The following is a 269,708-nucleotide window of genomic DNA, read 5'->3' on the forward strand; positions in this document are numbered from 1 at the left end:
TCTTAGTAGAGGTTTTAGGCTTCTCTAGATATAGTATCATGTCGTCTGCAAATAGTGAGAGTTTGATGTCTTCCTTTCCTATCTGGATGCCCTTAATCTCTTTTTCTTGTCTAATAGCTATCGCAAGTACTTCCAGTACTATATTGAAGAGGAGTGGTGAGAGTGGGCATCCTTGTCTTGTGCCCGATCTCAGAGGAAAGGCCCTTAGTTTTTCCCCATTGAGGATAATGCTTGCCGTAGGCTTGTGATAGATTGCTTCGACTATCTTGAGGAAAGTTCCTCCAATCCCATTTTGGCGAGGGTTTTCATCATGAAAGGATGTTGGATCTTGTCAAATGCTTTCTCTGCATCTATTGATATGATCATATGGTTTTTGTCTTTACTTTTGTTGATATGCTGGATTATGTTGATTGATTTCCGAATGTTAAACCATCCTTGCATCCCTGGGATGAATCCCACTTGGTCGTGATGTATGATCTTTTTGATGAGTTGTTGGATCCTATTTGCTAGTATTTTGTTGAGGATCTTCGCATCGGTGTTCATCAGGGAAATTGGTCTGTAATTTTCTTTCTTAGTGGTGTCTTTGTTTGCTTTTGGTATTAGGGAGATATGTGCTTCATAGAAACTGTTTGGGAGAGTTCTTGTTTTTTCAATTTCCTGGAAAAGTTTGAGGAAAACAGGCAATAGGTCTTCTTTAAATGTTTGGAAGAATTCGCCAGTGAAACCATCTGGGCCTGGGCTTTTGTTTTTGGGGAGGTTTTTGATTACCGTTTCAATTTCCTTAACATTGATGGGTCTATTCAGGTATTCCAGGTCTTCTTTCTTCAGTGTTGGGAGATTGTAGGAATCAAGGAATCCATCCATTTCTTTTAGGTTCTCCTTTTTTGTGGCGTAAAGACCTTCAAAGTAGTCTCTAATGATCTTTTGAATCTCACTGGTTTCTGCTATGATGTCCCCCTTTTCATTTCTGATTCGATTTATTAGAGTTTTCTCTCTTTCTTTCTTTGTGAGTCTTGCTAGAGGTTTATCAATCTTATTTATTTTCTCAAAGAACCAACTCTTTGTTTCATTGATCTTTCGGATTGTTTTTTTGGTTTCGATGTCATTAATTTCTGCTCTAATTTTTATTATTTCTTTCCTTCGGTCTGGTTTGGGGTCCTTTTTCTGGTCCTTTTCTAAGGTCTTGAGTCGTGAAGTCAAGCTATCTATGTGGGTCCTTTCTTCCTTCCTGAGGAATGCTTGGAGAGCTATAAATTTTCCCCTTAACACGGCTTTAGCTGCATCCCATAGGTTTTGGTAGCTCGTGTCTTCATTCTCATTTGTTTCTAAGTATCTTTTGATTTCTTCCTTGATTTCCTTCCTGACCCACTCATTGTTCAACATTGAATTGTTTAATTTCCAGGTGTTTGATTTGATTTTCCGTGTTTGTGAGTGGTTAGCTTCGATCTTCAGCGCATCGTGGTCTGAAAAGATGGTTGATACAATTTCTGTTTTTCCGATTCTATTGAGGTATGTTCTGGGGCCCAGTACATGGTCTATTTTAGAAAATGTTCCATGTGCACTGGAAAAGAATGTGTATTCTTTCTTTTTGGAAACCCCCATATTTCTTTTTAAGTTAATGTTTTTGTGTAGTTGGGGTAGATGTTGAGAAATGGGATTGCTAGACCATATAGAAGTTATTTTTTTCCCTTTTTATTTATTTTTTTTAAGAAATCTCCACACTGTTGTCCATAGATGTTGAACCAGATAGCATTACCACCAACAGCAAATGAGGACCCTTTATCACCCCATCCCAGCTCACACTGGCTGTTTCCAGTGGTTTTTGATGTGTGCCCTTCTCACTGGTGTGAGATATGTCTCCCTGTGGTTCCCATTTCATTTTCCTAATAATTAGTAAAAGTGAGTTTTTTTCATATACCTACTGACCAACTGTAATTCCTCTTTGGGGAGGTGTCTGTTTATCTCCTCTACCTATTTTATGGGGTTATTGGATTCTTTTGTTGTTGTAGAACTGTGTGAATGCTTTAAATATCTTAGATATTAGCTTTTTATATTATTTATAGAGTGCAGATATTGTCCCGTCCTGCAGAACCGGATAACGGGGTTCACGAGGAGAGGGTGCGAGAGTGATAGGGAGAGGGGACACAAACACACACACACACATACATACAGAGAGAGGTGAGCAAAAGCTACTTTATTGTAACTCCACAGCGCTTATGTATGCTTAGGCTTCAATCTACTTGCGTCATGGCCTTAAGGTAAAACTAGAAGTAACTAGTGGCACCCGGGGCAACTAGGGGAGGTAACAGTAGATATCCAGAAGGCTGATCTATCTATCTAAATGTCCTGCTCTTATAAAAATGTCCCAGTCCTCTGGCTCTTGTAAAATGGCTTTCTCAACCTGTTTATGTGAATTTTTGACCGCAAGCTATATGCTGAAGGCCCGCTCACTACAAAATATCTTCTCGAATTTGTGGCTTGGTTTTTGTTTGTTTTGCAGCAGGATGCTCAGGAGACTGGAGACCTCCCTGGTGATCCCCTACCAATGAGGTCAGAGGCTCAGTGCAAAGGCCCAAGGACACCAAGAAGCTCGGGCCACCTCAGCAGTGCATAGGGCTGTACCCAAAAATTCTTGAGGAACCATGTGATGCCAGGGATCAGATTAGGGTCAGCTGCATGTAAGACATGCACCTTGGTCCATGTGCTGTCTCTCTGACTTCTGTCTTTTTGCATGGCAAAAGAAACATAGACTAAAATAAAATGTTTTAATTTTATGTAGTTCCATAATTTTGTTTTTGTCTTTTTCAAAAGATACCTCTGAGGTCCATATTCTGGGGAGTTCTTCCTATGTTTTTCCTCAGTGTGATCATTGTTTGAGTTTTCCTCTATCTCCATCCTTGAGAATCAGTTTTCTGAAACTTGGATGGATCTGGAGAGCATCAGATCAAACGAAGAAATCCAGAGGGAGAAGAGCAAATACTAGATGTTCTTCTCACTTATCTGTAGTACATAGTGATGGTAAGCCATCATCCCTCAGTTACAGAACTGAGGGTGCCAAGGAAAGGGAGAGTGGACGGGGGGATAATGTGGCATACTGGAGAGAGTTAAAAACATTGAAGGAGGGTCTTGAGCACTTTGATGGTGGAGAGGTGAGGTACATGTGCCCACCAAAACCAAAGGAGCAGCATTATTGTGAGCATATATTGCAAACTGTGATCATTTTTAACATTTTAATGAGATTGCCAAGGGGCCGAGGTAGGGGATGGAGGGAACCTTGAGCTACTATTGCTGGAGGGATGCTGACACACTTTGGTGTTTATGTGGAATTGGAACATTGTATGCCTGAGATTCTGTCATTAACAGTACTATAAGTCACAGTGGACAAATGAAAATTGGGGAAAGGGAAAAATTATATATTCCCTCTGAAGAGCCCTCTTATTTTGTTTTTGTTTGTTTCGTTTTGTTTTGGGGGCCACACTTGATGGTCCCCAGGGCTTAATCCTGGCTCTGCGTTCAGGGATCACTTTTGATAGGCTCAGAGAACCATATGTGAAGCTGGGGATCGAACTTAGGTCTGCCACATGCGAAGCAAGTGCCCTCCCCACTGTACTGTCATTCATGCCCTGAAAAACTATCTTGAACTGATTTCTTTTTTTTTCTCATTTTTTCTTTTTGGCTTTTTGGGTCACACCTGGCAATGCTCAGGAGTTACTCCTGGCTCTGCACTCAGGAATTACTCCTGGCATTGCTTGGATGACCACATGGGATGCCGGGGATTAAACCCGGGTCAGCCGTGTGCAAGGCAGAAGCCCTACTCCTGGCTCGGTGCTTTAAGGTTGCCACCACCAGTGTTTGGGAACCATATGGTGCCAGGGATGGAATCTGGTCCTCCAGCTTGCAAAGCCTGCACCCAGACACTTGACTCCAGCCCCAAAGTCGCTCTCCTGGACAGCCACACAGGTCCTCTCTGCACGTGGCCAGCAAATCCCCAGTGTTCACCTGCTTCCTGACACTTTGAACGGGAGCAGAAACAAACTGAGCTCTGAGAATCCAGCTCAGGAAGTACCCAGCTCTCCACCCTCACCTGAGAGTGGACAGGGCTCAGGGGTGAGCAGAAATTCAGCCGCACTGGTACCAGAACACCGGGTCAGAGAAGTGGGAGGGAGTCGGGTGGAAACTGGGCCGCACGGTCTGCCTCTGCTGGGGCTGGCCAGTGTGGGTCTCCCATCACCCCGGGGCTTCCTGGCCCTGAGAGGTCCCCAGAGGTGTCTGCTGGCTCTCTCAGTGTGGGCTCTGGCTTTGGCTTGTGCTCAAGGCTCTGTCTCCTCCAGGGAGGACTCTGGCCCTGGAGGTGACACAAGACAAGTGCCTCGGCATTCCAGCTCTGCAGTTCCGGCTGCTCTGGACAGGACCTAAGCACAGTATTGTGCACCCCGTGGCTGGCCCAGCTGTCACTCACCCCAGTACAGCCCCCCAGGTACTTCCAGCAGCTTTTCTGAGGCTGCCCCTAGGAATCCATGCATGATGGTGACGCCTGCATCCCGTGGGCACGGTACGGCACACAGTGTATAGAGCTCATAGACACCCCGGCCAGAAGGCCAGCACCAGCGTGCCGAGAAGGGAGAGAATGTTGTCTTAGCACACCTCAGGGCCGGGCAGTGAATTGAGGGTTCTGGAAATCCAGCTCAGGGTAAGCCCCACCCTGAAAGACTGTGCCTGGAGACAAGAGGCCACTGTCACAGCCCCCACCCCACTGACACCGGAAGCCCAAGCCCTCCCACAAAGGAGCTGGAGAAAGAATATGAGCGAGAAAGTTTGGTTTCTTCCGAGTGCTCCCGGGTCCCGAGCATAGACCTTGCTTTCTTTTGCCCAAGAGAAAGGTTAGCAAAGGCTCCAGGCTCAGGAGCTAGGAAAACCACAGACGTGTCAAAGGAAAGGGCTGGTTTGGGTCACACTCAACTCAGTGCACAGCTGCCCCTCCAGGTGCCTGGCCCAGGACCCTGCTCTATACACGCAGGGTCTGTCTCTCCAAGCCCTTGGTGAGGGCTGTACCTGCTCCCCCGTCTCACTCCCACACGCCTGTCCCTGCTGCTTCCAGGAACTCTACTGCATCACAGCAGCCCTCTCCCTTGGGCCGGAGCGAGAGCACGGCAGGGAAGGCATTTGCCTGGCACACAGCCAACCCGGGTTCAATCCCAGGCATCCCATATGGTCCCCCAAGCATCGCCAGGTGTAATTTCTTTTTTTTGTTTGTTTTTTGGGTCACACCTGGCAATGCAGGGGTCACTCCTGGCTCATGCACTCAGGAATCACCCCTGGCGGTGCTCAGGGGACCATATGGGATGCTGGGATTCGAACCCGGGTCAGCCGTGTGCAAGGCAAACGCCCTACCCGCTGTGCTATCACTCCAGCCCCACCGCCAGGAGTAATTTGAGTGAAGAACCAGAAGTAACCCCTGAACATTGCTGGGTCCTAGTGTGACCAAAAAAGCCTCCCTCCAAAAAAAGCAGGTGTGTCCCCTTCCACACTCCCCACCCCTGGGGAAGAAGGGTGGGTGCTAAGGCCAGACGTCCCCACCGCCCTACCCTCGCCACAGGGCTGCTTGTTGGCATGTCCCTCCCATAGAAGGGGTTTGAATTCAGCTCAGGGTCTGACCCTGGAGACCACAGGGTAGAAGGGGCCTGAAATCAGAACATGGTCACCCACAGCGCTGCACCCAAACCCAAGCTGCACAAGGCCTACACGGCAGCTGCCCCACTCCCTACCCCTTCCACCCCGGTTCCTAATGAGAAAAAGTTCTATGAAAACTCAGGGAGCTGAGAGCAGGTCCTAAAGGGTCCCTGCTGACTCAGCAGGGAGGACGCAGCACTGGGGCCTGTGCCCAGATCGGCCAGCTGGGCCCATTGTGGCTGGTGCTGTTGCAGGACTGGGAACCAGCTTTGCTGAGAACATTTGTCTGCACGTTGGGGGTGCCTTCTGCACCACCACTCAGACAGGAGAGGGGGACTCACAGCTCACCGACTGAAGACAGCTGGCACAAAACCACACGCCAGTCTTGGGGACTGGCCTTGGTAGCCCCTGCTTGTTTTCCCTGAGAAGGGAATGATCAGGGGGAAAACTTGGCGTGTGGGAGCACCATTCCCTGGCGGTTGACCCTGTTAGGGGGGGGCCGAAGGGAAGGCCGCACCTGATCCACCTTGGTCGGGCCAGAAGCAACATTCTCACTCCTGTCCTGTTTTGCTGAGAAAGTTCAAGAAACTGCCCACATACACAGCTGCAAAACAGAACAAAAGATAGCGTAGCTCGGCCAACTTGTAATCTTGGCTTTCCCACGGAGTGTTCACTGCATACTATAAGGTCAATGAGCTTTGCAGCAACGTCACTGTATGCTCCATACAGTCCTCCCTACCCCATCTTTGCAGCTCTAATTTCTCTCGGGCTGATGCTCGACTAGCTGCGTGGGTCTCAGCACCACTAAAGTGAGAGATGATGGGCACAGGGTCACTTGAAGAGGAGACAAGAAACCTTGTCGCTTGTCACTTGAAGAGGAGCCAACAATCCCTTTGTCCAGGAACCTGCTTGGCTGGGGTAGGGGCCCGAGCCCTAACAACTGGACAGGCTGCTTCTATCTCTGTGAGCAGTACGGCAACATATCCAGCCACTGCTCCAGAAGGGGGCAAAGGCCTGCTGCCCCCACCTGCCTGCCGAGTGCTCTAAGCTGGGTTATACCATGGACATGCCTCCTTCCAGCAGTCCATGGGCAGACACACATGAACACACACATGGACACAGAGATGGTAACAAAGACATGTGGACACACATGAACATGTACAGAGACATATGTAGACATGTACACAGTATGTAGACACACATGAACATGGGCACACATAGATACACAAATATGTGTGTGGACACAGATATATGTGTGAATATACATGGACATCCCACACAGGAAACATAGAAATACAGATACATAGATACATGAACACAGGCACATGGGTATTATTTTTTTAAAATTTTTTTAATTTATTTTATTTATTTATTTATTTGTTTGTTTGTTTATTTGCTTTTTGGGTCACACCTGGCGATGCACAGGGGTTAATCCTGGCTCTGCACTCAGGAATTACTCCTGGCTGTGCTCAGGGGACCATGCGGGATGCTGGGAATTGAACCTGGGTCAGCCTGGGTCGGCCGCGTGCAAGGCAAGCGCCCTACCTGCTGTGCTATTGCTCCAGCCCCCACATGGGTATTATTGAAAACATGTGAACACATGAACACAGAGACACATGGATGCACACTTGCGGACGTGCCCACACACCACACCTATGAGTGCACACACACACCTGCATTAGCGTCATTTGTGAAGCAGAGGGCATGTCCGGAATGAGACTCACACAGGCCTGGCTAACCTTCTCAGCACCTCACAGTCCACGGAGACCGTGTCAGCCCAGCACCCAGGTGTAGAGGTGAGGCTCTAAACTTTCAGCGCAGTGGCTGGGTGAGGTGCACACACTTGGGTGGCATCTCTAGGGTGCAGCCGCACAGTGCAGCTGTCATCGTTGGGCGTGGGAAGAGCTAGCAGCCCTCACATGGCCAGGCGACTTGGAGCAGGCTGAGGAGGGCCACAGGGCATGTCCCAGATGACCTCTGAGAGTTGGGGAGTACCAGGGTGGGTTCAGCTCAGATACGACTCACAGGGCAAGCCCTTGCCTGAGAGAGAATGTCCAGGCAATGCCCTCACCTGCACCAAGAGTCTTGATTTTTGTTATTGGGGGCTTTTTTGTTTTGAGGCCTCACCCAGCTATGCTCAGGGGTTAATCCTAGCTCTATGCTCAGGGATCATTCTCGGTAAAGCTCAGGGGAGCATCAAGTCCTGGGAATCACCCCCTGGTTGGCCTAATGCAAGGCAAGTGCCCTTCCCATTGTACTGTCTCTCTGGCCCCAAGCCCCCACCTTTGGTCTCTACCACCCACCCACACGGGTGCCCGTCCTCCTGCACTTCCTCCACCTCCCGTCACGCTGGAGGGCGGAGCCAAGCAGCTGCACCCACTGTCTATAACCCTGCGTGCCCCACTCCCTGCCTTGGGCGGGGCTGGCACCTCCCCTGCACACCTGTGCCCCGGCCTGAGTGCCCAGGATGCCAGACCCTCGGGTGACCCCAAGGCAGAGGTTCTGGTGCTGGTGGACCTGACAGAGGGTCGACTCCCAGGAGCCTGTGTCTGCCTCCCCCCCCCAAGGCCTGGTCCAGCCCGGTCGGCCCAGGCCTCAGAGATCCCAGGCAGCGTGAGTGCAGGGCGGGGCTGGCGGGGAGGTCAGCTGGTGTGCCCAGGGCTCAGTAATCAGCACTAAGAAAGGCTTTGCTGAGGGCAGTCTTTGCGGGGCGTTCACACTGGGCGGGCAGCTCCCGGGCCACACGGCACCATGAGCCTCACCGCAGAGCAGGTGCAGGACTTCCTGGAGCAGGACCCAGGCTTCTCAGACCAGTACTTCGGGAGGAAGCTGAGCCCTGAGCATGTGAGCAGCATGTGCGAGGACGGGCACCTCCTGGCCTGTGCCAGCTTCAGGGAGCTGTGCCAGGTGGAGGAGAGCAGGGCCCTGTTTGAGCTGGTGCAGGACATGCAGGAGAGCGTGAACATGGAGCGTGTGCTCTTCAAGGTCCTGCATCGGCTCTGCTCCATCCTGCAGGCCGACCGCTGCAGCCTCTTCATATACCGCCAGCGCAATGGCGTGGCCGAGCTCGCCACGCGCCTCTTCAGCGTGCAGCCCCACACGGACCTCGAGGACTGCCTGGTGCCCCCTGACTCCGAGATCGTCTTCCCACTGGACATTGGCATTGTGGGCCACGTGGCTCAGACCAAGAGAACAGTGAACGTCAAAGATGTGACCGAGGTGGGTCTGGGCAAGCTTCTTGGTGGAGAGCGGACGTGCCCGCCAGACATAGGACCTTGGGTGTGGGGGAGGCGGCCTGGGGTGGCACATGGTCCAGCCTGATCAGACTCGCAGAAACACGTCTGAAGGGCTGGGAGGGGTGGGCAGGTCCTGTTCTGATTGCTCAGAAACTCAAGCCCGCAGGAGGCCCCACCGCATACAACACTGGGAAGGCTGGGGTGCGGGAGAAGGAGCAGGAAGCCTGGGCGAGGCCTACGGAGAAGGGGGTGATGGGGAGCAGAGACCCAGAGGTGATGGTTCTCAGGGAGCAGGAGAAAAGCAGAACCATCAGCACGTTGGGGGTGGGAGCAAGGCTGGGGTTCATAGCTAGTGCCACAGGGAGGACAGGGCTGAGGGTTAGAACTAGAGTCACGGCGTGAGGGCACGGGGTGAGGCTTCTGGGTGGTGACGTGGTTTCACCATGAAGTAAGGATTTGCATGTCCAGGAGGAGGAGCGGATGGCAGGGTCAGGACAGAGGCGCCTTGGAGGCGGCAGGTGAGGCAGCAGGAGGCGGGGGGCTCCAGCCTCCCTCCTCAGCCCTCCGCACCATGGCTCCTGAGTGCTGACCTGTCCTTCCTTAGTTTCCCTGAAGGCCACACCCCTGGGTCTGTCCTGGGTCTGGACATAGCGGCCCGGAAGGAAGAGGCTGTAATCCTCTTATGGCGTCTCTAAGCCCAGTAATCCTGCCTCCCAGCTCCCTCTCGCCAGAAGTGGGTCAGGCCTGAGCAGAGGCAGCATCCCCTGGCACGCCCGCAGTGCTCCGGCTGCAGGGAGGCTGGCAGAGGAGCCGCAGGGCCGGGGCGGCCTGCCAGCCCCACCACTGCAGCCCCCCGGCAGCGTGAACTGGTCCTGAGGAGCTGGTCTCACCTACTGGACGTACCCCACCCCTTTGTCAAACCACCCTGTGCCGCAGCCTCCTCTCACCTCTGTGGCCTGAGCGGGGCTGCCTCACTGGGAGGGGCTGGGTGGGGGGCGAGCGCCCATAGCCCTGAGGGCCATCCCATCCCCGGGTCCCTGGGAGAGACCCGTCCGCAGAAGCAGCGCCCACGGGGGCCGAGCACGGCCCAGTGCACAGTGAGCAGGACAGAGTGGCCAGCCCAGATGGCCCAGGGGGAAGTTGTGCCCACTGCAAGACACAGTTCCAGTCCCCGTTAGCGCTGGGCCACAGAGCCAAGAGCTGCTCCCTGGGGAGACGAGCCCAAGCCACCAACCAGGAGAAGCCATGGGGTGCCTATCTGAAAGTCAAGGGGGGCTTCAAACCTGAGCCTGGGCCACAGAGACTCAGAGGGTCCTCAGAGGGACCCCAGACCCCAACACCAGCCCCGTGGCAGCCGGCGAGACAAGCTCACGCTCTCACTAGCTGACGCTTGACTTCCATGGCGGCACAGAGGGGCAAGAGGCTGGGAACAGGGTCCCAGGGGTGGCAGGTGTGGGGGCATCTTGGTCCACGGCCGAGGGGTCATAAGATGGCCGTGCACAGAATAAGCCTGCTGCATGCCAGGAGCTAGAGCGGGCAGGGATGGCGGCGACAGCCTTGGCAGAGGCAGCCGTGTCCTTCTCCCCGCGGGGCCCGTGCGCGGCCTGGCAGGCACCTCTCCGCAGCCGAGCACCAGCACCCGGGGCCCAGGCCGGGGGCAGCCCTCACTCCCCTCTGACCCCACAGTGCCCCCACTTCAGCCCCTTTGCGGATGAGCTGACGGACTACCGGACCAGAAACCTGCTGGCCACGCCCCTCATGAACGGGAAGGACGTCATGGGTGTGGTCATGGCCCTGAACAAGCTGGGCGGCCCCTGCTTCACCAGCCAGGACGAGGATGTGAGTTCGGGGGCCCGGACCCAGCTGGCGGGCACAGAGGCGCCCATCACACGCCCCCCAACTCCTGCTCTCATACTTCCCACCTCAGGTTTTCCTGAAGTACCTGAATTTTGGCACCTTGAACCTGAAGATCTACCACTTGAGTTACCTTTATAACTGTGAGACGCGCCGAGGCCAGGTACCCGTGGGGCCCCACCCAGCCAAGGCCACCCGCCACCCGGTCCTGCCCAGCTCGGCACGGCCCTTGCTCCAACCAGGGTGCTGCGCCCAGCACCGGGAGCCGGGTGTGGGGTGGGTGTGCGTATGGTCCCGCTGTGGCTGTGATTGGGAGTGTGGCCGTAGCTGTGTGTCACTGGCCGTGACTGTGGGTGTAGGAGGGGTTGGCCGTGAGTGTGCGCAGCTGCATCTGTCACCACGGGGCCATGCCTGGAGTTGTGGGTGTGGCTGTCACTGTGGTGCAGAGCTGTAAGCGGGCAACGTGCCTGTAAGTCACCCCAGCCCTAGAACTGGCCCCACAGGCCGGGCTTCTGCTGGCGCTGCGGCCGAGCGGGTGCGGGACCTGAGACCGCTGAGTGGCTCTGCGGCCTCTGTGAGGCCCAAGACCTTGCCAAGGGGCGGGCCTGACGTGGTGCCCGTAGGGCGAAAGCGGGCTGAGCCTTGTGGTCTGGCTGCGGCCTTGGCACATGGCTGCAATTTCTCTTCTGGAAAGAGAAATGTGGGCCTGTAGGCACAGAACCAGGCTGTGAAGCTGCCGCCCTCCCCATGCTCCACCTCTGATCCCTGCGGGCACACGGAGAGCAGCAAAGAGGCAATGCCCTCCCTAGGTTGAGACTGAGCCTCCTGTCCCCTGGGGGGGGGGGAGTGGGGAAGAGGAAGAGGTGGGGGGAGGAAGAGAGAGAGGGGAGAAGGAAAGGGGGGAGGGACTGGGGAGGGAGAGAGAGGGAGAGGAGAGAGGGGGAGGGAGAGAGGAGGAGAGGGGGGAGAGAGGGAGAAAGAGAGGGAAAGAAGGGGAGGGGAGGGGGAAAGAGAGGGAGAGAGGGGGAGGGAGAGAAAGGGAGAGGGGAGAGGGAGAGGGGGAGGGGAGGGAGAGGGGAGGAGGGAGAAAGGGAGAGAGGGGGAGGGAGAGAGAGGGAGGGAGAGAAGGAGAGGGGGAGGGAAAGTGGGAGATGGAGAAAGAGAGGAAGAGAGAGGGAGAGAGGGGGAGGGAGAGAGAGGGAGGGAGAGAGGGGGAGAGGGGGAAGAGAGGGAGAGAGGGGGAGGGAGAAAGAGAGGGAGAGAGGGGGAGGGAGGGAGAGGGAGGGAAAGAGAGGGAGAGGGGGAGGGAGAGAGAGAGAGGGAGAGGGGGAGGGAGAGAGAGAGGAAGTGAGAGAGAGGGAGAGAGGGAGAGGGAATTAGGTGTGGGGTGCTGGGCAGGTGGGTCGGAACACCCAAAGCCCCTGAAGGTCTCCTGGGCACAGGACAGCCCCCACCCACGCACCTAAGGTCAGCTGCTGCAGGAAGGTCTCCAAGGGCCAGGACTGACCATGACTCAGCCAGAGCAAGACACCATCCTGGTGCCCAGGGTGGGGCCGGGCTGGACGCAGAGGGAAGAGGGCCTGAGGCCATAGAGGAGCTACAGTGGGTCCACCGGGTGTTAGCACGGGTGGGGGGCAGGGCTGGCACTGTCAGATGGCACAGGAAACCTGTGAACGGGACACTGTGACGACGTCAAACTACACATGGAAAAGCCACCCAGGGCTGCTCTTGGAAGGCAATCAGAAAGAGCCCAACGGCAAGGCTGGCGCATGCCCGGGGGAGGGGCAGGAGCTGAGAGGGGTGGGTGCTTGACCTCTGTGGGGTGTGGGGGTATAGGAGTGAATGCTCACCCTGTCTGAAATGGGGCTCAGGGGTCAGTGCTCACCTTCTGTGAGATGTGGAGTGCACGGGTGAGTTTGCACACTCTGTGAGGTATGTGTGGTGTGGGGGAGCAGGGGTGAGTGCCCGCTCTCTAAGGTGTGGGGTTCAGGGGTGAATTCACAGACTTTGTGAGGGTTGGGGTGCAGGAGTAAATGCAGACCCTCTTTGGGGATTAGAGTGCAGGGGTGAGTTTTGACTCTCTGTGAGGTGTAGGGAACAGGAATGATTTTATTTTTATTATTTTTTAAACTTAAATTTATTTTATTTTTTGATTTATAATACTTTTAATAATGGTTTCTCATGAACGTAATCCCCACACCACTCCACAACACACAGGGAAGCTTAGACCCCGTGCGACTGAGCATGCAGGGGCGAGTCAGGGATCCCGAGAGTCAAGACTGCAGAATGTGTCTAACATTTGGCCCAGACAATCTGCCTCTTCTCGCTGCTGATTGACTTGGATAGACAATTGTCTTTTTCATTTTGAGCCATGGGTGCTTTTCACATTTTTCTCACTACCTGTGGGATTTAGAACTCTCAGCTCAGTTTGTTCTGACTGGAGCTGTGGAGAGTCTACCTTTGAGCTCTGCTGCTGTTGCTTTTTGGCGTGTTCTTGGTTGGTGCTGTTTGGTGTGTCGTTGGTCTCCTCCTCCTCCTCCTCCTCGTCCTCCTCCTCCTCCTCGTCCTCCTCCTCCTCCTCGTCCTCCTCTTCCTCCTCTTCTTCCTCCTCCAACTTCTCCTTCTCCTCCTCCTCTTCCTCCTCCATCATCTTCTTCTGTTTGGTATTTGGCCTACACCCAGTGGCGCTCAGGGCTCATTTCTGGCTCTGCAAGGCTGGTAGTGCTTGAGAAACCATATGTGGTGCCAGGGATTGAACCCGGTGGACCCTGTGCAAGGCAAGCAACCTACCTGCTGTAACATCATTCCAGCTCCTTAAAACACTAGTTTAAAATGCCTTTTTGGCAGGGGGTGCTCGCAGCAGCACTGAGTACCTGGACGGACCTGCGTTCCCATGCAGACCACGCGCTTTAGGCCTTTGATCTGCTTTCCTGACTCCGTGTTCATTTTTTCATCTTCTTGCTTCTCCATTATCTTCACTTGGTTGGGTGTACCGGGCATGGCACACTCAGTTGCAGCACTGAGAGTCACGCTACAGAACTGGGAATCCTGCTTGCTGATGACACAGAGCAGTGAAGGGACCAAACTCTTGGCCTCATGCCCTCAAGGCGAGCATTCCACTGCTGTGCCATCCCGGCCCTGGGTTTTGGTTCTTTTGCATTTCACTGTCAGATGCTGCAGACTGCTCCAGGTCCAACTGGCATTCTTCTGCCTCTTCCTGGAATCAGCCTTTCTGCAGGGAGTTCAGTGGGGATTCACTGAAGAAGGGTTTTAGAAGCCAAATTTTGGACATGGGTGTGTGCATGGCTATCCGGTGTCATAATTTCTCGTCCCTAGTAGCCAACAGTGAAGGGGATAACACAGGCAGGTGCCCACCTGTGTACACACATTGTGCTGCGACTGTTTCTACACGCACTCATCAGTGCCTGCCTTAGGATTCCCAGGGGCTCTGGCTGCCGTCCCCAATCCTACCAGCGACCACGGCACTCAGCAGCTGGCTTGCTGTAGGGAGTCTCCACTCCAACAGAGCGATGTCTGGCTGCATCAGTGTGATCTGGTTGTGTAATTACTTGGTTCTGGTCTGCATGTAAAGTAGAGTCAGAATCCTCGACCTCTGTCCCTATGGAAACAGCCTTATCCACTGCAGTGTCTATACTTCAACTTTGTTGGGCCTTCAGAGGAAAACTCTCAGGCAGCACCTTCCCACCACCCCCTTCAGCAAATAGGCTGGACAGCCCCTCATCAGACCCTCTTTAACAGTCCGTACTTCCCCTAGGGCCCCCGGGGTGCTATTTCATTTCTTTTGCATATACCAAGGTCCATCTTGATGCTGTACATTTTACAGATGCTGACAAATGCGCATGACTGTGCCAATCATTGTAGCATCACTGCCCTGAAAATCATATTCTCCCTTCCTCCACAGACCTAACACCACTTCCCGCTCTCCACCCCCCTCGCCCTGACACCACTCATCGCTGTCTCCAGACTGGCCTTTTAGGATGTTATATATTTGGAATCACAGTGTTAAGACTTTCAGAATGGTTTCTCAGGCATATACACTTGGGGGTGCCACATCAGATGGGACTCAGAGACTATTCTTGGCACAGTGCTCAGGGGATCACGTGGTGTAGGAAAATGAACCCAGGGCTTCTACATGCAATTCCTGTGCTCCAGACTTTGAGCCCCCTGCTCAGCCGTCTTTATTGGGTTGTTTGTTTGGTTTTGGTGCTGGGATTGAGCCTAGGGCCTCACACATATGAGGTGTGTTCTCTCCCCGGCCCCTAGCTTCTCACGGACACTCTTCATCACCGTAAGGAACAGTCAGTGTTTGAGAAGATGGGCAAGGACAAGGCCTCTGTCAGCTTTACATCTCCCCTCTGCTTTCAGCTGTTATGGTAGCACATGGTCTCACACTTGGTCGTGGCACTTGTACACTTGTGAAGCCAGCCTGGAGTTGTACACTTTTAGTCTGCTAAAATGCACTTGGGTGTAGTACATGTGAGATGGCACATTTTAGTCTCTTCGTATTTATAGATCCTTATATATTTTGTTAAATTGGGGGGAGGGGGCGGAGCATACTCAGTAGCGCTCAGGGGCTACTCCTGGCTCTGTGCCCTGGCAGTGCTCAGGGATCATAGGCAGTGCTGGGGATTCAAACCAGGGTAGGAGGATGCAAGGCAAAAATTGCTTGTTGCTGTCGTAAAGGAAAGCAAACAACTTGTGCTTACCTCAAATGCTGTCGTCTTTCTGCTGATGGTGTCATGTGCAAACAAGGGCAGCAATACCGTCACTCCTCTGCGTATGTGCCTGTCTGCCTCCCCCTCCAGCCTCCCAGTGTGGTGCTGGAGCAACAGACGAAGGCCCTGGCTAGTTCTCATCTGTTTCTGCCATTCAGTCTCATGTCCCTTCTGTCAGTGCTTGTTCTGAGTTTTGGATATTGTCAACTTTTCTCTATCAATTGATGATGTCACTTTTTCTTTAGCTTATTAATTGGTGGGTTATAGTAATTTATTTAAAATGTTGAAGCAACTTTGTATGTCTGGAATAAATCCCACTTGATCATGAAGTGTAAGAATTTTTATATAATGTTGTGTCCATTTTGCTAGTATATGGCTAGGAAATTTTACATTTATGTTCATAAGCTTTTTGAGTCTGTAGGTTTTCTTTCTTAACAATCTTTTCCCCTGGTTTTGGTGTTAAATAATGCCAGCCCCATAGGATGAGTGAGGAAGAGTTTCTTCTGCTTTTTTGGCAGGAGATTGTAGTGAATCCATTGGTTTCTTCTCTTCTGTTCGTCAGAGATTGCCAGTGACCTCTTTAAAGACTGCTGATTGCTTTTGAAAGACTATTAGTTATTGTTCCAATATCATTCAAGTTTACAGGTCTGATCTTAATGCTTTATTCTTCCATTTGTGGGGTTGGTCATTTTTCTTTCTAAGGACTATTCTACAATCAAATTTAGGGACATAGTGCTGCACTTAATATTTATCATCTATCTTTTTGCTTGCATTAATCTTTTTCTAGTTCCCTAAAATGAGATTGCTGAGTTTGGATCATTGCTAAATTTTTGGAGGGAGCTACAGTTATCGATGCTCAGGGGACGATGTGGAGTCAGAGAATAAAACTGGAGCTCCTAAATGTACTCCAGCTCCTGGACCTCTCCCTTCTTTTTTTTTTTTCTTTTTGGGTCACACCCGGCGATGCACAGGGGTCACTCCTGGCTCTGCACTCGGGAATTACCCCTAGTGCTCAGAGGATCATAAGGGATGCTGGGAATCAAACCTGGGTCGGCCACGTGCAAGACAAACACCCTACCCACTGTGCTATCGCTCCAGCCCCTCCCTATTTTTTAATATGTACACTTAATGCAACAAATTCCTACTAAACATCACTTTCACAGAAACCTACAAATTTTGTTTAAATGTGTTTTCATTTTCACTTAATTAAAAATTATTTAAAATTTCGGGGCTGGAGAGATAGCACAGCGGGTAGGGCGTTTGCCTTGCACGCAGCCGACCCGGGTTCAAATCCCAGCATCCCATATGGTCCCCTGGGCACCGCCAGGGGTAATTCCTGAGTGCAGAGCCAGGAGTAACCCCTGTGCATCGCCAGGTGTGACCCAAAAAGGAAAAAAAAAAATAAATAAAAAAAATAAAAATTATTTAAAATTTCTCAGACTCCCTTTTTCACCTGACTATTATTTTATTTTATTTTTTGCTTTTTGGGTCACACCTGGAGATGCACAGGGGTTACTCCTGGCTCTGCAGTCAGGAATTACCCCTGGCCGTGCTCAGGGGACCATATGGGATGCTGGGATTTGAACCCGGGTCGGCCGCGTGCAAGGCAAACGCCCTACCCGCTGTGCTATCTCTCCAGCCCCTCTGACTATTATTTTAAAATGTGCTCTTTAGGGGGCTGGAGTGATAGCACAGCGGGTAGGGCGTTTTGCCTTGCATGTGTCCAACCCGGGTTCAAATCCCAGCATCCCATATAGTCCCCTGAGCACCGCCAGGAGTAATTCCTGAGTGCAGAGCCAGGAGTAACCCCTGTGCATTGCTGGGTGTGGCCCAAAAAAGCAAAAAAAAAAAAATGTGCTCTTTAGTTATTTTAAATGTAGGGGCACTGGAGTGATACCTAGTATGTAGGGCACTTGCCTTGCACAAGGCTGGCCTGGGTTTAATCCCTAGCACCCCATATGACTGATCCCCTGAGCACTGCCAGGAGTGATTCCTGAGTACAGAGCCAGGAGAAACCCCTGAACATTTCCTGGTGTGGTCCCAAACCAATAATATTTTTTAATTTTAGTATTTTGTTTAATTTTTATTTTCAATTATCTTTCTTGTTTGTTTTTGAACCACTCCTGAAGATGTTCAGGGGTCACTCCCAGCTTGTTGCCAAGGTTGCTCTCAGCAGTGATCAGGGAACAGTGTGCCAGGATGGAGCCCAGAACTCCTGCGTGCACGCGGCATTTTGAGCTCCTCCTTCCATCACCCATGCGCCTGTGGCTCTAAGGAAGTCCCGTCTCAGCCTATGATGATGACCCTGGGACAGGGGTTGTCACCACTATGGGCCCCAGCACAGGGGTCACCCAAGGGGAGCTGGGCTCTGTTCAAAGTTCCGGACCCCTGCCCATGAACAGAGTTGTGGCCCCACCCCTATAGAGTCCCCACCGTGGGTGGGGTGTGGACACACACTGTGGACCTCTATGGGATAGCGTTTGGGTTCCACTCAGCTGGTTGTAGAGGCAGCAATCACCCAGCCCTGCAGCTACGGTGGTGGAAAGAGTGGACATGGGCACATAGTACGGGAGATAGTGGACACAGGAACAAAGTGGATATGGACACTTAGTACAGGGGGAGTGGACACGGGAATTGCAGGGGAGAGTGCCATCTTCTGCAGACACACAGCTGTGAGTCTGTGTATGTCTGCGTGCGTGTGGCCATGGGCGTGCCATCCCCTGCGATTCCACAGTTGTGTGTGTCTATGTAGGTAAGGGTCATGGGTGTGCCATCCCCTGTAGTCTCACAATTGTGTATGTGTGTGTGTGTGTGGCCATGGGTGTTGTTGTTCCCTGTGACCACATCGCTCTGTGTGTCTGTATGTGTGGTAATTGGTGCGCCATTGTCTGCTGTGACACAGTGTGTTTGTGTGTGTGTGTGTGTGTGTGTGTGTGTGACCATAACCCCACAGCTGTACTATCACCAGGTGCTTCTGTGGTCAGCCAACAAGGTGTTCGAGGAGCTGACGGACATTGAACGACAGTTTCACAAGGCTTTCTACACTGTTCGGGCCTATCTGAACTGTGACCGCTACTCGGTGGGCCTCCTGGACATGACCAAGGAAAAGGTGAGGATGGGCCCTTCGCCCCGTACTGCCCTGTCCTGCCCGGCCCTGACCTGCTCCTCCTCTCGTGGCAGGAATTCTTCGACGTGTGGCCCGTGCTGATGGGAGAGGCACAGCCGTACTCAGGTCCACGCACACCTGACGGCCGAGTGAGTGCACGTGTGGGGCAAGAGCCGGTGCCCACGCTGCCCACCTTCCCTGGCCTGTCCCGGGTGGGAGCGGGAGGGCCCAGTGGTGGTAGCCGGCTCCCTGACTGCATCTCTTGCTGAGCTCCAGCGAGCTGCTCTCCGGGTGAGCACTGCTGTCGGTGTGTCTGGATGGCCAGCGCTCCTCTGCCTTCCTGAAACATCTCCCAGATGGGCTGTGACCAGGCCTGTGGGGCATGGTGTGAGACGCCTCTGCTCCGACTGTGTACCCGAGCAGCTTAGTCGTGCCTCAGTCTCCCCACCTGTCTGTCACATGGGGCACACGTCCAGCAGGGTGTCGTGAGAGTATCAGTGGCACCGTGTGCAGAGTGCACAGGAGTCCCTGCGTGAGGGCTCACAGACAGTTGTGTGTGGCTGCTGGGCTCTGTGCTCACGGGGGAGCACAAGATTCAGAGGGAGGACAATGGAGATCAGAATATGTGACATGGCCCACCCGTGTCTGTGAGCACACGAGCTCCCACCTGTGGCAGTGACGGTCTGTGTGTGTACATGATCACATGCAACCCCATGTCACTGATGATCTGTATGTACACACAATCACATGTGCCCCTATGTCAGTGATGGTTGTATATGTATGCTTGTATGATGATTGCATGTACCCTCACGTGTCAGTGACCATCTTTGTGTACACAGGATCACAGGTGCCCCATGTGTCAGTAACAGTCTTTATGTATACATGATCACATGTATCCTGTGTGTCAGTGACGGTCTGTGTATATACATGATCACATATGTCCTATGTGTCAGTAGGTCTATGTACACACAACCATATGTACCACATGTGTCGGTGACCATCTTTGTGTACACAGGATCACATGTCCTCCGTGTGTCAGTGATGGTCTGTGTGTATGCACAATCATCTATGTACACAATCCACACATGTGTGGGTGTGCATGTACGAAGGTATGGCCATGTGAGGATATGACTGTGCTTTCACAGGTGTATACACACATGTACGTGTGTGTCTGCATTCATTTGTGGCTGTTCATGATGGCAACAGTATTTGGGTACCTGGAACCCACTTCTCAGGAGGGTCCCCCCAGCCCTCATCCCACTGTGGTCTGTTTCTCAGGAAATCGTCTTCTACAAAGTCATTGACTACATTCTCCATGGGAAGGAAGACATCAAGGTCATTCCGTAAGTGCCAGGGCTGATGGGACAGCTGAGCAGCTCAGGGCCTGGGCACAGGCCCACTGTCATGGTACCCTGCTGGGCCTGTGCCCCATTTGACAGACAAGCGGGGAGACTGAGGCACGACTAAGCTGCTCGGGTACTTATGCGGGGCAGAGACGTCTCACTCCATGCCTCACCATGGGCAGGGGAGGAGAGGGGAAGCAGCAGCGCCACTTACTGTGAGGGTTCAGGTGTGCTGTGGTGCCCGGCAGGGTTCGCCAGCAGGCAGAGGACAGGGCAGAGCTCCAGCCTGCTAGAGGCTCAGACCCTGGGAAGTCGTCAGGGCTCTTCCCAGAGCCTGGCCAGGAGCCTTGCCCGCCCTGGCCGAGCTTCAGGGACAGAGGAGAAAGGGGTTCCCCAGAGCGAGGGCCTCGGCAGTGCTGACAGCCCAGCCCAGACCTCCACTCACTCCCCCACTTCCCAGGGTGCCCACCTACAGCCCACAAGAACCCAGGCTCAGTCCCACCTGTGCCCCCGCACTGGCCCAGCCCGTCTGATTTCTCTTCTCTTCGCAGCACCCCCCCGGCCGATCACTGGGCCCTGGCCAGCGGCCTCCCAACCTATGTGGCAGAGAGTGGCTTTGTGAGTGAGGGTCCCTGTGCCCACTGTGGCCTCCTGTCCCCTCACCCAGCCTGTCCCCTCCCCTTCTGTCCTCTCTTGATCTCTCTTGTCCTCTCCTGTCCCCCCCACCCCCTTGCTCAGCTTCTGCCCCTTCGCCCAGCCCTTCACCCAGCACCCCTACCCCCATCTTCTTCTGTCCCTCCATCCCCTTCTGTCCTCTTGTTTTCTCCTGTCCCTTCCTGCTCCCTTGCTCAGCCTCCTGCCCCTTCGCCTAGCCTCCCTGGCCCCTCATTCTGGCTTTGCCCAGCCCCCCCCGTGCTGCCTCTGAAAAATGCCGTGGGTTGGCAGTGTGTTGAATCAGGACATGCTTTCACCCCTCTGGTGAAGTTCCTTTTCTGGTTCCTTTTCAGATCTGTAATATTATGAATGCTTCTGCTGATGAAATGTTCAAATTTCAGGTATCTCTTTAGAAAAGCGATTTCCTCTCAGGAAGAGGTATGCTTCAGACTGAGAGGCTGCCCCTCAAAAGCCCGAGGGAATGGGGGTAGGGAGATGGTATGTAGGGCTTAGCACAGGCTTGGCATGTGGGTGACTGGGACGGTCTCCAGCCCTGCAAGGTCCCCAGGTACCACCAGGAGCAACCCACAGGCACTGAGCTGGGTGTGCAACCACCGCCCCCGCCCAGGAAAACCGAAAGCGAAAACCCTTCATGGGTCACACCACATAGCCCATGCCTGTGGGTTTGCAGGGCTGGGCCTCTGGAAGGTGACCTATGTGGGCACATCCATGAGACAGGCCTTCACATGAGCCTGCCCTGTGGCTGCCTTCCTGTGAGTTCTGTGGCAGGGGGGGTCTTCCAAGGTCTCCAGGAGGGATTGACCAGTGTCTATATTTTACTGGCCAGAAATTGGTGTGTGGGATGGGACCAGGCTCCTCATGGAGGCCCTTGGGCAGTTCCAGACATGGAAAATTCAAGCCAGCAGGGGTCCAGGTGGTGGGAGCTGCACCTCCCAGAGGGAGAGGCCACCACACAGCTCCATGTCCAGCGAGCAAACAGGACAGGGCTGGGGTCGCTGAGTAAGGCAGAGGGAATGAAACCACGGAGGGCAGAGCGATGGTCAGTGTGGCCTGTCCTGCAGGAAGGGCCTCTGGACGCAACGGGGTGGGTCATCAAGAATGTCCTATCTATGCCCATCATCAACAAGAAGGAGGAGATCGTGGGGGTCGCCACATTCTACAACCGGAAGGATGGGAAGCCTTTCGATGAGCAGGACGAGGTGCTCATGGAGGTAGGACCTGCCACCCGCCTGCTCAAGGGCCAGCTGTGGGGTGGGACACGGTACAGAAGCCAACACCCTGCGCCCTCTCTGCTAGTCCCTCACGCAGTTCCTGGGCTGGTCCGTGCTCAACACTGACACCTACGACAGGATGAACAAGCTGGAGAACCGCAAGGACATCGCCCAGGACATGGTTCTGTACCATGTGCGCTGTGACAAGGAAGAGATTCAGTCCATCCTGGTACCTCAGCTGGGGCCCTTCTGCTACCCCCTCCTCGGACCCCTGCCTCAGTCCGCACCCTTATTTGCACACCAGTCTTGTACCCTCCATGCCTGTCTGCGCCCTGTCCCTGGCAGCAATGCTGGTCAGAGCCAGGTCCCTGGTCAGGACACGCCCTGGGACTGACGTCCTGGTCTGGAGCCCACACCTTGCGCAGCTTCCCTGGGCGGCAGGTGACTGGCCCTCGGCCCCAGCCCTCGGTTCTTCCCCAGCCAACAAGAGCACGTCTGGGAAAGGAGCCTGCGGACTGCGAGGAGGACGAGCTGGCAGAGATCCTGGTAAGAGTTGGGCCCTGCCCTCAGGGGCAGTGGCAATGAGATGCCCACCCTGAGGCCAGAGACCCAGTGCCGGGTGACCATGTCTGTGAGGGGTTTGTGTCCATGGATGTATTGCATGTGTAGTGTGAGTGCTTCTGGTATGTGTCTGGGTCAGTGTCTGCCTACATCCATGTTTCATGTGTGTTGCATCACAGATGCATGCTACACTGTATATCTCCTGTATATACATCTGTGTCAATATGTGTACTATGTTCATGGGTATCACATCATGTGTAACACATGTGTCCCAGGTGTATATGCATGTCCATATTACTGCATGTGTTTGTCTATTATAATGCATATCACACGTGTGTGACGTGTACACACATGCATGCCTCTGTTCCTGTATGGTATGCATGCTATCACATGTGCTTGTGCATTGCATTGTACAGCATGTGCCCTGTGTCTGTCATCCTGCGATGCTGAATCACATGTGTGATGTGCTTGCGTGTTTATCCTGGGGTGCCTCTGCCATTCCTTGGGTCTCTGTGGTGCCCCAGACCTTGTGGACTTTTGCCCATATGTGGCTCAATGTCTGGTTGGTAAGTGCTGCACTGAGTCCCCCGGGGAGGAAGCTGTTCTGGGTCCACAGGGATGACGTGCTGGGCCGGGCCAGAGCAGTTGGAATGACAGCCTCTTGGGCCCGGAGTCAGGGGCCTCCGTCAGCCACACAGTCCCTCCCACAGAAGGAAGAGCTGCCAGGGCCGACCAAGTTTGACATCTACGAGTTCCATTTCTCTGACCTGGAGTGCACAGAGCTGGAGCTGGTCAAATGTGGCATCCAGATGTACTACGAGCTCGGTGTGGTCCGCAAGTTTCAGATCCCTCAGGAGGTGAAGCACGCAGCTGGGTTCCCGAGACCCCCCACTCCCCATATGGTGTGGGGCCAGGGGGCAGTCTGGGAGTTGGGGCCCAGGGCCTGTTCGCGGACAGGGCCGGCCACGAGCTCTTCTGCTCCCTTAGGTCCTGGTGCGTTTCCTGTTCTCTGTCAGCAAAGGGTACCGGAGAATCACCTACCACAACTGGCGTCATGGTTTCAATGTGGCCCAGACCATGTTCACGCTGCTGATGGTGCGTGGGTGGGGGGGGGATACAGAGGTCTCCATGGGCAGTGGAGTGGAGGAGGTGACACCCCGGCCCAGCTGGGCAGAGGGCATGGAGGTGCAGCCCTTGCAGAGGAAGGTGAGTGCTGCCAGTGGCAGCCTGGGGTGCTGTCTTGGCAGACTGGCAAGCTCAAGAGCTACTACACGGACCTGGAAGCCTTCGCCATGGTCACGGCTGGCCTGTGCCATGACATCGATCACAGAGGCACCAACAACCTCTACCAGATGAAGTGCGTGCACCGAGTAGGGTCCCCAGAGCAACTCAGGAGTGATTCCTGGGCACAGAGCCAGGAGGCTCCCTGGGCTTGGGGAGGCGGGTCCACCTCTGGGGGGCAGGGTCCCAACTGGGCTGCTGGAGGGCAGGTGGTGACAAGCCTTGGAACAGATCCCAGAACCCTCTGGCCAAGCTGCACGGCTCATCCATCCTGGAGAGGCATCACCTGGAGTTTGGGAAGTTCCTGCTGGCAGAAGAGGTGCGTCCAGCTCTTTACCTCACTGCGTCCCTGATCTACCCCAGCAGGGTGGGTGCTGAGAGCCAGCACTGTGGGTACCTGGTACTGCACAGCCCAGGGCAGCTGAACTCAAGGGTGCCCGGAAGCTGGAGCGGGTCTCCCTCTATAGCTGGTCTCGGGCCCTAACGCCTCACTATCCTTGCCCTCCGCAGACACTGAACATCTACCAGAACCTGAACCGGCACCAGCACGAGCACGTGGTCCACCTCATGGACATTGCCATCATCGCCACAGACCTGGCACTCTACTTCAAGTGGGTGTTGTCAGGGGACCAGAGAGTACAGTGGGTCGGGCACTTTCCTTGCATGTGGCCAACCCGGGTTTGATTCTTGGCACCCTACATGGTCCCATAGCCTACCAGGAGTGATCCCTGAGCACAGAGCCAGGAGTAAGCCCTGAGCATTGCTGGGAGTGGCCAACAAATAAACCAGAAAAAAAACAAACTTACTTCCTCTTGGGACTGGAGAGATGGTACAGTGGATAAGGCACTTGCCTTGCACGCAGCCGACCCAGGTTCAATCCCCGGCATCCCATAGGGTCCCCAGAGCACCTCCAGGAGTGATTCCTGAGCACAGGGCCAGGAGGAACCCCGCATTGCTGGGTGTGACCCCACCAAAAAAGTGGGTACTGCTGCAGGGACCAGAGCCCACAGGAACCTTCTCATGGCAGGGTTTGGGGTGCTCCTGAGGGTGGGTGGGTGCGGTGAGGCCCTGGCCGACATGCTCCCCTTGTGTGTGGGGTTCAGGAAGAGGACGATGTTTCAGAAGATTGTGGATGAATCCAAGAACTACTCGGACAGGAAGAGCTGGGTGGAGTACCTCTCACTGGAGACCACGAGGAAGGAGATAGTCATGTGAGCCTGGCAGCACAGGGCCCCTAGCCCAGCATCAGAACTCTCACACCCCATCTGGGGGTGCTTCCAAACAAATGCTCCGGTCCCTCCCACGGCTCCTCCTCCTCCACCGGCCAGACACCGGAAACCACCTGGGTTTCCTCTGCTCACAGGTGTAAGGGGAGAGGCAAAGGGGTCCTCCCCCAAATGACAGAGGTGCTTTGGACCTGAGCCACTGGCTTCTCAGGGATGGAAGTGGGTGGAGGGAGAGGAAGGAGAGGGGAAAGAGGCAAGAACAGAGATGGTTGGAGAAAGGGAGGGGAAGACAAAGGGAGGGGAAGAGGGACTGAGAAGGAAGGAGGGAGGAAAGGAAAGGAGGAAGGAAGAGGAAGGACAAGCAGGAAGAAGGAAGTGGAGGGTGGAGTGAAGAGAAGAGTGAGGAGGATGGAGAGAGGAAGTATGAAGAGGGGATGGAGGGAGGGAGAAATGAGGAGGAGGGAGAGGGAGGATAGAGGGAGGCTGGAGGGGAAGGAGGAGGGAGAGGAGTGACCACGGATGGAGAGGGAGAATGGAGGAAGGGTAGGGGGAAGGAGAGGAGGGCAGGAGGAGGGAGGGAAGGAGGGGGGAGGGAGAGGGAATGGAGAGACAGACGAGGGAGTGGGAAGAAGGGAGGGGAGAGAGGGAGGGAGGATGGATGGGGAGGAGGATGGAGGGAGAAGGCAGAAGGGAGGACAGAGTAGAGGGTAGGGAGGGAGGATGGAGAGGAGAGGGTGGGGAGGGATGAGGGGAGAGGATAGGGAGGAAGGAGAGAGGGGAGAAGGGAGGGAGAGGAGGAGGGGGCAGGATAAAGAGTGCTGGAACCGCCTGCAGGGCCATGATGATGACTGCGTGCGACCTCTCTGCCATCACCAAGCCCTGGGAAGTCCAGAGCAAGGTCAGGCACCAGGCCCCCCGGGGTGTGCGGGCTGCAAGGGGGAGCGGGAGCGGTGAGGCTGACCAAGGGGCTCAGGTCGCACAGGGTAGGAGCCAGGACCTCTGGAGAGGGACCTGGGGCTGGGTGGATGCCTCCTGGCAGTGCTCCGTGGGGCCCTAAGGAGCCTCGGCCTCAGGTGATGGATGCGTGTGCCTAGGTGGCCCTGCTGGTGGCAGCTGAGTTCTGGGAACAAGGAGACCTGGAGAGGACAGTTCTGGACCAGCAGCCCATTGTGAGTGCGGCCCACAGCCTCTGCCCACCCCCATCCCGGAGCCTCTGATCCGGCTTAGCACTGGCACTGCCAGGGCCTCCAGGGACCGCCCGTGCTGGCCAGCACCAGGCGTGGGGAGAGCCAAGTTGCCCGGCATCACAGGACTGGCTGTGGCTGTGGCTGTGGCCTGGCCGTTGCCTCAGTGCAGCTCCACACCGGGGCCCTGATGCTCGGCTCCGGACAGGGAGCAGCGCTCGCCTCACCCGGAGAAAGTGTCTGGGCAGGACAGCCCAGGAGTCCCTTGCTCACCTCGCGTGCTCAGGTCCCATGTCTGCGCACAACCAGCTCCCCCAGGCTGACAGGCCTGTGTGTCAGTGCCGCAGAGCACAGGAAGGAGCCCAAGGCATGCACCCCAGCCCTGGCCTGGCAGGGCTCTGGGGCCCCGACACTCCTTGGGGACAAGCTGCTCAGGGCCGGACCAGGCAGTTCATGGGCAGCTGTGGAGCTGCCCCCAGTGGACGTGTCTCTGGGCAGGTCCTGCCTGCTGCCACTCAGTCTGCATCCTGCTGGGGGCTCTGGGAGGGCCTCCAAGGACCCGGCACAAGCCCCCACGCTGCTCTCTGTGTCCCCCACAGCCCATGATGGACCGGAACAAGGCGGCTGAGCTCCCCAAGCTGCAGGTTGGCTTCATTGACTTCGTGTGCACGTTTGTGTACAAGGTAAGTGGGAGCTGCTGGGGGAACCCCACTGCCAAGTGTTCCTGAGGCCCCTGTTCTCTGAGACCCTCAGGCTGCCCCAGGCTGCCCTCCCCCTCAGCACCACCACTGACACGGTGGCCCCTCCCGGGCTGTTCTCCGCCTCACCTGACTCTTCCCAAGATGCTCCTCTTCCCGGCCCCGGCTAGGGCACACTGTCCCAGCCTGCCCGCTCCCCAGGGCCTGGAGGTGTGGATGCAGTCTGTCTGCAGGTGCCCACACCTAGTGTCTATCTGTCCTGTGACCGGTGTCTGAGAAACTGGAGGGAAGAGGAAGGGCTACTCGATTCATATATGTGTGCACATATGCATACATGTCACTTCACAGCTCAGGTTTTGGTAACCATCCAACCAGAGCCCCTACCACGCTAGCCACAGGATGAACCATATGTAGGGGGCTGCCTCCCGTCACACTCTCCAGGTGGGGGCGGGGTTCCTGGATTAGGATTAGGCCTGACGGGGCCGTCTCATTCCCCATGGCTGGTCTATAAAACACCAGCTCATTCCTCGCCTCCACCCACCTAGGTGTTGGGGAGTACAGGGTGCACACGCCTGTCCAGCAGGGGTCACCGGTCACAGCTGCACCAGGGCCTTCCGAGACCCACCCACATACTCCACAGTTGTGCCCTCATGGGTCTGCTTGTGTGCATGAATGCAGATGCCATGTGCTGTCCTGTTGTAACAGTGGCGTGTATTTGCAGTGTTGTATTCATTTGTGCTGTGTGTGCGACTGTGATGGGTTCATGTGGAGTGGGGGGGTTCCCATGTGCACAGTCATGTTTGTGGTGTACATGTGCGGAGTACATAGTCACATGTACCATGGTCTGTTCACATGTGCAGCATGTTGTGTGTACATGTGTGCACAGTATATTGTGCACCATGGTATATGTTCATGTGCATGCTATGTATATATGGCCATGTGTGCACAGGTGCATGTTCACGTGTGTGCTTAGTATATGTTCGTGTGTGGTAGTTCACGTGTGCACTGTGGTGGCACAGTCATGTGTTTTGTTCATGCATGTGACTGTGGTGTGTGTGCATGTGGCATGTTCCTGTTGCCACTGTACGGTGCATCTGCGTCAGGAGGAGACACAGATCTGCATGACTTCTGAATCATGTCTCCCCTCCCAGGGATACCCCTTCGCAGTAGAGATTTTCTCATCTTCCTGGGGTCTTCTCCCCACTATGACATTAGCAGTCACAGCCCACAGGTTCCTTTCCAACATTAAGAACAGACACCCGGGGCTGGAGTGTTAGCACAGCAGGTAAGGCACTGACTTTGCACTTGGCTGACCTGGATTCAGCTCCTGCTACCCCAAATGGTCCCCTAAGCCCGCCAGGAGTGATTCCTGAGCGCAGAGTCAGGAGTGACCCTTGAGCATCACTGGGTGTGGCCCAAAAACCAAAATGAGAAAAATAGAACAAAAGAAAAGTACAGAAAACCTTGGTCCCTTCTTCCTTGGCTGAAAGTGACATCTCAGTGGCATAATCCAGGGTTTCACAATCCAGGCTGCACAGGTGGGAATGGCAGATGGGGATGGGTGGTGTGGCCCACCTTTCATTCCCTTCACAGGAGTTTTCCCGTTTCCATGAGGAGATCCTGCCCATGTTCGACCGCCTGCAGAACAACAGGAAGGAGTGGAAGGCCCTGGCCGATGAGCACGAGGAGAAAATGAAGGCCCTAGAGGAGAAGAAGGAGGAGAGGACGGAGGCCAAGAGAGGTGAGGTTCCTCTCCCGTCCCAGCCGACTGTACCCTAGGCCAGTGAGTGAAGAAAGATGAGTGGAGTTGAGACGAGGCAGGTTTCAAACATCCCCAGAGCAGTGCAAGTCCAGCCCAAGGGGTCCTCCCGTTCCTGACGGCATCCTTCCTCCACGAATCCTCCTGCACATCGCTGCCTCTGCAGGGGGACCCAAGATGGAACACCCTGGCTCTCAGGGCCTTCTGCTGCCCACAGCGCCCCCCCTAAGGAACTAGAAAGCCCACTCGCAGCTATGCCACCTAAAGAGAGGCAGTGAGCTGGACCTTGTGTGTGAGCCACCTGACTGTGGTGGAGCCCAAGCCAGAACATGGTGCTGTCGCCCGTCTCACATGCTTCTCTGCCCAGTGAAGGAGGAACATCATAAGCTCTTCAGGAAGGGAGGCCAGGATGAGGCCGCTGGGCAGTACAGGGCTGGGCACTCAGCACTCCTGGGAAAGAAGGGCTCAGGCAGGCGCACGCTTTCACTCAGCTCCTTCTCTCCTGCAGTGGGCACTGAAGTATGCAACGGCGGCCCTGCACCCAAGTCCTCCACCTGCCGCCTCCTGTGAGCCATCAGGCCCTGCCGGCACCCCGACTCTCACACCCGCCCACCCTGCCTCCAACCCTTTGCTACAAAGAAAATGAAGACAACTTGGGGGTATTTTCTATTGTTTTTTAAGGATCGCGATTTTATAAATTAAAGCCACCACCAGCCATTATTTCTGGGCTGCACTCCAGTGTTTTTTACATAACAGCACCACTACAGGTCTCTGAGGAGGCTGTGACCCTTTCCTGGGGATGTTCCCTAACAATGCTCAGGGCACACAGGGTTCATCCCAGGAGATGCTTGATGACTAGGCCACCCTGGCAGTGCTCAGGAGTCTAAAGCTATTCCTTTAGACCAGCAGCATTCAGAGCCATGCAGAGGGATTAAACTTGCTATCTTGACATACAAAGTATGTTCTGGGGGCCAGAGAAATAACACAGAATTAAAGAGGACATCACACAACTCGGTTCGAATCTGCAGTGCCAGAGTCCCCAGAGCACAGCCAGGGGTCGCTCCTGGGGCATTGCTGGGTGCAGCTCCCTCATCCTCACCAGCCCAGACAGATATCCCAGCCTTTGAGTTAGCTGAACCTGTGAACCATGTACAGACACGGCCAAGGCCTGGGTGCCTTCAGGATGGCGGGCTGCTGGGCGACAGGGGACACACAGGCCCGGATTCCCAGGCAGAGCAGGCTGTCCGGCTCATGGTTTGGGAACGACACTGAGGAACACATGACCATCAGAAACTGCCAGCAGGACTGAATCTCCCCGGGAGGCTATCCCTCCCCAGGTCCCCGCCCGCCCCGCAGACTGGATATCACGCCCACAATTCGCCTCCGGGTGCCATCTTGGAGCACCAACAGCCCTGGCCCAGAGACACAGCAGCAAATCCCGGAGGGCACGACAGCGCTGGAGATATCTCCGGGCCCATACGGGTCCAATTCCACAGGGCACCCCAGGGAGCCTCTCCCTGCCTACTCCAGATGGACTCCCCGCGGCCAAGAGCTTCCACAAGCCCACCCCCACGCGGATTCCAGGGCTAAATCTCCAGGCCACATGGCGGCAGAGGACCTGGGCTGTCCCTCCCTGGGTCCCCGCCCATGTTGTAGACTGGTTGTCATGCCCACAATTTGCCTCTGGTACCATCTTAGTGCACCAACAGCCCTGGCCCTAGAGACTCCCAATTGAGTCCCAAGTTGGATTAGTGCCATACAGAGCTGTCTCTGAAACCCAACCATTTACAGTCTAGAGGTTTATATTCACAATCACGGCCCTGCGCTCTCCCCTGATATTCAAAATGAGCAATGGAGAAATAAATGGTCTAGCCTCTGCCCCTGGCAGGTAGGCTTGAATGGTGGTGGGAAATTTCAAGCAAAACATAATGTTCAAGATTAGTGAGAGAGTATTGGGGAAATTGTCTGCCACAGAGGCAGGGTGAGGACGGGATGTGGGTGGTGGAAAATGTGCACTGGTGGAGGGATGGGTGTTCAACCACTGTATGGCTGAATCTCAAACATGAAAGCTTTGTAACTCTATCTCACAGGGATACAATTGAAAAAAAAAAGTAATGTGGAGTTCATACCCATTCAATCAGTTTAATCAATGGCTGAACAAACGTAGCAGTACTCCTACTACATTTGTTAACGGTAACAAATGTATTAAAAGAAAAAAAAAAAGGAAAAGAAATTCTGCCAGTAGAGTCAAACTACAGAGTAGCAGCAGACTTCAGTGCTACAACACCCGCCGGGAAGCGGAGCTGCTTTCTAGCAAGAGGTGCTGGGGGGGACGGATGCTGGGCACATGGGCAGGAAGGGCCCCTTGCAGCTGGGGAACAGAAGCCAAGCTCCCAAGCCCAGGGCAGGCACAGGCTCCCTGCACACGGGCACTGGGAAGGGCCTGGAGCCCACCTAAGGGGGCACACCTGGGAGAGCCATCCGGTTCGGGCCTCTCTCAGAAGAGCCCAAGTGAAAGCTACTAAGGAGCGGGGCGCTGCCACCGTCCTCCTCTGCCACCTCTGGAAACGGGCTCTGCCTCGTGGCAGGCTGCCGCCCACTCCCCTTCCCCCTCGAAACGGCCGGCTCCACGGGTGGGGCCGGAGTCCGCGCCCGAACCACAGCCCGCCAGCCCCAGACAGCCCTGCGCGGTGCCTGCCGGCCCCGAGCCTGGCAGGAGCGTCCAGCAGAGCCTCCCGGCTCTCCTGGACCCACCTAGAGGGTACCTGCCACCCCGGTTCCCGGCCCCACTGGCCCGCGCCCACCCGGGGCGGCGCGGAAATGAGGAGCGGAGGCATGGCACGGCGGCGACACTTTATTGGCGCTCCGGGCGGCCGGGCGGCTCACTTGAGGATGCTGTCATCGCGGGCTGCGGGCGAGAGGGGCGCGCTCAGCCGGGCCGCCGCGGACGGCCTCCCCGGCCTCCCCGGCCTCCCCGGCCACCCCGGCCACCCCGCCCGCGCCCACCCCGGCCTCCCCGGCCACCCCGCCCGCGGCCACCCCGGCCTCTCCGTCCTCCCCGGCCACCCCCGGCCTCCCCGGCCTCCCCGGTGACCCCGGCCTCTCCGGCCTCCCCGGCGACCCCGGCCTCTCCGGCCTCCCCGGCCTCCCCGCCACCCCGGCCACCCCGGCCACCCCGGCCACCCCGGCCTCCCCGGCCACCGCGCCCACCCCGGCCACCCCGGCTACCCCGGCCATCCCGGCCTCCCCGGCCACCGCGCCCGCGCCCGCCCCGGCCACCCCGGCTACCCCGGCCACCCCGGCCACCGCGCCCGCGCCCACCCCGGCCACCCCAGCCACCGCGCCCGCGCCCACGCGCCCACCCCGACCACCCCGCCCACGCGCCCTCGCCCACGCACCTTCGGCCAGCTCGCGCTCAATGCGCTTCAGCTCATCCTGCTTCTTCTTCTCCTCGGCGGCCACCCTCCTCTCCTCCTCGGCCCGCGGCTTCAGGTAACCTGCGCACACGCAGCTCGAGCCGCCGCTGGCGCGCCCCAGTCCCCCGGCCCGCCCGGCCGCCCGGCCCGACCCCGGCCCGCCCCACCCGAGGCCCCTGGCCCGCCAACTCACTGTAGCGCTTGGCTCCGTAGGCCACGCCGAGGAACAGCGCCGAGTAGCGGCCAAGCTGTGGGGAAAGGGCGGTCACGAGGGCGAAGGCGCGCGGGGGGCCGCGCGGGGCCGGGGCCTCCCGGGGCGGGGGGTCGGGGCCCCGAGGGGTCGCGCCCGCGGAGATCTGTTCACCTTGATGAGCGGAGAGACCTGCACCGGCGGCACCATTTTGCCCCTGACCTCCGCACCGGAAGCACAATTCTGGGTCGCGGCGGAGGGGCAGTGGAACTGCGGGGCGCGTGCGCAGTCGGCGCCGCGGGTCGGGCGCGCACGCGCACACGGCTCGGTCTGCGGCGCGCTGGGCTGCGCATGCGCGGGGCCCTGCCCGGAGAACGCGCCCTCGACCTCTGAGGTTCCGGGGGTCACTACCTGCGAACACCTGCGGCCTGTGACGGGGAGGGGGGGCCTCGGGCCGGCGGTGCTCAGGGGTCTCTCCTGGGTGTCTGGGGTCCCGTTGCAAGGCGAGGCCTGACCCGCCGCCCCAGCGCGCTACCTCAAAGCCCAGGTGGAGGGGCTGGAGAGATAGCACAGCGGGTAGGGCGTTTGCCTTGCACGCGGCCGACCCGGGTTCAAATCCCAGCATCCCATATGGTCCCCTGAGCACGGCCAGGGGTAATTCCTGAGTGCAGAGCCAGGAGTAACCCCTGTGCATCGCCAGGTGTGACCCAAAAAGCAAAAAAAAAAAAAAAAAAAAAAAAGCCCAGGTGGACACGGGAGACCAGGCTCAGAGGTCGGGGGGCGCCGGCCTCACACCCGCCCCCCAGCGCCAGCCCCAGGGCCGCATAGAGCCCCCCCAGCCCTCCCCACCCCCTAGAAGGGAAAACACATCAGAAAAGGACACGGATCAATAGAAAATGCAGTGGTCCCGGGACCCGGCGGTGCTGGAGTTCTGCAGGGGTGTTGGGTGAGGGCGTGTCACGGCGGACCTCAGGGCCTCACCGGTCAGCGACGAAGGCGAAGGACCTCAGGCTAAACGGCCAGATTCAGGAAATATTTTATTTTTTTAATTATTTTTTTTTCTTTTTGGGTCATACCCGGCAATGCACAGGGGTCACTCCTGGCTCATGCACTCAGGAATTACCCCTGGCGATGCTCAGGGGACCATATGGGATGCTGGGAATCGAACCCGGGTCGGCCGCATGCAAGGCAAACGCCCTACCCGCTGTGCTATCGCTCCAGCCCCAAAATATTTTATTTTAAAGAAGGGCTCCCCTCCCGCAGGGCTTCAGAGAAAGGTGAAACCTTGCCGCTCTTAAGGGTGAACACTTTTCACTTGGTTCAATGGGGTGGGGGTTCATGTAAAACAGGTAGGAAGGAAGCATTTCCTCCGGTGCAGAGTGGCGTGCTAGACTGATTTCTGCAGGGAGCCCTAGCACTAACAATATTGTGAGCCATGGTGCCTAAAATAAAGTAGTTTTTTTAAAAAACAGGATTTTGAGAAGATTCTCTTTAGTTATCTCAGTTGTTTAGGTTCTCAGTCATATTCAGGACCCACCCTGGTGATAATATCTCCTACAGCCTTCTTCCCTTTGTTCCTATCACTGTTCCTGGATTTGCTTTTATTTTTTTGGCATTTGGGGGTCACACCCAGCAATGCTCAGGGGTTACGCCTGGCTCTGCACTTCAGAATTACTCCTGGCGGTGCTCAGAAGACAATATAGGATGCTGGGGATCAAACCTGGCAGTCAGCTGCGTGCAAGGCTAACGCCCTACCTGCTGTACCCCAGCCCCCAGTTTTTTTTCCCCTTTTAACGTTGGGCCACAGTAGTACTCCAGGGGTTACTCTGCATTCAGGGATCGCTCCTGGTGGACCTTAGGGACCCTGTGTGCTGTCGGGGAAATGAATCTGGGTGTGCCACTTGCAAGGCAAGAACCATCCCCTATCTCTCCTACCCAGCCCTACCTGGATTTTAAACTGGACCCCTCAGCAACTCCTGCTTCCAGAGTCAAAAGTAACTGAGGGCCTGAAGAGGGGCCACCTACCAGTATTTGCTACCAGGCTGGAGACAGTGACCAGCAGGAGTCTTGGCCCAGTCCCTGGGACTCTTGCTCACATCCCTGCACCCCCCATGTGAATCCTGACTAGCCATGAGCTCTGGATGCAACAGGACTCAGTTGTGCTCAGCCCTCGGGTCTCTGGGCCTCTGAGCACAAATAACCACCCTTCCCTCTCAGCTGTGCCCATCCTGCCCTTTTACCTGGTGCCCACCCTGTGCAGTCAGCTGTGCCCACTCCTGCAGTCCAGATGGACTGCTGCAGGCATCTCACCAGACCACCAGCTGGAGGGCTGGCGCGTTCAGGTGCTCCCTGGCCAAGCTACATTTTCTCTCTGGCAGAGGCCTGGAGCCCTCTAGGGAACACGACCCAGGTGCTCCTGGTGGCCTGGCCCTATACATCCACACTCCCAGTGTGGGAGGGGGCAGCCCAGGGCCAGGGTGAGGGCCCTGCTAACCTCTTCAAGAAAGTAGGGAAGCGAGACAGTGGAACCACACAGGAATGTGGTGACAGCCACCAGGGCCACTGACCCAGACTTTGTGCAAATACGGCCAAGGTCCCTCCCGGCCCTCAGCTTGTGTGAGAACAAAGCCCCAGTATATAGGCTGCTCAGCACCCTTGCTGGGCAGGCCGGATGGGGACACCAAGTTCCTGGCCACCATCAAGCTCACTGTGGTTGTCTGCTCCTAGCAGCCTGAGTCTGTCCTTGTCAGAAGTAGCTGCCAGAGTCCAGGCTGTCCTGGGGACTGGGAGGGGCTCAGGACAGGCTGCCTGAAGGGGAGGGCACTCACTGGCATGTGCCTGTGCACTGGGCAAGTACGAGCGCATCTGGCACGTGTGTGTTTGCATTGCTTGCACATGTGTTCGTGGGGAGACAGGAGGGAGAGGTGTGTCCACGGGGTTTTGGTCTTCACAACCAGGGGACCCTAGCAGCAAGGCCACCATCTGTGGACTTCTGGACACTCAGTGGGCAGCAGTGTTCACTGGACCAAAGACCGGGGAAAGCCCTTCAGGATGAGCCCCATGGTGTGTCCAGGCCGCCAGCTGCAACCACCACCTCCCGGTCCCCAAGTGCTGTGCACCCTTCCCTGAAGAAAGCTCCCTGACACTCGGGTGCACTCAGGTATCCCCAACAGCTTGGGGACACTTGGCTGGGCTTTCTCATCTCAGGCCAGCGACATGAGTGAACAGAATAGGGGGCTTCTTCCCAGCAGGTCACCCCTCATTTTTTTCCAACTCTGAGCAGATGCAGCTCCAGGAGTTCAAAGGGGAGAGGTATACCAGGACAGGAACTGTCCCCCTTAGCTCAGCCAAAGGGTCCCCAGGTTAGGGCACGTGACCACACCCCTCCACAAGGGCCTTGCTTGCGGCTGGGGAAGCCAAGACTGTCAGAGAGACGCACCCGCAGCCAGCGACTGCAGGTGCAGTGGGCGCAGTGCAGAGGGGGCTCCACAGCACTGCAGCAGCCCCAAGGCTCCGTCCCTGGGCTTCACAGATTCCTCAGGCAGGAGGCCCACAGGGAAGGAGTGGGGACCTTTCCCCGCTGACAGTCCCAGGACCCTCAGCACCTGGGCTCCCGTCCACACGGCATCCCCTGGGCAGGCCAGGGTCTGCAGGGTGCTGGACTGGGCTCAGCTGTGGCAAGGCAGCAGAACCCATCCCCCCACGCCACATGTGTGCCCGTGCACCTCTGTGGAGGCCACTCCCCATCTCTCGCAGCCTCGTCTTGGGAGGGGTGAGAGGGGCATGGCAGGGCAGTGAGCCGGGAGACCCAGGTCTAGGCGTGGGGGTTTTCCGAGGTTGCCGGCCCTGCATCATCGCTCTGGACGGAGGGGCTTGCTCTGGCCTCTGCCTGCAGGCGCCGGTATGGAGTGTGGAAGAAGAGCGCCAAGACACAGCTGAAGAGGGTGCACAGGCCAGCCAGCACCAGCATGGACACTGGGGAGACAGCCGGTCAGGGCGGGGCAGAGTGAACAGAACCCAGCTGACCCGAATCACCACTGGGGGGCTGAGGTCAGTGAGGGTCACACGGGACCAGCACCTCTGGTCACTGCTGTCATCTGTCTTTCCTCGTGACCACAGCTCACACATGGGGCAGGAGGGGCAGCTCCAGGCATGATGCCCTCTGCACCCACCTCATCCCCACAGCCCATACACCCTCCCATCAGGAGCACAGATGCTCCAGAGAATGACCCCTGTAGGCCGAGGTGCCTCCCTCCCAGAAGGACTCACCCGGAGGCCAGCCCAGCACTCACCACTCCAGTCCAGGGGCTCCTGACCATCCTGACAAGTGGAGTAGGATGGGCCTGCACGACGCACAGCCAAGGCGGGCAGCAGCAGCATGATGGCCACCCCCTGCACCTGCCTGGACAGCCACGAGGCCCTCAGCCCTGCCCACCGCCCAGTCATCTGGGGCGAGTGTTCTTGGGCCGTGGGGGTGGCAGGGGGCTGTGCAGTGGGGAGTAGTCCTGGGCCCCCCAGGGAGCCGTGGCGGGAGGGGCGGACACTTACCCCATCACGAAGATCAGGCCTGCGGCTGCCCCCTCACCCACGGGGAAGGAGCACTCAACCGCCAGCTCCATAGCCACGGGCGCCACCGAGAAGCCACAGAACCCAAGCAGCGAGCAGATGGCAGCCAGAGCGAGAGCCTGTCCCCGCAGCTGGGACACCTGGGGGCAAACCCGAGTGATGGGGTCAGTGGCCAGAGAGGCCAGAATGCTGGACACCCTGACAGTGGGGTCAGGCACAAACGGGCCAGTGTCTGGGTTTGGGAGGCTGGGGGGCCGGGGGCCCCAGTCCTGTGGGCGGGGCCTGGGTAGTCCGAGAGGAGCTGACAGCCACCTGCCATCCACCCTCCTCCCAGCAGATGGTCCCAGCTGGAGGGGCCTCACCAGGGCAAAGGCCACGCAGACCACAGAGGTCAGACAGAGGCCGATCTTGGTGGCTCCAGTGAAGTGCTTGGTGTGGTCCACATAGAGGCCGAGCATAAGTGCTCCCAGGATCCCGAATGCAATGAAGAGAGCCCCGCAGAGCCCCGCCAAGTCCTGCAGGAGGAGATGTGGGCCTGGGGCACCGCGGCTATGCGCTCATGGAACCCCTCTCCAGATGCCCCCACAAGGACATTCAGTGGCCAGAGGAGGATCTGGAGGCCAGACACTCACTTTGCCTGGCACCCCACAGAGCTGCCGTCCAGTACCCCAATGTCTGAGCAGTGCCCACCCCTGGGGCTCTGCAAGATGGCACCTGTCGGGTGGAGAGCTGGAACCCAGCCTGGCTGGACACATCCAGAATCTCACCACCCACCACTGAGTGGCACAAGGGAAGCCCAGCAGGCACCCCTGGAGCCAGCCTTGACCCCACAGTACTCACATTGGAATAGCCGTTGACACAGAGCACCTGCTCCAGGAGTGCTGAGAAACTGGTGCAGATCCCAATGGCTCCCCCAAAGCATATGGCCAGCAGGATGTAGGCTCTGTTCCTTGAGAGCTGTAGGGGAGGGGCACTGAACCCTGATTGGCTTTGGCCAGGACCTGCCCCCAGCCAGCCCCCTCCTCCCTCCCTGCCCCCACCCCCCTCAGAACCAGCATCCTGAAGTACCAACCAGCTTCAGTCCCACCAAGAACTTCTGTGAAGTGGAGCAGGAGGCCCCTGCAGAGGGCGGGGTGGGTGGCACACTCTCCCAGAGGCACACAGTGGCCAGCAGGCAGGCAAGGCCAGCGGGAACAATGTAGATGCCCATCTAGGGAAAAGTGGGAGAGCATACAACTGCACAGCCCATGCAACCGGACTGCGCCATGGTGGGTGCTGCACTCCCATATGGGTGCACCTCTGGATCATGCCATGTGGCACACGTGTGCATTCCTCCATCATGCCACATGGGTACATCCGATTGTGCCACATGGATGCGGTACACACACAGCACCACACACTTGATGCTTGGAGTCCAGGTAGCACTTCCTGGCCTCTTTGCAAGTAGCCCACCCCCCTCCAGGGTTGGAAAGCACAGGGCTGCCACAAGCCCTGACTCACAGCCCTGCATGACCCCTGTGGACGGTAGAGCCAACTCTTGAGCTAGGCCCACTGTCCAGTGGCACCTGGACTGTCTTTATGCCTCTTGGACAGCCCATCCCTACCCAGCTGTGCAACGTCTTCCCCTGCCACCACCACTCTGTCCTGAGTCTGTCAATGCCCCTCGCCCTCTGCAAGGGAACTGCTGCCCTTTCTGCTCCTGAGAGTGAAGTCAGGGGCCGAGAAGGAGCCCAGTGCTTGGGCTCAGCAGTGAACCTGCCAAGGGTGACCACAGGGAGGGTCAGTGCACACTCATGACAAGCCAGCAAGGAATACATATGCACACATACACATGCATGCTGCACAGTATACATACCCATGTGGGGCACGCAACATACATGGGCATGCTACACATACACAGGCATGATGCACAGCACACATGCATGTTATACACGCACACATACACATGTGTGCTTCATGGTATACACCATACACATCCACATGTGCCACACTGCACACATGCATGGTGCATACAACATGCATACACATGTGTGCCACACGTGCAATTTCATGCACACATGTGCAAGTGTGCACACTGTGACACCTCAGAGCTCCCTTACCATGATGGGGATGTCTTCCTCCTTCTTGACTAGAGCAGGCGATAGCAGGTTGGCCACCAGGATGCCCAGGGGGTTTGCTGAACAGGCATATGGAGAGACAGGTCAGCCCAGCCCCTGCCATCCAAGAATTTGGGGTACAGGCACCACATCACCCATGCTAAGGCTCACACATGGTGGCGATCATGTTGGCTGTGGCTCGCTGATGCTCAGGGAACCACAGCGCAGCCAGCTTGGCCGGAGAGAAGATGACCAGGGTCTGGGCCAGGGCGCAGAGACTCTGTCCCGCCATGAGGAAGGCAAAGGGGTCCCGGGTCCTGGGGACCACACAGGGCAGGGCACGCAGCACACTCCCAGCAAAGTTCAGCCATGCACCCAGGACAGTCTGCAGGAACAGACAAGGGCCACAGTGTCTCAGACGCCAGCACCCCAAAGCCCCCTGACCAGACCTGTCTGGACCTTGATCTGGGCAGGAGGCAGTGGCACTTCAGCATACGCAGGGGCCCGTGCCCACCCAGGCCCGGCCAGCTAGGCTCTGACTTACAGCCCATCGGAGCCCGACAGTGTCCAGAAACCAGATGGCCACGACCCCAGCTGGGATAGACACCACCAGGTAGACCAAAGAGAGCCAGTTGATCTGGTCCGTGGAGAGGAAGAAGCTCTGGGCTACCATGTCGGCCACGGGTGCAAAGCTGAGCCAGAGCTGTGGGAGACACGGGGATCAGCCCCAGGGCAGGGGACTGCGCTGTACCTGGGAGAGGAAGCACCTGCCATTCTCCAAGGGGTGGAGCCTTTGTCCAGTCACCCCTGAGGGGGAGCACAGTCGGGGCAGACAGAGCCCAGGCGTGGATGTGTCCATGCCCCAGAAGGCAGCAGGGCAGGTCCACACGCCTCCAGGGCTGACCCTACAATAAGCAGGTCTGAAGGTTGACCAGGGGCAACTGTGCGGTGCATGGGCTGGGGGGCCAGGTAGGCGTGGGCCACACTTGGTGCCTGTGCCAGGCATCCAGGTGGAAAGGGGTACCATGCAGAAAGCAGAAGGGACAGCAGAATGTTGTGGGTTGTTTTTTTTTTTTTTTTTTTTTTTGCTTTTTGGGTCACACCCAGCATTGCTCAGGGGTTACTCCTGGCTCTGCACTCAGGAATTACTCCTGGCGGTGCTTGGGGGAACATATGGGATGCCGGGGATTGAACCCAGGTCGGCCGAGTGCAAGGCAAACGCCCTACCCACTGTGCTATCGCTCCGCCCCCTGTTGTGGTTTCTTGTGGAGGGAGGCAGGAGGGTCCCAGGAGAAAGGCCCTGAGAGGTAGCCAGAGGCAGCCCTCAGGCCCTCTGTGCAGGCACAGGCCCGGATTTCTGACCCAAAGTGGCAGTGGACTTGGGCAAGAGCTGCCTTCACCGTCTGTTCAGGGCAGAGCGGGGAACCCACCTCCCTGGGTCAGAAGGAGCCTCACGCAGTCCCACTGCCTCCTGCCTGACCTGCAGAAAAAGGCGGATTCTGTTTCCCGGGCCTGCTGCTGCCTCACTGGCCTCACACCTCCAGCAGAGCTCCGAGCACAGCATGCCAGGCACATGAAGAGGCCTGTGACCGTCCCAGTGAGTGTCCTTCCGCCTGCCCAGCCCTGCCCCACAGGTCCCCCAGACTAACAGCTGCCCACAGGAACGTCCCATGGCCCTGACCCTCGGGCTCTCCTTCTGTGCCAGCTCCTGGACCTGGGCATGGAAATTCGGGGCTGAGCAGAGCTGGCAAGGCGGGGTGGCCGGGGGTGGCCGGGGCAGTCACGAGTCCTGAGAGGGTCTTGTGGGTAAAAGAGGAGTCTGCTGCCTGCTGCCTCAGTGTCCAAGGACTTCTTCAGGTCACCCACTCAAGGCCACCCATCTGCTATAACTCCTGCTGCAACACCAGGGTGAAGCTCCACCTTCCATGCATGGAGTAGCCTGGCTGTCGAGCCACTACAGAGACTCCCCCAGAAGGGAGCAGCTGCAGACAGATCAGCCGGGCAGCAAAGAAAGCAGAGAAGACTGAGGAGCCTGGAGTCCCCAGAGAGGCATCCAGGCCACCTCGGGAGGCAGCCTGGTGGCCCAGCCAATCTGCCTCCCTGATGCGGGCCCAAGTGTGCTCCTCACGCTCTCCAGCCTCCTGAGCTCCAGTGCACCTGCCCTCCCGGGTGCTGGCGTGGGAGCCTGGCCCCAGCCTAAAGGGTGCCCAGCTGGGCCAGTCGGGTGGGCTGCAGTTGAGACGCCCTCACTCCACTCCGTGATATAGGTGCCCACACCTCCAAAGCCAGCCCAGGGACGCAGGGGGCAAATGAGTCACTACCGAGCCCCGCACTTACTGGCAGCCAGGAAAAGAGAAAGTCAAGCCTCTGGCCAGGGATTTCGGTCCCACCGTGAGCTGGGAAACCCTCTGCCAGGGGGGACCTGCCTTCTCATTGGCTGATCCCCTAAGCTCAATCGGCTCTCTGGGGGCAACCATGGTAGAGAGCCCACCAGCAGCAAGATGGCTACAGAGCAGGTACCATGATCAAGACCATACTGGTCTATGGAGCAGGTACAGTCATGGAGGAGCAGTACAGGTACAGAGGGTCAGCATGGTCACGGAGGGTCAAAAGGTCATGAAAGGTCAGTACAGTCATGAAGGGTCTATGCAGTCATGGAGGGTCAGTATGGTCATGAAGAGTCAGTAAGGTCATGCAGGGTCATGGAAGGTCCATACAGTCATGTGGGGTCAGTAAGATTATGGACAATTGCAGTACAATCATGGAGTTAGTGCAATCATGGAGGGTGAGTACAGTCATGTCATGGAGGGTCAGTTTGGCCATGAGAGTCTCAGTATGGTCATGGAGGGTAAGTCATGGAGGGTCTCAGTATGGCCATGGAGGGTCTCAGTATGGTTATGGAGGGTCTCAGTATGGTTATAGAGGGCCACTATGGCCATGGAGGATCAGTGCGTTTATGAGGGGTCTCAGTATGGTTATGGAGGGTCTCAGTTTGGTCATGGAGGGTCTCAGTATGGCCATGGAGAGTCAGTAAGTCACGGAGGGTCTCAGTATGGTCACGGAGGGTAAGTCATGGAGGGTCTCAGTATGGTCATGGAGGGTCAGTAAGTCATGGAGGGTCTCAGTATGGCCATGGAGAGTCAGTAAGTCACGGAGGGTCTCAGTATGGTTATGGAAGGTCTCAGTTTGGTCACAGAGAATCTCAGTACAGTCAGGGAGGATCTCAGTGGCACTGACATGGTGAGTGTCAGCTGAGACTGTGCAGAGGTGAGGTAGGTAGATGCAGGGGATGGAAGTCTCCAAAGAGAAACTAAGAACCATCAGAGACCCAGGCAAGGCTGGTCCTGTCCTATCACCTCCTGAAGAAGGGATGGAGTGGCAGGAGAATGCAGAGGTATGGTGTTGAGGAGGGGGATGGAGAGGAGCAGGGGGAGGGAGATGGAGGAAGGAGGTGATCAAGGAGCAGGAGGGAAGGAGGAAGCAGGGTAGAGAAGTGGCAGGAGGTACCTTATAGTGGTGGCCCTGCAGGGGGCTCCAGAAAGTAGTGGGGACAAGAGGAACCTCTCACACACACAAAAAAAATGCTGTAGCCACAAGTGGTCAAAAGCCTGCCCAGGGGCTGGAGCAATAGATAGCACAGCGGGTAGGGCGTTTGCCTTGCACGCGGCCGACCCGGTTCGATTCCCAGTATTCCCATATGGTCTCCCGAGCACCACCAGGAGTAATTCCTGAGTGCATGAGCCAGGAGTAACCCCTGTGCATTTCTGGGTGTGACCCAAAAAGCAAATAAAAAAAAAAAAAGCCCTGCCCAGCGGAAGAGACAAGCCTCTGCCAGGTCTGCTGCAGAACGGAGGTCCTGGGTCCTTCCCATTCCCACCCCAGGATCGCTGCCCCTGTCCTGTCCTCACACACCTGAACCAGGGACAAGGGAGGCCACACCCCACCCACCCTCCCAAAGGCACAGCATCACTGGCCGGGCCAGAACCCCTGTACCGTGGCGTTAGAGCAGCTGAGCAGGCTGACCACCAGCAGGACGATCCAGCGGCGCGCGTAGACGCGGTGGCCCCCCGGGGCTCCCGGCCCCGGCCCCGCCAGCTCCCCGCCTGGGACAGGGGGCGGCGGGCAGGGCGCAGGGGGCTCCGGGACCGACGCCAGCGAGGCGGGAGTCGGGCCGAGGAGCCGAGCGGCCCCGGCCAATCGCCCGGAATCTGCCGCCGTCGAGGTGCAGAAGGAAGCCACTGCCCCCGGGAGGCGGTGTTTCCTCTAGGGGCGTGGGGAGGGCTCGAGGCGACCCCGCCCCAGGGCCCAGGCGGGGTCCCCAGGGGACTGCGAGGCGAGGTCCCCGGGCCCTGGAGCGGGGTACTGGGTCCGTTTGCGAACCGAGCCGTCCAGACCCGGGCTGGGCCCGGGCTGCGGACACGGTGCCGGACCGGGCCGAGCTGGCCGGCGGGCCACGAGGGCAAGTGGCCACTGCTCCCGGGGACGCAGGCCGCCGCGGGACGCCGGCCGGCCTCTGGCTGCTTCCTGCTGGGTCCGGCCACCCTTTACAGTACACGACTGGCAGGTCCCTCTGCCCAGGGCGCCAGAGCAGCTTCCGGGGTGCGCCCCCGCACAGCTGGGGCGCTGGCGGGCCTGCAGGGAGGAGGGGCCGGCGCCGCTGAGGGCGCTCACCCCAGTGGCGCCAGCGCCCGCTGACCTGCGGGGCAAACACGGTTCTGCAGCAGGTCTCCGCAGGTACAGGCTGCGAGAGCTGGCCTGCAAGCCATGCGTCCAGCAAAAGACTGAAACAGTGAAATAAACTCAGAAACAACGAAAATCAAACTAAGACACCCAGTCAGGAAACTGGCAAAAAGGGCCCAAGACATAGTACAAGAGGTTAAGGTGTGGGCTTCCAGGCTGGCTCTAGCTTCTAGTTACTTCGTGCTAGCAAGAGGTTAAGGTGCTTGCCTTGCGATCCACAGCACCACAACTGGCTCCCCAAACCCCTCCCGAGCATGGCCAGCTGTGGTCAATTAAAAAATAATAATAATAATAAAAAGAAATTAAAATGGCAAAAGCGTGGAGATATTTCTCTGAGGAGAGTACACAAACAGAAAATCAGAATGAATTACTACCATCTCTTTCCATGAAGAAAAGCACATTAAAGTCACAGTGCAGGGTGCAGTGGTATACCCCCGTAGCAGAGCAGGAACCTTGCATGCGTGAGGACCTGAGTTTGATTCCCAGCACAGCATGTTACCCCAAACATTTCCAGGAGTGACTCCTGAGCAGCCCCTCAGTATTGCTGGGTATGGCCCCCACACCGCCCGAACAAATCTGGACCTCAGAGATTCCTAAAGGGCTGAGGACAGGCTTTATATGCAGAAGCAGAGTTCAATCCCTAGTACCACATGGTTCCCGGAGCACCATGAAAGCATAACATAACGGAATATAGCCCCCGGTGCAACTCCGGGTGTAGCCCAGAAACAGAACAAAACCCCCAAAATCCACAGTGAGGTTAAACCCAGATCCCACACCCTCACCCAAGGGCCCTGTTTAAGCAGGTGCTTTCCATGTTGGCAAGAATGTAAAATGCTGGGGCTGGAGTGATAGCACAGCGGGTAGGGCATTTGCCTTGCACAAGGCCGACCCGGGTTCGAATCCCAGCATCCCATATGGTCCCCTGAGCACCACCAGGGATAATTCCTGAGTGCATGAGCCAGGAATGATCCCTGTGAATTGCCGGGTGTGACCCAAAAAAGCAAAAAAATAAAAAATATAAAATAAAATAAAAAAGAATGTAAAGTGCTGCAGTCACTGTGAAAAACAACTTAGTACTTAGTTTCTTTCTTTTATTGAATTCAGAAGAGGTTTTATTTAACAGATGGGAAAGAGGGAAAAGGAAAGGAAGCTTCCCCTGGTGCAGAGGGGGTTTCCTAATATTTAGCACTTTCTCTAAAAGCTAACATGCAACTATCACATGACTCATCAATCATAGTGCTGGGCATTTATCCCTGAGAATACACACATAAAAGATTGGTGCTATCTTCATGACCATCGAAGACTGGACATCAACCAGTCGTGTCTCTGTGGATGAACGGTCAGCAAACTGCTCTTTACCATGCCATGTTGGGCTCAAAGATCTGGCAGCACTGTGCTGTGTGAAAGCCCAGCTCCGATGCCTTCTTCACTTCCTTCTCACTCACATGAGCAGGAAAAGTCTGAGAGTGGAGAAAAGATGTAGGCTTTATAGCTGAGGGAGAGGAGGGACAGGGGCCTTTTGAGAATGGAACTATTCTGTCTGTGTTGATGATGGTGGCTATATCACCAGGAGCACATCTGTGCAAGAGAGTGCCTGGGGCACTGAGGAACACTACAAGATCATCAGTGTAAGAGCATATATGGAAGAGCAAAATAGGACACTGGGGAATTCTGCAAGATTGTTGAGCATTGTGAAGTAGGGAGGTAGACAGAAAAGGGCCCCATGGCAATGGAATTCCAAGGAAATAATAAAAACAACAGCCTCAAGGCTTAAAAAAAAACAAACTAAGGCCTAATAAGATTTCATCTGACACCAACAGACCCAGAAAAGGCTGGGACACCCTCCCTCCCCCCAGGCTTCAGGGGAACAAAGGCCAAGGAAACCACCAACCAATCCCAACTCTACCCCCTTGGCAACTATCCGAGCAAAGGGCTCTTACCCAGCTAGAAAGCCGCTCTTGGGGCAGGTTGGAGAAACCCTATAAAAGCCAACTTGAACAGAGGAAGTTCATGCATACGCTGCCTGAGCCTATGTGCTGCTTGTGTCTATATGGTCAAGCACATGTGATGCCTGAGCACGTGTCACCTGCATCTCCCCTCTTGAGATGTATATTGGGGCTCTTGTTGCCTTTGGAGAAGCCCGCATTCTTTTTCTCTTGAGCATGTTACTCTCTTTCTCCTTTCTTCTTCCTCCTCAAAAAGCCTCCAAATAAAATCATTGCTTGTCTACTTCTGAAATTCTTTCCTATGAGAAGGACAAAGATCCAGAAGGCCTTGGTAAGGCCTAGGACTGGCTTTCTTTTCCTGCAAAGAACAATTCCTCACTCTAGTCTGAGACTATGGCTCCCAGAGAAACCAGGTGGTTGGAATTAACTCCCATGCTAAGAAGGGCATCGTGTGGCGTGATGACTACCTAGTGGGACTGGCAAGACTTGTGGCCCATGTCATGCAGGGGCTTGTAATAACATAAATAAGAAGTTGTATGTAATGAGAATTAAGAAACTGTAACGAAAATTAAGAAAATATGATAGGGACTGAGAAACTGGAACTGACCCGCTAAATTAAACAAGAGAAGGGAGGAAGAAGCATAAAAAGTGATAAAAGATCATTCCTTTTATGACCCCGATTAACGGAGTTAAGGGCCCAACAGCCCGCAGGATTTATGGGAGTGTACCGGGCCCAACAGATTTATGGGAACACCTGGGAGACGGCACCTGAAGGCCACAACAAGTGGGCAAGATATACAGACAATAACTGTTTGTTTTCCTTTTGGGCACCTGAAGGCCATACCATGTGGGAAGGATGCATTGATTATCTTTTGCCAATTACCTCTGTATCTCTTCTTTTTGTTTGTTTGTTTGTTTTTTGGATCACACCCAGTGATGCTCAGGGATTACTCCTGGCTCTGCACTCAGGAATTACTCCTGGCGGTGCTCAGGGGACCATATGGGATGCTGGGAATCAAACCCAGGTCGGCTGCATGCAAGGCAAACGCCCTACCCACTGCGCTATCGCTCAAGCCCCATGTATCTCCTCTTTCACTGATAAGAAGGTATATAGATTGTAGCCCACCTTTAGAGGATAAAAGGGAGACCCTCTCAGCAAATGGTGCACCAATTCTCTTTCTCTTTTGATTGGGGTCCTCAGCGCTGAGCTTCAAATAAACTCACTATCCTATCCTGAGCTGTCTCTCTCTGTTCATTTGCAGCTTGCACCAGCACAACAAGGCTCATCACAGACTTTATCAGTCCTAAGCTTTCCAGCCAGTTCTGGGGTGGCAGAGGTGGTTCAGGAGAAAGTGGCCTTCCATTTCTCTCCTCTCCGCTTCACATAAGCCACCCATGAGTTGGGGGGTGGCCACAGACTTCAGTTGGACACTGCTGCCAGGGCTTAACTGTAGGCTTCTGCATTCCACACGGTGTTTTCTGGGTGAGGGGGGAGTCCAAAAGCCATCTCTATTATTCCAGAGGGTGTCATCCAATAGCAGGGTTCAATTATAGCTCTACCATTTCCTATGAGTCTCTAGTTCTTTCAAAATGTGAAGGGTTTATTATAAAATTTAATTTAGTTTGGAGGGCTGGAGAGATAGCACAGCGGGTAGGGCGTTTGCCTTGCACTCGGCCCACCTGGGTTTGGTTCCCAGCATCCCATATGGTCCCCTGAGCACGGCCAGGGGTAATTCCTGAGTGCAGAGCCAGGAGTAACCTCTGTGCATTGCCAGGTGTGACCCAAAAAGCAAAAAAAAAAAAAAAATTTAATTTAGTTTGGAAACAATTACTTTTCCTACCCTCACATTTGATGAAATAATTTCTTTTTCTGTTTATTTTTTACTCCTGGTTCTATGCTCAGGCATCATCCCTGGTGGTACTGGTGGACTATATACAGTGCTGGGATCTAACTCAGGTTGGCCACATGCAAGGACTCTACCTGCTATAATATGGCTCTGGCCCCTTAACTGTTCAAGTTTTGAATATAAGTGTAACACCATCCATAGATTATTCTGAGCCTGTCACTTGAAGACTGTCACATCTTTTTGGGGGGCCACACCCAGCAGTGCTCAGGGCTTATTCCTGGCCCTGCACTCAAGGGTCATTCCTCATAAGCTCAGGGAACTATATGGAGTGTCAGGGGTCGGTCAGGTACAAGGCAAGACCTCACCCACTCTGCTATTGCTCTGGCCCAAGACTGTCACATTTCTTTTGAAGAAAGCCTTTGATGAGCTCCACAGAGAAGCTGCCGGAATTGCTATTAGGAATCACCATCAGGGTTGAAGAGACAGTACAAGGGCCAAGGGGTTAGGAGTCTGTCTGTGGCAAACCCGGGAGGATCCACAGCAATTCACAGTGCCCTGAACAGCCTTGGAAGTCCCAAGCACCACGGGGTACGAGGGAGCCCAAGACCAGCAGCACCAAACACCCAGCAGCAGCACTTCCTCATGCCACCTGCTGAGCTGCAGCCCAGTCCAGTGAGAATGCCCAGAGGGGCCCCTCAGCCTCCTGAGCACTGCTTGGGAAGCCTCGGAGTCCAAGTAAAACAAAAATAACAAACAGAAAATCTTCTTCAAAAACTTGTTAAAAATAACATTCAATGTGTAATGTTTATTAGATCTGTAAAAAGGATTTGCTGAACTCCTTTCTCCTTGGTCCTGTCAGCATTCCTCACAGCCTGGGACAGGCTGTTGGAGCTGCAAAGTCTCAGACAGAGCAGCTGAGGACAGTTGCTTTGCAACCTGAGTGCTGTTATCAAAAAGTTCACATCCAATGAGTGACAGGATCCCACGCTATCCTGTTGCCTCTTGAACCTGGTGTTTATCTATTTCTCTCACAGGAATGTCAGCTGTGTGAGGGCCAGGCCAATCTGTCCAGACTGGAATCGCTAAGCAGGCTGGGGCCCATACATGGTCCTGGATAAAAATATTTGCGTGGGCCGCATTATCTTTCTGCCTTCCAACCGCCTACCTCTCCACCCCCACTCCAGTCTGCCTGGCAGCTGCTGCACCACTGGCCACATCCCCCTACGCATTTCCTGGGTGGGAGGTTTCTGGGCCAGTGTGATTGCAGAACTCACACCTGCTCACAGGTGACCCAGGCACAGCCTTTGACTCCATGGTTATTAAAAACACACATAGCGACTGGAAGATGGAGATCCCAGCCGGGCTGCCGTGGGGTGAGTTTGGTGGTGGTGCTAAGAAAGCTCGATGAACCGTCTTTAAGGACTTCAGTGAAATGGGACACCTAAGTGATGTAAGAGTTGTGGCTCCTGGGCCCCGCAGGGCTGAGGATGGAGGAGTCACCATCGTGGCTGTAGCTGCAGAGGTGTGCAGTGTTCCAGGTGCAGTGCCATGCAGTGCTGGCAGACTCCATGCTCCTCACCTGGAACCTGACTCCAACCCTGGAGACTGTGGTCTTCTCCAGAGTCACAAACAATGTGGTTTTAGAAGCGCCTTTTATGGTGGGCATTGGAGGCTTGCTCAAAGGCAGCACTGGAAACATTTTATTCTGTTGTCCATGTGGAATTCTGGTTGGTTTCTATCTACATTCAACCCATGCTTCCACGGCTGCCTTAAAAGGCCACTTCTGCCTTTCCAGTGACAAAATAGCATGCTATCTCTTAACAACAAATGCCATAGTGCCTGCATCCAAGATGGAGATTCACAACGTCCCTCTTGCAAAGAAGATGGCAGAACTGAACGAGAACATAATGTTAACAATGTCTGCTTAAATTCACTGATGAAAATTCTGAAGGACATGACTCCTGCCAAGTCCAAGGCAGAAAACTGGTCTAGGACCAAGACCCTGAGTACAAGGATCGAGGATCGGAACACTGCTGTCAGTGACCAGTGCTTCTGCATCCCTTCTGGAGGATCCTTTTCAAAATGGTTAGGAAATGTGGTTTATGATATTATCTCTAGCTTTCTTTTTTTTGCTTTTCGGGTCACGCCCAGCGATGCACAGGGGTTACTCCTGGCTCTACACTCAGGAATTACTCCTGGAGGTGCTGGGGGACCATATGGGATGCTGGGAATCGAACCTGGGTCAGCCGCGTGCAAGGCAAACGCCCTACCCACGGTGCTATCACTCCAGCCCCCTATCTCTAGCTTCTTGTCAGTTTCATGATACTGATTTTGGAAAAAGGGGCTGAAGTGATAGCACAGTGGGTAGGGCATTTGCCTTGCACGCAGCCAACCCGGGTTCGATTCCCAGCATTCCATATGGTCCCCTGAGCACTGCCAGGAGTAATCCCTGAGTGCAGAGCCAGGAGTAACCCCTGTGCATTGCCGGGTGTGACCCCCCAAAATAATTTTTTTTTGGAAAAAGTTGGTTGCAAATTTGGGCATTGAGAGGAAGGCCCTTGAGTGTCTTGACCTAAAGATCCATAATGCTGGAGTGATAGCACAGAGGGTAGGGCACTGCCAGGTGTGGCTCCGTGTCCCCACCCACCCCCTGAGGGGCAAAAAAAAAAGAGAAAGAAACTTGTTCCTGGCAGAGACAAGCCCACAGTCATCTGCCCGACTTCCCATTCTTCTCTAGCACAGTCTGGGGGAAGCAAGCAAGGGAAGGAGGGCTGACACATACCCCAAGGAAACAGTATCAGAGAAGCAGCGTGCCTCACCAAGGACTCTGTGGGCCCTTACGCCACTGCTTGGGCTTATTCAGCCAGTTAAACAGGTAAAGGAGCCGGTTTCTGTGCACATGCAGACACAGGAAGGGTGCCATTTTGCAAGCACACTGAATAACGCAGTGTAGTAAGACAGGGAAGGATCTAATGAGTATGTTCTATTGTACCATGGGATGTGACTGGGGCAGCCAGTTCATGCTGCATTGTGGAAAGTGATGCTGGCTTTCAGAGTGTATGCTGAGAGGAAGCATTTGTTTTCTTGTATTGAAGGTGTGAGGTGGGTTGTAGTCTTCTGTGTGAATGTGGTGTGAAATGCTCTCTCTCTCTCTCTCTCTCTCTCTCTCTCTCTCTCTCTCTCTCTCTCTCTCCCCTCTGCAGATGTTTATCTTATTCTGGATGTGTGGCATCTAGTTCTGTGTGTATGTGGCATATAATGGTGCCTATATCGATGTATAATGTTTTATTATTTTGCTTTTTGGATCACACCAGGCAACGCACAGGGGTTACTCCTGGCTCTGCACTCAGGAATTACTCCTGGAGGTGCTTAGGGAACCATATGGGATGCTGGGAATCGAACCCGGGTCGGCCATGTGCAAGGCAAATGCCCTACCCACTGTGCTATCACTCCAGCCCCTGTATCAATGTATAAATGGGCTGTATCTGATTTTGTGTATATCTAGGATATAATGGTACCGTCTTTCCAGATCAGCAGGCTGCAACAGGTGAGCGAGGGAACAGGGAACCGAGGAACAGGGCCCCAGGCTGGTTGGTAATCAGTGACCATTATTTCATTCTCATCTACATTCTTACAGCTTCATTCTCCTATAGCATAGTTATTTCTCCTTTTTTTTCTTCCTTACAGCATAGTTATATATAAATCATGAAGGGTGGGGGTACACATAAATAAGGTTGAACATTATCATAACAACAAACAGATGTAAAGTCCTTCCTTCAGGGGAAGTTCTAGATTAACTAGGAACAAAATCTCATCTAGGGGGCTCAGCATGCTAGTAGGAGAGCCACTCAAGGATGGGATTCCATCTAAGGGCGCATTGCTTTCTCTTTTCCTTAGCTAGTAATCCATATAAGCAATACTATTAAACATTAATATTTCGGGGCACAGCAAGTAGGGCGTTTGCCTTGCACGAGGCCAACCTGGGTTCGATTCCCAGCATCCCATATGGTCCCCTGAGCACGGCCAGGGGTAATTCCTGAGTGCAGAGCCAGGAGTGACCCCTGAGCATCACTGGGTGTGACCCAAAAAGCAAAAAAAAAAAAAAAAAAAAAGCATTAATATTTCTAGTCATTTTGTATGAACACAGCAAGAGATATATTAACCTTAAAGGCTGGCTATTCCAGAGAATATCTTGCTATATATCCCAGACCAGACTTCAGTCTTTAGGCTAGGTTAGTCTTTCCTTATCCCAGCACGGTCCTTATTCAGTTATTTCTTTTTGAGTCATGGAAGAGTTTGTTCCATGACCATGCTCTTAACTTATTATACTTATTATGGTGCCTAGCTTGTCCCTTTTCAATGTCAGGGTAGCTTACAACTTGCCCTGAGTCCATCCTTGTCCCTCACTGAGACCCTCTTTTTGGGGGTGTTAGGAAGTAAGGACAACTGAGGCTTAAGTCAAGTAAATATGATAAATACCCACGAGTATAAATCATTCAGAGTCAATTAACTCTCATGTTACAAAAGCATAGCATCAACTGTCTTCCTATGTCTATACAGAAACAACATTGCTAAACCATGCAAAGGACATAAAGGAAAGAGAAAAACAATATAGGATTAGGAGTGTCTGATGGAATTTGGTGTGCCTCAAGAGCACTGTTACTCAGGAGTAACTCAATAAGCCTAAATTCCCTGTGGGAGCAAGGACAAACCAATGTTATTACCTAACAAACCCTAAAGTATGAAAGTCCACATTTCAAGAGAAGAGATGCAGTATGTGAGCCTCCTACAACATGATTCTGCTGTAGAAATTCTCACCAAGAGCTAGTGAAAATTCAAGCAATATGCACTGAATGTTGGGAGAATTTGGGTTTTTATACCAGTTGACCCAGCAGAGCTCATATTTGAAAGACTGGGCCCCAAACAAAGTTAAGAGCTCTGTTTTACATAATACCTGGTGGGTATAAGGCATTTGCATGTAGTTAGTGGAACAGTACAGAAGCAGAAATTCTCAAACATGTCACCTGCAAAGCCAAGGTAAGACCATCTCAAGGACAGGAGCACATTTAGAATACATTCCCAGGTTAGCAAGGTTACAAAATGAAGCTTTGGCCATCTCAAATGAACTCTATGGTTATGTTATGTTGCTCAGACTCAGATGCCCCTTGGCAACTCCTGTTCTCTGGTCTGTTTGAAATGTGGACTAGTGGGGGCGGAGCAATAATACAACAGGTATTTGTATTAACATTTGTCTTGTCTGCTGCTGACCTGGGTGTGACCCCTGGCATCCTATATGGTCCCCTGAGCACTGCCAGGAGTAAATCCTGAGCGCAGAGCCAGGAGTAACCCCTAAACATTGCTGGGTATACCGCCCCCCAAGCAAAACAAAAACAAAGAAGAAAAAAATGTGGGATATGATCTCTTTTCTCATCAATTATGTGTGTGTGGCAGGTATAACGGCTCCTCCTATTATTTGTATATGTTGGGTGTACTGCTCCTCTGATTCTGTGTGTATGTGCAGGAAGAGTGAAGTGCTCCAAATTTGTGTCTCTGAGGTGAAATAGATTTTTGATTCTGTGTGTCAGAAGTGAAAGGCTCATTTAGTTCTGGGGGGCAAGGGGTGGGTGTTAATTGCTCTTCAGGTTTAGGTAACTGTGGGGCAAAGTGGTATCTAGTTTTTCTGTGTGTCACTCACTCAAAGAATAGCAGTTAATTCAACAAGCTGAGTTTTTCTTTTCCTTTTTCTTTTTGGGTCATCTCTAGCGATGCTTATGGGTTACTCCTAGGTGCACTCAGGAACTACACCTGGCATTGCTCAGGGGACCATATGGAATGCCAGGGTCGGCCGCGTGCAAGGCAATGCTCTACCTGCTATACTATCGCTCTGGCCCTAAGCTTAGATTATTTGTAGAAAACAACAGAGAGATGTACTGCATTAACCATGATACACTTCCTGAATCCAAGGGTTACATACCTGTGACGAATCCTCTTGGATTGGGGGAGTGGGTAAACATCACCTGTCCTAGGAAGTGGAGGCTCCTGGACCCCATAATTTGTTGGTTTGTAGGTGCATAGTACTTAGTTTTCCATCTATATGGGAACAGTGTGTGTCCCATATTTTGTGTGTGATGTGTGTCTACTTATGTGTATATTCAATCACAAAGGTCTAGAGTTTGCTTTATTTAGCAGCAACAAGCTAAGCTGGTGGAGTCTCACAGGTCTCTGTGTGTTGGGCCAGCACGAAGGAGCTGCCTCAATGTTCGTGTCAGTTCTTTGAGCTTTAGCCTCCCAGGGATGCAGATGAGTTTGCCATAGGGTGTGTCTCAAAAAAACAAAAACCACAAACCTGATATTAGGAAATCTTTACACAGAGCTATGATACACCTTCCACCTTGCTTTCCAAGGAGAGGAACCTTTTCATTCAGGAACCCGGGGCAGTCCTGGTGATACAGATACAGTGATGTGGGCCAAGAGCCACAGGATCATCAGGACCAAACCATTAGTTCTACCCTGGCAGTGGCCAGGACATATCATATCATGGATCTGGGAGTGGAGCCCAGGACTCCCACAGCAAAGCCTGCACTCTGGCCTCTGGGCTCTCCCAGGCTTTTGCGTGTACATGGAACATGGGCTCAAACCCAGAGCCTCACACGTGCAATTGCTCTGGTGTGGTGCCACATTCTTCTTCTTTTTTGCTTTTATTTGGTTTTTGGCTACACCTGGCAGTGCTCAGGGGTTACTCCTGGCTCTACACTCACGAATTACTTCTGGTGGTGCTCAGGGGATCATATGGGGTGCCAAATATCAAACCCAAGTTGGCTGCATGCAAGGCAAGAAGCACCTTACACTCTGTAGCATCTCTTTGGCACTCTTGATAGCTCATTTCTTTTTAACACTGAATAATATTCCATTGCTTGGGTAGACACGTTTCTTTATCCATTCACCTACTGAAGATCATTTTGGTTGCTTCCAGGTATTGGCAATAAAAGTGGAACAAACATTTATGTGCAATTTTTGTTGTGAGCATAAGTTTCTAACTCATTTAGTAAACAACAAGGAGCACAACTGCAATTACTGGATCACACTGTTGCACTGGCTTGAGTAACTCCAGGTTAACAGTGTGCAAAGCAAGCACCCTACCCTCTGTACTCTCTCTCTGGTCCCTATTTTCTACAGTTTTACACTTAGGTCTACACTTTTTAGTTGATTGTATAGTGATGTCTAGCTTCATGGGTTTTTGTTTTGTTGCAAGTGGCTCTCCTGTTGTTCCAGCACCACTGACTGAAAACACTGTCCTTTCTGGGAGTGGGGAGATAGTATAGTAGGTAGGATGCTTGCCGTGCACCTGTGGATTCAGTCTCAGGGATCCTGAAGAAGCACTCCAGGTGCAACTAGATTGCCAAGAGTGACCTGAGTTAACGAGTCCTGTCATGTAAGAAATTTGGGGAAAAGTTAAGGGGGAACATTAGTTCCTAGAGAATCAGCATGTGATCAGGACTCTCAGTACCATCCCATACCTGGGAAGGGGAGGGGCTAGAAGGTACCTTCAGTTGCCAGCGGCCAGTCAGCTGATGAGTCATGCCAGGTAAAATCATGCGACCACTTCCCCGGCCCTCCCCAAAGGCAGGACAGATGTTCTCTTGCTACCTTGATCATCTCGTCTATAACACATCCACAACACTTTCCTGTCCTCTCCCTGTGTCCATTACTCCGTTGCTCCGGACCTCACGACAGTCACTGCACCGTCTGTTCCTCTGCAGTTTCCTGTTAGTGCCACTTGTGGTTCCCTTGGAACGTGGAAGTCGCCGTCCCGGGTCGCAGTTCCAACGCTTGCGTAAAGGTGGGGCCCGGGAACTGCAGTTGGCGGCACGGCGCCGGGCTGCCCAGGGTCTAGGAGGCGGAGTCCTCGTGTGGCCCCGGCGACGCGCTGCCTGCCTGGCGCACGGCGTGCCGGCGCCTCCGGACAGGATGCGGGGACGAGGGCCAGGTGCGGGATCCCCGCCGCCGGCTACCCGGGACCCTGGGCGCCCACGCAGAGCCCGGGCCCCGCCCCCCGAAGGCCCCGCCTCCTGCAGGCCCCGCCCCAGCCCAGGCGCGCACCCACTCACCTCAGACCCCGCCTCCTCTGGGGCCGACCCCCCAAGACCCCGCCCCCGGCCAGGCCCGTGCTCAGTCTCCCTTCAGAGCCGCCTCCTCTGGAACCTTCCTTCGAGCCCCGCCCCCGTCCAGGTGCGCAGCCACTCTCACTTCAGACCCGCCCTCCAAGACCCTCGACGGGTGGGTCTCCCACCGAGACCTACCTCCTCCAGGCCAGGGCGGCGTCGGGGAACGCCCCCTTCCGGCCAGCCTCCGAGAGCCCGGCCCCGCCCCCTCGGCCGCGCCTCCCTGACCTCTCGCGGGGCGGGGAGCGAGGACGGCGTCTCCGAGTGCCGGGCCGCAGCCTCCCGGTGGCCACGCCCGCTTCCGCCCTGCCTCCGCCCCGGCCCCGCGGCGCCTGCGCGATCCCGCGGGCCCGGCCCCGCCCCTTCTCCCCGCCCCTTCAGACCCAGCCCCGACCGGGCTGAGGGTGGGAGCGGAGACCCGCAGCGCGCATGCTCCCGGCGCAGCGCCCCCGACTCGGCGCTCGGCTCGGCTCGGGCATTTCCGCCTCTTTGTTTTAAACTCCGGACGGGGTTTTTCCTCCGGCTCCGGGGGGGACCCGGAGGGAGCGGCGCCCCCTCCCCCCGCCGGCGCGGCCCCCGCGTGCGCCCAGCTCGCCCGCAGCCCAGACGGCAGGTCAGTCAGTCCGCGCCCCGCCCGCCCGACCCGCGGCGCCTGCTCGTCAGGCCGCGGCCTCGGCCCGACCCGGGCCCGCAGGCTCGGAACACGGCCCGCGCCCTCGCCGGGCTGGACCCGGGGACCGGACCTGGGACGGCCGGCGGGGAGGGACCCGGGCCCAGCACGGGGTCGGGCCCGGGACGGGGTCGGAGGGACCCCCTGACGGGCGGAGGGACCGGGTCGGCCGGGACCCTCTGACGGGGACAGTCAGGACCTCCCGACGGGGCGGAGGGGCCGGGACGGGGGCGGCCGGGACCCTCTGACGGGGCGGAGGGACCGGGACGGGGTCGGAGGGACCCCCTGACGGGCGGACGGACCGGGTCGGTCGGGACCCTCAGGCGGGGACAGTCAGGACCTCCCGATGGGGCGGAGGGACCGGACGGGGGCGGCCGGGAGGGACCCCCTGACGGGCGGAGGGACCGGGACGGTCGGGACCCTCTGACGGGGCAGTCAGGACCCCTGACGGGGCGGAGCGACTGGGACGGGGACGGTCAGGACCCCCAGAAGGGGCGAAGGGACGGGGACGGAGGGACCCGGGGTGGCCGGGACCCCCAGGTGGGGCTGGGAGAGTGGACAGCCAGGATCCCTGGGTGGGGACCCCGGACGGGGACGGAGGAGCTGGATGTGGGGGTGCCTGAGGAAGTGGAGGCGGGAGCGGCCGGGCCTTGGGGCGGAACAGTGGCGGGGACCCGGCGGTCCTGCCCGAGTGCTGTGCAGGCGGTGAGCCGGGGCGCCGAGCACTGAGCCGGTCCGGGTCCCCGGCCGGGGCCTAGGGGGTCCTCAGGCCCCTGCCGGCCCGCGGGGCCGCAGACCCCAGCACTGCCCGGCTGGCCCCAGAGGCCTGCAGGCCTCCCGAGATGCCACCTGGGAGGCGGCGGGTGCTTCCCTCCCCCTCCTGGGTACCCCGGGCCAGCCCTGGGAAGCGCCTCCGCTGCCCCTCTCGCTGCCCCTCAGCCCCCGAGTTCTGCTGCGGTGACTCACGCGCTGACCTGCAGTCGGCGGAGGAGGGGGCAGGCCAGGCCGGGTTTGGGATGGGGGCCTCCCGGGCGGGAGAGAGAGCCTCAGTGTAGGGGGGCAGGGGGTCACCCCCAACACGGCCCTCAGGCCTGGGCGGGGTCTTCTCACACCCAGCCGCAGGCCGTCTGCCTCAGGCCTGTGGAACTTTCTCTCTCCTTTCTGCCTTCTTTGGGTAGGGTGTGGTGTGGGCCTCCTGGTCGGGGGGCGCCCACCTTGGTCCCCCTGAGATAATAGGGTATTTAAGAGAGTGGACACTGGGGAGATGTTCTGGCCAGTTGGCTCCTGGCCAGTTGGCTCCTTGTGAACTGCTTGAGGTCAAAGAAGGGTCCGAGAGGCCGTGAAGGTCAGATCCTGCAAGAATGGGGCACCGCTGCCCTCCCTCTCTTCTGGAAGACCACAGGGAGGGCCTGGGGTCAAGCCAGGCTGGCCACATGCAAGGCAAACAGCCTACCCACTGTACTGTCGCTCTGTTCCCCCTTCTGGTTCTTTTGAGTGTGTGTGTGCGTGTGTCTGTGTGTGTCTGTGTGTGGTGGTGGTGGTGGTGGTGGTGGTGGCATGTGTGGTACACAGGGATCAGACATGTGAGACAAGTGCTGTACTGCTGAGCCCCGTCCCCCAGGTTCATACACTTTATTTTCTGAAGAACTTAATCTGCTTCATGAGTTGGAGAAAAAAAAAACCTGGTAAAATTGACATTCAGGTTTGGTGAGGGCTTTTATTTTCTCTTTTTGGGATTTTATTTTAGAGGTGAGCCCATGCTGGGTGGTTGTATTTATTGCTGTCCAACAGATAATTTAAATGCTCATACACCATCACTTTGTCCTAGGGCTTCTGTGTGTGGGACTCAAGGCACTCAGCTTTAGGGTCCGTGGTCAGGCCAGGGTCAGAGATGGAGTGCCTGCTAGGGTCTTCGTTGGCTTCATGGTCTTAGCTGACATCATGTCTGGGTGCTGCTTGCGGTCTTGCCCACCTGGCACGGCTGGACCTTTTCTTCACATGTGACTCAGGAAGAGCCATTGACAGGCCTGGAGCTGGTCAGAAGCAGCCACCGTCTTTGTGAGGCTTGATAGTGGTATCCTGTCCTTCTGTCCTGCCTACATTTCATGGGGTTAGAATACTTCAGAGAGTGCATGCTGGGTGAGGGTCTCCGTACTGTCGGATATCCTTGCTCAACCGGGTGTCAGCTAATACAGGGCCTGAACCTGAGAAGTGGTTGTAAGAAAACTGCAGAATTCCGTAGCGTGGTTAAAATACTTCAGTTGTCTCAGTTGTACGTGCTTGTCAGATGTCAATACATTGACAGACATGAATGAAGATAACTGGACAGGAAATGCCTTGGTTTTCCACTTATTTCAGAACATACTGTGGCCACCTCACGATCTTTTATTAGTATGTGAAGCATCATGCTCATCTAGCCAGAGATTTGCTCCAAAAATATGCATTGGACATTGAAAGAAGTTTATGAGATGTGGATCTGAAACATTTTGATTTGGCCGTGCTGTGGAAGTGATGCTTCAGGACCTGTGTGTGAGCCTCTCTTTCAGCACCTGTGCTCCCACCCACAGGGTGACCATGGCCTCCTGGAGGGTTTACCTGGGAACCCCACAGAAGGGTACCTTCCCATACTGGCTCCAAGATACCCACTTCTTACTCAATGCTTTGCTGAATCCAAAGTCTACTGATGAATCTGTGCGTGTGGTGTGGATACAGTTCCCTGGGATTTGGGGCTTCGTCTGAGCTCACTTGCTACTGTAGACTCTACCATGGGTATGGCACTGGGGTTCCCCTGGTTGTTGACTGGGACAGTGACCAGTATTCAGCTCCTGCTGGCCTTGGGGTTTCGGACAGTTCCATGGCATGCCTTTTGTGCCACCAGCAGAGAAAACTGCTTTGAGAGACCTTGCAGTTGACCGGGTCATGGCTACTTGCCTTCTTTTAAAATAATTGATTGAGACTGCTTTCTCTCAGCAGCACCAGGGTTAGCAAAGGGGAGTCCTGCACACCCTGGAATCTCAGGTCGTCTCAGGAGCCACCTGCCACAGACTGCCTGTCTCTCAGATCTGCCTTCTCAGAGCAGAACACCCCAGCTGTCCTTCCCACAGACCCTTGGGGCAGCCCCTGGGCTTGTGTGAGCTAATAGAGAAGTCCCAGCACACAGGACAGACGTGAATGGCAGGCATGTCCCTGATCAGATAGCAGGTGCATGCTAACAGAATGTGCAGGCCTAGTAGAACCAGTGCCCTGGGCTCTGCTCTGGGCTCCCTCCCACCCACCCCCACCTTATGTTTTGTTTTGGAGCCGCATTCAGCTATGTGCTGGGCTTAAAACTAGCTCTGCACTGAGAGATCACTCCTGGCAGTGCTCCAGGGACCCTATGGGACGCTAGCGATCCAGGTTGGATGCATGTAAGTAGAACCCTGCCTGCTCTACTATTGCTCCGGCCCCTGGGCTCCCTTTTCATGCCAACCCTTGTGGGTAGAAGCGGGGGTGGGTGCAGCTGCTCCCTCCGCTCTGTGCTTATCATGCTTTTTCCAAGGTTGATTGGAGCTGAGAGCTGGATTGTACCTCCCCAGTGCTGTGATGTGCTATGCTGTGCTGTGTGTGGTCCTGATCCCCAGGGTCGTGCCTGTCCTCTCGTAGTACTGTTCACGCACACTGGCCCTCACAGCTTTCGGTGTTTAGACTTGTCTGGCCTCATGTCACAGTGGGCTTGGGTCCCACCCACACAGGTCCAAGTTCAGATGTTGCTGGTGGAAGCAATATTTCTCCATCCTCTATCTCCTTGCCTGTCTGGTTTCTCTGTGACTATAGTTAATTGTCTCTTCAACATGGGTGTGAGCTCTCTGAGCACAAGTTGGCTTTTTTGGATAAATGTGTGCCCCCTATAGACCTGTGACTTCCTTCCACAATGGCCCATGGTCTGGAACAGAGTTCTCTTGCTTCCCTTGCTTCCCCTCACATCTTCGGAGGACTTGTCAAATGCAGCTATGCCCCCTTCCTGACACCTTCAGGCCAGTTCTGGGCACTGGGTGAACACTCAGTGCTGCTCCAGGCACTCAGACCCTGAGGAAATACTCGGTTGTGTGTGCAGATGTTGAGCTCTGCCTGCTGCAGCACCAAGGCTGATGCCACTCAGGGCAACTCAGCAGCTGGGACTGCAGGGAAGCTGAATCTCTGCTTCCTCCAGGACATCTACTCAGACATCAGCTCTTCCCTCCTCTTTCTGACTTTTCTCCTCTTCGGGAAGATTCTCTAACTGAACCAAACTGCCCTTCTGGTGCATTTTTACCTGCCAGTCATTGACCAGAACAGGCACATGTGCGGATTTATCTTCTTCTGTCTTTCTTTGTAGTGTAATATAGTCCGCCTTCCTCCCTCGCGTGTGTGGCTTTAAGTATGGAGAGGTTAAAGTGTTGCTGGCAGGTCACATTAGAGCAGAGGTTGAGGTGATAGTGGGCAGGTGGCCTTTCAAGGCAGCATCTTTCTGGCAGAGTGCACTAAGTGTGAGAGCCACCTGATGTAGAACTGGCAGGAGTCACTGAACAGAGTGGAACCAAGGTGGTGGCTCTGGGCTTTGTGGGCCTGGCGAGGCTTTGGCATCTCTGATTCTTCAAAGGAGGCTACACCTCGAAGCTCTCTGCTCAGCTGCCTGTTGTCATGTGGCCCCTGGGAGTTCTGCAGGGTCTTGTAGTGGGCTGTAGTCCAGGGATCTGGTGGGGGAAGTATTGGAGTGGAGAATATGGGAAAAACTGAGTTCTGTGGCTGCTATTCCTGCGATGAGGAAGGAATCTGATGACACTAGTTTGGTTTGAAGAGGGGGAGAAAAGTGTGTATCCACTCAGTGCTCAGGGCTTATTCCAGGCTCTGCACTCAAGGGTCACTCCTGGCAGGGCTTGGGGGGCCATCTAGGGTGCCAGGGATGGATCAAACCCGGATCAGCAATATACAAGGCAAGTGCCCTACCCGCTCTCCTGTCTCTGAAGCCCCTGGTTTGATTTGGTCTGTGTGGTGCTGTGAGGATGGAGCATGCACTGTAGATCTGTACAGCTGAGGTGAATGCCTGGCCCCAGTCACATTTAGAACACGAGTCTGATTTACTGGGTGGCTATACGTGGGTATAGGCAGTGAGATCAGGTGTCTTGAGATCCTGAAAAATGAGGTGCAGCTTTGGAGGCCAACAGGCAACATGCTGGCTATGAGAGCCTCGTGTGGCCCGGACTTTGCTTTTGTGACATGGGTGGTGTCGCTACTTAATGACCTGATCCTCATCATCGAATCAAAGCAGGGCTCCAGACTCAATGGTGGGGATGCATCAGTCAACTGTGTGGCACCCACATGTTTGTGGGTGTTGCTGTGCCTCCCAGATCAACTGATGATGGAAGAGGAAGAGCTGAGGGAGGGCTTGTGTGAAGCAACTAAGAGGATGATGGGTTGTGGTGCCCCCGCAGGCAGAGCCTGAGGCCAATCTCAGGGAGTCACTGGAAGCATGAACTTTTGTTTTTGTTTGTTGGTTTTGGTTTTTGGGCCACTTGGTAGTGCTCAGGGCTTACTCCTGGCAGGTATGGTGGACCCTGTAGGGTGTCGGGGATTCAACCTGGGTTGACCACATGCAGGGAAAGTGCCCTCCCCACTGTACTATCACTGCAGTCCTGCCATGAACCCTTTGAGCCTCTGAGTTCAAAGCGGTCCCTATGCCCTCATGAGTCATTGTTTTTTCATTGTTTTTTCGGGTGTTCTTGTTTCCCTGATGATCAGATGAAGCCCTACCCAAGAATGTGCCAAGGTGCCTTTGCCCTTGTAACTTGGTTAGCGTCCATGTCACTGTTGGGAGCAATGCTGCATTGGACTGTCAAGGTTGGGGTTCGGCCTGTGTGGGTTTTTTTTTTGTTTTTGATTTTTTGGGGGGGTCACACCTGATGATGCTCAGGGGTTACTCCTGTGGTGCTTGGGGGACCATATGGGATGCTGGGAATTGAACCCGGGTCGGCTGCTGTACTATCGCTCCAGCCCCTTGACCTGTGTGTTGATGGAGTCGGTGTGACTACTGGGTCCCCACAACCTGGCCTCTGCTGCTTCTACAGCTACCATGCGTGCCAGGGGCCCTGAGCATGCTGTTCCACAAGGAGAAGTTTGGACAGAAGGGCCAGAGTTTGAGATCCAGTGAGCAGGGAACAGGGCAAGGTTGTGGGGCCAAGCGAGCCAGAGTGAAGGACTGGGTGGTATCAGGATGCAGGCAGCCCCAGCTCCTCAGGTTGGCGGGAGAGAAAAAGGGTCTTTTAGAGGGCTGGGAAGTAAGCAGGACCATTGTTGCCGTGTCTGTGGGAATCAAGGTGTTAGGTGGCCATAGTATGTGGGTGGTGCTAATGTGGGCAGACCTTGAAGTGGATGAACTGGCTTGTGAAGAGAGGGTGTTGGGTGCATTTTGGAGAGCAGCAGGACCATTTCAGAGGGAGGGGAGAGTACTTGAGAAGAGGTTTTCCAGAGTCCTTGGGAAAATACTGAAAAGAGTATCTGGTTGATCTGGCAGTCTTTACTTTCTGAGCATTGTACATGGGTGCAGCAGTGGAAACTAGCACGCTGAAGAGGGACAGGGCAGCCGGGGGTTGGTGTAGGAAGCCTAGTAGCCAAATTCGTAGAGGAGGAAGGCCCAGGCCATTGGAGATGGAGCACAGAGGGCTGAAAGATAGGTGAGGTAGAGAATAGAAAGATATGAATGGTTCCGACCTCAACAGGCCCTGATGTGGATGGTGCTGATGCAGACAGGCCCTGATGTGGGTGTGGATGGTGCTGAGTGGTGCTGATGCAGACAGTCCTTCCTTCATGTGGGTGTGGATGGTGCTGAGTGGTGCTAATGTGGATAGACCCTGATGTAGCTAGTGTTGACGTGAACAGGCCCTGATGTGGAAGGTGCTGATTGAGTGGTGCTGATGCGGGCAGGCCCTGATGTGGCCTGTGCTGACATGGACAGGCCCTAATGTAAATGGTGCTGAGCAGTGCTGATACGGACAGACCCTGATGTGGCTAGTGTTGATGTGGACAAGCCCTGATGTGGATGGTGCTGACTGAGTGGTGCTGATGCAGACACACCTTGATGTGGACATTGCTGACTGAGTGGTGCTGTTGTGAACAGGTCCGGAAATACTGGGCTGGTGCAAATGGGAAGCCATACGACACACTGGTGGTTATAGTGGGTCATTGATGATTGGGTTGCTGGTGAATTATTGGGCTTCTCACTTGGGTATGATTACTAATGAGATTGAATGTTTGAAATATGGAAGATCCCAGACTTACTTGACTTACCATTTCCTTTTTAGAAAATAAAATCATTCATCTTTCCCTGGATACCTGCCACCTTTAACAAACAGAAAGCACACCAATTGTGCCTGAGACTACTGTTGACCTCCCTAGATTGTTCCAGCACTCCTCACCCACACGTTGAAATAGTAGGGTGCTTGCCTTGCCCACAGCCAACCCGGGTTCTATTCCCAGCATCCCACATGGTTACCTGCCAGGGGTAATCCCTGAGCACAGTGGGTGTGGCCCCAAACCCCCAAAATAAAAGAAAATGTGCTGACTGAATTTGTGCTTTGTCAGGTATCCTGCAGTTCTCAGCAGACTTCCATGAAGAACCAGACAGTGAATGTCTTAGCTTTTCAAACCATAGTGCTCAGATACTTCAGTCCCAGTCAGGGAAAGACCAGCCCTCTGCACCCCATGGACCTCTTGTCCTGGTCTGTTGGGTCTTCCGTCGTGTTTTTACTCACCATGGGCCTTTGGTTTTGTTTGGGGGGCACACCTGTAGGTGCTCAGTGGTAACTCCTGACTCTGGGCTCAGGAATTACTCCTGGAGGAGCTTGGATGACCATATGGGATGCTGGAGATCAGAGGACCCACTGTATCATCTCTCTTGTCCTGGCTTTTGTTTCTTCCGTTGGTGATGCTCTCTCATCCTGGTCATCCTGGTGTCGTCATGATGAAGCCATTAGCCATTTCCCATGTGGCTGTGGCTTGTTCTTTTCTATCAGTCTCCTCAGCCTAGGGCAAGGCAGTGTCCTTCTAGTTTTCAGAGGGCTAAAGTTTGTCTTTTGCATTTGATCTTCATCCTGGTTCTTTGTGGATGGTGGATGGAAGACCCACCTCGTATAGAGTTGGATATTTTCCCAATTTTGACACCAGCTATGATATTTTTCATAGTTGTTTGGTTTTGTGAAGTACACTCTTGCTAGGGTGGTTTTTATACAAGTTCACCAGGTGATGATTTGGCAAGTCTGTGGTTATACTGCCACAGCCTCTCCTAGTTCAGCTCCATCCTTCCTGTCCTAGAATTGTAGTCTTGTGCAGTTCCCAGTCTTCTTTGGCTGTGGGCTCATAGTACATTGCTCTCTACTGTTCCTTTCTGGAGAGCTCTTGATGGCTGATGGTCTGCCTTTCCTCACCCCCTGTGGATGGCTTCTCAACCTTTGGAATCCCGCTTCTGGTAACAGTCAGACAGAACTTCTGACATATGCTAATCCTGGTATCCCTTCATGGACAGCTTCTCCGAGGTCAAGGAGATTCCTTCTTACTTAGAGGGTGTGTGTGGAATCATTGTTGAGGGCCTCTCCCTCAGAGCTAACGATTACCTAGGCCACCCCAGCATGCTAGGAATGGGAGATCCTTAGGGGATCTGTCTCAGGCCCTGCTAGAATAGGTGAGTGCTACTGAGTGCTTGTTAGGTTTCTTTAGTAAAATCTCAGCCTTTTTTTGTCAGGGGGAGTGTTTTGGGGCACTTCTGGCACCCGCCTCGGGACCCGTATGCAAAGCTAGGGATTTGAACCTACGCCGGCTGCATGGAAGGCAAGTCCTTTACTTTCTGTACTGTCTCCCTGGCCCCCATTTATGCTTTTTCTTCCAGTGATCCTCCTTGTACTAAATCCGCTTGGCAGTAATTCCTAGATTGTTGGCAGCCACTGTTGTTAAACCCTGGCCTCGTACACTATGGGTCTAATGAGGCTTGAGTTTGGCAGTACTGTCCCAGCCTCAGCAGATGAGGGGCACCCAAGCCCATTTTCCCAGGGGTTCCCTGGCCTAGAACAGGGGAAGGAGCAGGAGGAGGGTAGGCAGAGGTCAGCTCATGGAGGTTCCTGCACAGCTGATGGTTTTGGCCTGTGCACCTAGGGGTATGGGAGGCAGACCCTCCTCACTTGTGCTCACTCTGACCCTTCTCTGTGCTCATCCTGACCCTTACCTGGGTTCACCCTGGTCCTTACCTGTGCTCATGCTCCTCAGCTGGGCCCACCCTGACCCTTGCCTTCTCTTGGAGCTAGCATAAACACTGCTTTCTGTGTGTGCCCTCTACCTCCAAGCCTTGTGTTGTGCCTTCATCCTGGCTGTGACTGGATTGTGACAAAAGGGGCCTCCGGTGTGTTTGCTGAGTGCCTGACCAGGAGAGCTGCCCTTGTGCTGTCTGGGGGATGTGCTGATAGAAAATGTATGGTCACAGTAACTGAGGAACACTGTGCAACTTTGGTGTCTGGTTCCCTGTCCTTTAACACCCCAGCCTTTCTCAGGGAACTCCTAAAATCCACCCCTTATCGGGCCCTTGCCCAGACCTTTGTCCTGATATATGGGAGCTCAAAAATCACCCCTGCAGCCCACCCCCATACACATGCGCGCGCGCACACACACACACACACACATACACACACACACTCACTCACTCACTCACTCACTCACTCACTCACTCTCCCTTGGGCCTTGGTTTCCCCAGACATGTATCTTAAGTCTCTGGTTCATATGACACTTTGTTTTTGTTTGGGATCCTCCTGTGGAGGGGCTCAGGGGCTAACTCTGGGTTTGTGCTTGGGGGTCATTCTTAGCAGTGCTCAGGGAACCATGTAGTAGCAGGGCTCAGATGCTATCGTCCTGCATGCAAAGCGTGCACTTAACCCATCAACCAGCTCTCCAGCCCACACATTCTTTTTCCTTCACAAAACCTTCCTTGTTTTGGCAAGACATCGAGTAGACGGGTCAGTAAACACAGACCCAGCAGTGAGATAAGACCACCGCTACCCATCAGGTTGGGACGTTGCATGCACAGTATGGATGGTGACTCGGCTCTGTTTGTCTCTACAGGCATCAAAATGTAGCAGGCAATTCCAGGCTGCCATGTACAGGTAAATGCATTCACCTTGCTTTGTATATGTATAATATATATATATTTATATTTATATACATGTGAGTCTGTATAGCCATGAAAGTAGTTCCTTTGAGCTCCACTTTTTGTTTTACGTATTTTGATTTTTGGGTTACACCTGGTAGTGCTTAGGGCTTATTCTTAGCTCTGCCCTCAGGGTTACTCCTGGCTCTGCCCTCAAGGATTTATTCCTGGCAGTGCTCAGGGGACCATAAGTGGTTCTAGGGATTGAACCTGGGTCACAAGGTGCAAGGCAAGTTCCCTGCCAATAGTAATATCACTCCAGTCTCACTTATTATTTTTTTTAATGACTTTATTCATATTGGGAACATAGCAGTGCTTGGGGGACCATTTGGTACTGGGGACTGAACCCAGGGCTCCCACATGAAGAACCTATACTCCAGCCCTTCAGCCGTCTCCTCAGCTCCTTTGATACTTTAAAATGTAGTCCCTGGGATTGGGAGGTATAACGGTTAGGGAGCAGGCCTGGCATGTGCCCGGCCTGGGTCCCATTTCCATTACTGCACAGTCCCCTGAGCATCACTGGATGTGGGCCAGGGGGCCTCCAGCACTACAAGATCTGAGCATCACCACATCTGCATGTCCTTGCATTGAAACATCATCCCAGTTGGTCAAGAATTGCCAGCAGGGATGGGCCTCCTGAGCACTGCTTAGAGCCCCTGTTCCCTGGAAAAGTTCATTTCTGACAACTCTGGAGCAGATTTGGGTTTGGTCATCTCTTGCTCTAAATCTCCTGATTTTGTTTCTGATTGGCTGCTCCAACCAGTGGGCACAGCTTCATCACAGGCTGTGAACACTAGCAGCCAGGACATGGAAAAGAGTAACAGGTGCCGTTTTTATGCTAGAAAATGGACACAGTGCCCAGGACAGAAGGAAGGCACAGATGTGCAAAGCAGAGGGCACCAGCTGAGAAGGAGCCATAAGGTCGAGACAGAGGCCTGACATCCAATGCAAAGGTGCAAGCAGGGAGCAGCGGACATATAAAGGAGGTGAGGCCCGTGTGCTCTCCGGGCACCTTGATGGGTGAGGCCCAGGTGCTGTGGCTGTCTGGGGACTGCTGCTATGTATGAGGGTTGACCACTCCCAAGGCATAAGAAAGATCTTATTCCTGTGGTTCTGGACTGTTCTCGGCAGCCGATATGACTGATATGGCCATCATGTGTGGGTCTCTGAGGGGGATAGTCATGATGCTATTGGCAGGCATAGCTCTTAGAGCACGTGAGTTTGAAGGTCTTGGTCACTACTCTCTTATTGGCAGATGGGTTTGTGCCCAGTGGTCCCTGGTTTCTAGTCTCTGCAGGGTCATGGTGTGAGAGTGGAGGTGGACTCTGCCATAGGAACAGTGGTGGTACCGTGAAGTCGAACCCTCAGGTAGCTGAGGATAGGAAGGTAGACAGCCATGGCCCAGGTGGTAGAGTTGGCTTTCTAGGCAGGGAAACAATAGTTTTGTCCCTGAATGTGGGTAGTCAGTGGGTAAAGGACCCTGCACTCAAATCTGTCCCTTCATCTTTTCTCACCTTTCTGAGCTGGCAGTGCCAAGACAGAGCCACTCCACTGGACAGTTCCTTAACTCAGGGGTGGGAAGTGCTCCTCCAGCTGCTACTGCTCACATTTCACAAGAGGTCCCTTATTCTGTCGCAGGGAAACTGGAGGGGCTCCTGAGCCATCTGTTGAAGACTTGTGTCTCACCTGCTGACCCTCACAATTTGCCATGATGTTCCCACTGTCCCCAGTTTGAGCGGCAACCTCCCAGGTTCCTATTCCTCTGGGCACAGTAGCATTCGAGGTTCAGATGAACTCCAGACCAGCCTAGGGGGTCAATAGTATGTGCATGCAGGACTGGGGGCCAATGTGGGGGCAGTGCAGGAAGTGGGCACAAGTTCATGACTATTTTCACAGTGCTATCATGAGTCCACATCCCCACACACATACAGCTACACACCTACACCTGTCTATCTCTGCTGTGAGTCCACATCAGAATGCATATACATGCACACATACACACACACACCTACCTCTGCTGTGGGTCCACATCAGCACACACCTAGCTCTACTGTGAGTACACATCAGCATGTACACTTGTGCACATGTACACACCTATCTTTACCGTAAGTCCACAGCACACATGTGCACACACCTCTACCATGAATCTATATCAGCATGCACACTCATGTACACACCATCACACCAGCCTTTACCAATACACCTGAGTCCACATCAGCACACACATGCACACACATACTCTATTGTGAATCTACATCAGCATGCACACTCATGTACACAAATGCATACCTGGGTCTGGAGCAATAGCACAACAGGTAGGGCGTTTGCCTTGCATGCAGCTGACCCAGATTCGATTCCCAGCATCCCATATGGTCCCCTGAGCACTTCCAGGAGTAATTCCTGAGTGCAGAGCCAGGAGTAACCCCTGTGCATCACCGGTGTCACCCAAAAAGCAAAAAAATAATAATAATAAAATGCATACCTGCCTCTACTGTGAGTTCATATCAGTATGCATACTCGTGCACACATATGTGCCCCTACCTCCATCTCTACCATGAGTCCACGGCCACATGTACTTTCTCTTCGTAAAGCTCATTTTTTAATTTAATTTAATTTTTTTTTTATTTTAGAAGGTAGTTAACAATGTTTGATTACATTTAATATTCAAACACCAGTCATGGGACACCATTACACCTTCCCACCACCGTATTTTGGGGGTTTCCATCCTGAACCCCAATCCCTGCCCCAAAGCAGAACTAAAATAATATATTATTTCCCTTTGAGGTTGGTTGCCTCCTACTTTGAATCCCATCAAATGTGGTATGGTACTCTTGGAGTATGGGTAAGGTGTGTCCTATGAAGTGTTCCTCGGCCGTATTTTCGGCTGCACAATCCGGGAAAAGGTTCACTTGTGGGTGAGTCTCAGCCCGAGCATGTGGAGAACAGCTGTGAGCGTGGCGGTGGTTGAGTTCTGGAGGTTTTTGGCTGCCAGGGCTGGGTCCCTTGGGGTGGGGAGGGGTCTCACCCGCCCCCCCTCTCTAGTGCCCTGAGTGAAACAGCCTGGCGCAGGGTCCGGTGGCATGATTATGGCGGTAAAGCTCATTTTTTAAACCCCTCATGCCTGTACATTGAAGCTGGTCTCTGCAGAGCCTGTGTGTGTTCTGTAGCCTTGTTAGATATCAGTACAAATTAAGGGTGACCAGGCCATGCTAATGCATTACTGAGCAGTCCTGAAGGTCTGAGGGCCAATGAATCTCATGGAGTGAAAGGGGGTGATGCAAGGCCGGTCCTTCTTGGAGGCTCCAAAAAAGAATCTGTTTCTCCTTCTGGAGCCACACCCTGGCCAATAACACACATCTCCCAAGGGCCTGGAGCAATAGTAGAGTAGGTAGGGTGCTTGCCTTACATATGGCCAATCCAGGTTCAGTCCCTGGCACTTCACCCCAAGCCCCACCAGAGTGATTCCTGGGTGTGTCCACAAAGCCAACAAAAACCCCATGTGTCTCTTAGTCTCTGACTCTGACCTCCGGCCTCCCAAGTATCAGGGCCTGGGCTGGCATGGAGCTCCTTCTGTGCTTGACAGTGAGGTTTGGGGTTACGAGGGGACACCCAGGGGCTCCCTGTCATAGCTGGTCAGATGTGAAGATGTGAGTGCGAGAGGAGGGAGGTCAGTGAGAACAGCTCCGGCCTGCAATGCCAAGGGCACAATTTGACCTTGACAATACTGTGTGCTGTTCTGTGTCCGTGATCAGGTGGCAGCAGTGACAGAGAGCCATTGTGGAGGAAGAAGCTCTGTGCTCGCTCCCCTCCCCCAGCCCTGGGCCCAGGGCCTACTGAGGACTGGGGGATCTGGACTTGGCAGGCAGGCCCAAGCAGTTTTCCCTGTACAAGGTGGAGGTTGGGCCCAGACACTCTGAAGCTTTCACCTTGTACAGGGAAAACTGCTCTTCAATGGTGGTCATGAGTATATGGTCATGGTCAACCCATATACATCTTTCACCCATGTCCAGGTATGAGACAGGTGTGTAGGTCTAAGCAGTTCATGGTTGTTTGGTGCTTCTCACCCACAGCCTCTCTGCTTAGCTCCCCAGATCCCGTTAGCCTTGGCTGTTGCCTTGCCCTGTGTGCCTGATGTCAGTCCCACACCTGGAGTGGCCACATCCTGGTGTCCTGGGGATGAGACTTTTCCTTCCTGGGAGCCTGTGAGTCTCCCTATGGGCACCTCTGCTCACCCTGCTGTCTTTGGAGCCAGGGTGCCCCGAGTGGAAGAAGCCTCATCTACAGTCATCCTTCCCTTTCAACTTTCTGAAGGAGCCACAGCTCCAGCCAAAGTCCCACTTCTGTTTCTACCCCAGCTTGACCATTGTCACCCCTGCTGGCCACAGGTCTACCTGCCCTTTACTCAGCAGAAACCTCCTGGCTGCAGCTCTTCCTGTACCAGCTGCCACTGTCTTCTTAGTAGCAGGTGGTTGGCAGAACCAGAGGTGGTCAAGGGGAATGGCAGCATATTTGTGACTGGTCTTTGCACCCCCATAAGCGATATACCCGTAAGCTGATCTAACCCATATCTCTGTCTAACCAGTGGGCCCAGCCTTGAACTAGCCAGGTGGGGGCCAGACTTTGTCCTTCTCTCCTGAGTTTGCCTCTCTGAAGGACATACTGTACTTGATTTGCACTGCTCTGGAAGCTTGAGTGGAACACAGGCTGTCTCTGTACTAACTAGTGTGTTTAAGTGGAACATACATGTTCTCTCAGATACTAGCTAGTGTGCGTGTGAGTGAAACACACGTACTGTTTCAGACGCTAATTAGTATATGTGTGAATGGAACACACAGGCAGTCTCATTACTAACTAGTGTATGTGCTCCTCTTGCAGAAGCCAAAGATGTTGACCAGAAAGATCAAACTCTGGGACATAAACGCCCACATCACTTGCCGCCTCTGCAGCGGGTATCTCATTGATGCCACCACAGTCACCGAGTGTCTACATACCTGTATGTGCAGAATTCTGGGACGGTTTCCTGCTATACTCCCATCTATACTTTGCTCCTTAAAAAAAAAAAAAGAAAGTGTAACTTAAGCATAAAGCAGGACATGGGGGTGGGAAAACGATATTTTTTTCTTTTTTTGCTTTTTGTGCCACACCCAGCAGTACTCAGGAATTACTCCTGCCAGTGCTTAGGGGAACATATGGGATGCTGGGAATCAAACCGAGGTTGACCGCCTGCAAAGCAAATGCCCTACCTACTGTGCTATGGGAAGAAAGATCTTGATTGGAAAAAGATATTTCAAATGTAAAATGCTTCAGGCAGTTTCAGTCAAGATAAGGTGTCATTTAAGAATGCAGAACTTGCAAAAAATATTTAAGTTTCCTAATGAAGTAGTTTCTAACATTTTTATTTTGAAGCTGCACCTGACTTGGTGCTTTGGGAACCGAGTGGTTCTGGGGTTTGAAGCCAGACCTCTTGTCCGCAGAGCCTGGACTCTGCCTTACGAGCTATCACTCTGGGCCCTCCTTAACCTTCATAAATAGGAATCTGTTAGTTCTCCTTCCAGCTAATAAGCCTCCTTGGGTTTTAAGAAGATTCTTAGCTGGTGCAGAAACTAGAATTGCTCCTTCTTTAAATACCTTGTCAGTTGAAAGTTAGTGTTGACCAAGCCTGGTGGTCTGGGTTTCTGTGTGCTGGTGAGTGCAAGCAAGCTGACTGACTCTGTGCCGACTCTCTTGTGTCCTTGTGAACAGTCTGTCGGAGCTGCCTGGTCAAGTACCTGGAGGAGAATAACACGTGTCCCACCTGCCGCATTGTCATCCACCAGAGCCACCCGCTGCAGTACATTGGGTAAGCCCACATACCTGCACAGTCGCGCAGTATCTGCCACAGTGATCACTCGAGACCTTGAACCGAACTAACACTGAACTGACTGCTGTGTGTTCTGGGGTGGCTAGTGGACTTCATTTGTTGTGGGCAAGATCTCGACCCACTGGCACTCCTTGCAACTGCCCTGCCTGAAGCTGGCTCGATGCATCTCAGGAGACTGGGCCCCTTGGTTGCCTGTACTGGGAGGTGTCAGGGAGGTAGGCCAAGGAGGGCAGGAGTTGTTGGCTAAGATTCTTTTGGGGGGGTTTGGGAGACTTCCAGGCCTAGAGGGTATTTCCCAACCACACGGGGCAGCGGAATTGAGAATGGACTAAGTTTCTTGTTGATTTGCTTGGGTTTTGAGCCACACTGATCAGTGTTCTGGAACCTTGTACTGCCTGGATCAGGCTCGGGGCTCCAGATTGCAGAGCCTGTGTTTGACCCGTGGAGACTTTTTCCTAGCCCTTGGGAGATAATTTTGAAGGAAGAGACAGAATAGCATGTTTTTACTTTCAAGTTGCAAAGCATGATGGTGCAATGAAATATCTTAAACATGTGAGCAATGTGATATGTCACAGGGAGATGATGCACACATTATGTATGCACACATGTGTGCATGTAGATGCTTATACACACATGCACATGTGTGTATAGTACATATACACTCATCGATATGCGTGTGTGCATAGCACACATATTCATGTGCACGTGTGCATCCAGTACATAGATATACATGCACACACCAAGTACAGTCATGTGAGCATATACCGTGCACATATACACACAAACATGCACTGTGCATACACATACACTCTGTGAAGACCTAGATGCTACCCTCAGGCTGGTGTCTGATCTTGACTCTTGGCTTAGCCCCATCCTCTCACAGACCCTGCGAGGGCAACTGAGATCCTGGCATTTCAAGTCCTTTTAGGGGTACCCCTTGCAGGTCCTCTGCCCTTTGAGGTGATTCCTCTGGGCTGTCAGTGGGTGTAGAATAGCAGTTGTAGGGCACGTGTGCCTTTCTGCCAGCATGGCCTGTGACCTCCTTCTTGCCCACCGTGGCTCCTGGACTCTGGTGTCCAACTGTAAAGTCTCTGACCTGCATATCATTTTTTTTGGTGGAAGGAGGGCACAACTGACTGTGTGCTCAGGGATCACTCTTGATGGGCTTGGAGGACCATATGGGGTGCCAGGGATCGAGCCCAGTTTCTCTGCATGCAAGGTAAACTTCCTGTTCCCCGTACTGTCGCTCCAGCCCCGATCTGTACTTTTTTTTTTTTTTTAATTTTATTAAATCACCGTGTGGAAGATTACAATGCTTTCGGGCTTAGGTCTCAGTTATACAATGCTGAAACAACTATCCCTTCACCAGTGCCCATATACCACCACCAAAAAAAAAAAAAAACCCACACATTACACCTCCCATCCCGCCCCCCCACCCCCTACCTTGTAACTGATAAGTTTCATTTTACATTCTGTTTACTTTGGTTACATTCAATATTTCAACACAACCCTCACTATTGTTGTTAGGAGTACCCCACTAGATTCAGACCTACTGTGAAGACAAATAAGGTCGAGCGGCCGCTACTGCGGCCACGCGGTTTTGAATTTCTATACTTTAACAAGAAGTCCAGGGAGATTTCTTCCAGATATTAGATAATTGCAGGCTTGAAAACCCAATCTGTGGTCGTCTTAATATGGCGGCCACCGCGCCCTTCATCCCCGGAAAGAGGCGAGAGAGAGAAATACCTTTCCCCTCCTGGGCGGGCACGGGGCCGAGGCTTAGTTCTCAGGCTGGAGACATTCTGCGAGGAGTTGCCCATGCCGAAAGAGGTTTTGCTGGGTCTGGATTCACGCTTGTGCAGCTGCGGAGAAGCCGCACATGCGTGCGGCCCCCGGGATCACATCTCGGCGGTCCAATCTGTACTTTTTGTTGCTGCATTCTGACACCAGTTGTTGGCAGTCGTTGTACATATATTTCCAGTTTGTTTTGGTATCACACCTGTGGTTTTCAGGTCTTATTCCTGGCTCTGCATTCAGATCACTCCTCACAGTGTTTGGGGGACCATATGGGGTACTGGGGATTGAACCAGGGAAAGCTGTGTACATGGCAAGTTCCCTACCTCCTGTAGTCTCCAGTTTCTTGGTGTGTCCATTTTCAGGGCCCTTGCACTGGGTTATTGCCACAGGAACCATTGAGGGCAGGTAGTAACAGGGGACTCTCCTGCCTGGGGGTTATTGACACTGCTCCCTTTCTCAAGTGCTGGGTCCTCCCATGGGCTGTGGGACGGGCTGGGGGTCTCCCTTTTAATGATCTATAGCCATGAACCCATAGGCACAGACCACTATGCACAAGGTAGTGAGAGGAGCCGGAGCCAGTGGTATAGTCAGGAAAATGCATAGGGACACGGATACTTATAACTGGACACTGATAACCAAGCACATGGACACACTTAACCAGGCACGTGTAACTGGGCACACACAACCAGGCACATGAGCACTTGTAACCAGGTACACAGGTACGTGTAGGCCCAGGCACATGGACATATATAACCAGACACATGTAACCTGGTACATGGGCACACATAACAAGGCACATGGACACACATACCAGACACACAAACCCGGCACAAGAGCATGTGTAACCAAACACAGAGAACCAGGCACATGGAGTACACATAAATGGGCAATATATCTCCAGGCACACAGACACAAGTAACCTAGCACACATAATCTGGCACACAGGCACATGTAATCAGGCACATGGGCACATGTAACTGAGCACATGTAGCCAGGCACACATAATCTGGCACATGGACACTCATAACCTGGCACTTGGGCACACAGCCAAGCATTCGGGTACACATAACCTGGCACACGAGATGCCGTATGCAGCCGCTCCATTCTCCTTCCCTCTGCATCATATGTGGCCAGAGCGGAGGCAGAGAGCATACCCCACCCCATGTTGCTGCTCACCCTGCCACAGTGGGCCCTGGGTCTCCAGGGCGACTCCTGCCACGGCCCTCTCTTCCTTCAATGCTGTCCAGGCTCTGTCCACCTCAGCAGCCTTGCACATTCTTGAGGTTGTTCTGAGCCTATTCCAGCTGTGGCCCATGCTGATCTGCACCCAGACTGTGGCCGAGGGAAGGCTCTGCTTTCCGGACTGTGGGACTGAGGGCAGGTGACAGAGGTGAGGCAACCCTGCATGGCCAAAGCTGGGGACTCTGAGTAAAGAGGGGAGAGAAACCCAGGAAAAGTAAAGAGGTGAGAGAATGACAGACTGCCATAAGGGTGCAAATGTCACAACTCCAGGTCAAGGTGCCACACTAAGAATGAGGAGAAAGGTGCTTCCCCTCTCCTACCTAGTGTCTCCCTTGTCACTTTTGGCCCCAGACCTTGCTCTCATGAAGGTGAGATACATGTCCAGCTCCATGTATCCTTTAGCCACCTCTCCTTTGGATTGCATGAGTTTTGCAAAGGGTCCCAGGGTGTGGTAGGAAGTAGCAGAAATGGGTATATGCTAAAGATCACATGTAGCATCACTTCCTGTGCGCATGTATAGGGGACCAGTCATCTGTGTCATTGTGAAATGTGTCTCAGGGAAGTGGAGGGTCCCTTTTTGGAACTGTGCATTGCAGCCTGTCATAGGAATCTGTGAAGTTCTGGTGGCCTCGGACTGATTGCAGCCTTCCCTGCTCGCCTGCGAGCCAAGTGTCCTGAGCATAGACCCGTGAGGTGCAGTCTCTGTTATTTAGATAATCACTTATGCAAACACATGTGTTTCATTTCAGTAAATATTGTTTGAAAGTTAAGAAAATTTGAGAAACAAGAAATTGTAACACCGTTTCTCCACCTTAATTGTAATTTGTGTTAAGCAGTAGCTATAAAGAGAACCATCCTGGCTCTAAGGCCTTGTGACCTTTTCAGAAAAACCATGTGCCAGGACTTTCCAAAAGTAGACCTGGGGGCTTCAGCCTGATGATGGGTAGGCCGTGAAGGTGACACACTATGGTTTCCAGACGAGAGGCCGCCTATCTGACAGCCATGCCACCGTCTTGCCTAGGTCTCTGTTACTGAAAGGTCCAGAAACTGCTTGAGCTTCTATTAAATGATGCATTTGGGTCCTGTGCTACTCTACCTAGCACAAACTAGCTTTTTTTTTTTTTTTAGTGTACACTAGAATAATTCAATCAACATCAAATCTGTGATTGTGGAGTGAGATGTTATGAAATGGAAGCTGTTTGAGAATTGTAGTGCGGGTGTTTTTAGATAACTCAACATCTTCTGCTTTCTTGCAGTCATGACAGAACCATGCAAGATATTGTTTACAAACTGGTTCCAGGCCTCCAAGAAGGTGAGTTCGTCCTTCTTGGTTTGCCTGCCTTGTGCTTTCTGGAGGCCCTGCATTCTGGCTAGAGGCTGCACTGCGATTTGCTAGTCCCTGCTCTGTCTGAGCCCACGATCAGAGCATTGTTGCCTTCTCTTCTTCTTCATCCAGAGACCCGGTGTGCGTGCATGCAGGCAGTCCTTTGGGGCACTGGGGCTCATGCAGGACAGTCTGATCCATAACCCCCCCTCCACCTAGTCTTATGTACAGTTCCATCTTAGAGAGCATCTCAGAAGAGCACATACCGTAAAGAACATCAAAGCTGAAATACTGTTCTTTCTCTAAGCACTGTACGGTAGGTGGTGGGTTGGCAGGCACTGCTGCAAACAAAACTGGGAGGAACAGAAAGTCAATTCTTCACTAGTACAAAATTCCTGAGCACAGGAAAAGTGAGAAAATAGAGATAGAAATGATTAGTTTTTTAATGTGCTTTTCTGAGAAGAGAGAGTGTGCACAGCACCAACAAGGAATTAGTGTAGAAGGTTCAAACTTCTGGTAGTTTGAACCTGGGTGTGTCCACGACACCAGCAGGTGTGGGTTATGCTCCAGTTTCTCTTTGGTTTAAGCCTACATCCAACTTCATCTGTACTTGTCATTGCGAGGATGTGACTCAGACACCTTTCAATCCAAGCGGTGACAGTGACCCCTCTGTCAAGCACCTGCTCATGCTGATGTGTCTGTCTCATGTTTTTTTTTTTTGGTCCAGTTCAAGTCTGTTGTTCATTGGCAGCGCAGCATCTGCCTTGGTGGGCGCTTCTGCAAGTCGGGTGAGAGACAAGGATGCAGGAGTGAGGGGTGAGGGATAAGGACAAGGGAGTGAGGGGTAGCAGACAATGTCCTGTGGGAATAAACAACAGTATGACCGTCTCCTGACAGATTCTTGGGCACCAATTTTGTTTTCTAATAAGTAGGGGCTGGAGAAATCATTCAGGGCTAAGGTACTTGATTTAGTCCCATGTCTTGTACTACATGAGTGCCACCTGGCTGGCCCGGGTGAGCCTACACGGTTCTGAATCCTCAGTCCTGACTCTGAACCATTGGTCTGATTAGCAGATAGTTACTAGGCGTGATCTCTGACCTCCCAGAAAACAGGAATTCACTTAATACAATCTCCTTGTGCCTCGATATTGCTAACGGCACTTGCTGTGGCAGTTTCTTTGTGGCCCCAGCAGTCATGAGCTTGATTTCTCATACCAGAGTTCCGTTCCTGCTCGTCAAGGTCGCTCAAACATATCTCACTCCCACCAGCATCCTCACCAGGTTTCTCATCAGGACACCCCCAGAAGTCCTTCTGTGTCTGTTACTTTGGCTGGGGGCATTGCATTGTTGTCTCCTGGACCTGTTGCTGGTGACTTTCCTCTTCCCTTGTAGAGATTTCTTAGTGCAAAATTGCTTCTGTGATTGGTTTATTTTTCCCTTTTCTTTCTGGTTCTAAAAGCCTGTGTCCTTAGGGCAGGACAAGTGCCACAGGCTCTGCCCCCTCCCCTCCCCACAGGCTTGCTCTCCCTCATGTGTAGGATAACACTGGGTTTGTTCTTTCAGCCTTGCCACAGGGAATTTAGTTTACCTTAAAGCAGTGTTCTTTCTGTATGGACACAGGAAGACAATATTATGCTTTGTAACTTAGGAGTTGATTGACTCCAATAATATTTGCTCCTGGGCATCTGCTTTCTCGACTCAGTTGCCCTTAGTTCCTACCACCCCAAAAGCAGAGTCCCGACGAGGGACAGAATGGACCCAGGGCAAGCTGTCAGCTACCCTGGCATCGAAATGGGCCGGGCCAAACCACCACAATACTCAACTATAAGATGAGAGCATGGTCATAGACAAATGCTGTCAAGATCCAAAAGGAACAACGAGACTAGGACCCTGTTGGGGTTAGGAAGACTAACCTGGCCTGAGGACTGTGGTCTGGAATATATAGTGAATGTCCTCAGGAAGAACCAAACTTTAAGTTTGATATGTCTTTTCTGTGCTCATACAGAATGACAATGCTAGAAATATTTGAAGTAGATTTACTACAGCTATGTAAGTGGATTACTAGCTGAGGAAGGAAGAAAGTGACACACCCTTGTTTGGATCCCACCCTTGACCAGATCTCCTAGTAATCTGAAGTAATCTCTTTAAATGAGATTTTGTTAATCTCCTGGAGGAGTGGTCTTACCCCTTTTTGTTGATTTGTTAATGTTCAACCCACCTTTGTGTCACTACCCTATGTGATTGTTATATAAACTAAGACATAGAAAGAAGAGAGAAGACATAGAAGAAGACACAGAAGCAGCAGAGAAGACACAGAAGCGAGAACAAATACACAGAAGCAGAGACAGAGAGGTTGGAAGAGACCAGAGAAGAGACTACAGAGACAGAGACAGAGATAGAGAGACAGACAGAAGAGAGCACAGTGGCACACACAGAAGCAGAGCACAAGGAGGAGCCATCCTGATCCAGTCCATACACAGCGGCTCGAGAGCACTGAATGCGAGTGGAGAGAGAGCGCCGCCCCAAGAGCCCGTGAACAACACAACACACACACATCACCCCCTTCCATGCCCATGTGTTTTTGTATTTTTCACACTCACGTCCATCCCTGGCTTGCACTTGGGTGATGACTGCCAGCTCCCATAAGCAGTAGTTGTATAGAACCCCCGTGTTGACTCACCATCCCTGTGGAACCTGCTCGGAGGAATTTGTGTGTTCTTGGATATGATTGAGCATATCTGTCTTTGCCAGGACCTGAGTCTGTCTGTCTTGTTCATGCCTCTTTCGTGACTGTGTAGGCAGTCTGTGCTACAGCCAGTCTGTACTGCCTGTTTTGCCTAAACCCTCCATGGACATGTTTAAAGAGTCAGGGAATCAGAAGAAGTCGACGTGTAAGGGTCACCTGGGTTGAGCTCTCCTGGCTATAAATTGTCTTACTGGACACACCTCCTCACTACACTGCACTGTTGGAGACATGCCATCTGATGCTCTGGTACTGGCCTGGACAGCCGCCCTGGGCAGGGCAGTAGGAAGTAGCTCTCCCCCACACTGGATTTCTGACTGGACCAATGTGTGACGTTGGCCTGTGTGGTGGGGATTGTGAGCACTACTTCTGGCTAGGCCAGCCCTGTGGGTAGAGCTCAGCACTTATTTCTGGTTTTGATTTCTCACGTTGTTCTGGTGAACATCTGGGTTCATACCCCCACGAGCACTGCTAGCTCTTTCCTAGGCTGTATTGATCACTGAAGATGCTTTTGTCAGTCGTTTGTCTTGGAGAAAGGGACTTCCCCAGGGTGCTCAGACCCAAGAGCTATGCCCAGCAGTACTTGGCCCAGCAGTGTGGCCAGTGGTACAAGCACCTCAAGAGCCGTAAGGGTGGGACAGGACGTGTGGTGTCAGTGATCAGACATGGGGCTCAGCATGTCAGGCATCTTCCGAAAAATTGCCAAATTACCATCTCTTACATGTACTTACCCATGGAATAGGGTTCATTCAATCCTGCTTCATCCTGACAAGTGAAATGGGCATTCAGGCCAGTGTTTGGTTCTGCATGCTTCCCACTGCTGCATGAGAATTCCTTGCCTCCTGCCATATCCACCTGTGCCCTGCGTTGTCCAGACACACCGCTCAGCATTTGTAGCATCTAGCCCTAGCATGACAGCCCCTTGAGCTGGCAGCATGCATCCCCAGTGCTCAGAAGCCCTGGTACCTACACAGTGGGCTCTAGAAGGATCCTGGCCTCACCCTGCACGTTTCCTGCCTTCCAGAGTGCACGGCAGGAGCCTCACCCAGTCAGGTGCACATAGATCTGTTTTTCAAATCTGATTTAGATGAGTGATTTGAGCAACTTAGATTTTCATGTTTTTATAGCCTGTGACATGACCCTGAGTGATGAACAGTCCACGTGGACAGGAGCCAAGCTGACCCTTGAGTGATAGCTCTGTTTGGGGGGGAAGGTGCTTGTTTGTCCTCCTGGCTCCTCTGTCCAGCCTTTGTGTTGACCCCCTGCCAGACGTGGGGAGCCCCCCACTTGGGAGAGCAAAGGGCACCCTAGGACAATCATCTCTGTTCCACAAAGATGGTCCACTGAGTGGGGGCTCTCTTGGTCTTCCCACTTCCCACTTCTGTTTGTCAACTCTGATGGCCAGCAGATACAGACAGGGTGCCTTTCCGTACCTGTGAGGATGCCAAACTTCCCATTCTGTCCCTGGCCAGGACCCCAGGTGGTAGGGTCCTTGGACACACTGACTCTGGGGGTACTCCTGCATTCCGGCCAGTGACCTCTTGGTGGCAGCCTGCACTCTGGCCAATGAGGACTTTCAGGCCCCACAGTGGGTCTGCGGTCTAGGAGGTTGTGGGTGGCTAAGAAGGGCTGGTGGCCATTTGGGCATGAAGCTGCTGTGTGTAACAGGAGGAATGAGTTGTCCTGGTCTCAGCGCTGAGTTTGAGAGGCTCTGGGTGAGGGACAGGTTCCTGGGCTTGAGTGGCCAAGGGCTCGGAAGAGCCAGCTGCAAAACTGTCATCGCATCTTGTCTACCCCGAGTCTGCCGCACCTCCACACTGCCCCCCAGTGAGACCGTTTTCTCTGCCAAGACCCAGCAGCCAGATCCGGGGGACCCCATTGAAACCTGTGGGTTTCTTCATGGGTTCCACCATCTAAACCCGCATCATCCTCAATGGCATTTGTGAACAGAATGTAAGGGACTCAGGACCGCCTGTAGGCTAACGCACTTGTGTTGGTTTTTGGTAGCGGAGATGAGAAAGCAGAGGGAGTTCTACCACAAGCTGGGCTTGGAAGTGCCTGGAGACCTGAAGGGGGAGATGTGCTCTGCGAAGCAGCACCTGGATTCCCATCGGAACGGTATGAAGGGCTGTGCGGGTTCGGGAAGCTGTGCTGGGAGACCAAGTGTGTCTGGAAGTCAGTACAGGTTATTTGGACCATGGGTGCCCTGTTTCTGGCAGTCTGAGGAGGGAGGCAAGACCCATCTTTTCCGTTGGGGGGCTGCACCTCAGGCCCCGGAGGTGGCAGCCACACTGGTGCTGACTGCTGGGTTTGGGGGTCCAGGTGAAGTCTGTGTTAAGGGCGGTCCTGGGAGGCCTGAACAGTAGCACAGCAGGTTTATTGGACATTTGTCTTGCACTCAGTTCCATCCCAAGCACTAACAGGAGTGATCCCTGAGCACAGAATGAGGAGTAAGCCATGAGCATCATTAGGATGTTACCCCAAAAAACAACAACAACAAAAGAGCACTGCTGGGACAGTGGGTACCTACACGGCTCGCCTTTGAGAATGGGTGTCTGACAGGGCTAGTGCTGCCGAGACTACTCGCCAACACTCAGAGCTCTGCTCTGAGACCCTGCAGGGGCTAAGACCCCCCGACATAGTCAGATGGTTACTGAGTCATGTTTTAACATGGAACTTTTGATTATAATATGGGTTTTTTTTAAGGGGATGGGGCGTTGTTTTGGGCCATACCTGTGTCTTTGTGCTCAGAGATCAGTCCTAGAAGGACTCAGGGCTCCATCTTTGGTGCCAGGGATCTAACTCCAGTTGGTCATGTACAAAACAAGCACCTTATGTCCTGTACCATCTCTTCGGCCATAGTATTAGAGTTTTAAACAGTTTTGGGCCTGAGCAGCAGTACAAAAGGTAAGGCATTTGGTTTGCACACAACCAACCCAGGTTTGATCCCCAAAATCCCTTTTGGTAACCCGAGCCACCAAAAGCTAGGAGTAACCCCCGAGCATATTAAGGTGTGACCCAAAAACTAAAAATCCTAAATGTAACAGTTCAACATTCTGATTTCTGTCTTTGCTAAAAGGTGAAACCAAAGCAGATGATAGTTCCAACAAAGAAGCCGCAGAGGAGAAGCAGGAAGAAGACAATGACTATCATAGAAGTGATGAGCAGGTACCAGATGTCTTCTTTCTGTGAACTGAACAATGCTTGCTTCATTACAGTCTGGTTTGCCTTGTAAATGTAACCAAAAAAGTTACATTTTTGGTTATCTCTGCAGGGCACTTTACTTTGTTTAAAGCCAGTAGGGTGGGGGGATGATGCAGATGCTGTCTGCTCCTTCATAGCCCAGAGCCCCAAGGATCATCTTTATTTTTCCTTTTTTTCCCTAATTACCAAAGTGATGATGCTCAGTGCAAAACACTTCACTAGAAAAGAAGGAAGTTTACACTTCCTAGATTTCTTCACCGCGCCCCACCCCCAGACTGCTGCTGGATGATTCAATGCCAAGTCTTTTTTGTGCATATGCAAGTATTATTTGAAAGAAAATGGAATTTAGTGTATCAGAAAGAAAAAATGAAAGTGGAACATTGGAGAATCTTTGTCAATTACTACATCATCAAATTAGAAAGGAAAATCAAGGGCAAGGAAATACTTCCAAGTGCTGGTATGCAGTGCAGTTTCTTCTTGCAGGAGGCCTGGGCCAATCCCCAGCACCACATGGTCGCCTGAGCACTGCCAGGAAAAACTCACCAGAGCCAGGAATAGTTCCAGAGCACGCATGTGTATGGCCCCAAAACCAAAACCAAACAAAAATAAATTCAAAGGAAATCTGGGGACTAGGGATATAGCTCAGTATCAAGTCATGTGTCTGCCAGGAACAAGGCCCCAGGTTGGATCCCCAGCATGCTGTGACGGCCCCCTGAGTACAGCCAGCTAGCCTTGGTGGCCCACAGACACCACGTCACTGGCTGGAGCTCCAGACTTTCAGGCCAGTACCACGGAGAACTCCTGCTACAGAAATCACGATGTCATTCTACTTCACGGAGAATCTGTCACTGATTGAGAGCCAGCACCTGTGTCTATTCTGTTTACAGGGTGTCCGTACCCTGCATTGTGTGATGGGCAGAGCCCCTTTAGGACCCTCACTCACAGCCAAGCAAGCCCTCACACACAGACACATATGCACACACACTCTTTCTGTGTTTCTCTAGGACTCGTTTCTCAGGTGCATCTGGTGCGAGACTCCTGGCCTGGGCTCAGCATTCTAGTTCATGTGCAGTAGCAGAGGGTGAGAGTCAATAGTCCTTCGTGCAGGGGAAGAGAGCAAGGGCCGGGGGTCTCTTGGGTAGTGGTAGAAGGCCAAATTTCTTATCCTGTTACCTGGGTAGACGAGAAAATTTCAGTCTCTCATCACCTGTCCATTTAGTTTAGTCATCTTGTATCTTCAAGTTCCAAAATGTCCCTGTCCCTCAGGCCTGGATCTTTGAGGCTTTTTTCCTGTGTTGTGAATTTTCTTATGGTTGATATTTTGGTTGACACAAATGGTATGGTTTAGACCTCCGCTGCTTCCCCTCTTCCCCCTAGTGACTAGTGTGACTCCCTAGGCCCATCCCTAGGTTTTATTTTTAAAGTTAGTTTTCATTATATTATGCACCTGCCTAGTTCTTTTTCATTATATATTTTTAATTCCCTTTGTGTCTCTAGAAATCTTAGATGAACAGCTTCACTTCATTCTGCCGTTAATCCTCTCCTCTGTAATGAGAGCCAATATGTCATTCACTGGGGCAGTGTTCAGTGGGATTCTGACTTCATGCTCGGGAGTAACCCTTAATGATGGTCAGAGAACCATGTGTAGGATGCCAGGCAAGAGACTTAACTACTGTGCTGTCTCTCCTGCCTGAGAGGCAGTTCTTGTGTGCACGGTGTCTGGAAGACTCCTGCGTCTTGTGACCGAGGAAGTTCTTGAGCCCTGTGTCTGAGAAGATTTGTGTGTGTTGGGTCTGAGGAACCACTTGTTCTGTGACTGAGGAGATCTTGTGTGCTATGTCTAAGGAGACTTTCATGTCTTGTGTCTGAGGAAACTCCTGTGTCATGTGTCTGTGGAGACTTGCATTCTGTGTCCAAGGAGATGCTCTTGTCCCATGTCTGAGGAGACTCCTGTGGCCTGCTTGTGAGGAGACTCTCACATCCTGGGTCTGAGGAGGCTTCTCTCTTTTGTTTGTTTGTTTTTGTTTGTTTGTTTTGGGGCCACACTCTATAATGCTCAGGGTTTACTCCTGGTTCTGAATTCAGGAATTACTCCTAGCTGTGCTCAGGGCACTATATAGGGGCTAGGGATCTAGCCTAAGTCAGCCATGTGCAAGACAAGTGCTTGACTCGTTGTATACCTCTCCAGCCTCTCTTTCTCTCTTTTTCTCTCTCCTGCCTGCACACAGTTTCTGAGTATTCTGTTCCTAAGAGAGAGGTCACCAAGGTTAGGAGATGCCACCAAGGGCTGGAACATGTGTTTTGCATGCAGAAGCTCCAGGATCACTCCCTAGCACCCTGTGGCCCACTGGGCACTGAGCACTGCCGAGTATGGCCCCCACAAAGGAGAAGTTGGAATTGATAATAATACAGTTAGGTTATATTTTACAAGGTGGCAAGCAAATAATAAAAAGATGTATAAGATCATTGAAGTTAAGCTGTTTTTCTCCAATTCTTTAGTCAAAATAGGTTTTGGATTTTTTTTTTTGCTTTTTGGGTCACACCCAGCGATGCTCAGGGGTCACTCCTGGCTCTGCACTCAGGAATTACTCCTGGCGGTGCTTGGGGGACCATATGGGATGCCGGGGATCGAACCCGGGTTGGCCACGTGCAAGGCAAACGCCCTACCCGCTGTGCTATCACTCCAGCCCCAGATTTTGGATTTTAAAAGTCAGGTCTCAAAAAAAAAAAAAAAAAAGTCAGGTCTCTTTATTTATTTATTTATTTATTTATTTATTTATTTTAAATTTATTCTTGTATTGAATCACCATGTGGAAGGTTACAAAGCTTTCAGGTTTAAGTCTCAGTTATACAATGCTCGAACACCCATTCCCTTCACCAGTGCACATATTCCACCACCAAGAATCACAGTACAACTTCCCCCACCCCCCCAGCTCCCCAGCCCCCCACCCCGCCTGTGTAACTGATAAATTTCACTTTACTTTCACTTTACTTTGATTACATTCAATATTTCAACAAAAAACTCACTATTATTGTTTGGAGTTTCTCCCCTCTAAAGTCGGACCTGCTGAAAAGGAAGCATTTGATAATTTGTTTTCCATTGCTGAGAATGAAGAGATATGAGGCAAGCGGCCGCACTAGCAGCCGCACGGTTTTGTATTTCTGTATTTTAGTAGTTTAGTAACTAAGTCCAGAGAAATATCTGCCAGAAATTGCATCATTGCAAGCTTGTACCTCTCAGCTACTTTATATTCTACATATGAGTGCAATCTTTCTATGTCTCTTTCTTTCTGACTCATTTCACTCAACATGATACTTTCCATGTTGATCCACTTATATGCAAATTTCATGACTTCATGTTTTCTGACAGCTACATAGTATTCCATTGTGTAGATGTACCAGAGTTTCTTTAACTAGTCATCTGTTTTGGGGCACTCTGCTTTTGTTTTTTGGGATGTGGGACAGTCTCTGTGGTGTGAGATGATATCTCATTGTTGTTTTAATCTGCATCTCCCTGATGATTAGTGATGTTGAACATTTTCTTATGTGCCTCTCAGCCATTCGGATTTCTTCTTTGGGAAAGTTTCTGTTCATTTCATCACCCCATTTTTTGATCGGGTTGGCAGTTTTCTTCTTGTGAAGTTCAACCAGTGCATTGTATATCCTTGATATCAACCCTTTATCGGATGGGTACTGCGTAAATATCCTTTCCAATTCTGTAGATTGTCTTTGTATTTTGGTCACTGTTTCTTTTGAGGTCTCTTTATTTTAATGGAATTATCAGATATCAAACAAATAGCCTTTGTCCTTCCTCAAAGGTGAGCATCTGTCTGGAATGCAATAGCAGCAAACTTCGGGGTTTGAAACGGAAATGGATCCGCTGCTCAGCCCAAGCAACCGTCCTACATCTAAAGAAATTCATCGCCAAAAAGCTCAACCTTTCATCTTTCAATGAGGTAACACTTGAACCTTAAAATCAAATTTTGACAAGCCATTTCTTACATGTACGACCATACTTCTGAAGTTCTTTGTGTTGCTTTTGTTTTCTTTCTGCAACTTTGAATAGAAATTTTTAATCTGGAAAAAAAAAAACTTCCATTTACTTTATTTCCAGATTTTCTGGTAGGAAATAGCCTTGAGGATAATGCTAGGCCACGTTCCATGAACATGGGGAGTCCACTGCTCATAGTGGACAGATGGGGCAGGTGGGGTGTGGTTATTCTGAAACATGGTCAGTATTTTTATCATAAAGACAAATTCTGTTCTTTAATTTCACAAGTAATTGGAAGAAAGAGTGGTCGGTGGGTGAATGGACAAATTTGTAGGTACATGGTAATTGATAAATGATAGATGATAGGAGGGCATAAACAGATGTAAATGACTAGAAGTCCATAAATGACAGCAACAGGATGGACAGATAGGAAGTGGATACTTAGATAACTGAATTCAAGTGTGTGATACGTAACCGTGGCCAAGAACTGCCTCCCCAGCAGAGGAACAGAGAAGGAGGACTCACAGATAGCTGTCAAAAGGGCTTGTTTAATTCCAGAGTTGAATAGCCTTTATACAAAATCTGAAGAGCAATTTTCTTCAGGGAATCAACTCCAGGAGACGCTCTGTCTTCAAGGGGCATCTGTGTTGCTTTTCTCTTCCCCTTTCTACTAGCATATATTAAACAATTAAGTTTACTTCTTATTTGCAGTTATTTGGATAAACACAGTAGAAGACATAGATCCCGAAGCTTACTTCTCCTAGGCTGAGGGTTAAAAGCCAACTTGGCTCTTATCGTAAATCCTCGACTAGGTCCTCAGGCCAGTTTAGTTTTCCTACCCCATGGGGCCCTGTCTCTAAAAGTCATTATGACTTGCATCAAGACCGTCCTTTATGCTTTTCAGACTGTCCCAATTCGATGCTTCAGCAGGAGCCTGCTTTTTTGGGGTGTTAGGAACTGAAGCCTGAGTCAAATAATTATGACAGATGTCCCAGAGTAGATATATTTCAGAGTATATTTCAGTTAACTCCCAAATACTAGGAGCATAGCATTAATGGTCTTTCTGTGTTTAAGCAAAGAACATTGCTCTATAGTAAAATATGAAAGGTTACAAAGGAAAGAAAAGCAAGTAATTCACTCTAAACACAAAGTCCAGAGTAACCAGAAGATTTGACTTTCTAAGTACCAAGCCTGACTTGGGGAATTTAGTAGCTAACAGAAGGAAAGGTAAAGCACAAAGGAAAAGTTAAAGATAAACTAGGGGTTTGAAGTGATAGCACAGCGGGTAGGGCATTTGCCTTGCACGCAGCTGACCCGCGTTTGATTCCCAGCATCCCATATGGTCCCCTGAGCACCACCAGGGGTGATTCCTGAGTGCAGAGCCAGGAGTAACCGCTGTGCATCGCCAGGTGTGACCCAAAAAGCAAAAACAAAAGGGGGGGGGTGCTGGAGTGACAGCACAGCAGGTAGGGCATTTGCCTTGCACATGGCTGACCCGGATTCGATTTCCAGCATTCCATATGGTCCCCTGAGCACCGCCAGGGGTAATTCCTGAGCGCAAAGCCAGGAGTAACCCCTGTGCATTGCTGGGTGTGACCCAGAAAGAAAACAAAAAAATGGAAGCAGGAGGTGCCAGTGATGAGTGAGGGTGGTTTCTGGCAAGTTTCATGAGAGAGAGTAGGATGGTGCTGTGAGGACAGAGGCAGGTGGGTAAACTGAAGACACGTTCGTAGAGTACAGAGGTTGGACAGTCATTTCCACATCCGGACCTCCAGACACGGTGCACAGACCCTTATTTGAAAAAGGTCTTTGAGATATAATTATGGATCTTGAGATGAAATTAACTTGTTGGAGTTTCTGGGTGGACCATAAATCCTCCTAAGAGTGAGGCAGAGGGAATTTTGAGTCCTTAGAGGAGCATGAGATAAAGACAGAGGCAGAAGGATGTGGCCATGGGGCCAGGGAGCTGAGAGGCAGAAGTCTCTTCTCCCAGAACCTCTTACGCAGGCAGTTCTGCTAGCCCCGAGATTTCGGCCTTTGGGCTCCACCACAGGAATGAACCTGTTGCTGGGTGTGTTGTTCCAGGGAGCCTGTGAGTCTGCTCCTGTGTGAGTGCTGCCCACCACAACAGAGGCCAGGCTGCAAGGTGCCTCTCGAGTTGGCGGAAGGATTTTGAGAAGCGTCTTTGAAAAGCCTAGGTTGGAGGCAGAGATACACAGGGGTGAAGGTGCTTGCTTTCTATCCTGCAGATGCTGGAGAGAAAAGACAGTGGGGAAAGGGAAAGCCTTGCACACTGCCAGCCTGGGCTTGATCCCCAGCATCCCACATGGTTCCCTGAGCTCCGCCAGGAGTGATTCCTGAGGGCAGAGCCAGGAATAAGCCCTGAGAACACCCAGGTGTGGCCCAAAAACAAAAATTTGGAAAACAAATGAAAAACCTAGGTTGTCTTGAGGATACTGTTGGTGGGAATGTGCCTGTCAGAGATGGCCCTGGGACTTCCCTGGAAGTGAGGTGCATGTTTGGGAAAGGGTTTGTTGTGCTCGAGGGACTATGTGCACAGGTGACATGTTCTGGAGATCATGAAGCATGTGACTGGGAATGGTTACATGGGGAGCAGGACTGGGGTTCTGGGGGCATTTCTAGGCAACGTGTTATGGTGTGGTGTTGTTTCTTTAATTTTTTTGGAGTGGGAAATCCCCAGCAGTGCTGGAGTCCACCTTATCCCCAGTGGTATTCGGTGGCCATGCCAGACTCTAGTATTTTAATTATCTCCCTGGTCCCATGGTCTTTTAATTCATGCTACTTATAACAGCCTGTGAGAGGAGTCATGGGTTTGGGAAGAAATGGCTAGAGTAGGATCCAGCACTAACTGACTTGGGAAATCCACAGCCAATGTAGATTGCAAATGAATGTCGATAGTGGTTTGACACAACTATTAGGAAATAGTAAAGCTATTTCTGTTGTTAGGAAAGCCGGACAGGGTGCTGACTGCGCACACTCTGACTGAAGAATTAGTGTTACTCTGGGCCAGAGAGATAATATAGCAGGCAAGATAACATTGCCTTGCACGGGCCCCAGTATCCCATATGGTTTCTCAAGCACCATGAGAAGGAATTTCTGAGAGCAGAGCCAGGAATAACCCCTGAGCACCATGGGGTGTGGCACACACAAACAAAAAAAATTTTTTTTTGTCCACACCTGGCTATAATCAGGATTTACTCAGTGTTCAAGGGTTACTCCTGGAGGGCTCAGGGGATCATATGAGGTGCAAGTGCCCTACACACCTTTCTTTCTTTCTTTCTTTCTTTCTTTCTTTCTTTCTTTCTTTCTTTCTTTCTTTCTTTCTTTCTTTCTTTCTTTCTTTCTTTCTTTCTTTCTTTTTTTCCTTTCTTTCTTTCTTTCTTTCTTTCTTTCTTTCTTCCTTTCTTTCTTTCGTTTTTTTGGGTCATACCTGGTGTTGCACAGGAGTTACACCTGGCTCTGCACTCAGGAATTACTCCTGGCAGTGCTCCAGAAACCATATGGGATGCTGGGAATCCAACCTGGGTTGGCCGCGTGCAAGGCAAACGCCCTACCCATTGTGCTATCGCTCCAGCCCCTACACACTGTACTCTTGCTCTGACCCAGAATTAGTGTCACTTGTGATGGTTGAGTTCTCGAAGAACAAGGGATAAAGAGAAAGGTGGTCGGGCTTGGGTCCAGGATATGCACAAGACAGACATCTATAGTGGTTTGAGGACATTGTGTTGGCACAGGCTCCACTTGCCTGGACTAAAGAAAGCAGACGGGAAGGAGCAAAAGAAGACAGAGTCTAGTGGCCCTCTTCAGCAATGATGATGATGGGTCGCCCTTTGAAAATGACAATGACACTACAGGCAGAACTTGACATCTAGAAAGCAAAATCACCACCATACACACAGCCAACACTGTCAGTCTAAACATTCAGGAGACAGAAAGGCAGAGTGGATTATTTAGGACCAAAGAATTGTAACCCAAAGTAGCATAGATTCAGGTAGGAAACCTATAATGCACCCTGAAAGGGGGACAAAGTCAGGGGTTTTCATTGGAGGAAAAAATGAGATAAATGGTTACAAAGGGTTGATTTGAGCCAGAGAGATAGCAGAGCTCACCTTGCATACGGCTGACTTGGGTTTGATCACCAGCATCGCAGTTGGGTCCCTGAGCACAGAGCCAAGAGCAAGCCCTGAGCACCACCAGGTATGACCTCCCCACACCAAAAAGAAAAAATTTGCTGAGCAAGTTTATCTTAGTCTTGGTGACTCATGCTGGGGTTGCTTATTCTCTTGAATCTGCTTCTACTGGAAGTCCATGATCACCATCTCTCAGAGAACTGACGGCTTTGCTTTCTTGTTATAACTCCTTGTGCCACTACAGAGTGACTTCACAGGTGTCAGCCTTTCACAGAATGAGCAAATGAACTTTTAGCAAGATGTCTAATGCTAGCTGGATTTGCACCTTCAACCTCTGTGTAGCATGGATCAGTCACAAAGAATAAAACAAACACTTTAGGGTCTTCAACCCAGGCAGACCTCTGTGGTCTCACAGTTGACCGTTTATTCAGGAGGATATCTGCTCCCCCACCCTAGACTTCCAGCACATGAACCATTAAGTTGACAGAGTCATTAAGGACAGTAAGTACATCAAAATTCAGTGTGTACTTGAAGTACAGAGACTGGAGTCTGGAAATCAGCAAGCACCCTGAAAGTATAAAATCCTGACAGTTTCCTATTCTATTTTTGCCCATGCTGCCCTCTACATCTAAGAAACCCTAAACAGTTTTATTCTATGTTTTCTGGGTGCAGACCCTTTACATTCTAAGACATAAACTCTTACCCTGGGGAATATCCCATCCTTGCACTTTTTTGTTAGGGATAATTTCACACAATACACTGGAAAGATTCAGTGTCATGGGCCAGAGTGATAGTACCGTGGGTTGCACGTTTGCCTTGCATGCAGCCTACCCTACCCGAGTTCTGTTCCTGGCATCCCATCCCATATGGTCCCTAGAGCCCGCCAGGAATCGGCCCTGAGCGCAAAGCCTGGAGTCAGCCCTGAGCACTGTCAAGTCTAGCTCAGTCTCCCACTTTGCCCTTCCCCCAAGAAAGTCCTCATAAATTAGTTGTATTTCTGTATAATAATGTCAAAAAGAATGAGATACTTAGGAATTGATGTAACTAAAACAGAAAGAGACTTGTAAGATGAAAACTACTCCCAAAATGATGAAAGTAGACAAAAATAAGGGGAAATAGATCTCATGTTCCTAAATCGGAAGACTTAATATGATTAAAATGTCTGTTGCTCTCTAAAGTGGTTTCTAGATTCAGTGCATTCCATATTCTCAATGCAGGAGAGATTATTATAGTGGGTAAGGCTCTTTCCTTGCATACAGCCAACCTGGGTTTGAACCCATATGGTCCTCTGAACATCACCAGGTGTGGTCCAGAAACTGAAAAAACTAAACTAAACCCAAATTCTCAGAAGCTTTTTTTTTTTTTTTTTAGCTTTTTGGGTCACACCCAGTGATGCACAGGGGTTAGTCCTGGCTCTGCACTCAGGAATTACCCCTGGCGGTGCTCAGGGGACCATATTCCCATATTCGAACCCAGGTCGGCAAAGCAAACACCCTACCTGCTGTGCTATTGCTCCAGCCCCCATAGAAGCATTTTTTGGAGATTTTTTTTGTTTGTTTTTCTGGTTTTGATTGTTGCGCCACCTCAGCAGTGCTCAGGGCTTACTCCTGGCACTACACTCAGAAATTACTCCTGGTGGTGCTCAGGGGACTATATGGGCGCTGGGGGTCAAACTCAGGCTGCATGCAAGGCAAGTGCAAAAAGATACCTCCTGTGCTATCCTTGTGGCCCTCAATGACAATTTTTTTTTTTTTTCTTTTTGGGTCACACCTGGCTCTGCACAGGGGTTACTCCTGGCTCTGCACTCAGGAATTATCCTCCCTGGCGGTGCTCAGGGGACCATATGGGATGCTGGGAATCGAACCCGGGTCGGTCGCGTGCAAGGCAAACGCCCTACCCGCTGTGCTATCGCTCCAGCCCCTCAATGACAATTTTTTGCAGAAATTTTAAAGAGGTATTCTAAAACTCATACAGAATTTGAAGAACCCCAAATAAAGCAAACCTGAAAATAAAAGATGAAAATAGAGGGGCTGGAACAATAATATAGTGGGTAAGGCGCTTACCCTTTCCAATAAATAATGTTGGAAAAGCTGTATGTCCTAATGCAAAAGAATGAAGCTGAGCCTTGCCTAACATGAAATATAAAATTTGACTCAAGTGACTGGAGCTGGAGCTATAGCACAGCGGGTAGGGTGTTTGCCTTGATGTGACCAACCCAGGTTTGATTCCCAGCATCCCATAAGGTTCCCCGAGCACCGTCAGGAGTGATTCCTGAGTGCAGAGCCAGGAGTAGCCCCTGTGCATCACCAGGTGTGACCCAAAAAGTGGAGGGAAGAAAAAAGTGACTGGAGCACAGTGGGTAGGATGTTTGCCTTGCATGTGACCAACAGGGATTCGAGCTCCAGCATCCCATATGGTTCCCCAAGCAACGCTAGGAGTGATTCCCGAGTGCAGAGCCAGGTGTAACCCCTGAGCATTGCTGGGTGTTACTCAAAAAAGAAAAAAATACAACTCAAAGGATCAAGGATCTAAGTGTAAGTCTGACTCTTTTTTGTTTTTTGATTTTGACCCACACCTAGCATTGCTCAGGAGCTACTCCCCCTCACTCCTATTGGTGCTGGGGCTCAAAGTCAATCCTCCTGCATGCAAGACATGTGCTCCCGGCCATAGTGCAACCTCTCCAACCCTACATGTAGAAAAACTCACTGTATAACACGGAATCTGACAATGATTTGTTGGATATGACACCAAAGGCATGTAACAAGTAAAACGGACAGAGTCCGGAGTGATAGTACAGCAACCTGTACAAGGGCACTTGCCTTGCACATGGCCAACCCAGGTTTGTTCCCTGGCACCTTTCCCCCCTGCCCCAGTGATCTCTGAGCACTGCTGGATGTGGTCCCAAAACAAAAAGACATGAAGGAAACAAGTGCATGTGATTAAGAGAGAGAGTCCAGTCTGGAAAGGCCACGGGGTCATTCTGCCCATGGGCCCTTCTGAAAGGCATAGCTAGGGAGATAGGAAAGTGTCTGTGGGGGGCTTGGTGAGACACGGGAGTGTCTGATTGCTGGGGGGTGCATGTCATACTGTGACTAGGTGGAACATAGAGGATTCTAGAATAACGAAACTACTCTGTACAGTACCATGAGGATGGATGCATTTGTGCAGATACATAGAATGTCCAACACTGGGCGGGGACAGTGACAAGTCTGTACAGCATCATTGATTCTGACTATCCCATGAGAATGTTTGGAGGTGAGGGGGTTGGGGTCTTCTTTTCATTTTCCCATGAGCCTGAAAATGTATAAAGGAAAAATCACTGGAGGGGGCTTTCCACTGGCATGAGGGAGGACGGCGAGCAGCCGGGGGCGACATGGCTCACGGCCCCTGCCAGCCTCTGAGCGGTGTCTGGTGTAGACCCTGCTTTGTGCCGGGCACACAAAGCTCAGCCCTGACCAAAACTTCTCTTCCCATTAGCTGGACATTCTGTGCAATGAGGAGATCCTGGGCAAGGACCACACCCTCAAGTTTGTGGTCGTCACCAGGTGGAGATTCAAGGTGAGACTCGCCTATTATTTCCAGAGGCAGTGGGCCGGAGTGATAGTACAGTGCGCAGGACACTTACCTTACCACTCCTTACATGCAGTAGACCTGGGTTTGATCCCCAACATCCCATGGGGTCCCCCAAGCACCTTCAGGAGTGATCCCTGAGTGCAGAGCCAGGAGTAGCCCCTGACCCTGGGGGGTCGTCCCCAAGGCCAGAGGCAGGACTCCTATCTCCCACCTATGGCACGTGAGCATCCCGATGCAGGCCCCCACACGCGCTCCCGGCCCTGAGCACTGTTGTCTTACAGAAGGCACCGCTTCTGCTGCACTACAGACCCAAGATGGACCTGCTGTGAGCGGCCGGCGGCCCCGCACACGGCCTTGCACCCGTGTGAGTGAGCGAGCAAGCAGGCGTGTGGCCGGGCAGGACCACGCCACGCTTGAGAACGTTGCCTCTGGGTGTCACGTGGACCGCATTTCTGAATAGAGAATATTTATAACTTTTGTATGAGAGAATTCACACTCGACAAGACACTACCAGCACCGCGCTCCACGGTGGGAAACACTTCACAGCCTCACGCAGCTGACCGCGCTCACCCCTTGCTTCCGTCCGAGACCAGAGTCCCGTGCAGTGGTGACCTGCCCTCACATAACCTTTGCTTGCTTTCCAGGTCTGGAGATCTCGGTCTTTTCTGTTAGTTTATGAATTAGGTTTCATGATAAGCCTTGAAAATTCTTGTACGTTTTTTGAATCCTTCCTAAGTTATTGAGAAATTATCTTTCTTGGTGAATGATATTTATGTTGCCTTTAGCATCCTGAAGATTTAGAATATATATAAAATTTAATTTAAAAACAGACCAAAAGAGGGTTCCATTAATCTTAGGAGTTAACCTTGATGTTGGATTTTCCGTATTACAAGGCATAGCAGAGATGACGCTCCCCCAACTCACCTTCGCCATGTGGCCTTCCCGGGGCAGGGAGCCCCGTGCTCTCCTGGACTCAGCTGCAGACACACCCAGCCGGGCAGCTGGAGGCAGCGCAACCAGTTGGCGCCAGTGTGCAAAACAGTCCTTGTTCTCCAAGTCCCTCCCCAGGTGGTCTGCGGGGCCCCTGGTGGGATGACCTGAGCCGCCTCAGCCAGCACCGAGGCAGTTGTTCCTCGGGGAGGGCCTTCTTGGGAAGACGTGGGCAAGGACAGGAGTGAGTCTGGAGCCGCCTGCCTGCCGGCCCCGTGTTCAGACACTGCGGGCAGCAGGGCCCCAGCTCCTCCCCCACCCGCCTTTTCACCCCACAGGGTCCCTCAGGGGGCCTACGGGTTATGTTTTCTTGGAGTATTTCACTTTAGTGACCGGAATCTTTCCTTGAATTTGCTTTGAAAGTTATGGTTGGGCTCGTCAACTTTTAATTTTGTTTGGTTTTTCTCTTCCTGTTTTGTTTACAAAAAAGTATCAGAAGCAGCTGCTAATGTGATCTTATCTTAATGATCAGAAAAACAAAGTATTTCAACCCAAGTGATATTAATATAAGGCCTTTTGAAAATAAGAACAAATTATTTGCCAGGATTGGATCAAAATCCCCCTCTTTATTTAAACTCCCAGTACTGTTTGGATTTTTCAGTTACCTAAGCTTGCTATTCATCCAAATCATTTTTTAGAGTTCCTATACAAGGGTTTAAAGAGTAGATGTGTGAGTAAATACTACCTGTCTACCTCAGAATAAACATTACTGCTGAAGCGTTCCACAGACCACATGTTGACAGTCGTTGGTGCCATTAGAATTTAGGTATTTTCCTGTGTGGCAAAAGGAAGGAAGGGTTCAACAGTATGAGCATCCAAATTCAAACAGAATCAATTCACAATTCAGATTTAACTTAATATTGAGGCAATAGTCCCATACTCTGTATTTGTAACTTTGTAGCTCTCTTTGAAATCACTTGAATTTGCTATGGTGCTAAGTTGATCTGTTTAAACACGGAGATGGCAGCGATCAGTCGGAGCCTGTCACTCCTCCAGCTGCCCACTGACTTCTCCAACCCGCTTTTGTAACCGTGTGAACCTGACGAAACCTCAGCAGCTAAAGTACCTATTTTTCTAAGAGTTCATCCTGCAGAGGGCGCCCTCCTGCCTCTTTGGTCCGACTGCAGCCTTACCCAGATACGCCAGCCTGCGTCCGAGGGAAACACCCTTGCAAGCTTTCATTTCACACCAAAAGGCTGAATGTTTTTCCCAGCATGAAAACAAGAATCACTGAGTGATTTGGCTCCTACGAAGTGATTTTTAGCAGATGGAGTTACTGTGAAGTCGTTTTCATGCCTGTTGATGCTGGTGAAACAATGCTGGTCACTACCTTTCCGGAAGCACCTTTGACCGAAGCGGGGCCGGCCGCCCCACTCACGGTCTCACTAGATGCCATTTTCACAAGCATAGAAAATTCAAATAGAATATATAATATTGAATTTAAGATTTGGGGGGTTAAAAAAAAGAAAACTTTATAAGATTATTTATTCTATTTTAAGCCTTCTATCATATTTTCCCATCCAGTTGTTTGGTTTCAGTGGTCCAGCTTTATTTACAGGCATATAAAATGAAATTGTGAGATGTTTTGCAAGCTTCTTTTTCTTTGTACGTGTGTGTTTTGACGGATGAAGAGCATTTAGTATGCTTTTGTGCAATCTGCTCCAACTTCATTTCTTAGACATGTTTGAATTATGATGTAGCATCTATTCTGCTAAGTTAAAAGGGAATATAGGTGGAACTTCAAAACTTTTGGTTTTTGCTTTTCATTGCTACTGTGAGGAGAACGTTGTGGGCACTGCCCTGTGCAAGGCTGCCAGCTGCGGGAGGCCGCTGAGCAGGATGGCTGCCCGGCTCCAGGCTCCTGCCTCAGCCACAGACATGATGGTGCTACTGTGGGCATTCAGAGTCTTTAGAAATTTCCTTTTTTTTTTTTTTCCTCAAAGTGCACAGAATGGCCTTTTACAGCAGTTTGAAATAATGTCATCGGATTGAATGTTCTAGGAACGAGCCGGCTGATTTCTGCGTTGTACATGAATATTTAATGTGCTCTCAAACATTGAAGACAAATTTAGTGCAGAAAATGAAATCACACAAAATCCCGTTTCTACTTCCTCAGGAAATCATTTACACTCCACCATATCACATGTGACCTTAGTGTGATAAGCTGATGTGTTTCTCTGCCTTGGTATTTGAACATCCTGAGTAAATTGGGGTAAGTAGATTAGTAAACCACCCCCCACGAAACTCCAGTCTTAGAACAGCCTGTCCCTGCAGGCAGGAGGTGCTCCCCCCCCCACCCTCGCCTGTCCGCGCTCTGACCCAGAGCACATCTGGAGGATGGACGCAGGCGGGCGGATTTGGTTTTGGGGGGTGTTTTGTTTTGTTTCGTTTTTCTTGGGGGGCCACAGCCAGCGGTGCTCAGGGCTTACTCCTGGCTCTGAGCACAGGGGTCACTCCTGGCAGGCTCAGGGGACCATGTGTGGGGCCGGGGATCAAATCCAGCTTGGCTGTCTGAAGGCCTTCTCTGCTGTACTATTGCTCCGGCCCCAATCGAAGTTTGAATATCCCCTGAAGTCTATGTAGCATTAGTGTCACTGTCTATTCCAGCCACTTAATTGGGTATGAGAAAATTGCTTTTTTTTCCCAAGTGAAGTGATGTGGGGTTACGGGCGCGCCCGCCACTGCAGTCAAGAAGTCTGTGTGGCAACACAGAAGCTATCGCCGCAGATGGACATGACCATGCAGATACATATTTTTGACTGTTTCATTTGAAAGTTTACATTTTTTATGCTTTGTGTTGGTGTGTACTTTTGTACTCTTGGTGGCTAGTTTTTGTCTAAATTTATTGGGATATTGCTTAAATGTTTTGATTTTACGATAGTGAAGCTTGTATTCAGTGTTTTGCCAATTAATATTATATGCTTGTAATAAAAGCAAAAGAAAAAAGCTGAAAGTCTCCCAAAATTTTATCTAAAATAGCTAGATGATTTGTGAGAGCATGAGAGTGATCATCTGTTCAGATGCTGAAGTGTAACAACGTCTCACTTGCAGACGGCTCACACTCACCCCCCACAGAGATGCCTGAGGCAGAGGCAGGATCAGGCCAACCCTCCCCGCCCTTACCCTGACCCACCTATCTTAGTGGCCTGGGTGTGTTCCTTGAAGCATTTGTCACAGGAGGCAGGCCGGTCTGGGTTCAGACATGAAATCACACAAAATCCCGTTTCTACTTCCTCAGGAAATCATTTACACTCCACCATATCACATGTGACCTTAGTGTGATAAGCTGATGTGTTTCTCTGCCTTGGTATTTGAACATCCTGAGTAAATTGGGGTAAGTAGATTAGTAAACCACCCCCCACGAAACTCCAGTCTTAGAACAGCCTGTCCCTGCAGCATCTAAGGAGGGCCGGGTGCAGCATCTACACTGCTCACATGTTGACTTAGAGATGCCTGTTGGTTTGGAGCTGCAAGGCCAGTGGGGACACGCCGTCGCACTACCTGGGCAGGCAGCATACAGGGCCGTCCGGCCGTTAGACCGGAGTTCCCGAGAACAGGACCTGGGAGTTGGTGCAGACTGGCCGGGAACTTGGTGCCTACGGTCGTGGAGGCTGCAGAGCCCTGGGGTGCAGGTGCGAGATACTCTGGTATCTTCAGGTGCTTGGAGCTGAGCCATACCTGCCCCCACACTGGTCTTGAGGCATGCACTCGCGTACACATTCGCTTAGCGGGGGTGCCAGCACTCAGCAGCCCTCCTGCCCCTCCGTTGGTATCTGGATTTGTAATGCAGAGCTCAAACTGAAGTCAAAGGCCAGAGATAATACAGAGAGTAAGGCACTTGCATGCAGCTGACCTGGCACCCCATCTGGTCCCTGAGCCCTCCAGGAGTGATCTCTGAGCATAAGAATAAGCCCTGAACACCAGGTATGACAAAAAAAATCAAAAACAGTTTAAGGTCAACATCAAATAACCGTAGAGAGCTCAGACACCAAATGCCAAAGGCCCAGGAGAAAACTCCTCTGAGGATCCAGAGATGGTATGGGAGTTAGGCACTTGCCAGCGCCTGCTCAGTCCCCAGCACTGCACATGGTCCACTGAACACTGCCAAGAGTGATCCCTGAGGCACTGCCTAATGTGACCCAAAAAGTAAAAAAGGAAGACGAAAACTCACATCTGACTGAAGCCACCCAGAGAGCTGCGAGCCCCGTGGCAGCTGAACATACTGTAAGTCTTGTCCAGGTCCTTAGGGCCCCCCACCCCATGGGTCCTAGAGGCCATCTCTGTGGGCACTTGGTTTGGGCTGATTAGTCCTATTGAGATGGGAACTACCTGTGGGAGCACTTCTGAGTGCTCAACCGACCTCGTGTTGATTTCCTTCCTGAAATGGCCTTCACATAAGGACGCTGGCAGTTACCTGTTTTCTATAAAACAAGTGAGTCCGGGGGCTGGAGCGATAGCACAGCGGGTAGGGCGTTTGCTTTGCACGTGGCCGACCCGGGTTCGATCCCCGGCATCCCATATGGTCCCCCAAGCACTGCCAGGAGTAATTCCTGCTGAGTGCAAAGCCAGGAGTAACCCCTGAGCATCGCTGGGTGTGACCCAAAAAGCAAAAAAAAAAAAAAAAGAAATCAAGAGGGATTTTGGGGCCGGAGTGATAGCACAGCGGGTAGGGCGTTTGCCTTGCACGCGGCCGACCCGGGTTTGATCCCCGGCATCCCATATGGTCCCCCAAGCACTGCCAGGAGTAATTCCTGAGTGCAAATCCAGGAGTAACCCCTGAGCATTGCTGGGTGTGACCCAAAAAGCAAAAAAAATAAATAAATAAAAAATAAAACAAGTGAGTCCTCCAAAAATACTGTTTTGAGGTTATTTCCTATCTGCTACATGTTTTTAAACAATGGCCCTTCCTTGTGCATTTCTAAGTGTAACTCAAGTCAACTAAAAGGGAATCAGACACAGCAGACGTTACAGGGAAAGTTCGGGCACCCAGACAACTTTTTCTAGAATTGGTACCCTCATACCACAAACCAATGAGCTCAAAGACATTATTGATTAATTCTAACTAAAACCTAACTAAAGCACTGTTGGGCGGTTAAGGCTCCGAAAATGACTGGAACCAAATGAGAACCCCATTCTGTTGCTGTTTGGAGAACTCCAGACTTCATTTTCCAGGAGATTAAAATCGCCTTGTTTTGGGGGAAGCGGGGGAGATAATCTTGCAGGCAGCCAACCCAGGTTCCATCCCTGGCAATCCCATATAGTCCCTCAAAGAGTGACCCCTGAGCACAGAGCAAGGTGTCATCCCTGAGTACCTCCTGGTGTGGCTCCCCCACCCCCCAAAAGTGCCAATATCTGGGTTCGATCCCCGGCATCCCATGTGGTTCCCCAAGTACCGCCAGGAGTAACCCTGAGCATCACTAGCTGTGAGCCAAAAAGCTAAAATAAATAAGGTCATTATTGGTATATAGGTTTCTTTTTTTTTTTTTGCTTTTTTTTTGGGGGGGGTCACACCCGGCGATGCTCAGGGGTTACTCCTGGCTCTGCACTCAGGAATTACCACTGACGGTGCTCAGGGGACCATATGGGATGCTGGGAATCAAACCCAAGTTGGCCACGTGTAAGGCAAATGCCCTACCCGCCGTGCTATCGCTCCAGCCCCCCCAAAATAAGGTCATTATTGAGAAGATATATAATATGAAAGTGCCAATATTGGTTTATCTGTTGTAACAACTAATGTAAAGTGTTAATTATATGGAAAACCAGGACCAAAGAGAAAGAGACCTTGACCTTGAATGCAGCCAACCCCTGTTCTATATAATGTTCCCTGAGCACTGCCAAAAGCGATTCTGAGTGAGGACTAAGCCTGGAGACCCAAAACCAAATAAAACTAAAAACTGTGGATGGAATTGGAGATAGTATGGTGTATAGGGTGCCTGTCCAAGGCCAGTCTGGGTTTAGTCCCCAGCATGCCATAGGATCTCCCAACCGCCGCCAGGGGTAACCCCTGCCAAGCATGGAAGAAAAAAAAAAATACCAGCCACTGGAAAGGGAACTAGGAGTCTCCGCTTACTGGCGGCGATGCCCTCAGAAGAGGCGACCCCGGACTGCCGAGTGGGCTCTGACCCGGCACCGGACACCCAGGCACTCTCCCCCTCGAGCCTCACCAGTTGATGGTGTCAGTTTTAAATGGTTTTCCCCAGCAGTGCTAGGGGTCACTTCTGGAGGGGCTCGGGGCCCAGACGCGGCGCCCAGGACTGACCCCTGGTTGGCCGCGCGTGTGCCAGCCAACGCCTTGGCTATGGCTCCGCCCCATCGGCTGACCCTTCTGCCAAACCTTTTCCAGGTGCAGAGAAATGGTGAAGGTGACAACACCAAACAACATCGATCCTTTGCTGTTTGCCGTGCTGGAGCCTGACACATACGAGGCTGAACCCCTGGGCTGGCCATCGGGCCCGCGTGCGGGGCTGCGCGAGAGCCGGAGGCGCCACGAGCCCTGCGGCCGCCGCACACCTCCAGCCCCGGCCCGCCCCGCCCGGCGAGCCGCTCCCGGCTCCGATTGGCCAAGCCTTCCCACGTGACGCCCGCAGCCGCGGCAGCCGCCGAGCTGGCAGGCGCTGATTGGCTCTCACGGGCAGGGGCGGGGCGCGGGCCGGGACCCGGGAGCGGGACTCGTGCTCAGGCCGGGTGCGCCCGCCTGCAGTCGCCCGCCCCGGGACACCTATCAGGGTCCTGGACAGGTGGCCGGCACCCGAGATCGCGCCCAGCGGAAGGCGCCGCCCGGACGCAGAGTGGCCCGTGGCCTTGGCGGCCGGAGCGACGGCCCCGGCTGGCCCGTGCGAGGAGCGTCGGAACACTCGGGCTGGCCCGCAGCGGCTGGGTTTTGCCGGTGTGTCCCTTGCGCACCCCCAGCCGGCGGAGTGGGCACAGTCAGGAGACCCCGATTGGCCACTTTCCTGCAGAGCAACTCAGAAACTCAGGCGGGCATCGAGCCTCAGCCCCAGCCTCAGCCCGTCTGCAGAGCCCCGCCCCGCACACACCCCCTCCCCCGCCGCTGGCAGGACAGCAGGGCTGGGCTCCCCTGGACGTCAGGGGTAGGTAGGCGCTGTGCCGAAGGCAGGGTCTGGGGGTGTCGCCTGGAACCTCCAGGGGACTACTCCAGGAACAGCCTTAGGGCGTGTGCCACCCAATGTGGGACAGGACAGCGCAGCGCCCTGCGGGGGCGGGGGGAACCCTGTGAGGGGGAAGTGCAATACCCAGACCTTCAGTCCAGCACAGAAGCCACTTGTGTGAAATCACTGTTTATTGGCTGTGATTCCAAGAGGACACGAGCCGTGGCCCCCGACATGCAGGAAGGGACAGAGGCACAAGGACAGACGGACAGACGACATCATGGGCTACGCTATGCTCAGCTGCTCTGGCCCCCATGCTGGGATCAGGCTCTGCACAGAGCTGGCTTGTTACCGCGTGGAACAGGCGTGAGGGCAGGCGGTGGCAGGGGCATGCTCCTGTCTGGGCAGAGGGCTGGGGCGATATTGCGGACGGCATATGGCTTCTGAGGGCTGGGTAGGGGCACCCGGCCACAACACTGAACGTGATGGGTGCTGATGTGAGCAGGAAGGGCCTGCAGCCAGGCACTCTTCCTGCAGGATAAACCCCTCGAATACAGAAGACCTCATTTACCTGAGATTCAACATATTTGATCCAAATTAAACAGGGGTGGAGGAAGCTGAAGGTGAAGGGGTTGGGGGGACCGGGACAGGGGGCTTCTGTCCAACTGGCCTGGCCTACACTAGGGACCACCCAACACCAGCTTAGGGCCTGTGTCCCCCCCAGACGCCACCCCTGAGCAGGGGAGGGGCCGGGAGAGAGCAGGAGGGGCCAGCCTCGGGAGACCAGCCTATTGCTTGTTCTCTTAGTTGGGAGCTGGGCTGAGGCCTTGGGGAGGCGGCTCCGGAGCGGACAGAGGCAGGACAGGGACAGTGAGGATGCAGACAAGATGGGGACACAGGAGATCCAGCAACCCGGTGTCAGTGGGCGGGGGTGGGGGCCGGCACGCCCCCCCACTATGGCTGTGCTCCTGGTTCAGGCCGAGCAGGGACGGTGCACCGAGGGGGGGCCCAGGCCTCGGGGTGCTGGGGGGGCTGTGAGAAGGGGCAGGAGGCGTCCCAGGCCAGTGGCTAGCCCAGCTGCAGCACAGACAGCAGGCAGGGGAGGGCCAGGAGACCCAGGACTATGGCTTATTCTGGGGGGGGGGGCTCTCTGCTCCTGAAATCCTTCCGGGGGGCCTCTAGGGGGGCGGGGGCCGGCCACTGCCTTACTTCTTAAACATGTCCTGCAGCGGCCCCGGCAGGTACTTGATGACCGTGTCCAGGATGCTCTCATCTTCCTCCTCGGGCTCATCCCCGCAGCCGGGAGGGATGGCCTTCTTCGGCCGCGTTAGGCTGCCTTCCGAGTTGGCCTCCATGGCGGCCTGCGCCTCCGCCTCGCGCTCCTCCTTCTTCTTGATGCCGTACTGGGGGGGACAGAGGGAGGCCAGTGCTGGGGGGCCCACCGGACACCTGCACCTCAGCCTGAAGAACCCCGCCCGGGTCAGAAGGGGTGGCGGTACCCCAGGAATAGGGGAGCAATAGGTCAGCCCGAGCGGGTAACTGAGGGCTGCCTCAGGGGGGCAGGACAGCGGGGCGTGGGGATGGCGGGGACAGGAGAGGACAGGAAGGGACAAAGATCAGGAGGGGACAGAGTTCGGGAGGAGATGGGGCACAGGAGGGACGGGAGGGGGTGGGGATGGGGACAGGAGAGGACAGGGTAGGGCAGCAGGGCTGACGGACCACACGGCAGGGTGGCCACTGCACTCAGGCCCACATGGGGCAGGCTGTGGTCACTGCAGGTACAGTCACTCAATTCCCGCTGCCCAGCATCACCTGCCCCCACTGCCGTCTCCTGGGTCTGTCCCAACCCTCATTCGGAGCTTCTCTGGTAGCGTGGGGCCGGTCCCCCTCCTGTCCCTCCTGTCTCCCTGTCCTCCAGCCTCCTCCTGTCCCCCCACCCCATCCCCCTGGCTGTCCCCCCATTGTTCCCCTGCCCCCCTCCTGTCCCCACACTTGTCACCTGGAAGCTCACAGGGAGAGCTTTGGAGACAGTCAAATCCCTACAGCCATGGCGCTTCCTGGAGGGCCTCGAACACTTGGACCCAAAGCCCCACAAGCTGCCCGGTAAGTCCTGCTGGGTGCACACTTCAGCACAGTCCAGTTCCAGAAGGGACACACCACAGCCACCAGTAACCTCCACTGCCCTCAGCCCAGCAGTGCCGGCCGTGGGGACCAGGGGAAACTGCCTCTTGGCTTTGGGTCTCTGGGCCTGTGTGGAGGTGAGAGGTGGCATCCCCAGAGGAGCCACACTCGGGTGACAAGGCCCCTGGACAGGGCGGGGGCAGCTGTGGCCGAGAGCCGGGCTGCCTCAGAGGCCAGAGACACATGGCGCTGCAGGGCTTGTTTCCTCCCAGCCACCCAAAAGTCACCCAAAGGACTGTGGAGGCGACAGCCTGGTATAGAAGAGGGTCCACACAGTGTGGACTGGAGGACTGGCTACCCCGTGCCAGACAGGATGTCTGGGTGTGGCCTCCCCGGGAAGGGCAAGGGCGTGCCTGGCACGGGGCGGCAGAGCTAGCGCCCTCACTTTGCTGCCGGCCCCGGTGGCCACAAACTGCACCCGCAGCCCCCAGGCACGGAGGGCCCCAGGTCAACTAAGGCACAGGGACTGGAGCAATAGCTGAAGGCCACAATGACAATACAGTGGACAGGGCATTTGCCTTGCATGTGGCTGACCCAGATTTGATCCCCAACACCCTATATGGTCCCTGAGCCTGCCAGGAACTGCAGAGCCAATAGCAAGCCCTGAGCACTGCAGGCCGAGGGCATAATGAGGGACCGGCTGGCCTCTTCCTGGTCACTGTTCCAGGTCGTCCCCCTGGAGCAGCAAACAGAGAAGGTCTGGGGGCCGGGAGACAAACACCAGTGAAGTTCAGGCAGAATCAAGGGGGTGTCCCTGCACGTGGGATGCAGGCAGGGGTGGGACAGGAAGGGCCTGTCTGGGAAGCCTTGGTCCCTTGCTCTGACTCTGGACACAAAGCAGAGCCACTCCACACATACGAAGGGCACGGTGGGGTGGGGGGTCAGTGACCACACCTCATCCATCCTGCCGGCACTGTGCCCGTGGGCTGAGAGCAAGTGGCCCCGGCTGCAGAGAGGATGTCGGGACACAAAGTGCCAGAATGGACTGGTACAAAGAGGGAAGGGCAGCGCGGGAACAAGCCCCCAACTCTGTCTCTGCTCCCGCAAATAAGCCCCCAGGGAGGCCAGTGCCCAGGTAGCTAGGGGGTTTGTGTTGAAGACAGGCGCAGGGGCTAGAAAGGGACACACACACACACACACACACACTCTCTCTCTCTCTCTCTCTCTCTCTCTCTCTCTCTCTCTCTCTCTCTCTCTCTCTCTCTCTCTCTCTCTCTCTCTCTCTCTCTCTCTCTCACACACACACACACACACACACACACACACACACACCCTGAGTTCCCTTGCTGGCCAACAGAGGGCGTCCTGCCCTAAACCATGGGGCGCAGCTGCTCCTTCCAGGCTGAGCTTCCACTTCTATTTTTTTTGTTTTTGCTTTTTGGGTCACACCCGGCGATGCACAGGGGTTACTCCTGGCTCTACACTCAGGAATTACTCCTGGCGGTGCTCAGGGGACCATATGGGATGCTGGGATTCAATCCCAGGTTGGTCGCGTGCAAGGCAAACGCCCTACCCGCCGTGCTGTCGTTCCAGCGCCTCTGCTGAGCTCTTCAAAAGGCTTGTCACTAGATAGGGGCTGGAGCAATAGCACAGCGGGTAGGGCGTTTGCCTTGCACGCGGCCGACCCAGGTTCGATTCCCAGCATCCCATATGGTCCCCTGAGCAGGAGTAATTCCTGAGTGCAGAGCCAGGAGTAATGCCTGAGTGCACTGCCAGGAGTGATTCCTGAGTGCAGAGCCAGGAGTAACCCCTGTGCATCGCCAGGTGTGACCCAAAAAGAAAAAAAAAAGGCTCGTCACTAGAGATCCCACCTGGGAGAGGGGCCTGCACGATTCCAGCACACACCACACCCTCTGGTCCTCGACGGGCTGCTCGGCCCCAGCTGTCAGCCAGCTCCACGCAGCCCCATGTCTGGACCAGAGAGTGCTCAGATGTCCTGCCCTGGTGTCCAGTGCGGACACCTGCAGTGCAGAGACCACGGTGCAGAGGCCACAGTGTAGGCACTACTGTGTACCCTGGACCTGAAGGCCAGGGCCAAGACGTGTCCAAGAAGGAGACCTTGGCTGGTGGGACCAGGCTCATGGAAGCAGAGGCACTGGGGCAGGTGGCCCAGGGCTTGGGAGGGCTTGGAAGGCGCCCACCCGCTCCACGAGGGTTCTGCGAGGGGCTCATATGAGGGCCAGGGCCTTGGACTTGGGGGTCCTGGGGTTCTGCCTTGGGCGTTCATCATCCACATGGTCACCCCAGGGTGAGGGTTCTGGGGCCAGGGAGTATGTGGCCTGTGGTCTGTCCCTGTCCAGGGAGTCACCTGGGACTGCAGCTCCCAGAGGACCCTGAAGAAGAGGCAACACTTGCCCTCCACCCAGGGACTAGGGAGCACAGTGGGGGGTGGGCGTGTCACACGGGGAAGCCAAGCAGGGCCGGCAGACATTGCCCCCCCTCCCCGGGTGAAAGGGGGAACCTCGGGGTTTGAGGTCAAATGGGAGGGGATACTACACAGGCCTGGGCTGGGGGAGAGGCCGTCCACAGCTGTGGGCAGCTGACTGTGGGGCTTGCGGGAGCCCGTCCTGGGGAGCTGACATGGGTGCAGCAAACGGCGGGTTGAGGGCCTTGCCTGTCCTGCTCCCTCCGTGCGACACTCCCAGGCTCCCGAGAGGATCAGGAGTCTCTCCCCTCCCACCCAGCACAGATCTCGGCCACCTGGCCAGGGTGCCCAGTGGCCCCGCTGTGGACAGCGCTGGCCCACTCTGGAAATGTGAGCAAGTCCTGGACCGTATGTGGCACAGGGCGACCCACATCCAGAGCCACCAGGGCAGGACCCACGAACGGCGGCCCTGGACTCCTGTCCACCACGAGGCTACCCTGCCCACCTTGTCTCTGCTCCCTCCTGGCACAGCCGCCCGCCTCGTCCCGGTGCCGTCCCCGCTGCGGGCTCACCTTGTCGCGGATGCCCTGCCGCATGACCTCGCGCTCAGCCTCCATCTTGGCGTACTTGGCCTTGCGCTCCTCCTCCTCCTGCCGCAGTGCCTCCTGGCGCTCCTCCTCCTTCTTGGCCGCGTCAGGGTCCTTCTCCTCATCACCCCCAAGCATCTTGCCCATGTCCTTGGTAGCCCCTGGACACAAGCAGACAGGAAGGGAAGGTCAGCCTCGCGCTCCCTGCTCCTACAGTCACACAGTGGATGGCACCAGCCTCTGACGAGCTTCCGTCATCCTGCTCCTCTGGCCTCCAGCCTCTCCACTGACAACTGGGTGCCTCAGGGTGGCGGGGGTGTAAGCACCACCCAGGCTGACTTGCAAGGGAGGCAACGGTCATATGGGTGGCTGCTTGGGTTGTGTGTCTGTGTGACTATGTCTATGTGGGCACATGTCTCTGTGTACTCTGTATGTGTGCTGTGTGACAATGTGTGTCTGTGTGGGTCTCTGTGTGATTATGAGTCTGTGTATCTGCATCTGTGTGACTGTGTCTGTGTGACTGTGTGACTGAGTGTGTCTCTGTGTCTGTATGAATGAATGCATCTGTGTTTGAGAGACTGTGTGGGTCTTTGTGTGATTATGTGTGCATGCATTTCTCTGTCTGTGTGACCATGTAAGTCTGTGTTTCTGTCTGAATTACTGTGTGCATCTGTATGTCTATGTTATTGTGTGTGTCTGTGTGTGCACATATATATGTGTCTCTGCATCTTTGTGTGTGAGCACAGGTCTCTGTGTGACAGCATGCATCTCTGTGTGTCTGACTGTGTGTGTGCATGCATCTGTGTGTTTGCATCTCTATGTCTGTTATTGTGTCTATATGACTACATACATCTGCGTGTCTGTGTGCCTGTGTCTGTTAACTGTGTCTGTATGACGACATGCATCTGTGTGTCTGTGTGCTTGTGTTAACTGTGTCTGTATGACGACATGCATCTGTGTGTCTGTGTAACTGTGTCTGTATGATGACATGACTACATGCATCTGTGTCTGTCTGTGTGCCTGTGTCTGCATCTGCGTGGAAGTGTGTGCGGGGGTCTCCGCATGGGACCTGTGTGAGCCCGGGCTGCTGTGCATCTCCCGTCCAGCACGGGCTGGGCTCTGGCTGGCAGCGGCTGGCTGGGAGAGGTGGGCCGCTGTGCTCTGTGCACAGGCTGAGTAGCCCTTGGCCTGAGCTGTGCGGAGTGTCCCAAGGCCCTAATTTCTCCTGCCAGCCACCACTTTTCTCATGAGCTCCTGACTCACAGGCGACAACAAACACCTCCCCGGGACGCCCCCTGTGACTCGGCGCCCAGGACGGGGGCTGTAATGACAGCCCGGGAACACAGTGGCCTGCGGGCCACCCTCCGCCTGCCCACGAGGCCTCCCGGGGAGAGTGCCAAACCCTGGCAGAGCAAGCCAGACCCCCACCTGGGCCTATCCCCTGGGCCACCGGGTCCCCGCAGTGCCCTGGCTGCTGTCCTGCCTCGGGAGCCACACTTGGCCTCGCCTGCCTTCCTGACTGTCCATCTTCTGCCTCTTACTTCTGTAGCTTCTGCACCCAGGAGCACTGTGTGAGGTGAGCAGAGTCCAGAGCCGGCCTGAGTGTGCCTACGGGCGGGTGAGACCCCTGCCTGTCCTCTGAATTCAGCGGCTCTGTGTTTGGAGTCTCCCTTCCCACGTCCCACTCCCCCCCACTCTCCCGCAGGGGACTGTGTCAAGACTGTCTGCACTTCTCTCATATGACCTAACACAGGCAGAGGAGAGTTTGGGGGTCACCAGTCCTGGGTGCAAGAGCAATTCTGGGTATGTCATGTGGGCTGCATACGAGGCGCCTGCACGGCCCTCGCCTGACTGGCTGGGATCAGGCCAAGGGCTCCCAGCCAGGCTGCAGGGAGGCTCCAAGACTGGTGTTGGGCATCTGCAAGACGCTGCGGAAACTGGGTCACTGGTAGTTGCTTCCGCATCCTGGGAGAGTCGCCAGAGAACTGAGCCACACCTCTGCCCCCAAGGCTGTCACCGGCTCTGCAGTGTCAGGAGGTGGAACAGCCGGGCAGCAGAGGTGCCCTCAGGCCACCTGGGTGCCATGTGCATTTCTGAAGACTCCCGAACCTGAGCAATCCAGAGAGGCAGCAGCAATGAGAACGGGCCAGGGGCCCTACAGGGGCACGAGGGCTAGGGTGGCACCCCTGGGGCACCTTGGGGGCACCTGCAGGGCACGGATTGGGGGCTGGGGCTGCAGATCTGTGGTCGTGGCCACATCCATTTGCTCTCTGACCTGGTGCCCCTTAGATGTCTGCAGAAGCTCCGTGGCCACTGCAGGTGGCTCTGGGCACTGCATGCAGCCTCTGGCTCTGCCTCCCCAATCCTGCTGGCATCAGGTTGGGGCACAGAGCTGGCCAGGATTTCCAGGGGAAGCTGCTTCCGACCTCACCTCAGCTTTATTTTCTCTTCATGGGGCTCTCTCTGGGCGTCACAGATGCATCTCGGGCCCGAGAGTGGGAGGAGTGGGCAGGAGAAGAGGGACATGGCACCCTGGGGAGCACTCGGGCCCAGCAACCCCCCAGAACCCAGCCAGCCACTCCTCGGATGGACGAGCGACTGCAGAGGACCAGCTCAGCTGTGCCACCGAGGGTGGCCCCTTCTCAGGCATAGCCACTTACTGGGACACGGGTCAGGGGTCCCGTGGCCGTGAGCGTGGGGCTGAAACAGCCGCTCCGGGGAAGGTACAGACACAGGAGAGCCCCAGGTGCCACTCTGGAGCTGGGAGGGAAGACACAGCATGAACACTGCCACCACACATGGGGTCACCACACATGGGTCACAGCACATGGGGCCATAACACAGAGGGCCACCACACAGGGGGCCACCACGTATGAACACCGTCACCATGGTTAGGAGAAGAGGCAGGCGGCCCTGCTCCCAGGAGGCCATGCTAGGCCCATGTTCTGTGCTGTTCTGAGGGGCAGGGGTCTGGGCCGGAAATTTCCAGATCCAAAACTCAAAACAGGTGTGAGTGGGCACATGAGGACATTGGCATCCTTGGCATTGCGGGGACATTTTGATGGTACAGCTGTTGGGAAGACGGTGTGGAGGGGCCCCCAAATCAAGTGTAGAAATGCCCTGTTACTCAGCACTCCTGGGCCTTTGATGTAACCAAGCCCAGAGAGGGACCAGCTGGTGCTGCATGGGAACAGTACCCCGATTCCTGTACAGTCAGAGACCAGAGATGACCCAGTTCCTGAATATTTAAATCACTTCAACTAGGATAAAATGCTGACAACATCACTCACTAAACACAGGCCCACTCACTTTCAGCTTCCTAGCTCAGAGAACATGAAGGACAAATTTGGTGAGCTTCTCCGAGAGCCTGAGCATCCTTCAGTGTCCTTGAATATCCTGAGTATCTCTGGGTCTTCATAAGTGCCACTAGCATCCCTGAGTGTCCCTGATCATCTATGAACATCCCTGCATGTCTCCCTGAGCATCCCTGAACATCCCAAGTGTCCCTGGGAAGCTCTGAGTTCCTCGAGTGACCCGGAACAACTCCAAGTTTCCCTGAGGATCTGAACATCCCTGAGCAGCTCTGAGTGACTTTAGCATCTCTGGGTGTCTCTCAGCATCTGAGATCTGAGTATTCCTGAGCATCTCTGAGCATCCTGGAATATCCCTGAGTACCTGAGCTCAGTGTCCCTGAGAATCTCTTAGCATCCTTGAACACCTCCAAGTGTTCCCAAGCACACCCAAGCATCCCTGAGCATCTCTCAGCATTTGAGTATCTCTGAGCATCTCTGAGTATCTCTGAGAATTTCTGGGAATTTCTGAGTCTCCCTGGGTATCCCTGAGCATTTCTAAGTGTCCCTAAGCAACCCCAAGCATCCCTGAGTGTCTCCAAGTCTCCCTGATCATCTTAGCATCTTTGAACATCCCTGAGTGTCCCTGAAAATCTGAGTGTCCTGAGCATTCCTGAGACTTTGAAGTGTCCCTGAGAATCCCCAAACATCTCTGAGCACCCCTTAGTGTCTCTGAATGTTCCTAAACATCACTAAGTCTCCCTGAGCAGTCCTGAACATCCCAGAGGGTACCTGAACAATTCTGAGTGTTCCTGAGCATCTCTAAGTATCTCCAAGTCTCCTTGACCCGGAGCATCCCTGAGCATTTCTGAGCATCCCAGAAATCTCTGAGTGTCCTGAGCAGTTATGAGCATTTCTGAGCAGCTGAGTGTCCTGATCATCTCTAAGAATCTGAGTGTCCCTGAGCTTCACTTAGTGTCCCTTAGCAACTTTCCAGGTATTCCTGAATGTCCCTAAGCACTGTCACTGTCATCCCATTGCTCATCGATTTGCTCGAGTGGGCACTAGTAACGTCTCCATTGTGAGACTTGTTACTGTTTTTGGCATATTGAATACACCACGGGTAACTTTCCAGGCTCTGTTGTGTGGGCGAGATACTCTCGGTAGCTTGCTGGATTCTCTGAGAGGGGCAGAGGAATTGAACCCAGGTCAGTCGCGTGCAAGGCAAACGCCCTACCCTTTGTGCTATCACTCTGGCTCCGTCCCTAAGCAACATCTTCAAATCTCTCTGAGCATTCCTGAGCATCTCTCCATATCCCTGAACATCCTTTAGCATCTCTGGGCATCCCTAAGTGCCCTTAGGTATCCCTGAGCATCACCAAGTCTCCCTGAACATTCCATAGCATCCCTGAATAGCCCTGCAGCTCTGAATGACCCTTAGTATCCCTGAGATCTTTCAGTGTCCCCAAGAAGCTCTGAGCAGCTGAGTGTTTCTGAGCATCACTTAGTGATCCTCAGCACCTCTCTGAGTGCTCCTGGACATACCTGAACATCATCTTCAAGTCTTCCCGAGTATCCCTGAGTGTCTCTGAGCATACCTGAGCTACTCTGAATTGTCCTTGAACAACCCTACGGTCTTCACGTATCCCTGAGCATCTATAAAAACTCTCAATGTCTCCTGAGCATCCCTTAGCTCCCTAAGTTACCTGTATGTCATCAAGTTTTCCGGAGCATCTGTGAACCTCCCTGAGCATCCCTTAACATCCCTGAGAATCTGGGTATTCCTGATGCAACTCTGAGTGTGTCCCTGAGCATACCTCATCATTTCTACAAGCATTTCTAAGAATTTTCAAGCATCTCTGAATTTTCCTGAGCATCCTTTAGCATTTACAGGCAACTCTAATCACTTCCAAATGTTCCTGAGCATTTCTGAGAAGCTCTGAATATCCCTGAGTATCTATGAGTGTCCCTGAGCATTCCTTAGAGCTCCTAAATGTCCCTTAGCATCTCCAGGTATTCTTGAACATCCCTGAGCATCTTCAAGTCTAAGTATCCCTGAATGACCTTTAGCAACTCCAAGTGTCCCTGAGTGTCCCCAAGCATCTCCAAGTGTCCCTACACATCCTTAAAAAGTTCTGAGTGTCCCTGAGCATCAGTTAGCACCTATGAGCATCTCCAAACGTTCCTGAGCATACCCAAGAATCCAAGAGCAGCTCTGAGCATCCCAGAGTGTCTCCAAGCATCTCTGAGCAGCTTTTATTTTCCCCAAGAATCCTTTGAGATTCCTTGAGCATACCAAAGTGTCTCCGAGTGTATCTGAGATCTCCGAATGTCCCTGAGCATCTTCTAGTATTCCTGCGTGTCCTTGAGCACTGAGTGTTCCTGAGCATTCCCAAGTATGTCTGAGTGTCGATGAGCATCCCTGAAGAACTCTGTTTCTGAGCATTTCTCAGCATCTCCGAGTATCCCCAAGCATCTCTGAGTACTCTTGAGAATTCCCGAGCAGCTTTGAACATCCCTGAGCATCCCTGGGATCTCCAGGTGTCCCTCAACATCCCTGAGCATCTTTGAGTATCCCTGAGCATCCTCAAGCAATTCGGAATAGCTCTTCATGTTCCTGAACATCTCTGAGCACTCAAAGTGCCTGACAATCTCCGATTCCCTTGAGTGTCCTTGAACATGTGTTACTGGGCATCTTTAAGTCTACTTGTGTATCCTTGAGTATCCTTTAGCATCTCTGAGTATATCTGAGCATCTCTGAGTGTCTCTGAGAGTCTCTGAGGAACTCTGAGTGTTCTGGAGCATTTTTGAGTATCTCCAAGCATCCCCAAGTGTTCCAGAGCACCCCTGAGCAGCTCTAGTGTCTCAGAGTGTTTCTGAGTGTCCCTGAGTGCCCTTAAGCATCCTTGAGCATCCCTGAGAAGCTCTGAGCATCCCCCTGAGCACTTGTGAATGTCCCTGAGCATCCCTGAGCATCCTTGAGTGGCCCTGAGTATCATGTGTTCACAACTGGATGGAGCGCAAAAGGCCTGATTCACGATAGACTATGAGTCATCCTCTTAAAATACAGGGCCCAACTGCTGTCTAGTTCAGTCACCTTTAGAGAACTCTGAGTAGGGCTGCGTGGAAATGCAATGTTTGCAGCAGCGACGCCGCACTGGGACACAGGGAACTGGTGAGGGGCACGGGCGCCCTGGTGGGGGGTGCAGTAGTTTTGTACATCAACACCGTAAGTGTCAACATGACTGCACCATTACCTGAATTAATATAAATGTATAACATACAAATAAATATGAGGGAATGGAGAGCACGCACAGGGAGCAGGTGCCTGCAGTACTCACAGAGCCAGGATTTTTAGCCTTGAGCACAGCTGGGTGTGGTGTAAAACCCAAACTCACTTCCATTCTCATCCTACCGTCTCCCTCCTGAACTGGAGGCTCGGAATAAAAAGCCGCGTGCTTTCATGGCACTTTGGTGTCATGTGCAGGTCTGTCTCCGGCATCAGGATGAAACAGGGGAGAGGGATTGTGTGGCTGAGGCTCAGACGACAGACCACCTCCCTGGAGTCTCAAGGAGCCACACTGGACCCTGAGCACTGAGATAAGGAACCAACGAAGTCCAGCGGGATGCCTGCTGGCCAGTTCTATCCTGGCTTTGCTGAGAAGGGGGAATGACAACAGAGGGGGCTTGCACCTTGTGGATAAGAGGATCTAGCTCTGGCCACTGCGGTCCTCGCAGACCGAAGGCTCCAAAGGCCCTGGTTCCCTCCAGCGTCTGATGGTGTTAACACCCATGTTCACCCTCTGGGGCAGAGGGAGGGAGGGCTCAGCCTGGTGGCGCCTGGGAGCAAACGGCTGAGCCCTCTCTGAGGAATGAGACCACACATGGGGGCGTCCGCCCCGGGCCCCCGCCTGAGAGCAAATGGCTGAGCCCTCTCTGAGGAGTGAGACCACACATGGGGGCGTCCGCTCTGGGCCCCTGCGGTTCCTGGTGCGGTTGAGGCTCTGCTCAGCCCATTCTCTAGGACGCAGGACAGGAGCGCCCACAGGCAGAAGGATCATGACCCCAGTGTGGGGCCCAGTGTCCAGCATCTGTCAAGAAGGCTGGGCTCAGCCCACACCCAGGACACTTCCCCCGGCAAGTGGGGAAGAAAAGCCAGCTCGGGACTGTGAGCAAACCCTGAGGGTGCACGAGGGACCCTAGAGAGGCCGCGGTAGGGCTGGGACATCCTGGCAGTGCCCACCAGTGGCCAGTCCTGGAACTGGGAATCCATGCCCCAAGTCCACTCAGCGCCTAGGCCTCCAGGATGGACAGACTCCCACAAACTCAGGACAGACAGATTTCCTGCCACGGCCCCTTCAGAGCACAGCTGCTCAAGGAACAGCGCTCCGGGCCTGGGCCCTGGCTCCCTCACAGCCAGCCTGCTCCAGCACTGCCTCCCCCTCAGGCGTGGAAATGGGTCTGGCTCGGGTTTCTGGCTCGGGGACTACCCCCAACCTGGGCGACCGTGTGGACCACCTGGAACTCCCACAGGCAAAGCTGTGCTTCAGATCTTTGAGCCACCTCCTGCCTGAAACATCACTGTCATCCCGTTGCTCATCGATTTGCTTGAGCGGGCACCAGTAACATCTCCATTGTGAGACCTGTTGTTACTGTTTTTAACATATCGAATACACCATGGGTAGCTTGCCAGGCTCTGCTGTGTGGGTGAGGTACTCTTGGTAGCTTGCCAGGCTCTCCAAGAGGGGCGGAGGAATCGAACCCGGGTCGGCCTCGTGCAAGGCAAACACCCCGCCGCTGTGCTATCGCTCCAGCCCGCCTGGAACATAATTTTTTTAATTTTCATTTTGGGGCCACACCCAGTGGTCACGTAGGGATCAGTCCTGGCAGTGCTCAGGGGACCATGTGGGGTGCTGGGTCCAGCTGCATGCAAGGCAAGTGCCTTACCTGCTGTAGAATTCTGAAGGACAAGCTTCAAAGCATAGACAATGTCTGTGTCCTTGTCACCTGTCCAACTCTGCGATTTAACTCCAGCAGTGAGCACTGCATGTTTTAACAAAACATCTGTGTATGTTAGAAATAAATGCATACAAAGCTGCTACAGGTCTGAATGCAGACGCTGAAACACTGGCACATACGGGGCAGGGGCTGCCCGGAGGCATCAGAGAAGAGCTCTCAGTCACCGCCCGGCGACGCTGAAATCAAGTGAAAAGATGACCTCGAGAGAGGTAGAGAGAAATGCAGGGGGAGGCGCAAAGGGTGGCCCCAGGGTCTTGGTCCGAACTCCGAGCCAGCGATCACAGACCCTCCCTCCCACTCCATGCCTAGCCCTGACCCCGGGGGCAAGGACAAGGGCAGCCTAGTCTGACCGTGACGGGGTGGCCACCGGCTTTGCGGACAGCTATGCCCTGGGGTGTCCCCTTGAAGCACCCCTGCAGCCGGGATACTCCCAGCCACTGTGCCCCTCCCGAGCCTCACCCCCATAGCCTGGGACTGGGCAAATCTTGGGGGAGCACCCACGTGCCTCCCATGCTGAGAAGCCCCAGGTCAGGGCACCCACTTGGAAGACCTGGACGCAGGCCTGCAGGGGCCCCATTGCTGCAGCTGAGAGGAACTGACCAAGGCACCCCGGACTGCCTAAGATGTATGGGTGTCCTGTTTGGGGACCAGGGGAGGGGATTTCCTGTCTGGGGGGATGGGGGAGGGGTGTCCCTGTCTGGGGACCATGGGGGAGGGGGTGTGTCCCTGTCTGGGGGGATGGGGGAGGGGTGTCCCTGTCTGGGGACCATGGGGGAGGGGGTGTGTCCCTGTCTGGGGGGTGGGGGAGGGGTGTGTCTGTTTTGGGGTCACTGTGGGAAGAGGAGGGCACATCTCTGCCTGAGGAGACATGAGGGGGGTGGTCGAGGGGCATGACCCTGTCTGGAGGACCACCGGGGAACCACACGGTATTGCAGGAGCTGAGCCAGGCAAGTCTCAGGCCCCACGTAGCAGAAAGATGGGGGAGGATGGGGTGTTCTCTTGCCTAGTCCTGCTCTCCCTCTCAGACCCAGGCAGACCCCAGAACCAGGCATAGAGCTGCCATCTGTCCTGCAGCATCTCAGGCTGGCCAACTCCCTGCTTTCCAGGGGGCTGCAGAGAAGTGAGGGGAGAGGATGGGGAGGGTGTGAGGGAGAGTGGGGAAGAGTGGGAGAGGCTGTAGGAGGATCAGGGAGGTGTGGGGAGGGTATGAGGGGAACACCATGGGGGGAGGGCATGAGGGAGGGTATGGGGGAAGGTGTGGGGGAGGGTATGGAGAAGGTGTGGGGGAGGGTGTGGGGGAGGGTACGGGGAGGGTGTAGGAAAAGGTGGGGGGAGGGTATGAGGGAGGATGTGGGGAGGGGAGGGTGTGAGGATATGGGGGAACGTTATGGGGGGAGGGTATGGGGAGGGTGTGGAGAAGGTGTGGGGGAGGGTGTGGAGAAGGTGTGGGGGAGGGTGTGGGGGAGGGTATGGAGAGGGTGTGGAGAAGGTGTGGGGGAGGGTGTGGGGGAGGGTATGGGGAGGGTGTGGAGAAGGTGTGGGGGAGGGTGTGGGGGTATGGGGGAGGGTACGGGAAGGGTGTGGGGAGGCTGAGTCCCCAGCAGTCCCACCCCTGGACCCCTCTGCGCCCAGCGCACCAATCAGCTCTGTCCCTGACTCAGCCCTCTGCCCCGAGGGTCCCTCGTGACTGGGAGCGGGGCCGGGCACAAGGCCAGCACCCTGCCCTGCCGCTGTGCCCCACTGCCCCAGACTCTGGCAGCCCCCCTCACAGGCTCCTTGCCCCCGGGCTGCGACTCTGGACTGCACCTCCTTCCCCTCCCCACCCTTGCACCCTGGGCCAACTTCTGGGCCAGTTCGGGGCTGGGCCCACCCTGAACCCTGAGTTCTGGCCGCCTCTGTGCTCCTCCCTCTGCACCTCTCCCACTCCCTGGAGACCGACACACCCCTCCCCAGGGCCTACCCTGCTGGCCGCCCTCTCTGGCCCCCAGAACTGAGAAGGTCTGGTGCTGCTGCAGGAGAAACTTTGGGCCAAGTGAACAAAGAGGGAGCCAGGCTGGCAATTTCCCGGCTAATTTCAGCCGTGTGACAGCCAAATCAGAGAGCTCAGTGTTCTGAAGAGCACCTCAGGCTCGAATTAGGCACCTCCTTAATTATCTACAGCAGCCTGGCCTGCCTGGGGGAGCTCGGGCCTGCAGAGGGGTGCCGGCACCCCTGAATCACACTGTGACGTCACCTTATCATCAGAGCCCACCTGCAGTTGGTCCAGACGGCCCACCTGAGCGCCTTCCACTACCTGCCGCATGTCACAGCACGCGCCTCTGCCTGCAGTGAGCGGCCCAGGGGGGAGGGGCACAGGGGCTGTCACCCGGGGAAGTTTCAGAGGCAGAAGGTGGCTGGGGACTGGGCAGGACACAGAACAGCCCCAGCCAGGAAGCATCTACACCCGTGGGGCCCCTCAGCGGGTGCCTGCCCTGTCCATTCACAGGACTGCTCACACACACAAACACACTCATGCACTACACTGATACACACATTTAGACACACTCACGCACTACCTTACACACTCAATCACGTACAACCACACACCACACACATCACACTTATACAGATATGACACAGTGACACACGCACACACTCACGCATACACTTACACACATTACACAACAACTCACACACACAATTCAATTCACTACACATTTATACACACATGTACGAGCTCACTCACACAGGCACACACAAACACACCCATGCATATTTATATACATGCTCGCATGCACACACTCACAGTCCACACACACACACTCACACAATGGTGAACCCCACAGAAAGACTGAGGCACCAAGTGCTCTCGATCTCTGGCCCTGTACCCCCTGTCCCTTTGCCCCTGACCCTGCTAGCTGGCCCTGTTGCCCCACCACTGCCTATCCGGTGACCCTGGACCAACACAGGGGCCAGGGCCGTGACTCAGGGCATCTGTCGGCACTAAACGGTGTGGACAGACAGCTGGCCTTGCATGGCCCCGTCCTGTGGGCCCCTCCTCCTCTCCTCTGTGTCCACGTGCCCCCTCTGTCCCGTGCCTCCACTTCTCCTTCCCGCCCCACCTCTGCCCCCTTCTCACCCACGTGGGCCCGCATCCTACCTCCCAGGGCCTGCTTCATCACAAACTCCATGGCGAAGGCTTGGATCCTGCAGCTGCTCCTGAGGGTGAGCCTTGTACCACGTGGTCAGTTGTCCTGTATCTAAGGACAGGAGCTTGTCAAGGGCCACTCTGATCTACTTCCTCCCATTCCCGCTCCGCTCCCTTCAGCCCTGTCCCTGACATCACTGGACTCTGCCCTTCACCCTCATCAGGGTGGGTTCAGCCTGCCTGTCCGCTGGAAGGTCCCTCTGCCACTGTAGAGTCGGGGTGCTCACACCTGGGGTGCCACCGCAGGAGCCAGCCTTGCCCAGCCGTGCCCAGAGGGCACGGGGCTCAGGGGCATTTGAAGGTGACGCCAGGCTGCTCCGCTGGGCGGGTCCCAGAGGAGGGCAGGAGGCCGCAGGCCATCTGCACGGGAGAGGCCGGGCAGGGGTCTCGCAAGCCCTCTGGGGTCTCTCGGGGCGGGGCCCCGGGCCTCTCCAGACTGGCCGGAGGTTTTTCCCTGCAGAGGCGGGGCCCGGCGCCGCCGAGCGGGCCGAGCACGGGCGCGCGGGGACGCCTCTGCCGCAAAGCCGGTTCGGTCCAAACTTCTCCCTGGACCCGGGCGCAGGGATGCGCAGGGCCGCCGCGCTCTCTCGTGGGGTCTTCTGGCCCCGAGGGCCTGGGGCCGGGGAAGGACGCGGGAGACGGGGCGAGGAGGCGCGCGGAAGGGACGGGCCGGCGGGCTGGGCGAGGTTCAGCACCGCGCGCTGGACAGCGCCCGCCCAGCCGAGGCCGCGGGGACGCTCACCTTCCCGGCGGACGGGCAGGCGGTCAGCGGCGGGGGGCGCTCCGGCCGGCCCGGTCCATGTGGTGCGGGGAACTGCGGCGCGGCTGAAGGGCAAGGCGAGGAGGGCGTCAGCAGAGCCCCCGCCCCCGCCCGCGCCCGGCGTGACGAGGGGGGCGGAGCCACGGGAGCAGGGGCGGAGCTGGGGCGGGTCCGGGGCGGAGCCATGGGGAGCAGGGGCGGAGCCACGGGGCGCAGGGGCGGGTCAGGGGCGGGTCCACCGCCAGAGGCGGTGCCACGTGGCGGAGGGGCGGGGACAGAGCCAAGCCTTGGGTGGGATGGCTCTGGGGGTAGGGTCCAGCGGGACTCAGGTGGGCGGAGTGGCCGCCCCCTCCTCCCACTTCCTCTCTCCTTTGACTAACGGGCTCTTGGGAAGACCCGTGGGTCCCGCCGTGGAACCTCGGTGTTCACAGGGTCCTGATCCCAGGCGCCATCTCCCAGGGTCACAGTCGCAGCTTGTGTGGACACAAGTAGAGAGTGTGGGGACCCTCAGGAGCTGCGCGGCAGCGATGCGTGAAGGTCACTACCTGCCTTGTTCCAAAGCCTCTTACTGTGAGAAGAGCCCCCTTTCCCCCACACGTTAGAGAACAGTGGAGCTGTGGCTAGGTAAAGGGCGACCCCCCTCTATGGATGAAGTGGTGGATGCCTGCGGCTCGGCCACAGCTGGCGTTGTGGAGGGGTCACACCTGGTCTCTCCTGCCCAGCCCCTGGTCCTTCAGGACACTTCCTGTGGGCCTGTTGCAGCCCCAGACAGATGTGGCTGCTTGCCTGTTCCCGGGTGTGGCACTGGGGCCCAGCCCTTCCTACTTTCTAAGGCTGGACTAGGAGCCCCAGTGGGGTCTCCAGGAAGAAACGCAGACACTTCCCCCAGGCCCACTGCAACCCCACAGTGCCCGAGTCACTGCAGCACATGGACCTCCTAGCAGCCTTGCCTCGCTCCCAGCTCATCTCTGCTGTCTCCTCAGCCTGTGTCTCTGTTCTCCGTATCTCGGAGTCTCTGTTCCGCCCCTCCCACTCCCCCCGTGGGCAGTAACCCCCTTAGCTCCCATCTTGTCCCATGCTTTGATTTGGGGATGGGTGTCATGTACCCCGGGAACATAGGGTTGCTAAGCAGGGTCAGAGGAGCTGGATCCTGGGTGGGTCAGGGCTGGCTCAGTCCCAACTGGAGCCCCAGGTGCTGGGCAGGGCAGCAGCCAGGGCTGAGGCCGTGGGTATGGGGAACTAGGATGGGTGAGTCCCACCAGTGCTGGGGGTCTTAGCCTAGGAGGCCTCTGCTGAGAAGTTATGGCCAGCAGGCAGTGCAGGGGCTGGTCCTGCCCCCAGAAGCATCCGAGGCCAGGCACTCCCGGCCTAAAGCAGTGCTACCAGGACCATGTGTGTGGAGGGGTTTGGAGGAAGTGCTGCCGTGAATGTCCTGTGCACCCTCATAGGGTCACTGGAAGGCAGGAGGCCCCTTGGCCCCCCCAGACACCACAGCTGACGTCTGCCTGTCCTGGAGATCCACCAAAGTGTTTATTCTGAACCTCAAAAGGTCATGAAGAATTTTCAGGAGCTGGGGGTGCTTCCAGCCTGAGTGGTGGCTGGGGGACTGCCAGCACCGTGGGGTGTGTGTGTGTGTGTGTGTGTGTGTGTGTGTGTGTGTGTGTTGGTAGGGCTTAGCTGAGACCTTCAAACGTAAACTTAATTGAGTACACTGAATTCTTCAGTCTCCACTGCTGCTGGCACTGCAGAGCCATTCCCACTCTGGGCCTGGGGGACCTGTTAGGGCAGCAGGCCTGTGTTCCCCACTCTGGGCTGGGATCTCAGCACCTATTTAGGTCATTCATTACTTTTTAAAAAGAACCAAGATCTAAAAATAGCAGCGGGTGACCAAGTGTGGAGCCTGATGCGGGCAAGGACAGCTGATGGCCACTCCAGCTGAGCACTGCAGCACGAGACTGGCAGAGGAGCTGCTAGCCAGAGGCACTAAGAGGACCACAGCCACAGCCCCTTGGGGCCACCCACCAGAGCCAGGTGCCAGGGAGTTCCCTGCTCAGCCCACAAGCGGACAAGGCGGTACTGGAGACACAGCCTGAGTCTGGGGAGCTGGGCACGGTGGCTCCAGGGTGACCTGGAGGCTGCAGGCTTGGCAGCGAGTAGCTTCCACCCAACCTCCGCCTGAAGCTGCTATGGGGCCACGCCTCCCAGCCCTGCAGCAGATTCCAAGACGCTGGGCCCTGACTGGGTTGCACCACACTGGACATCCACCCACCACATGGAGTCTGCAGTGACCACTGGCCTGCTCCCAAGGCCCTGGAGGCCTCACTGCAGCACAGACCGGCCGGGGCGGGGTCAAGCCCCACAAAGGGGCCCCTTTGCTGCATCTTCCATCCGTGGGGGCAGGAACCATGGCGTGGTCTGCGCAGAGACAAGCATGATCAGAAAATAGTTTAATTCTGTAGATGACCAGGCTGATTAGACAGAGAGAGGCCAGGGTAGGGGCAGGACGCAGGGAGGGCGGCTGGGCACCGTCCACCCAGCAACAAACAAATCACAGTCATGACAATGGTGGCAGGAGAGTGACCAACACTGTTCCTCGGGGCAGAAGAGGGAGACAGACTGCGGCTTTGGAATGTGTTCTCTCCTTGCCTGGAATGCATTCTCCCGACTTTCCTCAGGCCCGCCGGCCTCGCCGCCGGGCAGGCGGGCACGACCTCAGTCTGGCAGCCGCCTCTAGTTCCACTCACTGACGCGGTCACCACGGCTCAGAACAGGGGCCGGGAGCCCTGGCTCTCAAACTCGGCCCAGGCATCATTCAGTTCCATGAAGATCATCCGGGCGTGCTGTTCGAAGGGCTGCCCCGTGGCCTGTGGAGCAGGGGTGCAGTCCATCACCGGGGGTCCCTTCTTTGCCAACTTCACCAGTGTCCTCACGGGCCCCGCCTCCACCCCACTAGTGCCACCCACCAGCTGACCCCGCCCACCCCACTAGCCCCACCCCACCAGCTGACCCTGCCCACCCACTAGCCCCACCCCACCAGCTGACCCCGCCCCACACTAGCCCTGCCCACCACTGACCCCACCCACCCCACTAGCGCCACCTACCCGCCCAGGCCTCGCCCCTCACCTTGTCGGGGTGTACCACCAGCACAGCCTTACGGTACTGCTTCTTCACCTGTGCTGGTGTCACCAGGTCGGCCATGCCCACGGGCGTCCAGCGGCTCTCACCCTCCCATAGGACAGTGTGCAGTGTGGACAGCAGGGCCCGGATATTCCTCTCTTTGCCCTCAGTCCAGTCCAGGAGCTGTGGGGATGAGGTGCTGCAGGGAGACTGGCCATGACCCCACAGAACCCTGCCCGGATGCACACACTCCATGGCTGGCTGTGCAGGGGCCAGCGGCATCCCAAAGGCCCTTGGACCTCAGCTGAACAGACCAGTGTCCATGGGGTGCACAGCGGTGCTCAGGCTACCCAGGCCACACTATCCGGATGACCCCACAGCAGCACAGGGCTGGCAGGGGGGCTTGTCAGACATGCTGTGGGACAGAACTTAGGGCTCCCACAGGCACAAAGCACTGCAGGGCTGACAGCTGCCGTGGCCCCTTAGAGGGGCTCAGGTGCCACTGAGAACAGCCCCAGCCCATCCGCTCCCCAGGAACCTCATGACCTAGGGGAGGTAGAGCTGCCCACGTTCCCACAGCGGCAGGTGGGATCTCTCTCAGCCCCAGCCCCTGCCACCACCCTGAGCGAAGCCCCAGGTCCCCCCACCTTCATCTTTAGTGGGTCCATGTCCTTGGCCTGCTCCTGTTTCCGCATCTCCGCGATGGTCCTTGGTCCCTTCCTGTCAGACTTGGAGGAGAAGCCCTGATTGGACAACAAGTCTTCAAAATCGTTCTCAGACACTTTGGGCTTTTGAGCTGGAATCAGAAGTGAAGACAAGAATTCTGCTTGAGCTCAGCGATGCGCCTCAGGGGAACCCACCCTGGAACCCAGGGTGTCCCACAGCCCTGGCAGCTGCTTTGGGACATACCTCAAGGAGGCTGCCCAGGAGCGCAAGGAGGTGTGGGTTGTGGTGCCTCCCACAAGCAGCCAGCCTGGCCACACGGCACAGGAGGCCCAGAGAGGCCTCGAAGCCCTGTCCCCGTGCTGCCGCTGGGCGAGCCTCACTGGGACGAGCTCCAGGTGGGTAGAAGGGACTTACCAAAGCTGGGAGCACGGACGCCCCTCTCCTCTCGGTCCCCGATCACACTGAAGCTAGCAGCGTAGTTGGGTCTTGGCTGTGCACAGGCTTTGGGGGGCAGCTTGGCCTGAGGGGGCCGTGGTGGGGTCTGTGCTGAGGGCTGATATGACTGCCAGGAGCTGCCAGCCTTGGAAGGAGGGGGGCCTGTCTTGGGAGTGAAGCCCCCAGAGCCAAGGCCAGCAGCTGGGGAGCCTGTGGGGAAGAGTCAGGCAATGAGGACACAAGGCTGGCATGGGCTATGAGGAGCCACCAGCCAAGAGTCACAAGCAAGGCGCCCTGGAGGCGACTGCTGCCCCAAGCGCCCTGGACATGGGCTGCTGGGCCGTGACCTTTGCTGGGAAGCACCTGGCCCACACCCAGCTGAGCTCCGGGGCCCCTCCTGTAACACTGGGGGTGCTCAGGCATCCTTTGTGGTACTGGGGATCACACCAGGACTGACCCTGCGAGGCCTTCACCCCTGTCCTGACTCCCTCTCTGGCTCTGGGTTTTGAGACGACAGGAAGCTACAAACTAGCCCAGAGCCTGTGAGCCCAACAATGCTCCCTGCCAGCTGCGACATGCATACATGTGAGGGTGCATGTGTGCTATGAATACATACAAGTGACTGTGCATACACATGTGTGGGTTTATCAGGGTTACACGTGTGCACTACCATGTGGGTGCGGTACATGCCATTTCACCATGTGTGCACAGCACACCGACAACGCCCATTCCCAATTCCTGACACTTGGCGATCATTCTGAAAGGATGGGCCTCAGGGGGCCTGGCAGGCTGCCCTCACGGAAAGCTCCGACCTGCGCAGGCACGCCCGAGCAGGGCAGTCTTCTCTCGGGCAGAACACTGCTGCAGTTCCATTCTCATACAAAAGCCCCCTCACAGCCACACTGAGCAACTATTATCCACATGTCCACACCCACTGAGAGGGTGTGGGTCTGTCACTGTGGGTGTTTCCTGGGTGTGGGTCTGTCACACTATGGGTCTCTGTGTGTGGGTCTGCCACACTGTGGGTCAGTGTCCTAGGTGTGGGTTTGTCACTGTGGGTCAGTGCCGCGGGTGTGCATCTGTCACTGTGGGTCTGTGTCCTAGGTGTGGGTCTGTCACTGTGGGTCAGTGCCGTGGGTGTGCGTCTGTCTCACTGTGGTTCGGAAGCTTTCCTGACCCCTGTCATTGCCTCAGCCTCGTTTCCAGTCTGCCCAGGCCTCCCAGGAGCCTCTTCCTCTCACTGCCATCTACCCTCTGTCCTGCATCATGGTGCCCAGAGCACAGCCCTCCTGGGACTCAGTGCCAAGTGCCCTGTCTGTTGTGCTGAGGTGTGGCACTCCGTGGTGGCCTTCTGTGTCCATCTGCTCCATTACCGTCCAGGGCGCCCTGTCTCTCCACTGCTGCTGTGCTGTCTCAGGTGCCGTGTGCCTGCATTCCGGCCATTCTGGCCCTGGAGCCCACACAGGCCTGCCGGGCCAGTGCCCAGCACACACGGGCGTAGCAGAGCCAAGCTCCAATGGCCCAGGCAGGGGGCACGGGCGCCTCTGGCCGCGGAGCTGAGAGGCCTCGTTCTGGCCTCCTCCGTCCCATCCTTCACCCCCGACTCAAGCCGGAGCTGAGCTGCTGCCAGCCACCCCGCCGCCTCTCCGTGGTGGAGGCTGCCCCCGGTTCCCACAGGACCTGAGTGAAGAGCACATGGCATGGGTGCCCACACCTTCCCCACAGGCGAGTCGCCTCACCCAGGACACAGCGAAGACCCATGTCAGGGCCGGACCCTTGGGCGCATGGAGGAGGCCGAGCGGGCCGGGCAGGCAGTGAGACTCAGTGAGTTGTGGCCCTTCTCCAGGGAGCCCCCCGAGCGAGCGGACCCTGCCTCCCACAGTGGCCCCCTCACCTGCGCCCCCCTCAGCTCCTGGAGCCCCAGGCTCAACTCCTGGTCTACACTGCAGTCAGAGCCAAGAACCAAACAACCCAGTGGCAGCCCCGCCCCCTGCCCCACAATGCTCACGCGAGCACTACTACACCAGGAGCCGCGAATGCCCACAGGGCTGTGTCCTGTGAGTGCCCCGAGGCCAGCACTCCTCACCACGCCTCTGGGCAGGGGCCTACCAGTGCACAGCGACGCGTGCCCATGCCTCAGGCGGCCACACCACAGCAGGGCAGGATGCACTCGGGTCCCCAGCCCTGGACACCCACCTGGCAGGCTGGAGCTCAGGTCGCCGAGGTCTGCAAACGGGTCTTGGCTCTGGGACTTGCTGCGGCTGGCCAGGGGCACGGAGGGGCCCGAAGGGCCTCCCGGGGAGAAGAAGGGACCTGGGGGTGACGGGGGCAGAGACCTTCACACAGGGCAGGGGCAGCAGGTAAGACTGCGGTGCCCGGGCCCTGCCCTGGCCCCACCCGGCGAGGAGGGGCCGTACCTTCTGTGGCCGCGGCAGGAGGGGGGGCCTCAGCCCAGGAATCCCAGGCGCCCAGCAGGTCTGGGTGGCTGGCAGAGGCCGTCATCCTGCCAGGCTCTGCGGGCAGCTCCCCTGGTGGAAGGGCCGAAGGTCAATGTGAGGCCCACTCACAAGCCCCCCAGTGGTGACTCAAGGCCGCTGCGGCCCTTCTCCCACTTGCCCAGGGCAGGCCGCCTGGTCACTACCAACCAAGCAGGTCTGGGTGGCACAGGAAGCGTGGCCCGCAGAGACCCTCCACTCACCCAACTGCAGGAAGTCGCTGCCGGCTGGGGGAGGGGCGCTGTGTGTGGAGGGGAAGGAACCAGGCGTGGCTGTGCGGTCTGGACTCAGGAACTCACTGAAGAGGCTGGGCTTGGGGCAGGGCTGGGGCTCTGGGCCAGACGACAGGAGGGGGTCAAAGGGGTCAGCTGCAGAGGAGGGAGCAAGGGGTGAGCACAGCCCCCGCATGAGCACCCCACTCACTCCAGGCAAGTGCCGTCCCAGCACCCACTCACTCAGGGTGGGGGGTCCCGGCTGCAGGCAGCCCCGTGCACCTGGGGCTGGGGTGGGGCTGCCCAGGAGCAAGTCCTCTGAGGAGCTCTCAGGGGGAGCAGAGGGGCCCACCAGGAGGGAGCTGAGCAGGTCGGCATTGCTGGGCAGTGCCCCTCGGGCAGGCAGCGGGGGCGGTGGCCCTGCCTCGGAGTGCAGGCCCAGGAGGTCCACGCTGTCCTCCTGCGGCGTGGGCTCCGGCAGAGGGTCCAGGCCAGCGCCATCACACCCCGGCGGGGGTGCAGGCACATCCTCGTCCGCTGTGTCCCTGCTCTCGCCCGAGGTGGCCACCTCATCGGAGAGCTCCTCCTCGCCCGGGCCGTCCGCCCCGGCAGGCGGGCTCTCTCTGGACAGGTGGCTCTCTGTGCCCGCCTCGGAGTCTTTCTCCTCTGGAAAGGAAGCATCAGGCTCAGTGGGCGTGTGGCCGGGGGGCAGCAGTGCCCAGCGGAGGAGCGGGGGCCGTGCACCCACCCTGCCAGTCCAGAGTGTGCAGGAAGTGGTTGGAATTGGTGCTGCCGCTGGGCGGGGAGGCGGGCTCTGGGGGCGAGGGGTCTGGAGAGCCCACCTCGGCGTCATACTGTGCGGTGGAGCCCGGCTGCCGAGGGAGCTCCGGCTTTCCTGCAGGCAATATGCAATACAGGGTCAAGGCCGGGAAGCTGCAGGAGCAGAGGCCACCGGACAGCAGGGCCCCATGGGCCTAGAGAGGGACACAACACACACCTTCCAGGGACCGAGGAAAAGTCAGACTTCACCTCAGTCTATCTTGTCTCAGGACCACACCTGCCCAACTCCCTACTCCACGCTCTTGGCTATGGGCCTCGGGGTACCATGCGGTGCCAGACCAAACCCGGGGGCAGAGGGGAGGAGACGCGTGCAGGGCACGTGACCAGTCTCTGAGCTACTTTCCCAATTCAAATTTTTTGGGGGGCTCTGAGGGTTTTATCCTCGCCCAGTGCTCTGGGGTCCCTCCTGGTTGTGTCAGAATCAAAATGGGGCCAGCCACATGCAAGACAAGAAACTTAACCTCTGCACTATCTCTCCGGATCCCCCAAAAGTGAGATCTAAAGTGCACCCAACACGAAGGTAAATGGGTTGCAGCAGGAAGGGTGCCACTGGGCCTGATGGGAACTCGGTGGCCACCAGCCTCCGCTCCCCGGCCTGACTCTTGCCCGAGCCTCGGCTCAGCCAGCCCTGAGCGGGCCTGAGTCTCAGAGCTCCAGCTGGACTCCCTGCCACGACACGTCAGAACCCCCGTTTGGCAGGCGTTTTCCGGAGGCAAAGCTCTCACCGAACTTGGTCAGAATGTCCTGCTGTTCCTCCCGGCTAGAAAACAGGATTTTGGGGTTCAGGCCCCTCATGCTGGTGCTCTCCCAAGGTGGGGCCTCCCTGCTGGGCTGATCCCGGGGCTGCACCTCCACCTCCAGGCTCACTTGGAACAGATCCGGGTACTTCTCCTGGATGTCACAGGCGTCCAGGTCGTACCTGGGGGCACATGCACTCAACTCAGGATGCCGGGGGTGGCGCACGCCACCCTCTGCCGCCCAGAGCTCCAGGCTGCTCGGCAGGGTAGCGTGGCCCTCCCCCCCCCACGGCACACCCACATCAGGCACTTCTGTAGGGATGTCCCGGAGGGCTGATGGTGGCGGTGGCACGGGGGATGGAAGACAGGACGGCCCCCAATACAGGAGCACCTCACTGACCTTCCCAGTGGCCTGTCCCACAGTCCACACCAGCTGTGAGCAGACAGGGACCCCTGGGAAGGGAGCAGGTGCTCTGGGCCACAGACAGGTCCTTAGGCCCGTGAAGCCAAAGAACCAGGGCACAGCTGCCCTCCTGTGCCAACACACTGCCCCGTGCTGCGGAACAGCACGGATGACCACTGCCCCAGCTCTCCCCGTGGCCACCATGGCCCTTGGCGCTGCTGTCAGGGGCCGGGAAGGCGAGTGCCGCCACAGGCAGGAGCAGCCTCGGTGGGGACATGGGTCAGATGCATACGTGACGGCAAAGTCAGGCAGTCATGCCCACCCCCTCTAGGCGTGGCTCGGGCACTGCTGGGCCTCACACAGGTGGCCATCCTGCCTCCCTCGCTGGCCCCCAGCACAGCCTGTGTGGGGCCCACCTCCCTCTGCTCAGTGAGGGCACAATGGGCGTCTATGAGCGGGGAGCTGCCTCCAGGGGACCGTGGCAGGCCAGACCTAGCCCAGTGACCACTGCAGGGACTCTGCATCTCAGGGCCATGCGGCGAGCCTGGCACTGCACCCGGCGCACAGCTGGGTCAGCTACCTGGGCTGCAGGAAAGCACCGTGACCCCTGCTGAGGCACGACACTGCTCCGGGTCACTCCCACGTGGACATCAGTCCTGGTGCTGGCTGGGCAGGACATGCATTTTCACAAGCGGCCCCCAGCCTGCCCGTGCCCTGGTAGGCCTCTGCCTTCCCACTGCTCTGGCGCGTGCTCTGCCATGGGTGCCTGCATGCTCCGGGCCCCTTTCCGGCTGGCTCATGCCTGCAAAGAGCCTGCCTTGGGCATGAGGGTGGCACCCGGCTGACCTCAACGCCTCACACTGAAGCCAGGGATCAGCGACCCTGAGCTGTGGAAACGTTATTTACTTCAGCCGGAAACCACCAAGCACGGCTTTTATATTTTTTCTTAGACCAAGCGCTTTTTTTTTTTTTAAAGTAATGTAGGAGTACTGCTATTTATTCAGCCATTGATTAAGCTGATTGAATTGGGCTTAAACCAAGTGCTTTTAAGTGTTCTACTCAGAAAACATCTACCCAACTGAAGAATGTGAAGATGACCTATATCCCCTTATTCTGTCTTGGTTTGGCTTTTGGGCCACATCCGGCGCTGCCTCGGGGCTGCGGCTGACTACGCAAGACCGACTGGCCGGAACAGGCTGCGGGACTCAACTCACACTTGGGCACAGTGGTCTCTTCGAGGGGGGTGGGAGGGTCTGTCCTGTGTGCCTCTCAGGACTCCTGACCCCCATTTGGGGGCCTCGAAGACAGATCCTCACACAGACTCCCACTGCCCAAACGGGCTCAAAGCCTTGTGTCCAGACACGCTCCCGAGGAGGCGGTAGCAGCCAAGGTCCCCGTGCTTGTTTCACGCCCTGGATGCTCAGCGCTGCTCGACCGTGTGAGTGGGGAAGCTGACAGCCCTGCCCAAAGAACAGCCCAGCAGGATCAAGTCCCCACACGTGTGGCAACCACTGGCCACAGCTGGGCCCCAGAAGCCCCTGGCCCAGGGCGCAGGCTGTGGGGTAGGGCACCTCACCTTCACCTGCGCCAGTTACACACAGCAGCCCTGGTGCACAGAAAGCCCCTCCCTGGAGGTTCCAGAATGAGGGGCTCTGGAGGGCACTGTCCTAACAGGACACTCCAGCACATCACCACAGCTAGTCAGGCACTGTGCGGCTTCCTTTTGTCCCAGGAAATGTGAAAAGCACTGATACGTCTTTGTATCTGTCTTTTGTTTTCTTGGCTTTTGGGGTCACACCAGCGATGCTCAGGGATTACTCCTGCTCTGCACTCAGGAATCGCTCCTGGGGGTGCTCGGGGTCATATGGGACGCCAGGGACTGAACCCTGGTTGGCTGCATGCAAGGCAAACGCCCTCCCCACCGTACTATTGCTCCAGCCCCAGTGGGTGTGTGATTTCTGAGAATCCGATCCTTCGAGTTACTCCAGACTCCATCTGTCATTCAGCATAGACACAGAACAGCTATACCAACCCTGTCACAGAGACACATGGCTGAGCTCATCCTGTCACGGTTCCTCAGCGCGGGCAGAGCAGCTGACCCTGCCCAGTCACTAACCCTCATCTTCTTCTGAGTTTCACGGGACACTGGGTTTCTGTCGCTATGGAGTGTGGGAAAGGAGCTCAGTCTCTTCACTCCCCTCCCTCCCCCTCAGCCTTTCCCATACCTCACCAGCGAGCTGGGGCCAAGCAGTGACCGCTGCGGTGAGGCTGGAACCTCGTGTCTACACTTGGGCTCTCGTGCCTTCAACCCAATGTGGTGGCTCCAGTGCTCCCAATAAGAGGGTCTTGAGGGACCTGACAAGCCCACAGTGCAAAGGCCAAGTGACTACAGGTGCCGGCCATGCCTGTGCTGGGCTCCCACCGCAGGCCCCTGGGTGACCTCATCCTCGGAGACCTCCTGTGAGAGCATGTCCCAGTCTCAGGGTGCCCACTCGTCTGACCTGACACTCTGGAACTCGGTTTGCAGCCACTCCCCAGGGGCTGACATCGGGGCTTCCCCTCCACGTAAGCCCGGTTTGCCAGTGGTAGAGGAGTCTAGCTGGAGACTCAGGGCTAAGTGCTCGCAGGAGGTTTTCAAACACTGTTTCTAAACGCACAGCGGCTTTCCTGCCCATATCTGGCCTTGGCGCTTCCTCCCCTTCCCCCAAACAACTGTGCCCACAGCTGCTCAGGGCCTATGCGGTCCCCACACCCAGAGGGCTTCCCCATGCAGCCCGCGTCTCTGGACATGCCTCCGTGGTCAGGGAGACGTGCCAGCCCGTGGGCCCTGACCACACGACCCTGGCCCTGGCGTGCTCGTCCGCAGTCACCGTGCCACGGGTTCCTCCAGAGCACGAGGAGGGCCTGTGGCCCGCACAGCTGGGGCTCGGGGGGTTCCGGTGTCAGAGGCAGAGCCCGGGGCTCTGCAGGCAGGTGTGTGCTCAGCCCCCAGCCACTCCCAGCCCCTACAAGGACTCTGCCGTCTTCTGCAGGTGACAGGAGCCGGTACGGCCGCCCAGGGATGCTGAATGCAGCGTCAGAGCTGGGGTGGCGGCTTCTGTGGCTGCTCCCTGCATGGGCCTCCCGGAACTGAAGCTCCCCCAAGATCACACGGTGTGTCCCGGTCCTTGACCGAGAACTGCTCCAGGCCCAGACAGTGAGACACTGTCCACGAGTCTCAAGGGCGGGGGGAGGGGAGATGCGCCTGTAGGAGCAACCCTGAGTCCTCCATCAGTAGAGCACCAGGCACACACCTCAGACCCCCCCGGAACCCACCACACAGGGAACAACCCCACTGAAACTCCAGCAAGGAGCCTCCACTCAGGAGGCCCCCAGAGAAGACCCCCCTGGAATTTCCCCCAACAAAAGCTCACCCTGAAAAACACCTCCTGCACAGGAGCTCTCCCCCAGAACCACCCCACTCCCCTGCAGAGACCCCCCCCTGAGGAGCCCCTCCCCATGGGAGCTCCCCCTGGGGAACCCCCTCACAAGGGAGACTCCCCACAGGAGCTACTCACACATGAGCCACCCCACATGGACATGTGTCACTCATCACATGTGTCAGCCTGCACACAGTGCACTTGACTAATTAGCCCCCACCAAGGCGTGAGCTGCTCCAAACACAGTTCAACATCACCAGTGGTACAGAAGAGACCCCAAGTGTCAGCTGAGGTCCTGGGTGCAGGCCCCAGTGCCCCCCAAAGCCCACTCTCAAACGCGAGGTGCCACAGCGACATACTTGGCAAACTTCACAGTCGTTGCATTCCGAGGCACAAACCCTGTGTGGAACTGGATCTGAAACATCTTCATGGACGCCATCTGCAATGAAGGCAGACACCGTGCTGAGGCCACGTGGACACACACAGACGGCCCGAGGCACGGAGACAGGGAAGAAGAGGACAGGTGTGACCAGGGCTCACCTTGGCCTGCAGCCTGCCCCCCAGCGTGGAGCGTGCGTGGTAGATGACCAGGAGAACGTCCCCTTGCACAGTGACACCCAGAGGAATGACTGCTTTGCCGTCCTCAATTTTAAAATCCCTGCACAACAGGGCCGAGGAAAGAGTGCAGTGGGTTTAAAATCCCTGCAAAATGGGGCTGGGCAGCACAGAGGGTAGGACACATGCCTAAAACACAGCTGAGCTGGGGTCCCACTGGCATCCCACTGGCCCACTGAGCCCCAGCAGGAGTGACCCCTAAGTCATCCCAGTGCCCCCTTCCAAAAACACACCAAGCACCAAATTAAAATTCCGCAACAAGAGCCAGAGTCACGGGCGAGTCCCGGAACCCTCCAGCGTCACTGCCAACTACTTTCAGGGCTCGGGGTTCTCCAGGAAACGACAGCCAAGCTTTGGGGCCACCCCCAGTGCTACCAGCTCGGGGTGGAGTGAACCCCGGCCAGCTGACCTCCGCAGGGGAGCCCAGGGCGGCTGCCCACTCACCGCATCTTGTCGTACTCCTGAGAGGTGGTGGTGACGCGCTCGCCCCCCACGTAGGCCTCGCAGAAGGGCCTGCAGCCGTTCCGCTGCTTGCTGAAGAGCGGGACGGGTGTCATGACCACGGCCCGGACCAGGAGGGGCTTGCGATGGGGCGTGATGGGCTCTTCCGCCACCATGTCACACATGTACTCGATGTACCTGGTGCAGGGCCAACACGCTGAGTCACGGGGCTGTGCATGCGATATGCTGGGATCCACACGCTTCGTGTAGCCCCTTCACACTGCACACTCCTGCCCCCCACCCGTCTCATCACGCCCACGCTGTCCTGCTGCAGTGGCACACCACATCTTTGGGCCGGAGTGATCTAAGGGCCTCTCTGGGTCCAGCTGCACCCAAGCTGATGCTACAAGGCCGGTTAGCTCCAAGCAGTCGCTGCCAACTTCCTCACGGACCAGGAGACTTAGGAGCAAAGAGGCCAGTGCTAAGCAGGGGCTCCCTGGCTAGAGAGCAGTGGGCAGGATGCACAGGCCACTCGCAGCCCCCAGAGCAGCCCAGTTTCTGCTGATCCTCACATATGCACGCTCTGCACACTCTGGGATTCTCATGTATGCACATGTGCTCTGGGGCTCTCCCCATGTGTGCACACATGTTCTGGGGCTCTCCCCATGTGCACATGTGTTCCGGGGCTCTCTCCCAGCATTTACACACAGTCTAATGACCGGCGATCTCAGGGACGCTCACTGGTCTGTTACCCCCGTGATCTCCTCTCCCACCTCCTCCCTGGACTCTGACTGCAGTGCTCAGAAGGCGTGACGTGTTGTGCTGGAGACACCCCAGCTCTCAGCTGACAGGATGGGTGGGTGTAGTGCTACAGCTCTAGTCCCCAAGGGCTAGGGGCCGTAGCAAAGTCCCAGACCGGCGCCCCGTGAGCTGGGCCAAGTGGACACTAGGACAGCACACGCAGAGGACAAGAGTAACCACGGCATTTGGAGGTCCAGCCTGTCTTCCTGTTTCTAGTGGGCACACTGTACCTTTTGTGTGACGGCCAGATGCCCGGTGGGCAGCGCTTCATGCTGAACATGTACACGGCGGCCTCCGCGGTACTGAAGAGGCGGCAGAAGCACAGGAAGGCGCAGACGGCCACGGCGGAGGCGGCCCTCCCGTCCTAGGACACACGCAGTGCTCGAGCACCACACACGGCGGGGGAGCACCCACCGAGTGACAGAACCCTCCCGCTCATCCCAGCAGGAGGTCTGGGGCCACAGGGATGCAGGGCTCAGCACGCGAGCACTCACCACACAATGCACCACACAGATGTTCTTGGGGTCCTGCCGCAGCCACGCGTGCATGTCCCTGCAGACGCTGTACAGGCTGTGCAGGTGTGGGGCCCGCCGCGCGGCCCAGCCGCACTCAGACACCTGCGGGGACGGGGCTATTAGCGGGGCTCCCGGAAGGCATCCGCCCGCTCCTGCGTCCACAGCGATGGCGAAGGGGCCGCAGCGCCTCCGGGAGGGACAGATGAGAGGGACAGCACTTGGCACCTGCTACCCACAAAACACGTGTGGCTACTTTCTCAGGTCTCATCGAGTGTCCCTGAGGCCGGCCCACTCTGATGGCCTCCACCTGCTGTGTCCGGGAGCACACCCCTACCTGGGCACAAGTCAGGGGCTGCTGGCCCAGATGGCCAGGATGGGGGAGGAGGCGGGGGGGGGGGGAGCTGGTCGAGCCAGCACAGGACACGCACCCGGTTGTGGAATTTGGAGGGCCGGTACGTCCTGGAGGACAGGTTGAAGACGGTGTAGTGACCGGCATGCTTGGAGTCCAGGAACAAGCGCACATCCTCAATGTGGTTCTTGATGGCCGACTCCACGCCCTCCGCTGGGAACGACATCACTGGGGGGGACAGTCCCGTCAGGCAGGTGGTGCCCAACTGCAGGCCCTCTCAGCACCTAGACTTTCCTCTCCTGGGGGCTTGTCACTGGGGGAGCCACTCGCCGTGGTGCTCCAGGGACCCGCTGGTGCGACTGAACCAGCTGTTGCACACAGGCACCACAGAGCCCTTGCGGCCAGCCCTGGCACAGCGTCAACATCTCACGGAGCAAAAAGCACCATTCGCTCTCCTGGCCAACTCTAATTCCAGAATGTTCCAGAACAGGGGACAGGCCCGCTGTGGGGGAGTGAGGGGCCCGAGAGCAGCTCTGCATAGCTGCCAGAAAGCGAGGGGCATTTATGGTGGCAGGGGTGCGACCTACCGGCAATCCTGGATGTGATGTAAGACAGGTCCAGGTCCCCCTTCGCGTAACTGCAATGGAGAGAGGCGCCCCGGTCACTCTGGAAACCTGATCTCTGCGTCACAGGGCTCGAGGGGTCCCTCAGGGGCAAGGCCCAGAGCCTGGCCCCAGGACCAGCATCCCTGGAGGCAGCAGCAGGAAAGGCCCGAGCCTGCAGCTCTGCAGCAGACACACGGGAAACAAACCCAGGAAAGGGTCTCTCAGACCCCAAGCAAGGAGGCTGGCGGAGGGGTGCGAGTCGGGGACAAGGCCTGGACTGCCTTCAAAGGGGCCTGCAGCCACCAGCGCCCCCACAGCAGATGCAGCAGGCCGTGATGTGGGCACGAGCGCGCCTTGGCGTGCTTGCTGCTGCCCTCCTCCTTCACCGGTGTCCCTGGCGGGAGCCTGTCTTCCTCACTTTGGGAGTGCTCACAAGGCACCAGAGCTGGGGTCTGCTGCCGTCACGGACGCACCAAGGGCTTCCACGAGTGAAAACCTGCTGTCCGGGTTGGGAAATCATCCTCGCTCCAGCATCACGAAAATACCTTTCCATGTCTTAAGAATTTTCTTTTCTGCTGCTTTTTGGGTCACACCCAGTGATGCTCAGGGTGACTCCGGGCTTCAGGAAGGAGTCAGGAAGGAGTCCTATAGGGCTCGAGGGCCAAGGGGGTGCTGGGGATCCAGCCTGACGTGCAAGTTAAGTGCCCTCCCAGCTGTATTACCACACCAGCCCTATTTTGTGAATTTTCTTAAGGAACTTTTAAGGAAATATGATCATAAAAATTTACGCAGAAAAATGTCTCTTTGTGCTTACCCTTATTCTTTTTTGGTTTCACTTTGGGGCCACACCCAGTGGTGCTCAGGGCCCAGTCCTAGCTCTGTGCTCCAGAATCACTACTGGTGGGGTCGGGCCACATGGGGCGCTGGGGATTGAACCTATGTTGACCGCATGCAAGCCAAGCGCCCCTGCCTGCTGCACTACTGCTCTGGCCCTGTTTACCCTTTTCCTTAACCTTTATCCTAGAACCAAAAACCCCTTTTCTCTTGGGAGGGGCTTGGGAGCCACCTGTGACTCACCACCTGGGCTGCACCCCACAGTGTTCAGGGCTGACCCCTGGCTCTATGCCCAGGGACCATATGGAGATCAAAGCCGGATCGGCCACGACTGTGACTCCAGCCCCTTGGCCCTCTCACAGGATACACGGCAGTGGCCAGCGGCACTCCTGTCCCTCCTCACGTAGTGCCTGGGGGGGTCAGGGCAGTCCGAGGGCGAGCACAGGCCTCTCAGAGATGCCGCCGGGTTGTGTCCGGGCCTGTCCGACGGGGCTGTGGGCTCCAGGGCGGCCCTTCCTCCCACCTCTGCGACAAGTCCGGGAGCCCCTGGGGCTGCCCGGCCCAGCCAGAACCCTTGGCAGCTCAGCGACTGGGGCCGGGCCTGAGCTCTGGCCCTGAAGACCCCCCCCACAACCCTCGAGCTCCCCCCCAGCCCCAGGGGTGCAAGTGGCTTCCTTCCAGGTGCCCCACCCTGACGCCTTCCAGAGGATGGACCGGGCAGGGGGTAGGCACACTGGGCCTTGGGGAAGCTGCACGTGCCCACTGTGTCGGCTGTTTGCCATTTGCCTCCTTGATGGAGGAGGCACAGCAGCCTGCCTAGGTGGGGCCGGCCCCAGGTGGCCATCTGGGCTGCCAGATGAGCTCCCTAGCCCACACAAGCACTGGCCATGGCACGCAGCCACAGCACCACTAAAAGGCCACGAAATAGAGCCAGCACTGAAGACGGAGCCTTCAGGAGGGTAGTCGCACACCGGGGACAGGTGCCCCAGCAGACCCGTCCCTGCTCCGGCCAGGTGCCCCGCAGCCCTTCCTGCCAGAGCAGAACAGGAGCTAGAGCAGAAGTGCTCAGGACCCCCTGAAACCTGTCAAGACGAGGCAGTGCGGGGACACAGCACTGGGCATGGACACTATGACAGCCCTGCCCACGGACACCGAGCCTCAGGACACATGAAGGGACGCTCACGGCCGCGTCCACACTCTCCACGGAGCTCACGCCCGCATCCACACTCTCCACGGAGCTCACGGCTGCATCCACACACTCTGCAGGGAGCTCACGCCCGCGTCCACACACTCTGCAGGGAGCTCATGCCCGCGTCCACACACTCCACGGAGCTCACGGCCGCGTCCACACACTCTGCAGGGAGCTCACGCCCGCGTCCACACACTCCACGGAGCTCACGCCCGCATCCACACTCTCCATGGAGCTCACGCCCGCGTCCACACTCTCTGCAGGGAGCTCATGCCCGCATCCACGCTCTCCACGGAGCTCACGGCCGCGTCCACACACTCTGCAGGGAGCTCACGGCCACGTCCATACACTCTGCAGGGAGCTCACGCCCGCGTCCACACTCTCCACGGAGCTCACGGCCGCGTCCACACACTCTGCAGGGAGCTCACGGCCACGTCCATACACTCTGCAGGGAGCTCACGCCCGCGTCCACACTCTCCACGGAGCTCACGGCCGCGTCCACACACTCTGCAGGGAGCTCACGCCCGCGTCCACACACTCTGCAGGGAGCTCACAGTACACGTTCGCGTAGTCTGTGTCCACCTGGCTGCGCCCGCGCCCACACACACATACGCGCGCGCGCGCGCACGTGCGTGCGCACGAGCGCGAGAGAGGAGCTCAGCAAGGGCACACCTGGTGCAGGCACCATGCCTGGGCCTGGCCTGGGCCCCCCTTGATGCTGCACACGAGCAGGCCCCGCGCAGGTCCTGCCCAGAGTGACCCAGGGCGGGTACTCCATGAGAGCTCAGCCCCTCTCAGGCTCACGGCGGCCCCCACTCACTTGGCCACGGACTGGATGACCTTGGAGGAGGTGTCCTTGATGTTGGTGAACAGGCGCTCCGTCCCGCCCCGCAGGATGTCCAGGAGCCCGCCGTAGGGCTGCTCGTACTCGGCCACCACCATGCCTGCAGCAGAGAGGGCCTCAGGGGGCGCCCGGGCCCCAGCGTCCCCTCCACCTGCACTGCAGCCCCCGGCCAGACCCCACAGACGGCACAGAAGCCTTGTCGGCGGCCACCATCCTGCCCCCACCCTCAGGACACTTTCCAGGCACGACCCCCACCCGTGCTGCCCCACGCGCAGGGGTGGCAGGGTAGGGACAGGTGAGCAGAGTAGGTGGGGCACAGCACGACCGCAGGCCTCAGCAGCAGCCCCACAACACGGCTGAGCACTCGGAGACCGTTTCCGTCCCTCCCTCACCCAGGCGGGGGCCCATCTGCACCCGTCCCCCAGGCACAGGGCCAGACTGACCCCCGCTGTAGCCACTGCCAGGGGCACCCCCGGGCACAGCAGCGTTGCCAAAGCCTCCATTCTGCTCCAGGAGCTGCAAGGACAGACACACGGAACCATCAGGCAACCCAGGGCCGCTCCAGCACTCCCCAGTGGACCCCCACCCCCAGCACCCCACACTGACCCCCAAAGGCCCCACGGACCTACGCCCAGGGGGCGAGCCCTGCCAACAGAGGCCCGCCCTGCCCACCTCAGTGACTGGGGACCGGGGGTTGACGTCACGGGCGGCAGCGATGTCCTGCAGCTGGTTCACCAGCTCAGTGATGGACAGCCGCTCCTCGGGGTTGACCCGCAGCGTGGCCCCTGCAGCAGAGGCAGTGGGTCACCCCGCCACAGCCGCCGCAGAGGCCCAGACCCCAAAGCAGGCGAGGGTGTAGGCGCAGCCGCTGCCCACGCCCAACTCACGGATGAGGCTGTGGAACACGGTGTAGCGGGTGTCGTCGGCGGGGATGGAGAACTTCCCGTTCACGATGCGCAGCCGGGCCCCGTCCTCAAAGGGGTGCTGCCCGAAGCACAGCAGGTACAAGATGCAGCCCAAGGCCTGTGGCGGGGGAGGGGAGGCCAGGCTTGGTGGAAGGACACAGTCAGAGCTGTGCCACAGGGGGGCGAGGCCAAGCGGTCAGCTCAGCAGGGCCCCCTCCCCCCGCATTTATAGCTCACGAGACACCAGTGCCCATGGGGTCACAGCAGTGAACCGGCTCGTGTCCCACTCTCAGATCCAACCATCCGTGCTAACAGAAGTCCTGCATTCCAGTCCCTGGGCTCTGTCAAGCCCCCTAGGGCCAGCAGCCTTGGGCAAGACAGCAGGAAGCCAGGAGAAACCCCTCCCCTCAGAGCCCAGAGACAAGAGTGACAGGCAGTCATCGAAGCAGAAGGCCAAGAACCAAAGACCCAGCCAGAAGGCAGAGTTTTTTGCACAGGGCACGGGCGTGTGAACGTGTGTGCGCTGCCCCAGCCCCACCCTGAGTGACAGCATAGCCGGTGCTCGGGGAACCTGAGGGCACAGCTCAGGACCAACTCAAAAACACATGTGCACCCCTGTGCACATACATGTAGGTGCGTGACCCTGTGCACCCCCCCACGTCTGCATGTACCTAAACACATGCACGTGTTCCTCTGCGTCTACAGGGTGCTGGGACTGTGTGTATGAGGACAGCACACCCTGTGGCTGCCTCCCAGCTGTGAGGGGTGCACCCACCGCAGGCAGTGAGCACGCTCGTTTCAAACTGCCCAGGAGCGGGGCTGGAGCGATAGCACAGCGGGTAGGCGTTTGCCTTGCACGTGGCCAACCCGAGTTCTATTCCTAGCATCCCCGATGGCCCCCGAGCACGGCCAGGAGTAATTCCTGAGTGAAGAGCCAAGTAACCCCTGTGCACTGCTGGGTGTGACCCAAAATGCAAAGCAAAAAAAAAAAAAAAAAATGCCCAGGAGCCGAGGTGGGCAGGGAGTGGAAGTGCCTGGAGCCGCCTGTCTCAGGGACAGGCCCTGGCCCTCAGGCCATCAGGGTGGCCAGTGTCTGCAGGCAGAGCAGCCTCCTGGAGGACCCTGCGCAGAGCTCAGACACAGGCTGAGACCATTTCCCCTTGGTGTGAGTGGCGAGGGTCAGCGGCAGCTACGGAGTGGGGGAGCGTGCCAGCCTCTCCCGCAGGGCCCCGCCTTACCCAGATGTCCTGCTTCTCACAGATTGGGAAGTTGGAGTACAGGTCCACGATCTCCGGTGTCCTGTACATGGGGGTTGTGTTCCTGGTGATCTGGGCAAATGCGAGACGAGATGAGCATGTTCAGGACAGCACTGGCTCTCGCCCTCAGGGCCGGGAACCCACAGCCCGGCACCACCCGTTACCACTTCTGCCAAGGCAACCCCACGCAGGGCCACGGCATCAGCTGGGGTGGCCTGTCCTTCTGCTCCCTGCCAGGCTCAGTGCAGGCCATCCCGCCAGCAGAGTGAGGACATCTCTGCACGGGACTTCCCACGTTCTGGCGGTCAGAGCAGCCTTCGGGGAGAAAACTAACCAAAGTCCCTTCGCCCGTGGGTTGGTTCTGTCACAGCTGGAGACATGTGACAGGGCAGGAGGCTGCAGGCAGGCTGGGCAGTGTCAGCAGGAGCAGGGTAGAGGAATAACCCCTCAACAGTGTGTGAAGGGAGTGGGAAGTGTTCGGGAGGAGGGAGTGTGTGAGACGGGAGTGAGGAGAGCGTGTAAGAGATGGGTGTGAGGGACCGGAGCCATAGCACAGCGGGTAGGGCATTTGCCTTGCACACAGCCGACCCGGGTTCGATTCCCAGCATCCCATATGGTCCCCTGTGCACCGCCAGGAGTAATTCCTGAGTGCACAGCCCCGAGAAACCCCTGTGCATCACCAGGTGTGACCCAAAAAGAAAAAAGAAAAAAAGAGACAGGTGTGAGTCAGGAGTGAGCATGTGAGACATGGAAAGAGCACATGTGTGAGGCGGGAGTGGGCATGTGAGAGACAGGAGCAAACGTGAGACGGGAGGAGAGCATGTGAGTTGAGACGAGTAAGGGAGGTGAGGTGGGCGTGGAGTGCTGTGGGGCAGGGCGGGCTGGGGGAAGGAGACAGGGCCTGAGGTGGGTGCTCTGTTCTCTTCTCAGTCCGGTTCCCAGGAGATCTCAAATGTCTAAGACAGACGCAAGCAAAGACGGACCCCAGGGCTCACGTGCGGGCCCAGCCCAGAGGCCAGAACAAGAGTACGAACTGCAGCCCTGGGCCGGCGGGAGGCGCAGGCAGCCCAGGACAGGCCTTCTCACCCGCGGCGCACACACAGGCCTGGGGCCATCTCTGGGCAACCCTGCCATGCCTGTCACTTCCGCCACTCCAGCACGGACAGGGCCCTCCGGGACTCCTCCTAAGAGCCTGCCTGGAGGACAGCCGCACAGCGTGGCTGCAGAGGCCACCGAGTCACCACCCTCTGCTGTGAAGACCCTGGCCTGTGCCCATCCACATGTGCAGGAGGGCAGGCGGGACCCCGCGGCGGCCACCTGCCCACGCTCACCTCCTCCTCCACCAGGGCTCGCTTCTGGGCACTCCAGCTGTAGTCCGGGTAGTGGGACACGGTAGTGGCACTGCCGAAATCACACAGCTTGACAGTCCCCTGGCTGCTGAGCAGCAGGTTTTCAACCTGCAGAGGGCAGTCCTGAGTGGCCAGCAGGTGCTGGTGGCCCGGGGCACGCCCAGCGCTGCCAGGGGCCAACCCGGGTACACAGCCCTGAGGGCAGGAGACGAGAGGCGCTGAGATCACCCTCACTGCAGAGGGAGAAAGGCAGCCGGAATTACAGCCTCGGGCCATCGGAGGGAGCCGGCCAAGGAGAATGACCCAGAGGTCATGTGTGCGGAGCCAGACGGACCGGCCACGTTTCCAGAGGCAACGAGGAAGTGGGCACGCACCAGCTTCCCTGGCAGCCCCGGGCGTGTCGGCGACCCGGAAGCCAGTAGGCCACGGCTGCCAGCACAAACAGCCTGGACTGGGATCTCACGACACAGGGACATCGGGCAGCATTTGGGGGAGGCTCGGCCACAGCCCCTCAGCTCTGGCTCCTGCTCGGACACCTGAGGCCATTCCAACCAGGACCCTGGACATCTGGGGCGTAGCACAGCGGAAGGATGGGGGCGGACACCCAGGGACGAGGAGCCCCTGTCCCTGAACACGGACACGGGCCGCCTGGCAGATGAAGATCGTGCCTCGTGGCCCACCCGAGCATGTGGGTGCTCTGACAGCTGACAGAGCCTGGAGCGCAAGCGAGTGCCACTGCTAACACGTCACTCTGGGCTCAGGTGGCCTACCACGAGCACTGTGCCCACCACCCTCCCAGGACACACACAGCAGAGCCCGAGGGACACCTCAGGGGCCCCGCAGGGGCAGAGCTATGGCCATGACACGTGGGAGACAGCAGAAGTCTCCGTCAAGCGTGAATACGACAGCCAGAGAGGCTGGGGTACCAGTATTTGCTGGAGTCAAGGTCCTGGGGTCCCTAAAAGCACCAGCCCAGGGTCAGGGTCACCAGGTCACTAACCCTAACCCACCCCAGAGTCGGGGGAGGCGGAGCCCAGCTTGGCCTCTGATACCGCCTCATGGCTGGCGCTGTGGGGGAGTGGCCACGCCTCCAGCCCAGCCGGAAGATCCTATCAGACACCCCGAGACTGAGGACAGAGGCTGGAGTCAGGAGCACAGGACAAAGAGCCCAGGCCATGAGCCAGGGCGAGCCCTAGCAACTCTCCAGTCTGCCCCAGGAGGGAGGTGGCCCGGTGCTGAGCAAGCCCGGGCTGTGCTTGGCGAGGGGGCCCAGGCCCAGCCCCCACCCAGCACTGCCAGGAGTGAGCCAGAAACCAGCAAACGGAAAACACGAATGGGGCTGGTGACCGCCTAGGACACAGGGCTGGCGAGGGGGGGGCACGGGGGGGGGCAGGACAGGCGAGCGGGGGCGGGTCGGGGAGCAGCACCTTCAGGTCCCGGTGGATGATGGGGGGCTTCTGCTTGTGCATGTGCAGCACAGCCCGGCAAGTCTGGTAGAAGATCTTCAGAACCGTGTCACACGAGAGCGGGCCCTTGCACTCGACCTTCTTGAGAAACTCCACCAGCTGCCCTGAGAGAGACCACCACCAGTGTCCCGTCAGCACCAGGCGATGCCACCAATGTCACCACCAGGGTCCCGTCAGCACACAGGCGATGCCACCAGTGTCACCACCAGGGTCCCGTCAGCACACAGGCGATGCCACCGGGCAGGGGGCAGGGCGCTGCCCAGGCGCTGCCGTCTCTGCAGAGGAGCAGAAACAGCAAAGCGACTGAAGGTGGCGGCTCGCTGCCAAGGCCAGAGCAGTGTGGCAGGGGACACGCTGTGGGTGGGCACAGCGCAGGGGGTCTAGTCAGAGCACAGGTGGGGACGGAGCAGGGAGGCAGGGGGATAGAGTATGGGAGACAGGGAGGGACACACACACACACACACAGAGCTCAGGGGGACACAGTGTCTTGTGCCTTTGGGGACAGACAAACGCAAACGGAGGATGAGGCTCTCACTCAAGGCCTGCAGGGCCCCACCCCTCCCGGGTGCCCAGCCACAGGCCAAGGTCCAGCTGGGGCCACAGCCCCGCCCATCGCACAGCACACCGCAGGGCCGGTCACAGCACGGGTGCCACAGGCAGGTCCAGAGAGGCCCCAACCGCCACTGCCCCGGGGGTAGAGCAGCACCAGCCAGTCCCGCCCTGGGCGGGCCACGGCCCGAGGCAACCCAAACACTCCACACTGCGGGACCCTCACAGCCCACTGCCGTGGCACTGACCACCATTCCAGGCCCCCCGCTAGCTCCCGGGCACACGGCCCATCTCAGCCACAGAGGCCTCACCACGCATCAGCCCTTGGCACGGAGGAGCCCGGCCGCGGTCTGAGGACCGAGCACCTGGTCAGGCCACAGGGGCCTGTGTAGACCCCAAGGCCCTGCCAGCTCAGCAAGGGCCCCCTCCTGGCCCGGCTGGCCATCTCCTGGCCGAGGGCACATCCACCAACTGGACTGAGAAGAGGACTGGACACACACCAGGGTACCGCTCCCTGGAGGACGACGTCAGAGGTAGAGACCAACACACACCTCCCTGGTTCCACGGGGGACGGACGGACAGAGGGGGAGGCAGAGAGAAGAGAGAAGGCAGCAGGGAGAGGAAAGCAGGAAGGGCAAGAGGTAGGACAGAGTGGGAAGAGGGTGCGAGGAGGGATGGGGGACAGAAAAGTAGTGAGGGAGGGAAGGGGGCAGGTGGGAGGGGCGGGAAAAGAGGGAGGAAATAGAGGGAGAGGACGGGGGGGGGAGGGGAGGGGGAGGAGGAGACACCTTTGCAGAGCTCCGTGAGCAGCAGGAACTCGGCCTGCCCGGTGTCGGACTCCTCCTTCCCGATGGAGGCGGCTGAGCAGAACTGCACGATGTTGGGGTGCCCAGAGAGCTTTTTCTGCAGGCGCCTTGTTAAAGGACAACGTGTGAGTCTGCATGGAGACACAAGCGGGGCACGCCAGGGGGCAGCGGGTCTGGCACTGCCGACCACCTCACACCCCAAGTACAGCAGAGCCCAGGGCCGCACCCATCACCAGGACAGCGGGCAGCGCACATGACCTGCGTGCAGCTGCGAGGGAGGACTGCCAGCGGGAGCACCACGGACAGAGCGTCGAGCGAGAAGAGAACAGAGTCGGACAGTGGTCAGAGGCAAGACGCCACACGCCTCCTCCAGGGAGGAACATGAGGAAGTGGGGACCACGGAGGGCAACCCCGTGGGGGCAGGTCGGGATGGGTGCGAGGGCCAGAGGCAGGGCACGGAGGCCTCGTGGGGGGGAAGGCAGTGTGTGTGTCCACCCCAGGGCACCGGCCACCTCCCAGTCCCCCTCACTGCCCCGAGAAAAGGATACCATGAAACAGACTTCCTGGATGATGGCTCTGTTCTTCTCCTCCTCGTTGGACAGCAGCCTCTGCATCGGGGACGGGCAGGGTCAGGCAGGCTGCGCGGACAGACTCACACACACATACGCGGCACCCGGCAGGGGCCACGCGATGCAGGCCCGCAGCTCAGGGCGGAGGCAAGGCCAGGGCTGCGCCGACAGCCTGCCCTCCCCAGCCCCGGGACAAGGTGCCCGCGGGACAGCTCACCTTCAGTGCGTACTCCCTGCCGCTTCCCAGGTCCTGAGCTTCGTACACAAATGCAAAGCCGCCTGGGAGGAGACGTGCGGTTAGGGCAGGTGAGCGCCGGGAGACGGTCTCTGGCCCCCGCACCATGGCCCACAGCTGTGGGCTCCACAGAACGGGCATGGCCCTGGTGAGCCCTGGGCCAAGCACAGCCCACGTGGCGAGAACTGTCTGAGGAGCCCTGGTGGGGTGAGCAGGGCCCGGGAGTCCAACCCGGTCACCTTCGCTCAGGCTGTGCCGTGCCGGGACCCGCCCGGGGAAGCAGGGGGCTTCTTCCACAAAGCCGGCTCGTCCTGCTTCAAAGCCCGCACGGAAGCAGGGCCTTCAGAACCCCACTGGAGCTGGCCACAGCCCCCGTCCCCGCCACGTCCACACTGACCCGCTGCCCAGACCACCGGGGAGCACGCGGGGCAGAGCAGCTGCACAAGAACGCCCCAAGTCCTGTCCCCGGTCGGGCGAGAGGTGTGAAGTCGGGTGACAGGCACCACAGAGCCTTGGGCCATCGGGCTGCCACGGGGCCTGCATGAGCAGCTCACGCGTGGGCACGTCACCAAGAAACCCACAAACTCCTGCATGTTACTAATGCAGACGGCCCAAGCCCCGGGGCTGGCAGCAAGCAGGAGGGCAAGGCCAAGGTCTCTCTGAACAGAGAAGCGACGCGGCAGCAGCAGCAGCGGGTGCGAGGCCCCAGGCAACGGGCCCCGGGCCCTGCAGCTGCTGGCGCGGAGAGCCCAGGAACGGACAGCAGGGAGGGGACAGCCCAGCTCCTCTCACGCCCACCTGCAGCCCCTTCCCCTCCACGGGAGCAGGGCCAGGCTCACGGGGTCCGTGAGGATGTGAGGGCAGGGTCACAGGCACACAGCAGACCCTAAGGACACGGAGGCACAGGGACAAGAGCGCCCCAGGGTGCAGGGTGAAGAATACTGAGCTGGAGGCTCTGGCTTCAGCTTCTCACTGCATCACCCTGCAGGCTGCTCAGGGTCCCCGGCCACGAGCAAGGGCGGGTCCCTCTCAGGCTGGGTCAGTGAGGGGGACTTCGTCCTACTGGGCACTGAACAGGCGTGACCAAGGACGCCCGGAGAAAGCCAAGAAGGACGTGGCGAGCCAGGGCAGTGACATGGGCGAGGGGAGCTGAGCGGTGCCCAGCAAGCAGGGGGCAGAGCAGGGACGCTCGGCTCGGGCTGTCCCCACACACGCGTCCCCGGGGACTGCGAGGCCTCGGAGAAACAGGCGCTGCGAAGGGAAGCGGGACAGCCCGGGTCAGGCGCCCCCCGCCCCCGCCCGGCAGCAGACAGCGCTGGACACTGCCACACAGGGACCCCGAGAGCGGGACTGCGCCCCCGGCGCCGGGAACCCCCGAGCCGGGCTGCGCCCCCGCGGCCCGCGCGCTCACCCTCGGCCAGCACCCGCCGCACCCGCAGCCGCAGCTCGCCCAGCTCCACCGTCTGGCCCACGAAGTCGGTGTGGTCGCGACCCGCGGCGCCGCCCAGCGCGCCCGGGCCCGCCAGGAAGTCGAGCGCCGACTGCAGCAGCGACATGGCGGCGCGGCGGCGCCGAGCGGCCGGGCTCGGGGTCCCGCTGCGTCCAGGTCCGCTCAGCAACCGCCGGCCCCGAGCCGCACCATCTTCCGCCCCGACCCTGACGTCGTGCGGGGGCCGCGCTTCCGCCGCGCTGGACGCGCGCGCATGCGCGGGGCGCAGCCCGTGACGCGCTTCCGGCGTCGCTCGGCACCCGCCGGCCCCGAGCCGCACCGGCTTCCGCCCCGACCTGACATCGCGCAGAGGTCGCGCTTCCGCCGCCGCGCCCCGCCCCGGAAGTCCCGCTCCCGCGCTGCAACCTGCGCAGCGGACGGGCGCTGCGGCGACCCCGGGACCGGCCGGGGCCCGGCGAGCGGGCGTTCCCGTGAGCGTCTGCTCGAGACGGCCGCCGTGGGCGGCGTGCAGCTCGGCGTCCGGTGCTCGGGCGTGCCCCGGAGCCGCCCCAGGTAAGACGGCCGCCCCCGGGCACACCTGCATGGACCACACTGCAGGCGGCCCGGGCATTGCCCACCCGGTGACCGGTAAACCGCGGCCCTCCCAGCAGACCCCAGCCAAGAAGGGGTGGGCAGCGGAGTAGGGGTTCCCGAGGGAGCGGCAGGCCGTGCAGCCAGGACAAGGGCTGAGCCGGGGGGGGGGCAGCAGCAGGAGGAAAGGGTATTCGGAGACCCTGGCCGCCTGGGAATTGCCGGGTGTCCCCAGGTGGAACGCCGTGCTGCAGGAAGCCAGCCCTGCGTTGCCTGGTGAACAGCCTGTAGCTGCCCAGTGGTTTGCCTCCAAGCGAAGAATCAGATTCAGATCCTGGCACAACATACCGGGACTAATTAAAGTGTTACCGGGTCTGGGGAGATGCTCAGTGTGGCAGAGCACACGCTTTGCAAAAGCCAGCACCTGAGTGCACGCCCTGGCACCACATGGCGCCCCCAAGCACCCTCGCCCCCCGTGCAGCTCTGGAGACCCCTGAGCATCCCTGAGTACAGTCCTGGAGGCCCCCAGCATCACACTCTTGTGTCTTAGCAGTGAACTTCTTAGCCTGCCTGGCCGAGTACCAGGATGTGCAAGACTTCTAGAAATTAAGAAGCAGGCATTAATGATCTTCAGCGGTGGGAAAGAGACATACATCGGAGAAGTGGGCTTGATGTGTCTGCTCAGATCCATCTGTAATCTAGTACCATTCTAGTTACTATCTCAGCAGACTTTTCTGTAAGAACAGGTCAGGCCAGAGACTACAGCGGGCACGGTGCTTGCCTTGCAGGCGGCCACCTTCTCTCACCTGATCTGCAGCGTGCATCACCCTGCGACAGGCTCCATCCCTGCAGAACAGCTGCATGGAAACCTGCTGTGGGCTTGTTGGTGTGCCCCTTAGGACACAGAACCCCATGTTCTCAGACCACTCAGCACCTGCAGTATGTGGTGGACCACAGCAGATGGAGCCCCCTGTCAGACCTGTACCAGGAGCTCTAACTGGACCTGACTCAGCCTCCCAAACCCGTCCCCTGAGCAACGGGGCATCTGCCCCAGAGATGCACAGGACCGGAAGGGGATAGCACAGCATCTGGGGTGGTCAGCAGACTTCCAGGAACTTCCTGGGGGGCATGGGTGTCACTGTGTGATCTGTCACGGGGACTGCAGAGGCTTGGCTGCTGGCAGCAGGGAAACGGGAGAGTTCCGTGCCGTACCATGCTCAGACCTGTGCTTCCTCCCAGGTCCTGCCATGTCCAGCCCTCTGCAACCAGAGCAGGGAGACCTGCCGACGGGCAGGAAGGATGAGGAGCCCGTGGAGGGCACACAGCACTCCCAGCGCATGCTCAGCTTCAGTGACGCACTGCTGTCCATCATCGCCACTGTGATGGTCTGTGAACCCCGCCCAGGGGGGTGGAGCAACCCTCAGCATGGAGGGAACCCCACTTGTGTCTAAGGATCAGCCCACCACGGGAGAATGTTCTCAGACCCCTTTGTGTCTCTGTCTAGATCCTGCCTGTGACCCACACGGAGATCTCCCCAGAACAGGTATCTTGGGTTCAGCAGGTGGGAGGACAACAGAAGACTCCAGGGGTATCGGTCCTCCAGCCCTGAGGTGCAGGGTGGGCCTGGCCAGACACAGCTGCCAGGCACGTGGCTGCCCCCAGCAACACCTCTGAGCCACAAGGCTGGGTTCTCTCAGCCCCAGTCCTGGCCCGCGGATCCAGGAGGCCCTGGTCTCTCACCTCATCATGTCTGCTCTGCCACCCAGCCCACGCACAGACACACATTCCAGGTTAGCCATCACTTGGAGCAGATCAGCTGTCACCCGGCTCACATGCCAACACGGAGCTTCAGGGCTCCTGACACTGGGTCACAGACACACACACGGGCTCCAGGGCTCATGTCACTAGGTCAAACACGGACAGACACACAGGCTCCAGGGCTCCTGTCACCAGGTCAAACACGGACAGACACACAGGCTCCAGGACTCCTGTCACCAATCACACACACACACACACACACACACACACACACACACAGGCTCCAGGACTCCTGTCACCAAATCACACACACACAGACACACACACACAGACATGCACGGGCTCCAGGGCTCCTGTCACCAGGTCAAACACAGACACACACGGGCTCCAGGACTCCTGTCACTAATCACACACAGATACGCACGGGCTCCATGCAGACTCCTTCCCAGCTCGGCCCCTGCCTTGCCAGTGCTCTGTGGGGAGCACGCCTCCATTCCCCATGCAGCCCCTCTGCCCAGCCCCTGACATGTCTCCTGTGTGTGGGACGGGACAGGAGTAGACGAAGCGGTGACAGCAGAGGCGGGCCCTGGGCACTGGCCGTCTTGGTCCTCACCTCGTAGCACCAGCCCGGCTCTGCCAGCTCTGGCCTCCGTCCCCAGTGCACCAAGGGCCACACTCTGCCTCAGAGACAGTTTCAGACAAAAGGAGTGTTCCAGAATGGAAACACTTGCCGGCACAGATGCCCTGAGGAGCCTCAGGACTGTACAGGAACCCCTGAGGGAGGCTGTGCAGGGACACGGGTCCTGGGAGCCCCGGCAGCTGGCTCCTGCCAGGTGCATGGCCGCATCTGTTGCTGCTTTGCTGTTCAGGAGTTCGACAAGGGGATCCAGAAACTTCTAGCAACCAGGATAGCTGTGTACCTGATGACTTTTCTCATTGTCACCGTGGCCTGGGCTGCGCACACAAGGTCAGACGTGTGTGCGTGTGTGCGTGTGGTGTGTGTGTCGCACGCTGGGCAGGGTCAGAGCCTGTGCTGAGGAGCCCAGGTGCTGCTGTGCTCCCCTTCCTTCCCAGCTCTGTTCCGGGAGGTCCAGAGCGAGCCCCCGTGTGCTCCAGAGGCGGCTGGGGCTGGGGCTGGGCTGTGTCCCCTCAGCACTGCAGGGTGACTGCTGCTACCACCTTGTCTCTGGACACAGGTGGCTTGCCCTAGGGCTAGGAGAGACCTACCTGGGCGCCCGCCAGCTTGCTCAGAACCCCCTGTCAGGATTGTTGCTTGAAGCCCCACAGCCAGGCAGATGCAGCTGAGCTTCCACAGGCCTGGGGCCCTGGGGTGGGAGCCTGGCTCCCTGCCCCCACAGAGCTGCAGCAGAGCGCAGGCCGGTACCCAGAGCGCCAAGGCACCTGGGCATCCTGCCTTCTAGCTGTGCCTGGTCTCCACCTGGGTCACGCTGACTCTCGCGTGCTGGAGCGGGAAAGAGGCTGGGAAGGTGAGCCTGACACCTGACTCCACTCTTCTCCCTTGCTAGATTGTTCCAGCTGGTTGGGAAAATCGATGACACACTCGCCCTGCTCAACTTGGTGAGTCTGTCCCTCCACGGGTGGGGGTGGGGGTGGGCGGTGGGAGGAGACCTCAGCTTCACTGAAGATGGTGAGGGGAGGGCAGGATTGTGAGGAGGATGGTGAGGGGGAGGACCACGAGGGGGAGGCCAGCCTTTGGCTCCTTCCCCTGCACATGGCAGACTTCACAGCTTTCCAGTGGGGCCAGGTGTTGGCTTCCTGGTGCAGGCCAGACGCTAGCTCTGGGGCCTCTTCACCGGCCTTACTCCCCTTCCCACACCTTGCAGGCCTGCATGATGACCATCACCTTCCTTCCCTTCACGGTGAGCGCCTCGGCCACATCCTCCGCACCCCTCCCTGCCACCAGGCCCAGAATTGCTCAGGCTGGTGGGTGTAAATGAAGAGAAGTTTCTGGAGCTGAGTGCTGGGGCCATGTGTCAGGCTGGAAGGAGGAAGGGGCTCAGGCGCCCTGAGTGAGCCCCACTCACATCTGGCCTGGGTCCTTGCCGCCCTGGCAGCACTGACCCTGACCGGTGCACGGTCCCTATCTCAGGCCTGGGCCTGAGGGTTCAGCAAGCGGAGTTTCAACCCCCAGCTGATCCAGGCCCGGCTGCTGGAGCCCCCGCCCTGCACAACCCTCTCGTTTGTTCTGCGGCTCTAGTTCTCCCTGATGGTGACCTTTCCCGACGTGCCCCTGGGCATCTTCCTGTTCTGTGTGTGTGTGATCGCCATCGGCACCGTGCAGGTACAGGAGCACCCATGGGGGGCCCAGGGCCACGCAGGACCCCTCGTCCCCACATACCTGTGGTCGGCATGATCCTGCCCTGGGTGCACGGGCACAGGGGCACGTGTGGGTGTGTGTGGGCATGCAGCACCCAGTCCCACCTGTGCCCCTGCCAGGCGCTGATTGTGGTGTACGCATTCTACTTCCCGCACCTCCTGGACCCTCGGATCGGGCGCTCTGCCCACAGGGGCCTGTACCAGCGGCACATCCTGGGCATCGTGCTCCGTGGGCCCGTGCTGTGCCTCGCTGCCGCCTGCTTCTCCCTCTTTTTCTACCCCCTGGTGAGTGCGGTTCTTCTCAGAGTCTGAGCAGAGACAGGGCAGGCGGCCATAGGGCGAGCTGTGGGGCCTTTGCAGATCAGTGGGCCCAGGGCAAGGCTGGAGGGCAGGTGCAGACCCCCTTGGGGTGAGAAGTGACCCCTCAGCTGGAAGGCCAGCTCCTTGGACCCCAGGAAGCAACCTCATGGTAAGTCGGTGGAGCCCAGCCGTGGCACCCTGCAGGGAGCACATCCAGAGCCTGGTGCCTTGTGGAGGCCGGGAGCCTAGAGGCTAGACTGAAAGGGAAGGAGCTCCACACCGGGAAGGAGCAGGCTGGACCCATGGGGAGGAGCAGGCTGGACCCTTGGGGAGGAAGGGGAGCACCAGAAAGGAGCTACTGTGGGGGCCTGTGTGTGCAGGGGTTGCAGCACAGATACAGCCCCAGGGTGGAAGGGCCATGGGGGTGAGGCATGTCCCCATCCTGGACAGGTGCCCAGGATGAAGGAAGAGAAGGTAGGCTGGGGGGGGGTTGGGCACCAGGCCTGGGCACTGCATTTCTGTGTGGATGGTGCTGCCCAGGGCTGGTGCACATACCCTGCTCTCCCCAGACTCCTGCCCCCTGCAGTGTCTCCCACAGCTGAGCAGGCCCCTGAGAAGTGTCTGTATGAATCAGTTCTGCACTAGTGGGCGGGGCCTGGTGACAGGAACGCTCGAGTGTTCCTCCTGGGAATCGCCTGACCGCTGTGTCTCCCTCCTCAGTCCTACCTGCTGATGGCCACTGTCATCTTCCTCCCCTACGTCAGCAAAGCCGCCAGCTGGTGCAAGAGCAGAGTCACGGGTAGGCCCCGTGCCCCTGGCCCCCAGAGCGGGCACCTCCAGCCACATGCCTACCGCTCAGGCCAGCCCAGTGACAGGGGCTTGGCCCCGTTCCACCCACAGGCCCCAGGGAGCCCCCAGCCCCCAGCATGGAGCTCTTCACCTTTGACCTGCACGAGCCACTCAGCAAGGAGCGTGTGGAAGCCTTCAGTGACGGGGTCTACGCCATCGTAGCCACGCTGCTCATTCTGGACATCTGGTGAGGAGCCAGCTGCCCCCCCGGACCAGGGGCCAGCCAAGCTTCATGTCTGACGGTCTTGGCTCTCTTGCTCCTGGCAGTTGGAGCCAGTGTGCCATAACGGCTGGTGTGGGTAGCATGGAGCTACGGTTCCCCGGCGGGCATGGCGCAGGAGGGCTCCCCGGAGGCGGGGGCAGTCAGGCCACCAAGGGGCAGCTGGAGCCCCCACCCCCCCGGGTATCCTAGAAACTGGTTGTGCCGAGTGTGAGCCCAGGCAGGACTGCTGACGCTCTGTCCTCTTGCAGTGAGGACAACATCCCAGACCCCAGGGACGTGAAGGACAAGTTCCACGGCAGCCTGGTGGCGGCACTGAGTGAGTTCGGCCCCCGCTTCCTGGCCTACTTTGGCTCCTTCGCCACGGTGGGCCTGCTCTGGTCTGCCCACCACTCGCTGTTCCTGCATGTCCGCAGAGCGACGCAGGCCATGGGGCTGCTCAACACGCTGGCGCTGGCCTTCGTGGGCGGCCTGCCGCTGGCCTACCAGCAGACCTCAGCCTTCGCCCGGCGGCCGCACGACGAGCTGGAGCGCGTGCGCGTCAGCTGCGTCATCATCTTCTTCGCGAGCATCTTCCAGTTTGCCACCTGGACTGCAGCCCTGCTGCACCAGGGCGAGACACTGCAGCCGGCCGCCCGCTTCGGGGGTCAGGAGCATGCCTTCATGTTTGCCAAGCTGGCGCTGTACCCGTGTGCCAGCCTGCTGGCCTTCGTGTCCACCTGCTTCCTGAGCCGCTTCAGCACAGCCATCTTCCACCTCATGCAGCTGGCCGTGCCCTTCGCCTTCCTGCTGCTGCGCCTGCTCGTGCGCCTGGGCCTGGCTGTGCTGCGGGCCCTGCTCCGAGCTGGACCCCGGCGTGAGGAGGACGTCCGCTCCCCCCTCCTCCCCGACCTCCACGAAGGCCAGCGCCAGCGTGTTGAGCAGCCCCATGGCCTGCGTCGCTCTGCGGACATGCAGGAACAGCGAGTGGTGGGCAGACCAGAGCAGGCCCACCGTGAGGTGGCCTCCTGCTGTCAGAGGGGACTGTCTGGGCCTCAGGAAGCAGCTTGTCAGGCGCCCCAGGCTGAGAGGAGCCGCCTGGAAGCTGCGTCCGGCTGCCCCCGGGCCCCAGGCAAAGACGAGGCACAGGGACAGCGAGACCAGGCTGTATTTGTCTGGACGTGACTTGGGGCACAGTGGGGAGTGGTCAGTTACAGGCACAAATACAGACAAGGCCACCACGACACTAGTCACAGCCAACCTGCATTGGACATGGGCCTGTGCAGCAATTACAGCACTGAGACGGAAACTGTGTGTGTGTGTGTGCGTGTGTGTAGGGTGTGGACAGAACTGGTGGCGGGGGGTAGGGGGCAGCTGGTGGCAGGCCTGGCATCAGCTGCAGGCGGGTGGGACGACAAAGTGCTGGTGCCTCTTGGGTGATGAAAGGGTCTCCTCCACCACCCCAGGCTGGGCCAGGCCTAGTGGGCCTCTGTCCCTCCTACTGCTGGGCTGCACAGTGAAAGGCAGCTCCTGAGGGGCGTCTGGGGCTGTGGGCGCTGCTGGCCAGACTGGCCTGTATCTGTCAGGTAGCAGCCTCCAGCCTGTGACAGTGATCGGCGCCAGGCCCAGGGGACTCCACGAGGGGTCATCTGTCCGTCAGCATCCCGTGCTCCCACAGGACCTCTACTTGTCTCCACTGGGGGCACATGCCCCATCAGCCTTCCGGGGCCTCTGCTTGGCCTTGCGCAGCATGTGCACCTGGGGGCGGGGGGAGCACATCGGGCAGAAGGGGCGGGGGGGGGGGGGAGGGGGGCCAGCCTCCCTGGCCTGACGTACCTTCGGGCCAGCAGCTGATATGATGATGTGCCCAGGCGCCTGAACCCAGGGCTCGCCGTCCACCTGCACGGGGGTGGCCTTGAGGAGGGTCACTCGGAAGTAGGAGCCCTGAGCAATGCGGATGCCCGAGCGTAGCCCGCCCTGGACCTGGCCCTGGGGTGGGTGGTACGCCATCTCAGGGCTGCTGCGCTGCCAGGCGCCCGCCCCACCGCCCCATCTCTGAGGCGCCGCCCCCTGCTCACCATGTGCAGGACGCCCGTCACCCCCACCACCTCCAGTAGCCCATCGTCCATACGCGGCTTCTCGAACCTCGAGTCGTTGTCGGAGCCCCACAGGTCAGCCCCTGAGCCCCAGCTACAAGGAGGGTGTGCCATGAGGCAGGGTGGTCGCTGGCTCGCCCCACCCCGCTGCCCGCTGCCCCACCCCTGCACCTGGGAATGTTGATGAAGATGAGGCCCTCGAGGCTGGGCAGTGCCACTTCCTGCCGCCCCACCTGCAGCCGCACCTCCTTGTGCAGACCCCGGCAGTGGCTCATCTTCTGCAGCCCGGCCCGCAGGTACATGCCCTTGTTGTGGAACCTAGAGGACAGATGCCGCAGTGAGGCAGGGCAGCCCTGGGGAGGGGCCGCCCACAGGCGCCAGCTGGTACCTGCTGGTGAACTTGCCAGGCTCCTCCTCCCGCGCCTGGTGGAAGTCCAGGCTCAGCTCTGCGTCGATGCCAATCCCACAGTAGTTGCTCATCTGCACGATCTGAGGCCGAGCATCCCACTGAGCCCCAGCAGCCGGGACAACCCCCACCCAGCCAGCTACACCCCCCACCACACCTTGGGAGGCTCGGCGTCCTCGGCACTGCTCTCAGCACCGCTGGCCTGCTGAGCATCCAGCAGGATGGTCCAGCGGTCCACAAGCACAGCGTCTGCCTCGTCCACTGACAGCAGCATGGACAGTGGGTCCTCCCCGCTGTAGCCAGGCCCCCAGCGGAGCACACGGCCAAGGTCATTCCCTGCAACACAGGCACATGCAGGCTGACGCCCACCTCCACAGGGATGGGCCAGGACAACCCACAGTCACTGACCCACCTGTGCCCAGGGGCAGGATGGCCACCGACGGGTCAGGGCAAGCCAGATGATGCCGCATCTCCTCCAGGGCAGCAAGCACCCAGCCCACAGTGCCATCTCCTCCACACACCAGCACCCGGAAGTACGGCACCTGGGCAAACAGGTGGAGCCTGGGTGGAGATAGACAGTGTTAGCTGCCCAGTGAGGGACAAAATGAGGGACATAGTGAGGACAGTGAGGGACAGTCTCTCTGGCAGCTTCAAGCCACAATGCATCGCCAAGCCCCTGGAGCTCCTGTGTGTGTGTGTGTGTGTGTGTGTGTGTGTGTGTGTGTGTGTGTGTGTGCGCGCGCGCATGCGTGAGGAATGCGCAGGTATGTGCATATGCATTAGGTCCGCCTGTGTGTGCATGTGTATATGCGTGTGCAGGGCATAAAAAATATACTGGGCCTGCCTGTGTATGCACACGTGTATGCATATGCAGAGCATGTACATGTGTATGTGCTGGGCCCACCTGTATGCATGTATATATGTGTATTCAAGGTGTGTGCATGCATGTGTGTGCTAGGTCCACCTGCTTGTGCATATGTGTATGCAGGGCATGTGCATGCATGTATGTGTGCTAGGTCCACCTGAGTGTGCATATGTGTATGCTGAGCCTGCTTGTGTATGAGCACATTTGTTTGCATGTGCAGGGCATGTGCATGTATGTGTGTGCACATATGTATGCAAGTGCTGGGCCTGCTTGTATGTGTGCACATGTGCATGTGTGCAGTGCATGTGTGTGTGCTGGACCAACCTGTGCAAGTTCATAACATGTAAGGCGTGTGTGTATGTGTGCTGGGCTTGCCTGTATGTGTGGAGATCTGTGTTTGTATGCAGATCATGCATGTGTGTGTGTGTGTGTGTGTGTGTGTGTATGTGTATCTGTGTGTGTGTGTGTCCCTCCTGGGCCCCGACTCACCCAGGCAGAGGCCCGCCATTGGTCAGGTCAAAGACCTGGTGAGGGTTCAGCAGCTTCCGGAAACTGGCGAGCAGGTCACGGCCCTGGAGGCCTCCACTCTTGGGGTTGACAAACACGAGGAGGGGCCGGCAGCCTGGGGGCAGCTTTGTGTGCTGATGGGGGGGCTGGGTCAGGGCGCGTTCCCAAGGCCACACAGCCCTGCACTGCTGTCCGGGTAGGGCCACCACCTGTGGCCCAGCATGCCACTGACACAGCCACAGCACCTCCACGGTGACCACACCCGTGTCACCGTGTCACCTCCTGACCCGCAGTTGCTCTTCAGGCCAGCGCACCGAGAGGGCATGAGCAGCCCTCTCCACCCCCCAAGACGCCTGTGCCACAGGGGCGAGTGGCCAGGCCCGGGTGGCCTGACCCAGAGGTGCTCCACAGGACCATGCTGACCTGTGAGCTGGGTCACAAGTGTGACCCTGACTTCCAGGGAGACCCCAGGGCTCACTGCCACCACCAGGCCGTGCGGCCCTCTGACACAGCTGGTTTTCAGGACACGTCCAACATCAGGGAGACCCAGAGAGCACCGCTGGGCACCGAGACCCAGCTGCTCAGGCCACTGAGCGCCCAGAAGACCTCTGCTCCCAGGAGCCCCAGCCCACTCACCAGCACCTCTGGGAGCACGAGGGCACTCAGCGCTTGGCCACGCACAGCCGTCTCCCGGGCCAGCATGTACAGACGCTCGGCCTCGGCGAAGCAGCTCACCTCCAGCACGGCGGCACCTGTGGCAGGCAGGGGGGTCGCAGCGAGCCCCTCACAGAGCCCCAGCTGCCCTGCCAGCCCTTGCCCACGTGGGGAATGGCTGCCACCAGGCAGCGGTGGGGCAGATGGGTGGCCTCCCTGTCCCGGGGCCCCAAGGACAGGGATGGCCACACACCGGCCCCTCCGCTGGGCACATGGAGACCCCCATGGCAAGTCTCGGTCACCTCTTGGCAAAGCCACCACTTCAGGTTTCCCTGGCCCTGGCCTCCTGAGGGAGCTCAGGGCCCACCTACCTGGGGACGGCCTTTAACCCGGAAGCAGGAAGGGCAGGGTTCTCCCACCTAATGGTGGGGTGGGGCAGGCTCACCTTGAGAGGAATAGACGTGGCTCACAGACACCAGGCCAGCTGCAAGGGGGCAGAAGACTGACCCTGGCCCCAGTCCTTGCACCCTGCTGCCGCCCCTGCACCCGATTCCTCCAGCACCCACACTCCACCTTCAGCAGCCCTCAGTCCCTGCTGGGCCAGTCCAGGCAGACCCCGCACCTTTGGTGGCCAGGGCCTCGTCCAGCAGGTCACGATACTCCTGGGGGGACAGACTGCACGGCAGGCCACCAACAAACAGAGAGACCCGTGGGGCCACGGCCCTGCTCTCGGCCACGTAGAAGCGCACCTGGTTCATCTGCCGCAGGGACGTCTGCGGAGGGAGGGGCGAGGGGGCAGGTGCTGAGCCCTGGCACAGGGCACCCCCGAGGTCAGGCTGGGCACGGTGGGGGCAGCAGCCACAGCACCCACCTGCCGGATATCTCGAAGCCGGTCGAGCAGTGACTCGCTGTCGGCCAGGGGTGTCCGCTGGACTGGAGGACAGAGTGCACTGAGGAGCAGGCACCTGGGAGCGGCAGGGCGGGCGGCTCCAGGGCACTCTGTGACACTCACCTTGCTTGCTCCCCATGACCACTTCCACCAGCTGGAAGCTCAGGGCACCCTCAGCCTGTGGTGGGGGGTGGACATTAACTCTGGCCCCCAGCTCCCTCCCAGGGACCCTCCGGGGAGCCCCCAGGACCCACCTGGCGCCCGAGCAGCGGCAGGACCTCCAGCACCACGGTCCCTGCGGTGCTCTGTGGGGTCACACAGACGGACACGCAGGCCTCGCCCTCCCTGCAGAGGTCAAGCTTAGGCCTGGCCTGGGCACCTCCCACCCCCACCCGGCCCTGCGCCGGGCCTCACTGGAGCCAGGCAGGGTAGATCTTCAGGACTTCCTGCGTGCGGGGCCGGGCACGAAGGATCCAGGCCGTGGGCATCTCCCCTGGGGTGGCGGCCGGCAGCGCCTGCAGCTCCAAGTTCTCAGGGTCCTCAGGAAGGTAGTAAGCCCGCAGAGCCACCTCCTACAGAGGGTCGCAGGCTGCAGGGCTCAGGGCCTCTCCGGGACGCCCCCACGGCCATGCTGCAGCTTACCAGCACCTCCTCGCTCCGGGCCTGGCGTGGCACCACGATGAGCCGGAAGTGGTTCCGCTGCACCGCATCGTTGCCGTCAAAGACCCTCAGGATCTGTTTGCCTGGGCCGAGGGAAGCGGGTGTGGCTCTGTGGTGGGGACAGGGCAGGGGAGGGGACATGGCCAGGATGGGGCAGGGCGGGGCCACACAAGGGACACTTACCAGACTCAGGGGCAAGCCCCTCCCTGCCTGGGCTGGCGCTGCTGTCCTCATTCTCCTCCCAGTCCCCTGCAGACGGACAGTGGCTGCTGCCTCAAGACCCCCACCCGCCACCCTCTTCCCTCCCGGCCCTCACCTGGCTCCACCAGCGGCTCGCAGATACGGAAACAGTGCATTTTGCTGAAGTTTCGGGATAGCAGGCGCACGCACGTGGGGGGCAGGATCAAGCTGGACAGGCGCCCAAAGGTGCACTCGGCAGCAATCACCACAGCGCAGACGGAGTGGGCCTGGGGAGGCACCGCGAGGGGCTGCAGGGAGGCTCTGCACACACGCCCAGCTCCCAGGAAGCCCCGGCTCTGCACAGCTGGGAAAGAGGGGGCAGAGCCCGACAGACAAGGCGCGGCCCCCCTGCTGCCTGCTCAAGCCCACCTGCACGCCGCACCACTCGCAGCGGACACCGGCCAGCACGTCGGACGAGCCGCAGGTCTTCCTGCAGACTTGGCAGCGCGCGCCGGCGGGCAGGTTGCCCTCCCGCCAGTGGTGCAGCTGCGTGTCCTGCAGAGGATGGCCACCGCGGGGAGTCAGCTCAGGGGCCCACACCAGTCAACCCCCCCCCCCCAACCCCAGCAGCCCGGGCGCCGCCGTACTCACAGGGTCCCGGTGACCATCCCGGTGGCACTGGCGGCAGTCGCTGCAGGCGAAGGGCACACAGTCGGGGTGAACGTGCAGCTCACACACTGGGGGGCGGTAGGGTCAGGGCCGGCCAGAGGCGGCGCCCCGCCCCCATCCCCCCAGCCCGCGCCCCCAGCTACCTTCGCAGCGCAGTGCGGGCGCGTCCAGGCCCCGCCGGCACACCGCGCAGAAGCGCCGCCTCAACAGCCGGCGTGGGCCGAAGCAGTGCGCCACGGGGACCTGCGGGGGCAGCCGCTCAGACACCGGACGGGGCAACCCCCCACCCGCAGTCCCCGCCCTCGGGCGCCGTGACCCCTACGCACGCGGACCAGGCCGGGCGCCAGGCTGGCACAGGGCATCTTCACTTGCTTCAGGCACTTCTCGTGGGACATGAAGTTGCACACTGGGGGGAGGAGCCTCGTGAGCGCGATGCCCCCCCTAGGCCCCGACGTCCCACGCCCCCAGGACTGTGCAGGCTCCTGCCTCTCCACACACTGCGTGCTGCAGAGGCACAGCCCAAGGGGGCCGAACCCTGAGCCGGCAGACAGGCGGCAGGTCTTCCTGGGGACCTGGCTGGAGAGGCGCACACAGGGGACGCGCTCCTCCTCGCCCCACCAGCTTGCCCTGGGTGGTGCGGAAGTGGCGAGCCAGAAGAGGGCCCCGTGCCTGTGTGGGCAGCGGGCAGTGCCCGCTTTCCTCCCTGGCGCTGGCCGATAGCATCCCGCGCCGCACACCCTACATCCGGGGTTCCGGCTGCCTGGTCACCCTCGATGCTGGCAGACAGCAGCCGCACCCCACCCCCAGGCCCAGGGCCCAGCACGGAGCCGTCCCCAGTGGCCGCTCTACACGGCACACGCCAGCCAGGCCGGCCCGGCGGGCGCCCGCGGTACCCAGGCCGGGTGTGCGCAGCGCCCTCCCGCCCCACCCCGTCCAAGCACAGGCACGGCCCGCGTGAGCCGGCCAGGGAAGGGTGGGACGCGGGCGGGTCGCGGAAGGCCGGGCTCACCGTCGCACAGGAAACCGACCAGCCCCCAGATGAAGTCGGAGCAGAGGTGGCAGAAGGTGGGCTTGGTGAGCGTCACCTTCCGGAATCTGTGGCCCGGCTCGGGGCTGCAGATGCGGCTGCCCGGACGCGGGGAGCCGCCGCCGGTCTCGGCCGCCGCTGCCATCCCCCGCCCGCGTCGCCCGGGCCGTGGGGAGCGCCGGGTCCGTGCTGGGGAAGGGGCGCGCGCCCGCCCGCCGCCCGGAAAAACTCGCTCGCTGCCACCGCGCAGGCGCAGCCGGGGGCCTGCCGGGGCGGGGCAAGGCGGGGCCTGCCGGGGCGGGGCGGGACCTGCTGAGGCGGGACAGGACCTGTTAGGACTGTCGGGATGGGCGGGGCCTGCGGAACGGGGCGGGGTCTAAGGGGCGGGGTGTTGCTGCAGGGGCGGGGCCTGCAGGGGAGGGGCGGGGCATGCTGAGGCCTGACGGGACGTGCTGGGCTGGGGCGGGGTCTGCTGGGCCGGGGCGGGGCCCGCAGGGGCGGGGCCCACAGGAGGGTGCCTGCAGGGGCAGGGTCTGCAGGGGCGGGGCGAGGTCTGCAGGGGGCGGAGCCTGGCGGGGCGGGGCGGTCCCGGGCGAGAGAAGGTAAGACTGGTGTTCCCGGGCCGGATCTGCGCCTGGCACACAGGCCCAGAGCCCTCCCATGCCCTGTATTCAGCTTCCAGATGCTGGACTCCCAGACTTTGCACCTGTGACGTCCAGGCCCCAACTCCCATATGATGTGCTGATCCCCACCAGGGTTCTCTGTTGCTCAGAGCAAAGTTGGGAGTACTCAGTGTTTTCTAGGCTGGGGTGAGCCGGGGTTCAGGCCTGGCCCTTCTGGCCCCAGTCTGAGGTTTAAGGGGTAAGGAAGGGAATGGGGGTAGGCCAGGGAGCGAGGTGTGGGGAAGGGCAAGTCCGTATTTGGGGGGCTCCTGTATCATCTGCAAAGGTGGAGGGAGAAGGGTGCTAGGAAGACTACCCCTGTCTGTCCCCAGAGGCCCTATGCATCGCTTCCCCAAAATAAGCAAAGGTTAAAATAATAAATTAGGGCTGAAGAGACAGTACAGCAAGTAAGACAAGTACTTGCCTTTGCACATGCCTGACCCATGTTTGATCTCTGACACTGCAGATGGTCCCCCGAGCCCATCCAGGAGTAACCCCTGAGCACAGAGCCAGGAATAATCCCTGAGCACTGCTGGGTATGGCCAAAACCCAAAAGTTTACTTTCCCAGGCTCTCGTTTCTTCTCACAAGGTGGCTTACGGCAGGTGTGCTGTATGAGCACCCTCATCTGAACTCTTTTTGTTGTCATTGTTTGCACTTATGTTTTAAATAATTTGCTTTTCGGGCCACACCCAGCTGTACTCGGGGATGATTCCTGGTGGGGCTCCAGGGACCATATGTGATTTGGGGCATCAGCATGCAAGGTCCTCCCCCCTCTCTTATTTTTATTGTATTTATTTACTTGAAGTTCCTGAGCTATTGTTTACCCATGGAACTGCATATTGTATTGCATATTCATTCAATTCTGAGTGAAGTTGTGGTGTGCTGAACCAAAGTTAGCAGAAAAGCAGGTGGCTGCTAAAAGAACTGAGAAGTAGGGTGAGGCACTCCGAGGATGCAAGGACAGGAAGTCCAGAGAATGACCTGGGTTTAGACTAAGTAGCTATCACACATTGCTTTCAAGTAGAAAAGTTTTTAGCCGTTCAGTACTGACTGTGAGCATGTGGCTTCTGTACTCTGCTTGCTTAGCCCTTTGATGTTGCCAAGCAGGATGTGATAAGAGTGTATAAAATGCCTGGATTCAGGTTTGGGGCTGTTTGTTTATTCACTCATTCCCAGGGTCGGTAGTCCCAGCAGGTTAATAGCTCTTCAATTCTGCAAACAAGAGTGCTGGAGACTGCAGATTTCTTGGGAAATCGCTCACCCACAACAAAGCCAATCTGAAAAAAGTACCCTCGGTGAGGTATTCATTCCATTGCCTTTTTTCCCCACTATATTCCAGCATTATCTTCAGGCCTGGAGGGTTTCCTTTGGTAAATATTCTGTAAACCATAAGGAATCTTCTTTGTATATAATGTCTTTCTTTGTTCTTGTTACTTTCAGTATTCTATCACTATCCATGGTTTTCATCATTCTGATCAAGATGTGTCTGAGAGTATTTTTATGTGGCCCTCTTTTAGCTGGTCCTCTACGGGCCTCCAGGACCTAGTTGCAGGCACTCTCCAGCTCTGGGAACTTGTCAGCATGATAGCTTTGATGGTTGCTTCTTCATCAGGGTCGTCCTCCGTCCCTCCAGGACCCCAGTGATTCTTATGCACTTACTTTTGAGTCCATTCCAAAGTTCTCTTGCCAGCCATTCATTTATTTTGAGACCTTTCTGGCCGTGGAGGGCGGAATTATTTCTATCTTCTGCTATTGCCTGAAGGTCTTATTTCTATCTTCTGCTATTGCCTGAAGGTTTCCTGAACTACTGATTTTGTCCTCAGCAGCAATTGCTCCACTGCTGAGGTTGCCCAGAGAGTAATTTTCATTTTCCCGTCAAGTTTTTCAGTTCCATCATTTCTGTTTGTAATTTTTCATTTCTTCTCTCATATCCTTTGTGTTTTATTAATACTCTGTCCCATTGTTTCTTTGAGCTTGTTAAACATCTTAAGCATTTCCACTCTGAATTTCTTTTTCTTTTTTTTTTTGGCTTTTTGGGTCACACCCAGTGATGCTCAGGGCTGACTCCTGGCTCTGCACTCAGGAATCACTCCTGGCGGTGCTCGGGGAACCATATGGGATGTTGGGAATTGAACCTGGGTCGGCCGCGTGCAAGGTAAACGCCCTCCCCGCTGTACTATCGCTCCAGCCCCTCTACTCTGAATTTCTTTCCAGAGACATTATATTCAGAGAGGGTTGTTACTGATTGGGTCTTTAGGGTTACAGTCATGACCGCTACCCATGGTGGGGATCTGTGCTGCTTTACCGTCATTCCTTTTGTAGTCTGGGGTGTGTCTGTTACTCTTCACTCTCAACATCCGCCCTCCACGGCCAGAAAGGTCTCTGGGGGAGCCCTATTGAGGGAAGGAGAGAGATTATCTTCCCCCGATTCAGCAAAGGGCGCTGACTCCTGATCTTTGGGGAAGCCGGGCTTTGGAAGCCTGTCGCAGCTGTCTGCTTTGTCCAAACCCAGAGCGAGACTGAAGGCCTGGGGCGGGGGCGCCGCAGAATGCTGGGGACCCACTTCTGTGCTTACATCTTCATTGGCTGTATGCGTGGTGCTCAGAGCCGTGCCTGGGACGCTGGGTGAGGGCCCTGTGAGCTGCTGGGATTTGAACCTGACGGAGCCACACACGCGGAGCTGAGTGCCTTAACCCACTGGACTCTTTCAGCCTAAGGGTTAGTTTTAGACGCGGTTGGGGGGCTCCTGGGGAAGGCTCTGTGGCCCCTTCCTGCCGTGAGCGTGAGGCCACGTGACCCACTGGGCCTCCCAGCTGAGTCCACGGCTCCACCCAGGCTCCACCACTCTGGGAATGTCCATGCAGGCCCCCCTGCCCCTCAACCGCCATACAGCAGGGCTCTTCCCAGCCCCCCTGACCGTGAGAGTGAGACTCCCTGATGCCCAGCGCATCACCTGGCACCAGCAGGACGGGCACATCACGCCGAGTGCGCAGGCAGTCACCGTCCCCACGCGCATTGCCCGCTACTGGCCAGAGAGGCCGTCCCAGGCCCTGCTGTCCGGAAGCCCCAGGCCCTGCCCAGCCACTGTCCCCGCCCTGGTACCCTGGCCCCTCCACCCCGCCCCCGTCCACGCCCCCATCTCGTCGCCCTGCCCCTCCGCCTCTGCCCAGGGCCCTGTCCCCGCCCGGCAGGCCACCGTCACGTGGCCCACGACCCGACCCGGAGGCGGAACGCGGCACCGGGCCGGTGGTCCCCAGCGCCATGCGTCCCCAGCGGCCCCGCGCCCCGCTGCTCGCACTCCTGGGGGCGCTGCTGGCGGCCCCCGCGGCCCTGGCCCGGGCCCCGTACCTGGTGCGCGTGGACGCGGCACGGCCGCTGCGGCCGCTGCGGCCCTTCTGGAGGAGCACCGGCTTCTGGTGAGCTGGGCCGCGCCGCCCGGCCCCCACAGACAGAACCTTTCCGCATCAGGGGGTTTATTCTGTGCTCGGGAGGAGGGGTCCTGCAGACCTGGATCAGGGAGTCACTCTCGCCCCTGTCTCTCCCCAGCCCCCCACTGCCCCACAGCCAGGCTGACCGCTTCGTCCTCAGCTGGGACCAGCAGCTCAACCTGGCCTACGTGGGCGCCGTCCCTCACGGAGGAATAGAGCAGGTGCGCACCCACTGGCTGCTGGAGCTCCTCACGGCCAGGTGGGTGTGCCTGGGGCGGGGCACCCCGGGGCCGTCGCTGCACCTGCACTCTCCCCGCAGGCCCTGGCCAGCTCTGGTCTGGGGCCCACCTGGTGTTCAGCTCACCGCCCAACTCTGCCGGGCCAGCCCCTGGGGAAGGCTGGGGCATGGCTGGTCCGGACATACCTCCCCAGCGGAGCTGAGAAACCCTTGGGTGTGATGCGGGCTGCAGCGCTGTGCTTGTGGGCCCGGGGTCTGTGGCGTAGAGGTCTCTGAGTCTGGCTGCCGGGGTGACACTCAGGACACAGTGGGGCAGGCAGGGGATCCTAGTGGGGGCGCTCCGCAGGCATCTGCTCCCTGAAGCGGGAGTGGGCGGCCTGCACGGCGCTGTGGACACTGGGGAACAGCTGTCCCTCCTCTGCGCTGTCCTCCTGGTCTTCCCCGAGGAAGCCCCCTCTGCACAGGGCAGCTCTGACTGAGGGGCTGCAGCCGGCCAGGAGCAGAGCGATGCCCAGGGCCTGGTAGTCTCTCCGCAGCTGGCGCAGCGTGGCCATGCCCGCTACATCCAGGAACAGCAGGGGGGCACAGTCGATGACCACGGCATGGAAGTCGGCTGCGGGGGGCAGCAGGGCTGCGGCACTGGGCCCTGCAGCCAGGTCCGTGCCCTCCTGCGTGCCCTGCCCTGTCCTCCTGGCAGCCGCACGGCCTGGGTCCAGCCCGGTGAGGCCGTAGAGTGAGCGCAGAAAGAAGTCCTTGTTGGCATGGTAGAGCGGGCCCGCGAAGCGGAACACCCGCACCCCCGGCTCGGCCACCAGGCCCTCGAACTCGGCCGCATCCTCGTAGCAGGCAGAGTCCCCGGCACGCGCCAGGAGGGCAGCCCGCGGGCGCCGCGTGCGGGCAGCCAGGCCGAGCACGGAGAGCAGCGCCCCGGCCAGCAGCCCGGCCTCGGTGCTGAGGAGCACGCAGGTGGCCGCGGTGGCCACCCACACCAGGGCGTCGGGCCTGCTGAGCCGCCAGAGCCGGGGCACGTCCCGCACCTTGCACAGCGCGCCCCGCAGGCTGGCGGCGATGACGCAGGCCAGCACGCTGCGCGGCAGGGCACGGAAGAGCGGCGCCAGCACCAGCAGCACCAGCAGCACCACCACGGCGCTGACCACGCCCGACAGCTGCGTGCGGCCGCCCGTGGCCGTCTTCACCAGGCTCTTGGCCAGGGCGGCGCTGGTGGCGAAGCAGTGGAAGAAGGCGGGGACCACGTTGCAGCAGCCCACGGCCAGCAGCTCCTGGTTGGCCCTCACCGCGTAGCCGTGGCTGCGCGCGAACATCTCGGCCAGGGAGATGGAGAAGGCAGAGCCCACCAGGGCCAGCGGCACCGCATCCAGCGCCACGCGCCACATCAGCCCGGCGTCCGGCACCTGAGGGGCCACGAAGCCAGTGGGGATGTGGCCAGCCACACTGGATCCGAAGCGCTCATGGAGCCGCCCGAAGTGGGACACGAGCGTGGCCGCCACAATGACCAGCAGCTCCGCGGGCAGGGGCACCCGCAGGCGGTGCCGGCAGCGCTCAGACAGCTCCTTGGTGGCCAGCAGCAGGGCCAGGCTCAGGGCGCTGGTCACCACGTCACAGGGGTTGGCCCGCCCGATGCTGCGCAGGAGGCTGAGCCACGTGCGTGGCACCATGCCTGGGCCCTGGTGGCGGGGCAGCCGCACACCCAGCATGTGCCGGAGCTGCGAGGTCAGGATGGTCACCGAGGCGCCGGCTGCGAAGCCGTCCAGCAGCGGCTGTGAGAGGTAGGTGGACAGGAAGCCCAGGCGGAAGATGCCCATGAGGACCTGTGGACAGAGCCCATCTGGGTCACCTGCACGCTGAGACGTGTGGTCAGGAAGTCACCCAGCATGACAGGGAGCTGGCCACGCTGATGCACGGACACACGGGCAGGAGGCCACGCCTCCCCCCGCTGCCTCATGTCACGTGCTCTGGGGACCTAGGGCCTGGCCCCCGATGTGCACGCCGCCCTCCCCGCACAGCCCGCCCCCCTCTGGCCTCCCAGGGTGGTGCTCAGACGCCTCACCTGGTAGATTCCGGTCACCAGTGTGAGGGCGCAGGCCACGCGGATGGCATAGCAGTCCCGGCTGCACAGCTGGGGCTCCAGTGCCTCTGTGGAGGTGTTGTGGGCACTGAGGTTCCACCCCGGGCCCTCGGCAGTGGCAGCAGGGTCGAAGCCGGCCAGCAGGAGCTCACGGTCCACCACCTGCCCCACCATGAGGCACAGCAGGCTGAAGATGCCCACAGACACGTGGCGCGAGGTGCCCAGCAGGAAGTAGATGAGGTTGGCGAAGAAGGAGGTGTAGAGGCTGTAGATTGGCTGCAGCCCGGCCAGCAGGGAGTAGGCGATGGCCTGGGGCACCAGGATGATGCCGATGACCAGCCCGGACAGCACGTCGCCAGCTAGGTCTTCCCGCAGGCGGTAGCGTGGCAGCCAGCGTGTGGCAGGTACCAGCGTCTGCAGCAGTGCCCGGGCACGCTGCAGGCTGCACCCTCGCCACCTCAGCTGGCCCTTGAGCCTCTGCCGCAGGCCCCGGGGGGCGGGGGGCTGCCGGCGCACCAGCACCAGCCCTGGCCCCTGTGGTGTATGCTCTGGGCACACATCCATGGTGGGCACCTCAGGATCCTGTGGCCAGAAACAGCGGGTCAGGGGCAGCCCCGCCCCCGCGCAGCCCCGCACGCTGGGGCCCCCTCCACATGCCTCCTGCCCGTGGCCTGTCACACTGCCAGTGCCCGCAGCGGGGGCTGAGAGCTATGTCCCTCACTGACACACACACGGTGGTCTGGCCACCTGTCTCCCTGGTGGGAGGGGGCCGCCCCACCCCTTCCCCAGGGAGTTTTTCGGGCCTGGGCTGACTCACCGGGGCAGAGGCCAGGAGGGCCAGCCCTGGCTCCCCTGGAGTGTGCTGGCCGGACCCCTGAGCCCGCCGGCTCCAAGCACAGGGTGCTGGCAAGCGGTGCCAGGAGCCGGCTAAGCACTGAGTGGCTGGCAGTGCTGGACTGTTGGCCTCCAGGCTCTGGTGCTGCCCACTGGGCTGGGCCTGCAGCTACGTTATTTACCTGGAGAGTGCTGAGTCACGGGTCCACCTCCATTACCTGAGCGGCTAATCCGGAGGGCTGGGAGCTGTGCTGTAATCAGAGGCTCGGCAAGCTCCCCACCTCAGACGACGCTGTGGGTGCGGCTGGCCTGGCAGACGGCTGTGGCAGATTCTGGGGTGGGGCACAACTGAGGGTTCCTAGCTGGCCACTGACCCTTTCACTAAGCCCGCACACAACCCCAGGGCCCTGGGAGGTGGGTCTCCACGTCTCTTCCCTGGCACCCCCAGCCTTGCTCCCACATGCCGTGCCCACCCGCTGCCCTGCGGACGCCCGACCTGGGTCATGCAGGGTAAGCAGATCACGGGGAGGGGGCGTGTCTGTGGGTGCATCTGTAGGTGCGTGGGAGTGCCTGTGGGTGACTGCATGTCTGCAGGGGTGGGGAGGGGTCTGTGGGTGTCTGGGGAGGTGGGGGTCACAGCCAGGGCTGGTACCACGGTGAGCCCAGCCCCAGAAAGGGTGTCCATCTCTACTGGGTTTGGGGCCACACCCAGCAGTGCTCAGTGGTCACTCTCAGAGGTGCCAGCCGTGTGCCAGGCCTCACTCTCCAGGAAGCACGTGAGGTGGCTTCCCTGGGGGCCGGGGGCTGCAGCGGACAGGGGCACTCCAGGCCCCTTTGCGCCTCCAGCCCCACGCAGGGAAGAGCGTGGGAGGAGCGTGCCTGCATGTGCAGGTGTGCCCAGCTCGGCTGTCCAGGCCAGAGTGGCAGTGGCTCAGGTGGGGACTGTACAGAAGCCATGGCTTATCTCCCGTGCCACTGCTGGCTCATAAACGGGCTTTATCTCTGCCCTGCTACCGGCTGCTGCTGCTGGTTCCTGGCCAGGGCTGCCAGTCCCCGTGGTCGAAGGTACTGCTGGCCCTGACAGGGACGCGAGGAGGGGCCGTTCAGGGGACACTTGGGGAGTTGTCCCGGCTCCTGCACATCCTGCGGCCCCGGGGCCAGCCGTGCCGTCCTTGGTGGCAGGAATTGTGACCGGAAGTTTCTGCTGAGGTCATGCTTGACCTTTCAGAGCCCTGTGGGCCCCTGGCGTGCCCCCAGAGTGCCACCCCACGCCCTCCGTCCCCATCTGTACGTGGGGTGGGGGTCCCCAGACCCTTCCCTGGGCTCTGTGCGCCCCAGGGCCGCACAGCTGGTTCTTGTTGCCTTTGAGGAGCTCTCCAGGCTGGCTCCCTACCCCCTGCCCCCCCAGCACACGGTGGGGCTTCCGGGGTGCCTGGCCATCGTGCCCTCTCTCCCACCCATCACTGCGCCCATCACTGCGCCCCTGCACCGAGCACTCACCCGCGCGGCACGGCTCGTCCTCATGGCACACGCACTCAGGCTGGGCTGGGGGGGCCCGGGGACCCTCCCCGGTGGGCGCCGGGGCAGGCAGGTCCCGGGTTCTGCTCCCCCCCACAGTGAGGTCGGCCCGCGCCCCGCGTCCCCCAGCCGCCCTGTTTACCTCGCTCCCGCTCCCTCGGTGCGCCTGGAGCCCCTGCGGCGAGCTAGTGGCGCCCCCACCCCGGCACACACCTGCGGAACTTTGGAACCCGCCTGCCTGTGCACTTAATTTTTAGCCCTGCGTGTGAGCGGTTCTTTCTTGGCTACTGGCACTGACCTTTGGATGGGAGGGCTGGGGAGGGGGAGTCCCCTTCCTGCAGGGCGCGGCCTGGAGCAGCAGGAAGCACGTGTAGAGGCCCTGGCTCCTGGCAGGGCATGCAGCTGCTCCCTCCCCCGCGCTCCGTTGCAGGAAGGTCCCCAGGGCACCCGCCTGTAGTGCTCCCCCTGGCACACCCCAATCTGGGCTCACCCCCCACCCCCCGAAGCATCCCCCGTCCTGGATGAAGTCTGGGAACTCGGGGGCAGGACCCCAGCACTGTGTCCCCAGCACCCTCCACTCGCCCAGAGGCTGTCTGCTCACCTGTCCACTCCTGTCCTGCCCCCAGTCTGGCTGTCACCAGGACTCTGCCCCGTGTGGGCAAACCTGGGGCAACAGGAGGACGGGGCTGGGCCGGGTGGCTGGACGCTGAAGCTGTAATAGGCACTGAACACAGGATGAGGTGAGGGCCGGTCCAGGGGAGCCCCGGGTGCCCGCTGTGGGCTCTGTCTGGGCTGTGGCCTGCTCAGCTCCACCCCCCCCCCCCGGCCTCCACGTGCCCACGGCCTCAGCCAGTCAGTTCCTGTGGGCCTGACACTCGTGCCTCCTGCCTGGGGCTTGTGTCCCCAGAAACAAGGGAGCGTCTGCCCCTGGATTGAGGGTCCCTGGCCTACACAAGCCACAGGCGCAGGTGGCACCCTGCCACCCCTCATTCATCTCCCCTACTCCCCATGGCCCCTGCCCTCTGAGCCTTCCCACACACCCTGTGGCCCCTGCCCCACCCCTGGCCACAGGCTCTGTAGCCGGCAGCTTGGGCGGGCAGGTCTCTGGCATCTGCCTCCTGCTTGCCGGTGGCGGCTCCAGCCCAGGGCCCTTCTCCCCTCTCTCACGCTGACGTCCTCCTGCCAGGGGCTCAGCTGGACAGGGGCTCACCTACAACTTCACCCACCTGGACGGGTACCTGGACCTTCTCAGGGAGAACCAGCTCCTGCCAGGTAGGCAGAGGTGGGGGGCGGGGGCGGGAGGAAGCAGGTGGGTGGCAGGCAGGCTCTCCTGTGCGGCAGGCTTTGAACTGATGGGCAGCCCCTCTGGACGCTTCACGGACTTCGAGGACAAGCAGCAGGTGTTTGCCTGGAAGGACCTGGTCTCCCAGCTGGCCCGCAGATACATCGGTGCGTAGGGCACCCCGCCTTCGGGACAGGCCCCCAGGGAGGGGAGGCGTGCCTCAGCAGGGCCACTTTGCAGGGCGGTATGGACTCGCACATGTGTCCCGGTGGAACTTCGAGACATGGAACGAGCCGGACCACCATGACTTCGACAACGTGACCATGACCTTGCAAGGTAGGCGGGGCTCCTGGGGTGGGGCACGTGAGACCCTTCGGGGATGACCCAGCGCCTTCGCGCAGGCTTCTGCAACTACTACGATGCCTGCTCCGAGGGGTTGCGCGAGGCCAGCCCCGCACTGCGCCTGGGCGGCCCTGGCGACTCCTTCTACCCGCCACCCCGCTCACCGCTGTGCTGGGGGCTGCTGGCGCACTGCCACCATGGCACCAACTTCTTCACCGGGGAGCTGGGCGTGCGACTGGACTACATCGCCCTCCACAAGAAGGTGCGTCCAGGCCCGAGGCCCGGCGGTGGCCCGGCTGCCGTGGCGGGCCCGGAACGCTCATGCCGCTGTGCGCAGGGCGCGGGCAGCTCCATCCACATCCTGGAGCAGGAGAAGGCGGCCGTGCAGCAGATCCAGCGGCTGTTCCCCGAGTTCGCCGCCACCCCCATTTACAACGACGAGGCTGACCCACTGGTGGGCTGGTCCCGGCCGCAGCCCTGGAGGGCCGATGTGACCTACGCGGCCATGGTGGTGAAGGTGAGGCGCCCGTGCCCCCACCCCGGCCCAGCCGCGGGCACCCTGCGCCCGCCCGCTGAGCACGTCCCGCCGCCGCAGGTCATCGCGCAGCACCAGAACCTGCTGGTGGCTGACAACAGCTCGGGGCTGCGCTACTCTCTGCTGAGCAACGACAACGCCTTCCTGAGCTACCACCCGCACCCCTTCACGCAGCGCACGCTCACGGCGCGCTTCCAGGTCAACGACACGCACCCGCCCCACGTGCAGCTGCTGCGGAAGCCGGTGCTCACGGGCCTGGGGCTGCTGGCGCTGCTGGGTGAGCACAGGGCGCTGCCCGCCGCTCGGGGACGGGCCAGGGGGGCAGACGGCAGCGAGTGACCTTCGCGTGGGACCTGGCCCGCAGACGGTGAGCAGCTCTGGGCCGAGGTGTCGCAGGCCGGGGTGGTGCTGGACAGCAATCACTCGTTGGGGGTCCTGGCCAGCACCCACCGCCCAGCAGGCCCCTCCGATGCCTGGCGTGTCACGGTGCTGGTCTACATAAGCGATGACACCCGGGCCCACGCCAACCGCAGCGTGGCCATGACCCTGCGCCTGCAGGGCGTGCCCCCGGGCAAGGGTGAGTAGGGGGCAGGGCGGGCGGGGCGGGGCAGGGCTGCAGGATGGTGCAGCCTCAGTGTCCATCCCGCGGACCCGCAGGCCTCGTCTACGTGACGCTGTATATGGACAACCAGCTCTGCAGCCCCTATGCAGAGTGGCAGCGCCTCGGCCGGCCCGTCTTCCCCTCCGCCCAGCAGTTCCGGCAGATGCGCGCGGCAGAGGTTCCAAGGCGGGCGGGCACAGGGGAGGCTGTGCGTGCCCATCCACCCACGCCTGGGGTCCCTGATGTCCGCCTGCTTCCTCAGGACCCCGTGGCTTCGGCACCTAGGCCCTTCCCCGCCCACGGCCACCTGACCCTGCGCCCCAAGCTCCCGGTGCCCGCACTCCTGCTACTGCACGTGTGTGCCCGCCCCGAGAAGCCGCCCGGACAGGCAGGTGCCCCTTCCCGTGCCACCCTGATGCCCTGCACAGCCCCTGCCTCACGCATCTCCTCTGACCCTCAGGTGACCCGGCTCCGCGCACTACCCCTGACCCGAGGGCAGCTACTCCTCGTCTGGTCGGACAAGCGGGTGGGCTCCAAGTGCGTGAGTGAGCGGCAGCATCGTTTCCCGTCCAGGGCGCTGCAGGGGGAGGGTGAGTGGCCTTGTGCTGCCTTGCAGGTGCCTGTGGACCTACGAGGTCCAGTTCTCCGCAGAGGGGCCCCGCGCGGCCTTCGTGCCTGTCCGCAGGAAGCCCTCCACCTTCAACCTGTTCGTGTTCAGCCCAGGTGCGCCGTGCCTCTTGCCACCTCCAGCTGGGGGGCTTTCAGGACTTGGGGTGGGTTCAGGGGCTTAACCCGGGACCCGCCTGTCCATCCCCAGACTCTGCTGCTGTCTCCGGCTCCTACCGCGTGCGTGCCGTGGACTACTGGGCGCGGCCAGGCCCCTTCTCCAGTCCTGTGCGCTACGTGGAGGACCCCGGGTCGTGAGGGCCCCTGCCTGGATGGGCCTGTGGGGGAGGGGTGGGCAGGTGCACAGCCCACACGCCCCCCTAAGACATGCGCCTTTCCACATGTCGGCTCACGTGTGACTTTGTGGAACGGTACTGGCCTGGGCCTTGCCCACTGCCTCTTGCTCAGAGTGGCCCTGCCCGGGGGAGCCCAGGCCCCGGCCACCTTGGGGCTGTGCTGTTCGTCCTGCAGATTCAGGAGTTGAGGCTACGCTGGAGGGACCCCTGGACACCCCCCCACAGGCAGACCAGGACAAGGAGGTGTTGGCAGAGTTGGGGGAAGGTGCGTGCCCAGAGGGAGCGGGAGGGCTCCTGGCAGGGGCTGTGGTCTCGGCCAGTGGGGTCCCAGCAAAAGTGGGTGCAGGGGCCTCACCCCATGCTGGCTCCCCAGTGTGAGAAGCTCAGGGGCACCCAGGCCCGCTGCAAGCCATCCCCTGTCTCTGTGGGTGCAGGGGCCTCACCCCATGCTGGCTCCCCAGTGTGAGAAGCTCAGGGGCACCCAGGCCCGCTGCGAGCCATCCCTGCCTCTGTGGGTGCAGGGGCCCCTGCGAGGCCCACAGAGCTCATCCTGGGTGTGGTGTCTTGTGGCGCAGCGCACGTGCAGGGGCAGGCACACCCCGTCCATGCGCGGCTGAGCGCCTGACTCCGCGCATACCAGGATGCTGGGGTCCCCCTCGTCCCTGCCCTGGTGGGGAGCACACAGTGTGACCTCTGTCTGCCCCCAGGCCCCTTGGTGGTCGCTGACTGAGGCCCTGGGTGGGCTGAGGCAGGGTGGGCCGTGGTGGCTTGTAGTCTGATGGGACATGCATGCTGTGCCCCTGCCACCTGCTGGTCTCTGTGCCTCTGGGCAGCAGTTGAGGGACAGCAGCCTTGCCTTGATGCAGACCGCAGCTTGCCAGGGTGGGAGCAGAGTGATGGAGCAGGGAGGGCGCTCACCATGTACACAGCCTACCCGTGTTCACAGCACCCGATATAGTCACCTGAGCTCGCCCGGAGTCAACTCTGAGCACTGCTGAGTGAGGCCCCTAAAACAAAAAGCAAAGCAAACCTTCCCTGGACTCCTGGGCGCCTCGGGTGCTCTCTAGTAGGCCGTGTCCTGATCTCTCGGGTACTTCTCACCCCTGCCCGCTGGGCCCAGTCAGCACTGGCCCTCCAGGAAACGGCCTGGGACCCTGTGGAGAGCAAGGCCGCCTCACTGAGCCCTGTCCTGGGTTCAGCATGGCAGCCTGAGCACGAGGCGGGTGCCTGTGTGCCCGGGCTCACTGCTGGACACTGTGTCCACGCCCCAGGAATGCTGTCCCCATCCAGGTGCCCTCTCCTCATCTGATGACTGTCGCCTTGTGCCGTGTGGCCATGACAGACTCTGCTGACTCCCACAGCTGTGCCTTCTGGTTCAGGGGGGCTTGCACCCCCAACTTGTGTGGGTTTTCTCCCTTGTGAGGGCTCCCAGCAGGTCTGGCCCAAACCCCAACTATTGCCAGGGGTCAGGGAGGGAGCACAGCTGCCCGGCCCAACTAGGGGATGCAAACCAGGGACCATGGCAGGGTCTTTCCGGGGTACTGTCTTCCCTTCTCTTGGGGCTCTGGCCTCCCTCCAGCAGCTTGACCCAAAATGAGCTGTGTGCAGCCTCAGACCGGGTTCCGGAAGCTTCCGTCCATCCTGGCTTCTGTGACTTGCAGCACTCAGCCCATCGCTGTACCTGGGGTCCCGGGGAGAGGAGCCAGGCCTCCACGTGTGCAGTCCAGAGGACGGCAGTCACGCCATCTGCCAGCCGCTCCCTGCCTGCCTTCGTGCCCGCCCTGCAGTGTAGGCCCTGCTCTCCGAGACTGGGCTGCTCCCTGCTGGTGGCAGCCAGAGGGCCAGCCCCACCCTTCATCCATCCTCTGTGCCCTTCCTCACCCTGACCCGCCATTCTTCCCTGCCCATGTCCCCGCCTACCCCTCACCCATTCCTCATCTCCCCAGCTGCTCTCCCTGCCCCCCACGATGCCCCCTGGTGCCCCCACCCCCACCCCCATTCCCCTTCCCCACACTCCCTGCACCGAGGTCGGGGTCTCAGGAGCTTCTGTGACCCCTCACGGCTCTGGCCTCAGGGAGACGGGCGGGTCTGGACGTGGGGGGCTGTGTCCCCCAGGGAGACAATTGGGGTCTGGACACAGGGGGCTGTGTCCCTGGCCTCAGGGAGACGGGTGGGCCCTAGAGCCCAGGCAGAGTGGAGGAGGAGGACCCGGCTGCCCACGTGGGAGCACAGCAGGGTGTGCCCAGGGGCGCCCGCAGCTCGGCCCTGCACACCAGGCTGCTGTGGCCCCCAGGCCTTCCAGGGTGAGACCTGCTCCCTTCACCCCAAGGCCTGGCAGGAGCTGTGCCCCCCAGGTCAGAAGCAGCAGGTTGGTCTGGGGCAGCACTGCCCATGGGCTCCAGAGTGCTCACCTATGGCCATGGAGCTGGTCTGCAAAGAGCTGGACCCCACCCGCCTGCTGTCCTGTCCAGGGACACGGCCAGGACCCGCAGGGTGCAGGAGCTACAGCACTGAGGGTGGCACAGGCTTGGGCTGCTCCTGAGTCACCCTTGGGGTCCTGGAGCCTCCAGGAGGATGTTCCTGGGCTGCAGGGGGGACACGAAGTAGCTTCCAGGTCAGCTCAAAGGCCTGCTGCCCAGCAGACACTGCGGGCACCCCCAGGTAGGTGCCGCTCACGCCTCTGCCTCCAGCGCCTCCCCCGGAGCCCACAGGCTGCAGGCTCCACAGGGCGCCCCTGTGGCCTTCTCAGGCTGCTCTCCTGAAGCTCCCGCCTCCTCTAGTGGCTGGGGTGCAGAGAGGCTGCCCCACGCACCCCACCATGTACCTTGCCCTCCTGGGCGAGCTCCGAGGTGGGTGGGCAGGGGGCAGGGAGTGTGCCTGGGATCTTCCCGTGTGCCCTGAATTTGATTAAATGAAGTCACTTGCTGGCATCTGCGCATGACAGATGTTCTTTCCATGTCCATGGTCACATCACAGACTGTGTATAGCACGGCTGTTCTCGCATCTGGGAGGGTTTCCCTGGGGTCCATCTTTACCCCTCTCAAACATTCTAGAAAGTCCCACCGGGCCTTGCATGTTCTCTGCAGGAACTTTTTTGGGGTTGTTTCTGCTTTGTTTTGTTTTGATTCACATCCAGCAGTGCTCAGGACTTACTCCTGCTTCTGACCTCAAGAATTACCCCTTGTGGTCTGGGTGCTGAGGATCAAACCACAGTTGGACACATGTAAGGCAAGCACCCTACTACCTCTCCAATGTCAGGACCTTTTTGTTTATTTGGGGCCACACCCCGCGGTGCTCAGGGCTTACTCCTGGCTCTGCACTCAGGGATCACTCCAGGTGGGTTCAGTGGGCCATACAGGATGCCAGGGACTTACCCGGGTGGGCAGCCTGCAAGGTGAACACCCCCCACTGTCCTATCACTCTGCCCCTCCCCCTTTTATTTAATGCTGCTGTTTCTGCAGCCACGTGGCTTACAATAGTGTCGTGTCTGTGCTCCTGACATACAACACAACTACCCGTCCTGCCACCATTGTACCTGGCCCTGAGCCCTTCTAGTGTGCCCTGACCCCTCCAACTGTGCAAGAAGCTTAACTCCAACACAAAGTCATTTATACTTATTTTTTTTGGAGGGGGGACATGTCAGGAATCCACTGAGCCTCCAGCCTGCACCATCCATGCATTGAGCCCTCCGAGCTGTCCCTGCAGGTCTCATGAAGTCATCTCATGAGAGACTCAGCCTGATTCTTCCAGATGGAGCTCTAGTCACTTTGCTTTTCAGAGATTTGTCCATTCTCCCTCAGGCGTGAACTTCACTGGGGCTGTTTCTGTTCTGTGTCCACAGTGGCCCCTCATGTTGCTCACTTGTTCCCCTTTGCTTCCTGATCCCCCTTCAAGAAATTTCTGGGTTGAATTGATCTCACGGCACCAGTTTTGCTTTGTTCACTTTCCCTGCTGCTTTTGTTTTCTGTTTCACTGTGTTTAGCCTCCATCTTCTCTCTCTGTTCACCAGGGCTTCTTCTCTTCTTGATTCTGGTTTCTGCACAAGGCAGCTGTTTTCTATGTGTCAGGTGCAAGATTGTTCTAACGAGCCTCTCCCTGCAGCCACACTTCCCCATGTACTATCTTTGTATTTTGTCCCATTGGCATTCAGCTCCTGCCCGTTGCTGTACGGTGGACTGGGAGATACCGTAGTTGGCTGGTGCCCATAGACATGCCCTCCTATTCTCAAAGAAATTGCCATAGACCCTCATCTGTCACCAGGCACTGTAGGACACTTGCAAAAACAAACAAAACCCAAAACAAAACAAAAAAACAGTGAGAGAGAAATCTTCAGAAAAGTTTCCATTCTAACTCTAAAAAGAAGGCCCACAGGCTGAGAGCAGGCTTTGCATATGAGAGACCTGGGTTTGGTCCCCAGCAGCCTGGGTCCTGCGAGAAGAGCCCTGGGCTTTGCCAGTGGGTCTCCCAGAACTAAACAACAATCACAAAGCCTTCCCAACATCACATCCGCCAGATTCCCCAGCTCAATTTTTGTGAGGCTGCCCTGGTTCCAGGCAGGCATGCGAAGGTAGTTCTTTCGCCACTACCTGGCACACTGCGACTGAGCCTTCCCACGCCTTCCTCCCTCCGGATGCTTTAAAGTCATTCTCTTTGGGGGCTGGAGCAATAGTACAGCAGAGACATTTGGACCACACCCAGTGGTGCTCAGGGTCTACTCCTGGCTCTGTGCTCAAGGGTCACTCCTGGTGGTACTCAGGGGACCCTATGTGGTGCTGAGGATCAAACTAAGGATCGGTAGCATGCAAAACAAGTGCCTTAACTCTTATATGAAAACCGTCCTTTATAATGCTATTGGCACTTAGAAAATGGCATGCCCCGGCATCTTTTCTGCTGCTTTTTTCCCCCTGCTTTTTGGGTCACACCTAGCGATGCTCAGGGGTTAGTCCTGGCTCTGCACTCAGGAATTACTTCCGGCGGTGCTTGGGAGACTGTATGGGATGCCGGGAAATGAACCAAGGTCAGCTGTGTGCAAGGAAAACGCCCTACCCGCTGTACTAGCGCTCCTGCCCCTCTACTGCTTTTTGTTCTTTTTTTTTTTTTTTGGCTTTTTGGGTCACACCTGGTGATGCACAGGGGTTACTCCTGGCTCTGCACTCAGGAATTATCCCTGGCTGTGCTCAGGGGACCATATGGGATGCTGGGATTTGAACCTGGGTCGGCCACGTGCAAGGCAAACGCCCTACCCACTGTGCTATCTCTCCAGCCCCCTGCTTTTTGTTCTTATGTCCTATGCTTAAGTTTTGCTGAGCTTTGAAGAATGGCAAGTTTATGGTTTTTTCATTAAATTTTGGGGAAAATATGGCCATTCATTCCCTAACATATTTTCTCTCGCATGGATTATCTCTGTTCTTTTAGGGATCCTGTGCCCCTTTACTGGACATACAGTAAAGAGAGCGTAAGTGTGATGTCTGTTCACTTTCAGGGTCCTGTGTTTCCTCTGATGTTGCTCCTTCAACTCACTCATCTTTTCTTGCAACATTGTATCATTCTCTGCCAAGTCTGGTGTCTTTCATCTCTCCAAGTCCCATCTGAGGCCCTACTAGCATTGCGTGTGCTAGACCAAAGAGATAATACAGTGGGTAAGATGCTTGCTTTGCACATGGCCGACCCCAACCCCCATATGGGTATAGTCCCCAAAGTCCTGCCAGGAGTAACCCCTGAGCATCACTGGGTGGGGTGCCAACCCCCCAAACACACGTGTACCACACACAAACCTATTAAACAAAAACATGGTGTTCGCTTCTCTGAACACCTTCACCTGGGCTGCTGCTAAGGAGGTGGGGAACATTCTGTCTGCCTGCTGTCACCGCCTCTCCAAACTGCTGCTCCCCCTGTAATTTCCCACATTTTCCCTACCTGATAATTCTTGGCTGTCCAGCACCCTGCGTCCTGGTGGTGGTGGTGGTGTGTGTGTGTTGCGGGGGCAGGGGGGGGATGCTGGCTATTTTTTGTCTTCCATCAAACTCTGCATTACTCACTGGGGAGCAGTGGTCTGAGTTCTTCTGCCTGCGCCAGAAATGCTCTGGGGTGGGCCCTCGCCGTTGAGTGCCAAGGCTGTGGCTCTGGGCACTGGCCCTTCCCATGTGAGGGGTCCTTCCCAGCGGCGCCCCAGACCGGGACTGTCTCCCGCTCCAAGGGCAGTGGCAGAGCAGACTGAAGGCTTCCAGGAAGAGGCGGTCTTGGTGGACTCTCCGGCCGCCTGGGCCCGCCTGGGGGCGCGGCCGGGGAAAAAGGGAGCGTGTGGGCGCTCCCCGTGTCCCCACCAGAGGGCAGCGCGTCCCAGCGCAGCGGGTAGCGGCGGGTCGCCGGGTCTCCCACTGGCCAGTCCTGAGGCCGCCGCCGTGCATACACCTGCCCTGGCGGCCACACACCTGTCGGAGTGTGCCACGCTTGGGTGGTGCCACCCCACACCTGCTGGCCAGGTCTGTGCCCTTCCACGCCCCGGCCCCAACTGTGGGCCAGCAGGTGCCCATCCTGGCCAGGAGTGCTTTGGGCTGGGGCACCGAGAGAGCTGTCCCAGGGAGCTCTGGACAGGCCAGAGTCGGCACAGTGGGTCTGCGTGTGTGCTGGGGATAGGGGAGGGGAGGGGGCACCCAGGACCGCCAGGAGGGGTTCATGTGGGGACACGGGACCAGCTCTGTGTAGGATGCCAGCCAGGGCCGTGAGACAGAGCATGGCCTGGGGAGCCCCTCAGTCTGGACTCAAGTGAAGGGGAAGTGGGGCCCTGGCTCAGGCATCGGCGCAGAGAGGGTCAGCTGGTCAGTGGGAGCCAGTGCCGCCTCCCCGCTACCCCGCCCCGGGTGGGGCCTTGCTTGCACCTGCTCTGCGCAGGGCCAGCGAGCGGCCCGCCTGCCCTGCGGATCAAAGGGGCGCGGTGTGCTGCTAGCCAGGTGGAGGGCAGCTGTCCCTGGGGGCGGAAGCCTGCAGGTGGGTGGCTGGACCCACCTGCCAGGGTCAAGGGCGCCAGGTGAACCAGGGTCCCAGCCACGACCTCTATCTCTCATCCCTCGGGAGCCGCCCCACGCCGCTCCGTGCCCCGCTATCGCGAAGACGCGGGGGCTGCTGCGGGGTCTGGGGCTTGGCTAGGGGGCAGGCGGGAAGAGGCGGACAGGAGCCCGGCCAGGGACAGCTCAGGGGACACCGAGCTCGGGGCTCCAGCCGCACCGGGCGAGCGCAGGTGTGGAGAGCGTCCGGGCGCCCGGGCACCTGGCGCCTGGGCACCAGGGGCGGGCACACGGTCGGGCAGGGAGACCCTAGGGGGCGGGGACACCCCGGGGGCGGGGAGATACCGGAGGGCGGGGATACCCCCGATGGGCGGGGAGGCCGGGGGCGGGGAGACCCTGGGGGGCGGGGAGACCGGGGGTGGGGGCGGGGAGGCCGGGGGCGGGGAAACCCGGGGGGCGGGGAGAGGCCGGAGGGGGAAGGGGAGGAGGGGGGAGGGGGAAGGGCGAGAGGACCCCGAGGGGAGGGGAGCCCGGGGGCGGGGAGGCCCGGGGGCGGGGAGACCCCGGCCAGCCCCGCCGCGGGCAGCCAGCAGCGCGAGGGTTAAGGGCTGGGAGCGCGGCGGGCGGGGCGCGCGCGCCGGCGGGTTGGAGGAAAGTTGGGGCCGGGGCGGGCCGGGGCGCCGCGATTGGCGGGAAGTTGTGCCGGGGCGGGGCGGCGGCGGGCTCGGCGCTGGCCGCGGAGAGTTGACAAAGCCCCGCAGGGAAGGACGCCTCGCGGCGCGGCGCCCCGGGCCCCTCGCCCCGCCGCCCCGGGACCCCGGCCCGCCCCGCCGCCGGCCCCCGCGCCGCGCCCCGGTCGCGGCCCGCACCAGGTAGCGCCGCCCCGAGCGCGTCCGAGGCCGGCCGGGCACGGGGCGGTGATGAGCGCGGAGCGCGCCCCGCGGGCCCGGCCCTGAGCCCCGCCGAGGTGAGCCGCGCGCGACCCCGGGCCCAGCCCGCCCCCCCGGGCCCCGGCTCCCCGCGCCCACGTGGGCGCCCCACGGCGCGGGCGGCGCTCGGGGCGGCCGCGCGCGCTGGGAGCCGGACGGCGCCGGCCGAGGGGCGCGGGGGCGGCCGGTCACCGCCGCTAGTCCTTTGTCTGCCGCCCCCGCCCGCCCGCGCTGCCCCACGCCGCGCTGACCCGACCCCGCATCCCAGGTCCGCGAGCGACATGACGCCGCGCCCCGCGTTGCTGCTGCTGCTGCCAGCGCTGCTGCTGGGGGGGCCCCCGCCGGCCGCCGCTGCCCGAGGTGAGTCCTGGCTGCCCGCCCGGCGTCCAGGCCGGCCTCCAGCCCGCCCCTTCCCTGCCGGCCCTGAACCCTGCCACAGTGCCCGCCTGGCGCGGCCCCTTGGCGGCCGGCACCCCCTCCCGATCCCTCAGCCCCCGGGAGCCCTGAGCTGGCAGCCAGGGCGGGTGTCCTCTCCGGCCCCTCCCCCGTGGACACCCTTCCCGTGTCCTGCTGTGGGCACTCTTTCCTGTCCCTTGCCACGGGCACCCCTGTTCCTCGCCTGTGGGCACTCCCTCTGTCCCTCACCCAAGGGCATCCCTCCCCGTCCTTCACCCATGGATACCTCCTCCCTGACCCGCACCTGTGGGCACCCCGGCACCCCCTCCTTGTCCCTCACCCGTGGAACCTCCTCCCCGACCCTCACCTGTGGGCAGCCCCTCCTTGTCCCTCACCTGTGGGCACCTCCTCTCTGTCCCTCACTCAAGGGCACCCCCTCCCTGGCCCGCACTTGTGGAGCCCCTTCCCTGCCCCTCACCTGTGGGCACCCCTCCCTGCCCCTCACCTGTGGGTACCACTTCCCCACCCATCACCTGTGGGCACCCCTCCCTGCCCGTCTCTCACACATGGGCACCCCCTCCCCGCGCCTCTCCTGTGGGCACCCCTCCCTGACTCTCGCTCATGGCCATCCCTCCCCACTCCTCGCCCGTGGCCACCCCTCTCTGCCCCTCGCCTGTGGCCACCCCTTCCCTGCCCCTTGCCCGTGGCCACCCCTCCTCTGTCCCCTGCTGACAGGCACCATAAGCCCTGGTGTGAGGACACCCCCGGGGGAGTGCAGCTCGGTCTGTGGCCCCCACCAGGGCCAGGGAAGCTCAGGGGCTGGGGGGGGGCAGGAGGGGCGGGCGCGGGACCTTCCACCAGGACTGAGGCACACCCCAGGAAGTCCCTCCTCTGTGTCCTGTCCAGGTGTGCGCATCCCGGGCACCTGTGCCCACACCTGGGATGCCCTGCTCTGGTCGGCGCGGCACCGTGGCCCTCCCCGGCCGCCATGTTGGGCTGCCCGGGTGAGGCGGGCGCTCAGTGGACACTGACCACTCAGGACGGGCCCTGCTCTGCGCACAGCCCTCAGGCCGGCCTTATATGGCCACATTCGCGCCCCGGGTGGCGGGCGGCGGCCCAGGTGGGCCTGATGCCACCGTGCCCCCGCCCTCTGCACTGCCTGGCACCCAGGCCAGGCCCAGCCCCTGCCCCTCCCGCGGCCGCGGGACTTTGATCCTCTTTTATCTGCTCACTCCCATCCCGCACCTGCCTGTCCTCTGGCTGCTCGGCGCTGCGGGCGGGCGGCCTGGCTGGCCTGGTCGTTGGCCGAGTCTGAGCTGAGTGGGGGCTGGCAGTGGGCAGTAGGTGGGCGGCGCAAGGGGCCCCGAGGTGCCACGCCCCTGCTGTGTCCCTGGCCTGGCCTTGGGGCTGCGCCTGGTCTGGCCGGGCTCTGTACAGGCGTCCCAAGGGCAAGAGCCCTGTGCTCTGGGGCCCGGGGTGCCCACAGGGGGAGGGGGCCGCGGCCCCAGAAAGCCCTTCTCTGGCCTCGGCTCCTGGAACCTAGACATCAGCTCGCAGAGGGCCTGTGACCCCTCTCCCCAAAGTTTCACAATCTGCAGCTCGCTGTCAGCTGATTCCTGCGACCGTGAGCACGCCGGGCTTGGCCGCTCTCGGGAGGGGAGCGAGGCCCGTCCGTGCCCCTCCCCAGAGCTCCCTGAACCCTCAGTCCTCCTCCCCGCTCACTCGCCGCATGGCCGGGCCGGGCCAGGGCTGGGGATGGATCTGGGAGACTCAGAGAACGCAGAGTCCTCTGGGGGCTGTGCTGGTCTGCACTGGTGCCCGGAGGGGCGCAGGGGAGGGGCTGAGAGCAGGCCTTTGGCTCCCTCCCTGCCCGCATCAATGGCCTCTCACAGGCCCTTTCAGAGGCGCCTCCCAAGGTGATGTTGGTTTTTCCCAGCAGCCATGACCTCCTGTGTCCAGGCCCCGGTTTGGGCAGTGCAGGGGGACAGGGGGTGGGGTGGTGGCCATGGGCCCACCCCTCGCTAGTGCCCAGCCAACCACCACCATGCCAGTCTGCTGTCTGGCATGCCTGCAGCCCCTCTTCAGAGCTGCCACGCCCCCACCACGGCCAGGCTGCTCCAGGGTGAGGCTGAGGCTGTGTGGGGACTCACGGGCGTGGAAGGGAGCTGGGTGCTGATTAGTCTTCAAGGATGAGGGTCGGAGCTGGAGGGTACAGCCTCGGGCGGCCCCTGGAGACTCCCAGCTGAGGCGGGGCTGTGGCTGTGCTGAGGGGAAGGGTAGCGGGGGGCACTTGGCGCTAGTGACTGCCCTCCTGGGGTTCCACCATGTGCGGCTGCGCAAGATCCCCAGAGAAATGCCAGCACCCCGGGCTCCTCTGGGCGCAGCCACTCGGATGCTGCAGGCTCCCTGGGGGTGTCAGCCGTTCCCCATGGGGGTGGATCCTGCTGGAGGGTGCAGCTGACAGGATGTGGGGGGCCTGCCACCAGGTGCCAGGACGGTCCCTCCAGCAGGCGGCTGCTTCCTGAGCCTGGCCATTCATCAGGAAGATGCTGTGTCCTGCGTTCTAGGGGAGCCCGTCCGGGCCACCGCAGGCTCCAGGACCCTGGGCAGCAATATCTGCTCACCTGTGGGAACCCCGGCTCTGTCAGGGCCTCTGCTGTGCCGTGGGGTCAGCCTGTCCCTCTGCCACGCCCAGTGGCCTGGTTTCTATGGCAACTGCCTGCCCTGCGGGTCCTACCAGTTCTACCACAGATGCAGGCCCTGGGCCCAGCCCCAGGCGTCACTACCCTTGGACGCATGTGTACCTGTGTCTGCATCCATGTGGGCGTATCTCTGTACACATATGTGTGTTCATCTGCATGTACAGGTGTGAGGGTATGTGTTTGTGTTTGGGGGGCGAGTGTGTCTCCTGTGGAAGTGCCTGTATGTGGGGGGGTAGGAGTGTTGGGGTCTGAGCAGCCTGTGTGGTGGTCTCTGTCTGCCTCCTGCGGGTGCCCTGGGCTTGCACCTTGTACTAGTTCTGCACACCCTCGTCACCACGAGCAGTGGGCACACCCTCCAGTCCCTGTGAGGGCTGTGTCTGCACCCCTCCTCTCACCACGGGGACCATGTCTGCAACACTCCTGGGCAGTGTAGGGGGACAGAGGGTAGGGTGGTGGTCAGTACGGAGACTTGCTCGTGCACCCTCCTGTCACCATGAGGGGGCTGTGTCCACACACCCTCCTGTCACTGTGGGGACCGTGTCTGCATACCCTCCTGTCACCATGAAGGGCTGTGTCCACACACCCTCCTGTCACTGTGGGGACCGTGTCTGCATACCCTCCTGTCTGTACTGGGACTGTGTCCACACACCCTCCTGCCACTGTGGGGGCCGTGTCTGCAAACCCTCCTGTCCCTGGGGGTACTGTGCCTGCACCTGTAACTGGGCGGAGCCTCACAGGTCTCCCCATCCTTGATGCCTCCTCGCTGCCTGCCGCTACCTGGGGCTGCCTTGTTCTCGGAGCCCCACAGCTCTGCCATGTGCAGGGCATGGCTGCAGGGCCGGCAGGAGGGTGGTGCGGGAGACCTGGGCATTCCTGGCTGTGGTCCCTGAGGACCCTGTTCAGGGATCAGGGTGATGCCAGGGCCACCCATTGTCAAGGACATTGGGCACCAGCAGGCCGGCCAGAGAGCCTGTCCCAGGCTGGGGGTGGGCAGGGCTGCATGCTGGGCACCAGGAGTCCCATGTCTCTCGTGCTGGCCTCATGTCTTCTCCCCACCTGACCCCTGGACCCCTAGGGTATGGGGTCTTGGTTTGGTAAACCCAGGAGCCTGCTTCTGGGGTGCTGGGAGCTCAGGTGGCTGTGCCTGTGGTCAGGTCTGGGCAGTGTGGCCAGGCTCCTCTGACTGTCGGAACTCAGGACTCAGTGGGAGTGCTCCTGGCAGCCCCATTCCTGCTGCTTTCTCATGGTATGGGAGGGAGAGGGGACAGGGCAGCGCCCCTCTTAGCCCGCTATCTCTGGGCTCACCCAGTGCCACAGCCTTAGTTGACCTCTTGCCTATCTGCACCCACGGTCACTACTTCCTGCCTAGGTCTGCAACTTCCCAGGACTGTTGCTTAGGCTGTGTGCAAGATGGTGGGCTTCCTGGAGGAGAAGCCCTGGAGAAAATGGTATGTGTGTGTTGGGGGGGCCCAGACCCTGCTCTAAAGCTTTGAGGCTTTCCTTATCCATGTCCTCTAGGTGCCTGAGGCCTCCATGCTGCCTCCGTTTCCCTCTGAATGAGCTGTGCTCCCTGTCCAGGTGGACAATGAAGCTTGTGTTTCCCAAGCTAACTATAGCACCAAGGCACTCATGAATTGGTTGGCAGCCCGAGTCCCTGTGAATCTGGGGGCTGGGCCTCCCCTGCTCCTCCTGCTGGGGTCTGCAGCTCCGGGCTGTGGGGGAGGGGTGTTTGCTTTAGGATAAGGATGGCTCCGGCCAGAGCCAGTACCGGCCTGTCCCCTGTACTCAGCACTACACTTCTGGCCAGCTGCTGGTCACGGAGCTGCACTCCTCTCTGCAGTATAGGGGGGACCTCCAGCAGAAACCCCTGTCCAGGCTGGGCCAGGTCACCTGCACCCTCCAGTTTGTCATCTGCCCCGGGGCAGGAGGCTAGGCTAGCCCCAGCTCTGCAGCAGGGAGGGGTACACCCCTCCCACAAACTGTTCCCCTGTGTGTGTGTGTGTGTGTACGTGTGTGGTTGTGTCTGTGTGGTTGTGTAGGTGGTTGTGTGTGTGCACATGGTTGTGTCTGTGTGGTTGTGTAGGTGGTTGTGTGTGTGCACGTGTGGTTGTGTCTGTGGTTGTATCTATGTTGTGCCATGTGCAGTTGTGTGTGCACGTGTGGTTGTGTCTGCATTTGTGCCTGTGTACACATGTGGTTGTGTCTGTGTGAGCATGTTTGTGGGGCTGTGTGAAGGTGCGGAAGTGTGTGAAGCTTATGTCCAGGTGTCAGCCAGGCTCCACTGCATAGAGTGTGGGGGAGGGGCAGCATGTCCTCTTTGTCCCAAGGCCCCCGGCAGCCCCTGGGAACGATGGAATCTTAGGCAGTGACAGGTGGCAGGCAGGGTCTGCCTGGGGAGGGGGCTGGGCGCCTTGTCCACGCGCCTCCCCTGTGAGCCAGGAGGGGACTGTGGGCAGCTGGGTGATGGGGAGAGGGTTTCTCGGCCCCACTGCCCCGCTGTTGCTGCTGCGCTGTGGACACACTGTCACTATTCACTGGAGCATGCCGGGTTCACACGCCCGCTCCCGCCCTGCTGCAGGACTGCACTTGGCACTCATGGGATGCTAGCGCCAGGGACATGCTCACAGACCCCACCCGGGCTGGGCAGAGGGGTCCCTCAGGAGCCCGGTGTCCCCTGTCCACCTCCAGCTGGCTGCTTCCTTCACCTGTGGCAGGAAGGCAGGGTCCCTGGGTTGGGACGTGGCAAGGCTGAGGTCCCCACCATGCAGCCCCCCACTCCTCCCCAGGTCTCCTGCACTGACTGCACCCAGACCAGTGTAGGGGCTGCTGGGAGAGGCCCAGCCTGGAGCTTGTGTGACCTCTAACCCCCAACACCGGCAGGGGTGACCCCATGCACATGCTTGGGGACCCCCAAGGTTCTGCTTCTGGTCTGGAAGTTGGGGCTCTTCTCTGAGGGTCTCAGGCAGGGACTCTGAGTGAGTCTGGGCCTGTGCCCCTGCAGGCCCCCCGAGGATGTCCGACAAGGTGGTCCCGCGGCAGGTGGCTCGCCTGGGCCGCACCCTGCGGCTGCAGTGCCCGGTGGAGGGGGACCCGCCGCCGCTGACCATGTGGACCAAGGACGGACGCACCATCCACGGTGGCTGGAACCGCTTCCGCGTGCTGCCCCAGGGTCTGCGGGTGAAGGAGGTGGAGCGTGACGACGCTGGCAGCTACGTATGCAAGGCCACCAATGGCTTCGGCAGCCTCACGGTCAACTATACCCTCGTCGTCCTGGGTCCGTGCCTAGCTGCCACGCCCCACTTTCCAGTAGGGGAGCCCCTGTACCCTGCTTTCACCCGGACCCCCGGCAGCCCAGTCAGGCACTGGTGCCTGCCTCCTGGTGGGCCCCTGCAGGCTGGGCCAAGTTCAGGGCCTGGAACTCTGGTTTTGGGGGGTGCTCCAGCAACCACACCCCACCACTGGGGAGAGGTGGGACCAGTCGGCTTGGGCAGTGCTGGCCTGGGTGGGGGCATTCCTCAGCCCTGCAGTGCGGCCCCTTCCCAGGGGAGGCAGAGCAGCGGGTGTAAGCTGAGCCCCTGCTCCGAGCCTGCGGCCCCTTGATGTGGGCTAGGGTTACCGCAGCTGCTGGTGGCCAGCCCTCGCTCCCAGGCCCCGCAGACCCCCCGGAGCCGGGGGTGCTCGGCAGCCAGTGGGGTCACCTGCACCAGCTGTCTGGGTGTCATTCTGTGGGGCTGTTCCCGGCTCCCTCCTGTCTTTGGGCACCAGTGTGGGCTTTGGTGGGCTCTGGTGAGGGGCGGCCAGGGCTCTCTGAAATGCCCCCTCTTCTGCAGATGACACCAGCCCGGGGAGGGGGCACTCCAGACATGACGACCCTTCGGGTGGGCAGGAGGATGCAACGAGCACACAGTGGGGTGAGCCAGGGGCCGGCACTCCTCCTGGGCTGGGTGGGGCAGCTCTGGACCTTGCTGACCGATGCCCCCACCCTGCCCCCGGCAGCACGGCCTCGCTTCACGCAGCCCTCCAAGATGAGGCGCCGGGTGATCGCGCGCCCGGTCGGTAGCTCCGTGCGGCTCAAGTGTGCCGCCAGCGGGCACCCACGACCCGACATCATGTGGCTGAAGGACGACCAGGCCTTGACCCGTCCAGAGACCAGCGAGCACCGGAGGAAGAAGTGGACCCTGAGTCTCAAGAATCTGCGTCCTGAGGACAGTGGAAAGTACACGTGCAGAGTGTCCAACCGGGCTGGCGCCATCAACGCCACCTACAAGGTGGACGTGATCCGTGAGTGGGCCCGGGCTGGCAAGGGCGGGGCTGGCAGGCAGCAGAGGCAGGGCAGGCACCGTGCCCACACGAGTCTCCCCTGCCCTTGTAGAGAGGACGCGCTCCAAGCCTGTCCTCACGGGCACGCACCCTGTGAACACGACAGTAGACTTTGGAGGCACCACATCTTTCCAGTGCAAAGTGCGGAGTGACGTGAAGCCGGTGATCCAGTGGCTGAAGCGTGTGGAGTACGGAGCTGAGGGCCGCTACAACTCTACCATTGACGTGGGCGGCCAGAAGTTTGTGGTGCTGCCCACTGGTGACGTGTGGTCCCGGCCCGATGGCTCCTACCTCAACAAGCTGCTTATCGCACGCGCCCGCCAGGACGACGCAGGCATGTACATCTGCCTGGGCGCCAACACCATGGGCTACAGCTTCCGCAGCGCCTTCCTCACCGTGCTGCCAGGTGCGTGTCCCTCCCCGACCTACCCTGCACCCCCCACCAGGCCCGGGGCCCCTCCCCACTCCCTTGGTTTCTCCAGCAGACCCAAAGCCACCGGGACCCGCTGTGGCTCCATCGCCCTCCATCACTAGCCTGCCATGGCCCGTGGTCATTGGCATCCCTGCTGGCGCCGTCTTCATCCTGGGCACGGTGCTGCTGTGGTTCTACCAGGTGAAGAAGAAGCCCTGCACACCTGCGCCTGTGCACCGCCCACCTGCAGCCCCCCGCACCCGGGCTGGGGACAAGGACCTGCCAGTGCCGCCTGCGGGGGGCCTGTGTGAGGAGTTGGCGTCCCCAGTGGCCCCCCAGCACCTTCTGGGCCCGGGCTCAGCCACAGGCCCCAAGCTGTACCCCAAACTCTACACAGACGTGCACACACACACACACTCACACACGCACACACACTCACATATGGAGGGGAAGGGGCCGCAGCACCTACACATCCACTACCAGTGCTAGGGATCTTGGGTCTCTGCTCCAGGACACACCCAGCTTGGAGGGTGGCCAGCTCCCAGGGGCCCTGGGTGAGGCATCCATGTGGGAGGACACACCTCCAGATACCAGGACACTGCAGGTGTGTGCATAGCAATACAGATAGCCCAGTACGGATACAGTCACACCAGACTCCTCATAACACACAGACACCACACCGCACAGTCACTCTCAGACACACCATCAAATACACAGACACTGCATCACACAGACATTCCACCACACACTCACACATGGATACTATGTCACACTCACGGACCCCCATCACACACATACCCCATCACACACAGTCACACATGGACACTGTCACACACACATGGACACCCCACCACACATACACATGGACACTGTGTCACACACATAGCCCTTGGCCCAGGTGCCTGAGTACAGCTGTGGCACAGATCCGTGTTGAAGGTTTTGCAGTGTGCATGTAGTGGTGCACGATGCCATGAAGGAACCCCAGGCCTCAGGAGGGTGTGGGGGCCTGTCACCCCTCCTACAGAAGGCCAGAGAAGCACCCAGCTGAGAAAGTCTGGATCTGCACCCCCATCTCCCTGCCCTCAGTGGGCTGTGCTGTTCTTGCCACCAGACTCGGGAAGCCTGGGTGTGAGGTGCGTCCTTGAAGCAGGAGGTGGTGAAGGGTGACCCCCACTGCCAGAGAAAGGGGTCCTGGATATTTATATGTAAGAAATAAAGATAATAATATTAATGATGAGGGGGGCTGGTCCACAGATTGGCCTCCCCAGGGCCCCAAACCCTCCTGGCCTTGCGGCCATGTTGGACATCCGGGGTCCACACCTCTGTAATTTTATAGAGTTTGAGCTGAAGCTTCGTATATTTAATTTATTTTGTTAAACAAGAAGTGCATCCTTTCCCTCCAAGCTGGTGATTTTGTCTTCATCTCTGTGTGCAGCTGTGTGCCTGACTTGTGCATGTCTGTGATTGTGATGCACGTGCCGCTATGTGGGTGCTTGTGCCTGACTCCATGTGGAAGCACGTGTGCAGTTGTACAGGCCTTTGCCCGTAGACGTGCCCATGTGTGTTCATGCAGTGTGCCAGGTGTCAGGCTTGGTATGTGTGTGCTGGGGTGAGTCTCACTGTGGGGCAGCAGCTCTGGGCTACCATCCCCCACCCACCAGAGCCTTCCTAGACCCCTGGGATGTCGCACGGTCTCAGAGAGCCCTGACAGGCCCTGCCCTCAAGCCCATCCTGGGCCCTCTCCTCTGAAGCACCGACACTGGGAGGTCAGATGATACCCCGAGGTGGGGGCCGGGTGGAGCCAAGCCTGACTGATAGGGTGCTGAGGAAGCCAGTGGTGGGGGCCAGTGCCCAACCTGCATCCAGACAACCCCTCAGCCATCCCCGCAGGTAGCCTTGAGTGAGGGGCAGCTCCAGAGAGACCAGGGGTCCCAGAAAGGGGGCATGAGTCGGGTGGGGGTAGGGCTGCAGTGTGGGTGGGCTGAGGATGAGAAGAGCCCAGTCGTCAGGGAGGCTCCTGCTTCTGCAGATCCCTCCACACACGGGGCCTGGGCGGGCCACAGGCAGGCAGCCAGCAACAGAGGCCATTGCTGTCCACTGTCCCAGTTCTGTTCTCTGTCCTGAGGACTCACGGGGTGGACCTAGCTGTCCCCTCAGAGTGACCCCCACAGCCTGGGGCAGGCCGCTGGCCAGTGTGGGTGCAAAGCCACTGCGCAGCTGCCCCTCTGAAGGCCTGAGGTGCCAGGCGCCCCGCTCTGCCATCCTGGTGCACTGCGGCTCTCGGCACAACCCTGGCTTCAAAGGGTGCCCGGCAATGGCCGCCCGCAGCTGTTCCAGGGCCGGGCCGTGCTGAGCCCAGGGTCAGGAGTGTGACAAGGGCCAAGGGTGAGGGGGGCTGTGGGTCGCTGTGCCTGGCAGGAGATCAGAGCCTTATCCAGAGGCCAGCGCAGGGATAGGACCAGGCCCAGACACAGGAATGCTGGCTAGGACACGGGGATGGAAGGCAGACTTGGCCCCATGCTCGCTGGGACGAGGGGCCTCCTTACACCTTGTCCATGCCGGGCCACCGGCCTGCTCACCACTACAAGGAGGCTGTGGACAGTGTGGCTGTGGGGACAGGCGGCACTGGCACGGGTGGGGGGCTCATTTCTGGGCATCTCGGGACAGGGGCTGGCATATGCAGTGGACAGGGGCCTGCCTGCGGGCACAGGCAGGTTTGCAGAGGTCCATCCTCCTTGCATTGCAGGCTCTGGGACCGGGAATGATAAAGGAGAGGTCGCAGGGCTTTCCTGGGAGCTGGCCTGTCTCCCTGCGGAGGGGCTGTGCTGCAGGAGAGACTCGTGTCTCTGAAGAGGGGAGGTGGCCCAGGGATGGGCTGAGGGAACTGTGCGTGAGGTGGCATGCAGCTGGGCTGGAATCAGGGACAGAGGGCCCTGGCGGCCTACCGCAGAGCAGGCTCAGGGTCCAAGCCAGGGCACCTCACGCGCTAACCACGCCTCCAGCAGCAGAGGCTTCTGGTCCCGGCTGCTCTGCCCACACCGTCCCTGCAATGACACACTATTCGATTTCTGCCTCTGTCTCTATTGCTGACTTTTCTGTCTCCATCTGTCTCTATCCTCCATGCCTGTCTCCACCTAAGTCTGCAGCTCTGCCTCCACACCTGCCTCCATCTCCTTCAGCACCGATAAGGTCAGCACCATGGGCAGATCCGTGAATCTGCCCCCTCCATGCGCCCCTACCCTGGGCCTTGGCCACACTCTGGCCTGAGATCCCTGGGCCGCTGTCCCCAGTGCAGCCACCCTGTCCCTGGCTTCCTAGGGACCCCCAGGTGGTGTGACCATCACAGCAAGGGCAGGACCGGCACTGCCCAGGGCTGGGGGCCCAGCTCCAATGCTGTGCCGGGTGGACGAGCTGGATGCAGGAGCTCCCTGTGTGCCCGGACAGAGCTGCTGTGCGGGGCATGGGGCACAGGCTGGCTTTCTCTCAGGAGTCCTGCCCGGGATCTCGATTTTCTGGGGTCTCCAGCTGCTCAGCAAGGAGATGAACTGAGCTGGGGTCTTGCCTGTGCCCGCTTGTGGACAGGGTCTGTCCCCCTGACGGGCCTGCTCTGTCCCCATTCATGCTTCCCATGAGGCTGAGCTGGAAGCTCTGAGCCGCCTTTGGGGAGCCAGGTGTGGGGAAGACCCTGCTGTCCCCCACGCCAGGTGGCTGCAATGGCTGGGAAGACTGACCTGGCCACACGTGTGACATCTGTCAACAGCTGGCATAGAGTTGGACCAAGGAGAGGTGGGGAGGGGTGTCCCCTGGAAGGACAGGAAGTGGGGCAGGGGGCAGGCAGGGGTGCTGTGCCCCTGGGCTTGGCCTGGCTCCTGCCCATCTCCCTTGGCCCTGCCGTGCGAGCAGGAAGCAGGGGCAGTGAGCCCTCTGGGCCAGCAGCCCCCGTGCTGACCTCCGTCCCCTCCTGGGGCCACGTGCCAGGAAGGAGGCCGGGCTGGGGAGCCGCGTGCTGGCCACCGCCTGCTGGGGCGCCTGCTTCACACAGGCCACGTCTCTCTTCGTCGTTTTTTCCTCTATTTTTTTTTCCACTTTCCTCCAAAAGCCACACTTGCAGCTCGTTCCTCCCTGGAGTTCCGCCAAGGCTGGGGGCCACAAAGCCCCTTTGACGGCAGTGGGGGAAGGGAGAGGGAGCTGCAGGGCTGGGGGTTCCTGAGAGCCCCAAGTCCCTCCTGCTATTGCCACTGTGAGGACACAGCCCCAAGTGTCCATGATCCCTGGCCTGCAGGTCCTAGGGAGTCAGCCTCAGGGGTCTGAGGGCGGGGGCTCACCCTTGGTCTCTGTCGAGAAGACTGCACTCCGCAGTGGCCCTGGCAAAAGACTCAGTCCAGGGCTGGCAGGGCACAGACGCATCCCCTGGCTGGGGTGGGGGCGCAGCTGGCAGAGGAAGTGTTGGGGGAAAAGGGCCATGCCCCTGGGCTCCTGGACGTGTGGCAGGCCACAGGGGGGTTGTCTCTGCGCCTGCGGGGTGGCCAGGAGCCTTGCTGGCGGGCCCGGCAGGGGCAGTGGCCAGGCTAGGAGCGGCCCAGAGCGAGGCTCAATGCAGCCTTTGTTCAGTGGCGCCCAGAGCCGGTGGGCCAAGAGGAAATGAGGGGAGCGCCAGCCAGCAGCTCTCGGCGCTTCACCGCTCGCATGCTCCTGCTCTCGGCCCTGCTGACGCCAGCCAGCCTGGTCAGGCAGGCGAAGCGAGGCGCGGCTGGAGGAGGGGGGGCTGCTCCGGGGAGAGGAGGTCGACCAGCGGGCCCGGCCCAGCCCCAGTTCTCCCTGAGGCTGCTGGGACGGGGCGGGCCTGGGGAGGCCACACCCCATCCTGCTTCAGCCTCCCCAGCCAGCTGCCCTTGGTCTGCTCAGGTCCTCACCATGGAGGGGGCAGCCCTGTGACAGGAGTGTGTGCCTGAGTGCACACATGGGCTGTCTGCGTGGAGAATATATGTGCAAACATACATCTGTACGCAATGTTTATGTATGCTGACACATAACTGTGCCGCTACATGTGCTACATTCGAGCCTGTGTGCCACTGTGTGTGCTGCCATGTGGCTATGTGTGGGCCCGTGAGCCGCTGTGTGTGCTGCCGTGCTACTGCGTGTGCTGGTGTTTGTGTGTGTGTGTGTGTGTGTGTGTGTGTGTGTGTGCGCGCGCGCAAGGCACATCTGAGCATCTGGAAGGAAGTGGGTGCTCCCTGCCCTAGGCGCTGGGTGCTGTAACCCACAAGGCCACCCAGTGCAGTGTCTGGAGAGGTCCTTGCCTCAGTAGGCTGGATGGCCAGGTAGAGGCATCCCCAGATGTCCCAACTCGGGTCCTAAAGGTGACCCAAAGCGCCTCTGAACCCCTTCCTTGGCCTAGGAAGGGACGAGTCCAATGCACCGAGACCCTACAGCGATCATGGTGGCCTGGGCTCCAGGTGTGGGAGGCTAGAGGGAGAGGCGAGAGCGCCAGGAGAAGGCATGCCCCTAGGGCCTGCAGGGAGCATCAAGCTGGGTGCGTGTGGCCCGCAGTCCATGTGCCCGTGCATCTGCACATCCCGACTGTGCCTACTGTCCCTCAGCCAGGCCTATCCCAGCCCCAGCAGCAGCTTGGGCTTAGGCGGCAGAGCCAGCTGCTGCCAGAAGGCTGGGATGAGGCCTGGTGTCTCCTCCATGCCCACAGGGGTCCCTCCTGGTTCAAGGTGCCTCTGACGCTCCACTCCACCCCCTCATTGCTTGGGTGCCGCTTCCCTGCGGGTCTCGGGGTCTGAGGCGTCCCCCAAGCCCTGGCCTGAGACTGCAGGAGAACCAGAATGTCTCTGTTGTGCAAGCCCAGGGTAGGGGGACATCCACATTCTTCTCTGGTCCCCCCACAGTACTGCCCCTCACAGGTCCTGCTCCCCACATTCCCAGCTCTGGGGGCGGCTAAGAAGAGGCCCCAGGAGGGCACTAGGTCACATCTGCACCCTCTGGCCAGCGGCGGGGGGTGGAGGAATGAAGCACCGCTGGGGCTTGAGGAGGGACGCAGGTGTGAGCGCGCTGCCCTGCCCCGACTCTGCTGCGGGGCCCAGCTCCCCTGGACAGTCTCAGGAAGGGGTGTGTGCCCTGCGAACCTGACCTCCCCTCACATGAGGGGTGAGGGCGAGCAGGGCCCTGGGGCTGAGGTTCCTAGCTGTGGTGACGGAATCTGCTGGGGTGCTGGGATTGCCTGCAGCTCCCTCCTGAATAATCCTGAGATCATACAGCCCTGCCCTGAAGGGGCAAGAAGGGGGCACTGACTCCCCAGACAAGGACCAACTTCCAGCTTTAGGGGCACCCTGGTTGATCTGTCCTGAGATGGCACTCAGGGTCCAGGGTGGGGATGTGGGTTGTGACGCTGCAGCGGCCAATGGGAGCAGGCCCTCAGCCCTCTCTCCTGAGGGCACCACCCGGTGGAGGAGCCCAGCCGCGGGAGTCAGGTGCCCGCCTGAGCTGGACGGCACTGTAGCGCAGCACAGGGATGGCAGGTCACAGGTCCCTCGCCTGCCCCCGTGTCCCTGCTGCCCTTCTAGCTCCTCATCCTTGTGGGGTTATGCCCACTCCCCGGTCTTTCAGAACGCACAACCTGGGTTGCTGTGTGCCCTAGGTGGGGTGAGTGCCTGTTGGGTAAAGGGGGGGCCCGGGCCGGCCCCTTCCAAGGCTCACAGAGGCACTTTCTGATGCCAGAACATCTGGAAATGTTTCCAAGGACCGGATTTGAGCTCTTCACACTTGGCAGAGCAGCGGGACGGCAGGAGCTGCCCCCACCCCAGCCTGGGTGAGGAAGGCTCCTGAGACGGCCGTGAGGGAGGCCCCGGGCAGGCTCCCAAGGCCACACTTGCCCATCACCTCTCCCCGGACCTGCTGCTTGGTGTCCTGTGAAGGTGCCATCCTGCAAAGGCAGCTCCTCCCCACAGAGGGGACCTCGGGCTGACCCCGGGTGGGCTGACAGTGCACAGGGCTCTGCCTGTGTCAGGAACGCACTCTGGGGCTTTCTCACCACAAACACAACCCCTTCTTGATTTACAAGGGCCCAGGACGCCTCAGCACTGCCGCTGCTGAGGGGACCGTGGAATTCCAGGCTCCGCTTTGCAAAGCAAACAAACCTCAGCAGGACCTCTCCCAGCGCCTGAGTTTGCTGCCAGGGGCCTGGCTCAGGAAAAGCCTTGAGGCTGGTCACTTCCTGCCAAACCTGTGTCTGAGATGTGAAAACGTAAAAACCAGAAGCAGGAATGGAGGCGGAGGGAGCCATGCAGGGCAGCCCCTGAGGGAGCAGATGCCTGCAGGAGACACGGCGGGCGCTGGAGCTGCTACCGCCACAGGTTTCTCACACTGAGACTGCAGTCACACTGGCCCTCACTCCTCATCTCGGATCCCATAGCTGGGGTGTGAGGACCCCAGCAGGCCCCGCACACAGCCCCACACATGTGCACACCACTCACCCACAATGCTGTGCTCAGGCATAGACTCATGCACTCACCCATGTATACTCCTCATGCATACTCACGGGCATACACCCTCATGCACCCACAGTACACACTCGTACACATACACACTTCATGCACTCTCACAGGCACACATACTCATGCACGCACAGGCACACACTCATGCACGCATGGGCATACATTCATGCACACACAGGCACACACTTATGCACTCGCACAGGCACATTTGTGCACTCACACACTCACTGGCTAACACTCGTGCACACACAGGCACACATTTGTGCATACACAGGTCACAATCATGCACACACAGGCACACACTCATGTACATACAGGCTCACACTCGTCCACACACCTGTGCACTCACAGGCACACACCCATACACTCACATAGGCACATACTCATACACTCACAGGCACATACTTGTGTACTCACACAAGGTACACACTTGTGCACATATATGTGCACTCACAGTCACGCATATGTGAGCATGTACCCCAAACATCACCTTGTCCCTCTCAGCTCTTCTGAGGTTCCTATTCGGGCTGCTGATGTCTGGTGACAAGTGATGAGGTGTGTGCCTGAGGGTCCTGGGCAGGGACACAGGTCAAGGCTAGGAAGTTTCCTGACAAGCAGTATTCTAACCTTAGTATGTGGCTTAGCCTCAGTCTCCCCACTCTGTAGCCATGATGTCGTTTCTCTCTCTCCACACACTTGATTCTTGGTTTGGGGTGTTGGGTAGATGTCTTACTCTCTGTGACCACAGTGAAGTGAGGGAGAGGCTCACCAGTGGCTGAGCAAATGAGTGTGCTTGGTGTGCGACAGCCTACGTGCAAGGGGGATGGAGATGTAGCTTCTCCCTGGGAGGATGTAAGTCTCACAGGTGGAATGGGGAAAAGGGCTGAAGGCATAGTGATATGTGGCTGAGGGGACGCTAGGCAAGTGGCTGGTACACATTTCGAGTAGATGCCAGGGGAGTGGCTGGGACATGCGGAGCAGATCCTGGGGGAGTCGCTGGGGCATGTTCTGAGCGGACACCAGGACAGTGGCTGGGGCAAGCTGAATGGATGATGGGAGAGTGGCTGGCTGCTGCACGTTCTGAGTGGACACCAGGACAGTGGCTGGGACACGCTGAATGGACACGAGGAGAGTAGCTGGGGCATGTTCTGAGTGGACACCAGGAGAGTAGCTGCTGCATGTTCTGAGTGTGACATGTGGCTTCACAAGGCAGAGCTTGCAGATGCTGCCCCAAAGGGTCCAGGACTGGTTGGGAACATGCCTGGACATGCAGGACACACCTTGCATATAGACAGGGCCGACAGAGAGGCTCAAGCCATGTCAAATGGGCAAAGGATGGCTGCAGGCTGGGGTGTAAGAGGCCTCCATGTAGGGGTGCCCAGCTCCTCACCCACCCCAAGTGTCCTGTCCTCGCTCTGCAGTTTGGGGAGTACACTATGAAACCAGAACAAAGTCTCAGCCTTGCCGTCTAAGAATCTGAGGAATTTCCTCCTGGTCTGAAAAGAAAACTCGCTGAAGTCCCCTTCATCATGGCTCAGGTCTGAAAGGACCTTTGTCCTGGCTGAAGGAGCAGCTTCCTGAGTGTTGGGGTGTGTGTGTGTGTGTGTGTGTGTGTGTGTGTGTCTGTGTGTCTGTGTGTCTGTGCATTCATGTTCATGTGGTTCTACTTCTGGCTGTCATGGCCAAGGGTCCCTTGAGGAGTCCCAGTGTAGTTAGTCAAAAAAGGGCCTAAGTGGAGTCCACAAGGAGTAAGCAGTGGGAACAGTGTTAAACAAGTGTCAGATCTGTGGACATGGTGGGGGTGGGGGCCTTACGGAGCGTCAGTCACTTCCTCTGCACCTGCCCTTCTTCCTCTTTTTTTTTTGGTTTTTGGGTCACACCCGGCGATGCACAGGGGTTACTCCTTGCTCTTCACTCAGGAATTACCCCTGGCGGTGCTCAGGGGACCATATGGGATGCTGGGATTAGAACTCGGGTCGGCCGCGTGCAAGGCAAACGCCCTACCCGCTGTGCTATCGCTCCAGCCCCCCCCCTTCTTTCTCTTAAGTTCCTTCATCTTCCCCACAAACCTGGGGGCTTTCCAGAATATTCTTCCAATTAAATCCATGCAGGGAGGCAATGCTGGCAATCTCTGGAGAATGAAGGTCACTCTGGCCAGCCTTTGGCTCAGAAGAAACACATGAGCAGGGACCCAGAACACTTACACAGAGCTTAAGCCTCAGCTCACAAACAGGAAATAGTGGGGAGTCCATGAGGTGTGTGGAAGTGGAGAAGCAGTGAGCTCCAGAGAAGGCCCTGGAGTGAAGAGCCAGGTCTGTGCCTTAGAACACAAACAGGAGGGCAGGGGCAAGTGGGAACAGGTCTCAGTACGGAAGGGGCCTCCTGGGCGAAGGGAGTGAGCTCATGGGGTATCCACCTGATCTGTTATCCCAGTGCGCCAGAACAGGAAAGGCCATGGGCAATGTCCAGTTCTACCCAGACACCTACTGACAACCACTAGCCCCTGGCAGCTCGGTATGCACAGCACACCAGGCCTCTGAGCTGCCTGTTTGCAGCCCACGTCCACAAAAGCAACAGAGGGGTAGTGGGCGGGGGCAAAGCCCTACGTGGGGTGCAGGGTGCATGGCCGAAGGCATAGCCCAGGAAAGTGGTGGTGGGATCTGGCATCAGCACAGCCCACCTGCTGTGAGATCATTTGATCCGTGTTTCCAGATGGGTCTTCAGGGCCAGTAAACCCACGCCTCAACTCAACCACCATGTAAACGGTGCTGGGCACATCTGGGGGCTTACAGCCAGGATCCTGGGAGCTGGGTACATCCTGCCGCAGAGCCCTGTGCCAGGGTCCCCAGAGAAGAGCCATGGGCCTCAGGTTTGCTGAAGCTAGGGTCATGGTGGTTCTGGCCCACCAGCTCCCACTGCCACATAGAAGCTAGGCCCTGCAACTGAAGCCCATGGATGGACCATGCTGGCTGGTCACCAGGAAGGTTTTTATTCAGCTGAGCCATGCATCTGAGCCTGCACACCTCCAACAAGAGCAGGAACGTCACCTCTCCAGCACCATGCCCCCAAGGCCAGAGGACCCTGCTGAGGCACCAAGGAGTCAGCCTGAGGCTGCCAGTCTCACCCACCCTTGGGCCACACCCAGGAGCCTCCATTTACCTAGATGTTGCCGCTGTAGCAGCCCAGAGATGCTGATGGGTGGCCGAGGCGCTGGAGCACAGGAGCTGGGGAGGCTGGGTGAGGCCAGTCTCTCTGCTCTGCTGGATCCCAGCAGCGTGGGCGTAGCAGGAGCCCTGCTGGGGAGCAGCGGTGCAGGAGGTCTGGCAGGAAGGCAACACACACATCAGGGTGTCTCGCACAGACCTGAGTGCAATGCCAGGCCCTGCCCCTGACCCCGGCAGGCCCCACTGGTTCCTCCTAGGGCCTATGCTGCTCGGTCAGAGTGACCACCTTCTGATCACACACACAGGCAAAGCCAGAGAGCAGTGGGCTGCCAGGGACGGTGAAGTGTGGAGGCTGTCCTATGCTGGGGTGTCAGAGAACTCAGTGCGGGACCCCAATGAGAGCAGATGTGGAGCAGCCAGCACAAATGGCACAGCACGGAGTTGGCTGCACAGCTTTGCTCCCCCACGTTGGGCTGGGGAGTGCCATCTGGAGCAGAGAATAAGTGCAGGGAGCCACATGAGGCCCCTAGCACACACCAGGACGGGGGAACTGCAACACAGTCCTGCCATCTCCTTCAAAGAGCCCGTTATAAAGTGACCAATAAAACCAATATATGAAGAACGTCCCTATTAAGGACAGCACAACACCGTGCAGGGGCCAGGGCAGCAGAACCTACCTGAGAGGCTGGGGCACAGGTGAGCAGGTGGGCATCAGTCTGGGCCTTGCAGTGGGCTGGTGGGAGACAATGCCTGAAGGAAGAGACATGAGTGCATGGAGCAGTAGGACACACCTGGGCTGGCTCTGAGTAGCAGGTGGGGAGGACACACTGGGCTGGCTCTGAGCGGCAGTTGAAGAAGACAGCTGGGTCTGCACAGGGCCCTAACTTGCTCCCCCTTAAGAGGCAGGTAAGGAGATCGAGCACAACTGGGAGAGCAGCAGCCCCATGCAGAGGACAATGTTGCTTCCCAACATGGGGAGAGGTGACCAGGCTGCACAGCAGGGTTTGAACATTCTGTGAGTCCAGCCCCTCTGACCCAGCCTCGGCCCCCTAAATACCTGGGTGTGCTGAGCAGAACCAGACTGACCCCGAGTCCTGGGAGAAGGTCAATACCCAGGGTCTCATCACCCAGTGGGATGCCAGGAAGGCAGCCTCCGCTCTGACTGATTGACTGGATGGTTTTGTTCTCAGGTAGCCAGCAATGAGGGCAAAGGGCAGCACTGAAGCTGGCTGGGTGCCTCATGGGCTCTGATGCTCCCACTAGAGTAAGGGCAGACAGAAGAGCAGCCATCTGAGGTACCAGGACACACGGTGGTCCAGAGGTCAGAAACTACAGAGCCGAGGACAGTGGTCACATAGGGCCCGCTTTCGGGTTTGCACACCTGGTCAACTGCTACAGCCCCTACCTCCAGGTGCAGGAACACTGTGTGCGACTTTAGCAGAGGGACTGGTGCAGAACCAATCCCAAATCTAAGGCAAAGTAGTCGAAGGCATGAGATTAGTCAAATCTACAGGACCAAGGCAAACATGACCCCAGAGCATACTCACTACCAATGCACTGAACCCAGCAGGTTAGGTCCATGTTATAGGAGCAGCTCAAGCACATAATGGAACCATGCCCTATCCACAGGAGGCATTCCGGGTTCAAAGATACCAAGAGGACAGTGTGACTATGAGCAACCTGATCATTACTGGGGGAGAAGTCCATTATTAAAAATTCCATACTTAGGTACAATTTAAGGTCTATAGTCTGGAGTCAACTACAAGTTCTAATACATGGAGACACAGAAATATTGAATCCATGACCAAGAGATTCTAAACAGAAAAACAACTCTCCCAGACAGACTCATGAGTAGATGATTTTGTCAAAATCCTGGCAGGAATCTGGAGCAGAATTTGACAAACTGCATGTTAAATGTATGGGAATTTTTTGTTGTTGTTTTTGGCCACACCCAGTGGTATTCAGGGGTTACTCCTGGCTCTGCACCCAGAAATCACTCTTGACAAGCTTGGCAGATCATATGGGAAGCAGGGGATTGAATCCAGGTTGGCTGCATGCAAGGCAAGCGCCCTTACCTGAATGTTAAATTTTAAATAGAATGTACATAATCTAAAGTAGGCTGGACTTCCCATGGTAACTGAAGAACATGATTGGAAACTCATTTCAAACCTACTGGGAAGTGAGGCTGTGATTTCTGAAGAAGGCAGTCATGGAGCAGCAAGGAGCCTGCAGCGCCCTCAAATCTAGACTCTGGACAGGCACATCCTTGCACACTTGTCTCCCTCACTGATACTTTGTCAGTGTTCTTTGGGGCCACAGCATCTCTCAAGTGTATGGGATTCACAGGATTCCCCAAATATACAGGATCTGTAGGATTTCCTCCCTCCCATGTATGGGACCTGTAGAATATATGGAATCTATAGGATTCTCTCTTTCTCTCTCACACACAGAGGATCCACAGGGTTCCTGACAAACACATTTGGGATCTATAAGATCCCCCACATAGTACAGGATCTACAGGATGTCCCCCACATATCTGGGATCCATAGGATACTGTTACACATATCATATCTCTAGAATTCTACCCACACGTATGGGGTTTCCCAGACATATCACACATGCATGGAATTCATAAAATTCTCTCACTAATACTTGGGATCCATAGGATTGTCCCACATGAACGGAATCCACAAGACATGCCTCTCAACACATTCCTCCCTGCATATCTGGAATCCAAAGGATTGTTTCCCATGTGCAAAGATCCAGAGGATTTATTCCAATATGTTTGGGCTTCATATGACACACATATGGAATCTTCTAGATTCACAGACTCTATCTAGAATGTCCATTATAAACCTATGGCCACTCAAGAATGCAACACCTATCTAACCTGTGCTTCCTCCTGCATGCCCATGTTTCTAACCTATGTCTTTTCCTCCTCTCCCTCCTCTGTGCTGCCACAGCTCTCCCCTGCTGTCATGTCTTTGAACGTGATGGTCTCTCAAAAGAACCATCCAGCTGCTGCCTCCTGTGGGTGTCCAAGACATACTGCTTCATTTTTTTTCTTTTTGGGTCACACCTGGCAATGCACAGGGGTTACTCCTGGCTCACGCAATCAGGAATTACTCCCAGCGGTGCTTGGGGGACCATATGGGATGCTGGGAATAAAACCCAGGTCGGCCGCGTGCAAGGCAAATGCCCTACCCGCTGTGCTATCTCTCCAGCCCCTTTACTGCTTCTTCCTGGGGTTTAGTTCCCTCCAGGACAGCCTCACTACGTGACTGGTGTTAAGCAGCTTCCTACCACCCATGCCTTATCTGTTTTGTCCCCTTTCAGGGTTCACTGCCACTGTTATGCACTGACTTGGTAAGTAATCCTTTTTCATGGAGCCATCTCTAATAACATCAGCTTAGTCAGTATCATCAGACACTGACATCAGTGTTGTCCTCCAGATGCTGACTGCATGATGGAGCAAAATCCTTCCACGTGGGAACTCCCTGAAATAAACTGAAGCTGCTCCCGTGGACCAATGGTGGGGCCCAGTTGCATGTTCACAGGCCTAGTCCTGTGAGCCCACGGCAGGGTCCAGCCATCTTCACATGGCCTCATCTGTGTCTTTCAGCAGGCCTCCCACACCTCGGCATCCTCAGTGTAGATGTGCTTTGCTGCAAGTTATCCTGGTGTCTCATTCCCTCTCATCTCCCTTGACTACCTTTTGTGGTGAACACATGCTTCTCAATGTCACATTACATGGTGAACACATGCTTTTCAATGTCACATTAAACAGTCTGGGACGTTAGCTGTGTTTTAGAATTGCATTTGAAGCAGTTAGACCAGAAAGCCCACACCCCTACACCACTCTGGCTCAGCAGAATGAGACCCAAAGCTGGGGGCATGCTTGGCGTTCCCTAAGGGCAGCCTTCCAGCACCAGCGCCTGCCCGTGCTCATAACGCCCTACCTGTAGGGGAATGCTGTGGGTTCTGAGCCAACACAGTGAGGAGTGCCTCAGTACGAGGACAGCTGGAGGAGCACAGAACACAAGCCACTGAGGAGAAGAGGAATGTAACTGTCTTCTCCAATAAGAAAGGACAGTCAGCTGGGCAAAAGTGAAGGCTGAGGGGAGCAGATGTGTGGTGGCGGCTGGTCAGACCTTGAGCCTGATCCCACGAGGGAGAAGCAGAAAAGCCAGTGGCATGGTATCACCGGAGCTCAAGGCCCCTGCTATGCAAAGAGGTCGAGGGCAGAAAAGAAGCAAGTGTGTAGGAGACCTCCAGCTGGAATAGAATGAGGAGAAGCTGGCGAGCCAAAGGTTCTGAGGGAGTCCCTGCTGTTTCAAGGGTACAGCAGTATGTGGTACTGGCAGCACAGCAGGAAGGAGTAGGAGCAGAAACATGTAGAGGAGTCAGGGACAGCATGCAGGCCTTACTCTGCTCTCACGATGTTTGTATTTGAAACAGTTTCAAAATAAATTATAAAATGCCTAGCTGGGCATTCATCTTACAGACCCCAGAATATGATTCAAGGAATTTGGTAAAAGTCAACATTGAAAACTAGAACAAAATTGCTTGGGTATGGAAAACTCATTATGCTGTGTGAACACAGAAGCAGATGAAACCAGAGCCTAACTGCACAGACTCAGACATAAAGACTGCAGCTTCCAAAGTCAGAGATCAGAGCAAAGTGGTGAAGGTCGAACACCTTCATGTATAAAAGAGTCAAAGGCAGCCCAGACAATCCAGGATCAGTGAAAATGAAACAAATGACAAAGTCATGAAACATGTATAAAGAAGCACACAGTCAGCAGGCATAAGGTGTAGGAGGTACCATGTAGAGGTATTGGGTATTGGAAACAGAAGATACTGACTATAGGGATACTGGGTATAAAAGGTACTGTGTGCAGGAGGTTATAGGCATAGAAAGTACTGAGTGCAGGAAGTACTTGGTGCAGGAAGTACTGAGGTTGGGTGGACGAACTGAATACAGGAGGTACTAAATACCAGAGGTACTGAGTACAGGGGATACTGGGTGCAGGAAATATTTGGTATAGGATATACTGGGTATAAGAAGTACAGAATGTGGGAGGTACTGGGTTTGGGATATAAGAAGTATCGGGTACAGGAGGTGCAGGGTATAGGAGGTATTGAGTATTAGATAAAGGAGGTACTGAGTACAGGAGGTACGAAGTGCAGAAGGTACTGGGTATAGGACGTACTGGGTTCAGAAGGTATTGGGTGCAGGAATCTGGGATGCTAAAAGTAGGGGTGCAGAAGATGCTGGTGCAGGAGGCACTGAATGCAGGGAGCATGGGGCACAGGTGGCACAGATATTCCTCCACAACCAGTCAATCCTTAGCTGGTGGACCCTCTGACCCTCAAGAACCCCACCACCAAGGACAATGTCTGTGGGACATCCAACCTGCAGAGGGCAGTGCCTGGGACGTGAATGAGCACCCTCTTGCACTGCCCCCTTAGCCCTGCAACTATATCTAAAAGCATGTGGTCATGGGCCGGCTGGCCTAAGAGAGAGGCATATACAGGGGCAGAATTCCATGGGTGCAGGTGCATGGAACAGAGGATATGATTCTCACAGGGTTCTTGATGAAAGTCGGTGCTGGCAAGCAATAGAAACCTTAAGAACTCCTCAAAGTGCCCAGGAAAGAATCCCAGGGGCTACTGGGGTAGTGGCTCAGGTGATAGTCAGGTCTCTGGAGCACAGCCTTCCTGCTAGAGTCACACTAACTATGCAAGAAGAGGAATCAAGATGCAAGCTGCCACAGAGTTGGGATGGGTGACCTCCCCCATCTTCCTGTGTTCTTCTGGGAGACTGGTAGTCATGCCCACGAACTGCCTCTGGTCCCATATAAGTTCGTTAACGATCATGATCCAGAAACTCATAAATAAATCTTGGAAGAGAGCAACAAGCTGCAGAGATGCCTCCAGACCCAAAAGTCACCATTTAATTAAAAATTTAATTTCAGGGGCTGGAGCAATAGCACCGCTGGTAGGGCGTTTGCCTTGCATGCGGCTGACCTGGGTTCAATTCCCAGCATCCCATATGGTCCCCCGAGCACTGCCAGGAGTAATTCCTGAGTAAAGAGCCAGGAGTAACCCCTGTGCATCACCGCATGTGACCCACAAAGCAAAAAAGAAAAAAAATTAACTTCAGCTTTATCAACCTACTTAAAATTTTAGAATTCCTGGGGCGCACAGCCGCACCTGTGGCCACACTACACCTCGTATTCTACGCCACTGATGTACCAAGGGGTCGTACACCACATTTGATGGGGTGCAAAGTAGAAGGCAACTGATCTCAATCAAAAAAATAATGACTAGCACACAACGTTCAACCTGTAACAACACATTAGTAATATCTTATACAAGGTTTAATGGCTCCAGGGTGAGATAAAACAATCTTTATACACTTTCCTCTAAGGAAACATTTTTGGATCATTTTTAGCAGATTATTCATAACAAGTAACACAAAATAAGTTATTTAGGACCTGCTTTTGGGGCAGACTTGGGTGGTGGTGGGAAAATTTGAAATAATGGTGGTGGGCAGGTGTAATGGTGGTGGGATTGGTGTTGGAATAGTGAATGTAATAAATTATTGTGAACAACCTTATAAAAATAAAATTAAATTTAAAAAAGATACGAGCTGCAAGCAGTTGAGAGGGGACAGGAGCTGGGGGACAAAGAAAAGTAAGCATCTGTTCCTGTCTGTGGTGGGAGTTGGAGGAACAGGGAAAATGCCCACAGGGAAAGGGCTTGGGGCAGCAGATACCACAATGTCATTGGAAGCCCCCACACTGGGAAGCAGCTTTGTTCAGGAGCACAAGTATTTTGCTTGGGATGGCTGTATAGCTCTCCCTGGTGAGTCAATCCCTACCAGACTGACATCTGGGAAGTTCCGACAGATTTTACAGATGCAGTGGAACACTGGAATACCACCTCGGAATTGTCCTTACTCACTGGATTACAACAGACTTGACACTCAAAAATGAGACGGCTCCCTGGCTCCCAACTTACCCATGCGTCCATCCTGAGGGGGGCTGATGAGCGAGATCCTGGCAGGCCCCATGGTTAGCTCTGGCTGGAGTGTGAAGAGAAATGATTTAACAGTGCAGTCCTGCCCCTCTGCCTAAGCCCCGCAGGTATTTCATTCTGGCAGCAGCTAACCCCACACATAGCTGCCCTCTGTCTATGGGCTGGGACCCCGCAAGACCAACCCAGACACTATTACACAGGGTGTGCAGGACCTTCTCAGCTACTGCACTTGTTTCCACCCCACCTGCACAGAAACAGAGGCTGATGGGAAGTTTGAAGAGAATGCATGAGCCCCCAAGGTAGGTTCCAGCATATTCTAGCAGTGAGCAGCCAGCACATCAGTTTTTCTGGCCTCACAGAACCCCTGGGGCTAACATGGTGGGGTGGGGGACTCCCTCTGGAGGATTGGGTATACACTCCAGGCAGGAGAGGGGTGCTGTAGGCTCTCTCCAGGACATGTTCCATCTAGAGGCACTGGGATGTAGGCAAAGCCAAGAATCAGGCCTCTCCTCCATAGCTGAGCATGCCACTTCTGACCATGGAAAGCACTTCCCGAAGGATACCCCAGGTCTCAGTGCAGCAGGTGCCCCAAGCAGGTGCACGACAGGGCAAGTACATGGCCATGCTGTCCTTTACGGAACTTGAAACAGCGCTGCAAGCCATCACCTCCAAACCACAGACGTGTGCACAAGCCATGACTGACAAGGGTGCATCCACCCAGAAACCTCCCCCACCATAGCCCACCTACCCACACGGACACCCTGTCAACTGCCATCTGGCCAACCCTGAGGCTAAGATACACTACAGTACCAGAGACCCTCCAAGCCATACATCCTCTGGTTCTGCGTCTCTCTGACCCAGAGCTGCCACCTCTGCTCTCTAGCACACCAGGGGTTAGATCCTGTGGAGGCGCTTGTCCACACAGCTGGAGCAGTGTTACAGGGCTGCATGGATGGCGGAAGCAAGACAAAAGGCAGGGTTGCAGCCTGGGTGTCACTCCTGCTGAGCAGATCCTGGTCCCCTGACAGTCTCCAAGTGACTGCTCTTCCCGAGCATGCAACCTGGGTTGCCATCTTCAGCCACACTAATGGCTTGGAGATGGCCACGGGTGCCAAGGTGGCAGATGGATGCTCACCTTTCTCATCAGGGAAGGCGTGAGGTCCATGTCCATGCACTCGGCTCTGTGATAAACAGAGAGGCACTCTGTGGGCCTTACCTGGGCACACACAGCAACTATGAGAAAGCCCTATATGTGCTTAAACCTTTGGGTCAATGGGCTGGACAGAGCCAAGCAAATCACAGGCCCCTCTAAACTCACTGGGCTCTAGAGTCACAAACAGCACTGGCCTCTTGGCAGTGACAAAGCCATCCCTAAGGGCACCCAGAGCTCAGGGTCTATTCTCCAGATCCCTCCTCCCTGTGATCTCCGGAGCCCCTGGTGAGCAGGGAGACGGTGGTGGACAGGGACACTGTGGTGAGCAGGGACACCAAGCAGGGAGACCATGGGCTCTCTGCAACACAGCCTGGCCCACACACATTCTCAGCTGGAAATGTTACTTTTGAATTGAACAAGTGGGCTGATAGGGACCCACCATTTATGTATCCCCATAGGAAAAATGGTTAAGTATGGGAGAAAGAGTCCCCTGAACAGGGATTTACTGACCCAGGCAGAGTGATGGATGCACAGAGGTACTGGGCAGGCTGATGCCCAGTACACCCACTGACCCAGGCCATAGGCTGCAAGTAACTCAGCTTCTATCAAGTCAGGGCGAAGGTGGAGGAAGAAACAGTGCCATCACCTCAGGGGAATGTGGAGGAAGCGACTTGGCTCCATCCTCTCAGAGAAAGGAGGGGAGGCTAAGCTTCATCACCTCGGGGAAAAGGTGAAGATTCTGCCTATCATCTCTGGGTGGAGGTGTGGGTGGGGGGATCTCAGCTTCATCATCTTAGGAAACAGGTCAGGAAGAATCAAGGATCATCTTTTGTCAGTCTGGGGCTCAAGTCCCCGGGGCCCAGACTTCTACCTCCTTTTCCTTCATGGGTGCTTTCAAACCAGTCACCTCTGACAGAGTTGCCATGAAGACTCCTTGGGGTCTTGCTCCCGAGGACTCTTGTACTGGCTACAAGACCACTAGAACCAATGACTCTGTCCAGGGCCCTGGGCTACTCCTGATACCGGTTTGGTATAAGCAATACTGTGGCCACAGGGAAGTGTGAGGGGCAGTTCCTGATGCTGTGCTGACTGCTTATCAGTACTGCTATTACTCACAGGTACCTGGAGGGGGTGGGGAGAGAACCACCTTTAGGGTAGAACACCTGAGCAGCCAGCTCAGAGCACATACCTGTTGGTCACTGCTGAGTCCGGAGCGAAGAGCAGACGACTATCCAATTTTGCTGAAGGAGCTGTGACAGAGTCCTGGGTCAGACATCTGGGGCTTGTGCTAAGACTCACCTCCCACCCGTTTTATCCCTTCGCACTTACTCGAAACGGCATGTCTTACTGTCCTGAGAGGGGTGTGCTGGGACGACCTTGTGCTGAATGATGGAGAAGAGGAACAAGTTCCCACCAACACAGCTGTCTTACTCTACTGTCTGTACTCAGAGCTGTGTCCACATGTGCCCACACTCCAGATCTGCTGGCTTCTCCCCACTAATAACTGACCAGAAGCAACATGGTCCCGTAACAATGCCGGTAGTGCTGACTACCAAGTGACCCTACAAACCTTTGGACTAATTAAGGACACCGAGGGTTGCAGGCCCACACATATGGATATGGCATGTTCACAAAGGCACCCCAGTCCCCACCATCACCCGGTGCCCCGAAGATCACTTACCTGGTCACCTTATCCTCCCAATCCCCATGGACTTCCCTACTGCAGATATGTGTTGGCAGAAGTCTCTGGGAAGTGGCTGTGTTCTTTCTTCTGCCACCTGGGTCCGACCAAGCATCCTTCTACTTTACCCTGAGCTGATGCACCCACCCCTGGAATCTGAGGGGCTACGCTCACCTCTGTAGTTGTGTCTGCAGCACCGGCCTCCTCAGTAAGTCTTCCAATGCGGAGATCTAAACACAGCCCATAGCTTTCAAGTCACCAGACTGATCCCGAGGGCAGCCACGCTTACCTGGACCTGACACCCAGCTCAAAGGGGAAGCTTTTCTGAATGCGCCTCAAGTCCTGGCCCTGGGGTCAGGAACCAGTCCAGTGCATAAGTCTCTCCTGGGATCTCGGGACAGCTGGTTTCTGCCTGCTGGGTTCACTGTAGCAACATGCCCCACCCAACAGAGGTGACCTCAAGTTACTAGTGATCTGTAGGTCTTTGGGCCATGGTCCTGTTCACATGGCCACTGCAGACCTCAAGCTAGCTGCCCACATTGGCAGAACCTCAGCAGGCCTCTGCAGCACATGGTCAATCCTCTGGGTGGCATGTCAGTTACTGAACCGGATACAGTCAGCTCGGCACAGGGCTAGGAGCCAGTGAGCAGGAACAAGAGGAATCCAGGTCGTTATGTGTTCCCTATGCCCAGCACCCGGCCAGGGTAAGGTAGCACCATGGTCATCCCCTCCTATCTGCACAGAGAAAGGCAGCAGGAGAGAAGCCACCAGTATCCATGCTTGAGGAACGGCAGGGTTTTGTGGCCTGGGTCCTGTCCTAACTATCTAACCTTAAAAGGGGCAAACACCTGTCATTCAAAAAGACAGTTAGCAAAGGTTCATCTAAGTTGTCCATGGGTTCCAAGGATGGCATGTCTCAGCTCACAGGGCTGGCTGCCCTTGCATATAACTTCTTGCCCTTCACCCTCCCCATACCTGCCTATCGACACACACAACCCTGCCTCACCTCACCTCATCTCTGGCATCCACACTATCCTCTGCCTCCACTCCCAGGGGGAGGTGAAACGGTTTGAACTTCCTCTCTGAAGCTGTTCCATCCACTTTAGAAGAATCAGGAAGCCTTACAGTTTTCCCCATCTGGGGACCTGAAGCCCAAGAGACAGGTACCTAACCTTTAGTTAGTGCCAGGAGCCCAAGGCAGCTCCAGAAACTTACCTTCTCTTGATAGAAGGTCAGCAGTCTCTTCCGGTGTCTTTCTTGAAACTCAGAAATCTGGAAGAATGTTAGCTGCTTGCAGCCCCGCAGTGGTCAAGGATACGGTGAGTGCCAAGTGTGGCCACAATGCCCTGAGACACACGAGAGTGACCACTGGCCTGCCAGGTAGGGCTATGCTGTGCAATCAAGTGAGGCACAGGAGGGAGTGTTACTGCAGTCCTGGAGGAGAGTTAGAGGGCTATGTTCCTCTCCCTTCCCGTGGATCCACGGTCAGGAGGTCATAGGATGCCTCCTGATCCTGCAGTGCCAGCTGGAGTTTCCCTGCCCACTGAGGTTGGTGGGGTTGGAGAGTGCCAGAGTGAAGGCTGAGGCCACTGGAACCAGACACCATCTCCACTGTCATCCCGTTGGCCCCATGCTCATGTTGGTGAGGATAAACTGCAACGGTACTGAGAGTCAAGACAAGTTAGAGAACGGCAGGTTTAGGAGGAGGCTGCTCCACCAGAGGAGAGGCCAGCTGGTGCACAGGACAGTGGAGTCAAGGCCTCACCACATCGACCAGCACAATACGAGGGAAAGAGAACTACAGCCCCTCTCACTGGTCGGGACACTGGGTCCAATGGCCAGGTCAGCCCTCCCACCCCAGATGCACGTCAGACAAGCAGGACTTCCTCTTGAATTCAAGTGACCAGCACGGCCCTACTCTCCCACTTGCCCTGCAGACTGTGAGGCATCTTCAGAACAGGGCTGGGCCCACCATGCTGAAGGCCACATCCCAGGTTGCTGCTGGCAATATCTTTGTCCAACGGCTCTTGACAGTGCCTCAGAGCCACACAGGAACCATAGTCAGGTGCCCCAGACTTGAGGCACATGGCCTGTCCTCCCTGCTGGCAGGAGCAGTGTCCCCCCACCACCCCTAACTCCCTCTACTTCTCCACTCTGCACACCTGGGTGGCTGGATGTCAGGCTCCAGGGGGAGGCTGGGCCAGTGCAGCTGCTGGTTCAGGTGGAGCAGAGAGGAAATTCAGATGCCTACTAGCTTGGGACAATTTCACATGGCCTGGCCGCTTCCTCAGCATACCTGCAGTGGCCTACAACTCTATGTTTTCTCTTTCCCTCATTTCCTTGACAGATATAGGGTCCAGAGCTATAGGAAGAGGTGAGGCCAGTGCTAACATCTGAGAGGTCCTTTGTGGTCAGCTAGGTGCTGCATAGTTCCTCACATAGGCTCCAGGTTCAGCGAGGCCATGCTGAGAAAAATGATAGGCATGCTCTGCAGTCATTTCTAGATGCTTCTATATCATCCTTTAAGGGAACAAGGTCTGTGTACTGCTCTGATTATGTGTTAGGAAGTTTGGAAGGAGCAGGCCCCACACAGCAGCAAACAAACCTCACAGATGGTGAGTCTTGCTGAACCTCCAGAGGGCTTAGGTCATCTGGAACCCCGATCTGCACACCACTACCCACATGGTGCCAGGGGCTGAACTGCCACATGAGGTGTGCGAAGGCCAAGCGGCCTTGACCTGAAAAGAATGTGACTCTTGGGTGACAAATCCCATGGTGACAGAGCTTAGAGTAGAGCCGGAGCAGAGGCCAAAGAGCCACTGCATACGTCATTTCTGTATCTTCTGAACAGCAGCGGAATCCTAGCTTGGAGCAGGTCCAGCTGTGGAAATCTGGGTCAAGGGGCTGTGAACGGCTGCATAGAGACACTTGGGTTTATCCTGCCTGCATGTCCTGGGGGAGAAGACTCCTGGGAGGGGTCCAGGATGTCAGGATGAGGGTGATGATTCACTGATGTTGGGCTCAGGACCTGGCGCCCATGCCCACTTCGACTGTCTGCTCATTTGCCTTGTATACAGGACATAAGGCTCTGATCTATTTTTCCTACAGCGTTTCTATTAGAAGCTGATACTGAAGGATACTTGAAGACCCCAATCCAGAGTTTATTAACCTGCTCACAAATAACATAATACACCCAATATGCAAACGTAAATGGGCATATATGCTCTCTTGTGTGCTTCAGCAACGTTCTATCTTGCACTCTAAGACCATGTGCCTGCAACGTGGAGGTCACTCACTGAGTTCCTGACCCTCTAGTCCTCTCCATGGCTCTCAGAACACATGATCTGAAAGAGCCTACTTCTCCAAAGACCCACAAAATTGCTAGTTCTTAAGACTCTACCCCAGGAAGGCGGGGGGGGGGGCACTGCAATTCTGGTTGTCATAGGATGGGAGGTGCTACAAGAGGACCTCCAGGGAGCAGAGGTCACACATGGGAAGTCTGTGGCTATGATCCCACGGCCCTGGGCCTATGTTAGGACAGCATTCAGGGGCAGCTGAGTGGGGTCTCAAGGGTGAGTGCAGAGCTGCTACCTAAAGATACTAGGCCTAAAGGGCTGCTGGTGGATCGTGGGCAGGGTCTGCTGACCCAGAGAAAAGCCTCAGCCCAGTCAGCTCTTAGTAACCCCAGGATACTCTTCCCTGGGGCAGAGGAAGGGTACTCAGCTAGCAAACGAGACAGCCAGGCCCAGCTTCCCACTGTCCTTCCCATGCTCTCTGGATGGACTGGAGCCGTAGGTTGCATAGAGATGTTCAGGGAAGTCAAACATGTGGGCAGCATCTTTTGGAGGCACACAGCAGGAAGAGCTGCACCAGATGTCAGATACTGCCAGGAGGAAAGGGCAGAGCCACCAAGCAGCCGTGACCTGAGTATAGCAGCCCCCATCCAACTCCCACAATCATGTCCAAGGTCTGACCTCAACCGGAAGCACGCCAGGTGACCTGGCCCTGCAACAATCTGGTGGCAGAGAAGAACTGAGCCAGGGTGGACACAGAGTGAAGTGCCGCATGCCTGGGTCAGCTACCTGATGTCCCCAGCTCACCTGAGAGGTTTCTCTGGAGTACCTGCTGCACAGCCCGTCTATGCGCATAAACAAAGCCTGGATGTCCCAGTCCATCTGCAAGAGGCAGGTGGGGAGGGGTCACAGCTGCTGCCCCCATTGTGCTGCTGTACCCTATGACCTGGGCTCTCAGAAGAAACCACTCACAGCACAGTAGGAGCTAGGTCACCCCCTCCCCCCAAGTAGAAAGTGAAGGCCCTTCAACCCAATGAGGCAGAGGTTTGGTTTTTGGGGGTTTTTTGGGTCACACCCAGCGATGCTCAGGGGTTACTCCTGGCTTTGCACCCAGGAATTCCTCCTGGCGGTGTTTGGCGAACCATATGGTATGCCAGGGATCGAACCTGGCAAGGTAAACGCCCTACCAGCTGTACTATCACTCCAGCTCCAAGGCAGAGGTGTGCACACGGAGCAAGTCCCAGGGCAGCAACAGAGGGAGGGATAAGTGCTGGCACAGGACGGTACAAGCTTGGTGCTGCCAATGGAGAGAGCAGAGGGCAGCCCAGCTCCTTCAGGAAAAACACCCCTCAGTGCCCCTGCCCAAATCTACTTTCTTTAAGCCAGCAGAAAGCACACACCATTGACACCTGAGGCTACCCCCAGCCCACCCTCCAGTTCCTTCCAGGGGCCCTGGAAAAGGAAGCAGTACTAGAGGGTGTAGCCAGAGGGAATCCTGACATGGAGCTGCAGAACTCCAGGCCCCATGAAACCTGCCCCCAATGGACAACAGAGGAGGAATCCCAGGGACCCTGTAGCAACAAGGAAGAATAAAACAGGACAGGACACACCTGGTCAGTGGCAGTGGGTGGGACATGCGGTCTGCTGGGTGTGTCTGTGATGGGGGACACACACTCTCTACGGGGACTATAAAGAATATGGTCTGCGCAGAGGAAAATACAGGGGGCCTACAGGTGTTTGGGACACGTGTTTTCTGCAGAGTTGGGATGAGATAGGGTGAGGGGAGTGCTTCGGGCAGGGCCAGGAGACCCAGCAGAGCAGGTGCACCCTGGGTCCTTCACCTGTTTCTGGCCCAAGTGCTGCTGCTCTGAGGTTGTGTACATGACTCTAAGATAGATGGCTCTCTGCAGCGCATGACAACAAAAGAATTGCCCAGCACTGTCAATCCATGCCATATTCCCAGACACTGGTCACAGAAACTGTTTCTGGAAGACAGCAGACACGTACAGAGGTGGTAGACAGGAGGAGCTCTGAGCTCTGTGCTTAGATGGGGGGAGGGAAACAGCTGCCCACCTGCACTGGAACCCCAGCACGAGATGAGGAAAGAAAGGGAGGCCCACATCAAAAACCATGGCTTAGGGGCCGGAGCAATAGCACAGCGGGTAGGGCATTTGCCTTGCACGCGGCTGACCCGGATTCGATCCCTGGCATCCCATATGGTCCCCCAAGCACTGCCAGTAGTAATTCCTGAGTGCAAAGCCAGAAGTAACCCCTGAGCATCACTGGGTGTGACCCAAAAAGAAAAAAAAAAAAACATGGCTGATTTTGAGACAACAGTGAAAGTAGCATTTGTGGGCCACAGCAAAATGGCGAGAGCACTGCCTACCTACAGTGGAAGACGCCTCTCAGAACTCAGGAACTTGGGGGATAGCAGAGCACCCCAGCTGAAAACACAAATAAAGTGCAAATTTCTCAGCATAAATGTCCTACTGACTGAGCAGAGTTGGGAACTCAAGAGGCCCAGCAGGATGAAGAGATAAGAAATCCCAAGGTCCAAACATCCCCAAAGAGACAAGAGCTTGGACAGCACACCTCCAACTCAGTGACAGTGACAAACAGTCACACAAAAAGAAAAATAACCCAGCAGGGGCCTGGAGTGATAGCACATCGGGTAAGGCGTTTGCCTTGCATGCGGCTGATCTGGGTTCGATTCCCAGCATCCCATATGGTCCCCCAGCACTGCCAGGAGTAATTTCTGAGTGCATGAGCCAGGAGTAACCCCTGAGCATCACTAGATGTGACCCAAAAAGAAAAAAAAAAAGAAAGAGAGAAAATAACCCAGCAGAAGGATGGAGCAATACAACAATAGCAGGCTTGTGGCTAACATCTCTCATAAACATAAGGTGACTCTTCCAGAGTTTGAACAGTGGTAAGACAGGGGTTGTGCCTGATGAGATGCCCGGTTGAAAGGCAATTCCTCTGAGACAAGACCAGAGGTGGGGTGGGCACTCACACCAAGAGAGAAGCCAGAGAAAAGCAGGGGCTCCAGAGCTCTGGGCGGACTGCAAGTGAAAAGGTTCCCATGGCAGAAGTAACAGAACACTTACCGTCCAAGTGTCCTATTCCTGGCACCACGTGGCCCACTGAGCATGGAGCCAGGAGTAGTCAATAAGTGCCACCAGGTGTGGCCCAAAAATCAAACAAAAGACCCAGTGGTAGCTACTGGGAGAAAAGCCCAGCTCGCTCTCAGACTGCAGGAAGATGCATACAGTATCCTGCCTGGGGAACATGTGAGCGGGAGAGTGCAATCGGCACAGCAGGGCCCACACAAGGAAGTGGAGGTGTCTCATACACACTCCAGGAAGCTGGGCGTAACTAAATGTTCATGGGATCTCTCATCTTTGAGTTTCGTGGAAATGCCCTCAGGATAAAACCACCACCAAAGGCTGAAAACCCAGAGCAGGTACATTCATCCTGTGTCTGATTATAGTAGAAAGGCCACCCACACACTGGTTGGCCCAGGGGCTCAGGTATGGGGTCATAACGCCTGCTGCCCTGCACACAACATGGCGGCAAAAGGGCAACAGGGACGGGCAGACTGACGAACCACAGTGGTTCCCAGGAACCAATCCATAGTTGTATCAGGTTCTAGAATTACTGGATTACTTAGGAATCTTGTGAGATCTCCTGGTTCACCATCAAAGGAAGATTTTAGACTAAATGACTAAAACTTAATTTCAAGGCAAACACACAATTCATATTTGGATTGTACAGACTTAACTTACATGTTTTGAAAGTGAAAGTGCACGACAAGGAACTTTACAAATCAGGCACTCGTCCTTTCTACCTACAAAAAGAACAGCGAGTTGACTAAGGCCTGTGCTTTGTGCATGGGAATGACAAACCCCAGGTGGCAGTGCCTCTCAGACGTTATCTGGCCAACAGGAAGACCTGGAAACCATGGTGGGAAAATCAGCCCCACCACCCACCTGTGCCCCACAGTTGCCTTGGCAATTGCCAACCACCAGCATCTCCAGCCCCCAGTGTTCTTAGAGACCTGAGGGCAGGCGGGACCAAGAGGGTCTGCAACTCACTGTCATGTATGTGCTCCTCCAGGTGACGCTGCCTGCCTGGGTCAGGAGTCCCACCACTAGACCAAGGACGGCTGCTCTGGACAGGGGAACCTGGAGCACAGGCCGCCTGAACCCCTCCCCTCCTCAGGGTCTGGGTGGGAGGCATCAGGACCCCAGTCCCCAGTCCTGGCAACTCTCACTACTGGCCTGCCTCTGGCTCAGGCGCCCCCCGACCCACCACACACACACACACACACACACACACACGGCCTTCTTCCAGTTCCGATCACACAGTGTGGAGACACACACACACACACACACACACACACACGGCCTTCTTCCAGTTCCGATCACACAGTGCGCGCGCGCGCACACACACACACACACACACACACACACACACACACGGCCTTCTTCCAGTTCCGATCACACAGTGCGGAGAAGCCTCTGCACCGCAGTGCGGGTGGGGGCAGCCCCTCAGCCCACCCTTCTCTGGCCCAGGCACACGTCGACCCTCCTGCGGCGCCTGAGGCACCTACACCGCGCTCGCGTCGCCCCCTGCAGGGCGAGGCGGCCTCAACAGGGTCCCGTGTCCCGCGCTGGGTTAAGCGCCACAGGAGTGGGGCCCGAGTGGGGCACAGAACCCCAACCTCGCACGGCCCCGTGCTGCCCCCTGAAGCTGGCGAGGCCACGGGCCGCGGGGAGGCTGAGGGGAGTCTGAGGGGAGGCACACCAGAAGCGCTGCCGGGTCGGTGTCCAACAACCCACGACGGGTCCCTACCCCAACCCGCTGCCCTCTTGCTGGGGCCAGGCAGGGGCGCCAGGACGCCTCTCGCCCAGTAGCCACCGCTCCGGCCCCTCAGGACCCTCTCTGAGGCGCGCTCCCCCTCCCCTGCCTCAGCCAGCTGTGGGTACCTTTGCGCAGGCAGATGTCGCAATACACATGCCCACAGCTGGTCACGCTGAAGCTCGAGGTCCTGTGGGGCTGCTGGAAGCAGTAGTTACAGAAAATCCAGCTGGCCATGGCGGAAGCCGCAGGGCTGCACCACCCAGACAGCCCCCTGCCCTCTGCGACGCCCCGACACCCGTGCACGCGGTGGGCTCTGCACCTGCGCAGTATTGCACCCGCGCACGTGGTCAGCTCTGCGCCTGCGCAGTATTGTACTGTGCACTCGGTCGGCTCTGCGCCTGCTCCGAGTCACACATGCAAACGTGGTTGGCTGTGCACCTCCACACTAGGACCCTCGCCCACCAAAACCTGTGCTGTAAGTGACGGCCTGGGACCCCCCGCATTGAAAATATGGGCTGTGGGTGGTGCAGGGAGAGGGATGAGCCTCCGAGGGGGCGTCAGAAAGGCTGTGACCAGCATGAGTGACCCCAGGAGAGTAGATATACAGGCCTGGTCAACCAGGGTCCAGAGAGAACGCACCACGTGACCCTTTCTGCAGACGTCGGGGACCAGGGGCACGTGGAGGTGGCAACCAAGGGCCATGACCTCGGCGCGGAGTGGCCTGGAGGGAGTGTACAAACAGGAAAGCCAGTGTTAGGGACTGGACTGCCGCAGTGAGAGGGAGGAGGGGACATGTCCAGGAGCCTCAAGTGGGCCAGAACAGGGAGGCGGTGCTCAGGAAGACCAGGAGCACCGCTAGGCTCCTGGGGGCTGTGCTGCCTGGCGCGGTCACAGCGCATTGGCGTGTGGTGGGCGCAGGCTAACCAGGGAGGCTAGGTCCTGTGGCGCCCACCCTGTGCTGGCCCGCGTGATAGACACCCAGGAGAATGGGGGCTGACCACGGCTGACCAGGTGGGCACCCAGTGAGAAAAGCGGCCTGGAAAAGCTTGTGGGGAGGCCAGCTGCCACCCGCCCTGGAGACAGGAAGGCTGATTGGTCTGACAGGGACAGCGAGCATGGCCTTGGCCCCGAGCACTGTGCTCTGGTCCGGCTGAGATGGTTTTGAGAGTAGAAGACGCCTGGTCTCCAATAGGCCATATCAGAAAGGGGCACACACGCCTCCATTAATCAGTTCATACAGAGGCTGGAAGGTAGCTCATGAGGTGGAGTGCCTAGCGTGTGTGCAATCCAGTGCTCACTCTGGCCGAAGTGCAAGCCTCCCAGCTCAGCTCTGCCAAGTGGCCCTGGTAGCTTCCACGCATCCCGTGGGGTGAGCCCTAACCCATCAGAAAAGTGCCTCTGGGCCAAACATTGCCAGGAGTGGCCCCTGTGAAGAGCCTTCTACCGAGTCACACCCTGAATGGTGATGTTTGAGGGTTAGCTATGTCCAAGGAAGTATCATAACCCACAGTGTCATTGGTAACAGAAGCTCTTTCCGAACATTAAACCCTTCACCTTTTTACCTCTCTGGTCCTAGGGATTCAACCCAGGGCCTGAAACGTGCAAAGCATGTCCTCTAGCCCCGAGCCATCTGATCACAAGAAAGCTTTCAGTGTGGTAGTCAGGAAACTTCAGTTTTTCACATATAACTAACCTTTTATCTATTGGATTCTGCCGATATAGCCCAGGGCTGCAATATTAACTAGAATATCTTTAGTCCATGCGGTTCAGAAGCTGCATTGTCACAGGAACATTTTACCAGTGCTTTAAGGCCATTGGATTAATTTAACAACCATGAAGATACCTACTTACAAATGTGTTTTAAGATACTCAAACAGCAGGTTGTTATTTGTCTTTATTAATACCTTAAACAAGCTTCTTGGCTATAAAAAAATCTCTTAGGTGCTTCATTTGGAAAATTCCAACTGCGATAAAGATCAGCGTCTGTGCAAAAGCCCACCATAGGACATTGCTGTTTGTGTCTTCACTGGTCGTCCGGAATCTTTCCTCACGGTCCTGTGCCAAGACAAGGCTGAGTGGGCCACCGTGCTCAGCCCCCAGCTCAGGGCTCAGCAAGTGCATGTGTGCTGTGAAGGATGACAGGGTGGCAGTTTTGGTTTTCTGAAGGGGTAGCCAGCCAAAGCCGTGGCACAGCGGCCCCTTAGAAAAGTGTGCTTTTGAGGTCAGAGGTCAGTGCCTTGATCCTGGTGTGTTTATTTGTCACTGCCACAAGCACATTGGCATGGCGCCTCGCTCACCTGGCTGAGTCTGTCCGGGGAAGAGCATCAGCAAAGGTGACAGGCCAGCTCAGGAACAAGCCTGCTCAGGGACACACCAGCCCTGCCTACGAGCAGCGGCCTGTGTGCTCCCTCAGCCTGTCGCCTGGCTCAGTCCCTCCCCCAATACAGCACCACTGGGGAGTGTGGGGACCTACCCGCTGGTAGTTCTGCTCTCTGACTATCTGCTCCATCTCCTCAATCAGATGCTCCAGCTTGAAGCTGACTTCATTGACCTTGTCCTTTGCTTGTGCGATGACTGTGTCCAGGTCATGCTCCCCAACGTGGACCTCTAAGTGGACCCGCTGTTCAGACGCAGAGCAGGAAGACAACATACAAATAGCACCTCCCCCTCCCTCATTCCCCTCCCCCTTCCCTCCTTGTCCTCCCCTCCCTTCTCATGCTCCCCTCCCCCTCCCTTCTTACCCTTACCTCATCTCCTCCCTTTCTTACTCTCCTCTACCTCTCCCCACTTGGCTGCCTTCTCCCTTTCTGTTTTTTTTCTGTTTGTTTTGGTTTGGGAGCCAAACCCAGCAGTGCTGAGGGCTTCCTCCTGACTCTGTGTTCAGGGATCACTCCTGGAGGGCTTGGGGGACCTGTGGGTGCCAGGAGAGAACCCGCATGGCCTCATGTGCAGCAAATGCCCTGCCCACTGTGCTGTCACTTGGGCCTCCTCCCCTCCTCCTTACCCAGTCCTCCCTTTCCCCTTCTCCTTTCCCTTCCTCTGTCCCTTGTCTCACTGCCACACTGGTGTCCACACTGGGTTCCATGTTAGGCCCAGGGCTCCCCCTGCTGGTCACCTACTAGCTCTTTTAGAGGCTACACTTGGGCAAATGTCTCTGGTCCCATACTACTCTCAGGAAAGCTTTCTTACTTGGAACTATGTGTCTGCATCTGTAGTGCAAATCCACTTAAAAACTAGGATGACCACATTCTCCCATCAGTTTGATTGATTGGAACTCCATCATTAAGCCCCTCAGCCTTCTGCTGCTTTCGAGCCTGAGTGACCACAGGACTTCCCTCACGCTTGAGCTTTGTCCTTCAGCCTCTGCTTAGGCTGCCTGGGAACCCCACCAAGAGTTCGGGCCGTATGGTCACTTCGCTAATGTTGGTGCCACTATTGTGTCTCCCAATGCCACTGACATGGGCAGCACATACTCACCAGCTTACTCCCTCCAAATGACACAAGCCTTGTGGAGTTGGATTCTAAGCAAATGATGTGTTCCCCAGGCGAATGGGAAGTGAAGTGGAAAGTTCCTTGTGAGCTGTATAACTTGGACAGTAATACCTAGAGCCAAGGATTGCCACAGTTTACACTTCCTGTTCTCTATTTGCCATTTTGGTTTGGTTTGGTTCGATTTGGTTTGGGGGCCACAACCAGCAATGCTCAGGGGTTACTCCTGGCTCTACACACAGGAGTTACTCCTCGCTGTGCTCAGAGGATCCTATGGGACTCTGGGATTCAACTCAGGTTGACCATGTGCAAGGCAAGTGCCATACCTGTGGTACTACCCCTCCAGCTCCTCTACATGCCATTTTAAAAGATAAATAGCTCCCTCATAATCTAGTAAAATTCAACAGCTTTTCTTCAAAAAGAAAAAAAGATAGCCAGGGGGCTGGAGCGATAGTAAAGTGGGTATGGTGTTTGCCTTGCATGCAGCCGACCCAGGTTCGATTGCCAACATCATATATGGTCCCCCGAGCACCGCCAGGAGTTAATTCCTGAGTGCATCAGCCAGGAGTAACCTCTGTGCATCGCCAGGTGTGACCCGAAAAACAAACCAAGAAACAGAGACAGCCAATATTCATGAAAAATATTCACCCTTCCAAGGAATCAAGGAAATTCAAACCATACAATAACCCTTGCTGGTGAACATATTAGCAATGGTTAAAAGAAGCTGGGTGTAGTATGAGGAACACCCTACACAGTTGGACTGATCAACCATTGTTGGTGAATTGCTGTTCATCTAACAGTCCCGAGAGAAATGTTTAACCACATACATGAACAGTGGAAAGATGTATCGAAACATGCACAAGGAAAGTTACATGTGTGAGTCTCCCCTGGGTGATGACCTGGGTTAGAACACACTTGCATTTAGAGGAAGCTTAATGTCTTTCTGGGGGCAGAGGGGGTGGTAAACTGCCAGGAACGTCAAAGAGGGGTAAGTTGCTTCAGAGCATGAGGCTGTCTCACCACCTATACACCAGAGGGGCCACGGCACCCTGGCTCTCATGTTCTGTGAAATGCAGTGCCTGAAAGTGTATTCCCATCACCAATCATTCTAACAGCTAAAGAAGAGATTTCAGCACCAGAGCAATAGTACTGCAGGTGGGGCGTTTACCTTGTACACAGCCAGTCTGCGTTCAAACCCCAGCACCCCGCATGATCCCCTGAGCCCCACCAGGAGTGATCCCTGAGCATGGAGCCAGGAGGGTGCCCTGAGCACCACTAGGTGTTCTGCAGAGACAGAGAAGTCATGCAAAATTCCTGTCCGAGAAAGAACAGTGCGGGCTGTGGGACAGGAAAGGGAGGAGGAAAGCTGAGTGCTGTAGAGAGAGCTGATGTAGAGTGCAGAGTGAGAAGGGAAGAAGAGGCACAGCAATCAGGTTGCTGTCCAGAGTTTGTTCTGTGACTGCTGCAGCTGGTGGAGCTGTGCCTAAATGAGCTGTTAAATAAGTGCTCGTGGAAGCTGGAGCGGTGGTATCGCAAGGAGGGAGCTTGCAGATGCTCCTAACCCTGGTTTGGTCCTCAGCATCCCATATGGTCTCCTGAGCACCATCGAGAGTGATTCCTGAGTGCAAAACCAGAAGCAACCCCTGAACATTGCCGAGTGTGACCCAGAACAAAAATAGACACCTGTTAATAAAAGAGCTGGAACAGAGGACCTAGGGGAATCAGTGTGTGCTCTGACTTGCAGTCCACAAGAACACAGAGCAGGAGGACTGGACTCTGCATCCCACGACAGTAACCTCAAAGGAGAAGGAAGACTCTCACTCTGGCCCTATCTTATGTAGATTTTAATTCCAAAACCAAAAAACATTGTTAACCAAATTAAAGTAAAAATAGTGGGGCCGGAGCGATAGCACAGCGGGTAGGGCGTTTGCCTTGCATGCGGCCGACCCGGGTTCGATCCCTGGCATCCCATATGGTCCCCCAAGCACTGTCAGGAATAATTCCTGAGTGCAAAGCCAGGAGTAACCCCTGAGCATTGCTGGGTGTGACCCCAAAAAAATAAAGTAAAAATAGTGAAAACACAACATCAAAAAAAAAAGTACTTGGCAGACTTTTACAGCATTAATGAAAAGGCGGGGAAATCACCTGTTTCTATCTTAGGAAGAAAAAGGGGCCAGAACAATAATACAGTGAATAGAGCACTTGCCTTGCACATGACCAGCCTGGGTTTGATCCTCAGTACCCTGTATGGTGCCCTGAACACACCACGAGTGATCCCTGAGCGCAGAGCAGGAGTGACCCTCTTGTATACAAGCATATATAAAGTTTTCTTTATAAGCAGCTGTGGCCAAGAAACAGAAACCAAAACAGACAAACAAAAAATGATTCCAGCTAGAGGTTTTATTTTATTGATCTTTTCAAGGGATTGGATTTTTCTTGTTGTTTGTTTTGCTTTTAGGCCACATTTGGTGATGCTTAGGGGCTATTATTCCTGGTTCTGCGCTCAGGGCTCACTCCTCATGGGGCTTGAGGGACCACATAGATACCGGTGTCAAACCCAGGTCAGCCAGATACAAAGCAAGCACTTTATTTGCTGTAGTATCCTCCAACCTCTGGCTTTTATTTTTATTGATTTTTTAATTACTGGTTTTTAATTTAATTGACTTGAATATATGGTGCCAGGAATCAAAGCTGGGTAAGCCATGTGCAAACCGAGTGCCTTACCCACTGTATTATCTCTCAACCCTGGGATCATGTCTCAGATCCAAGAGAAGGACATCAGTCAGTCGGGCATGGGGGAGCATTGTGAATAGCTGTATGGCACACTTAGAGGGCTCCATGAAGAACACTAGTCCCTTGAAGAATACAGTTCAAACACACAGAAGAACCTTTCTGAGCTGACCTGTAGCTGTTAGGAGACAAAGTCAATGACACTTCAGGCACCCCATGAGCTCCCTGGTGAACCATAAGCAAAGATTTCCGGGAGATGCTGTACTTGTAACCTAGGTTACTTCCATCTCTTCCAGAGATCAAGAAAAAGACTCCCTAAATCATTCACAGACACAAAAAATCCTCAACAACTCATTAACCAATCAAAGCCAAAAATTCATGAAAAGATGTCAAAGAATTATATATCTCGTGCTGGAGCAATAGTACAGCATGTTGGGCATTTGCCTTTCACGTGTCTGACCAGGTCTGATCCCCGGCACCACATATGATCCCCTGAGCTCCACTCAGAGTGATTCCTGAATGCAGAACCTGGAATAAGCCCTAAGCACTGCCTGGTGTAGCCCAGCAATAACTACAAAAGTATATATCTCAACCCAGGAATACTTCATCCAGGTATCAAAGCTGGGGAAGAACTTCTTCCACTCAGGAAGGACCTGGTGTGGCACTGGGGCCACAGGACTCCTGCATGCAGAGAACAGGACGAAGATAGACCCTACCCTCCACAGGAAGTCACTAGCCTGCCTCTGGGAATGGGCAGGGCAAACGGCTGCTTTGTGCTTAGAGCCTAGAGGGCATGAGGCTGGGCACATCTCAGACACACTGTCAATGCATCTGTCACACAAGACTTACCCAGAGTGTAAGAAGAGATGGAAAAGTGTATACCCGGAAAGAGAGTACACACTCCAGAACATGCCACCTGGAAGCAGGCAAAGCTGCACACAGACACACAGTGGACAAACACCAGGCAGATGTCCCTGCAGTCAGAATTGAGATGCAGATTGTCCGCACCACGCTGACCTGCACACCTCAGAATGAGGAGACCGGCATGGCGAGCCCACCCAATGCCGGCCAGGCTGGGAGAGGTGGGAGCTCTCCCCTACCATGAGGAATGCTCAGGGGCAGGGGCTGCATCGAGAGCAGAGTAGGTGCGTGAGGAGACTTGGTCTGTTGTGATGCTGACCTGAATTTACCCTATGGTCCGTGGCCATGTTACTGCCCAGACAAAATAGGGACTATCCTAGGGGAGTCATGCCCATGGGCATCTGTGGCAACTGCCTTCAGGACTGCTGACATCCTAAGACCGGTGCCTTCCTGCAGGCTGTGTCTCTCAGCGATAGCGAGGAATGCGGGTCAGGCCGGGGAGAGAGAGAGAGTGGGAAGCAAGGCACTGCCCTGGGGTGAATCCCCGGCCCCATGGATGGTCCTGAGCACAGAGCCAGGAGGAGCCCTTGCACACCACCAGGTGTGGCCCCCAAAACCAGCAAACACACACAAACACAAAAAGGAAGGCAGATCAAGTCATGGGAGCACGTGGACGGGAGCCAGGGCTGAGAGAGTGGGCAGACCGGAAGGTTGCCTGCCGATCCCACCCTGTGAGCTCCCGGGGGGGCTCAGCGGGGCCAGAGGGCCAGTGTGGGGTATGTGGCTGCGAGGTGTGCAGGGAGACGGCCCCTTCCCCGCTCCAGCGCCTGGGCGAGCGGCTTACCTCTTCATTGTAGGTGGAGACCGTGACAAACATCCCCAGGCCAGGGGCAGATTCCAGAAAGTCATGTCTGCCCATGTCCCACTGTTGAGTCTTGAAGGTGCCTGTTTCGAATGTGCAGAGGCTTCTCGTGAGGAACCGCGCACGGTCCTGCGCAGCCTGCGCTGGGCACCTGCTTCTGCTCACACGCCGCAGAGCGGGTGCGTCTGAGCAGCCCCTCTCGGTCAGGAGCAAGCGTGACATGACAGGCACCCAGAGGGGCGGAGTTCTTGCCCCTCCCGCATCTGTCATCTCACCCCGCCTCAGATCCCTCTTCAGAAAAGAGGGGGACTGACCACCTCCACAGAGCCGCACAGTCAAGAGCCCCGCTGAGAAATGGCCTGGGCCCATGGCTACTTCAGGGCCAGGGTCGGGCCAAGACCCCAGTGTCCTGCCTTCAGAACGCCCTCCCTGTGCAGCTGTGCCCCGCAAGTGTGGCGGCTCCCACCTGTATCCCTCTTGCACCCACAACCCCAGGAGCTTTCGAAGGCTGCCGGGGGTCTGCCTCGCAGTGCCTGCAGGGGGCGTCCACGCACCCTGCTGGTTCAGGAGCTGTCTGAGCCCTGCGCTGAGCCCAGACTGCGGGGGTGCAGAGTTCCTTCCCCTGCCACGGCCCAGCCATCTGGCCAACGTAGTGTAGAGGACCTCCGCCAGCGCAGTCCAGCCAGTCTCTTCCACACGCACTGGCACTCTGTGGGATGGATCCAGCCAGCAGCACTGTCACCCTGTGAGGTCAGCGCGCGTCAACTCAGCGGCCACTCAGCCTGGCACGGAGCTGAGGGGTGCCTGGACTCAGGGGCGCTAAACAGAGAATCAAAGGAGCTGCAGCTGTGATCAGGCCCCAGGTCCAGTCCTGGCCCTGCAGTGACCCCAGCACCTCTGGGCTCAAGTACCAGACTGTGAGGCCCCCCAAGTCCCCAGCACTGCTCTGAGAGCACTCCCCAAGGATCCATGGTTTTTGTTTATTCAGTGTGAATGCAGTGCCACACACCACGATTCAGGGTCACCTGAGTGTTCGCAGCAGCCCTAAGCAGGTAGATGCCACTGTAACGAGGATTTCACAGAGGGTGGGAGCAAAGCAGAGATGGAGCGCTGGCCAGGAGCCAGGCCTCGCAGCTCCTGCCAGACAGTCTCCTGGTGCCCTCCAGGGGCCACGAAGGCACCCGGGTCAGCTGCATGCTCAGGGCTCTGCAGCCTCAGGGCCAGGCCCTGGGGTTTACCCGGCACAGGGAGAATGCTTGATGCTAGGTTGGGGGCAGGGGCGACACAGCTGGTCAACGCTGGCTGCTGCTGCAAAGGGGCCCAGCAGCACACAGGAAAAGGCTTAGGGGTTGGGGAAGGGGACCGCAGAAAGGGTCACAGCTGGCACCCGCCAGGGACTTTGGCCCGAAGCACCTGGAACCTGAGTGGGTCTGCAGGGGCCAGTCTGGCACCTCCAGGGCTCACACGGGAGTTTAGTCACCCCGAGAAACCTGCACTTCCCAAACTCAGACTCACCCTCTCCCTCTTCCAAGTCATGCTCCCGGCTATGCAGGGGGCGCTTCTGTGACTGGAGACCCTCTGGGGACACAGGGACCAGGGGGCTGCTGTCACCCCTGGCATCCTGCTCTGGGCCCCTCCCCTACTCTGTGCATCTGGAAACCACTGGAATCTTTGAAAGGGAAAGCCAGCAGAGAGGGTGGTCTGTGGCTTGGAATGATGATCTTCCGTCTGCTGTTGCCTTTGCCCAGCTCCTTCCTCTGCCCTCAGGCAGAGGCCCTGGGGCCCACACAGCTGCCCGAGTGCCAGCCTCCTTCCTTCCGACCCGGGCCTTCCTCAGCTGGCTCTACCAAGCTCCACAGTTCTGTGGCTGCGTGGGTACCTCTGCAGGCTGGCATGATACTGGGGGCAGCACAGGCTCACCATCCCCAGCTCTGAGAGCCCAAATGGGGTGTTGAAGCTCAGGTAAGGAGACCCAGGACCCGCCAGTGCTCAGTTTGCCCTGTGACACCAGGTTCTTGGACCACTCTCCATGCAGCTGCTGACTGACTAAACTCATCCCTAGAATCTGTCCGGGCCCACACCACTTCGGAGCTGAAGGAAGGGGCATTCCACAGAGTGCCCAAAAGGTGTGTGTGTGGCATATTACCAATTTTCAGTCTTGATGATCTGAAAGGGGTGGAGAGGTGAGCACATCCAGGAGGCAAAAACGTCCTGGAGGTGAAAATAATGTCCTGAGGTGAGAATAATGTTCTGGAGCAGAGAAGAGTGTCCTGAGGTGAGAATAATGTTATGGAGGTGAGAATAATGTCCCGAGGTGAGAATAGTATCCTGGAGGTGAGAAAAGTGTCCTGGAGGTGAGAATAGTGCTCTGGAGGTGAGCATGTCCAGAAGATGAGCATGTTCTGGTGGTGAGAACACCCTGGAGGCAAGCATGTCTAGGAGATGTCCTAGAGGTGAGAACAGTTCCCTGGGAGTGAGCACATCTGGAGGTGAGAATGTCCTGGAGTGCTTGTCCTCTGAGCTGCTTCCTCTGCCGTGATCAGTGCCCTGCCACCTCATTCTGGCAAAGGCATGGCTGTTGCAGGGAGCCGTGAGGTTGGGCACCCAGGGGGCCCCACACAACCCCAGCTCTGCCCAGACCCAAAGCCCACGGGGGCCCATGAGCAGCAGGAGTCACCCAGGGTGCTGGGTGTTGCTAGGCTCTGTTTGGGGGTGCATGCTTGCTGTGGTGTGCTGATGTGAGGGTAAGACCCGAGTGAGAGGAAAACTGAGCCAAGAGTGTGTAGGTACAGGCCAACACCACAGTCTTGTCACGGGTGGGCAGGCTAGAGGCTGCCAGCAGGTGGCAGTGGGAAGGTGGTGTCATTCCTGTCTGTCCCTGTGTCCTTCCCAGTCACAGGCTGGTGCAGAGACACGCATGGTGGGGCTGGCCTGAGCTGCTCAGACGAGGATTCTGTGTGGGTGTTGCCGCTGTATCTGTGGGCCCACCCCCACCCCATGGGTCCTCAACCTTCATCTTCCTGAGTGCTTCCCCCTCCGCGCCCCCCTCCGCCATCCCCACACCACAGCTCCTGCTGCAGCACAATCTAGAACATTCCTTGATTAAATGCCACCAGGCAGGAGGACTCAGGCTTGGTTCCTGCAGAGGACACCTGGAGTGTCACCAGCCCTGTCCTGCTGCACTGCATGAAGTTTGGGGTTCATGGAGCAGCAGCAGAGTTGGAGTCGGGACAGGACCCGGTCTGGGGACTAGGTCACTCAGCTTGGGGAACACCTGAGGAAGCAGCTTGGGGCAGCCAAGTTCTGCACCCTTCCCACAGCGCAGTAGGGCCAAAGCCGGGTTCAGGGCACTGCCCCCCACAGCCCACCCTAACCCACAAATTCCCAACCACTGCTCTCTGGAGTACTCAGCCACAATGCCTGTGCGCTGGGACCCCAGAAAGCCTGGGGATGGAGAAGTAGCTGTGGTTCTGGGTTGCATTCTGCAACACCCCTCAGTCTGTCCTCACTGGCTTCGCACGCCAGAGCAAGGAGGAGGGGTGCTCTGGGGTCATCCTGCCTGTCCCTGGCCACACCCTACCTGTGATCAGTGTATCGCTTGGGATGTCCTCAATGATGCATTTCTCCTCTCGCTCTGCCATGTGGAAGTAAAAGGCGCCCGTGAGAGAAAACCAGACTGTGAGCAGAAACATTTGGACTTGCATTTCTGCCACCGCTGTGGGCTGCCGCCACGCTCTGATTGACAAAAGGACACGAAATGTCACTGCCGTCTGCTACTACTTTCTGTGGGAAGTGGCAGCTGGGCCCCTGGGCAGGTGCAGCAGGGACAAAGATGACGTAGCTCAGTCCTCCTGAGTGGCCCAGGGCCACCTTGTGGGAAGAGAGACAGGTGGGACGGAGGGACAGATGGGACATGCTGAAGACGGAAACCAGCAGGAGGGCAGGGAGGACTTCAGGATGCTGTGGAGCACAGAAGTAGGGGACAGGGAGAGGGAGGCAGGGCAGGGAGTGCAGGGAGAGAGGGACACGGTGTGAGGAGAAAGGGGGGAGGGAGGAGGATGGGGGGCCAGGGAGACACAGGAGGGGAAGGGGAGTAGTGTGTCTGGCCACTGCTCTGAGGGTGCCCAGCACCTTTGTGGCCTCCCTGCATGTGGAGGCCCTACACACACTGTGCGTCCGTTCTGTGGCCTCATTCCAGGGCATCACGCATGGACAGTTTCTCAGCCCTCACAAATACCCTCTGTCGGGGCTGGAGCAATGGAGCAATAGCACAGCGGGTAGGGCGTTTGCCTTGCACGCGGCCAACCTGGGTTCGATTCCCAGCATCCCATATGGTCCCCTGAGCACCGCCAGGGGTGATTCCTGAGTGCAGAGCCAGGAGTAACCCCTGTGCATTGCCAGGTGTGACCCAAAAAGCAAAAAAAAAACAAAAACAAAAAAAACAACCAAATACCCTCTGTCTCCACTGGGTGCCGTGCTCACAGCCTATCCTGTCCCCACAGCAGCGGGTCTTAGTGCGCAAGTACACGCTGGGAGTCTGTGCTGGCATGACTGGAGGAGGCAGAGTACAGGGCACTGGCACAGCTGGGTACTGAGCATGCCAAGGTCCTTTCTGTGTTCTCAGTGAGATACAAGGCTGGCTTATATATACACACAGTCACACACGCACATTCACGCACACACACATACACACTCATACACACACTTACATGTACATATGTGCAGTACATACACACACATGGGTGCACTTGCACATATGCACAGTGCATACTTACACACTTGCACACGCTTTTTTTTTTTTGCTTTTTGGGTCACACCTAGCTATGCACAGGGGTTACTCCTGGCTCATGCACTCAGAAATTACTCCTGGCAGTGCTCAGGGGACCATATGGGATGCTGGGAATCGAACCCGGGTCGGCCGCGTGCAAGGCAAACACCCTACCTGCTGTGCTATCGCTCCAGCCCCCACTTGCACACACTCTTTTTTAAATTTTTTTTCAGTTTAGGGCCACACCTGGAGTTACTCCTGGATCTGCCCTAAGGGATCATTCCTGGTGGTGTTTAGGGGACCATATGGAATGACAAAGATCAAACCCAGGTAAGCCACAAGCAAGGCAAATGCTCTATCTGCTGTACTATCATTCCGGCCTGATGCACACGCCCTTAAATATACTCACTTTCTTACACACATGCATACCCACCATCACACTCACACATACACAAACATTCACACACACACACACACACACACACACACACACACACACACACGGAGGATATCTATGCCAGAAAGAATCCCTGAACTGTGCCTCACACTCCAGAGAACATCTGCAAACAATATCCCAAGTGTCCCCTCTGCTCACAAAGGCAGCCTGTTGCTCAGCAGGATCTAGCCCTGCCCCTCCCATGGCACTCAATGGGCATCGCCCGTACTGAAAGAAAATTCACAGGACTGTCCGCTTCCCAAAGCCAGCACTCAAGGTGACCCCTAGAGGCGTGTGTGTGTGTGTGTGTGTGTGTGTGTGTGTGTGTATGTGTGTGTACAGGAAGAGGAAATTGGAGTGCTGAGGAGGAGCAGGTGACGGGATAAAAGATGGACAGAGAGGAGGCTGAGTCTCTCTCTAGATTGAGGGGATGATAGAAGAGATGGCGGGGAAGGGAGAGGAGGAGGAGGGGAAGGTAAATGAGAAGTTGGGGAGAGGTAGAGGAGGGAGGGAAAGAGTGAAGGTAGGGGAAGAGGCTGGGGGAGAGAAGAGGGTGGGGAGGAGTGAGAGAGAGGAGGGTTGGGGAGGAGGAGGGTTTCGACCAGGAGAGAGAAGGACTGGGGAGTAGGAAGAAAGAGGGGAGGCAGGGGAGGAGAGAGGAGGATTGGGGAAGAGGAGAGAGGAGGGCTGGGAGGAGGAGGAGAGAGAGGAGGACTGGGAGGAGGAGAGGATGGCTGGAAGGAGGATAGGAGGAGGGCTGGGAGGAGGAGAAGAGAAATGAGGGCTGGGAGGAGGAGAGGAGGAGGGCTGGGAGGAGGGGAGGAGGAAGGCTGGGAGGAGGGGAGGAGGAGGGTTGGAAGGAGGAGAGGAGTAGGGCTGGAAGGAGGAGGGCTGGAAGGAGAAGGGCTGGGAGGAGGAGAGGCGGAGGGCTGAGAGGAGGGGAGGAGGAGCGCTAGGAGGAGGGGAGGAGGAGGGCTGGGAGGAGAGGAGGGCTGGGAGGAGGGGAGGCGGAGGGCTGGGAGGAGGAGAGGCGGAGGGCTGAGAGGAGGGGAGGAGGAGGGCTGGGAGGAGGGGAGGAGGAGGGCTGGGAGGAGGGGAGGAGGAGGGCTGGGAAGAGGAGAGGAGAGGGGAGGAGGATAGGAGGAGGGCTGGGAGGAGGGGAGGAGGGGGGCTGGGAGGAGAGGATAGGAGAGGAGGAGGGCTGGGAGGAGGAGGGCTGGGAGGAGAGGATAGGAGGATGGCTGGGGGGAGGGGAGGAGGAGGGCTGGGAGGAGGGAAGGAGGAAGGCTGGGAGGAGGGGAGGAGGAGGGCTGGGAGGAGGGGAGGAGGAAGGCTGGGAGGAGGAGAGGAGGAGGGCTGGGAGGAGGGGGAGGAAGAGGGCTTGGGGGAGGAGAGGAGAGGAGAGGAGAGGGGAGGAGGATAGGAGGAGGGCTGGGAGGAGGAGAGGAGAGAAGGATAGGAGGAGGGCTGGAAGCAGGGGAGGAGGAGGGCTGGGAGGAGGGGAGGAGGGGGGCTGGGAAGAGGGGAGGAGGAGGGCTGGGAGGATAGGAGAGGAGGAGGGCTGGGAGGAGGATAGGAGGAGGGCTGGGAGGAAAGGAGAGGAGGAGGGCTGGGAAGAGGGGAGGAGGAGGGCTGGGAGGAGGATAGGAGGAGGGCTGGGAGGAGGGGAGGAGGAGGGTTGGGAGGAGGAAAGGAGAGGGGAGGAGGATAGGAGGAGGGCTGGGAGGAGGAGGGGAGGAGGGGGGCTGAGAGGAGGAGAGGAGGAGGTGGGCTGGGAGGAGGAGAAGAGAGAGGAGGATAGGAGGAGGGCTGGGAGGAGGAGGGGAGGAGGGGGGCTGGGAGGAGGAGAGGAGAGGGGAGGAGGATAGGAGGGCTGGGAGGAGGGGGGCTGAGAGAGGGAAGGGGAGGAGGAGAGGAGGAGTGAGGCTGGGAGGAGGGCTGGGAGGAGGGGAGAAGGGGGGCTGGGAGGAGGGGAGGGGAGGGGCGGAGAATAGGAGGGCTGGGAGGAGGGGGGCTGAGAGAGGGAAGGGGAGGAGGAGAGGAGGAGGGGGGCTGGGAAGAGGGCTGGGAGGAGGGGAGGAGGGAGGTTTGGGGGAGGAGAAGAGGAGGGGGCTGAGAGAGGGAAGGGGAGGAGGATAGGAGGAGGGGGGCTGGGTGGAGGGGAGGAGGGGGGCTGGGAGGAGGGGAGGAGGGGGGATGGGAGGAGGGAGGAGGGCTGGGAGGAGGAGCGGGCCCACCATAGCGGACTGTGGTTCTCGAGGCACAGCTGACTTCCATGTGTTCTGTGGTTGGCTGGCTCTGGCTCACCCTGCCCGACTCTGAGCGTTGGGAGCACCCGAGAGTGCTCAGGGGATGCGGCCTCCCCTTAGACGAGTCTGTGAGACTTGCTCTAGGCAGCTCGGCCGCATGGTCAGAGGCATACAAGGCTGCTTCCCTGTCAGCTGTCCCCAGGGCCCGAGAGCGCCTCTGCCTTGAGCCAGGAGATGCTCCTTCTGGGACTCTCCTGCTCAGTGACAGCTTCTGGGCCACCCTCTAGGAGCCTGGGGGCTGCAGGCGCCTGGGCACTGTCCCCGGGGAGCCCCCCTGCCTGATGGGATCGCCATGTGGCAGCAACTGGTTTTATTTTGTCATGTTTTATTTTATTGACCTGGGTGGTGCCGGTCATTGAACCCGACCTTGTCCCAGCATAGGGGTGCTGTAGGGCTAAGCGCGTCCTGCCTCCCACTCCTACCCCCGTGCTCCAGGACACTGTCCTGCATTTCATGGCACCTGGCTTGGTCTCCAGATTGGGGTGGCCCGGGGGGAGTGAGGTGGGTAGTGTCCCAAGGGTAATAAATACAAGGGCACAGGGTTAGCGTGGCGGTGGGTGTGCACTTGCGGCCCATGCTGAGGGAGGGCAGGAGCTGCAGGGGGTGCGTCACACGCAGGTGCGGGCGACATGTCACACGCAGTTGTCAGGGGTGCACTCGGACTGTTCTCGCAGCTCCGGGCAAGGTGCGCCCTGGTTGGCAGGCTGCACGCGCACATAGCGGGTACGAGTCTTGGAGCCCAGCTTCCCGCAGGGGCCCCGGCACAGCCCCCAGGATGACCACAGGGACACCTCGCAGTCCAGCGGCGTCTCTGGAGCTAGACGGGAGGAGAGGCTGTGAGAGAAGGCGGAGTCCCACCCTCCCACAGCGTGCACTCAGTGCCCAATCACCCCCTGGCAGGCAGAGACCGGCAGCTGGGGCTCAGCCCCAGAGCCCCGGGGTCTGCTCAACCCCAACCCTCCCAGCCAGGGCACACTCCCCAAGGGCTGTCAAGGCTCTGATGAGTGACTGTCCCCGCCAGGACACAGGGTCCCTACCTGGCTCCACCTTCAAAACCGCACAGGAGGGGCACAGGGCCAGCAGTGGGGTCTGCACCCCAAGACCCCTGTAGCCACACTGTCTCTGCGGAGACCTCATGGTCAAGGCTGGAGGGTCCTGAGGGCCCACGGCCCTGCAGGCATGCCAGCAATGGTGTGGCCCTTGCCACTGTGTCCCTCATGGGCGGGCACGTCCGCCAATGGGGTGAGGGCAGGGCTGGCGTCCCACGGGGATTTCTCTTCCCTGGGATGCCCCTGCCCAACCTGGCCCCGGCTCACCTGAGGGGCTGTCGGGGACCTCGTTCCCCGCGGGCACCAGGTGCGGGGCGGGCGGGATGAAGGCCCGGGTGTGGCGCAGGCGCTCCAGGGTGACCCTGGCTATGGGCGGCAGGGCCTTGAGCCGCGGGTAGTAGAAGGAGTTGGCCGGGTGGCTGGGCGAGGAGGACGTGATCTGCGGACAGGACGGTGTTGGGCGCGGCCCCGGCCCGCCGCCCAGGCCCCCGCCCCAGGCGCCCGCTCACCTCGGTCACCGGCTCCTGCGGGATGGTGGCGAAATTGGGAGCTGAGAAGGTGAAGCCGCTGTCTGTGCCCGCGTCGTACGGATACAGGTCCAGGGACACGTGCTCCTTCCAGCCGTCCCCGTCGCACAGATCCAGGCTGTCCACGCCCACGAACCAGTCAGGGCTGGGCACGATGCGGACCACGAAGGACACCTGCGGGCCCACGCGGGAGCTCAGACAGGGCCCTCCTGCGCGCCCGGCCCACCGCTTGGCCCCGCCCACCGCCACTACATCCCGCCCCAGCGTGACCCCGCCCACCTCGGCATGGCCCCGCCCATCTCACCATAGACCCGCCCCCACCTTGACCCGCCCCGCCCACCTTACCGTCGCCCCACCCACCGCCTCTTTCCGCCCCGCCCACCCGCCGCAGCCCCGCAGCCCTGCCCCTCCCTGCGGGCGCCCCCCCCAAGCCCTCAGTCCCCCTGGACCAAACTGCCCTCGCGGTCCCCGCACTCCGCTTAGCTGTCCCACTCTGCCCCGGTGCCCCTCGCCCGCCCCCACGGAGCCCGCGTGCCCCGGCGCTCACCAGTGGGTGCCGCGGGTGCACCTCGAGCTCGGTGGCCGTGTGCCCGGTGCCGCTGGGCACGGCGGGCGCTGCGAATACCGCGTGCAGGCTCTGCAGCTGCTCCCCCGCCGCCTCCATCTCCCGCATCAACGCCCAGGCCTCGCCGCGCTCCGCGAAGTCCCGCATCCCGTTGGTGACATACTGGCCCTTGCGCCACAGGCCGTAGTCGCTGCTGTGCGCCGCCCCTGGCCGCGGCGACAGCCGTGTGAGGCGGCGGCCACTCGCGCCCGCACCTGCCCGCGCCCCGCACGCACTCACCCAGCAGCGACGACCACTGCGCGGGCGGCCGGAACAGCGGGTACTGCTTGGGGAAGGCCGCCTGGCTCCACTTGCCGGTGAAGGTGAGGCTGTACTTGGCCAGCCCCGTTGCCGTGCACGGCGACTCCGCGGGCTGCGACTGGCTGGACGCCGGCCCCAGCGTGGCCAGCAGCAGGGCGCAGAGGGCCCGGCCCGCGCTCCCCATGGCCTGGGGCGGAGGGAAGGCGCTGGCACCGCCGGGCTCCGAGCGCCCCGCGCGCCCCGCCCCGGCCGGGCGCGTCCCGGACACCGCCAGGGCCCCCGCCGCCCGCCCTCCCGGGCGCACACCTCCCGGAGAAGGGGCCTTCCGCGCGCCCGCCCCCCGACTCACCCGGCAGACCACCGCGGGCGACGCAAAGGTGAGGGCAGGACGCGCGGCGAGAGCGGACGGGGACAGCACCCGAGGCAGAGGCGCTCCTGCGGCTGAGGTCACGCCCGTCCCGCCTGCCGCACCCCTTTCTTTGTCTTCCCTCCGCCCTCCCACTGCGCCTCCCTCCCGGTCTCCTCGGTCCGGAGCCTCGGAGGAGGTGCCAGCCGCAGGCCGGGAGCAGAGCGGCACCTTCTGGGGCGGCGCAGCCACACCCTCGGCAGGGCGGGACCTGCGCGCTCTGCTTGGGGCGCCCTTTTCCGCCCAGTTCTGTCGCACCGGCCATCCCTGCTGCCCACCGGCGGACCGCAACCCGGTGTGGGGCCGAGGCTTGGTCTGCGGCGCCCTGAGATCCCACACGTCGGGGAAGAGCTTCAGGAAAGACCCTGGAAGACGCGTCCCCAAAGTAGTAGCGGAAAAGGTGCTTGGAACCCTGGGGCCTGCTGGTGTTTAACAGGGTCCCAAAGGTCAGAGAAAATAAACACGATCCCCAGGACTAGGGAGCAAGCTGATGGTTCAAGGCGTCGTGTAGCCACAAGAGGAGCTGAGGGTCCCTGGGCTAACTAAGCAGCTTCCAAACTGCGTTTCTCAGGAGCCTTCACTGGAGCACTGAGCCACGGAGACCTTGTGCTTCGAACAGCAGCACAAAGCTCGCAGGCAGAACCATGACGTCCCATGAAAAACATGGGGCCAGAGCAATAGTCCAGCGGGGAGGCTGTTTTCCTTGCACACACCCAACCTGGTTCGATCCCCGGCACCCTATATGGTCCCCCAAGCATCACCAGGAACAATCCCTGAGCAAAGAGCCAGGAGTAACTCCTGAACATTGCTGGGGTGACCCTCAAACAAAAACCAACTGGTTTCCTGCAGCAGGCCTGGTTCTTGGTGTGTGCGAAGCTGTGTAGAATACAGGGGATGGCCTCCCCACCCCCGTGACTTACCGGGAACAGCCATACAGCCTGTTTCCTTGCTGGCCCACTTCCGAGGCGCTTGTGGCCAGAGAGTGTTGCACGGCTTCTGGGCTGCTCAGGGTGGCAAGCTCCTGCCTCCCTGAACGGGCTGGGGGACAGATCCACACAGCCCTGCACAGGGGCCAGGACCCAGGGAACCTTCCCTATGCAGTATGGTGACAAAAGTCTCAGAAAACCGTTGCCTAGGCCTGTCAAAGGCCACCAGGATGAGCCACTGTGACCTCTGTCACAGCATAATTCCACACCTTTGCCTGGAACCAGAGTCTCCTGCGACTGCTGTCCCCCTTCCTCCGTCCAGGCTGGTTCTGGGAAGGCAGCACCGCCCCCACCCAGGGCAGCTCCCAAACTCCAGCCTTTTCTCCGCTGCTGCACTCCACTCTCACTGCTTTTCCAAAAGCTCTGCACCCCCAGCCCTCCTTCTACAGCCTCCTCCCCTCCCCCCTCCACCTCAGCCTCCTTTTCTTCAGCTTCCTCTTCTCCCCTCCTCTTCCTCAACCTGCTCCCCTCACCTCCTCCCTAAGCCTCCTCCTCCTCAGCTTCCTCCCCTTGAGTCTCCTCCCCCTCATCTCCTCCCCCTCAGCCTCCTTCCCTCACCTTCTCCTCTGTCTCCTCTCCCTCAGCCTCCTCTCAAGCTTTCCTGTCTTAGCCTCCTCCCCTTACCTCCCCCTCAGCCTCTTCCCTTCCCTTCCTCCCCCTCAGCTTCCTCCCACTAAGCATCCTTCCTGCCCCTCTTCCCCTTCCTCTTCTTCCCCTTCTATCCCTCTTCAGCCTCCTCCCCTACCCTTTCCACCTCCCGTCCTCTCCCCCAGTATCCTACCCTCTGCCCCTCTGCTGTCATCCTCCTTCCCCTCAGCCTCCCCCATTCAGTACCCAGCTTCTTCCATGTCCAGGAGGGCTTTAGAACCGGTGGAGTCCCCCAGACACCCCAGCACTTCTGGCTCTTGTCAGACTCACCCAGTAGGGACCTTTGGGGCGTCCCTTTGACAGCAGCACCAGGCCCCGCTGCAAGGTGGCAAGCAGTCTTTCTTATGCCATGCACCCTTGACGCTGGTTCCATCCAGGTGCAGACCCACTCCAGCACCATCAGGACCCTCCTCCTAGCCAGTGCCTTGGGCAGAAAGCCCACAGCACCATGGTAGAAATGGCTCCATACCCTGGAGTCTGGCAGAGTCGTCCTGCCATTAAGTCAAGATGGACTTCATTTTGGTAAGACCCATTTCTGCTGGGTCCCTGGTGAGGGGCACACACGCAGATCAGAATAGCTACAGGGCACATGACTTCCAGAATTTCCACCATCACTTCAATGTCTGTCTGTCGAAGGAGCAATTAGCGACATGCAAAGCCTCAAGAAAATATGGACATGGGCTGGAGCAATAGCACAGCGGGTAGGGCGTTTGCCTTGCACAAGGCCGACCCGGGTTTGATCCCCAGCACCCTATATGGTCCCCTGTACACCACCAGGAGTAATTCCTGAGTGCAGAGCCAGGAGTAACCCCTGTGCATCGCCAGGTGTGACCCAAAAAGAAAAAAAAAAAAAGATGGACATGGAGCAGGGGATAGACAGGCAGAGAGCCGCTGATGGCAACTCTGTGGGGCTGGTCTAAAATACATTTCAAGGGGCTGAAGAGATAGTACAGAAGGGAGGATGTTTGTCTTGCATACGGCTGACCTGGGTTCAATTCCTGGCACCCCATATGATTGGTCCCCTGAGCACGACCAGGAGTGATTCCTGAGTCCAGAGCGAGGAGTAATCTCTGAGCATCACTAGGCGTGGCTCCAAAACAAAACAAAGCACAACCATTTTAAGAATTAATGAAAACATGTCTAAAGAATTAAGCTTGTTCTTTAAGTCCATGTTCTCCCTTGAAAACATATTTCTTCTCTTTCTCTTCCCTCACATCTTTCTAAATAAGTTTTAATAAAAGTATCTTGTCTCACCAATAAAACAATAAATAAGAGAATGAAAGCATGGGAATATTTCACCAGATAAAGAGTATCAGTAATGATTGCATGTTGGGGCTGGGAGTGTGGCCCCATGGGGGTGCTGCGGGCACTGCTGGGAGTGGCCCCAAAACCAAAACCAACCAAATGAAACATAATACATATTGGAGAAGAGAAGCAGACTTCCCAGCATTCAGACATATAATAACAGACCCGAAAACGGTGACATAAGGGGCGCACGGCGGATCTGGACAGCTACAGAAAGAGCAGTAAAAGGGAAGGACGATTGGAGTTGTGCAACCTGAGAGGCAAAGAATGAACAGAGAAAGTGGGTCAGACCCAGAGGCTTAAAAAGGCATTTGAAAGAATTATGTCTAAAGCTTTCCCGAGTGGCTTAGAACATTCGAGTGTATACGTTTATACAAGCAAGGAACCAAACCAGTCCCAGGAGGCAAAATGCAGAGATGTGCACTGAGAGGTGTCCTGGTAAGTGCCAGGATCTGGGGGAGAAGCAGATCCCCGAAGCTCGCCTGTTAGAGTGAGTGAAGGGGCAAATCTGGTGAGCAAGAACTCCAGAGCTTAGGCTGCGTGAGGGCCAAAGATGTTCCCTGGCTGCAGATTCCGACTCCCTGGAGACATGCCTGGAAGAAGTAGTGTCGCTCATGGCCTATCGCAGACCAAAATCTCGCTGGTGGCACATGACAGGTGGGGCAGAGCGTCCTGGTCCCTCCGATCTGAGAGACAGCTGCATAGGATACAGTTAGAAATCAGTTTCCATGACAACAAGCACAGGGGAAAGAAAGTGTGTAGTTGTCTGTGACACTTTGTACGGTCATTGCCAAATAGGATGAGTGTACAATGGGTTGTTATACATTATTTATTTTAGTTCCCAACACTAAGAAAATAAAGAAAAACAACCAAAAAATACAAAACAGTAAAAGGGGGCCAGAGTTAAGGTAGGGTATTTGACTTGTAATTCAGCTGATCTGAGTCCAATCCCTGGCACCCCACAGGGTACCCTGAGCCTTGCCAGGAGTTCTTCCTAAGTGCAGAACCAGAAGTGGGTCTTCAGCATGCATGAGTGTGGCCCCCAAAGAAAAACAAAACAAAACAAAAATAACAGAGAAAATATAGTCAAGAAAATGACATTGAATTTAAATGGAAAAATACATACAACCCAAAAGATGGCAGAAACAGACTAGAGGAAGAAAAAAGAAAATATTTGAAAAGAAAATGTGTACCAAACTACCAAACTACAGCCCAGCTTATCAGTTAAGAATGCAACATGGACTGAAACTCAGTGAGACACCTCATTAAGAGGCCGGCATGTAGGAGCAGAGACAACGGCTTGGCATCAGCTCTCTGCACAAGACACATGCCACAGTCAAAGATACCAAGAGGCTGAGAGGAAATGATGCAGCAAGATGCACCATGGAAAGAGTGAGCAGAACAGAGCTGGAGGAACAACGCCCAAGGCGCTCCAGATGGTCCACAAAGCTCTGGAACTGACTGCCCTGGAGACTGAAAAGCACCTCACAATGACTAAAGGACAGACAGTTAAAAGACAGCGTCAGGCAGCCACACGGGGTGATGTGCCTGCCCTGGCTCCCATCCCCAGCACCACAGGGTTCAAGCACCACCCAGCACTGCTGGGGGCTCAGGTGGTTCCCAGCACGGCAGGGCCAGTTGGCGGAGTATTGCTGGGATCTGGGGCCCGAGAGACGGCACAGGGGTTAAGGCACTTCTCATGCACGTGGCCAGCCAGGGCTCCAACCCCATCACCACATAGGCTACCTGAGCCTACCAGGAGTGACCCCTGAGCACTGCTGAGTGTGGCCCACAAACCATACATTCATATACATGCATATATATGCATGCTCATAAGCACATACATAAACATGCACACATGCATATACACATTTGTGCGTACATACACACACCCATGAACATGCATATACTCATATGTGTATACATTCATATACATGCATGCATGTGCATATGCACATATATACACATATATACATATATACATGTGTGTACATATGCATATACACAGACTCACATACATGTATATGTGTGTATATATGTGCACACCTGCGTATACTTATATAAATGTACATGTGTATTACATATGTGCATACATGCACATGCATATACACACATACATACACATGTGCACATGCATATACATATATATAAGCATGCACATGCATATGCACATATATACATATTTCCAGGAATGGCCTGGGCCACCTGAGCACTACTTGAGAGCACTCCCTAATAACTGAAATAAAAGAATTACATGACCATTATCAACATACATACACCTAAAATTAAAATTTCAAAGTGTAAGAAGCAAAAATGGATAGAAACAATGGACAAAACAGACTGTTGAATAGTTGGAGGTTCAGTTCCCAGCATCCCATATGGTCCCCCGAGCACTGCCAGAAGTAATTCCTGAGTGTATGAGCCAGGAGTAACCCCTGAGCATCGCCAGGTGTGACCCCAAAGCAAAAAAAAAAAAGACAGAGGCTGAGGTGGAGCATCACACAGCAGGCAGCCGGCAGGGATGAAAGCTTGAGAGCAGGGACTCTGGAAGCACAGCAGAGGCCCCACAAAGGGGCGCTGGAGCTGTGCTTCCTGGGGGTGAGCTCTGCGAGCTTACTGACTAGAGCCCAAATATTGAAAACTAGACAAAGAGAACAAATTAAATACAAGTAGGTGGAAGGAAATATAAATTAGGACAGAAACAACAAAAGGAGAACTAAAATAATTGAGAAAAATCTATGAAAATAAAAATGTTTTCTTTAACAAAAAAAAGAGAGAGAAAGAAAGAAAGAAAGAAAGAAAGAAAGAAAGAAAGAAAGAAAGAAAGAAAGAAAGAAAGAAAGAAAGAAAGAAAGAAGGAAAGAAAGAAAGGAAGGAAGGAAGGAAGGAAGGAAGGAAGGAAGAAAGAAAGAAAGAAAGAAAGAAAGAAAGAAAGAAAGAAAGAAAGAAAGAAAGAAAGAAAGAAAGAAAGAAAGAAAGAAAGAAAGAAAGAAAAGAAAGCGGATTTGCTGGGGTCTTGGCGTTTGCCTTGCATGCGGTCAACCGTGACCCAGGTCCAATCCCAGCAACCCAAGCACAGCCAGGAGTGTTCCCTGAGCACAGAGCCAGGAGTAAATCCTGAGCACCACAGTCAGAGAATGTTCCAGAGTGACAGGCCAGCCCTGCTGCCAGCTGGGCATCAGGAGAGCCAAGAAATTACACTGTGTGACTGCTACAGCCTTTCCCCTGCACCACAGACCCTAGTTCCCTCGGACCTCCCACTTGGTGCGCTGAGCCCCGCTCCTGGCACCAGTGCACAGGGTGAGTGGAAGCCAGGGCGTCATCATGCCTGGCCTGTGAGTGTAGATGGCCCGCAGTGAGGACAGACAGCCTGGGTGAGGGGGACAGGAGGTCTGTGGTGTAGATGGCCTGCAGTGAGGACAGAAAGCCTGAGTGAGGGGGACAGGAGGTCTGTGGTGTAGATGGCCCACAGTGAGGACAGACAGCCTGGGTGAGGGGGACAGGAGGTCTGTGGTGTAGACGGCCCGCAGTGAGGACTGTCCGTCCTGCTGCCTGTGCCCTTCCCGGTGCCTGGGCTGCAGAGAGGCTGGGTTTTCTTTCTTTTTTTTTTTTTTTGCTTTTTGGGTCAAACCTGGTGTTGCTCAGGGGTCACTCCTGGCTCTGCACTCAGGAATTACCCCTGGCGGTGCTCAGGGGACCATATGGGATGTTGGGATTCGAACCCGGATTGGCCGCGTGCAAGGCAAACGCCCTACCTGCTGTGCTATCGCTCCAGCCCCGAGAGGCTGGGTTTTCTGTGGTGGCTCCTACCTCACACCCTGTAGGGCAGCTCAGAGTGTCCCCAGATGTGCAGGACCTTCTAAAGGAAAGGAGTGGGCAGGGGTTCCCAGGATAGACAGTTCCACCCACTGCACAGCTGGTCCCAGGCCACCCAGTGCGGGTCCGCATCCCAGGGCAAGGGTGGGAGGACACTCGAGACGATCTGACCCGGCCTCTCCAGCTCAGGCCGGCAGATTCACTTTTCCCCAGAGTGTGGGCTGAGACCTGGCTCACCAGTGGGCCCCAGACCTCCGGCCCCAACCTGCTCGGCACAGACATGCCCTTCCGAGGACCCCGGAGGCCCGCCAGGAGGTTTCTCTGTGCAGAATCCAGGCTCTGAGTCAGCCCTGCTGGCCACTGGCCACTCTGGATTCCAGGAAGGGGACACAGCACTGCCGAGCCTGAGTACTGTGGTCTTCGTGGCCCTTTCACGGCCACTTTCCAAGAGCATCAGGAGGGCTGTGCCTGCGGGAAAGCACTTTCCGAGGACAGAGCCCCCAGAGAAGCACTCCCAGACACCTGCTCTCATAGGGACACACAGGCAGCGTCCAGGGCACAGTGGGCAGAGCCCGCCTGGACCATCCCTCTCCAGTCCAGGTGCTGTTGCTGGTGCCCAGTCCTGCCCTGCCCAGCACACAGACAGGCCACACCCATGGAACAGGGAGCCCAGCTGCTGTGTCACAGGGTCCTTCACCTGTGTGCACACAGACCCAACATGCCACAGTCACACATGTTCATGCACCAGGCACTTACATGCACATACCCAACATATGTATACATCCACAAGCATGTGCACACATGTGCACATAACATCTGTGTGTACCCAACAACTGCACAATCCACTGCTACATGTGGGCATATACTCAACACACCACACTCATTCAGCTCTACACGTTACATAGAATGCACGTCTGTGTCTATTACATGCATGTGTATACCATCACAACACATTCTCCTCTACATGTGTACACACATGACACATTGTATGCGCAAGCACCAGGCATATGTGCAGGCAGCCAACATGTGTGTGCATGTACCCCACATTCCACATGTGCACGCAGCATCCACATGCTCACGAAGGGTACACTATACAAGCACATGCCACGGTGTGTGTTTGCACATGAGCAAGCTTAGACAGGAAGTCCCCCTGCAGCCCTGCCCTCACTGTGAGTCCCGGGGGGCAGCTGTCCTGACCCCCTTCACCACGGGGGTCCTGCAGTCTGCCCATGGGGACTGTGGGCCAGACGTGGCCAGTGAGAGGCGTATGGGGGTCTGAGGGGGCAGGTCGCCTTCTCCCACAGCAAAGGCTTCTGCGGCTGTCAGCAAGGCGACCAGGCTCCACGGTGGCTGCACCCCAGGCCCTGGAGTTCAGGGTCCCTGGGGGTGGGGGAGCCCATCTGTGTGGGCCTGCCTAGGGCCTGGGCACATGCGGGCTCCAAACCCCTCTTCCTCCTGGCACTGCCTCCCCACCTCCCCACCAGGACCCACTTCCTAGCCTGGAAACTTTGAGCCTGCACTGGGCCCAGCCCTTGTGGCCAGCCGCCCTGGCTCGGAAGGGCCTGTGGATGGTTTCCACCCCCTCAGGGAGTGCTGGGGGAGGGGTGTGAGATGTGGGTCAGCCTGAGCTCACCAGGCCTGGGGCCAGAGAGGGAACTGCAGGCGTGGGGGGCTGCTGCCTGGCCCAGGAAGCCAGGCTGGGTGGTTCCTGCACGCCCGGGAAGCCAGGCTGGGGTGCTCCTGCAGTCCTGAGGAGTCAAGCTCAGGGCTCCCGCATGCCCAGGAAAGCCAGGCTCAGACTACTCTCCTTCAGTGCCCTGGAGGTCAGCCTGGGGGAGCCAGGGAGCACCTAGAGCCCCATGAGTACACAGGGTCTGTGCCCAGGGCCCCCCCAAAAGCACAGGCAGCACCGCCAGCGCCCCAGGGGCAGCCCCCACAAAGCAATGAGAGGCTCTGTGCTCCACTCTGTGGCTAAGGGAGCATGTCAGGGGTGCAGGGGCAGACCCTCGCCTCACCCACCCCCATCCAGGCACCCTCAGAAGCACTCTGATCTGGAATGATCTTAGATGTGCAGAGGACCCTGCGCTTGCCACAGCTCAGGATCCCGCCGAGGCTGGGCTGGCCACGCCGGGGCTCTCCTGTTCCTCTGACCCCCGCCCACAGCACCAGAGAGCAGGGCCCTCCCTGCGGGGTGCACCAGGTGGTGTCCCTCCGTGGGAGGTGAGCTCCAGGACCCCCAGGGTGCCCTGTCCCATCTCCGGGGGCACAGCTCGCTGCCCCCTCCTACCCCTGTTCTGCCCGCCTGGCTCTGTTGCCTCCTGGCCGTGCCCTGCTCCCCTGCTGCTGGAGGCTGTGCCATCCACTCAAGCGCGTGGAGCAGGGGCCACGACAGGAGTGGGGCTGCAGTGACACTGACACCCTCACACCCAGGCAGCCAAGGAAGCTCTGTGGGGAGAGCAACGCGTGGAGGCGCCAGTGAGAGGCGCCCGGCTCAGGGCCTCCTGGGCTCGGGGGGTGCTGTGCGTGCTGTGTCCAGCGGGAACAGGAAGGCTGGGGTACCCCTGAGGGTGCCACAGGCACAGCGCCCAGGCACAGGCACAGGGAGGGCCCGGCTGAGCCTCCAGAGGCTTCAGCAGAGCCTTTCCACAGCTGTGAGGGGCACGGTGGGGGCACCTGGGTGCCATGTGGGGCGGCCACATGGGCCACACCCTTAGGGCAGGTGCTGTTCTGCATGTGAGCCACGTATGCCTGGGTAATGCTGCCTGTCCCTGGAAGAACACACGCCACCAGACACACACACACCTGTACACGTGTATACAGATGAGCACACACACACATGAACATACCTGCCTGTCACTCTGTCCACACATGTGCACATGTCAAGGCATGAAATGTGTGCACACCCTCCACATGCACACTCCCACATGCATGCATGTGTCCAGGTGTACACACATCTGCACATGCACACACAGGCATGCCTTGGTGTCCCTCTGCAGGGTCCCGGGGCAGCAGGACAGTCCAGAGCAGGACACCCGAGAGGGACACATGGCAACCCAGAGCCAGACGCCAGGCCCCAGGCCTAAAAGGGTGGGCGGGTCCCAGAGTAGGACCAGGAGGGTCCCAGCGAGGGGGGCCAGCGTGGCTGAGGGCCTGGGCTGGGGGCTGCGGGGTGTCTCCGAGGAGAGGAGGGGACCCAGTCTGCAGAGGAGCCCAACTGGCAGCTCCCAGGACACCCGGGCCCAGCTGTGTCACCATGAGCTCACCACAGGGGAATGCGCCCTGCCGGTGCCCTGCGGCCGCAGCTGCTCCCCATCAGGCTGACCGGACCCCTGCAGCAGGACTGCGAGAGGGGCCAGCTCACCTGCCCGGGGGTGCAGGAAGGGGCGAGGAGAGAATGAGGGAGACAGGGGCTCCTGGGAACACAACCCTTGCCCACCCACCACCCAGATGGCCCCACTCCAGGGACAGGATCTGCAGCCTGGAATATTCTGGAATGTCCACACCCTGGGCTGCCCCCAAGCTTCTGCTGTGTGCCCTGGCACGGCACAGTTGCTGCCCCCAACAGCAGAAGGTTGTAGAGGCCAGTGGGGGTCCGTGCAGGGAGCCTGCTCTGGGGCTCCCGTCTCAGAGTGGGCCCCAGAGCACCAAGGCCTAAAGCACATGGGGACACAGGCCCTCGGGGCCTAGATATGGGGTGACTCCCACGCTCACCCTAGGCCTGCCCTGTCCCCACCTGGGCACGTGAGCATGGTGGGCCCTCCTGAATACCTATGCCATTTGCAATGTCTCCTCTGCCAGCTGGCAGGTCATCTCCTTGGCCCCCTCCTCACATGCAGCCCTTCACCCTGCACCCCTGTACCTGCACCCTGTACCCACAGCCCTGGACCCTGGACCTGCACCCCTGCACACTGCACTCCTGTACCCACACCCTGTACTTGCACCCCTGCACCCTGCACCCCTGCACCCTGCACCCCGCACCCCTGTACCTGCACCCTGTACCCACATCCCTGCATCCCACACTCCTATACCTGTACCCTATACCTGCACCCTGGACCTACACCCCTGCACCCCACGCCCTTGTACCCTGCACCCCACACCTCTGTACTCTGAGTCCAATCCCACACATCCCATGCCTGTACCCCAGAGTCTCAGTAGAGGGCCCACTGTCCTGCCCGCCCTCCCTCTGAGGTAACAACTGGCTGTCCATACCACTCTGGAAACATCTGGAGTACATCCCCCAAGGGCTGCACCTCGGCAGCAAGGCAGGGGTGAGGCCCGACTGCAGGAGGCTCCTTCACCCCACCCCAGCTCCAGCTGCGCGGCCACACAGGGTGGACACGAGGTCACAACCTCCAGGGCCTCCCTGCTGACTGTGCCTGGGGTCACACTAGCTGCCTGCATGTGCTTCTCATTTGGGTGGGACATTCCAGGAGGGCCGCCCCCAACTGGCCCCAGAGCAGGCAGCTGCCCCACAGCACTCCAGGCCAGCGGGCTTGGGTGAGAGGGCAGAGGGCAGGTGAAGTGGCGTCGGTGCCCCGAGCACACTGGGCAGCGGGAGGCAGACCTGGGTTTCTCGGAGCCTCCTGGGCCAGAGGGGGCTGCACAGTGCCCTGCCGCTCGGCTGAGGGAGTCCCTCCAAGGCAGCGCCCCGCGGCCCAGCAGCCGTCAGCTCCACCCTGAGGCTCTCCCAGCCCGGCCTGGCATCGGGACCCGGTTTTCCCCGGCGAGTTCCAGGATCTCCCAGTTGCTAAATCACTCACCAGCCGCTCGGGCGGAAAGCGGTTGGGTGGGGGAGGGAGGGCCCTTCCCGCGGTGGGGGCAGCAGCGGCCCCTGCCGGCCTCAGCGGCCCCAGGGACGCGAGGATGCTCCCGCCCCGCCGCGTCCACCTGCGCCCCCTTGTGGCCCTGGGACAAAGGGCACCAGGTGGGCCGCAGTGGGGTCTGGACCAGTTGGACCGTCGGGGGTTCCTGTCCCTTCCACTCAGGTGGAGACAGAGCCAGCCCAGGTGAGGGGGGCTCCTCACGGAGGGCCGCGGGATTCCTGCGGATGGACATTCAGGTCGTTGGGGGCTTCTTGAGAGGGATATGCGGGGAGGGGGGAAGACAGCGGGGGTGGGGGGGCGCCCAGCCAGCAGCAAGTTCCCCGCACGCGGCATCTGTCCCCCACCGTTTTTCAGCCTGCTGGGGAGTGTGAGAGACAGTGTGTGATACTGTGTGGCTGAGAATGGACAAGGTGACAGTGTGACGTGTGTGCATGTAAGCGTGTGTTAGAGTGTGTGTGGTGGCACTGAGGTATTGACAGGGAGGGTGAGGTATGTGAAAGTGACGAGTGTGCGTGTGTTAGCGTGTGACTGTATTAGCACGTGTCTGTGAGGCATGTGACAGTGATATGTGCATGTTAGCATGTGACCGTGTGTTAGCACGTGTCTGTGTGAGGTATGTGACAATGGCATGTATTAGAGTGTGACTGTCCCTGGGCAGGTCCTCCACAGGTAGAGCTGTCAGGGACAGTGGCTGTTCTGCCCTGATCCCACCCTCCTTAGCGCCCCAATTACTGGTATCCAGGCTGCAGGGTCTCAAGCCCTGGAAGTACTGCCAAGTAGCCCCCCACAGAAGCCTGGGGTGGGGTCGTTGCTGGGGCTGGGCTCCAGGGAGAGGTAGGCTGGGGCACAGGTGTTTCCATGAAACTGGGGTGAGCTTCTGCGCCAGAATGCAGCTGGTGCCTCCAAATGCAGCCGACACAGGGGAGGGCAACGCCCCATTGCTGCCCCCAAGAAAGTGTTTTTCCAGCAGGGCCCTGTTTGCTCCTTCCTGGAGAGAAGGGACTGCGCCCACCCCAGGGATCTGACCGGTGCACTTTCCTCCGGTCCCAGGTGCCAGCTTGCCCCAACGCTGCATGTAAGGGGCTCAGGCAGGCTGAGAAGCCGGGTGGGGTGGGGGTGGGTGGAACGGGGCTGGGCCAGCTGAGGCTAGTAGGTTGTGCAGGACAGCAGGCTAGGAAGGGCCCGGTGGGGGTTGAACCGAGCTGAGGGTGGTGGAACTGCGCATGCTGGGATGGGGAGGTCTGTGCAGAGTGGGGTGGGCAGGCGAGGCATGGTGACCCCCACAGGTGGTCCTGGCCAGTTCTCTGCAGGTGCAGCACCCTATGACTGGACAGCCTGTCTCTGCTTCCTCAAGGGCACCCTTTTCTCTGCAGGGCATCCCCGCCCACGCGACAAGGGCCAGGTCCTCCAGTTTCCCTTGTGCTTGCTGGCTGGAGCTCAGACACCTGCAGGAGATGCATGGAGGGCCCTTCCGGGTACCTGTGCTGCCTCTAGGTGCGAAGCGGGTCTATGTAGGGCAGGCTTGTGGAGGCCCAGAGGTATCCGGTCCTATTTGGGGCTAGTTCTCTCCAAGATGACTTTCCCCCTGTTCCTGCCCAGGGACCAGTCCTAGGCTGTATCCTCAGGCTTGAGCGCCACAATCCCCCAAGACCTAGCTCTCCCTTCCTCCCATCTCAGCAGATGGCAGAGTCAGAGGAGGAGCAGTGGAGCCCACCTGCCCAAGGTGCCAGGACTGGGCAGAACCAGACAAGGGTGCAGGCCCAGTGCCTTCCAGGGCTTGAGACCCTGCAGCCTGGACACCAGGATGGGTAACTGGGAAGGGTCCTCAGAACAATCTGGTGGGAGAAGCCACAGGGCAGGAGCAGGCCACCGCCCTTCCCCCGGCGACTCTGAGGACAGAGGCAAGTAGGCAAGCTGGTGGGACCACCCACCCTCGTAGGATGAGCGCCAAGGTGCCCTGCTGCAGCTTCTCAGGCTTGCCCTACCTACCCTCCCAAGGAAAAACGGAAGAGTGAAAAAAATGTGCCTTTTCTTGGGCCTGGCACCGGCCTGGGGCACAGGCAAGCCAGGGGTCCCAAAATCTGAAGACTGGGGGCTGGGCTGTCAGAGCTGAGTATGGGGCAACTGCAGGAGATTGGGCTGAGCGGGACTGCGCAGGGTTGACAGGCTGGGCGGGGCTCCCTGGGCAGCTAGTGGGTGGCGGCTCCCTAAGGCCGGGCTACATGGGGCAGAGGTGACTGAGGCGCAGTTAACTGGGGTGCCACTGACTGCGGTGGGTCGAGAGGCTGAAGTGGGGCTGAAGCAGGGCCGGCTGTGGGAGCCAAGGCTCCCCAGACCTGCGAGCAGAGTACCCCCAACTGCTGTCCGAGTGGCCTGTGGGGTGAGGATCCCGGCCCAAGGCGCTGACAGAACCTTCAGAACTGCCCGGAGTCATCGGGAGGGTGTGCCGGAGGCTGTGGGGAAGCCTCCGTGAGACACCTGCTGCGTCAGGCTACCTGCGTCCAAGGCAGGCCAGAGGGTGTGCAGGACCCTGAGTGGGTCAGGACAAGGGCTCAAGGCCATGGTGCCCCTGGCTGTCCCTCCAGGCTGGCCACTGAAACAGACACAGGGCCAGCTCTTTCTGGGATTTTATTTCTTTAAAATAATTCATACAAATGGTTACAGTCACAAACATGATTTTAACCAAAATATTGCTAGCCTACCACATCAGCAGGACGGCCGCGGTGCCCGCACCCCACAGGCAGGGCTGGGCCCCTCAGCCTCCCCTCCTGCAGCTGCTCCGCGGGCCGTCGTCACTGGAACAAGGGGGTTCATGCCAAACTAGGAAGAACAGCCTTGGTTTTCTTGTTCTAAATTATTCTAAAAATAAGACAAGCAGGTAGAAAAACAATGCACTGTGTGGCTTCGAAAGAAAACCAGAGGGTCCATGGTCCTGAGAAGTCGGCCGGCTGCTCGCTGCGGGCAGACGGTCCCACACGGCCGCAGCACTCCCTCGGGGCTCTGCTTGCTGACAGCTAAGCAAACCAATCCTTGTGATGTTCTAAAACTGTACACGGACAAGAACATTCATGATAGGATTAACTACGAACTTCTTTTGCTTAACAAGGAACGAAGGGTCACAGGAGGGCGGCCTGGGGACAGCCGCACCCGCCTGGCGCATGACCAGTCTCTGGGGCGGCACCTCCATACGTGGCAGCCCCGAGGTGCAGAGCTCTGCCCGGGCTACAACTGGTCACTGGCATGGTCTCGGTCCGCCTCAGGCTTGACGGTTTGGCCGGGGGAAGGGGCGTGGGGTGGGTGGGACACGGGAGGCAGGCCATGCGACAGGGACATGGCACTGGGGACGATGCCTTCCACAGCTGCCGGGATGCCAGCGGGGGCCACGCCCACCACGCCTGGGGGGTACCTGCTGGGAGAGGAAGGACGTGTGAGGCCAGCTGGAGGGAACCAGGGCCACCCCGCCCTCTGCAGGCTGCAGCAGGCCCAGGGCGCCCCAGCGCACTCACCTGTAGGCCGCCCCGTTGAGCTCAGGATGCACCACAGCAGGGTCCATGCTGGCCCAGTGGGTGGCGGCTGTCAGGTGGTCCTTGTTGACACAGTTCTTCAGGCTGTCAGGGATCCGGCCTGGGAGCATGAGGACAGCCTGAAGCACAGCACGGGAGCCGGCCACCCCAGAGGCACAGCACCCACGGGCCCTCCCACAGCTCAGAGCCAGTCTGGGAATTTGAGTGGCCTGCACCCTACCCGGCACACGAGAACACAGCTGCCACTGGAAGAGCTAAGGACGCTGGCTAGGGCGGAGAGTGACCAGCACCCCCACACTGGGGATGGGAGCAGGCACGCAGGAGCCGGTGCCTGCAACCCCCCAGTCTAGAGGGCCCGCCCACCTGTGATGGCTCTCCGGATCTCCCGCGCCGCCTCCTCCCGCATCTCGATGGATGCCTGCTCGCTGTACCAGGCCGCATGGGGCGTGCAGATAAGGTTGGGTGCATCCTTCAGGGGGCCCTGGCTAAAACTGCAGTGGGCAGCAGGACAAAAGTCAGTGAAGCTCAGGGGTCCCCTTCCCCCACCTGATGGCAGCAAAAAGCCCGTAAGGACACTGATAACGCCTGACCCTCCTCTGGGCTCTGCCCACAGCCCATAAATTACCTTGGACCCGGGATCCTGTCTGGAGCCATGGTGCCCTCTCAACCACCCCACTTCAGCAATGGAGGGGAGATGAGGGAGGAATGGGCACACACCTGAATGGCTCCGACTCGTGCACGTCCAGGGCCGCGCCCCGTATCCGCCCCTCCTTCAGGGCCTGTGCCAGCGCCTTCTCGTCCACTAGGCCGCCCCGTGCAGTGTTCACCAAGAACGCCCCTTGTCTCATCTGGGAGGAAGCCCCGATCAGTGGAGGCCAGCAAGGGGCACCTGGCCCTGAGGGAGCCCTGCCCCTCCCCACACCCCCACCTGCTTGACGGTGAAGTCGTTGACCAGGTGGTGGTTGTGCTCGTTGAGGCCACAGTGCAGGCTGACGCAGTCACTGTGGAACAGCAGGTCCTGCAGAGTGCTGACCCGCTGCAGCCCCAGTGCCCGCTCCGTGCCATCCGACAGGTATGGGTCATAGAAGAGGACGTTGAAGCCAAAGGCCTTGGCCCGTAGCGCCACCGCCTGCCCCACACGGCCTGTAGGAAGACAGTTACAAGGCCAAAGAGTCAGCACTGCTGCCACCCCCGGGGCCAGCCTCCTGCCTTGGTTTCCCTGTGTGCCCATGCATGTAGCTTGGATGGAAAGAGGTGTGTGTGGGAGGGACACTGGGCACAGGAGCCAAGCAGTGCGGGACCACTCACCCAGCCCAATGATGCCCAAGGTCTCCCCACGGATCCTGGCGGCTCCGGAAGCCACCTCCCGGATCTGCTCAACACTCTGCACACGTGTGCCCTCCCGCAGAGCCTGGTGCAGCCACGTGGTCCTGCGGTACAGGTTGAGAATGTGGCACAGAGTGGAGTCGGCCGTCTCCTCCACAGATGCCGCGGGCACGTTGCAGACAGCAATGCCTGAGAACAGACACAAATAGTCACAGGAGGTATCCTGCATTTCACAGGGGTCGCAGCCCGGGGCCCGAGGTCACACGTTCTGCACACAAAGCAATCTGGGTCTGGCTAGTCACCAAGCCAATGACCTGGTCAGACCTCACTGTACCCACCTTGGCCTCCCTAGCACGCAGCACCCCAGTTTGGCTGGATTAGATTCATCCCCTCCCTCCCCATCCCTCACGTTCCCCCTGGACTCCCCACACCTCACTCATGGTAGGAGCAGCAGCTGGCTGGCTAAGCCGCTGCCCTGCCCCCAGCTCAGTGCCTGTCCATCCCTCAGCCAGGCGGCTGGTGTGCGTGACGGGACTTCTGGGTGCCTGGGGCAGGCTAGCCACAGCCGCTGCACCTTCTCCTTTGACCAACACAGCTTCCTGTCTGCTCTCCTGGGCGTCTGCAAGGCCTGACGGGCTCACTCCTAGGAGATGCAGCTTGAGCAGCCCGACAAGCCCTACAGTCTCCCAGGTCCCCAGCCAGGGCAAGGGGAAAGCTGACGGGTACAACCTAGCGGCCAGACGGGAGGGTAGGGCTAACTCAAGGGAGGTACAGCCCAGGAGGCGCCCAGCCCAACACTGCTGGTGCCCTGGGGAGACCAACAGGACCCTGGGCACATCCTCAGGGTCAGGCCAGTTAGTATGAACCCTGCTAGGTAAGCCAGGGTTGCATCTACAGCCAGAGCAAAGCCAGGGCTGTCACTTCCCCTGATGCTGACCTCACCTAACCCCATGACCTTGCTTAAACCTGTAATCTCTCCCCATCCACTACAACCTCATCCAATACATGAACTCATCCAACCCTGGGCCCTCACCTACTCCCATGACCTTGCCTGACCTGTAACCTCACCCCACAGAATATGACCTTACCCAAAGTCATGACCTCACCTGACCCTGTAACCTCACCACACTTCATGTGACCTCCCCGATCCTATCTGGCCCCATGACATGCTCTGACACTGTGACCTCACCCAATCCTGTGGCTTCCCCTCTGTACTCCATAGCAAGCAAGAACGACGCAGGCACAGGGCCGCCTGAGTGGCCAAGGGGCCTGTGAGGGAGCGCGGGCGCCAACTGAGGGCTATCCAGGGGACGGTCCTGCACTCCTACCTAAGTCTCCAGCAGACTTGATGTCGATGTTGTCAAAGCCACTGCCGATGCGCACAATAATCCTAAGGGCCTTGAACTTCTCCAGGTCCTCCCGGGTGAGGGTGATGGTGTGGTACATGAGCGCGCCCACTGCCTCGTTCAGCACCTGGGCAGAGCACAATGTGAGGACCCTGCAGTGCTAGCCGACAACGGAGTGTGGCTGCAGACACGCAGGCCCTGCTCAGGGCCCCCAGGGCAGGTCCTAGGCCATCCAGAAACCACGCTCAAGCTCTGACCATGTCCGGTCGAGGGTGTCCAAAGGCAGCAGCTCTGGGCAGGTTCTGAATCTACACCCATCGTTTCCAACTGAGCCACTTCTAAGCTTGGGGCTCAGACAGTGGGAGCCAGGGCCTAGGACACACATAGTGACTGTGTCCAGGGACTAGTGTGGCCTCCCAAGGAGGACACAGGGCTGGAGCAGGGTTGAGCTCAAGACCTACAAAGCAGCCGGGCCCCCAAGGCTGTGGCATGAGATGGTGACGGAGCAGAGGGGAGTGAGAGGACTGGACTGCCTCCTTGGGCCATACAGACGCCCCCTGGGGCTGCTGGGATGAAGCTGAACAGAGCAGACAGACACCAGAAGGAGCCACACAGGCGCCCGGGGCCCTGGCAGTCTCTGGCTGCTCTGAGGCACGCAGAGTGACCCTGTGGGTCACATTGAGCAACTGTGGCAGGGGCAGCTGCCACCCTATCTCAGGGAACCTCCGTGGGTCCCTGACTTTTACAGCTGTGGTCACCCTGGGGCAGCAACGGTCCTGCACAGCCACACCAGGATGGGTAGTTAGAGCATGCTATGCTCGGTCCCACCCGCGCCCGTCCTCCCGAGGGCTGAGGAGGGCCTGTCCCCTGCTCATGGGCGGCAGCACCCCGGCTCGGCAGGTTCCTTTCCTTGCACTGGGAGTGGTCTCAGCACCTTGGACTCCCAGCAAGCTTCCACCATCTGCATACAACCCCCCTGCCCCACCTGTGCACTCACATGACTTGTCTGCCCTGTGGCCCCGGGGCCCCTGCCAGGGCAGCTGTTTCCCCTCCCGCCTGCCCTGCTCTCCAAAGGGAGGTCACTTGACTACAACACCAGCCATACCATGTAAGGTGCCATCAGGGCGCTACAGCCCCTCAGACCTGAGATGGAAAGTCCCTAATGTCTACACAACTCTGCCACATTTGCTCCTCTAACAAACCCAGTCACATGTCAGAGCCCCGTATCTCCTCATGCGTCCCTCTTCACAGGCCTCCTGCCCTCACCAGGCCCTCCCAAGCCATCTCCACAGGCCCTGCACCCCACGCGTGGCTCCCAGGCCTCCAGTCTGGTCACACCCCTACTGCACGTCTGGAGGGAGATTCCTAGGCGGCAGCAAGCTCAGGTCTGTCTGTTTGGCATGTGGAGGGACGTGTGACATTAAAGTGAGTCCAGTGCATGGTTCTGCTGCTTTTGTAAGGAACTATCAGTGGCCTGGCACGACCCCCATGCCAGAGTCCACCCACTTGCTCTGGAATGACATCAAGTTCACATCTTGGTCCTTAAGCTGCATTCAGCATCTCACTGGCAGTGGCAGCCAAAACCCGTGATCCGCAAGCATCCAAGCCAGCTGCGGATGCAATGAAGGCTGGTTGCATGGCCTATCCCACCTGCTGCATCTCCTGCCAAGGGCACCCAGGTCAAGGTCAACAGTTACAGAGCCCATGCCCCGCAGCAGGCAGTGGTCACAGGTGTTCACAGCAACGTTTGGAGGGGTGCCTGTGTAGGGTCCGGACCCCTGCCTGTCCCCCTCCAGGCTTCCGCTTCCACCTGTCCCCAGCCCAGGACTCCCGATAGGTTCAGTGCTTGTCCCCCTTGAGAAAGTGACACACCCTGGGGTGAGGGAGTTGGGGGGCAGGTACAGGGCGCATGAGCTTCTGAAGCAAGAGTCTAGTTTCCATCGGGCATCTTCTCCATGTCAACAGGACTCACTTCTGGTTGATCCTGATGCCAGGGTGGGAGGGCTGCAGCTCTGCCAGGGTGCACCGGAGGGACTTGTGGGCACACCTGAGTTCAGACAACGGCATAGGACCACTGTGTGCCTGCCTGTGCCCCCCCCATGGCACATCACAGCCGTTAGCCACTGGATGCCCCCCTCAGCACCACGCCACCAGAGGCTTCCACATCCAGCTTTGTGGCTTCTGCTCCAGTCCCAACACCCCTTCTCCGTGTGCGGGTCCCGATGCCCCTTCTCCGTGTGCAGCTCTGGTCCCGACACCCCTTCTCCGTGTGTGGCTCCAGTCCCGACACCCCTTTTTCCATGTGCAGGTCTGGTCCTGACACCCCTTCTCCATATGTGGGTCCCGATGCCCCTTCTCTGTGTGCAGGTCTGGTCCTGACACCCCTTCTCCATATGTGGGTCCCGATGCCCCTTCTCTGTGTGCGGCTCCGGTCCCACAGCCCGTGTGTGTGACTGAGGGAGGACTCCCTGCCAGGGATGGGGTTTTATCTCCGGCCCCTGGCACCTCAAGGGCCGATGAACCACATTCTCTTGCTCTCCATGCTGCCAGAGTGACTCCTGTTTTCACCCTGCTGCCTGTTTCTCTTCCCTTGTGGGACAGGGGATATTAGGCGACAATTCAGAGAAGGCCTGGAAGCCTGGGCCAACGGCCCTGCACAGCCTGAGCTCACAACCTACAGAACTGATGCAGAAGTAGATGCAGCCTGGGGGTTCCCGGGCTGTGCCGCCTCTCTCAGGGGAACAAGCCAGAGCCAGCTCTGGTTCTGTAGCACCATCCTCGAAGCTCACATGGCAGCAAAAGCAGAACAGCTAGGCCTGTCCACACTGAGGTGCTGGGCCTTTCCAGGCCCTGTCAGCTCCTGGCTGCCACAGGGCTGGACCCGAGGCCCAGATGCTGCAGCTGAGACCCACAGCAGCCACAATCATGCAGGAAAGCTGGACAGGGCCACATCCTGAGGCCTGCAAAGAGCCAGCTGGAGACAACATCGCCCTAATGTTCGAGTCCCTGACCCAGACTCCCGTGACCCCTGATGTGAAGAGGGACGATGCGGAAGCACAGACATGCCACAGGAGGCAGCAGCTCCATGTGGCTCCCGCAGCAGGACAGCATCTTGGTGGGGCAGCCCGTGCTGTATGCTGGGCACTCACCTTCTCGTGGATCTCCTGCGTGGACTGTGCATCACAGAAAGCCACCGTGGCCACGTCCTTCAGGATGGGCATCTCGACCGTGCAGTCCCTGCCATCCAGCAGCGCCACCAGCGGCCGGGGGTGCATGGGCCCATTCATGATGGGGGGACGGACACCTGCAAGCACATGGTGACAGTCAGCACCTGCAGAACCACCATGGCACCCCCCCTCGCCTGCAGCCTGTCTTTGGTCTGGACCGGGAAGATGCCGACGTGGGCCACTCATCTGAGCGTCCATCCTTCGGGTCTGGATGGGCACAACCAGTGGGGAAGCAAGTGGCTGTCATGCTTGCCCCACCCAGGACAGAGATGGTGGGGGTGTCCCCGTCCTGCAAGGTGAGGGTCCTATCTAGTCCCCTGCTGCCCCAGTGGCACAGAGAGGCTGCTCCAGGAGCCCTTCCTGTCCAAGGAGGTCACCTTTGCCAATGAGCCCACAACTGCCCACACCCTCAGGGGACAGCCCCAAAGACAAGCACAGGCCTGACACAAGGGTGCCACAAACCAGCACAGAGTCACACAGCCCCAGGGCGCGCACAGGTCTCTCATGGGGCCCCACATGAGCAAGCACTGCAAGGCGCCCACCCCAGCCCAGGCAGTGGCCTGTCTCCCAACTCTTACAACTTCTGGGCAGGACAAGGGACCACACTTGGCCTGGAGGGCCCGTGGGTGCCCCCCACTCTGACCCATGCCCACACGAGCACCCCAAAATGCTGCTGGAGCCCCACCAACCTGCCATGTCTTAGGAGGGGCTCGGCGGCCGCCACCGCGCACCAGCCGGGAAGCGCCTGTCTTCCGCCAGTCCTAGCCGCTCATCCCTGTGCTCAGGGCTGGAGCCGTCAGGCTCCTGAGACGCGCCCTCGGGTCAAAGTCTGACTACAAACAAACACAGAGAACAGACACCTGTTAATGTGCCTCCCCAGCCACGAGGGGCAGCAGCCGCCCTGAGCCTGGACACCTGGGCCCGGGTACATGGCAGGGCTGGGTCTGCAGGCAGATGTGGACCCAAACTCCTGCTGCCCAACCCCCCTACCCCCCAGTCACATGTTGCTCCCAAGTCTCCAACCCTGTTGTCCCAGCGACGGAGCATCCCTGAACAGCTCAAGCGCATCTTAATCTGTGGTGTAAGGATTCTCACAGGCAGTAGGACCAGAGCCAGCCCCCAAGGACACTCGCACTCACCCACTACTCAGCCCTAAGGACACACCACCCATGGGACACTCACCTATGGATTAGCCTTGAGGGCACTCACTCACTGGTCACTCGGTTCACAGGTTGGTTAGGACACTTACACTAACTACGGGTCAGCCCTGATGACACACCCATGGGACACTACAATCATCCACAGAATACACATCAAAGGTGGATTGACCCCAAGTCACGCTCAGGGGTCGGCTCCTAGAACACTGACATTCACTCATGGGTCACATTCAACCACGGGTCATCCCTGAGGACAGTCACACTCAGCCAGGGGTCGGCCCTGAGGACACTCTCACCTGCAGGACAGGTGAACCCTAGGCTCTGTACCCTCCCTGCTGGCACACTGTGGCACGGGAGGTTGGACTGGAGCCCACCAACACTTGTAGAAAGGGTGGCCCACATCTGAGACCGAATGTAAACGTATCACTGCTTCTTGGGGATCACCAGGGTGCCTGAACCACTGTGGCCGGGTCTCTAGCAACCTTCACCCCCATACCCAGACCCACCCAGCCAGGACTGCCCTGTTGCCTGCTGCCATGGCGCCCCAGAGCGCAGCAACTTACAACCTGCCAAGTACCACAGGGGCCAAAGGTCTTCCTGGGAAGGAGACACAAACACACACACCCAGGACACATTCTGGGCTGCCGACTCCCCAGCCCCGCCTGCTCATCTTCCCTTAGTTCCCTCTGGGTACCAGCACCTGCCTGTCCTCACTTCCGGTTCCCAGGCCCCCATGCCAGGCAGTATACCCGTCCCAGGCCCCCCCTAGGACTCCATCCCAAGGACTCAGGGCCCCCCATTCAGTGCAGGACAGGCTGAGCTCTGTCCACAGTACCTCAGCAACCCTACCTGCGACCCACCAGCCTGTTAAGTACAGTGCAGCCAGCAAGGGCACACCTACCTCCCCCACACCTGCCCAGGCCACTCCCTGTGGGGTCCCTGAGCAGCTCCCCAGATATGTGTGTGTGGTGTGTGAGAGAGCAGCCACGAGGGGACTTCCCTCTGGCGACAGGCCTGAGTCCCCATTCAGCCCCCACCTCCAAACACCCATTCTGAGGGACCGCCTGGGACAGCCTGATTCAGGCTCAAAAGGGGAAGGCCAGGGTGCAGGTGGTCACGTGGGCTCCCGCAGTCAGTCAGACCCACAGGGCAGGCTTGGCAACCGCCTCGGGGAGAGCACAGTAGCTGCTGGGGACCACGGAACACCCGCACCGGGAGATGAGACAGCATCGCTCCCAGGAACGCTGATGCGGGGAGCAGCGGTGCGGGGGACAGACCGGGACCCCAGCCCCCAGCCGCCGCCCAGACTCCCGCACCAGCGGGTCTGGGGGGATCCCGCGGAGGTCACCCGGGCCCACTTCAGCTGCGGGGTGGCCGCGGGCCGTCCCCAGGGTCAGCCCAGCAGGCAGAGAGCTGGGCCGGGCACGCAGCCAGAGAAAGTTCCAGCGTCCAACCTGCTGGCTCAGGTGCGTGACCACCTCCGCGCTCCCGGGCCTCCCGGGCTGCAGGGCCGCAGGCGGAGGCGCCCCGAACCCCCCGCCGGGCCGGGCCTGCCGGCCGCGCCCGGAACTGCCCTCCCCGGGCGGGATGGCCAGACCTGGGCACGGGGCGCCGGCGCCCCCGGCCTGCTCGCAGACGAGCCCGTGACAGCCGCGCCGTGCGGCGGCTCTGCGCGTCCCGGCCCACGTGGCCGCGGGCGGGCCCGCCCGGCGCCTCCGGCCCACGCGGGCGCGGCCCCCGGCGACCCCCGCGGCCCGGGGCCCCGCGCCGCCGGGCGGGCGCCGTCCCCGCTGCCCCGGCGCGCCGCCGCCCCGCCGCCGCCGCCGCCCGCGGCCCGAGGCGCCCGCGGCCGGCAGCCCAGCCCCGCCGCCCGGCCCGGCGTCCCTTTGTGTCACCTGCGGGGCCGGCGGGCCGCGGGCCGGCGGGCGGACGGGCGGGACGGAGGCGCCGGCGCACTCGCACGCTTGGTCCGCGCAGGCGCAGGCGCGGCCGCCCCGCCCCCGGCGCGCGTCTCGGGCGCAAGCGCAGGCACGGCCGCCCCGCCCCCGGCGCGCTTCCCGGCGCGCACGCGCGCTGGACACAAAGCCGCGGCCGCCCCGCCCCCGCCGCGCCCCGCCCCGCCCCGTCCCGCCCGCGGCCGGAAATGCGCGCGCGCGGCCTTACCGAGCGGCAGGCCCTTGTTGAGCAAGTGCGAGCTGCCCATTGAAAGGTGCGGGCGGCCGCGGGCCCCGAGCAGTCCGGTGCTCTCCGCCACGAGCCCGGCGCGTGGGCCGGCCTGGGCGCCGTCCGCCGCTCCGCCCGTTCGTCCGCGCCCGTGCGCCGCTGTGCCGAGCCGCGCCGCGCCGCGCCAGCAGCCGCTCCGCCGGGCGGGGACAGGCGGCGGCGCGCGCGGGCGGGGCTTCCGGCTCATTAGTCTCCTGTTTCCCGGCGCGGGCGCCGCGCGGCATGCGGGCGGGCGGCGTACTACAGACCGCGCCCTCTCGCCCCGCCCCGCCCCGCCGCGGGACCCCGCTCCCGGAGCACCTGCCCCGCACGCCCCCGCTCCACGCGGGCGCGGATGCTGGCGCCGCACCTGCCTCTCACCTGCACACGCGCGCCCCCGGAAGGCACGTGCGCCTTGACCTCCAGGTGGCTTGTGTCCTGCACACAGGCTGCCCTCGGAGGTCACTTCCGGCGCCCCCTGCCCGTCCCCGCTCTCTGCCGCAGCCCTCCCAGCTCCCGGGCTGGATCCCGGGCAGACACGCGGCTTGAGTTGTCCTGAGGCACCCCTAACCCCAGAGCAAGCATTTAGGGGTCTGAGGGGCTCTGAGAAGCCCGACCTGGCACCTGGGGTCCCTGGACTGAGGAGGCACCTGGCTCCAGGCTGGGCGATCTGGACAGCTCTGTACGGGATGGGCTTCAGCAGATTTGGCACAGCAGAACGAGGGGTCCCGGGTCACTGGAGTCGGCCAGGTATGGCCGCAGCAGAGTCAGCCCGAGCTGCCTCGTAATTCCAGTGGGTCCAAGGACCATGCAGAGTGTCCCCGGTACTCGGAGCACTGGCAGCTCAGGGCAAAGTGCACCAAGACCAAATGACAGGGTGATCTGGTGCTGGAAAGGAACACGGAGGCGATGCCGGCACAGAGCAGGCAGCATTGCGAGTCTCTCAGTGGGTGCACCCCTGCAGTGAGCATGTGGCCAACACTGACCTGCAGGTCTGTGGTGCAGGGGGTGGGGATGATCCTGGAGTCAAGACTGAAACCCATTGCTCCGGGACTGAAATTTTGAGTGACTAGGGGTGTCAAGCGAATTAGACCCCTAGTTGCAAAGCAATGGCTTCTGAATGCCCTCGTGCTCAAGTGTGCCTGGGCACAGCAACATGTGGAAGCCCTGCCCTGGGGGTGTTATGGACCTCCTTTACCCCTTAGTTTCTCCCCGCCCATGTTGCCCGTCACATCCCTGTGCCTGTCCAGAGTAGAAACGGATTCCAGCACTCCTTCCTCTCCTCACCACCGCCCTGCAGCCACAGCACCTTTGCACTGCCTCCTGGCCCCTGAGGCCCACTGCTCCTGATGCAGTGCTTCCTTTCTGCTCTGCTGTCAGTGCCAGGGGCCCTGCCCCTAGTGGGTGCCGAGGGATGGCTCCTGGGCTACCTGCACTGCCCAAGGGGACTCCGCTTGCCCCCTCACTTTGATTCACATGCAGAACTGGGCCTGAGGCCAGCTGCAGTGAAGGCCCAGGAAATTCACCCAACCTGGCCTGAAAGATGGTCTCTGTCCTGGTGCCAACACCCTGCCTGGCCCAGCTCAGCTGTCACCTCCTGAGGAGATTGACCCTCTCATGACTCCCCTGAGGAGAACTAGTGCCTCGGCTCCTTCAGTCCTGCTGTGGTCAGGTGAGTAGGTTTTGGGGTGTAGGGCTGTGTGGGACTCTGGAGAAGGTATAGTGAGAGTCGGCAGCCCCTTGACTCCAGTGACTCGCACTGAAACCGAGTTCACAGGTGAAGCCGGAGTCCCTGGGAGAGGCCCCCACCTTTCTCCAGCCCACAGGTTCACTCCTGGCAGGAAGAGCGGGTGTTGGAGCGCAGTAACCGAAGCTGCTCAGCCCTTGCCTGACTTCTCGGAAGACGAGTCCCTGACAGGTTTGTGGGTGGCCCTGCAGCCACTGGGCTGAGACAGGTTTTGGGGTGGGAAAAACAAGCCCCAAGATTTGGTGGTTTTGGGGGCTGGAATGATAGTACAGCGGGTAGGGTGTTTGCCTTACACGTAGCTGACCCGGGTTCGATTCCCAGCATCCCATATGGTCCCCTGAGCGCCGCCAGGAGTAATTCCTGAGTGCAGAGCCAGGAGTAACTCCTGTGCATTCCTGGGTGTGACCCAAAAAGCAGAAAAAAAAAATTGGTGGTTTTGTGGGCCACATCTGGTGTTGCTCAGGACTTACTCCTGATTCTGTGCTCAGGGACACTCCTAGTGGGCCTTAGGGGGACTTTTGAAGTGCCAGGGATGAAACCCAGGTTGGCCACATGCAAAGCAAGCTCCCTTGAAAGGCAAGTGTCTACTGACCCCGGGATTGGGACGGTCTCATGGTTATGTAAGATTAGAAAGGGAAGACACACGCAACAAGGCAGGAAAGTCTTGCATGTGTTCTGTGCCAAAATTATTTTTATTGTTGTTAACGTTATTGTTATAATTCTTTAAAACCTCAATTAAGGACAGCAACATTCTCGTTCAAGGTTTAAGAAAGCATCATTCATCCGCTGTTGGGTCCTGAGTCATGAGCAGCTATAGCTGTGACGGTAAGGGCGGGGGGAGGGGTGGAGAGTGTCCTGACCCTAAGCAGTGCTTTGTGCTGGCTGTGGGGTTACGGCAGACATCTGTGCTGATAAAGGCTGGAAGACAGTGTTGCTCTGACCCTGAGCAGGATAAAGGACTGCTTGCTTCCTTGTGAACTGTATCTTGCTCTCCCTTTTGGTGTCTGGATGTAATTGTATCTTGTTTTCCTTAGGTCTCATTAGGATGTGGGGAACTTGCTTTGTTTTTGATAAACAGAAGAACTTGCAAGATTTTAATTGACACATAGGAATGAACTTTGTTGGATGGGTGGGCCCATCTCCATGAAATAAACTTCTATCCTCCTATCCTTCTGCATCAGGACTATCTCATTATAACAAACTCTAGCATAACACAAGGAATTTATAGGAGAACCAGTTAGGCAAGGGACTCTTAAGATGTAAACATGCATCAGAACCACAGATGTTTGGCGAAGCAGGAAATGTCCTACTAGGAATAGTAACCTCAAACAGTTTCTTTTTGTTTTTGTTTTGGGGCCACACCCAGGGATGCTCAGGGGCTACTCCTGGCTCTGCAGTCAGGAATTTCTCCTGGTGGTGTTTGGGTGACCATGTGGGATCCTGGGAATCAAACTTGGACCAGCTGCATGCAAGGCAAGGGTCCTACCCAATGTATTATCTCTCTGGCCCTTAAACAGTTTTTTGAGAACTGTAAATCACATGACCTTGCAGGGAATATTCTGCTTTGAAAAACAGAATTTTCCCGTATCTTCAAGATTATATATTAGGTGTGCAGGCTGGTTACTCATCTATAATATATCCATATGCCCCTGCTATGTAAATCCTTTGTTCTGAAAAAAAAAAAAAAGGTACTAACTTATGAAGAATGGTTTATGTGACAGAATTAGGAGAAATGCGGAGGCATGCTAAATAAAATGACGAGGTGGCTGCTCATTTGGGGCTGTTTAAGGCAATCTTGATGGCTGGACTAGCTGCTGTGTCTGTTTCATTCTTTGTGAGGACTCCGGGGCTGACCAGCTTTGAGGTGGTTATCTGCCTCCTCCTGTTCAGCCTTCTGGCCACAAAGAGCACACTGAGAAAATATGCAGTCAGCTGGGTAATCTTGTGTTTATTTTGTCTTTGCTTGTTTTGTTTCATACTAGTGCAGTATTTGTCCTGGTAAAAAGCTATGCTTGGCGGGGCTGGAGCGATAGCACAGCGGGTAGGGCGTTTGCCTTGCACGGGGCCGACCCGGGTTTGATTCCCAGCATCCCAGATAGTCCCCTGAGCACCACCAGGAGTAATTCCTGTGCATTGCCAAGTGTGTGACCCAAAAAGAAAAAAAATAATAAAGGGATATGTTGGTTATAGGCTCCAGGAGTAAACCATTCAGTACGCTTTTACTCCTCACACGTGTTTAGCACTGAGTTCAGTGAGATGCCAAGACAGTGGGTAGGAAGGGAATTGGCTATGATTGTGGCCTTCAAATGTGTCTTATCAGGGTTGTTCCAAAGTGCAATGTTATCATAAAGCTTTGGACCTTCTGATTACTGTTGGGGGGTGGGGTGCAGAGTGATGGTACAGCAGGTGGGTCATTTGCCTTGTACCTGGCCTTGTACATGGGTTTGATCCCCACCACCCTGTATAGTCCCTGAAGCCTGCCAGGAGTGACCCCTGAGTACAGAGGCAGGAGTAAGCCCTGAACATGGGCAGGTGTGGCCCCTCAAAACAACAAACAAAAATAGGGGAGGTTTTTGCATCAGCTCCTCTGGGCTTCTCTGTCCCTCTTTCACCCCAGCCATACCCAGAAAGGAAAGGGAGCACACAGTTCATTCTCTGCAGCTGTGCCCCATTCGCTGCAATGGCTGATGAGCGCTGGAAGTGAGAAGACGAGAGATTTCATTTTTATTTGTTCAAATGACAATTACTCAGTTGATAAATGACTGCTGTAACCGTGGACAGCTGTTATGGACAAAGAATACAGCAGCACTGGACAGGGGGATGCAGTGAGGCCAGCAGGCAGCTAAGATCTTTCTAGTGCTCCCCCCAGGATGGGGAAGAAGCTCTCTAGGATGGCCCCTTCACATGTTCAGAGCGGCCCTTCCTGGGAGAACCCTCCTTCTCTTGGAGATTTGCCTCGGACCCACAACAGCCTGCTCATTCTGCAAGCACCCTCTTCCAGAGACTCTGCATCAAGGTTCTGAGATGCATCATGGAAATAGGGGTGGGTGGGGTTGGGGCGGGGCTTCTGCATGAGCCACTTAATGTGGATCAGCAGTGTCCTGCCAGGTCACTGGCTGGCTGCGTGAGCTAGACTAAGCAGAAGCCGCCTGCAATGGGCTAGCAAGACTGCTGCCTGGTGACTGGCCGGAGGACGCAGGCACAACGCTGGACGGCAATAGAAGGCCCTACCGGTGCCAAGGCCTTTGAGAGGTGGTTGAAAGGGTTGAGATCTTTCACTTCTCCAGCTCACGGCCTGGGAGCGGGCAGTGCCAATGCTTTCGACCCCAGCCCGTGTGCTCATTGAGCACTGCTGCCCTCACCCAAATGTACTCTCTGGTTTCTTTTTGTTTGGGGGCCACACCTGGCAGTGCTCAGGGGTTTACTCCTTACTCTGCAATCAGGAATCACTCCTTCCTGATTGCTGGATTCCCTTGCCAGTAGCTGGCTGACCATTAATCTGAAGAATTTGGGGCCTGGGTCTACATCAGTGTCCTGATGGCATCTCACATGGAGTTATTTTCCTTTGGGGAGATTTCTTGTTGAAATGGTGCAAAAGAAGATGCTCCTTAAAATGAGAGAACCAGGGGCTGGAGCGATAGCACAGCCGGTAGGGCGTTTGCCTTGCACATGGCCGAGCTGGGTTCAATTCCCAGCATCCCATATGGTCCCCCGAGCACCACCAGGAGTCATTCCTGAGTGTAGAGCCAGGAGTGACCCCCGTGCATTGCTGGGTGTGACCCAAAAAGCGCAAAAAAAAAAAAATGAGAGAACCAGGTGAAGCAGGAAGAGCATGTGTGGGACTGAAACTGATACAAAAATATAAACAAGAAAGAGACCTGGATATTGTGGAATCCCAGGAAGGAAATGGTCTGAAGAACTTGCTGGAGGACTGGACCTCCCTGGCCGTGGCAGTGAGGAGACTCAGGCTGCTGTGGGTGCAGGCTCAGTGCTCCTAGATGGAGGGGGAGCTACAGGGCTTCTGGGCACAGCTGGAGCATATCTATAGCTATAGGCAGGACTCTTTTGAGGCTTTGCCTCCCCTTGCTCCCCTGCTCTCCTCACCCCTACATTGCTCTGAGTAGGGTCAGACTTTGTTGAACCTCACATTAAGCATTCCTTTTGTTTTCTTGCAAGGGTCCGATAGCTCTCACATTTACTTCCTTTTTTTTTTTAATTTCAATTTTATTTTTTTTTATTTTGGTTTTGGGGCCACACCTGGTGATGCTCAGGGGACCATATAGGATGCCAGAGATGGCACCTAAGCCAGCCATGTACAAGGCAAACACCTTACCCACTGTACTATCTTTCTAGTTCCCAGTGAAAATCACAATTTTTTTTATCGTGTCACCATGATTTATAAAATTATTCATGATTGAATTTTAGACATACAATGTTCCAACACCAAACCCTTTACCAATGTTCACTTCACGAATGTCCCCAGTTTCCCTCCCCGCCCCCTCTTTGACAGGGACTTTTTTCCCCCCCTTTTGGGTACTGTGGGTTATAATCTGGTCACTAATGATGTTTCAAGAATAACACTTTACCCCCTTCCAAGCACCACCTGCTGCTCGGGAGCAGTCACTTCCTCCCCACCACCCCTAGCAAACTTCCTGTTGAAGACTGATTTCCGAGTTCATTTTGTTAGGTGATAGGAGAGGGTTCAGCTTCATTAGTGCACCTGTAAATATACATATAAATATTTGTGAAATATAAATATCTGTGAAAACAAACGCTGAATGTTTTTGGAGCCTCATCCCACAGAAGGGAGGGTTTGTTTCTGGGCTCTGTTTCGTTCCTTTCATCATGTCTGACCTTATGCCAGATTTTTGTTTTATTTGCTGTACTTTTGTAGTAAGTCTTGAACTCAGGAATTGAAAATTTCATTCTTGTTCAAGGTTTTTCAGGATTCCGTGAGATTCCATATGAAATTTAGCATTATTTTTTCTATTTCTAAAAATACATAGATCAGGGTTGGCTATGCATATCACCTTAGGTGTAGGAATTCTTCATGATATTAATAAAATCTTCATGGTATTTGCCCAAGAACATAAAATGTGTTTTCATTTTTCCTGACTCCTTTCATTTCAGCAACATTTTAGAGTTTTTATTCTATACACCTTCCTTGTTAAAGTATTATTTTTTTTGTTATTGTAAATTGAACTATTTTTGTAACCTTCACATTTTCATTTTTCATGGATAGAAACAAAACTGTGCTATATATTCCGGTGCTTTTCTGACATCATTTTGTGGAATCTGGGTTTTCTATAAACTATTTGTATCATCTGCAAACAAAGACAATTTTATTCTTCCTTTCCAGTTTGGGTACCTTTTTATTTCTTCTTACCTTATTATAGTTATAACTTCTAGTACTATATTTAATAGATGTATCAGAAAGCGGCACTTATGTATTATTCCTGATATTAAAAGGAAGAGTTTTCAGTCTTCAGCCATTGAGTTTAATGGTGACTGTACGATTTTCCCTTGAATTTTTGTATTTTTCCTTTTGGGGGGGCACCCAACATTCCTCAGGGATCATTTCTGGTGGGCTCAAATATGGGGTGCCAGTCTCTGAATCCAGATCAGCTGCATGCAAGGCAAGTGCCCAATCTACTGTCAGGTTTTCTCTCTCTTTTTTTTTTTTTGCTTTTTTGGGTCACACCCAGCAATGCTCAGGGTTTACTCCTGGCTTTGCACTCAGGAATTACTACTGGTGGTGCTCAGGGAACCATCTGGGATACTGGGAATCCAACCTGGGTTGGCCACGTGCAAGGCAAACGCTCTACCTGCTGTGCTGCTCCACCCCCACATGTCAAGTTTTCATACATGGGTTTTACTATATAGTTTCTTCTATTCTGAATGTTCATGATTTTTATCATGAAAAAGAGTAGAATTCTGTGTATTTTTTTCTGTATCAACTGTATCATGCTGTTACTGTGGGGTATGATATTGGCCCTATTTTTGGTTGGGGAGTGTGTGGGACCATACCCAGTGGTGCTCAAGGGACCGTATGGTAGCTGGCTCTGAAGCCCTGACCTTTTTTTGTGCCACACTCAGCTGTGTTTAGGGATCACTCTTGTCAGGGCTCAGTGATCACTCCTGTGGTACTGGAGATCAAACCCTGCTTGACCGCATGCCAGGCAAGTATCCTACCCACTGAGCTCACTTGGGCTACTGCCTAGACCATTTTCTATGTTGAGCTAGTCTTGTATTCCAGGAGTAAGTCCCATTTACTCATGGTGTTTATATGATATTAAATTGTATTTTGTTGAGGATTCTTGCATAACTGTTTATAAAGCATATTTGATCTGTATTTTCCATTTCCTAAAGTGTCATTTGATTTCATATCAAGATATTAGTTTCATGTAGCACTGTCATACCGTTGTTCATCAATTTGCTCGAGTGGGCACCAGTAATGTCTCCGTTGTGAGACTTGTTGTTACTGTTTTTGGCATATCCAGTACCCCATAGGTAGCTTGCCAGGCTCTGCTGTGCGGACAGAATACTCTCGGTAACTTGCTGGGCTCTCCGAGAGGGACGGAGGACTCGAACCTGGGTCGGCTGACTAGTCTCATAGAATTAGAAAACAGCATCTCAAATTCCAGGTAAAAAGTGATGAGGGTGGAGTGATAAGAGTAGGGCGCTTGGGGCTGGAGCAATAGTACAGAAGGTAGGGTGTTTGTCTTGCACGCGGCCAACCTGGGTTCGATTCCCAGCATCCCATATGGTCCCCCAAGCACCGCCAGGAGTGATTCCTGAGTGCAGAACCAGGAGTCAGCCCTGAGCATTGTCGGGTGTGACCCCAAAAGCCAAAAAAAAAGAAAAAGAGTAGGGTGCTTGCCTTGTATGTGGCCGACCCAGGTTTAATCCGTGGAATCTCATATGGTTCCTCTGAGCACCGCCAGGAGTAATTCCTGAGTGTGCAGCCAGGAGTAGCCCCACAGCATTTCTGGGTGTGCCCCCCACAAACAAAAGAAGTGATTGGGGGCTGGATAGAACATATAGGAGGTAAGGCACTTGCCTTGCATGTTGCTGAACTGATTTGAATCACTGGTTCCACATAGTGGTCCCAACACTGTCAGGGATCAGTTTAAGCACAGAGCCAGGAATAACCCCTGAGCACTGATAGGTGTGGCTGAGAAACAAAAATTGGCCACGGTATTGAATTTTCTTTTTCCTCCTTACCTTTGTTGTATTGCAATGGTCAGGGCTGTACAAACTTGTGGTCCTCAATGGGGACCGAACTTACTTACCGCGCTTGTAAGTAAGAACAAACTTACTTACACATTTTAACTGTGCTCACTAGGACTGTCTCTTTGGCAGTGGGGTTTACACATTTTTTGGTCACTGGGCTGAAGGGGGGTTGTGCTGATGTGGTTTGGTGCTTGTTCAATGAGTTGAGTGCTCACACACACAGTAGGGTATAATGCTCCAGAGATCCGTTTGTGGCAGTGCTAGGGATCAAACTTGCAGCCTTATGCCTGTTTGAGAGGTG

At 57.4% G+C, this 269,708-nt stretch overlaps 15 protein-coding genes, 1 long non-coding RNA gene and 1 pseudogene across 32 annotated transcripts; 7 read left to right on the top strand and 10 right to left on the bottom strand.

Annotated features, from left to right (window-relative positions):
- The first annotated feature begins 8,421 nt into the window (after window positions 1–8,421).
- Window positions 8,422–31,235, top strand: PDE6B (phosphodiesterase 6B). Its single transcript, XM_004617392.2, has 22 exons — window positions 8,422–8,889; window positions 10,593–10,745; window positions 10,834–10,923; window positions 18,465–18,605; window positions 18,677–18,751; window positions 19,881–19,945; window positions 20,497–20,563; window positions 20,953–21,000; window positions 21,682–21,831; window positions 21,917–22,060; window positions 22,312–22,377; window positions 23,103–23,249; window positions 23,380–23,487; window positions 23,640–23,749; window positions 23,905–23,992; window positions 24,184–24,284; window positions 24,777–24,884; window positions 25,734–25,797; window positions 25,994–26,068; window positions 26,683–26,766; window positions 28,375–28,522; window positions 29,049–31,235. The coding sequence occupies exons 1-22, from the start codon at window positions 8,422–8,424 to the stop codon at window positions 29,108–29,110; spliced, it is 2,562 nt and encodes an 853-aa protein (XP_004617449.2). The 3' UTR covers window positions 29,111–31,235.
- Window positions 31,236–31,380: 145 nt separating this feature from the next.
- Window positions 31,381–32,417, bottom strand: ATP5ME (ATP synthase membrane subunit e). Its single transcript, XM_055139717.1, has 4 exons — window positions 32,321–32,417; window positions 32,150–32,204; window positions 31,939–32,037; window positions 31,381–31,448 (listed from the first exon to the last, which is right to left on the bottom strand). The coding sequence occupies exons 1-4, from the start codon at window positions 32,354–32,356 to the stop codon at window positions 31,423–31,425; spliced, it is 216 nt and encodes a 71-aa protein (XP_054995692.1). The 5' UTR covers window positions 32,357–32,417; the 3' UTR covers window positions 31,381–31,422.
- Window positions 32,418–33,191: 774 nt separating this feature from the next.
- Window positions 33,192–48,655, bottom strand: SLC49A3 (solute carrier family 49 member 3). Its single transcript, XM_055139975.1, has 13 exons — window positions 48,626–48,655; window positions 44,908–45,008; window positions 43,357–43,504; window positions 42,802–43,071; window positions 39,353–39,511; window positions 38,980–39,193; window positions 38,812–38,888; window positions 37,785–37,922; window positions 37,553–37,669; window positions 37,075–37,227; window positions 36,695–36,852; window positions 36,439–36,548; window positions 33,192–36,121 (listed from the first exon to the last, which is right to left on the bottom strand). The coding sequence occupies exons 1-13, from the start codon at window positions 48,653–48,655 to the stop codon at window positions 35,961–35,963; spliced, it is 1,836 nt and encodes a 611-aa protein (XP_054995950.1). The 3' UTR covers window positions 33,192–35,960.
- Window positions 48,656–48,828: 173 nt separating this feature from the next.
- Window positions 48,829–60,431, top strand: LOC101546752 (protein Mis18-beta-like; annotated as a pseudogene).
- Window positions 55,915–97,182, top strand: PCGF3 (polycomb group ring finger 3). Of its 2 annotated transcripts, XM_055138951.1 has the most exons (11): window positions 55,915–56,116; window positions 66,290–66,330; window positions 67,217–67,360; window positions 71,250–71,367; window positions 72,117–72,213; window positions 76,530–76,585; window positions 81,348–81,458; window positions 82,420–82,508; window positions 86,363–86,500; window positions 94,164–94,244; window positions 94,541–97,182. In XM_055138951.1, the coding sequence occupies exons 4-11, from the start codon at window positions 71,259–71,261 to the stop codon at window positions 94,586–94,588; spliced, it is 729 nt and encodes a 242-aa protein (XP_054994926.1). In that variant the 5' UTR covers window positions 55,915–56,116; window positions 66,290–66,330; window positions 67,217–67,360; window positions 71,250–71,258; the 3' UTR covers window positions 94,589–97,182. The 2 variants fall into 2 exon arrangements, with proteins under 2 accessions (XP_054994926.1, XP_004617450.1); XM_004617393.3 differs by lacking the exon at window positions 67,217–67,360.
- A 5,349-nt stretch (window positions 97,183–102,531) lies between these two features.
- On the bottom strand, window positions 102,532–119,885 carry CPLX1 (complexin 1). The gene is made up of 4 exons (XM_004617394.2): window positions 119,730–119,885; window positions 118,940–119,039; window positions 107,477–107,652; window positions 102,532–103,761 (listed from the first exon to the last, which is right to left on the bottom strand). The coding sequence occupies exons 2-4, from the start codon at window positions 118,968–118,970 to the stop codon at window positions 103,564–103,566; spliced, it is 405 nt and encodes a 134-aa protein (XP_004617451.2). The 5' UTR covers window positions 118,971–119,039; window positions 119,730–119,885; the 3' UTR covers window positions 102,532–103,563.
- Window positions 119,886–122,179: 2,294 nt separating this feature from the next.
- On the bottom strand, window positions 122,180–147,149 carry GAK (cyclin G associated kinase). 4 transcript variants are annotated; one of them, XM_055140858.1, is made up of 28 exons: window positions 146,833–147,149; window positions 145,382–145,443; window positions 145,144–145,203; window positions 144,578–144,692; window positions 143,202–143,344; window positions 141,757–141,882; window positions 140,408–140,497; window positions 139,152–139,287; window positions 138,937–139,049; window positions 138,708–138,780; window positions 138,241–138,364; window positions 135,380–135,429; window positions 134,872–135,020; window positions 134,423–134,545; window positions 134,159–134,292; window positions 133,131–133,325; window positions 132,612–132,729; window positions 132,431–132,510; window positions 128,238–128,431; window positions 127,421–127,567; window positions 126,916–127,338; window positions 126,664–126,828; window positions 126,383–126,493; window positions 126,162–126,278; window positions 123,945–124,175; window positions 123,512–123,660; window positions 122,871–123,047; window positions 122,180–122,611 (listed from the first exon to the last, which is right to left on the bottom strand). In XM_055140858.1, the coding sequence occupies exons 3-28, from the start codon at window positions 145,144–145,146 to the stop codon at window positions 122,510–122,512; spliced, it is 3,588 nt and encodes a 1,195-aa protein (XP_054996833.1). In that variant the 5' UTR covers window positions 145,147–145,203; window positions 145,382–145,443; window positions 146,833–147,149; the 3' UTR covers window positions 122,180–122,509. The 4 variants fall into 4 exon arrangements, with proteins under 4 accessions (XP_054996833.1, XP_054996831.1, XP_004617496.1 ...); XM_055140856.1 differs by having other exon boundaries at window positions 126,955–127,338; window positions 146,811–147,073; XM_004617439.2 differs by having other exon boundaries at window positions 146,811–147,073.
- A 49-nt stretch (window positions 147,150–147,198) lies between these two features.
- On the top strand, window positions 147,199–154,508 carry TMEM175 (transmembrane protein 175). 2 transcript variants are annotated; one of them, XM_004617440.3, is made up of 12 exons: window positions 147,199–147,401; window positions 148,659–148,804; window positions 148,924–148,962; window positions 150,047–150,144; window positions 150,704–150,755; window positions 151,022–151,057; window positions 151,396–151,479; window positions 151,635–151,799; window positions 152,535–152,613; window positions 152,715–152,850; window positions 153,135–153,781; window positions 153,877–154,508. In XM_004617440.3, the coding sequence occupies exons 2-12, from the start codon at window positions 148,667–148,669 to the stop codon at window positions 153,879–153,881; spliced, it is 1,479 nt and encodes a 492-aa protein (XP_004617497.2). In that variant the 5' UTR covers window positions 147,199–147,401; window positions 148,659–148,666; the 3' UTR covers window positions 153,882–154,508. The 2 variants fall into 2 exon arrangements, with proteins under 2 accessions (XP_004617497.2, XP_054996834.1); XM_055140859.1 differs by lacking the exons at window positions 147,199–147,401; window positions 150,047–150,144 and having other exon boundaries at window positions 148,750–148,804; window positions 153,877–154,507.
- On the bottom strand, window positions 154,013–161,059 carry DGKQ (diacylglycerol kinase theta). Its single transcript, XM_004617441.2, has 23 exons — window positions 160,798–161,059; window positions 160,115–160,194; window positions 159,932–160,031; window positions 159,771–159,856; window positions 159,549–159,674; window positions 159,256–159,406; window positions 159,123–159,188; window positions 158,922–159,022; window positions 158,694–158,851; window positions 158,534–158,624; window positions 158,403–158,457; window positions 158,262–158,323; window positions 158,013–158,163; window positions 157,836–157,874; window positions 157,373–157,488; window positions 156,719–156,870; window positions 155,777–155,925; window positions 155,522–155,700; window positions 155,347–155,447; window positions 155,130–155,276; window positions 154,941–155,052; window positions 154,699–154,851; window positions 154,013–154,620 (listed from the first exon to the last, which is right to left on the bottom strand). The coding sequence occupies exons 1-23, from the start codon at window positions 160,958–160,960 to the stop codon at window positions 154,546–154,548; spliced, it is 2,613 nt and encodes an 870-aa protein (XP_004617498.2). The 5' UTR covers window positions 160,961–161,059; the 3' UTR covers window positions 154,013–154,545.
- A 3,634-nt stretch (window positions 161,060–164,693) lies between these two features.
- On the top strand, window positions 164,694–173,432 carry IDUA (alpha-L-iduronidase). 4 transcript variants are annotated; one of them, XM_055139187.1, is made up of 14 exons: window positions 164,694–164,895; window positions 165,026–165,166; window positions 170,770–170,855; window positions 170,904–171,032; window positions 171,106–171,201; window positions 171,267–171,469; window positions 171,545–171,724; window positions 171,803–172,019; window positions 172,203–172,319; window positions 172,400–172,521; window positions 172,606–172,731; window positions 172,804–172,880; window positions 172,960–173,066; window positions 173,161–173,432. In XM_055139187.1, exons 1-14 carry the CDS (start codon window positions 164,741–164,743, stop codon window positions 173,265–173,267), a joined length of 1,863 nt encoding a protein of 620 aa, XP_054995162.1. In that variant the 5' UTR covers window positions 164,694–164,740; the 3' UTR covers window positions 173,268–173,432. The 4 variants fall into 4 exon arrangements, with proteins under 4 accessions (XP_054995162.1, XP_054995161.1, XP_004617499.2 ...); XM_055139186.1 differs by having other exon boundaries at window positions 172,107–172,319; window positions 173,161–173,429; XM_004617442.2 differs by having other exon boundaries at window positions 170,925–171,032; window positions 172,107–172,319; window positions 173,161–173,428.
- Window positions 167,028–167,795, bottom strand: SLC26A1 (solute carrier family 26 member 1). The gene has a single exon (XM_012934709.2). It carries the CDS (start codon window positions 167,793–167,795, stop codon window positions 167,127–167,129), a length of 669 nt encoding a protein of 222 aa, XP_012790163.2. The 3' UTR covers window positions 167,028–167,126.
- Window positions 173,433–181,126: 7,694 nt separating the features above from the next.
- On the top strand, window positions 181,127–190,471 carry FGFRL1 (fibroblast growth factor receptor like 1). 2 transcript variants are annotated; one of them, XM_055138963.1, is made up of 7 exons: window positions 181,127–181,276; window positions 181,507–181,598; window positions 187,338–187,610; window positions 188,167–188,247; window positions 188,333–188,617; window positions 188,709–189,062; window positions 189,139–190,471. In XM_055138963.1, exons 2-7 carry the CDS (start codon window positions 181,520–181,522, stop codon window positions 189,555–189,557), a joined length of 1,491 nt encoding a protein of 496 aa, XP_054994938.1. In that variant the 5' UTR covers window positions 181,127–181,276; window positions 181,507–181,519; the 3' UTR covers window positions 189,558–190,471. The 2 variants fall into 2 exon arrangements, with proteins under 2 accessions (XP_054994938.1, XP_054994940.1); XM_055138965.1 differs by having other exon boundaries at window positions 189,142–190,471.
- Window positions 190,472–198,968: 8,497 nt separating this feature from the next.
- RNF212 (ring finger protein 212) lies at window positions 198,969–217,999 on the bottom strand. Its single transcript, XM_012934716.2, has 10 exons — window positions 217,891–217,999; window positions 216,688–216,749; window positions 213,710–213,784; window positions 210,825–210,881; window positions 209,784–209,839; window positions 209,228–209,310; window positions 209,118–209,169; window positions 207,911–207,956; window positions 206,758–206,821; window positions 198,969–198,988 (listed from the first exon to the last, which is right to left on the bottom strand). The coding sequence occupies exons 1-10, from the start codon at window positions 217,997–217,999 to the stop codon at window positions 198,969–198,971; spliced, it is 624 nt and encodes a 207-aa protein (XP_012790170.2).
- Window positions 218,000–219,670: 1,671 nt separating this feature from the next.
- On the bottom strand, window positions 219,671–229,411 carry LOC101557374 (transmembrane emp24 domain-containing protein 11-like). The gene is made up of 5 exons (XM_004617396.2): window positions 229,288–229,411; window positions 225,690–225,790; window positions 221,243–221,368; window positions 220,239–220,385; window positions 219,671–219,820 (listed from the first exon to the last, which is right to left on the bottom strand). Exons 1-5 carry the CDS (start codon window positions 229,409–229,411, stop codon window positions 219,671–219,673), a joined length of 648 nt encoding a protein of 215 aa, XP_004617453.1.
- Window positions 229,412–233,564: 4,153 nt separating this feature from the next.
- Window positions 233,565–236,204, bottom strand: LOC101548612 (spondin-2). The gene is made up of 6 exons (XM_004617444.2): window positions 236,011–236,204; window positions 235,641–235,848; window positions 235,344–235,567; window positions 234,779–234,970; window positions 234,537–234,708; window positions 233,565–234,037 (listed from the first exon to the last, which is right to left on the bottom strand). The coding sequence occupies exons 2-6, from the start codon at window positions 235,843–235,845 to the stop codon at window positions 233,853–233,855; spliced, it is 978 nt and encodes a 325-aa protein (XP_004617501.2). The 5' UTR covers window positions 235,846–235,848; window positions 236,011–236,204; the 3' UTR covers window positions 233,565–233,852.
- A 14,051-nt stretch (window positions 236,205–250,255) lies between these two features.
- CTBP1 (C-terminal binding protein 1) lies at window positions 250,256–260,604 on the bottom strand. 7 transcript variants are annotated; one of them, XM_055137502.1, is made up of 10 exons: window positions 260,389–260,528; window positions 257,758–257,901; window positions 256,991–257,145; window positions 253,824–253,968; window positions 252,478–252,684; window positions 252,098–252,312; window positions 251,887–252,017; window positions 251,533–251,660; window positions 251,152–251,269; window positions 250,256–251,054 (listed from the first exon to the last, which is right to left on the bottom strand). In XM_055137502.1, exons 2-10 carry the CDS (start codon window positions 257,762–257,764, stop codon window positions 250,868–250,870), a joined length of 1,293 nt encoding a protein of 430 aa, XP_054993477.1. In that variant the 5' UTR covers window positions 257,765–257,901; window positions 260,389–260,528; the 3' UTR covers window positions 250,256–250,867. The 7 variants fall into 7 exon arrangements, with proteins under 7 accessions (XP_054993477.1, XP_054993481.1, XP_054993479.1 ...); XM_055137506.1 differs by having other exon boundaries at window positions 257,758–257,897; window positions 260,389–260,505; XM_055137504.1 differs by lacking the exon at window positions 260,389–260,528 and adding an exon at window positions 260,121–260,229.
- Window positions 260,605–260,636: 32 nt separating this feature from the next.
- On the top strand, window positions 260,637–263,324 carry LOC129404810 (uncharacterized). Of its 2 annotated transcripts, XR_008630135.1 has the most exons (4): window positions 260,637–262,099; window positions 262,205–262,345; window positions 262,937–262,999; window positions 263,209–263,324. It is a non-coding gene; the product is annotated as an uncharacterized LOC129404810 (long non-coding RNA). The 2 variants fall into 2 exon arrangements; XR_008630134.1 differs by having other exon boundaries at window positions 260,637–262,345.
- Window positions 263,325–269,708: the final 6,384 nt, after the last annotated feature.

Source organism: Sorex araneus, chromosome 5 (genome assembly GCF_027595985.1).
Source record: "Sorex araneus isolate mSorAra2 chromosome 5, mSorAra2.pri, whole genome shotgun sequence".
Classification (NCBI taxonomy): domain Eukaryota; kingdom Metazoa; phylum Chordata; class Mammalia; order Eulipotyphla; family Soricidae; genus Sorex; species Sorex araneus.

What these genes read in the sequence shown, in the direction of transcription:
- CTBP1 (XM_055137500.1), bottom strand. Translation starts at nt 260,428, where the DNA reads ATGGGCAGCTCGCACTTGCTCAACAAGGGCCTGCCGCTCG. An exon ending in CACGAGTCGGAGCCATTCAG is followed by an intron (nt 251,661 to 251,886) that starts GTGTGTGCCCAT and finishes TGCCCACTGCAG; the next exon opens with TTTTAGCCAGGGCCCCCTGA. An exon ending in CTCAACGGGGCGGCCTACAG is followed by an intron (nt 251,055 to 251,151) that starts GTGAGTGCGCTG and finishes TTCCTCTCCCAG; the next exon opens with CAGGTACCCCCCAGGCGTGG.
- ATP5ME (XM_055139717.1), bottom strand. Translation starts at nt 32,356, where the DNA reads ATGGTGCCGCCGGTGCAGGTCTCTCCGCTCATCAAG. An exon ending in AGGTCTCTCCGCTCATCAAG is followed by an intron (nt 32,205 to 32,320) that starts GTGAACAGATCT and finishes CTTTCCCCACAG; the next exon opens with CTTGGCCGCTACTCGGCGCT. An exon ending in TGAGCGCGAGCTGGCCGAAG is followed by an intron (nt 31,449 to 31,938) that starts GTGCGTGGGCGA and finishes TCTCGCCCGCAG; the next exon opens with CCCGCGATGACAGCATCCTC.
- IDUA (XM_055139186.1), top strand. Translation starts at nt 164,741, where the DNA reads ATGCGTCCCCAGCGGCCCCGCGCCCCGCTGCTCGCACTCCTGGGGGCG. An exon ending in GCTGGCCCGCAGATACATCG is followed by an intron (nt 171,033 to 171,105) that starts GTGCGTAGGGCA and finishes GCCACTTTGCAG; the next exon opens with GGCGGTATGGACTCGCACAT. An exon ending in CCTGTTCGTGTTCAGCCCAG is followed by an intron (nt 173,067 to 173,160) that starts GTGCGCCGTGCC and finishes GTCCATCCCCAG; the next exon opens with ACTCTGCTGCTGTCTCCGGC.
- SLC49A3 (XM_055139975.1), bottom strand. Translation starts at nt 48,655, where the DNA reads ATGGAGTCAAAGGCTGTGCCTGGGTCACCT. An exon ending in AGGCTGTGCCTGGGTCACCT is followed by an intron (nt 45,009 to 48,625) that starts GTGAGCAGGTGT and finishes CTCCACTCTCAG; the next exon opens with ACTTTTCCTGCTCATGTGAG. An exon ending in GTGTCAACGGCTATTCCAAT is followed by an intron (nt 37,228 to 37,552) that starts GTGAGTACTGTG and finishes CTCCTCCTGCAG; the next exon opens with GACTTGGCGGGGCTCTGCGG.
- FGFRL1 (XM_055138963.1), top strand. Translation starts at nt 181,520, where the DNA reads ATGACGCCGCGCCCCGCGTTGCTGCTGCTGCTGCCAGCGCTGCTGCTG. An exon ending in CTATACCCTCGTCGTCCTGG is followed by an intron (nt 187,611 to 188,166) that starts GTCCGTGCCTAG and finishes CCTCTTCTGCAG; the next exon opens with ATGACACCAGCCCGGGGAGG. An exon ending in CTACAAGGTGGACGTGATCC is followed by an intron (nt 188,618 to 188,708) that starts GTGAGTGGGCCC and finishes CTGCCCTTGTAG; the next exon opens with AGAGGACGCGCTCCAAGCCT.
- LOC101548612 (XM_004617444.2), bottom strand. Translation starts at nt 235,845, where the DNA reads ATGGGGAGCGCGGGCCGGGCCCTCTGCGCCCTGCTGCTGGCCACGCTG. An exon ending in CGCAGGAGCCGGTGACCGAG is followed by an intron (nt 234,709 to 234,778) that starts GTGAGCGGGCGC and finishes TCCTGTCCGCAG; the next exon opens with ATCACGTCCTCCTCGCCCAG. An exon ending in GGTCCCCGACAGCCCCTCAG is followed by an intron (nt 234,038 to 234,536) that starts GTGAGCCGGGGC and finishes CCTCCCGTCTAG; the next exon opens with CTCCAGAGACGCCGCTGGAC.
- DGKQ (XM_004617441.2), bottom strand. Translation starts at nt 160,960, where the DNA reads ATGGCAGCGGCGGCCGAGACCGGCGGCGGCTCCCCGCGTCCGGGCAGC. An exon ending in ATCTACCCTGCCTGGCTCCA is followed by an intron (nt 158,625 to 158,693) that starts GTGAGGCCCGGC and finishes TGACCTCTGCAG; the next exon opens with GGAGGGCGAGGCCTGCGTGT. An exon ending in AGGACGCCGAGCCTCCCAAG is followed by an intron (nt 155,448 to 155,521) that starts GTGTGGTGGGGG and finishes GCTCGGCCTCAG; the next exon opens with ATCGTGCAGATGAGCAACTA.
- PDE6B (XM_004617392.2), top strand. Translation starts at nt 8,422, where the DNA reads ATGAGCCTCACCGCAGAGCAGGTGCAGGACTTCCTGGAGCAGGACCCA. An exon ending in TCACCAGCCAGGACGAGGAT is followed by an intron (nt 10,746 to 10,833) that starts GTGAGTTCGGGG and finishes TTCCCACCTCAG; the next exon opens with GTTTTCCTGAAGTACCTGAA. An exon ending in AACAACCTCTACCAGATGAA is followed by an intron (nt 23,750 to 23,904) that starts GTGCGTGCACCG and finishes GCCTTGGAACAG; the next exon opens with ATCCCAGAACCCTCTGGCCA.
- LOC101557374 (XM_004617396.2), bottom strand. Translation starts at nt 229,411, where the DNA reads ATGCAAGTCCAAATGTTTCTGCTCACAGTCTGGTTTTCTCTCACGGGC. An exon ending in TCTCCACCTACAATGAAGAG is followed by an intron (nt 221,369 to 225,689) that starts GTAAGCCGCTCG and finishes CCTTGGCTCTAG; the next exon opens with GTATTACTGTCCAAGTTATA. An exon ending in CATTTGGAGGGAGTAAGCTG is followed by an intron (nt 220,386 to 221,242) that starts GTGAGTATGTGC and finishes GCGTCTGAACAG; the next exon opens with CGGGTCCACTTAGAGGTCCA.
- SLC26A1 (XM_012934709.2), bottom strand. Translation starts at nt 167,795, where the DNA reads ATGGATGTGTGCCCAGAGCATACACCACAGGGGCCAGGGCTGGTGCTG.
- TMEM175 (XM_004617440.3), top strand. Translation starts at nt 148,667, where the DNA reads ATGTCCAGCCCTCTGCAACCAGAGCAGGGAGACCTGCCGACGGGCAGG. An exon ending in GCCTGGGCTGCGCACACAAG is followed by an intron (nt 150,145 to 150,703) that starts GTCAGACGTGTG and finishes CTCCCTTGCTAG; the next exon opens with ATTGTTCCAGCTGGTTGGGA. An exon ending in GTGCAAGAGCAGAGTCACGG is followed by an intron (nt 152,614 to 152,714) that starts GTAGGCCCCGTG and finishes TTCCACCCACAG; the next exon opens with GCCCCAGGGAGCCCCCAGCC.
- CPLX1 (XM_004617394.2), bottom strand. Translation starts at nt 118,970, where the DNA reads ATGGAGTTTGTGATGAAGCAGGCCCTGGGAG. An exon ending in GATGAAGCAGGCCCTGGGAG is followed by an intron (nt 107,653 to 118,939) that starts GTAGGATGCGGG and finishes GCTTGTGTCCAG; the next exon opens with GGGCTACCAAGGACATGGGC. An exon ending in GGCAGGGCATCCGCGACAAG is followed by an intron (nt 103,762 to 107,476) that starts GTGAGCCCGCAG and finishes TGTCCCCCCCAG; the next exon opens with TACGGCATCAAGAAGAAGGA.
- GAK (XM_004617439.2), bottom strand. Translation starts at nt 146,955, where the DNA reads ATGTCGCTGCTGCAGTCGGCGCTCGACTTCCTGGCGGGCCCGGGCGCG. An exon ending in CGTGTTCCACAGCCTCATCC is followed by an intron (nt 139,050 to 139,151) that starts GTGAGTTGGGCG and finishes CCTCTGCTGCAG; the next exon opens with GGGCCACGCTGCGGGTCAAC. An exon ending in TGGTGGTACACCCCGACAAG is followed by an intron (nt 122,612 to 122,870) that starts GTGAGGGGCGAG and finishes CCTGCTCCACAG; the next exon opens with GCCACGGGGCAGCCCTTCGA.
- RNF212 (XM_012934716.2), bottom strand. Translation starts at nt 217,999, where the DNA reads ATGGCCAGCTGGATTTTCTGTAACTACTGCTTCCAGCAGCCCCACAGG. An exon ending in CACTTTCACTTTCAAAACAT is followed by an intron (nt 213,785 to 216,687) that starts GTAAGTTAAGTC and finishes TGCCTCTTGCAG; the next exon opens with ATGGACTGGGACATCCAGGC. An exon ending in GACTCAGCAGTGACCAACAG is followed by an intron (nt 207,957 to 209,117) that starts GTATGTGCTCTG and finishes TGTTTATCACAG; the next exon opens with AGCCGAGTGCATGGACATGG.
- PCGF3 (XM_055138951.1), top strand. Translation starts at nt 71,259, where the DNA reads ATGTTGACCAGAAAGATCAAACTCTGGGACATAAACGCCCACATCACT. An exon ending in CCTGGATTCCCATCGGAACG is followed by an intron (nt 81,459 to 82,419) that starts GTATGAAGGGCT and finishes CTTTGCTAAAAG; the next exon opens with GTGAAACCAAAGCAGATGAT. An exon ending in ACCTTTCATCTTTCAATGAG is followed by an intron (nt 86,501 to 94,163) that starts GTAACACTTGAA and finishes TCTTCCCATTAG; the next exon opens with CTGGACATTCTGTGCAATGA.